General features: G+C 40.4%; 6 protein-coding genes across 8 annotated transcripts in view; 4 read left to right on the forward strand and 2 right to left on the reverse strand.

Annotated features, from left to right (window-relative positions):
- The first annotated feature begins 35674 nt into the window (after positions 1–35674).
- Positions 35675–41629, forward strand: prdm8b (PR domain containing 8b). Its single transcript, XM_080894072.1, has 4 exons — positions 35675–35986; positions 38601–38825; positions 39380–39611; positions 39821–41629. The coding sequence occupies exons 2-4, from the start codon at positions 38607–38609 to the stop codon at positions 41074–41076; spliced, it is 1707 nt and encodes a 568-aa protein (XP_080750198.1). The 5' UTR covers positions 35675–35986; positions 38601–38606; the 3' UTR covers positions 41077–41629.
- A 19824-nt stretch (positions 41630–61453) lies between these two features.
- Positions 61454–78080, forward strand: fgf5 (fibroblast growth factor 5). The gene is made up of 3 exons (XM_080894903.1): positions 61454–63193; positions 66689–66792; positions 74872–78080. Exons 1-3 carry the CDS (start codon positions 62983–62985, stop codon positions 75241–75243), a joined length of 687 nt encoding a protein of 228 aa, XP_080751029.1. The 5' UTR covers positions 61454–62982; the 3' UTR covers positions 75244–78080.
- A 3907-nt stretch (positions 78081–81987) lies between these two features.
- Positions 81988–165295, forward strand: cfap299 (cilia and flagella associated protein 299). 3 transcript variants are annotated; one of them, XM_080895056.1, is made up of 6 exons: positions 81988–82130; positions 84284–84426; positions 101453–101543; positions 142212–142354; positions 156581–156710; positions 158922–165295. In XM_080895056.1, the coding sequence occupies exons 1-6, from the start codon at positions 82023–82025 to the stop codon at positions 159012–159014; spliced, it is 708 nt and encodes a 235-aa protein (XP_080751182.1). In that variant the 5' UTR covers positions 81988–82022; the 3' UTR covers positions 159015–165295. The 3 variants fall into 3 exon arrangements, with proteins under 3 accessions (XP_080751182.1, XP_080751183.1, XP_080751184.1); XM_080895057.1 differs by having other exon boundaries at positions 84287–84426; XM_080895058.1 differs by lacking the exon at positions 156581–156710.
- A 60-nt stretch (positions 165296–165355) lies between these two features.
- On the forward strand, positions 165356–174235 carry bmp3 (bone morphogenetic protein 3). Its single transcript, XM_080895055.1, has 3 exons — positions 165356–166104; positions 167397–168319; positions 171254–174235. Exons 1-3 carry the CDS (start codon positions 165828–165830, stop codon positions 171443–171445), a joined length of 1392 nt encoding a protein of 463 aa, XP_080751181.1. The 5' UTR covers positions 165356–165827; the 3' UTR covers positions 171446–174235.
- A 38-nt stretch (positions 174236–174273) lies between these two features.
- Positions 174274–212000, reverse strand: prkg2 (protein kinase cGMP-dependent 2). Its single transcript, XM_080895054.1, has 19 exons — positions 211872–212000; positions 210552–211056; positions 203536–203702; positions 200573–200686; positions 198068–198173; positions 197039–197102; positions 192603–192680; positions 187208–187302; positions 186141–186209; positions 185760–185858; positions 184899–185049; positions 184199–184335; positions 182189–182278; positions 181963–182104; positions 180591–180754; positions 180316–180438; positions 180011–180073; positions 179415–179481; positions 174274–178412 (listed from the first exon to the last, which is right to left on the reverse strand). Exons 2-19 carry the CDS (start codon positions 211046–211048, stop codon positions 178317–178319), a joined length of 2322 nt encoding a protein of 773 aa, XP_080751180.1. The 5' UTR covers positions 211049–211056; positions 211872–212000; the 3' UTR covers positions 174274–178316.
- A 5721-nt stretch (positions 212001–217721) lies between these two features.
- Positions 217722–229144, reverse strand: part of rasgef1ba (RasGEF domain family, member 1Ba) — a 28717-nt gene continuing 17294 nt past the window's right edge. Inside the window, exons 9-14 of the mRNA XM_080892934.1 lie at positions 229085–229144; positions 227654–227749; positions 223914–224009; positions 223323–223446; positions 222494–222566; positions 217722–219182 (exon numbers count right to left, since the gene is read on the reverse strand). The exon at positions 229085–229144 is cut by the window's right edge and continues 20 nt beyond it. Of these exons, the coding sequence (XP_080749060.1) occupies positions 219158–219182; positions 222494–222566; positions 223323–223446; positions 223914–224009; positions 227654–227749; positions 229085–229144 (474 nt within the window). The 3' untranslated portion in view covers positions 217722–219157. The remainder of the gene's footprint in view (positions 219183–222493; positions 222567–223322; positions 223447–223913; positions 224010–227653; positions 227750–229084) is intronic.

Raw genomic sequence — 229144 nt, forward strand, 5'->3', positions numbered from 1 at the left:
CAAACCCCTAATCATCTAGCCCCGGATGGATTGCCTGTGATGTGGATGCTAGGAGGTGAAACTAAACTAACTCTACAAGGACAAGGTTGCAACAATGAAATGTTATTTTAAAACTATCGTAAAAAGATTGAGATCAAGAGGTCCCAAGGCATCAGTATTAGATCAGTATTAGGGTAAAAGTTGAAAAAATCATAACTATATTACGCCTCGGGAGTGAGAACGGGCAACATACTTACGTATAAGGTAGAGACATGCAAGCGAGAGTTCTGAAGGAATTTGGGAAAGTAGCTTAACCATTATTGATTATAAAAGATCTATTGAGATGATGTCCCTCTGAAATGTACAATGTTTGTAGTGTTTGAAAGCAGAGGTGTGGACTCGAGTCACATGACTTGGACTCGAGTCAGACTCGAGTCATTAATTTTATGACTTTAGACTTGACTTGAAAAAATGTTCTAAGACTTGTGACTTGACTTGGACTTTTACACCAATGACTTGGGACTTGAATTGGACTTGAACCGGTTTACTTGAAAAGACTTGATATTTTACCCCAAATATAAAATTTAACATGCATATTATATAGAGATTGAAAATGTGACGTCATTCACGGGTAGAACCGCAAAGGATTCTGGGAACTCGTGGCAAGCGGTACTAGCGCACGCAGGCTTTCAATTGAAATCAGTTACACAGCGATAAAAAGAAACACAAAAATGTCAAGAAGCTGTTGTATTATTAACTGCAATAGCCGGTCGCATGACAGCCACGGGAAGCCGACGGGTAAAGAGATCGGTTGTTATCGGATTACGTCGTTGAAGAGAAATTGTTCAAGCCATGTTTCCGAAGTAACAAAGAGGCGACGGATGGCCTGGATTGCAGCCATTCAAAGATCAAATATAACGTCCCAGAACCCTCCAGCTCACAGGTTAGTCTGCTCCAAGCATTTACACAAAGGTCAGTGTTTTTTAGTAGTTAATACGTCATTTTCATAACATAATTAGTGATATAGGTTACAAGCAAGTCTGGCGCTGAACAGAAATTGTCGCGCTATGCTCCTTTATTTATTGTGCATAAATAGTGAATTGTCCTGACACAATATTGCGTTTCGCTTCTGTTATTATGGTACATTGACAAAAACATATGCTTTTATTCACAGGATAAAACAGGTTTTTTGTATCACTAATTGCCCAGTACGATTACAGCATACAATATTATTGTCACTGCTACATTTCTGTGATGAACCAGAAATTATTTCCACTACTAATTAATTACCGTTGAGCTCAAAGGTCCTATTAATAAACGGTTAAGGAATGTGTATTTATGACGACGATTTGTGAGACTGGTAAACTTATGATACGTACGATGGTCTTTCGTTCGACACGGTGCGTTTCAAGGTCCTGCACCCATCTGTCGGTAAACTGTACCTGGGCTTGTTGCAGTGACCTGAAGTTACTAAACTTCATGAGTGTATGCACTCACTCCAAGAACCGTATGATTATAAATATGCATATAAATATGCTAAGATGAGATAGTTGACTTCATCTAACTAGCAAATGTTGTCCAGACTATGTTGGTGATACAGTTTTTTTTTAATGTGTATGATATTTTTGTCATGCGATTTTAAAGCTGGTCCTACAACCGCATCCAAGAATAACATGCAGCTTATCTCAGAACTGTCGGTGAAAATTATTCTTGGAGCTAGGTTTAATTGAGCTGCATTTTAAAGAGGTGCAATTTCACAATTTGTGTATATTTTCTAAGTTCACTATTTTGTCATGTGTTGAGAAAAACACAGATTTTAAAATTACATGGTCTAATATTTACATTTAGCATAACTGCAACATTATTTTTTCGTTTTTTTTTTTTTTTTAAAGACTCGAAAGGACTTGAAATTCAAAGTTTCAGACTTGTGACTTGACTCGGACTTTTACACCAGTGACTTGAGACTCGACTCTGACTTGCCTGACATTACTTGAGACTTGACTTGAGACTTGAGGATAAAGACTTGAGACTTACTTGAGACTTGCAAAACAATGACTTGGTCCCACCTCTGTTTGAAAGCCTTTTAAATCCGGAATTGACAAATCTGCTTTAAAGACATTTAAAATAAAAATGTATAATATTGTGTATTTCTGATCTGAACGCTGCAAATAGCTGAATAAAGCTGAAACAACACTATTATTTTGAAAGCATTACTCATAAAAATCATAAAATGCCAGCAAATACGTTAGAGACGACAGTAATATAAAAATAGTGATGTTCACATCTGCCTGTAGAGCTGCTCGTTGTTTACATTTTCTATTCTGAGGAAGTACTTTCACCTCATTTAAGTATAAGAACTAATTATTCACAGCGCAGCTTCTCCTGAAACACGGATTACACAAACAAACTGAATCCATTTTCTTTTGTTTTGCCTCATTGTGAAAACTACGCTGTCACACAACTCCATATCAGTGAGGTAATTACCATAACACACCTCATCAAATCTGAATAGTCCAGAGAACAGCAACACACGATTATAATTATCTAGCAAATCAAAGTCTAATTAGATTTTAATTAGAATGTTAATTCTTTTGCACGCCATTTGGTTTCCGTACATGCTAGCTAACTTGATGTACCCTGAGCAGAGCCCCACAAAACAAAGAGAACAAAAAGAAGAAAAACAACAACCATGTATTTCCCATTATTTGGGAAATGTAAGCATATACAAGAATCCAGTGGCTTGAGAAAATAGTTGTTGTGCATCAATTTGTCATGGGGGCTTTTGAGGTGGAGGAAAAAATCAAAAACGACAGTTAAAACAATGCTAATTTATGTAAGCACTGAGGTGTTGAAGCTAATCAAGAGTTAAACCCGTGACAAACGGCAAAATCACAAAAACAAAGAAGTTCTTCTAATAACCTAAATTATTAGGATTTCAAGTGCAGGTTCAAAACATCCTCGGGGACAACACACAAGTAAATAGTTGGACATTTTCGCTTAAAGGGTCCATAGATATGTAAATCACGCAACTTATTCCCTAAAGAGGAAATCATATTCTGGGATTTTGAGAAAATAGGATGTAAAATTGCAAAACAGGATGATTTTTCTGTCAGCGAAACCTCTGCTGGGAAACAGATCCTTTCCTGTTATAAATGAATAGTACAGATTCACAGCCTGATCCTGTTTCAGCTTCTTTGACGCAGGGTTTGGTTTTCTGGACTTTATGTTTTCAAGTTTAGTGTTTTTGTGCTTGTGAGTTTTCTGATTATGATATTTACATTTCTTGTGATTCAGGTTTATTTGAGGTTGTCTGGTCTCCGTTCGCCCTTTCAGTCTTCTCCTCAGTGTTTGTTCGCCTCACTGTGTCCTTCGCTCTCTTCTTTCGTCAAGTTGTGCATCTTAGTCTGCGTCAGTGTGCTTCCTGTTTTATTTTGATAGTCCTTGTCTTTTGTGTTTTGCGTTCAGGTTGCTTCCCTTACCTCGTTATGTCTAATTAGTGCCCCCTGTGCATCCCAGCTGTCTCCCCTCCGCTAATCTCCCCCTTGTGTATACATCGTCTCAGCCTCGCCTCGGCCCTCGTTGGAGTCTCTGCTTATCAGTCTTCTTGTCTTGCTAGTTCCATGTTCCCTTAATATTTCCCAGTTTAGGTTATTTGTTGCATTTTTTTATTTTCTTTTGTGTACTCTCATGTCCAGCCTAAATAAACAGCTCGCTTTATGTTTACTCGTTTCAGTCTTTCTGCATCATCTGCATTTGGTCCACACTCAGCTCCACACGATCTGCAGCTCGCTGACCTTGACGCTTCTCTGCGTGTCTGTTTGGTAACAGCATCAAAGTTGGGTTCCGTCTAAATTCCTAAGACCAATTCATTCTTGTTCTCTGTGAGGGATACGAGTCTGAGACCTCTACATCAACCAAAATGTATGAAATGTATCCGTACAAGGGGACATCCTGGGCTTTCTCCTGATGCCACATTTGTGGCGTGGGTGTGTCTGAGGCAGGTAATTTTGGAGTTAATGGCTTTCCCTTTTTTTGGATGCTAGCTTTCTCTATGATTCTTCATTTCTTACCTAATATCAGACATAATTGTATTAAATAAATTGCACTCATTCATGCGCAAGGCACAATAATGTTAACTTCATAAAATATTACAACTATGAACTATTCCAGATACTGCAGCAGGGTTTCTCAGGGTGTAAATGTAAATGATAAGGGTTATGATACAGGGTTTAAAGTAGTGCAGTGTGATTATGTGTTTAGCATGCAGAATATATTTCTTTACTGTCCTGTAGGAAGGCGATCGTACAGCCTGGTCCTTCAAGTTGACACACCTGCTTTGAGTTTATGTATTTTTATCTTACAAGAGAAAAACATTTTGAGGTGTAAAGGTGTTAAAATATCAGGGCGCCTCAAGAAAACCAACCAAAGAAGTATTAGTCACAATAACGGCGATCTATTGAGTCTAATGGCATCAATAACTCATAATTACCTTAATAACTGTTATTTTAGCTTGCTTTTTCTCCTTTGAGAATGCACTGTTTGTCACTAATGGCATCTTAAGTTGAAATTGAGCACCTTGCCCAGAAGTAAACAGCATCTATCAATCATGACTTGAGGCCAAGTGTCAAAACACACAAACGCCAAGTGTGTGTGTGTGTGTGTGTGTGTAGGTGTGTGTGGTAATTATGCACACTATGACCATCTTGAGTTGCTTTTAACAAGTCATTTTTCATTTCATAGTAACAGGCAAACTCAGCTGCTCCACATCACCTTCAGCATGCCGGATGTTAGTGTAAGATAACAAAATGTAATAAACTTTTTTTGGTTCAAGTCACTTTGCTATTTAAGAAAAGCAGCTTGGGCTCAAATACACTGCACACAGTTACAAGACAGGAGAGAAACAGGAGAGAGATTTTCTCTGGGTGGAGAGGAGGACCAATGACATCATCACACACTGGGACAGCTGACGCCAAGCACAGAGAATCCTCAACACATTTCCATTTGTTTGCAGTTTTCCAGACGGATCGTGGTTTAAAACCAGCTGCACAAGCTGATGAATGACCTGACCCTCACAGGCCCAATCGCTCAGTGTCCTCCTCAGTCATGCTGGTTACCATGACTGCAGCAGCACTAAACTGCTGTGAACCCGAATAATTCAACTGAGCTCACATTGCAAGAACTTATCAGTAATACGGGTGGTTACGTTTTTCAGTACCAAACCATATGAATGAATGAATTATTACATTTTTATACATAGTTCTTGAGTTTCAGAGGCTCAAAAGTAATTGGACAATTGACTGACTAACCAAACTTATAGCCAAACGAGGCCTTATTATTTATGACAAATTAAGGAGATGGACTTGATTCCAAGTGTTTAATTTAAATTTTGTATTTTTTTTTCACTAGATCTGTCAATGTGAGGTCCAGAAAGATATAAATGCAAGTGAAGAAGCCAGATCAACAGTGTGGTACATCTGTAACATGAGGTATTCAATGTTTAGGTCAACACTCCAGCCCGAAGACCACAGAAGACAACAAAAAGAATGACTTCCATGGTTAAGGCAAGAATACTGTTGACGGGGTGGGGCCGTCATTGTCAGAGTCTACAGGCAAGAGACGCCTTCCTGAATGGAAATCCAGAGGGCTTAAAGAAGGTGCAAACCACCAGTTACACTCATCAAAAACAAAAAGGCCAGAAGCCGAAAATTCTTATCCAAGTACTAAAAACATCCTTATATTTGACTCTAATTATGTTTGAGCCTCTGACAATGGCGTGGGCGCTGTGCATACCTGTAATGAATGCCTTGCTAATGTAATTTTTTTAAAAACCCCGGGAAGAAGTAGTGGACGTCTTAACCGCGCTGCTTGTAACCGGTTCATCTGACTTGGCTCGCTGTGTGGTTTAGCCCGTGCACGAGGATTTTTCTTCAGTTTTGGTAAACTGGTCAATTCTGTTATTGTATGAGTCTCATACTAAGGGTTAATTAGCATATATCTGTATATGTGAGTTGGATCCTTTATGAGTCAGCATTAGCTGATAAGTTAGCCCTCCGCCCTCCTGACAGTTTACTTTATGTGGATTGTTAGGATGCGTGTTTGAACTGACTTCTTTCAGGTTCACACTTCTACATTCCTGCACAGGGGCCTCGCTTAAAGCACACATCTTCACTGACTCAACGCTCCTGAGAAGCAGACATTAGCATTTAGAGAAGGACGGGCAACGAGGCATCGTCGAGATAATGAAATGAATCCACGTTTGATCCTCTCACCATCTCCCGGTAATTGTTCTTGATTCCCCCTTTGTGTTTCACGCTTGACTCCCCACTTATATCAGGGCCCGCGTACCAAGATATGCTCGTTCCCCCTATCAGTGACAGCAGAGTTCAGTGATTAACAAATTAAGGATCTTCTTTGCCTTAATCTGTCTTGAGGCTTTTTTTCAGTTGGCTTCTGCAGAAACATGTTTGGCGATGACAGCGCCTCTGCTTCCATATTTAATTGGATTAGAGGGAAGTCGGGATTAATACACTCGCCGACTGGCGTCAGGGAGCGATGAATAAGGAAAAAAACAGGTGATGAGGTCGTTTCAGAATTACCTCATCAACTTCTTTTACTGCAGTGTTGAGATGTCGAGGATTTCTTTGGCGTGGAGTATCATGGGAGAATGTGAAAGCCTGTGTGCAGGCTTATGGATTAATTTGGAGAAACGTTAGGCTGAACCGATTAACGTCAAAGTAGGAACATTTCCTGATGTTCAGCAGTGGGGATTGGGCAGTGCAAGGTTATGTTCATTTCTCTAGTTAAGTTAGACCAAGTCTTCACATGCAGGGATGTTTGGTATCTTTTAAATCTGATGATTTTCCAAGTTTTTAACAACACAGTCAGCAGCAGCACCAGTTAGGGGTTCAGCCTCCCCACACTGATTCTTCTGGCTATGCTCAGATAGCTTCTGTGTCTGAAATGTAAGTGCTGCATTCTTTTTAACAGCGAGCAGGAGACGACTCCCGTGGAAAAGTGTCTCCTGTTATTCAGTCATCTGGAACCTTTAGTACATGTTTTAATCTTCCCTTCAATGCCTCCAATGAAAACACATATTTATAGATTAGCTTTCCGTTAATCTTCTTCCTTTTATTTTGGAACATAGCCTGCAACTATTTGCATGTGTAGAAGTGCGTGTGCTGGCATGAACGTTGGACTGAATAGCTGATTATTTCTGCGTGTCTGTATCTTCAAACACGTAAACTTTTCTTTGATGTGTGGCTTTTACTGAAACTGTGTAAAAAACTGTGAAACTTTGTATATGTGTTTTGAAAGTTATTATTATTATTCTTAGGATTGATCCATATCACCAATGAGTAGTATTTCCCCCCTTCCTGATTTCTTTCTTGTTTTTCTGCATATTTGTCACACTTACACATTTCAGATCATCATTTGTTTGATGATCAGAAACATTTCAGCAAAAAACATCTGTGTAAAATTGGCAGTTATTGCATCAGAGTCACAACCAGTCAGTAGGTTACACTTAGTCTGTCACAGGCAGGTTTGGATAGTTTTTCCCACTTAATAAATGAAACCATAATTTAAAAACTTTATTGTGCATTTGCTTTGTTAATCTTTGTCTAATATTAAAAACATGCATAAATTGTCTAATATTAAAAACATGCATAAATTTAATATTTAATATTTCATCACTTTGGGTCCACAGTAAGCCATGCATTATTGTCTATGTTAATTAAACTCTGTGTTGATTAAACGAGCAAAATAAATGTAAGTTTAAAGAAACAGATGGAAGGTTTAATAGTTTATACAAAACATTGCTCTACAGCACAGTTGTGATGATAACTCATTGTCCACCACATGCTGTGATACACGAAACTGAGGCTTCATTAAGGACAATAGGTTTAGTACATTTTTTATTTCCTATTTTGTCTAAAATGATGAAAGGAAGGATGGGAGGAAAGAAAGGAAGGAAAGGAAGCCAGATTTAAGTGTGGTACATTGTTGCCCTTTCCAACTGCATTCAGTATTGTATCATCACATGTTAGATCAGCACATTCTGACATTTGATTTTACAACTTTTACTCTGAAACATAGTTATGCGAGTGTTTCTTTTCAGAGTAATATTTATATTATTGGGTGGAATCATCAAAGCACAAGAGCTGGCTGACAGATTTCCACAAAAGTAAACACTCTGTGGAAGTTATGATCACATCCAAAACAAACACAGTCACACAATACAAAGCAATACGACTGGTTCATATCAAAGTCTTGAATGGTTCAGTGACAGGTTTACATACTAGAATAACCCTCATTTATCAGGTTCGTTAACCCTTACAAATAAGGACAGCCAGCGTTTGGTATCCATCCACCTCTCCATTCTCTTCTGCTTATCCAATTCAGGTTTGCAGAAGAGCTGCAGCCCATCCCATCTGGCACACGGTGAGAGGCGGAGTACGCCCTGGACAGGTCGCCAGCCTGTTGCAATGCTAACACATAAAGACAGTGTTTGGTATCCTAGTACATAAATATGGTTATTCTATATAATTTGGGAAAATATGATCACTGACCCAAATAAAATAAATCCTCTATAGCAGAGATGTCAAACCCATTTTACATCATGGGTCACATACAGCCCACTTTGACCTCACTGGCTGGATCAGTGAAGACCCCTTTCTGTCAGTGTGAAGAAGTTTAACCACTCAATCCTTCAATAGATGTGTAAATTACAGCAAAGGTACCCAATTGCCCGGACTGTCCTCTAACTGAGTGGACACACTGAAAAAAATAAATAAATATAAATTTCTATTGTAGATGGTGATAAATCAGATTACTATCTGTTACCTAATTGCTTTGAATGACCCCAGAAATTAAATTAAATTGAAAATACACGTAGAAGTGCTTTTCTTTACATCTTCCATAGCTGGCTATGGATTGGCGGCTTGGCTAGATTGGCGGCCGATTCTGGCCCACGGACCATATGTTTAACAACCCCACTCTAAAGCTTCCAGCAGCTGCCAAGTGATTTTGGCTAAAACTGGAAATGATTTCCTACTAAAATATTGTACAGCTGCTTGTTGACACAAACAACTGTAGATGCTAGCTCCCAGATAATAACAGCCGGCCCAAATGTTACCCAGATCTAGTTTTCTCTACTTCATGTGCGTGTGACTGCCACACCTCGACCACAGGTCTACCATATATGTGCCAGGTGTGCTGTGACTTCTGGAGTCAACATCTGGTCCAGTCAGCATATGCTGGTTCCCATAGCAACCTCGCCTCATCACTTTTGGCAGAAAAAGACTTTTGCCAGTGTCACAGCTGAACGGTAAGTGCCAAAAGCAGGTCGGATTGGACCCAAACATCAGCACTGTGGGATGTGTGCTAGGCTAATACTGTATCTAGTTACTGAACTGGACCTCTTGACTTTTTTTGGAGTATTTTGTGTGATAAGAAATGTGCTTTTCTATGCCAAACCAGTCATGTCCAATACACCGTGCTACTTAGCATAGTTTACCTGTATATGGAGTCTATAGATACACCTTGGTAACAAAGCCTGATACGGTTAGCTCTTTAATTAGCACTTGAGCCTCTAGTGGAAATAGAGGTTGACTGTAGTGCTTAAGTTGAGAGTTCACAAATCAATGAAAGACACAGGGTGGCTACAGATACAGTATATTATATATACACAATTTAATAAATGATCCTGCCATTCATAAATGACTGCCTATAATAAACCTTTTCTTTTATTTAAGAGTAGCTTTTGATTTTTCTGGTTTACATGCTCATAGTTAGACGTTATCATCTACTACAGCCTGGTTTCAAACTCATCTTTACCAAAACTGAAACAGCTTATACCCGCTGCCTCTCTCAGTTCAGAAAACGCCGCCAGTCTGTAAAAACACAAGCATCAGATTGCATCCATCTCTTTCCTCTGTCTCCCACTCCTACTGGCCTCCTCCCTGCTCTCTGTGTTTTATTTACTTGGCTGACATGCAGCGTTCACGCTGGCAGCTTTGTCCATCAAAAGGCACCTGCTCCTGGTGATTGTTTGCTCACCTTCCTGTCCAGAGCGCTGCAGATGAGTGTCAGCAGTCTTTTTCTCTCACCACCTTTTTGTTATTTTTCCACTCTGATGAAATGTCTTCCAGGCTGACGGCTGCCTGTGCAAACGTCAGGTTGGCTAGTCATCCCGAGGCAGGCCTGTCTCATAAAGAGCCACTGAATTTCATCACCGCATTACGTCTACCACATTTGGAGGAGGTATTTTGTTGAGACTCATGCATCAGTGTGTAAGCTGGGAATTCAGTCTTGCTCAAGGACATTACAAAATGTTCAAGTCTTGATAGATACACTGCCCGCTATTGCTGGGGCCGATCCTGTAAACTTCCAGGTACAGTCTGCCTCTGAAATCAAACTGATATTAAACTCTGTTGACCATGCAGGCTCTACAAAGTAAATCTAGATTATGAGTAATTGTGCCTTACCATAACAAGACTGTGGTATAATTATTCTGTTTTGGCAGTGGCAATAAATCGTTAAATAAAGCACAAGTTTCACTTCCTCCTTGGATTACATGAAAAAAGGAGCTAAATGTAATCCAATAAGGAAGTGAAATTCCTTATTGGATTACATTTAGCTCCTTTTTCATGCTTTAACATTACCTTTTAATGCCAGCCATATTCATGCAGGTCTATGATGAACCAATTGCAAACTCAAGCTGCCTCCAGTTATCCCAAAATTGTTCTGAGATTTATGCTCATGCATGTATACATTATCACATTTTAAGACCTTTAAGTCTAAAGTCTAATCTGTTATTAAAAGTAAGCTCATATAGAAAATGTTTAGGACATTCACAAAAAATTAATTAGGATTTCAAGAAAAGAAAAAGCAATTTCAATAAATATTTTCACCCTTAAAAATAATGAAGGTTTGTGCATCTGCAGCAGAAACGACAAATGCTCCTGAAAGACAATAAAGTAAAGTCGCACTGAAGCTAAAAGACTGTATGTGATGAAACAAACACTTACATTTCCTCATTGCATCTCCTGTGTGCATGTGAGGGTCAAATCTTTACATCACTCAAGAGTTTAATGGTTCCTGTGCAGATAGCCTATTTCATAGTTGAACCGTTAGCTTTACTTTTAAACCTCTAAAGCTTGAACCATGATGAAAGGGCACCGTGATGCCAGATATTCTCATTTTTTGAAGGCAGAGTGTTTATTAAGCCTTAGAAAAAAGGCCACTTTGAGTTTCATATGAGTTGCAATTTTTATCACATTTGCTATATCTGGCATTGCTTAAAACTTATTTTGCAAATTATTTTATTTTCTTTGAGGGGGGGGGGGGACTGAAACACTGGTTTCAAAAATTCAAAAACTTACAGGGTTAAAGTGACTTTCTTCAGTATGACTGAAGTGAATGTTCAAAGTAGAAATGCTGCGTTGTGCAAACATTTGTCTCTGACTTTTAAAAAGTGGGGTTACTTAACAAAAATATCCAAGTGTGTTCAACAGAATGATCAAATAAGAGGCACAGAATCAGTGAGCGGAACAAAGAAAGACAAAGAGAACGAACAGCAAGAGCGCAGCCGCCCAAGCACAGTGGACGAGGCTTTCAAATAGCTGTTGCTTCACATGTCAGGCTGCGGTGCGGCTGAAGACTGACAGGGGCTGATTGGTGAGGCCCATCATTTCACAGCTTAATGACCGTCCCACAGCACCCTGTCCCTCGGGGGGGGGTAAACAGTTTTTAAAGAAGCAGGAAATCCACAAGCCTTGCTGTCACTTAAGTTAGCAACAAATAATCCGTCCAACCTCGTCACCTCTTCTGCAACCCACAATCCTCTTCCCCCCTTGTTCCACCAGTTCCAGTTCAAATTGCCCCAGGCGCTCGGTGCAAGATAGCGAAGAACAATTGCCGTGTTCACAGTTCATCTTGCCGATGTTTTTTCCAGCCTGTCACAGAAGTCTTTGTACTTTTCCGGCTTTAAAAGAAAACTTGCTAGCACATTGTTGTTTTGTCGTGGCTCAGGAGAGAGTTTGACCTCGGACAACTTTTCAGGAAGACAGGTGGCCTGATGAAAGTATCACAGCGCAACATGCAGCATTAAACTTTAATACTAATTAAATGCATGTACGCTGAATACTTCATGCATCACTAAAGTGAGGATATGCAGTAAGTGTTGTGTCAAACCTTTCAGCGAGAAATCTCTTCACCACTCTGCTTTCCTCGATTGTTTTTTTTTTTTCAGAATTAACTTATATTGATTAGCCATGGTTGTCTTTCTTTGAGAAATTTGAAGTGTTACTAAGATAGAAATTTCATATTCATCCAGTTTTCCCTCAGAGTAAGGACATAATGTATTTTCAGCTGATTGTGTCTGCTTAGCATTAAACAAGAAATGCATGTTTAAGGTTTTGGAGCTTCTTAAACACCATATCAAGAGGAGCTACTGTGCTTATGTGGATTTGTTTGCATTCCATTATTTTCAAGGAAAATGGCCGGGAAAAAAAAACTGCAGTTCCACTAATGGTCACTTGAGACTGACTCCAAAAATAAGCCCGCAGACTCACATAAAATGCTTAAAAGAAATAGAAATAAACATGTTTAGATATAAGTACAAAAAAGGTTTTTAGTCTTTATAGATATTTTTTTCCTTGGTAACTGTACATTGGGTAATTGCTTTTCCTGTGCATTATTGATCTAGAAAAATAAATGACTAATAACTTTTTACCTTCAGGAATTATTTTTAAAAATTGCTCCATTTCAAAAATGAATTAACAATCTAAGATTAGATTTGTTGTATTAGCACGAAAAATGAAATTTGAGCTGCAAATGCAAATAAATTCAACTCAATGATAGATAAATGGACTGGATATGTTAACAAGATACCTGTGATTACTTTTATTCATAGTTATATATCGTATAGTTGTAGTTGTTGCATTGTAAGCTCTTCAGCTGCTGATGGTGGTTTACTTACAAGTTTGTAATCTTTGTCCTGTTACATTTTTCTCTGTATTATGGACTGTTGGATGTTAGATATGATGAGGTATTCATATCATCTGCATCTATATATCTTCCTCCACTTCTGCCTGAATCAATGAACCCCCCTCCCAACATCCACAGTGCTTTAATGGATTTACCTAAGCAGTCACACTTGACTTCCCGCGCCGACATACCTCCTCACTCAACTTGACAAGCTTGCCGGTCCACATTTACGCTGACGACCAAGAGTATCTAACGCATGTGACAAAGTCTTCAGACAGGCTACGGCGGCGTGGGAGGGAGGGAACTCGTGTGCTTCCCCCTCAGCGTCACATCTCTTGACAGGTGCCATTTTCAGTACTGCACATCGCCCTTGTCGCCAGCCGACCGCCAAGTCCCCATCAGCTTTGCTTTCTCACCGCCTTTTCCTGCTCAGGTTTCCAAAGTGCAGACTGGAGACAGCGGAGGGAGTTGGCGCAGTGTCGCTAATGATTAGCAAGGAGGGTTTGAGGGCCAGCAGGCCTCCGCACGAGCAGCAACGATAGCTGAAGAAGACAAAAAGTGAAATAAGAAACATCCTGAAGTTGGTGCAGAGTTGGAGATGAGGCTGAAGTGGAGAGGATGCTCTCTGCCTGCTGGTGTGGAGATGGTAATGCTGGCAGCTGGCACCAAGACTACACAAGCAGTGGGAGTGCAGAGCTGAAGTGTACCAGTCTTTTGTCTAATGTAGCGCTGATATTACATCAGAGGAAGGTTGGAGACTTTAAAAAAAGAGTCAGTCTGTATTCAGTATATATATGTGAAATTTTATGTATTATATTCTTATAGCATTACTTATCCCACTTAAAAAAAAATTAAAATATCCTTCAGGGTTCTGAGTTTGAAGATTTTTAGAGCAAACCTACAGGCATCAGCTGCAACATTAAAATCACTGAAGGGTGAAGAAGTATTAATCTCTGAACGTTAGGTCCTAACATTCATGCATATATTACTTTGTATCACTTTCTTTTCTTTCCACACAAAGCACCACCTAAACCTTCACCTCCACTGGCACTCCACAATGACAGCAGCCTCCTACAGGAGCACTCAGGAAAAGCCCAGCAAACATGCTAAGAAAGATTAATACTCCAAAGACTCCAATGCAATCAAGTGGAATGTGCTGGTCCATGAGACCAAATGTTTCCCTGTCAAGGTCCTGGTGACAGACATCAGGCACTCTGTGCTCTTTTGGCTCAGAGATGACCCAAAGGGGAAAATGAGCCAGGTGCTTTTAGTTATGTGACCAGTTGGTGTACTTTCTGTACTTTTTATTAAAGTACACAAGAGAAACAGAACATCTATAAAAGCGTCTTTGGAGGGAGACAAAGATTTTGTAGTTCAGACACTATTCTAGAGCCACTTTGGGTGTTACGGAGATGCTCAGATTTCCAAATCCAAATTCTTACACTTTTAAACCTCTTAAGTCTTAAGTCATCATTGCTGACAACCCTTACGCTAATTGTAGAGTTATGTGTTTTTTTAAAGTGTGGCAATCATGAATCATGGAAATCATAAAACAAAGAAAATCATCATTCTAAGTGACACATATCCCTTTTTCCCCCAAAACACAGAGCCAAGGTAGATTTAGAGTCATCGCCTATGGGGACTCAGGCCTCAGAGGGTTAAAGAAGGAAACACAAGAAAGTAAAGTAAAAGGCAGCTTACCATGTTTGTAGCATGTAAATGATTATGATTAGTGCAGGACAAAAATGGATGGATGTGTAAGACACACAGAATGCATGTCAGGGAGAGTTGCGGACTCAAACTACAGACTCAAAACAGATTTATTGGTGAGTTTGCAGTCAAACAACTAAACTGGGAATGGTAACTGGGAAATACTAAACAGACGGGGAATTACCTTATGGACAGGACACACAACAAGAGAGAAATTGCGACAACGAACACAAAAAGACACAGACAATATATACACATGAGGGAATCAGGGCAGAGAGGAAACACCTGGGGAACACAGCTGGACAATAGTCTAATGAGACAGGGGAACAAACACTGACTAAACACAGAGAGAGGGAGGGACACACTGAAAATATAAACAACCACAGAGACATGACTATACATGGGGCATGAAACAGAGAGGAGGCATGACAACAGAAACCTAAAGATTGGATAAGAAACTAAGGCAACATCATAACAATACAAATATTAAACAGAAGGATAAGAATAATAATAACCAAAACAAGGAACAGAATCTTAACCTCAGAATATCAAATAAACCAAAATCAAAACTCCAAATGCATAAACGCTGGGTCACAAACAGAGGACCATGACGATCCAGAAAGTAGACATATGCTTGCAACATGAAAGCTTGCTGAAACTGCTAATTACCACAAACTGTAGTGGTCAATTTCCTGGACTAACCTGATTCTGATCACAGCAAAGACCACTTAGGGCTTTAGGGCTTGCAAAATTCATCCGCCAATCAGCGTCACTGTATATTTAATGCTTTTCAGCCTGTAAACATTGCTTCTGCCTGCACACTTTGCTAACATCTCGACTGCTTTTATTATCTCAAGGTCACTTTTGTTTTCTGCTATTGTCATGACACAGTGCGAATTCCCATGGGTCACAATAATTAGTGCACTCCCATACCTGTGCAATGCTAAATACTTAAAATACTTAATAATTTTTTTTATTATTTCTCAATATTATATCTATGTGCTAGTGCTATATCTGTGTGCTATGTGCTCTCAGCCTTTTGTTTGACCCTAACAGAGTCTCCTCTCTTATTTATTTTTATTGTTTTATTTTTTTTCTCAAAAATTATACAACACATGTAGATACTTGTGTGGAAACATATGACAGAAACTTTCCCTGCTCCGATAGGAAGACAGTGCTGATTAATCACTCCTCGTGTGAGCTAAGATATACTGGCAGAGGTAAAATGCAATTTTGATTCCTACAGTTTTCCAAAGTGTAATCAATAACGTCGACACATTCCGTCTTGCTATGCCTGAGTAAGTGAAAACACTTGCAAGGTATTGTAGAAGTATCAGAACATCCATGAATAATCATGTCTGGCCAGGGAACATAAGTGACTTCAGCCGCTGTTTAGAGTTTGGAGGACAGAGAACACAAGCAGTCCTCCAACTCAAACCCCTGTAACCTAGAAAGAAGCAAACAAACAGAAATCACAGTGACAAACTGTAGTGTACCTCACCCAGAGTACCTCAGCTTAGGCTGAAAGGATGATGAAAAACATCTGTTTAGTTCGCCTGCATGTGCTTTATTTCATTTTAGCTACAATAGCATGAAACTGTTATTACTATGAAACTCATCTGATGTACCTGTCATGCTGGATATTGTAATAGTTTTCTATTTTTCCATTTTAAAGATATGTAGAGTGCTGATGATGGCACAAGAATGCCAGCTTTGAAAAATTCCGTAAACTTGTCTTCTAGTTTGAGTTAGCCGCGACTCCAGATAGTTGCTGTGCCTTCGGATGCACTAATCTGCATTTATTTACAGTTGCTAGAAGAGCATAGAGTATTGCACCAACATGTGAACACCTCTCCTAACCCTGCCTTACAGGCCAAATGGCACCGAACCCTGCTTCTCCACTGTAGTTCATGTAAACAGTCGGAATGATTTACCTGACACTGGAAAAATACTTGGTCGACTTTACTGATGCAACATTAATCCGGTTGTTCAGTGATGACGTGACGAATCCTACTTCCGGGCCTAAAGTAGTCTGCGTTTAATATGGCTTTTGTGTTGTTAACATGTTTAATGTTATGTATTTTCTTCTATTTGATCTCAAAAAGCTCCTAAAACAGTCAGTGATCACTGTTGACCTCCCTCGGCTTTTATTACCGCTAATCATTTATTTAAGGTCAGTTTTTAAAACCTTAGGATGTAACTACAGCCCAGCCCATGCAGCAGTATATGAATGACTAACCTCGTATTATGGATGGATTATCTCAGTTGTTCTCCTGGCTGAAGTTTGGTCCTTTTACAGCATCCTGCCATGCGATTACATTTGTTCGTGACCACCGAGAACACTCACGTTAACTTTTATCGAGTGGGAAAAAAGTTATCTTGTTTATAATATGCTAACATAGCTGTGTCGCTAGCGGTCACGTAGCACATCATTATATACCAGCTAGCCCAACTTCAGTAACCCTACAAACGTCACTGCTGTGTAGTTTTCTGTCTTCATTTATGCTGGAAGTGATAACAGAGCTGTACGTTTTAATTTGTTTCCAAATCGCCGCAGTCAGGACATGCTATATTGTATTTAGATAGAAGCTAGCGAGCTAACTCCCTGCTAACTTCTAACTCCGTTAAATGTCATAAATTCCTTTTCATGGATGCCTGGATGTTAAACTCAATTGTTACACCTGGTAGAGCAGAACGCTGATCATTTTATTAAAGATGAAAGACTTTAGACAGTTTTTCAACTCTCAGTAATGCCATAGTGATCATTTGATATATGGACCTGCAGTGGAGTTTAGGTCCAGACACGGCTAGTGATGTCAGACTGAACAACCGGATAGGATAAATTAATGCCAAGTCTTCTGACTCTACATCCTTAAATGTCCAAGACAACAAAATGTAAGATTTATGTGTGGTAGTTTGTTTAAGCTAGCTATGGAGCGCTTACTTTCGCTTCAACAGTGAATAATTTCTTTGTTTTTCACCTCCCCACACAGCATTTACTCCATTATTTACAATGGAGTCATGTTTTGCCCACCAGGATAAGGAGTCGGTCACATGAATGAAAACTATGGCTACTGTAAACTTGGCTACCTGGGGAAAACTTCTTTGTTTTGAGTGCTAGTACAACATTTTTGTACTAGGGGACAGATTTCTGTACTTTTTGAACAGAAGTTTATCAATCTTAGCCCTGTCACAGAGCGGTTGCAAAAAGGATAGCCAGGACATACTCCGCCTGTAAGTTTAATTTATTATAGCTGTAAAGCCAGACATTGTTAATTTTATACTTGTGTTTGTGAACCAATTAAACAAAAGAAAAGTGCTAATTAGAGAGCTTTAGAGACGTTGCCAAGCTTTAAACTTTGAACAGAGCCAAGCTAGCAGCTTCCATTCCTTATGTTAGCTTTGCTAATTAGCTTCTGACTTCTGACTCTATACATAAGAAATCGTACCAAACCTCTCAAAATGAATAATTATCCAAGCCTATTTATAATAAATATACATTGTACTAACTGATAGTTTTATGCTTTATTTTTAAGATGCTGTCTCTAAACCTGATATCACAAGCTATTAGCAACAATAGTATGCTAACCACCAGCTAGGTTAAGTAAGGAATTTCTGCAACCTACTATAAAATGTATACATATTACATCCAGATGTCAAGAAATGAAGATGATTATTAACCTTTACTTGAGTGCGGGCAAACATTACTTAAGAGTAATCCCAGGAAACTTGTTTAGTAAGATTTGTTTGACTTTTATGTAGCAATGTAACTGTATTATGATTCTTTAGATTTCACCTAACATTCAATCTCACCAGTTCATTAGTGCCTTTGGAGTAAAATTGGTAACCTCCTTTTCCTTAGTATTTAAAGAGTTTGTAATCATTAAAAGGTGAAACCTTGTGAAACAAAATTGGATGCTGTCATTGCATTTTCAGTTCACCAGGCTGCTGTTTCTTCAGCTAACGTCCCGTCTGTGACTTCACTCTCTGAGGAACTATATAGGACCATCAGCTAACAAGCCCCATCTCAGCCTGAAGCCATGTCCCTGTAATGTACACCAGAGAGCCACATCATCTCTCCTCACATGGAATCCGTTTAAGGACAGCCACGGCACAGCACAGTTTTTTCATCTCTGCCTACTGTGTGAACTTTTAATGCGATTACCGGTCACATAGGATGACACGAGTCCAGGCCACGGCGTCCGTTTTTCCAAAGCTAACATAAGAGGTTTGGAAAGATGATCGTCAAATATCCCTGCACATCCCTCCTGGCAATCAATCGTAAAGGGCTAATATTAAAATCTAATATTAAAGGGCTGTGACAGTAATGAGCACTGTGGATGTGTGGTCCAAGGCTGCGGGATTAAATGGGTGCACTTACAATACCAGTAAACTCAGGCCAATCTCAGCAATATTTAGCTGGACATTGAGCTGCAGTGCCTGAGCCTCAAGTCATGTTAGCTTAACACCAAAAGGCACTCAAGTACAAGGGGGTTGGGAGGTGTGCATGTACGTGTTACGCTCCATTAGTAGCTTACATTCAAACTGAGTCCAAACACTTAAATGGGTTGCATACTTGGCTTAGCAGTGAAACGTTTGCTGCCACCCAAAGTTGCTTCAACCTCCTGAGGCAGTTTAAACAGATACACCTGAGTGCTGCCTCAGTTTTCTAAACTCTGGAGTTAAATAACCAGGGACTCATTCATCCCCACTGCAATTATAGAAGACTGCTTTATCTACATGCAAAATTAGGAAATCTCTTGCGCTTGCAGTGAAAGAGCTATTTTGCAACTACTCCTTGGTGCCCCATCTATTTGCACTGTGTAATTGTTTTATCTGATATTCTGCTTGGTTTGAATCTAAACTCTTAACGCCAAACCTTATTCTTGTATAAAACAATCAGGACTTGAATCGTGCCACATCCTACTCCCCACTCTGCTGCCTTTTGTTCACACTCGCTTTCAATTTTTGCATGCTGAAGGCCAAGAATATGAGACCAATTAAAACTCAGAGCAGGGTCTTACAACCATCCTCTCTCCTGGCAGGCGTCCTCGTAACACGTTGCACATTCTTTGCTCCAGAAAGCCTTGTGCTCTTCGCCCCATTTCCCAAAACCACATAAGACAAAAGGGGGCTGGTGGCTTGGGGTGCGTGCCAAGCTCAGATGCGCAACAACAAAGACAAAGGAGATCACAGTGGGAATTAGGGGATTCCCCAGAGAGCAGAAGGGAGGATGATGGTGTTTATGAGGTAAATCTGCTGTGAAATCTCCCCCACATAGAAAGTGTGCAGGACAACACTGTCTGCTTAGGCCTGAAGTGACAAGAATGAGGTCGATGTACCCCGGGCACATGACCCCCGAGTAAGTCCCGAGAATAAGGTGCCTGGGGCAATGGCACTGCTTCGTCAAACTCAGAGGTCACTCATTAAGGCCAGGATCCTTCTCTCAGCCTAAATGTCTTGAAGGAGTGGCTGTTTCAAAGCAATTATGGTCAGACATGGTTATCCATGTCGACCAGGGTCAGAAGTTAAAGGATCCCTGGTGATTGCTTGCATGTCCTGGGTTGGTGCCCCCCAATTCCCCCTCCTTTTCAGGCTTTACTGGAAGAGTTACGTTTTCCTTTTACATTATAGTCCCACCTCGCAGGCTGTACAGTACTAAACCCATTTGTAAGGACAGAATGAATTTCTCACCTCAGGTTTTGGACCCGTATAGGAGTCATAAAATAAAATGACACATGATCACACATGGAAACATTTTTCTCACAATTTAAAAATACAGTAAACCATATTTATAGTATTTAAGCTTCAAGTAAACAAACAATTTAACAAACTTCAGCTAAACTAACGAACACAAATAAGCAGCTTTGAATCTGATTTATTTGAATTCATTTTGAAGTATAAGGAGTTTGTTTGCCAGAGAACAACATGCAGAAGAATGACACAGATGCATTTTTTGATATTTATGCCCATGTGGTATCCACCCTACTAACAACAATTAGCTCTCAGAACTCAGTTTCTGACAATTACAAAAGAACTGTTTATATTAAAACAGGGATTATCATCAACACAGTTCCCTTTTACATCCCTTTTATCATCATGTCAGAACTTCCTTAAAATGCACAGTCGGGGCATTCCAGTCTAACCACAGTTAATTCATAGTAGTAACCCAGCAAAAAGTTTTGTTGACTCTGAGATTGGGTTGAAACATGAAACAAGAAAAAACCCACCTCTTTAATACTAGTTTGGTTCTAAAGGAAAGGAGATCTGAAGGATATTTTTCCTCTCCACTGCATTAGACACTCAGCAAATTTAGAACCAAAAAGTTCTTGTTATAAGGAAATAAAAAGCAGATGCATGTTTTTTTTTTTGTTTTTTTGTTTTTAATCTATTTAGTGGCCTGATCACAGTAATTTAACAACCAAATAAAGTATTTATCATGGACATGTTAGTGTGTAGCTAAATTTTCACTTTTTAGCAGTGGCTGCAATATAGACGTCAGTCAACAAAATTTGTTGAGTGGAAAAAATAAATGAAAGGGTGACTGCTCACCTCTCACTTTTCACCCACTTTTAGATGCAAAAATGATGTATTGAACTATTTAAGGAACTATTACAAACATGGATATGAATATCAAAGAGGGCAAGTTTCAAATAATAGGGTCAACCCTCATTTTACGTATTTGTAATCACTGTTCTAAATGTTCAGTTTCAGGCAGTTTTTTCTACTTGTGGTTATCAATCATGTCAGTGAGGCACACATCCAAGTCCCGCCTACCAGTTGTTTAAATGAAGCGGCAGCCAATCAGAGGAGGGTTTGCTTAAAGTGAAACACTTGTAATCCGTACCACCACTGTTGTGTTTATGACTTGCTAAATAACCCATACACAGAGCGCTGACCAGGCTTGAGTAATGCCATGGTGTTTTTGAGCTTAAAATAATAACTTTTTTATGGGAAAAAACAGTTAGATATGGGTTAAACAGGTTAAAGCTGTTCTTGTACAAAATAAACAAATTATTTGTATTCAGCATTTACCAAACTTTGTAACTTCCTGTGCCTGCAAAATTGCTGGTGTTGAATTGTTTTTCCAGTTCCAATCAATCCTTGTGTGCTTCCTATTTATTTATTTTTAGGAGCCAAAGCTGCACCGTGGTAAAAATGTGTCATCCCACAACACGCGGATCTCTGGACCACATACTTGTAAATTTGCAGCTCATGAATGTCCATGATGGAGGTCCTCCTCACAGAGGCCTTTTTCATGTCGCTGTCAAAACAACTCGTTAGCTCTCGGAAAAAGACACTTTTTCAACCCATCTTTTGAATATTTCTCGCTGGACACGATCCAAAAACTTTCCCAGCCTGGACGATTGTCCTGGGAGCTTTCATTGGATTAATTTTTTTGTTTTGATTCGGTTTTTCTAGTCTGTCAGTCAACCCTCTACCCCCCTGAATTCTCGTACTCTTTGCTGTCTCTGTGTGTTTCTGTCTCTGAAAGGAAACTTTGATGCACTTATGGAATGCAGTGCTCTCTGCTCTCCCTGTGCAGGGAGCCTGAGAGGGGCCACACACCCCCGAACACTCACAAATTACACACCTCAGACGCCCTGCACGCAGCAGCTGTGTCCCAGTGCTTTAAAGGAAGCCTTCCCCTGCTCTGCTCGCTGCTGGCGTCCGCATGCCGCTGCCCATCGGGACCCTTCTGTGCTGTTTGCTGCTGTTGCCTTTGATTTGCTGCTCTGTGCAGCGGTCCTGCAGCCATCCCAGACCTCCGTGGGTTTGGAGGGGTGGATCTGGCTGTATGGTGTCAGTGATGCTGACAAGCCCTCCTCAAGGTATTCCACGTCATCTGTCATTTTCATCCCACATGTTTTTAACTTTTCTTTATTCCTCCCGACCCCCAAAATTTTAAACAGACTCTGAACACACAATCATGCATTTTTAAAGCAGCTTACATTTAACGATGCACATGCACTGAAATGTGTAAGAAATGTTTTATTCATTTTTTTTTCAAGTTTCATGGCTATGGGGACACAGAAAATCTATTTCTTTGCTCTGTCTGTATGGACCTCTTATATTGATGCATTAACTGTCAAAAAAAATGTTACGAACACTAAAAACATTACAAACTGCCATCCATAATTCGTTATTTTGGGAATACCACAATAATTCAGAATTTGTTGGCTAATCCAGACAATAGCACTTAAAACCTAATTGTCTGTACAATATAAAATTTTCCAATACTTCAGAATTACACTACTCAAACGTCTTGATGCATGCTCAATCATCCAGGTAAGTAAATCTCCAAAAGTGCATTCTGTTCATCTGTTCATAGCGTTTTCAGTGGGAGAAACATTTCGTCACTCATCCAGGTGACTTCTTTAGTCTCAGCTGACTGCAGGTTTCCAATCTTATAAACAGTACATTTGCATAATGACTGAAACCAGCCCACTGAGGGAACAATGGGCTGGGAGGTCACAGAATCAACTTTTAGAGATACACTACTCAAACAATTTGATCCTTCCAAAATATTCCTGAATGTACCGACGTGAAATCAGGGGAAACTATTCAGATATTGCTCTGAAAACTTTCATTTATTCTCCAAATTAAATTTGAGTTTTACTCTTAAGAGATTCACTGATTAGGAATTTGCTGTTTATACAACACAAGACTACAATACAGCAGGTAACACTATACCAGGACCAGGGCCTATCTGCTGTAAAACACACCTGGCCATTACAGACATTTATCAGTGAAGAGGGCCCCTGATATTAATATTATAGTACTAAAAATGTGACAGTAACATATAATAATAGTGCCGAAGTGTTAGTCTTCATTTCTTCATTTCATGGAGTTTCAGTTTAACAGATTCAGTAATTTTACTGTCAGCCTGTTAGTTGTTTTTCTGCCTCCATTTTTTTATGATATCGTTATTATAAATTATTTTTTCTCTTCCCAGCAGATGGCCCCGCCCCTCCCTGAGCCTGGTTCTGCCGGAGGTTTCTTCCTGTTAAAAGGGAGTTTTTCCTTCTCACTGTCGCCAAAGTGCTTCTCATAGGGGGGGTCATATGATTATTGTTGTTTTTTTCTCTGTATGTATTATTGTAGGGTCTACCTTAAAATATAAAGCTCCTTGAGACGACTGTTGTTGTGATTTGGCGCTATACAAATAAAATTGAATTGAATTAACTTATATTATGCTGTAATGTGGATCACATAATAAGATATCTGCAGCTTTTTAGTGACCAGTGACAAACAAAGATTGATTGTCACATTTTTACACCAGTTTTAGTTTTCTTTTCTTTCTTTTTTTTTAAGTAAAACACAAACACACAAAATGTTGCTTCAAGTATTTTCTGTGTTAAAGTCATAATTCACAGTAAAAATGTTCAAATTTGTGTTTTATAAACACAAATTTGAAGAGTTTGGAGGATGCTGCCCTGCCTTGACAGAATCAGACATGCAGCTCTCTCCCCAAAGTGTATTTTTGTGTGTTGGGTTGTGTATGGGAGGATGCCCCGAGGGCAGAGGAACCTGGAACATTAAGCCTTGCCATGGCGGTTCAGCGCAGCTCTGAGCCTTGAGCCGCTCTGGCAGCTTGCCTGGGGTGGAGGTGGCAGCGGGGGTGGCACAGGTTTGGAAAAAGGACCCTCAGCTCGCTCCTCTTCACTCTTCTGGGACGCGCAACCCACTCCCTGTCTGAGTCGATGGAAATGTTTTTGTCACTTTATTTTTGGAATCACGTACACCACAGAAGGGAAAGCTGGCCTTTGCGGCCTTTGTTTGACGGCCTTCATCCAGAACAGAGAGCAACACAAATTATAAACGTTCTGGAAGATGGATGCAGATGACCGTGCTGTGTTCAACTGCTGGACAGCCTTTTATGACGGTACCTTTGAAAATCCTAAATTAATGTGCACGTCCTGAACACCATTCTTCATGCTGAGAATATTTTATTTTGATGAAGTCTCAATATCTCAAAACAGAAAGTTTGCTTAAGGGAAGGAGAGGGTACAACAACTCATACATCTACAATAACCCTAACAATCAATCACTGATAATTTTGCACTACAATATGACTTCTCTGGTTCCAGACCTTCTACCAGTCTGTGATACCTGTTGGTTTACACTCACACTCAGGCTACGTCCACACTGGCCCAGATAAATTTGACAACGGCGTTTTCGTCTGAAAATGCTCCGCGTCCACGCTATCGTTTTCAGTCGTTTGCACAGAGTTGTGCGTCCACATTGAAACGTCTGAAAACGCTTACGTTCCACTACTGCCATGCGTGAAACGCAAGACGATTCGACCTGCCTCTTTTCTGTCTGCCGTTTATTTACTTTCCGGCTCTTTGAAACGTTGCGGCAAAAGGTGGAGGAAAAGCACTGAGTTTTTTTAAAATGGACTAACAATGAGGTGGAATTGTTGCTACGAGTAACACAAAAGTACAAAGTTGCAAAAGCGAGTGAGAATTAAATAATTTGAAGAAAAGTTATCTGGCGCATGGAGATGGAGAGACTGATATTAATCTTTAATAGGGCTGTCAAAATTGAGTGCAAACAAAACAACTGCTGTATAATGCCCTCCGCTATCTTAGTTTAATTGGTCACATGACTGCATCACATGACTAAAATGTGTCATCGTTTTCGAAAAGGCTCCGGGTTTGCTGTCCACACTGCGACGTGAAAATGTGTCCGCTTTGGAGAGCGTTTTCAAAACGCTGTGTTTTCCTTGACCAAAAACGCTGTCGGGTGTAGATGGAAGGCCAAAAATGGAGAGAAAAAGTGAGTTTTCAAACGAAAAAGTATTAGTGTGGACATGGCCTCAATCACTGTGATTGAGCGTCATGTTATACCACTGGAAAGGAGGTGCCAGCAATAACCTACCAGAACAGTTGGTGGCTTATCCTAAGTAGAAATGGTGGGTTGTTAAACCTTCATTACTTCACTGTGTTGTGTGTGGAAAGTTATTTGGGCTCCTATTGGTCAGGGTTGCTGTGGAAAATGTCACACAGTGTCAAAGAAGCGCGATTGGGTTTTTAATTTTTTCTGTCAAGGCACCGAGGCACCGAGGCATCTCAACGTAGCATCATGTAGCTAGTTAAAACCTGGCATCGCCTGCGGTCCATCGTAATGATTAATCTCTGGCTCTCTTCCATACTGTGTCTTTTGTCCTGTCGGTAAAATGGTGTTCAAACGCCTTTAAAGGACTGTTTTCACAATCAAAGTTTCATTCATCTGAAAAATCCAGATGACCCGTATAGTTATTTCCTTTAAGCTCTTTCATGTGTGTACGGAGCCAAAAGGAAGTTCTTGAGCTCAGAGAGCAGGATTGCCAGTTGTTTAGGCTCATTTTGGACTTGACGGAGAATAACACTAACGCTCATGCTAATGCTGATGGTCTGTTGACCAAAATGTATGTGAACATCTGGTTACTCCATGAAATAAATTGCACAAGATTTTATTCTTTCCAGTCAATGAGTTCTTCAGTTCTCCTTGATAAATCAGTAGTCACAGCACCATGGAGTCCAAATGTGAAAGCTAACTTTTGAGTAAAAAAAAACAGCTAGAAAGGCATTTACAATTTCCGATTAACTGGAAGCAACTGGACAGGGTCTAATCTTTATATTTTCAAAATATACAGATAACAAAACTACCAATCCAGTCTAGCATCTGAAGAAAAATCCACAATTGTAGGTATGGATTCTAGGATCTGAACCAAGTGTGAAAACTGTGACAGACCCAAGACTATCCTTCTTCTGGATCAGACCCAGGTGTTACAGCAGCTTTCACACTTAAACAAATGTATTGAATTCTCAGGGCGAATCGCCTCAGGTTCAGTCAGCCTGAGTGTGAAAACGCCCTTAGAGAGCAATCACACCTACGTTTCATTTTCTTGGAAGAGCTCACTTCGTTACATTTGTGTATTTGATTTCTTTTGGATTGCACAATCTAGCCACTGATTAAGATATAAGACAAATATAAAGCCTTACAGGAGCTTGGACCTGTTATTTGAAAACATCACTCTTCATCATTGGCTGACAGTGACACTGAACATTAGCCAGATAGCAGCCTGAAATGTAGGAACTACAGACTTTGAACAGCAACCAATTTTCTCATCTACACATATGGAGATGTGTTTTGTGTTGCACCTTGGTTTGAAAAAACGATTTACCAGGTAAATATTCTGTTAGAGAAACATTTCCATCCATGTGATTATGTATGCAGCTGTAGCACTGCTTACAACTGAAATGATAATAAAGTTGAAAAAGTCTAACTCTGATTCGAGTTGTACTGGCCTAACCAAGTCTTTGTTAAGGCTGACTCTGGGACCTTAATGGCATTTTGACTTGGGGAAGCAAGTCTTGGCCAACTGACGATCTCCATGACAAAAACGTTTGGCACAGATACGCCAAAAACAGATATGTTTCTTTTTGAAAGACTACTTGTGACTCTCTCCAAAATGTGAGTCAATCCCATTAAACCAGCACCTTAAAATGCCCAGATTTAGAACAGATGTTGGTTTACATGTTTCAAATCACCGGCCTCAACCTCTGGACTATTTTTGTCTTGTTAGTGCCTTTCAGAGCATTTATTTATACCATTATGATATACGGGTACTAACAGCTAGTCCAAGAATTTTGTACTCCAGTGAGAGAAATGTTAGTATTTTATTTTGATGTTAAGTAATACTCATCACAAGTATCTTTCTCTGCTCCTGAGAACCTCTGTAATGGACCTTACAGAGGACATTGGTCAATATCTTTTGACTTAGGTGAGCTAGCCTACCAAGTCCTGATGGACTAAATAGAGGACATCCTGGGCTTAGCTCCGAAGAGAAAGGAAATCACAAAAAAGTTAAATGGGAAGATTCTGTTTTCCTTGGTTCTCAGGAGGCTATATCATATAACTTCCACTTGCTAACCAAGCTAGCTATCGTTAAATGAAAAGTAAAACGAAGGCTTTAAAACAGAAGCTCAAAAACCAGTGGGTGGCATCATGATGGCTAGCGAGCTGTGCAGGTGCCATAAAAACTTGCTTTAGTAGTTTCATAGTGAGAAGTGTGTACACTTAACTGTGCTAAGTTTGGCTGTTAGCTTGTTACTTGCTACACGTGCAGGAAACCCCACTTTAGTAAAGTGGAGGCTAAAGGCTAATCTGCTGATAATGAAACCGCAACAGAGAGATGCTGCAAGGTATAGGGCAGTACCTTTTTCCTTTCCAGGTTGGCAGTGCAGTGATGGATATGTATACATTAGTGTGTGTTGTTTCCTTTTTAGGGGGCACAAATTCGTTATATCTAGCTGGGATCATCCGCATGTGGCATCATGCACCAAATTGATATGGCAAGGGAACCATGCTCATTCTGCTTGAAATCAGTACCAGGTGCCACTAGTGTCATTACTAAGACTGGGAGTGCCAAACACCCTCTGGTGTTCTTGCTGTCTGTTTCCACCTTGGCATGTCTTCCCTAAAAATCTGTCCAGTGCAGTCATTCAAACATCAGAGTCGTGCAACAGTAAATGCAAAGAACGCTGTCATTGTTTCCTCTAGTGCAAAAAATTGCACTTCAAACAGCCCCTGTTGGCTGTGCTGCCAATCAAACACGTCCTGCCCACTCACAGGTCTGGAGCATAAAGGAGCATTTCACATGCATCTCCAAAGACGCGTCTTTTCTTTTCTTTGAGCAATTAAAAAATTAACAGCGACCTTGAAAATCCCTTTAAGAAGTGAATCTAAAGAGGACCAGTTGGAGACATCCTCAAGCACCTCGGTGACGTGACGCCTGGTGGTATTGTTCACACTTGACCAAGAAAAAAACAAAACAATCGCAGGTTGACCGACGCAAACACGGTCTTAGCTTCTCTTTGTTCCCTCTTTCTTCCCCTCTTTGGTCCTCATTTCTCTTTCTTTCTCTCTCTTTTTTCTCTTTGTAGTTAGAGCACCAGAAGCTGTGGAGAGAAGAGTCCAAGCCGGCCAACAAAGCTATTGAAGCATTACTCCCCCCTTCCCTCCCTCCCCCATCTCCCTCTCTCTCTCCCTCTGTTTCAGGCCTTGCTGTGTTTTTGGCAGTTACTACTGACCATCATGAACGTCATTGCCAATTTTTGTGAAAACTGGCACATATGGCAGCTGAAGTGCCATATGCCATACAGAATATTTTTTGGACGTTACCCCCATTTGTATAATCGCTGGATCCGGTATAAAAGTGGCTCATTATTAATTCATTCCTTCCCAGTTTTTTTCTCTCTCTCCTGTTTGGTTCCCCTGTGTGGGTTTTTTTCCCCTCATTTTCCTTCATTTTTTTCCAGGTCCGTTTGATGTCTAGGAGGACAGGAACGACAAGTTAATTTAATGTGCAGTGTGGGGATTAAAGCGTTTGGTTAATTCAAAGGTAAATGCAGGGATTATTTCTCGTGTGCACGTCCATCTCTGTGCATTAATCTTGTTTTTATTCTGCTGTACTATAGCACAAATTAGGTTTTAAATGCTTAAATACTCCAGTGCTAAATTGGTTTATTGCAAAAGTGATGCCCTGTAGAGTAGCCAGGGTTTTAAAGGATTGCCTTAATAGTCTTTATTTTTTTTAATATTGAAAAGTCCAATGAAAAATTTCCTATTAGCAAATGATGTATTCGTCTATGTTAAGAGCTAATTTCTGTTTAATATTGTGAATTCCTATGTTTAGCTTTTACTTAACCAAGCATTTTTAATTTGTTCTACTTGAGAAAATAAAACACTTCCTGTGTGACGGAGGAGGACTTTAGCAGCAAATTTAAGAGCTGAACTGGCTGAAGGTTGAGTCACTGTTATATCACTCAAAGTCTGTTGCCAGACTGACATTTATTTATATAAACTTGTGATTAAATGAGCCAAAATCTCTTGGACGCACAGATGCCTTTTACGGCTGCAAGTTCTTCCCGCTCTGTCTCACATGAACAGCTTTCGCATTCCTCGTCCACTATTGCAGGAATTGTTTCCTCTTGTGTGTCTCCGTCTTACTGCAGAGCGCACACACTTGACACACAAACGGCTCACACTTCCTCTCTGATTCTTCCTCACAGTCGCTGCCTCTCTTCCTTCTCCTCTTCTGCCCTCCTTTGGAAAGAGACTGAAAGATCTACTCTAACGCTCTCAGCCTTCCCAGCGTTTCTGTTCGTCCATCATGATGTCAGATTTTGGCTCTTCTTCATCGCACCTGGACCGTTAACTCAGCTCAGAGCTGCTACATTTGAACACTGATGATGTCACTAATAGATAACCAGGAGATTTGAGGCTTTGGGCCAAAGTCACTCCCTTCTTTCGGTGATCACATAACAAACGCACAGCAGTTCAGTTTTTCAGGAGGTTCTCAGTAGTTTTGGTTTATGGCTTCGCGTGCAGCGAGACATGAGCACTTTATTCAGTGACTTTTCCTCAGCTGTTCTGATGAGCTTTAGTGGCTTAATATAAATACTTCTGATTTATTTATTTCTCCTTATTATTATTTCTAGCACCCAAAAAACAAGCAAATAAAAATGAAATATCCTGAAGCTGCATCTGTACAACTGTTTTAAAAGCCGTCAAAGTCAAAGAAAATCTAATCAGTACTGTGCCAACTTACAATTATTAAGCTCCCGCTGGCTTCGACAATTTTGTATTTAATGATAAGCTGTGCAACATGACACCAGCTTTAAGATATAATCTTCCTGCAATTCCAGCAGTATTTTTGCACAAACACAAAAATTAACCTGCAAATATTCGAGCAGAAGAAACAACAAAGGTCTGTGCGGTGCTCAGGAACCCGTCTGCACCAGGGGTTAGTTCATGTGCAACACAATTAACTGGCAGAAAATGAAACGTAGTTCCCTCCCAGTGAATAAATGATTTGGGGCTAAATTGATAGCATCCGAATATTAAGTAAAAGAAAAGAAAAATTAGAGGCACACGAGGCAATGCTTCATATCAGGATTGAAATGTAAATGTTTTCTTGCAAAACAAAATCTGTTATTTCTGCTTTTTAATCTTGCTGTCGTAACCGACAAGAGAAGCACATCAGAAGTTTATCTGAGTCTTTGCATTGAATGACTCCTTCATGCTTTACACCACACAAAGAAAAGATAAGAAGAAATGTGAACTAAAAGCAGTTCAACATGCTGCACCTCAGCAAGACGTCAGAAAGTTGCTCTGCATTGAAAGAGAGAGTTTGATAGGTGTCATATAAACCCTGTGTGATGGTGAAGTAAGAAAGCGTCCTGTCTCCCCTTTATTTTATTCATGCGGCGTGTGTGAACGAGTGATTTTTAAAACATATTCATCTCCACATTAAAAGTGGACGGCGATTTATTAAACATTTTTGCAGCAAACAGTAGCTGTCAACACATTCACAGCTGAGAACTCTGACTCTGTCCGGGTGAATAACCTGCTTTTCCTGTGATGTGTTTACCCATCGAAGATCAATGCATTTGTCTCTCGAGCTGCAAAGCAAAACATGCCTAATATTTGATGAGACGCCGTGACAGGAAGACAGTGGGGACGGGACGCGGCGCTGCCAGTTTCTGTCTGCTGAAATCCATTTGCAAAAGCTTCTGTTGTCATTCTCGTGATATGCCGGATGAAAGGAAAGGAAATTAACTTATCATTGCCGGAGAATTTAGTATTACAGGGAGAAGATTAGAGACAAAGTTTGTTTCTGAAGTTGCTCAGGTGTTTGTGAGGAAATGTTCAAGAACGCCTGTTGGTGCATGATAAAAATATGATCCTGTCAAAGTCTTTCTATAATTGATGGCGCGGTGATGATGACCACAAGATTGTTCCCACAAGGTGTTGCGTGATGGCTGTGAATTAATAATGGTGTGGGTATCAACCTGCTTTCCTCATGCAGTATTAATTCATCAGGTAAACTGACCGGATAGAAGTTTTAGATGAATACAGGAAAACATGAGCAACTTTTCATTTGATCAGACTATGTGTTACAAATTTAATTTTTCAGGTTCTACGACTTTTTTTTGTATATAGTTTGTCAAGATAATGAAACAGTTTAAATCTTGATCGATATTTCAGTTTGAAATGTGAGTCTCATCTCATTGGTCTGATTTTTGGGGTCATTGTCACAGTTTTAGCAGCTCTGGCCGGATGTCCTCTTCTTCCTCCTTCTTACAAACCTCTGATAGGCTAAACCTGGGGTCACTAACGACGGTTTTGTTCCTCCAAGTGCCAAGATGACCGATATCCATGAACTAGCATGCATGACGCATATCTCAACCCAGCTAACCTGATCAACATGACATACCGTGAAATGTTGGCAGCAAAATTGGTTTAGTGGCTTGGTTGTTTGAAACTGTTGATAGCTGTCACAAAAAAGATTGTCGTTTTGAATGTTTATTAAATTCTTGGCACTTAGTCTATCTTGTTAAACCCATGAGTAGCATTATGCTAAATGCTTGGTTACAGCTAGGCTAGTATGCTATCATGCTACATGCAGATTTAGCATGAATTCAGTATCCTCATTTTTTGTCATTTTGGATCTAAATTGCAAAGTGTGACATTGTCTGACATGAAAAAGTTAAGTTATATATATGTTGCTTAATTTCAGTGATACCTCAATCAAGACTACAAATCTCATTTGGTAGTTTTTATTCCTTCTAACTGAAGACAATAAAGAAAACAAGAAAATGAATTATATAAAAGTAAGTTATGTGTTTTATAATTATAAAACACATAACTTACTTTTAAATATATGAAACTGGAAAAATGTGGGGAGGACAAATAAATACAAAGGTCCTTTTAGTTACATGTCTTGCAACGTGACTGGTATGTTGAAATGCTTCTGTGTGGTTATTTTGAAGCATTATCTAAAGTAGACTTCATTTTAGAGATCACCTGGACATTAACAATATTGTGTAAAAAATCAGGTGTCAAAACCATTTTTAAAAAACGGTTAAAAACTTTCCTGACTTGCCCGAAAAGATTCGAGTCCCAAATTTCTCTCATTTCCAGTTTGTCTTTTGACATGCTAATGATTTTAGCAAAATGCTAAATTTAACACAATTCTTTTTAAAATCTCATAATATTTTAAATGTGGTAGGTTTTTCTTTACTAAATTGTATCTTAGTTTGTTTGTCCTCACTACAACATTCAACCCAAAGCCTAATATTACTGTGTCCAGTGAACATTAAGGATGAAGATCTGAAGTGCATCTGTGAGCATCTGAGGATGCTCTCAGTAGATTTCAGCCTTAATAAATAAATGTAATTTAGCCTGATATTAGTGATTTTATTGCCACAGGCTTCACTGCATCTGTTCCACTTTCCACGTGTTGGATCGACAAAATATCGTCTACAGTAGAGGAAACACTTTTACTGAGATAAAATTTACACTGTTATTTCACTCTAAAAATTATTTTGCTGTTTTTTTGCAGTTTTCTCTTAACATGTGAATATGTTGGTATTAACTACAAAATTAGAATAAAATTTGAGTAGAAACTGAAGAGAGATGCTCTCAGGGAAAACTTCAGTTTCAAATGATCCAGATGACACACACTGCTGTGCATTTGTGTCTTAAAAGCACACACAAATACTTTATTTAACCATAGTTTATCGCACAGACATGCCCCTGAATAATTTTTTTATGTTCATGAAATTAAGTTCCTACAATCTTACTAATAACCAGCTGATAGCAATGCCTGAGGGAAAAAAGGAACACATTTCGTGTTCGTTTCTTTATTTTAATTTTAATTTTCGGATTGTCGATTTTGCTCTTAAGTGTCGTATTTTGATTTTTTTGAAGCCACGACTATTTCGACAAAGCTCGATGAAAAATACAGAATAAGTTAAGTGTGTTGGATTTTTCACAAGCACACAATGTCAGGCCAAATACCGGCAGCTCTCAGCAAACTGTGACAACTGTGTTTTATCCTTCAGGGGTTTGTATTGTGTGTGCATTTATTCCCCTCCGAAAAATTTGGGTGCACTCCTGATCACTCATACCACGACAGGATGCTTCAGCTGATCTGTACTCATATTTATCCACAGCACACACTGCAATCTCACACCATCTGTAAAAAAAAAAAGTAACTGAAAATGACGGTCTGGAGAGGACGATTATTTTAAAATATTCTATTTAGTATTAGGTCTTTAAAAAATGTTAATGTGATTAAAAAGAAGAGGAAATGATTTTGTTTTTCACATCCACGTTCTCCTCTTGCTTCCTTTCTGACTGAGAAGAGCTTTACTTTCTCTTCAGCTGAAACTAGAGGGCGAAAGATCAACTGTTCTTTCAACTAAAACTAGAAGTTGTAACTTAAGTGTTATGTGTTTTTTCTAATATGCAAAAAATTACTTGTGAAACTAACAACAATAAGTAAAACATCACCTCAAAAACCGCCTGAAATACCAATAAATACTTGTTTTTTCCCCTTTCCTTTGGTAAAAGCTTGAGAAAAGCTTTTTGCAGAATATTTCTGGTATAAGAGCAGAATTCAATACAAGTGAGGAACCCAGTTTATCCACATAACCGAGCTCCAATGCAGAAACCTCCAATTCTGTGTTTGGGGTTTAGTGTTGTTTTAAATTATCAAATAAACCACTACAGTGGCTCTGGGAAGGCAAAGTATTCCTAACCCTGTGCTACCAGGATATGTGATTTCTGTCATTGGAAAATTGTTCCAAATCTTGGCAATCAAGGAACCAAAAATAACTAACTGACCCATAATAAAAATGAATAAATAAATAAATAAATAAATACATGTTCTATTTCTCTGTAGAAGCTGGGATTAAGGGTTAGGGTTTGTCCCATCAGTGGCTGATGATACAGACCTCACAAGATGATTGTAACCACTAACTAGAGACTTAGCATAGAGAATATTAATCATGTGACTGATTCATAAATTTTATGTTCAAAGTATATTATGTATATAATGTTCAAATAGTTATTGGTTACATCATTTTCTTTAAAAATGTCTATAACACCAGAAAGAATTTCTTATTGGACTTTACAATAAGAGAATGGGCCTTTAACTTCCTCTTCTTGATTTTTAGCTTTTAATCTTAAAATGACATGCAGGTTGAAAAATCAATGCATAATAGTACACATTTGATTTTTTTTTAAGTAGCTATATTAAGACTTTGGTCAAGTCTTAGTTAGGGTACATTAGGAGAAATCTCTTGCACAGATAAAAGTAATGCCTTATTTTCAAACAGACATTAAAAAAGTCCTCAGTGAGCTGTACCTGACCTGCAGCTTTATTTCCATTACAATATCGAGCCTTCACTCAATGCAAATTATACACTGGCGCCCCCTAAATGAGCCCGAACACAGTACAGACAGCATCAGCAGCACTGACAGCAGCGGCAGAGATCCGCTGTGAGAGACTGCCCGGGATACCCAGGCGCTCTGACCGCATGGAGAACCGGCTGGCACGGCGGGAGGCAGCGGGAGCGCGCGGTGCCCCCGGTAATGCCTGCTCAGCTCAGAGTCCAAATTAAAAAAAATTTTAAAAGTGCTGCGAGTTTAAACCACAGAGAAAGTTGGTTTGTTGCACTGAGCAGTACCACCATGCATAAAGGAGGCTTGGAGCCAAATTTGGAGGGGCTGAAGTGGTGCTTTATTGGGTTAACTTAACAACAATAATAATGATGATAACAATAACGATAATAATAATGATAATGATAATAATATTCACAGTAATAATAATGATGATGATGGAAGAACATTTTTATTCTCTCGACAACTCGAAGCTGCTGTTGGCTTCTCTCCTCTCCCCTCACAATAGAAATCTTCAACTTAAATGTCACTTTATTCCGACCAATACAACCACCAACTATTGTCATCTGAATTACAATAATAATGGGCGGGGGTGAGAGGGGTCTTTATCCCTCCGCACATCCATAAATCGCACGAAATGACAGTCGGCCAGTGAAGAGTTAAAGGGAGGAGACGGAGAGTGACACGCCTCATTGGGTAGATTATGTGCCGCAAACAAAAAGTGTGTGTCGGTGTGCCAGTCAGCCAGAGCATCGGGCCCCATCTGCACGCCTCTCTCTCCCCCTCTCTCTCTCTGTCTGCTTTTATCCGCGCAGCTCTCTCTCCCTGCCCCGCTCCTTCACTGCCAGTGTCGGCGGCAGCAGCAGCACTGTCACTTTCAGCACACTGGGGAGGAAATGTACTGATACTACGGAGCAGCCCGGGAGCGCATCACCATCTCCATCATCACCTCCATCACCGTCACCGCATCCCCCCTCTCGTCTTTTCGGGGCTTTTTTTCCCCGCATTGATTCGCAGCATCGCTCTCAAATCGTTTGTGGATTATTGTTCCCTCCTCATCGACGGAAAGGTAGGTCTGTGACGTGAAAGCTGTGTGTGGTTCGGATAGTTTTGGAGCAGGAAAAAGGGGTGGGTTGGGTGGTGGGTTCGCTTTGCGCGGCACGCGTCCTGCAGAATAAACAGCAGGAAAAAAATAGGGGGTAAAATAAAGCAAACGCAGATGTTTCCTCGCTGTCGCAGTTCAATCACAGCGCTGATTCGGGACAGTTTTAGCGGATGGGTGAAACACCCCCCAGTTTCAGCTCACCCCCACCTGCAGCGGGTTTGGAGGGAGAGGATGGCTGCTTTCCTCCAGTTTGGATGTACAAACACGCCGCTCGGTGTCTCTTTTTTATTAATTCGAGCCTGGCCTTGACTCATATCAGTCACCCGATAATTTGTGAGGCTTTCATCCACCTCAAGCGACTATCTGGGTTCCTTTGAACATAAAGAGGTTCTGTTTAGTGCCGGAAACAATTTTTTTAGCTTCACATCGCAGCGCCGGGATCCGCTTTGGAAAGGCTGTGTGCGCAAAATGTTCCAGAGAATCTTCCTGCTGCTGCTAAACGTTTACGAAGTTACAAAATCCTATAAATCAGCCGACTTCAGTGGCAGCTGTTCTTTGTTATTTAATCAAATTTCCACACTTCTTTTAAAACAATAATACTAATGAAAATAATAAATAACAGTAGAAGCCAAACCAGAGGAAAGCATCGCTTTTTCTCTTTTTGCAGCGACAAAACAACTGCGGATACCGGGGACAAACAGACGGTAGCTCATCTGTTCCCACCGCCAATCACCGGCACGAGAGCAGTTATCAATATCCGCCCGTTTATTTCTGAACCGGATCACATTTACGCGCAAAAGCCACGTTTCTCCCTGCGCGCAAGAGTGCACAGACCTTTATCCCAGCTGTGGAGCTTTTAAATGATACTTTAACGATTTTCTAATTAATGGCTTCATTTCTTTGCACGAACTGTGCCAAGACCGCGCCTCGTGGACTATGAAAAATAATAATAATAATAATTATTATTATTATCATATAATAACAACTGCACTCTAAACTGTTAATTATAGTTACTTTGTTATAGGCCCAAAGTACAACAGTAAATCATTTTTATTCATATTTTGCTGTTGCTAAAATAAACCAAACAGTGATCAGAGAACATTATATACAACATATCATTTCAACAATTTAGAAATGGCGTCTTAAGGAAAAGCTATTTGTCTGAATTTATTGTTTGTATTTATTTATTTATTTATTTCTGCCGTCCTTTGTGCCTAATTTACGGCCGAACAAATGTGCATCAGGTGCAGGCTTCCGCGCACAGATTCTGCAGTATTTAAACGCCAGAGGAGGAAGAGGGGAGGAGAGGAGGGAGTGAAAGAGACGCAGCCGTCTAAACACACACATTCAGAGGTTAGAAAGGGAGAAAAGAAATAATTAACTGGTCGTGCTGCTTTAATTACAGTCTCAGAGGGGAAAGTGGCGGATTATGGTAATGAGGCGACATACGCTGCCGCTTGTAGAAAGGAGAGAAAGGTTGGCTGACATGAAATCACTGACTTTGACAGTCCACTTGAAACCCATTGGACATGCTCTCTCCGTTGGACGTGCTCGGACCTCACCAGCTCCTACTGAGGGCGCCGTCGTCTTATTATCCTTCTCTTTTTTCTCCTTTGTAACAAAAACAGTCTTCAGACAATGTGAGAAATCCAACAAAACCAGACACGATATTAAATGGATAAAGATAATATTTATAGAAAAATCAATGATCACACAAGCGTGAAGCACAGTCAGCTCACTGGAAAAGTAAGGACGTTAAAAGCGACTCTGGGAACTGTAGGAAATACAGTAAACGCTTTAACAGGAAGCACCTGGAAATACTGAAGCACCAAACTTTTTTTTTTCATAGTAATTTTTCATTTTCATTTTTCTTGCATCAGGCAGAGAGGACATTGAGGGAGTCCGCGAAGACCTTCTTATGTTAAAATTAGCATTAATACTTTATTATATCACTTATGCGAACATTATATAATAATAATCTGATTGGATTAATAGCCGTGTATACTATTGTTAACAAGAAAACATTCTAGATTGTTTTATTCCTATACACATATCGCTTATTTTTACAGACAGCATTATTATTATTATTGTTAATAATAAGTATTATTATTATTATTATTATTATTATTATTATATATTAATGAAAAAAATCACGTGATCACTAATCTCTGATTGATTTAGTTTTTTATTGTCGCTTTGTTTATTGTGATTGTTATATAATCGGATATTGGGAAACTACATCATCAATATGCTGAAAGTGTTGCCGTCATGAATTTATTACGTGGTTTGAATAAATTAAAAGGGAAAAAAAACGGGCCCCTCAACGACGCCCTTGACAGCTGGTTTAGCCAATCTGTCTAGGAAGAGATTTATTTCCTATCAGCTGGTACAGCGGAGGGTATAATCCACTAAATAACCAAAGGTTAGGCTCCAATGTGTGATTTGTTTTTGCTTGATGAATATATTAAAGAGGAAATTACGCATTTTGGGGACAAAAAAGAGGAAATTTGATGCTTTCCGTTAGACATTTTTGAGGCCTGTACTGACGCTGGTTTCTCGTGGTTCCGTGTGTCCGCAGTGTGACATGGAGGAGTCCAGCTCTCAGAAGTTGGTGTGGGATGGGGACGCCAAAGCGGTGCAGCAGTGTCTCACGGACATTTTTACGAGCGTCTACACAACGTGCGACATCCCGGAAAACGCCATTTTCGGGCCTTGCGTGCTGAGCCACACGTCTCTGTATGACAGCATCGCCTTCATAGCTCTGAAATCCACCGACAAGCGCACAGCACCTTATATATTTAGGGTAAGTGGAGCTTTATTTTGATCACAAATTTGAAATAATTTTATTTTAATGCATCCCTTATACAGGTTTTAATTAGCTCAATTATGACTGAAGACAGATTTTACTGATTGGCATCTAAACTGGCCTAAAATGACAATGTTTTTAAATTTCTGTGCATTTATTTCTGTCCAATAATTAAATATATCCCTAGAGATGAAAACCAAAAGGCTAAAAAAAGGAATAAAAAAACATATATGGTCACTAAAATCTTATAGGGACATACTAGTAGATTTTGCTTGTTTTTAATAGCTATAGTAATTTGCTTAATTTCAAGTGGAAAATTAGGTTTATTAAAGCATTGTGAACATTTTTTGTCTTCCCTGAATTATTTTTTTAAACTTAGATTCCAAACTATAAAAATACACGTTGTGCCCTCCTTGTTTCTGCAGCAGTTTGGGGGTAATTCTCTCTTCCCATTTGCATCTAAAAAACAGCCTGAGAGGTTTATGGGGTGGAAATAATTTGAAATTAATTATTTAAGTATTAACCCAAAATGCTCTTGCTTGATGGCACAGGTGGACACTTCAGCGGCCAACAGCACCTCGGAGGGCCTGATGTGGCTGCGGCTGGTCCAGTCAGCCCGGGACAAAGAGGAGCAGAACCTGGAGGCCTATGTGAAGAACGGCCAGCTCTTCTACCGCTCGCTCCGACGCATCGAGAAGGACGAGGAGTTGCTGGTCTGGTACGGCAAAGACCTCATCGACCTGCTGCTGCTCAGTTCCAGCAGAGTGCCTCCCAAAAGCAAAGGTGAGCCAGTCAAGACAGTAAAGTGTTTCAGCTTGTGTTTAAACCATGACATTTATTGTTTTCTTCTTTTAGTTTTTACTTTGATTTCATCCGATGCAGGCTTCACACAATGCACTAAAGAATACATAAAGTTATATTTACTGCAGTGCAGTACAAAGGTCATATTCTTGAAGTAAATTTTCAATAATTTCCTTTTGTCCTCCGGTTAGGTTCATCCCACCACTCCTGTCCGGACTGCAGCCAGCGGTTCCAGTTTGAGTTCCCTTTCTTGGCCCATCTCCGGTTCCGTTGCACCAAGAGACTGCAGAGCATTGCTGCAGCCGACGAGGAGCCCAGCAAAGACAGCGGCACAGAGCGACTAAACGCAACCCCAACCAGGACCAGCCCAAAGGTAGTCCGCTCCGAAGGTTTCAGCAGTCATCAGGACAACAATAAACCCTCCACAGACTTTCATAACCTAGCCAGGGATCTAGAGAACAATCGGACCAGGCCGCCGAGTGACAAGGAGGCCGAGATCTGCAGCGAGAGCTCGGGCAAGAGGAAGTTCTCCGAAATAGAGGACAGGGAGTGCAGAGGACCCAGCCTTCCGCAGTCCAAGTCTAAAGATGAGCTTGCAACGTCTGTGCAGAATTACAGAGGAGCATATGGCCTAGAGGACAACCACCGGTCCTTCTCCCCACCAGGCTCCATAGAGCTGGGAGAGGTAAAGCGCAGCGCCTTTACTGAGGTTAAGTCAGCCCAGCACTCCAAACAGCACAGCAGCAGCAAAAGTCTCCAAAGCTCCAACTCTGAAAACAAAGATGGAGGTCGGCCCAGCAGCAACCCCTCGGAGAAACACCTTAGCATCAGGTCTGTGCTGTCAGAGACGCAGCCGCCCCAAAGCTCGCCCATGGGCAGTGCTTTCACCTCCGTCAGCCAGCAAGGAGGTGGCAGTGGTGGGGAGAGGAAGAGTGCCTTCAGTCAGCCATCTCGCTCCTTTTCGCAGATCTCACCACTGGTGATGCCACCCAAGCTGCTGGACTGCCACCCAGCGGTGGGCGACACCATCTCCTCCAACAGACTCTACCAGGCTGACCACCTTGCTGCCAAGCTGCAGGGTGCAGAACTGGGCGCCAACTGCCCCGTGCCGGGCGGCATGGCCAAGCAGAACCCCTTTGTCTACGCCACCGCCTTCTGGCCCAAGAACTCCGGACCTGTCCAGCTTCAGATGCCCTCAGCTCTCACCCTGCTGCCTCCCTCATTCACCTCGCTCTGTCTGCCCGCTCAGAACTGGTGCGCCAAGTGCAACGCCTCCTTCCGCATGACCTCAGACCTGGTTTACCACATGCGATCCCACCACAAAAAGGAGTACTCCATGGAGCCTCTGGTCAAGCGGCGGCGCGAGGAGAAGCTCAAGTGCCCCATATGCAACGAGTCCTTCCGGGAACGGCATCACTTGTCACGTCACATGACCTCCCATAACTGACTTTTTGAAACTAACAAGGACGAGACTTTTGTTTAACATGGACGGATTGTCAACCTGCCTGGATTTAAGCACTCCAACTGGAAATAGACCACTTAAAAACACAAGAACACCCCTTGCACTTACTTTCACTTTGGACTATAATCTTTGAATTCCTTTTCTGTCTGTTTGCTTCTACTCCCCTGTAAAAACAATTAATGTTTTGGGTGTATGCAAATGCGTTTTGACTTCAAAAATGAATCTATTTATGAAAAGTTCACTTAAAAGTTTGAGAATAAGGGAAGATTTAAATATGTGTAATTGTACAGTAAGTTGTATTTTATATCATATAAATGCAAATATAGAGAAAAATGACAAATGTAGTCATACATCATGGTTTACAACGCAGCGAGTTTTTTCATGTCTACAACCAATATGGACACAAATTGGGGATATTATGTCAGACTATATTTCAGAGTGCATGTAATATGAAATGATATTGATTTAAGATGCAGTCTATACATTACAATGTAAATAATTTGTTTTATTTGAAATACAAAGTGTAATATTTTGTGTCAGTGGGGAATAGTTTCAGTGTTTCTTCCTTTTGCGGGAATTTACTACTTGATAGTTTATCTAATCATGTTGAATGCATTGACAATAAAATAGCTTTATTTTCAAACTGTGGCCTTCATGGATTTTTTTTGACTGCAACTCAAATATATATTAAATAAAATCTTTATATATTCTGTGTTTTGTATTCATACATTATAACATTAATTTTAGGGATGCAAAAAGTGGACAAAACCACCTTATTTTACCTTATTTACATTTTTTATAAGAAACTGATTTTATATATTGCCAAAGCTCAGTGTTACTAAAATAAATATAAACATATTATGTAAATTTTTTCCCCAACACACTCGAAAACAAAGACACTATTACAGTTAATAAATCTGATGATGAAATATTTATTGTACATTATATGGATATATGGTTATCTACTATGTTTCCTCCTTGCAAATGAGCATTATTATTATTATTATTATTATTATTATTATTATTATTATTATTACTACTACAGCCATTGTCTTTATTTAGGTAGGACACATTATCCTCTTAATTAAACTTTAAAATAATTTAAAAAAAACCTTTATCATACCTGCACATTGGGTGTTTCCCGTTGATAATACGGTCTTGTATTTATCGAAATAAAGTTTATGTAAAAGAAAAAATATATATATATATATAAAATGTTCCGACAGTTTTTTTTTTAGTCTTTATTTTTATTTATTTTTTTTATTTAAAGCAAAAAATACATGGCCATGATTTTCAGGCTTCTCGGTAAGCGACCTATTGTTTTACTTTACTGAATAAAATCCGCGCCGTACGCCTACATTTACGATTCGTTTCCATTAAATCATTAGACTTATTTTTTTCTTTGAAGAGCCGTGAACAGCCAGTTACAGAGACGCCACGAGTTTCCCATAAATCAATAGGTGCAAATAATTTAAATTTATAATTTTTTAAACACGCCGCAAACTGAAGACAGCAGTGAAGTGCTGCTGTAACACCCAAATAACAACCGTCTATCAGCCCGACGGTGACCTTTAATCTGCAGGATATTTATGTCAAAGAAAATCAAACAAGCAAACAAAAAACAGAGTGATAGAAAGTAAAACGTGATAATATTTTTGGATCAGTACTCCTTATTTCCACCACGTTATGAAAACGCAAATATCAAAAAAAAAAAAAAAAAAAAAAAAACACCGGGTAGGAAACGTTTCAGGCCACGAGCTGAACAGAAACTGGTTCGAGCGCGCCATCAAGTGGTCTGTGAGCAAACTGCACAAGCGGAGATCCCACTGGGCAGCCATAACGTGTTAGGATATATATGTGGAAAACTAAAACCCTTAAATTATATGTAATTTAAGATCTTTGTTTTTAACGACTCATCAGAATCATTATATGACTCATACCTGTAACCATGACAATATCCCTATATGACCATGGCTGATTTTATATATATATATATATATATATATATATATATATATATATATATATATATATATTGTTTCTGAAAACTAAAATATCAACTGTGTCTCAAATCCACTGTGACACTGGTTCATGGAGGAATGAATATTTGAACACTAAAAGTACACAAGCATCAAAGAGTATATGGTAAAATATCACAGCCGTAGTTTTCCCAGTTCAAGTGTCAAGGGTTAAAAAGAAAACAGCTCCTGGGAAACCACATCATCAGCACGCTGAAGCTCGGCGTCATTTCCCAGAAACCACTTGTATGAGGACACAGGGCTGCATGAGCCTGAATTGCTGAGTTTTCTGTATTTGTTCAGAACTCTATGGTGCCTGCAAAGCACAGTTCTCAGCTCTGCATAATTACTATTAAAGTGAAAACTTTGAAATGAGCATTTAGAGTAGGAAAACATAATTCTGGAGAAAATGGATCCCTCTTCTTAGACAGACATCTGAAAACCTGAAACCAAATCTGTGTGAGGATAAGGTGTTAAAAACGTCTGCTTCCGGGTGAAAAACAGAAAAACTGCAATGCAGGATACGAGAGGAAGGATGCCTGTTTAAATAAGCAGACAAAGGATATTTATTAGGTCATCTTCTTGTGTAATGTAAAGCTTTAGGCTGAACTGCATCACTCAGGAGAGCAAAGAAAACAAAACTAGAACTGGAGCTGCAGTGAGAATGTGCTGGATGGAGAGCAAAAGCACATAAAGTGGTAGAGGCTGAGAGGAGTGGATACAGCAGGAATCTGCGAGGCTCACATGATGATAAATTACAAACCGGTGCACATGTCCGCATGTTGCATCTCATCTCAGAGCGACACACACCTCCCACTACAGCAATCCAAACAGGTCAGTCTCACCGTAAAGGCATGCGATCGACGGGAAGCGAGGCCATCGTTAACTATCACCGCTCGCCCTCTCCTCACAGCCCGGACGCTCCTGTGATATTTTGTACCCTCGTGCTTCGCTGCTGGTGTCATCGTCCCTCTTGGGCCCCAGCTTCCCCCCCGTGTCACATTTGTCACTGCATCACTCATCGCGGAGCAGCGCGGGACAGTTTATATCTCTGCTAAGCTGGCACTTCCATTTGGCCTCCTGCCCCAGTCACACTACATTTTTACATTTCAGGCATTTAGCTGACGCTGACATCTAGCAGGGAAATGAACAAACAGGTACAAAGACCTCAGACAAGTTCAGTTATTTGATAGGAAACATGGCTTCTGGACCCTTCTTTGGTTTTAGTTTGTTAGTCCAGCTTTAAAACTTACGATGTGTTGCATGCACAAGATGGGAAGATTTCTGCAGATGTAAACTTAGAAGAAGAGAGCCAAGATTATTTTTGTTTAACGCTTCATGATAAACTCAGAGGACAAAAACTTCCTTTGGTTTAACAGGTTTGTTCATGACTAAACCATAAGCTGCAGTGACTTCCTTGCTGCTTTGCTTCCTGTTTTTGTAACTGTGGGTTTATCTGTATTTACTTCTTTTTACCCGTGCCCAGTCTGCCTTCCATTCTCCCTTTCTAATACCCACCTTTAGTCTTGTGTTCCTCTTTCTGTTGTTCTTCTGGATCTCTTTCTTTATAATAAGATGCTGAATGTAGTTATGAATGAAGTTATGCTGACACAAAAGCACTGCTTTATCAGGACAAGAAGACCTTGACAGTAACACTCTTCAGTTTGACTTGTAGTAGTAGGGTTATTGATATTTAGTGGGGCTTGACTCTTGTGTCACTTGATGGGAGGAAATCAGGACAGAGGGGAGCGGTGTAGGTGGACTGCTGTCAAATTCAAATGTTGGCACTGATTTATTTCCTTCTAAAGGTTTCTGCATGATGTAGCTTTACTTATATATTCCCCTAATGTTAACTACGAAAAGCCAACACTGCATCTCTCTGTGCTAACTGCTGCGTGATCACATATGTTGTCAGAAAGTCGTCAGTTAAAATTTTCCCGAGTTGTGACTTTGCCTGAGATTTTAGTTAAACATATTCCTTCATTTCACTGAGAGACAGCGATCCACCCCGAGTTACATTTCAGTGCAGTATGGTACGAAGTTTATTCTGATGCAGCTATGGAGACACCACACCAGCGTGTAAAAACACGTCTTCTGCAATCATGGACCTATTACTGCAATGAATGACAGTAACTACAGTACAGTAGTCTCATGTTTGGCGATGAGCTCTGCAGCTCAGGTTCCAAGGGCAGTGTTTTTCTAACCATTACAGCTTTAGCGAAGGTGCTGGTACTGCAGACACATCCGGTTAGAGCTGCTGTGAAATCTGACGCTGAACCTATAAATGAAACCCACATTGAAGGTTTCTATTGTAGGAGCCCCAGTAACCTCTTGCTTATATTAAGAATAATTCCAGTGGACACGCTTTTTAAAAACTTAGCATGTTTCGTATTCTCTGCGACCGACACTGAAAAAGCTGTGCAGTACAACGTGGTTTCAAACTGACTTTTGACGATCTCAGAGTAACAGGAGCCACTAACGTTGCTCCTGGAGCATGTGCTGAGCTCAGGAGCTCCAAACACAGGTGTCCTGTGTGCGCAAAGGGTTGGGACATCGAGCTAACAAGGCTGTGAAAGAAAAGCTCAGATCAGAAGTATCGATTTCACACAGCGTGAGTCCTGGCCTGCGGCCCTGCTTACAAACGCAAGCTGTTTTCAAGTCCTAATCCAGGGTTTACGCAAGGCCAGCTCCTCATGCTGCTATCTGATGTGATGTCGCTGTCATATCATTATTTTTTGAATGTCTAAATATACACAAACAGCACCATCTCCTGTGCACTCGCGCTATTTCTGACTCACAATGCACTCAATCTACAAGTCTGCTGACAGGGACAAATTTACACATCAAGTCCACCCCGAGCATGTCGCTCTCTCTCTGAGACTCTACCTGTCGTCTGATTCTCAGATTCTTCAAATCGTGGCAAAGAGTCTGCAGATAGTACTGCAAGGCTGGGAAACAGGTGGCTAAATACAGTATACACAGCTGCACCTTGTTAAAAAAAAAAACAGCAGTATAATATAAAAGACCCTTAATAAAATGTACATTTATAGGTGCATAGCTACATAGGTAGTCATAGGACTCAACAGGACAACAAAATATGACCTCCTGTTTTACCAGGTTAAGAAAAATACAAATATTGTAATATTAACATTGTAGTTTCTCCAGCTTGAGCATACGTGGTCTTAAAAGCATTGGGTTAGACAGCACTGCTGGTGAATGCTTTGAAGACTATTTATGTTAAAAGTTAAAGCTAAGAGAAAGCATCTAGAAATTAAACAAAAAGCACTGAAACATTTTTGTAATTAAACACAATGATATTTGTGGACGTTAATGTTTTAAACTGAATTTTATCATGAGAAAATCATTTAATCCTCACTTAAAAATAAAAAATAAAATCCACTAACTTCACATTAAGAGAACTGGGATAATTCCAAGAACACTATAAACACCTTTTTCAGGAGGAACCAGAGATATGCTGCTCATGGTGACTGTTGTTATTTAGGTTTGGTAGAGTAAGTAAAATATAAGATCATATATTTTCTGCATTTTTGAGGATTTCTTGGTTCTTGGTTGAATCTACTTTCAGCTGCTCCCTTACAAGCCTTTCACAAGAGGTGACCACAGCTCTGCGTGTTTGATTTTGCAGATTATTTTTAATTTCTGTCTCCTATTTCCCTCATTTACATGACCTAATTTGTATAAAACTTTCTCTTAGCTGAAATTATCCATGAATTCTGTTAGAAGGCTAAATAACAACATTAAATATATTAATTTTTGGGGGGACAACACTTACATGAAACCACTACACTCAACATATCCTGTGCAAGTTTCAGGCACGATGAGATTACGGAGGCTTTGAAGGGAATGGAGAAAAAGCACCGAATGTGGAAGAAAGAAGGGTAAAAGGCAAACAGTGACAGGACCATTTTGGATGTAGATGTTCATATGTTGATAACCTTATCCTGTAGCTGAAGGTTGAAGGTGTGTGTGCAGGCTGTGGAGTGCATGTGGTACAGTGACTGGAACCAAACACCTCAGAAAAGAGTTATGCAATTTTTTAATGATACACATAGAAAACAAAACTACTTGGTAAAAAGTGGTTAAAGACAAATTTGTTGTGTAACACTGATTGTAGTGATTGTTGTAAAAGTAATGACTCGTTGTGTATTTTCAGCATACTGGTCACATGATGTAGACACGGCGCTTCACGCAGCCAGAGCCAGTGACTCTGAATGTGGTCGTATTACTTTGTTACACATTCTGCTGCTGAGGCCCCCCTCCTCCTTCCTTTTGAAGCACATCTCCATAACAGCCATAGCACACAGTTTTCTTTGAGACCCGGTTGGCATGTTGTCCCTTCCCCCCTGTCTTCTGCACCCCACATGTCATGAAAGTCAACCCAACTTTATCAGTCACAGTAATGACCGCAGTGCTGGATGACTCTGTGCTTCTTGGCTCGAGATGAATGTTGGCCTGTCATGTGCCCATCTTTCTAGGACGATGGCTAAAACTGCATACGATATCTTACTTCTTTACCACCAGTAGCCGTCCACTTTAAACTCACGACAACATCAGCGACACACACAAACACCCACTAGGCAGTTAAAAGTGCACAAAAAGAAATAAAACAATCTGAATGTGAATGATTTGCAAAATTTGACAAAAGTCATCAGGTGAAGAGTGAGGAAGAAAATCGGATTTAAAAACATGTCAGAATTGTACTTAAAAAGCAGTTATGTGAGCCTGGATTTTACAAACCAAGCAAGGACTTGAACAGAGCATTAACCAGAAAAGGACACTGTAAAATCCACAGGTTTCAGATACTCTGGACCACCATATACGATGTAAACAGATCAGCAGCAGACAGAAAAAAATGACAGATGATTATTTTTTTCTTAATTCAATTCATTTTATCGATATAAATATATCACAACAACAGTTGGTAAAGATTCTACAATGACACGGAGAAAACCCAACAATCAAACGACCCCCTATGAGCAAGCACTTGGCGACAGTGGAAAGGAAAAACTCCTTTTAACAGGAAGAAACCTTTAACACAACAAAGCTCAGGGAGGGGCGGTCGTCTGCTACCAGTTGGGATGATGGGAGGAAGACGGGACAAAAGACATGCTGTGGACGAGAGCTGGAGAGTCTTTCTTTGTGAAATGGGTGGCTGGACTTCCATGGCTATGATCCACACTGACCAGCACCCAGTGTTGGGGAGCAACGGAATACATGTACCGCCGTTATGTATTTAAAATACAAAATCTGAGTAACTGTATTCTGTTACAGTTACCGTTTAAAACGGTGGTATTCAGAATACAGTTACTTTGTTGGGAAAAAAAAGTTACTTTTTTGAAATAAATGGATTACACGGCGGCCTTTTCCTGTTTCATATTGTAGCGGGTCATTGTATGTTAGGCTATACCCTATTTTTGGTAATTCCACGTGGGTGGAAACCCAAACAAAACACACATTAAGAGGCTCAAATGCCCGTGTCTTAATCTCCCGTCTCATAATGACATGAAGAAATATTTTTTAAAATTATTTAATATGAAGGCAATAGGCAGAGTGTTACAGGCATCGCCCTAAAGAATGTAGCCTCATGGGCAGTGTAGTCCGTGCTGCAGGGAGAACGGACTGCCATACCCGTTATGTGAGTGGAAAAGTACGAGCTGTCACCAAGCAGAAACGGGAGCTGGAAGCATGTAAATATAATAATAACCACTGCAGCCAAGAAGAGTGCCTGACGAGCCCAGTTGTAAGTAAGCTATTAAGACTCGACTGTACGCCGTGTTCGTGTTTTCCTCCGAAACAATAAGTTCCGTTGGAGCAGCCTTTCAACGCCTCTCTCTGTCTCTCACTAGCAAAGTTGACCCAGACAACGAAGTAAAGCTAGTTTTCTGCACCAACATATTAGCCAGAGGTCCCTTTACTACGGCTCGGAGCCGCGAATAGTTTTCTATACGAGATCGCTGCAAAAAGTGCAGCCTTACCTAATGTCCACCTACTGTTACTCATTTTATATTAAGATTTAAACATCTAGTTGCTATTGGTATGGTGATAAACCTTCAGTAATAGTAATAAATCACACAGCAATAGTACATTCATGTAGTTGTAAAAAAGCATGATAATATATTAAGTAATCCAAAGTATTTAGAATAAGTTACTCTCAATGAGTAACGTAACGGAATACGTTACAGAATACATTTTGGGGGCATGTAATCTGTAATCTGTAGTGGAATACATTTTAAAAGTAACCTTACACAGAGACCTGGACACAGTGTTGCCACTGGTTTTCAGCAGTGTTTTTTCTATTTTCTTTCATGTGACTGAGTCAGCTTTGGTGTCAGTATCCAGGTCTTCATAATACATCATGGTGCCATCTGAGGTGTTTGCTTTACGCCGTAAACAGATACCGTAAACTTTACGGTATCTGTTGTTTGTTTAGCCTCTGCCTTTGGCGAAAGCTAGTTATCAAAGTAAAAAGTGTAGCTCCTGCTTACACATTTGCTGTCATTTATTTATTTATTTTTATAAGCTATCTGGATTTATTCATATTTTCTATACTGTAAATAATGACCAAAAAATACATAAAAAATCTATATCCAGTCCTGGTCTTGCTTTCTCTTGCATGATGTTGGCTGTAGTGACCACATGACTATGGTTAAATGATTTAGAGAGAACAAATTAGAAGGAAAAAGTGCTGATAAAAAATTATATTTATATTACCTGCCTGTTGAATTTATTTGTTGTCAGGCACATATGCACACAGTGGCATCTAGTGAAAATGCGACCGAGGCTGAAACAGATAAAAGAGCATTAGCATTTTATCAGGATGTGACTTTTTCTCCAGTTCACATTATTATTTCTGATTACTCCGTTTATAATTATCTTTTGAAATTCCATCCTTTCATTTCTTTTTCTTATCCAAAGTTTGGTCATGATGGCGCCAGGTTAAGTGCAATATCCCAGATGTCTCTTTTGCCAGGTCCTTCTAGGGATCCTACGATGCTCCCAAACAAGACAATATATATTTTCTCTTTGCAGAGAGTTGCAAGTTTACTCTGGGTCTCCTCTCAACTGGGTGTGCTTGGGAAACCACTAAGAGAAGGCACACCGGAAGCATGATAATCAAAAGCCTGGACCACCTCAGCTGAGTACTTTTGAAGTGAAGGAGCTACAACTCTCCCATATGGAAAAGATATATATAAATCTTATAAAGTTTGTATCTGTCTTGTGTGAAACTTGTATGAAAAGCATACAAGAGTGAAAACAGATATAAGATCCCTCGAAAATTTATATAATGAAACTTGTATGCTTTGGATACTTACTAAAACAATATATGAAAGTAATGAGAAAGTGGCCACTTTAATGAGTAAATCGTATAAGTTTTTACTATTTCTTTTCCATATGGGTTACTCCGAGGTTTCTTGCTAAACAGCCTAGCCACCATAAAGAGGACACTCATTTCAATTGCTTCTACCCAGAAGCCATGACAATTGCATTAATGCAGATGCAAATCAGTCTGCAGTCTCAGCAAAACACTGTTTTCTGACAGAGATGGTGAATTGTCCCACCATTACTGCCAGTTGGGTGGAGTTCTTACGCCAACCAACAGAGTTAAAGATTTTTAGCATCTAGTTCATAACCTTGTTCATTTGTATCTGCTCAGAACTCCAACAGGCCATCACCAATTACGCATTTTAGTTGGAAGTGAAATAAAAGGACGTATTTAGAGAAAATTTTGCTCCTAGAAATCTCTGTGGAGGCTCATCCACTAAGATTTATGCATACTTTAAAACATTTTGATCACTAAAAACAATTTACTTTTTTAAAGCGAGTCCTACTTTCATGAAATATACCCAACCTGCTCCAGTTCCAGATGCCGCATGTTGTTGTAAGTTCTACTTTTAGATATGTATTCAGTGACTGAAGTGACTTTTCCTCTTGTCAAAACCATTAGTAAATCAAGATGAAAGAAAACGAAAAGGCCGCATAAACACATATGTTAATCCTGAACTGTCAAGACTTTGTTTTGTGGGAGTGCATGCATGTGTGTACGCTGGGAGTTCAAGTGTGTGATTAGACCCAGTGAAAGCTCCAAATGAAGATGTATGGTGGCCCAGGGGTGGGCCAGATTCAGAGGTGGATAATGGATTAGTGAAGATCAGTGTTGCTCAGTCTGGCTGTTTCCTGTGAGGAAAAACAGACCAGATTTATCTTCCGTCCTCCAACCCATGGCCACCCAGGCACCACTTAAAGTGAAAAAAAAGGACCTGTGTCTCATGTGTAAATATCTTTAGAAGGGACTTTATCTGTGGAAAAATGGATGTACCATCATGAGTTGACCAGAACAGAAAGAAGAGAAGGAGAGTTTCTGTTTTGATTGCTGGCAGATGTGTTTCTGGCATTTCAGGAGAAGTGAAAAGTGCTAAGATTTAAGTTTTTGCTGCCCCCCCCCCCCCTTCTCCCGCTGTTAGTGCTTTTGGAGTTACCTGGCTCCAATTTGGAAATGTGCATAATGGAATTTTATGTGTCAGCTGGTATGTGACACAGGGTTAAAATGTAATCCATTTTTGACTGAAAACGAGTCCATAAACACTTAAATTCCAGCTGTCAGCTGGAATCTGAAGCACACAAACACACAGTACCAGCTACAGGCACAAACAGCTCCATTCCTTTCTGCTGGATGAGCTCCAAGTCTAGGATTGCAATCAGCTGCTTTTCAGCTGTTTTACCAGGAGCTGAGGACCTCCAATAAAGTCTCCACAGGGAACATTTCAGCACCTGAAATCCATCCAAGCAGTACACTTCCACACCTTAGTCTCAGCAACTACACCAGAGCTCTGCAGGAATCTGATCTGGGCCTGGGTGGACATGGCTGGTCTGCTTACTCGTGCAGTTTCACTCTCTATGTGTGCACAGAAAGCTGTTTTATGCATATGTGAACTATAGGGCAACCTTTTCTATTCTTGGCTTATACGTTCCTAAATTAGTACAACTTATTGTGACTCAAATCCAGGCTCCGCAGCAGCGACTCTAGCCTACAGCACATGAGTCACCTGTTCAACCAGATGAGCTATAGCAGCACCATCAGCTGAGAATCTTGGCCAAGGAATGAGCCACCCTGCATGGCTGCCAATGTGGTACAACGAAGGCCAATAAAAAGCTTTTCACTGTAGAAAATCATCCTGATCAGGAGATCTCCCTGCTCTAAATCCAGTTGCAACAAAACGAAGAGCTGCAACGTGTGTGTGTGCACCGTCTACGCGCATCAACTGCAAAAAACACACGTGCAACACACAAAACTGCCCCTCATGTGTTGTACAGACTGGCACAAAGTGCCCATTTGTTCAGTGGTGATCTGTGCAGATTGACATGAATCTGTTCAATATATGATTAATTTCAAAGAACCAAAACATCAGTAGTGATGAGAAACCTCCTTCTGCTTATTTGTGTAACATAAACATGATTTTTCTTGCATCCATGTCTCGGTTATGGTTGAATTTTTCTCTCTTTTAATTAGATTTTATCACAAAAACCAAATAACTCTTTTATTCATAAATGTGCTCTAACAGAGGCAAATGCCAAACATTAACCATATATGTGTTGTGAATTGCTTGGAACTGGGATATAGTAAATTTGTTACTATTAGATAAGTTGTGCATTGAGAGTGTATTGAATTAATACCCTAATAATGCGACGTGTCCATCAGAGAATGAAAACAAACCTAAAACTTACCATTTCTGAACAATAGAAACTACGCTGAAATGAGAAAACTGGCTCTGGAAACTCACTGAAGCTGAAGCAGCTGAGACCACACACACACACACACACACACACACACACACACACACACACACACACACACACACACACACACACACACACACACACACACACACACTTCTTTTCAGTGCTGACAGGTGGAGTATTTGTAACAAGTGAACAGGTGCTGCTTTGTGGCTCCGCCAGGAGACAGTGAACTGAGAAATCCAACAACAAACAAGCAGCGGTGTTCTTGTCCTGCTAATTACCGTGAGAGCTCTTTGATTATAACCTTAGTCTGAAGTTTGGTTAAAAAGCTCCTGAGCCCAGGTTTTGCAGATCACATGCAAATTTTTCATTTCCCCCTCCGTGACCTTCCTTTTTCCTCAAACTACTAAACTTCTTCTAATTTCTCAGAGCTGTCTTTCAGAGCCAGCCTTGAACTTTGGTTAAAGGGAAAGTTCAGGGAAAATGGAGATCCGCTGGGACTCAAAGAGGTCACCAGCAGACTTAACAACACAGCCAGTGGCAACTACTGGACATCTCAGCGAGGCTCCCGAGAACTTCTGATGGTAAGAAAGCACCGATCAGGGTGAACCACATCATGTTTGTGGATTCAGTGAAACACTTGACGTAACACTTCTAAAAGTCAATACAATCAGCTGGCAGTAATTTATTTCTGTGTGGCCTCTTCCCACTGCTGGGCATGCCTACATTCTTGTGCAAAGTAGTATAAACACTGTAAATCATATATGGACACAGCTGATGACTATGAGAATAACTTGGCTGACCCCTTTAGTCATAGATGAAGCTTTGGGCAAGCCACCACTGAAAGGCCTGATGAACCATCCTAAAATATTAAGTGACCAAAGAAAGTGTACACACCAACTGAGAGTCCACAAGTAATTTCACTCCCACGAACGAGCTCAGAAGCATAATAATATACAACAATCTGAGGCACAGCTCATTAATTCTGACCCATACACGCAGGACACATGGATGCTGAAACTAATGCATGTGTTCATATCAGTGTAGGTCTGAAACTACAAAGCTTTAAGCTTTATGTGATTACTTTTATTTCACATTAGTTATTTGCACACAAATGCTACGATTGTTTGAGCAGAGAAGAACTTGTCTTTAACCTCCTAGGACCTGGCGTCCACATATGTGGACATCACATTTTGGGTTCTCTAGACCAAAATACTAAATTTTGCTCCACAAGGGCCTGATATCCACCTACGAGGACGTTATACTGCCACTGCTCTATCGAATTTTAAAATGAACGTCCTCATATGTGGATCTCACAGCGCTGTACTGAAAACCTGTTTGTGATTGCTATGATTGCCACAGTGACCTAAACTGGTAACAGATACTATTTTCCTTTACAGTTAAGTTGCAGCTTTTGAAGTGTGTTCATTGCAGCAGTAAGGCATGAGTTTTACTTTGAAGGGTCCTGGTTTGCATCATGTTTCAAGTATTGAGTCAGTGTTTGGAGGCAAATCAGTGTCTTCATGTAAAATATTCCTCCTCCTCAGATACATCGTCCGGACAAATTTAAAAAAAAAGAAAAAGAAAAAAAAGAAAAAGTGCAAAGATCATAAAGAAGAGGAAAAGTCAGAGAAAAAAAGCACAGAAAGACAACAAAGAAATAATGACTAACTTTATAAATAAAAGTATTTGTAGGTAAATTCAGTCCCCACTTGATTAAAAAAACTGATTTATTTATAGATTCATTACATCCTTATTTGGCAGGTTGTAGTGTTTCTAACATTTCACAAGTTTGTGAAATCATTTCTTTGCAAATTTTTAGAAAGGATAAACTTTATACACCACTTGTAGCACAGTCAGCCCAACTTATACATGAGACAGAAGTCTTTTCTAATCTCACTTTTGTAACATTATTCTCTTTTTCCTTTTCCATTTTTAGTCCAAAAACAGATCCCTTGTTGAATATTAGCTTGAAAGATATTCAGAAATCCTTACATTTTTTCCGTTAAGGTTCTCAAGTAACATAAATGAGATCATTGGCACTAGGGGTGCAACGATACACAAAATTCACGGTTTGGTTCGGTACTTTGATGACACCGTTCGATATTTTTTCGATACAAAAAAAATGTTCATGCCTTTTTAAATTTGTCATTTATTAAAATTATAAATATAGATTTTAACTCAAACGTACAGTTTTTAAATTTAATGTTGCTGAAACAACAAAGTAATAAAAATAATAAATCTACCTGATCGAGAAATCACTCATCTTTGGAAAAGAGAGTTTATTACAGAGAAATGTCTCTTTCCAAAATAAAAGCTATACTATACGCTTCTTCTGGGCTATATTCTCAGCAGCATATTAAACATATCAGGTCCCCATAAGGAGAATCAGGTGCTAACGGCTGTCTAAATGACTCGGGTGAAGTTTGTAGCATGGTGCTTGTTGTTTTTGTCGGCTTCCACTTGTCTTTGCACTAAGATGATGTCGGAGTAAATGTGCAGTCATATTCGTTGTGTTCCCACTAGTGCTGTCAGCGTTAATCTGAAATGACGTTAACGCCACAACACTGCAAATTAGGGTTGCCAACTCCCTGAAAAATAAATAAGGGACACCTCATGGCCAGGGCCGGGCAACCTAGTTGTCTTCACCCTTCCCAGTGTGGTAGCTCTTTTTTGTGTGTGTGAAATTATTTTTTAACCATTTGACTTGAATTTGATTTAAGCAGATGCATATTCTTTGTGATATGACCATATGGGAAACAAATGATCATTTAGCCATTTATTTTTAGCTCAAAATGACAACATTAACACAGTAAAACAGGTCTCTTTCTTAAACAGAAGCCTGTCATGCTTAACTTTTGAGAATATAAGTAAATCTTTCTTTAAAAGAACTCTGTCCTGCTTAACTTAAAATTATATAAATTAATAGAAAGCAATAGAACGAAAAAATATTCTTGTAACTGTGCACATTTAGTGCATTTAGTACAATTGGCTTCAGCTGAGGTATTATTTCAGCTTTTCTAAAGCTAATCAGCTGCTCCTGTTTGTAAACCCGCTTGTTCCCATGATTACGCATCTTAACTCATCATCATTATTCATCTATGTATTACTTTTATGTATTAGTGATCTATTTGTTGTAATCATCTATCCTTGCAGTTGTTTATTACACAAAATAAATTATATTATCACACTTCTGGCCACATAGCGCTGATTTTCACTGCACATGCCCATATTAACCTTAACCAGAGGGTTTAAAAAACAAACCAGTGTTTACATACCATATCTGCTTCTGCCGTGGCCTGGTGGACAAAAAATTGGTTAAGGGTTCCCCGAGCTTTCACGCCCCTCATGTTCTTCATGTGCCCACCATTAGAAGCATGCCTATGGTTAAAGTGCGCCGGCACACAGTGCAGTGCGCTTTATAGGTGTTATGGTGACCTTTTCCAGCCAGGTGTTTCCCTTTTCCCATTCCTCCCTGTGCTTTTGCAGCCTTTTTTTTCCTTTCTCTGAGCGAACAAACATTGCTGCTCTGATGCTGGGCTCACACTGTGCGATTTTTGGCATATTTTGAGACGATTTTTGAGTCGTGCGACCGATTTGGTGATCGGCCCAATTTTGGCCTTCATCGTGCGTCGTGTAGTATACGTGGGGTAACGAGAAGCGATTAACACCTCGAGCAGCTCCCGATCATCAATCGCTCGTGAGCCGCTCACACTGCTCACGCGCAAACACGTAAACGTCGGTGAAAAAGACGGAGCAGCACGGCTGTGCAGCGTGTGATCTGGACACAAGCGATGGAGGCACAACTTGTAGAACTTTGGAAAGCTCATCCGAGCCTTTTCGATGTGGCATCACAAAATTATCACGACCACAACAACCGTGAAAATAGTTGGATTTACATCGCTGCTCATTCACAGCCTGATCAATGTTTTTCATTAGCAATTTAGCAAAGTTGATGGTGGTGTGTCTGTGTGAGTGAAAGACAGGGAGAGCGACAGATTTTCTGTTATAACCTTCATGTTATGGAGGCACAGTGTGAGCACTCAGGTCGCATCAGAGCATCGGGCGGTATAGTGTGAGACCTGCATCGTGACCTACCAACTTCTAACCCCTGCGAGTCAATCGTGCAGTTTGAGCAGGAGCTGAATAACGTGACTGAAAAAATCGCACAGTGTTTGCCCAGCTTTAAGTGTACTGTCGTCCGAGACGTGCACCGCAGTGTCGGCGTTTGTTTCCCTGTTGGCCATGCTTCTTGTTGTGGTCATCTGTTGTCTTCCGGTATTTTCTCCGCAAGCGACCTTTCCTCGACCAATGAGATGAGCGGTAATCTGAATTGTCATAAGTGTGCTGTCAGCTCATTGGTCACAAAGCAGGAGAGGGGCTGGGAATTATGCTTTCAAACAAAGCGTTGATTCCATTAACATTTATAGACTACTTTTGATTCTCACTGTATTACGGGACAAAGTGCGTCCCTTATTAGCTCAATACGGGACGTGTACTTTTGTTTCTAAATACGGGACGATTCCGTTTTTTAAGGGACGGTTGGCAACCCTACTGCAAATCTCCGTTAACGAGCTACCGCGGATCGCCCCGTGCGTGGGGCTGGACAGCGTCAACACGTTAACAAGCTAACTGCGCTAACGCACTAGTTCCCACCAATGTAATTGAGCATTGCATGGCACATCCGACATACTGTTTTACTTTTGTCCATGACGCGCTTACCTTCAGGGTCATACGTCACATGAAGACCAAAATAGTTCCAAAGGCCAGATCTGAATGAGGGTGGGGGAGGTTCAGTTTGCCATGTTGCAAGGAGATTAGCTTCTGTCTCGCTAGCTTGCCCTGCGCTCAGTGAATCTGCGTTCGACTACTCCGCCTAGGCTGCACTGTCGAGCGCAGATCCACTGAGCGCTCAACACAGACAGCATCGTCAGAAGAAAAGTTGATAAAATAAATTAAAAATTTTGTATTGTTCGATATATCGATACGAATATCGTTGCACCCCTAATTGGCACATATTCATTTTGCCAAGCCATCCAATAATAATTGACTTTTTCCTTATTAAAAATTTATTCTGTAGCAACTTTGTTGATATTGTGATTCTTCCAAAATCCTGTGTCCATGTCCACGCCCACTGGGAATGCTGTTAAACTGGGTTTCCATTTTTTGATAACAGTTCTACAACACCTGATGGAGCTACATGCATCCCATACATCTTTTCAAACCCAGAGTTGTACTCATAATAATACTGCTGTCACACTTCTTCAATCTAAGCACATCTGTATGGTGCCAGCATCATCCATAGGACATAATGTCAATGTGAGACCATACCTGTACTTTCCTTGTTGCAAACTGCCTTGAACCTTATGTAACACATACATTTATACCATGAGAAGCCAACCAACGTTCAGTCAGCGCTATCACCCAACAGTAAGAAGCCTACGTAATAGAACAGTCTGAAAGTTCAAATTTATATGAATCTTATGACCTTAAATATTGAGTTTGCATTGCAGATATTTTGACTTGCCACAGTAGGTCTGCCATTGAGTTACCTACTTAAGTAGGTAAGTAGAATAAGCAGAGTCTCACAGATATATCAGTAGGTACATATATAATAGCTAATATTAGCTATTTGATATGATTGCCACATCAATAGTTAATCTACTGATGTCCCTCTCTGGCCACTTACAGTTTGTTCAATCCTATGTGTCCATGTCCACGCCCACTGGGAATGCTGTTAAACTGGGTTTCCATTTTTTGATAACAGTTCTACAACACCGGTTGTGATCCACAGATCACAACCTACTTCAGTTAACTCCGGTGTACCCCAAGGCTCTGTCCTGGGGCCTTTGCTTTTTCATTATTTATCTCCTACTTCTAGGTAATATATTCAGGAAATATAACATTCAATTTCACCATTACGTAGATGACACCCAGCTCTATTTCTCTTCTGAACCCACAGCTACTCTCCCATTAACATCCATTTCTGATCGTTTAAGTAAAATCAAAGTTTGTTTTACTCATAACTTTCATAAAACAGCCAAACGCTTTTCATTATTTATTATTAACTCTGTTGTCACACCTTCTCCTCAGGTTAATAGTTTTGGTGCCATCCTCGACAGTACCCTCTCCTTCACCACTATCACTCTGCTTATTTTCATCTTCGCAATATTAGTCGCCTTCATCCTTCAATTACTCCAAACAGTACCGCCATACTTGTCAATGCTCTTGTCACATCTCGTTGATGTTATTATAATTCTTTTCTGTACAGCCTTCCTCATAAATCTCTCCATAAACTGCTGTTACTTCAGAATTCAGCTGCTCGTATTATATCCAGAACCAGAAGACCTGTGGTTAAACAACTCCATGTTATCCGTATTCATCTGATCTTCTCCATACATACTTACCCTCTCGTACACTCTGCTCCTCTTCAGCGTCTCTTTTGTCTGTTCCATCTGCTCACCTGACTATTATGGGACTAAGAGTCTTTAGTTGTTCTGGCCCAAGACTGGAAGGATTTCCACCAGATCTCCGGACCACGAACTCTCTTTCTACTTTAAATTTTGTCTTTAAAAACCCATCTGTTCACAACAGCATACCCTTCATTATTACTTGTCTTACTCTATTGTTAGGTTGGTTGGTTTTATAGTTGTGATTTTATTTTTTTATTTATTTGTTTTTATTTTGCTGTACTAATGTAATGTGAGCTTGAGGGTCTTTAAAAGCACCTATTATTATTACTACTGCTGGGATTTATGACAGCTGATTCAATTTTTAAAAATTAAGGAGACAGGATCAAAGAGACAGGAGAAGCAGTCTTATACCTTGTTATGAGTGTTGGGGTTGCTGTAATTTGTCCACCAGAGGCCGCTGTGCAATTTCCCACGTGGCAACACGATGACCAGCTGATCCGAGCAATGCTAGAAAGTGTGTAAATGAGTAATTTACAAGTTCTTTGTGACAAAAACAAAACACTTACACGTCCTTAAAATGTCTGTCTGGCTCTACTAGTGAGCCATCACAGTGAACCACTATTCACACAAGCAGGACCTTCCTGTTTCCATGAGGGAATGCAGACATTGTTGCTCTTTGCTCTTTGATCTAGAGCTCCAATGCTAAAGCTTGAGAATGATTTTATAAAACTTTTTGTTTTCTGTGAGCATTAACATAATAAAACTGTCTTTCCTCCTCACACTGATGCAGACCGTTTGAGCACCACACAACATCAGAGGACCATTGCCATTAAGTTGACAACTGCGACCGTAGCTGGTCGGATGCTCCCAAACACACCCTCACATTGATCACCGTCAGTGGGCTCAGACGGCTCAGGGGTGTAGCAGAACCTGCTGTCTGCTGTTTGCTTAGACTTAAAAGCTGCTAAAAGCTGGGATCAATCGGGCGGGAGAATCAATCAGGATCATCCATGTTTATACGACTCAGGGGGATTACCTCACTGTTACTGGAATGGCCTCACAAGAATGGCTGCCCATTAGAACAGTGGGACTAAACACTGCCCTGCTGTTTACATAAAACGTAATGTTGGCCCGGCCTTGACTCTGTGTGCCAGAGACAATTAGAACTCTATACAGCCTGTAATCCACAGCCGGGCGCAAGCTAATCAAATTCAGACATAGCTGGGCCCCTGAAAACAATGAGGGATGAGATTACGATGAATGTGTGTGAAGATAGAAAATTAATAAGCTTAATACAAAACACGTGCTAGGGTGACCAAGAGCCAGAGAGCACAGGTTCAGATGGACGATTTTAAACTGTTCTACATTTTGGCACTTTGAGCTGGCTGACAAATGTAATTTGAATTGAAATGGTGCAGGTAAGGAACAGGTAGATCATACCGTGTGCCAGAAAATATACAATTTAATGTATTTATAATAATGCACATGTCTGTGTCTTTTTTAGGTGTCCTTTCATGAGAGTTTAAAACAAAATCTACTAGGATCTAATTGCCAGTTGATCATAAAACACTACTACTGCTACTGGAGCAAGAAAGGAAGGGATGCTTTCATGGAGGAAAAATTAGTTTGTGAAAGATGAAAAGAAGTTTGAGGGGAAGTTTAAATACTTGCATACTTCCAGTGCTTTTGAGTGCATGAGAACCTACAAGTACCCAGATGCTGTAACAGTCAAAAAAATCAAAAAATCTTAGCTATATAGAAGAAAGCAAGAGCCTATCAAACAACTATCAGCCACTAGGCATGATAATCATGATTAAACCTAATGATCATTAGATCTAGAGCAGTGGTTGTATTGAAAAGTGGGCCTGACAGCCCCCCCCCCCCCCCCACCCCCCCACCCTCAGCCACCACTCCCCAAGACACCATCTTTTCAAGCATTGTTTACTAGAGAGAGTACATAATCCAACAAGCACATTTGTTTGAGCCATACACGGGGCCTTATTATCCCTTTGCTGCAGCTTAGCAAGAAAACTGTGTCAGATCTCAAAAAGGGAATTTCACACCATAAATAAATAAATAAACACATTTGACTTGTGCAGTTCTGCTGGACAACTACTGAATCCTGCCAGGTTAAACTAAATGGGATGGCTGATGTGTTTTGGTCAAGTTTTTATTTGTCATGTACACGTAACAAATCAGAAAACCAGAAAAAGGAAGATTCGTCTGTCACAGGACAAACATTCAGACTGTGGTAAGCATCAGTTTCAAGATGACAGATTACTATATCTAAGACATTTTTACACATTTTTAGACACACATAGTAAGAAAAGCATAGCTGTTATCAGTTACATTAAGGAGGTTCCCTTGACAAAAAGCCAGAAAGTAAGAAGACTTTGAAGCTGATGCATCCAGATTGATCCTTTTATGATTTACCCATGCTTTTCTTTCTGTGATGGGTCAAAATGCCCATTTTATAAGTAAGAAAAACATAAAAAGACATTTAATTGTTTACAGATTAAGGCTTGACATGTTTATCCTCAGAATGACAGCTAGTGTAGTAAGCAGTGAGAACGGGCACTGACTGGAAATCAAGCAAAAGGCAGTGATCTCTGCAGAAGCTGTTCACTTGTGTCATTTCAGGTCCACAGGAGCTGTGATCTTCTAACAAACTTTTTTCGCTGACCTTGAACCAGTAAGATAAAGCCTGACAAAAATAAATATGCAGTTCTGTACAGAATCACGTAATCTTGCATCTTTGTGTTACTGGTTATAGGGCATGTTTTTATTTGGGGCTTTCAGTGTTTGGGCACTTTTCCTGGTAACATCTACTGCAAAAACAGCCATCCTAACGGGGTCGTTCAACAGGTTCAAGGGGATATGACTTTTGAAGTAGCAAAAGTCAAACTTGGGTGGAAGGGAGGGAGAAATGTTATACATAAATATGTTACTCATATATCTTCCTTATATTATTTATTTATTTATTTGTTGCATTAATCCACACCACAAACAGATAATTGCATTGTCTCTCCCGCCACTGTACACTGCTCAGAATACATTAGTCAGCTTGACGCTTGTTCACCAAATGTGTGGACGCATCAGATGAAAAGGTGGACTGAGGCCTATAAATACGGCTGCCTGAGTGTCCGGTGAGCCAGTGTTAAAACCCTGCTGTACCACCTGAGGATCTCAGCCCGAACCTCTCTGAATTCACTCCTGCGAGCGGTGTTTCATTATTGCCGTCCGGTGTTTCTTTTACGGAAAGAAGCGTCCACAGCGAAATATTTTGTCCTCGTCGCTTCAAGTGCGAATTAATCGCGTCCACGCTCTATTAACATGTCGTTTCCCTGTGCGTAAAATGCCGCGCTCAGTGCGTCCTGGCGCGGACGATTGCTTGGAAAATGTGCGGTGTCTGTCGCGTTTCCATCACGCCCCGCTGCTGTGGGTCGGTGCTGAGCAGGAGTGGCATCTCGGCGACAAAATCTGGATGAAAGAGCGTCCTTTAGAGCTCAGGCATGCATCGAGAAGTGAGATCATTGGCGTTATAAATATCCCCGTGCCAGCAGAACCACTCCAGCTACTGCAGCCGGGGTAATGCCTAGGAGCGCTGCATGCAGTGCGTGCGCACGGTTTCTGGTGCTCAGATCTCAGGAGCGAGACCAAAATGCTAGAAGTGGCCTCGCGGGTGTCTCCTTTTTGAAAGAATGAATGTTCCTCTTTACCTTCTGACCTTCGCTCACTTGATTTGCACCGCTGCGGGAGCTCAGCACGTCTCTTTGGAGCACCAACTTCTGGAGGAGGGGATCCGTTCGGGACGCAGGACTTGCAGACTCTACTGTAGGGTTGGCATCGGCTTCCATCTCCAGATTCATCCCGACGGTAGAGTCAACGGCAGCCATGAGCCCAACCAGCTGAGTAAGTCATTCAGTCCGGCCTCACTGTGCACGAAGCAGCCTAAGTACTAATTTATGAAGGTCTGAGGCTTGGATGAATCCGGTGCGTCCCGCTGAGAATGCGCACTTGGATCCTGTGTTTGTTCCAATTGATCCCCGTTCTGTCTGCAGCGATGTCTATTTTGACTGCCATCCCTGCAAGTTTGAACAATGATTTACACATAAAGACGGTAAGGAGCGCGCTGCTAAACTTAGGCTGCCCGAGCCTGTGAAATATCTGAGCAGGCATCTGTTTGACGAGCCTTGTTTGTGTCTCTCCGGGGATGTTGGCAGGTAGACTATTTGTAGAAGTAACAGGTGCAACAGGATGTATTGGACTGCGACTCAGCACGACTGACATAATCGCAACAACGCGACAATATGCACAAAAAAACAGATTTCTTTTAAAACATTTATTGTTTGTTGTACCTGCAAAGTTAATGATTTGAGCTGCAGACTCAAGTATTAAAGTGAAATTGATTTTCAGATGATTTAAGAGAAATGAGATTTTGGAACCACAAACAAACGCTGATGTTTGCAGTGCAGATATTCGACTTAAGCGTCATCCTGCACGCTGGATTGTTTAGAGCTGAAATTCTGAAATATTAATGATCATGAATGACAAAGATCAAACAAACGAGTTGATATTTGTTGTTGCTGATAAATGCATAACAGAATTCTGGAATCACAGAGTAATATAGTTAAATGTATAGGTTGGGTATGAATCTTACAGCTGCCTGTGTGTTTCTGAAGGGACGAACTAAAAAAAATCCCCCTATAGATTTGGAAAATTGAATTATGACTTGAAATGTCTGAGGTGTAACCATTTCCCCCTGTTTCAAATTCATTTACACCTCTACAGGGAGATGACTAACATCACAGTTTCACTAAATAATCTGACTTTTAGAGCATGCCTGGCACTTTGAAAGCTATCTGTTCACACTAAAAACTCCTTCACACTCAAGTAGATGTTGACCATGAACACTAGTTTCTAAGTGACAGCACAAAGTAATGTGCAATTTGACAGTAAACATTTATCTAAATAAAAACCCTTAAGGGAAAATGAACTGTTAAATTTAGCTGTTTCAAAATGCAAAAAGTCCCACCTCTCTGTTTATGAAGTCCTGTGTCAGCTAGGCCACAAAACTAAAGCCATAAATCAGATTTTCAGCTTTTACTGCACCATCAGATCCTTCATCGCTCATCCGTTGACGAAACAGCAAAAGCTCACCGTGAAAGTGCACTTGTGCCTCCATTTCATGGTCCCCTTTAGAAGAGTTGTCAGGTTACATGGATTTCAGCCATGTGGTTTTGAAGCCTGAATGACAGGGCAGCAGACTAGCAGGAGACTGGGCGTCTTGGATTTGTAATATGAAGATTCTTTTACCATCACGCAGCATCAGATTCAACTCTTAGATTTAACTCAAATGCTCACATTCGAGTTTGGATGCGAGACCTTTCTGCTTCAGGACAGTGGTTCTTTATTTATTGATTTATTTCTGTGTGGGTCCAACAGTGTGTGTGCATTTTTGGGGAGTTAGTTTCACAGTTCATTATATTTAATCTTTTGTTTAATGCAGAGGTTCAGGGACTTCTTCTGGCATTGACCGCTTCAGAAGCAGAAAAGGATTTATGCCCCACACCCCACAATTTACAGTTTTCTCAAAGTTTTTTTTTTTTATCATAAAAAGAATCTGATTGAAATTTTAGTTACATAAAGATCAGCACAGCTGCATTCACACAGTCTTGCTGTTTATATTTCCCTCATAAATCATATTAAGCTTAGGTTTTCTCTATACTTTTGTATGGCATTCAGTCATTACTCTCCCCTGCAGTAGTCTCTGAGCCTGTGTGTTGTTCCTCTAATTGAAAAAAAGTGTATTTATCCAAGTTTATTCATGGCTCAAATACTCACATAAGCCATCAGCACAGGTAAGGTTTAGTTCAACATGCTATCACTTAACCCTGTAAGACCCAGTCCATCAAAAAATAGCCAGAAAATTCAGATTTTTTTAGAACTGAGATGTTTATCAACCCTTATAACAAAATCCACTTTTTTTTGCTATATCATGCTGTGTATGATATATTTTTTATTATATTTTTATTATATATGTTTTGTATCACATTTGTATCAATTGAGTGTTTTTGGCAACTTTTTGTTAACAACAATGTTAATTTTAGACAAAAAAAAGAATTTTGTCCATAACATTTTGAAATTATGGCGAGCACTGATCATGTCTGATCATGTCTCAGAAACGTATTTATCAAATATGATACCAAGGGTATTATAGGATCAACAATATCAAGCTTTTTGATGCATGCTCAATCATCCAGGAAAGTAAATCTCCAAAAAGTTGATTCCGTTCATCTGGACGTAGCGTTTTGTGGGAGAAACGTTTCGTCACTCATCCAGGTGACTTCTTCAGTCTCAGCTGACTGCAGGTTTCCCCAAATCTTATAAACAGTACATTTGCATAATGACTGAAACCAGCCCACTGAAGGAACAATGGGCTGGGAGGTCAGCAACTTAATCTTAATTATGCAAAGTATCATAACCACTGATCAACAACCACTGATCAAAACCCACTGATCAATGACCACTGAGATTAAGTAACTTGGATGAGTGACGAAACGTTTCTCCCACAAAACGCTACGTCCAGATGAACAGAATCAACTTTTTGGAGAATATCAAGCTTTGTTAGCAAGATAAACTAATTTACTAATCATAACTAAAGGAATAACTTTGTGGATGGTCTGTTTAAGTAGTCAGCTAGCTGCACTACAAATCACTGACAATCCTCCAAACGTGGTCCAGTTCAGTGGCATGTCCAGTTAGGCACGTGCATTTGTTCAGAACATTTCATATGGTATATTTGATGTAAATAACAAACACTTTGCACATCTTCATAGTAACACTTTAACGGTACACTTTTACGTTTGCATAAAATGTTTTCATTAATAATAAAATGGTTTTGCTTATTATTTTTGTATGAAGCAACTTTGGTATTTGGTCCTTCAGTGTTCAGCCATTAAACACGCCATGAACACTGAAGGAGGCGATGGTGGCGATAGGTTTGTGCCTCAGGAGGTGTTCTTCTGTGGCCCCCAAATATTTTATACACCAGTATCCCTCAGTTTGGTTCTTACTCATAACAACTGATTCCTCCAAAACAGCCCATAAAAATCTTTCGTCATAGAGATTTGGAATAATTAAAGATAGAACTACTGCTCCGTGTTCCCTTTTTTCTATTCATGCAAACACTAGCGATCTAAAGAAGCCTACTAAAGAGCCCACTAAGAGATAAGTCTCAACGGTGCAGCTGAACAGGATAATAGCGCTGACATGACAGCAGAGTAGATCATGTCAAAGTCTGTTATTCGGAGTGAGGACGAGCAGCAAGAGACAGAAAATCACAAGACGAGTAAAAATACATCCTGTCACCAGTCAATCATCAGATCATGTTGTTTGTCCTCTTAGGTGTCCTGGAGCTCTTTGCGGTTTCTCAGGGGGTCATCGGTATCAAAGGGGTCTACAGTAACAGATTCCTGGCCATGAATAAAAGAGGACGGCTGCACGCAACTGTAAGTATCCCACTCAGTTCCTACACTATTAAATTCACTCAGCACATACAGTGTGTGGATACTTGAGGGGGCACAAAGCAAGTGCTGACTGGAATGTTGTTGCCCAATTAAGCAGCTTTTAATATGATTAATTAGTTATGTGCAGTTTGGATTTATAAAGGTCAGGGCCTTACTAATGTTTACACTGTCATATATGCTTATATATTGTATGTTCATCATATTATTATTGCTAGCAAGCTGCCTTTTTCCATATCAGGCAGACACTGATCAACATTATCATCCAGCTGCAGACCTGTAATTACAATGTGTATTCGTCCACAAACTATTAAAGTGGATTACACAGAACACTAGCAGGGATATGGTGAGTGTGGAATCCAAGTGAAATCTGGTAACTTGCAGTGATGACATGTGAAATAATAGTTGATGCTACAAAAACTGTAACTAATAAGTTTTTGTAGTTTGAGTTTTTGTGCCAAACTCAGAATTAAGTTTGCCACTCAGATCATGGCAGATAGCTGCCCTTCACTGAGCCTGGTTCTGCCGGTGGTTTCTTGCTGTTAAAAGGGATTTTTTTCCTTCCCACATTTGCCAAGCCCTTGATCATAGAGGGTCGTCAGATTGTTGGATTTTTTGTGTATTATTGTAGGGTCTTTACCTTCTAATATATATAGAGCATTGTCATGACTGTTGGTGCTATACTACTAAAGTCTTTGTAAGCTACCTAAATGAAAAACATGAGGACAAGACGTGGATACAGACAATTAAACATGAAACGCTAACACAAGAAAGAAGTGGGACATTCGGTATGCTAATGAGCGTAAAAGCATTTGGTAATGATCTGTATTAAACTTGTAAATCTTGACAGAGTATATGATCGATTATTCAGAAAGCACCATTATTCTTTGTGAGTGCACTAGCTAACTATAGCAGCTTGCTAACACATAGCTAGCTTTAGCTTTCTAAGAACAAACTACATATGGAGACAAATACCTGCTACTTGTAATTATGCTCAAGTGTTAGTCACTCACCTTGTTTGGTTAGTGAATATGCCGCTCTGTAGCATATAGTGTAGTGCACTGGTGACTGCTGCTGCTAGAAATGGGTCTGTCAAGAAGTGTAAAGCTGGATGAAAGTGGCAAATGTCTTATAAAAACATACCTGCAAAGACCTAAAAACTTTAAGTATTGTCTTTGTTGACCACTCGTCGTGCTCTGAGACTTCCTGCAAACATATAAACTCAGCACCAGAATTTGTTAACGGTTATTTTCTGCTGATATGATGCTGATTTCTGCTGGAATCAAACATCGTTTGGACTCGTGGTGCATTTATTCATTAGAATCTTTTCTGTTTGTTTTATTTATTAGCTTGTGCAGCTTTATATCTGTGCTGCATAACAAAAATCCCTAAATCTGACATCAACATGTCAAGGCACACTGCTGTAATCTGTAGGCACAGTTTTGAAGATTTTCAAATTCCCCCAAACACACAGTAAGCCCAAATCTACCCACAGCAGCTTGGCCTTGCCGCCGTGAGCAGGCCGGACAGCCAACAACCAGCCGCACTGACGAGTCATCAGCGGGAGTCTTGGCACGCACAGACATAGAAGCAGCTCCCGATTAGCATGTGCTAATGTGAAGAGCAGATTAATTCCAGTCTGGGACGTCTGATAGTATAAAGAGGAGTGAGCCATGAACTGAAAATCAATATGCTGAGTAAACAATCAGCTGGACAAGCAACAATCGGAGAGCCGGAGCGTCTGTGAGCTGCAGCGGTGCTCACGCTGAGCGATTTATGGCCCCTCAGCTCCCAGCATTGTTTCATGAAACCATGTCAGTGGGAAGCGATGCAGCGTTTTCCCTCAAAGTGGATTCTCAGCCACAGCTTGTTATTAAAATTATACACATGTGACTGTGTGCTATTCACCAGCAGAGATTTGTTAACCAGCTTATATTAGCCCTGAAATAAACTTTTTCGAGGTCTCAGTTCTTCGCAAACAAGATTTCAATGTAAACTACATCAGCTGGATATTAGGAGAAAACAATGTGACATAGCGCTGTTGGGTATTGCCTCAAACTAAAGATAATTATTTTGTTCTTCTGGAAGTCTTGAGTACACAATCACCAAGGCTGTGGAACCACCACAACTGCGTTTGGCTGACACTGTGGAAACCTTTAAAAAGCAGTTAAAAACTTAATCAATACTTTTGCATTGTTTATATTGTCTATTTTATTACTTAATGTTTTCTTTATTTTAACCTTTGTGTACAGCGCCTTGTGACTGCCTGTCTACGAAAAGCGCTTAATAATTAAACCTTACCTTACAATCATCACTGGATCAGGGATTTTCTGCTTGGTACCACAACTCCATGCCATGAACTGCATGGCTTATACTATGCAGAGGTCACCGACACTGTAATCCTAATCTGTTGGTGGTTTTGTGTGTTTTTTAGTTTATATGGACCAAGCATCACACCTTAATGTTTCCAAGGATTATTTATGGGCCCCTACAAAAGTGTTCTTGATATACCGTCTCTGATTTTGAGGCCTCGAGATGAGTGTTTTCACAGTCACTTGACAAGTGAAGTCAAATATGCCACAGATGGTCCTCAATTCTGAGCAAAAGCTACACTTTGGAGAGTGTTTGACCCAATAAACTCATCAGGAAAAAGTGTTAACAGAGGTCAAATCAGAAATCCTTTATCCCATAGACGAGTACGGGAGCAGAAATCTTCCTGCAGCTGTAGGTATTGCAATCTGGTGGCCTTAACATAGAATTCTGGTTTAATGCAATTTGCACTGGCTTCTTTTCCACTCTGGAAGCTACATTCATGTTTTATAACCTCATAGATCACGAGTGTGACCACAAAACCTTTTACACTACACTGGGTACACTGTCATTGGCTAACGATGTAGTTCTAACTATTTTAACCTCATTTTTAACTCTAATGAGGACCATGAGTCATACTGATAAATTTCATGTGTTCGTTATGACTTGAAAGTAGTGACTGACCTTATGAACTCCCCAGGAAAGCTTTTATTCAGACTATAGAGCAAGAAGCCATAGACATCTATACAAATGAGAGTTGCCTCCTGCTGGTTAGTTGAAGGAATGCATGTTTAAGCCGCTTCAACATTGGCCTCACTTTCAGATCCATTTTCTATATATAGCATATTATTATCTGTAAAATAACTCTGAAACTTTCAGTGACATCTGCCTTGATAGGTGGAGTTCAGATTTTTTCTTGTCACATTTCAACACTTTGCTGCCTCTGCAGGATGATCTCAGGCTTTTACGCTTATATTCTTGTGCACATTGCAGCTTATATAGTTGATATTTTCTTTCTTTGTAGTAGAGCTTCGCTGGTTAGATGCCTCGCACTCTGATAGTCTCGTTGCTTCCTGCAGTTGGAGTGTATTTTTGCCTCCAGAGCGGCTCTGCCTTCAGAGGAATATTTGTACAGTTAAACTCCAATCTGTGACTACAGCTGCACTGTGCTATTTAACTGCCTTGATGATTTGGTGGATGTAAAACCTCGGGGGCCTCAGGCTCAGGCCTCGCGGCAGGGTGTCAGGTGACGTGCTGAACTGTATCTGTTGCATCGTCTGTCATATTTACTGTTTAGATGTTTTCACAGTGGCAGTTTATTCGCTGAATAATGGGCGAGGAGACAGATGCACATTGCTCTGCGTGACCTACTCAGCAGGCTATCGCAAACATAATCTTCTGAAAGGTGAAAGGGTCGCCAGCATTTGTTAAACAAACAGTGAGGGAGGGGTTATAGATAAAAGAGAGAGTGATACACACATACATAGCTAAAAGCAAGCCTGTGTAGTGGCAGAAAATACCACTAATCACTTTAATTTGTCACAAATGAAATAATTAATTAAAGAAAGGCCTCACCACCAGGAGCTGTGCTCAGCCTGCACTTCAAAATGTGAAGTAGAGTCCTTCAGGAGACACTTATCATCACTGAGGCACAAAATAATGCCAGGTGTTCAGGCCTTTGATGACATCTCTGCCATCAGATCAGATAACCTGACTAACACAACAGCAGGATCGTGTGTGTGAGTCAGAGGGAAACAGAAGCATTACAAATATGTCAGGATTTGTCTTTTTTTTCTTGTTTCCTAACAAACAGAACAGAGAAGCTATTAAGTAACTAAATAATTGATCGTTTAAATTAAAACACTCATGCATTATATCCTTTGTTACAATAAAAAGTAATCTAATGTATTACTTTGTAACAACTGGTCTCCTTTTATGCAAATGATTGTATAAATGGAACTGTATCATGTACCGTCAAGTTATATACCAGGTTCAGAGAAAGGTGAGTTAAGTTACAACTTCATGTTGTTGGTTGAGTATTTCTGTAAGTGCTTAAATACTAAGAGTATCCCACACAAACATGTCTACAGCCCAAAGTTAATTATGTAAAAAAAGAGAAAATAATTCATGCCAGAGATCAGAGGAGAATAGAAAGACTTCCAAGTGATAGGAAGGTAACAGCAGCTCAGATAACCACTTGTTAAAAAAGAAAGCCTACCAAAGAACATCTGTGAATGCACAGCACACTGAACTCTGAGCGAGACGGGCTACAGCACCAGAAGACCACGCTGCTTGGTCTGATGAGTCTCAGTTTCTGCTGTGACATTTGGAATGCAATATGACGGCATGGATCCGTCCTGCCTTATATCAACAGTTCAGGCTGCTTGTGGTGATGTAATGGTATGGTGGATTTTTTTCTTGGGACACTTGGTATCAAATGAATATGTTCAAAGGCCGCAGCCTACATTAATATTGTTCCTGAGCACGTCCATCCTTTATGACAGCAGTGTACTCATCTTCTGACGCCTGTTTCCATCAGGATCATTCGCCATGCCACAAAGTTCAATTCAACACAAACTAGTTTCTTGACCATGACAATGTTAAGAAATCAGTTGCAGTCAAACAGCCTCCACAGTCACCAAAGCTCATTTTGACACTTAGGTTTCGTTTTTTATTTAAATAAACTGAACTACGCTGTATGCTTTGTTTCACTATATTTCAGTAAAGGATCATTTTAAAATCACAGCGCATTTAGTTGGAAAAATGTAGGATGTGTTATGTCTTACCTTTGTACCGAGTCTCTACAAGATGTTTGATATATATATATATGTATATATGCATGTATATATATCAAGGATCATGGGAACGGACCCTTTAAAAGACTGTAACCTATCCTGCAGGGTAGGAGCCAGGTTAAACAGCTGTACAAGCATTATGATTTTTACAATGAGATCTCTGGAATCTGGCTGCAGCTATTAAATCCTATGAAACGCAGCACGGGCCAAATCTTCTTCTTGGTATGCATGCTTATGTGTGTATACGTGCCTGCATGTGTGTGTGAGAGAGTACATTCATACACGCTCCAGTGGATTTGTTTCCAACGTCTAATTCCCTGACTGGTTCCAGAGACGGTAAGTTGCTCAAATGTAGCATTTCATTTCAGTCCACCCACAGCTGTGACTCTGGAGTTCTATACTTTTTTCTTAAAATCGTCCTTTAAAAACAACAACTAAAAGAAACAGTCGGTCACTTTGAATAACTTAAAGGTTTGCGCTGTTCTGCTGCGGCCGCAGTGCACTCTCCTGTGACTGGCATGTTTACCGAACGCTGTAATGGCATCATTTTCTGCTATGCTGCACTCTTCAGCAAAGCAGAACAGTTTGTTTTATTTCAGAATGGCAGGAGGTTATACAAGGAAGTCATGCTGCAGCAAGAAAGCCGGCATCCCTGGGTACATGTCAAAGTTTCCCACCCGAGATATATTTAGGCACAAAACGGGAACATTCAATGAATATCTGCATCTCTGTGCATGACACGTGTGCAGAATGCAGTGCTGCATGCCAGTGTTACATTTTTACATCTCTTTCTAATACTTTGGTAGACAAAGTCTGATCAAACCTGCGACCCAAATAATACAATTTTGATGCAGTCCAACTATGTGCGTCAGGTCCATCTGGAAAACTTTAAGCTTTATGGTTCTTCTTGGATAACCAAACTATCGCAGGCATGTTAAGCAGTGTTTGGGAATAATATTTGGATCATTTAGATTATTAGTAATAATTCATTAAGGATTTTACTTTGCAGACTTGCTGATATTATCTGCACTATTCATACACGAGTAGTCTGATTTAAACCTGCCCCATTCCTCATCCTCTGTTTGAGAACCTGGGTGGGATGAAAACTTTTGTTTCAACATGAGGAAAAATCCATCTTATCCAACACAGTTTAGAAAAATACAATAACTCTGCTGATTAAATTGTAAGAAGAAGAATGATCATAAAAACGCCGGCCCATGTCTTCGTTCTGAAGTTCTTCCTGAATGAGTTCAATAGCAGATGCCTTTTGAGTTTTGTGGCTTTGCTGCTGTCAGTGAAGGTGTGACTGTGATAATGAAATCATGTAGATCAGGGGTCCCCAACCTTTTTTGCGCCACGGACCGGTTTATGCCCGACAATATTTTCACGGACCGGCCTTTAAGGTGTCGCGGATAAATACAACAAAATAAAACTAGTACCGGTACCAAAAAAGAAGAAGATTTATTCATAACACACGTGAAAATACTCAGGAAAACCGAGTTAACGATAAAAACGATAACAAAATAACGCTGGAAACCGATAAAAACCCTGAAAACCAGACATTTCACACCTGAGCCTCAACTCTCGCGGCCTGGTACCAAACGACTCACGGACCGGTACCGGTCCGAGGCCTGGGGGTTGGGGACCGCTGATGTAGATGACTTATTAAACCCATCACCAAGGAGTATCTGATGCTTCTGCACATCTGTTGCAATTATTGCAGCACAAGCATGACCCAGCTGTCTCATTAGAAATGTAAATTCATGCTATTTTTATAGTGTGTGCAGGTCCAGGTTCAGTTCAGGTTTCTGTAAGTGGACCTGAAGGTAGAGTTTGGTAGGTGAACTGTCAGGCGCAGTGGCCCGTGGACATGGGATGGACTCAAGTGCAGATTCAAAACCGGAGGCCAGGGGTGAGGTGTAACGAAAAGAGATTTTATTTTACAATGCTCAGAGGCTAACAGAAAGTGCAGACTAGAATCAATGAACATAAACTAGATGTCTGAGGCGAGAGAAAAATACTGTGATGATAACTAGATGGCAGGGATAACTGGGTGCAGGTACTGGGCAGGGGAAACTGTGGCGGGCCAGGGCACTGAAACAGAGGACAGAGCAGTCAGGGGAATCCCACAGAGGGTTGCGAGTGAATCTAAGGATAGTACACTGAGCTGTCTTACAAGCTTGCAGGTGGGGGTTGCGTGGAGGGGGGAGGCAGGAGAGGTCCAGGTGGGTGCTGCATGCAATGCAGGGAGGCAGGCAGGAGAGAATGGCAGCTCCAAAACGGAGAGGGATTACCGGCGGCAGCAAACTGGTATCCAGGAGAGCTTGGTAGGTGGGTTTCAGAGGCTGACGAGAAAAACAGAGATACGGTTAATACACACGATGAGTCACCAAGGAACGGACGTGAGGCCGAGAAATGACTAAAGTTGGCAGATAATCTGGTGAAGACCAGTTGAGTGCGCCGGTCATAAATACTGCTGGTACGATTGCCATCAGGTGAGGAACAACAAAGACTCCACCCAGTGGGGAGGAGCTGATGCTGTGGAAAACCACCCAGACCACGACATGAACAGTAAATCCTCACGTGTGCATTTCCGGTTTTGTAGGAAAAGGACAAAAATCTCACAGCAAAGGAAATTTGTCACAGAAAGCACAGAAGCTTTTCACAGTAGTTGTGTGTATGTGCTGATGTGAAAGTGAGATCTTCTTGCAAAAAATGAAATAAAATAATAATGCTAAAAGATTTAGTAATGACTTTTTCTGTGTCCACTCACAAGGTAAACAAGTTTAGGTTACATTACATGTTTGGATATGCACAGATCAAGAATCACGTGTGTGAAAATGACTTGGGACTGTTTGCAAATACAGCAAGGTTCAATTATTCAGAAAACAAGAAAGAAATACAAGAAAATGACACGGAATAATACTTGTTAACACCCTGCATTTCCTTTCTTTTGTAGGAACGGTTCACGGATGACTGTAAGTTCAGGGAACGTTTCCAGGAGAACAGCTACAACACTTATGCCTCAGTAATCCACAGGAACCACAGGACAGGTCGCGAGTGGTTTGTGGCCCTTAATAAGAGGGGGAAAGCTAAAATGGGCTCCAGCCCCCGGGTCAAATCCCAACATGTCTCTACCCACTTCTTGCCCAGGGTCAGCATGCACGATAAGGGCGAGCAAGGCTTCACCATCACAGACAGGAGCAAAGAGAGGAGGAAAACCCCACTCCCACCACCTCCAAAGCCACCCGCGGCAAAGGCAAACATCCAAGCAGGAACCACACCGAGGCATACGCAAGTCAAGTACTGGCCCAAGTACAGGTTTGGATAGGTTTATAGAAATTGGACAAATGGACGTACCCCATAAACTGACAATGGTTATTTATCACATTCAAAGCATTCCAGGTATCTACAGACTGTGTGAAAAACCTCAAAGGGCTGACCGGTACAACTGCTGAGCTTTTCTTTTTTGAAGCTATGACAATAGCTGGATGCTGTGTTTGAGTTAACGATGCTCTGTCACGTTTTACGTCGTCATCCGTGTACATACCGATGAAGCTGAAATCCATAACATTAGAAATATTCTTGATGAGGAGTATTTGACAGAGAGACTTTCAGTTTGTTCTGCTGTCTTGCAAGAATAAGAATGATGCTCTTAATCTTGCAATAATGACACTACCCCCCCTGGCTAAACAAAAGCGATTTCGTTCAGGACCACTGGTGGATAGGAGATTATTTCTGTCTGCAGTAATGTATTTTTGGTCACGTGCTTCTGTTCTAGACTGCCCCACCCATCCATGTGTCCAGGTGGAAAGCATAAGGCAATGTTGCCTGCCTCCTCATCTTTCTATGTTCATATATGGAAAGCTAGAAGTAAGGGAGGACAGTACCAAGAACCCTCCACACAGAACAGCAATGACAACTGATCTGAGATTCACTGAGTCAGATGTGACTTGAAAGGAAAAGCTGAGGCTGCGAACTGATCTGCCAGTATCGCAGCTTGACAACATGCTATGACTGATTATGACTCGAGTGAGGACTACATAGTTATTTTGTTTTGTTTTGTTAAATGATAAATAAAATGATGATCAAATGAAGCTGGCGAAACACCATTGTGACTTTTCAGTCATACATTCTTTGTATGGGGGCCTTTTATTCTTCTAATAAAACATGTCATTTCAGAGGAAAATCATTTAAAATTTGCAATTATTTTATGAAATTATGTTGCGTCTAATTTCATTAGGCCAAAAAACGTATCTCAAAGTCCGATCTGAAAAAGTAACGTTTTATATTATGTCTAAAATTAGCAGGGAGGTGACACATCTAAAGCAGATAATGGATTTCAGCTTTAAACACTAAAAAATAATGAGGTCATGAATATTTTCATGTTGGTTAAGTCACACATGCTGTGATCACTTTTTGATGTAATCTGTATTTTCAAGCCACTTTTTGAGATATAACAATGTCTCTCAGTGATTCAGCCTGAACATACACACCGGCCAACTTTTTAGGAACACCAGATTTGTGATAATGAACAAGAAAACGTGGACTGGCTCTCTGGAGGCTCCTCTTTTTTCTTGGACAGCTGTGAGGGATCATGGAGAAAACTGTCCATCAAAACTATCATTTTAGCAACCGGCTGTCCCCCCAAAAAATCCAGAGTCACGACCTCCCAGCATTCCACCCAGGAGGAGCGCACACCGCCGTCACCACAGGGATAAAGATGCCAAGAAAGAGCCGCCGCTTGTGTAGAGGAAGGTTCAAGCTGTAGGTGTATCAGATGGCAATGACCTCATAGGAGCACCGGGACATCTCAGGGGAAAAAGAAAAGCTTGGTGGCGAGGAACGCAGAATGTCTCAGAGTTTGGTTTAAAAATCAAATATTGTCTTTAATGTAATTGTTTGACTTATTGGAGACGGCTGCACATTTTATAAAACACTTGTTTGAAATCAGTGTCATGAATTTACTCCACTGGCAAAAAAAATGCATATTAATCTATGACGAAACTATTTGAGCACACAGCAGTGAGTGCAAACGTTTTAAACGCGTATCAGAACGCTCTATATTTAGTTTGCACTTTTTGTAGCTTGCCATCACCCAGTGTGTGAATGTGTGTGTGAATGGGTGGATGACTGGATATGTAAAGCGCTTTGGGGTCCTTAGGGACTAGAAAAGCGCTATATAAATACAGGCCATTTACATAAGATTGTCTCATCTTACGTTATGAAGCCACCCTGTCTCACAGAAAAAAGAAATATTTCTATTTGTTTGCGTACATGGAGGTTTTTGGTTTACAAAACTTCAAACTAACGTATTTCAATTGTAGGAAAGTTTTATGCCTACAGTAATGTTTTTTTAATGTGTGAGACACCTCGGACAGCGGCAGCAGTTTTATTATAACCCAAACAATGAAGTAGTTTTATTTCATACGCCAAACCAAAGAAATCACATTCAGCACTCCTGCCACCAAACAGAGACTTTTTTGGCCGTTACACCTAAAAAAAACTACATTTACCCAGATATGAGTGAAGGTTGATAAATAAACAAACTGTATTTAAGTAGGTGAGAAAACAGGATGAAATTTGTGTCCATAAACAGAATTCTATATATTATTTTAGGCACTGCTGTGAGTCTCTTGACTGTATCTTCAAAACATGATCAGGTCAGTGTCAAACTCACACTTACATCCTTCAGAGCTGTATAATAATTTAAATGTGCTGTATTATATTGTTGTAATCGTAAGCATTACCAAATTATCATTTTGCATCCTGAACCACATCCATCCTCAGTTTTACCAATTACAATTGAACACACATTGTTGGTGAACATGGCAACAGAATATGAACACGATCATAGAGGAGAAGTAAAAAATATGTAGCTTCATATGTTAAAGTTATTACACCGGTTATTACAGTGGAATAAAGCCATTGTAGCCCAGTGTTAGCCAGTGTTTCTGTTGATGTTCAGCTGTACAACTGATGTTTCTCATGAAAAGCATGTAGCACATGAATGAAGCATTTTCCACACTGTATTTATGCAGATGGCAATCTGTAGTTTCTTGATGCTGTGTGTCTTGTTACAATGCTCTGTGTTGCCACTGCGTTGTGTGATCGCATCCCAGAGCAATATTTTTTCTACCAGATTGTTTTTTTTCATAAAAATGTATGTACGACAAAAATCTTTATGTAATAATACCATTAAAAATATATATCAACATGTATGTGTTTTTTAATTGCATTAAGTGGGAAAATGCAGAAAGTGGTTAAACATGCTGATTTGAAGGTTCAGAGAGAAGGCTCTATCTAATTTGTGTGTTAAAGTTAGATATCTGCGGTAAAATATGGGAGTGTAGTATATTTCACTTAAGTCCTAATGAGGTCACCAATCTGTCACAGCAAAAGTCTGTGGCTGACTAATGAAAGACAGGTGTGTGTGTGCGCTGACAGGTCTGTGCTGGCTGACGTTCTCCAAATCCTCTGAGGTCATGACAGATTTTACTTTAGTCTAAAACAGGCCTGAGCGCTGATTACTTACCAACAATCTTCCTGTCCTTTCAGATATGAACACCAGTGGGATCCCTCCTCCCACTCTAATGATCCAACATTTGACCTCATTCACATTTTGTGCCACTCTATCACTAAAAGAGAATTTTTCTCAAATCTTGCTGTCTTCTGTGAAGAGGTATGAGGCCAAAGGTCAGGCACAGTGCTAAAGTTTAAAGATCATGATGCTGTCCATGCTGTATAACGTGGTTATTATCAATTTTATTTCAAATCTTTAATCAAAATCTGAAAAATGCCTGTTGTGTTCTGGCCAGCAGTAGATGCTGGCCAGTTACAGCTTTGTGGGTAAAGTAACAAAACACAGATTTATATTTCAAAATTAAGATTCACATCAAACTAAGATACATTTTGGGCAATCTGTACAAAGCAAGCTATATTATTTGTGAGCTGCTGCCCTTAAAAACCATCCATCCATCCATGCTCTGCATTTGGAGCTGTAACTCACTCCCAACCTTTGGAGTGGGCACTCCACTCTTTTCCACCTGAGAACCATGGCCTCAGACTTGGAGCTGCTATTTCTCATCCCAGCTGGTTCAGACTTCGCTGCAAACTGCCCCTGTACAAGGTAGAAGCAGTCATTTAATAAAACCAGCAGAATGATCTCATCTGCATGTAGCGGAGATGAGATTCTGAGACCACCAAACCCAACACCTTCCACCACCTCTATCCAGAAAAAGGTTCAACGAAATCAGTGACAATCAGTTTGACTTATTACTGGAAATGCAAACTAATCTCTCACTACGACTACACACAGTCACCAAGCAGCCCAACTGCCCAATACCCAATACACATGAGCTGCAGCCCCCAGATGCAGGCAAATGCCTTCTCCAAGTTCAAGGCAGGATTTATGTAGAACTTGGAGTATCAACATGGGTGAGTTATAAAAAGAATCCCAAATACAGTTGTTATGAAGATGGAAATTATTTATCGAGGCCCCAAAAGGTTGATTCTGTACACTTTGGCTGCCATGATTCAAATTATGGTTTAAATGCCACAGCTATGGCCTGCTCTTTAATATTGCTGATCATGTCTTCCTGCCAACACTTTGATGAATCCAAGACATCAGGAACTGAAACTTGTTTATGAGCAAAAAAAAGGTTCTACTAAGTATTTGATGCTTCTAAAAATAAAGTACTTGGTGAGTGTATTTTATCAAGCTCACCAAAGTGTAGAAAAAATAACTGTACATCACAGAATAAGAACAGCAGAAGTTTCACATTTATTATTTAAAATAGTGTTAATAATTAAATAGGGTTTATTTCTAAGTAAGAAAACACTCTATGACCTCAGAAATGAGAAGCAGCTTGCGTGACAAAGCTAATCTAGAAGGTTGTTAAAGCTCTCCTCCTTTGCTCACTAACCCACTGTGCCTCTGCTGCCTTTTGTCTTATTTGTCTGTGTGCATACGTGCATATAGGTCATATGTTACAGGGCTGCTGTAGGAGAGACCATTCATAAGAAAATTTTTGATCGTTACTTCACTTTCCATGGACGTCACTGCAGAGCTATTAAAATTCACGCTGGATGGCAAAATTAAACAAAATGATAATAAAAATGATAATAACAGCCAAGAGTCACAGTATTTCTGCACATGAAGCTGAGAAAATACCCACTGAAGGTTTTCGTCTCTATTTTATAGTCAGAAAAGGTGCCAAATTGTGTAGATTTGCCAGGATTTAGGGACTGACATCACGAGACAGGATAATTTGTCGTGTGAGACACTATTCTACTTTTATGCGTCAACTGAGCTCACATTAGTTTAAAATAGAAAAACGGTGTTACTGAGGACCTGCAGGAGCTTCTCTGATGGGATGTAGATATAGATGGGATATTATCGCAGGTCACAGGTCACAATATGATCAAAAACAAAGCTATGCATTTCATCTTAGGCAGGATGTATCATAGACCCATCTCATTTCTTTGTGTCTAGGCTGAAATAAAGCCACTGAAAACTCAACATTCGTAAAAAAAATTTTTTGAAGAAAGACAGTAAGACACAGTCTGAAATAAGGCTACAGTAGAATGTAGTTACAAAAGCAACATCTTAAAGCTTCGCCACAGCCACAGTTAAACAAAGCTACACAGTTCACACTTCCAACACTTTTTTTTCTGCGGTGGGCGTTAGATTTTCACCCAAGACCCGAGAAGAAGAATGAGACTCTTCCCAAACTGGTAGGCTATATTTTTCACAAGGAGCAGAAAAGACCTGTGACACAACAACAAAAAAATTCTGCAACAAACATTTTAGGAGCTCAGTTTACATTGCTACCTGCTCAGGGTTTCGGGGTTCTCTTCGGTTCCTCAGCGGCTGTTGACCGAGAGTAACAGCTTCTGCAGTAAAACTGTACAGTCCATGCTTATATACATACATCCAAATCTCTTTAACACGTACGCTATTACAACAAAAGCTTCTCACAGGGGAAATAAATACCCAGACAAACTTTCTTTCTTTTTTTTTCTGTTTTTGAAAAAGTGAGCTGGCGACTGTCCAGAGTGTATCTTTGCACCTTTTGTCCAACTCAGCCAGGATAGGCTTGAGACCCCTAACTAACTACATAAGAAAACAATGGATGGTCCTCTATTGTTGGTGCTTTGTTTCACAAATGACACAACAGTCTATGCAGTTACTTTTTCCTGAAGACAGACTGTTGATGAGCTTCAGACTGTTTTTCAAGAGCTGCAAGCTTCACTGTATGGTCTCAATTGAAAGTACATCCAAAAATTAATTGGGTATCTGGGTGTATAATGTGCTCTCTTAGAGTGTATTGTGGGCATCTAGGAGGTTTAGGAAGTCTAGGTTCAAAAATGTTCCACACTATAAGATGATAGTTTGGACAAAAGCTGCTTCCTCTGCATTATCTACCAACTCTATCATATTATATCCAATTAGCTGTCCAGTGTGCACTTTAAAATCTGGTTTCCAGGCCCTTAGGTGACAGGTAAGCCTATATTTTTATTCCTTTTTATCTATGGAATGTCCTATGATCCAATAAATCAGGAGATGCTGGTTTGCATCCTATGTGGACCATTTTTTAATTGTAATTTTTTGTCTTTTATTTTATTAATTATTTTATTTTATATTATAATATATATAATATATAATTTAACAGTTATAACAATTAGAAAAAATATATAAATATTTTATAGTTATATATAATGATATTTTATTTCTATAAATATTTTAGGTGTATTTAAATTAAACTGTGTAACACAATGCTCTTTATTTCTACCACTAAAATAAAAAATATAAATGACTGGAACCCGCCTTCCTTACCTCACAGGTGAATTCTGTGCGTCGTTACAGGGCAGCTGCTTCTCCCGCCTGTTCACAGCTAAAATCATTACTTGTGTGTTTTGCTATTTTTTCTGAAGGAATTGTATTTTTCTTGGACGGTTCTTGTTATAAAAATGATCTCAAAGAATTCCGGTTTACATAAAGGTTAAACGTGATGTCGTCAACTTCCGCTTCCTGTCTGATGAGAAGCCGGTAAGGCGGTTGCCATAGCAGCGTTTTCCAATACTCACGAGCGCACACGCACACAGAAGATGGAGTACAGCAAATTCAGCCGTTTTCACGATTCTCTAACACAGTTTAAATGTTACGAGGATTACCTGGACTCAAAAGTCACGCCACTGGATCTGTTTTACTTTAAAGTGAGTGAAAAGTACAACTTTTATAAGCACTTTTATCCTACCTATCACTCCTTACTCCCCGCTATTTTGTGGCATTGCGCCTCAGAGCCGCACTGACTGCACTACAATTTCTTCATCAATCTACAGCAGTGAATTTTATTAAAAAATAACCATAGTCTCTCCAAAATTACCAGGACTCCTTCAATTCGCCACGTATAAAACCGTCTGAGCTGCCTTCATTAGCTTGCTAGCACATCACCTGCTTCTGGTACGTTAGCCTCTTGGTATGTTGCTCATCTAATGTCGCTCCGGTGTGCAAAGCAAGAAAATAAATTTTACACGCTTTATGCAAATATTGGCCATTTTTAGCTACGTACTATCCCGACATTAAAAATATACTCTTAAAAATATGAAAATAACTTCATGGGTGTTTTACAAGGTGTTTACCTGTTTACCTGTGATCAACCAAACATAGTTAACAAACACTTGTCTGACTTGTGGCATATACTATACATCAAGTGTTATTTTCATCGACAGTAAATATCGTTTTAAGTTAATATCTGTTTGTTACTGCTCTCTGTTATTTTTTCTGCATTGGACTTAGTTCGCTTGTTTCGTTAAAAGCAGATTTGACTTGTTGGTGTAATTTCAGTAGTTCAACGCTAGGTGGTAGTCATACCAAGGTTTAGAATAAAACCAGTAACTCTTTATATTCAGTCTGTGGTTTAAACTCTGAATTTAACAAGCAGCTATCATCACTCCAGTCTGCTTGGTTCATGCGATAAAGTAGAGAAACAATTACTCGTATCACATGGCAGTCGTACCGTTTCAAAGCCACACAGACAGTACAACGGGCTGTATTACATTTTGTTGTTGTTGTTATTGTTGTGTTGTGCTCGCTATAGACCACAGATTATTTGCACAAGTAGCACTATTGTATATGAAATTATAATCCATCCATCCATTATCTTCCGCTAAGGTTAGGGTTAGTTATTTTCATATGTTTTTCAGGGATGAACGAAAGACTTAGGAGAAGTAGCTTTCAGGCTGTATATTATCAAACATATGTCTTTAAAAGGCCCTAAATCGCATTTGTTCTTTCTTTCATGTTGGTCTCTTAAGTTTTTCGAGCCACGTATTCTGCTAAATAAGTTGAAAATGAACCTGCCCTTTAGAAATCAGCAGTCCTGCATCCGTCCAGCAGATAGCGCCCATGCTAATGAGTTATGTGTCTGCTGCGGAATTGTTTGAACACCTGTGTCCACATTGAGAGAACAACGCCTATCTGACCTGATAATCAGCTGCAGTCAATCATTCAGATTCTTCCCTGTGTTGTGACACAGCACACTCAGCCCAGGTCATCTGGCATGTGTAGTTGTGTTGAAAAGGACCAAATCTGGATAAATCCACTAATTATGAACCCATTTATCACAGATCATGTTATTCCGGTCTTCTCTCTGAAATGCCGTGTATTACAAAGTGATTTCCACCTTAGCTGATTAGTGTAGATCCTGGTGTGTGCGCTCAAATCATCTGTTTGAGTGGATTTTCAGGCCAATTTTAGGACCAGCAAAGGTCTGAGACTCATTTCTGGTCAGCCACATCAAAGCTGAAGGAAAATATAACTTTTCCTCTTGGGTGCGGACACAGGCCCGGCTGCTGGGATTTTGGGTATGAGGACATGTGGCAGAAGCTTTGATCTAACAAGCCACTGGGTTTGACGGCGAGATTTGGTTTTTAGATGATGACTTTATGGCTTTGCTTTAATGACAGCAGGTTTGCAAGTGACGATCGGAATAATGTAGCTAAAAATCCCTGCTGACATACATTAATGCTCACACTTACAACAGAAATAGATCTGGAAATAGGAATGAAATCATCCTGAACCCATAAAACTAAAAATGTGGTGGTGTCGGAGAGCAGGTCATCGCTTCCATACTTTTAGGCAGGGCAGTGAAATGACACCTTTCAATCGAAAGACAAGCGTGACAAGTAAATCCTAAAAACCAGCTGAGAAAATTTCAAGTTTTATCTGTCAGTACTCTTGTGGTGATTAGTGAGTTGAGAGGCCACAATTTGTAAATTCGGCACTGCAAACGTCTGACAATATCCAGCCTTGACTGTAAAGCATGCTCCCTCTTCTTCACTGATTCTTCTTCTGTTCTCATCTCAAGCAGAAGGAGTTGGCCCTTAAGCTGGTGGAACACGGCCACAGGGGCACGGTCCTGAGCAGGGAGGAATTTGAGGAGAGGAAAGCAGCTGTGCAGGCTGCAGAGGCTGCAAAGAGCAACGCTTTCTACGACAGGAGCCGGCCAGTGTGAGTTAACTTCTCACTGACCCCACTGTGCTGTCTGAGGTGTTGTCCTTACGACTGACCAGGAGAGACAGATTCACACAAAGCACCAGTTAAATGCTAGAAGAGGTTGGGTTATATTTGGAAAATTAAATGAGGCTGTTTACAGTCCGAATGTGGTCAGAGGATTTTAAAATCAGTCACAGTGGAAAGGGGAAAAAAAAGTTACTGTTCTGTAGTTCATTATATTCACTTCTCATTTAGTGTGAAAGAATAATATTTTAGTTGAGTGATCCTCAGTCTCTTCCTTGGGTCTTTTTCTGTAGTTGCGGTTGAAGCCAGGGGGCTCCCCGTGAATCAGTTTCTGTGCTTGAGCTGTTTCCATTCCTAACCAGATCTTATATCCCGAGCCATATTTTTGTCAAAGTACCAACTTTTCTGTGTAAACAGTGTCACAGCTCACGTCAAGCAAATTTATTTGTCTTTACTGTTGGGGTGTTTCACATCGTTTCAGATTTGCAGGGGTGCATAATGAGAAGGAAAACCTAAGCTCCATCTGGTGGACTTTGATCCCTTGTTAAAGCAATAATATGTAACTATTTTCTTTTTAAAATAACAACTTCAAAATCATTTTGATGGTACACTGACTTGTAATAGGGCGAGCGGCTTCTCTTTCAACGCCTGCTCTGGCAGTATGTAACGTGGGTGAGTGGGTACAAACCTCCGAGAGAACTGTGTTGCCAAGAACACTGAGAGCGGAGCTCAGCAGATCAGCTACCGAAGACACGGTGCCCAGCAGCAGACGACTGGTGGAACAAGAGGAAGCGGCGTGCAAGAAAGCTTTAGAGGGGTAAACTGATCGGGCTTCTATAGAAGTTTAAGATTAGCGCAACCAGGTTAGCTAGTCCTGTGTTTGTTCCAGCCAAATTTTGTTCACTGTATAATAAATTATACCCGCTCCAGCTAAGATTAAACACACAAAAGGAAACAAGGAGCTATTTAGCTTTCTAATGACCAAAGCTTGGCTCAATAACAACTTGCCGGACTCAGCATTTTAGCTTGATTCGTCTTTTTCAAGTGGGCCAAGACTTGAAGTCTGGGAAAAACAGATGATGGCGGGTCTGCACATGTAGGTTGGTGCAAGAACTGCGCTGTGATTAACAACTGTTCAGTAGTAGAGAAATATATTACAGTCAAATACCCACCGCTGTGTCTTGTTTGATGTTTGGCTGCGTTAGCAAAGTCAGGCTGTACTCCAGTGTATGAACAGGGATTATTTATTATATATACTGTTTTTTTTTTCTTTTTTCTTAGACATAAGCTCCATCTGTTGGGTTAGCTTACTGTTGTTTTTACACATATCTTGACAGATACGGTAGTAGAATTAAAACTTCCACAAGGAAAGAGCTTTTTAAAACCTTATGTTGGCACCAAACCTTTAGTTTTTTAATTTTGGGGCGATCGTGGCTCAAGAGTTGGCAGTTCGCCTTGTAATTGGAAGGTTGCCTGTTCGAGCCCCGGCTCCAACAGTCTTGGTCGTTGTGTCCTTGGGCAAGACACTTCACCTATTGCCTACTGGTGGTGGTCAGTGGCGCCAGTGTCCGGCAGCCTTGCCTCTGTCAGTGTGCCCCAGGGTGGCTGTGGCTACAATGTAGCTTGCCATTACCAGTGTGTGAATGGGTGGATGACTGAATGTGTAAAGCGCTATACAAATACAGGCCATTTACCATTTAATACGAACCATAAGTAACCGAATAAAGGTCATGTTTTTATTAAGGCTTTAAACCAGACATTAATTTAGGTGATGTCAAAGTGGCTTTGTCCATCCATGGTGTCTCTGGCTGGATCCATTCTACCCTTGTTCAACATATATTTTGGCTAAACCACCAAGGCACAGCATCCATGGCAGCAGACATCTACACATTCACCAGTAAGTTCTGCTTAACACCAACAACAGGTGGAGCTTTTAGACTGTTACTGAGCAAAACTCTAAAAACAAAACAAAGTACTGTAGCTCTCAGCAATTTTGTTTGTGGCAGATGATGGTTGTCAGTATTTCAAACCTCACCAGTCTGACTAGGTGTTCATCAGTATAAAGCTACTTGCATTTAATCACACTGTGTATTCATGCAGTAGTGTTCAGAAGGAAAGTACCAGTTTGTTTTTCTCAAATGATGGAGATGGTGTGCAGGTACAATTACACATGAGGACACAAGTATTTGCCCCTCACTATTAATAATAAATGTTTGTCCTTCTTTAACAGAGCAAGAGATTTTTAACATAGCACTTTGAAACATACTTTCTTTAGAAAGCATCAATTATTTCTGTTATTTCTGATTGCTTTCAGACAAAAAAAATACCAGGGCCAATGTTATAAGGGATCGTTAGCTATTTTTAGCCATAGCACAAACCGCTGGCATGCAATGATATTCTTTAATTTTGCAATGCTCTAATCTATAAAATCAAGTTAAGACTAAGGGATTTTTTTTCTCCAATTTACGTAGTATCAAAACTTCAGCAAGAGTTTGAGATGTCACTTGAGAAAGCATCATGTTAAACACAAACGAAATCAGCAGAAAATGCATATACAAACTTATCACAGTGTTTTCAAGTGTCAAGAACTGAAGCGAGAAGTATAATCAGAAATTCAAAGAGAGCCACACAGTGCAGCACCAGTCTGGCAGAGGTAGGAAGCAAAGATTTGAACGACTGGGGGAAAAAAGTGAGAGATGTGTCTAAAGACCCAAGAACATCTGCCAAGACACTAAATTACTTAGCCAAGTTGTAAATTGTAGTCTCAAAGGAGACAATCATTGGCACCCTGCACAGTAAAAAAAAAAAAAAACAACTCCACTTCTGCAAAAGAGATGCCTTCAAGCCAGACTGAAGTATGCTAAGGACAACCTGAAGACAGATTATATATACTGGAAGTCTGTCCTTTGGTCAGATGAGGTGAAACTAGAGCTCTTTGACCCCAGAGACAATGTTTACATTTGGAGAAAGAAGGAAGAGATGTACAACCCAAAGGACACCATCCTCACAGTGAAACGCTGTAGAGATGCTCAAGTGTGCCTGGAACACCTTGAATTCTGTCAGGGTGGAAGGAATCGTGAAGAAAGAAGGATTCTGAAAGAAAAACTCAAGCAGTCAGTAGCAAAACTGGCTCTGGGTCATTTCTTTATCCTCCAACACAACAGTGAGAATGTCACTCCCTCCAGAAGACCAAAGTTAAAGTTACTGACCGGCTTGCACAAAGCCCTGATTTAAATCCCATTGCAAATTTATGGGGTGAACTGAAGACCAAGGTCCATGCCAGAAGATCATCAAATGTTGAGGAGCTTGAGAGATTTGCCAAAGAAGAATGGATTTGCTCAGGAGGCGTGTTTGAGAGACTTGTCGAAAACTGCAATAAATGACTGCAGGCTGTTATTCAACAAAAAGGATTCACACTTGAGTATAAGCATCAGGGGGGTAATAATTTTAACCCTGCTAATTCTTGGTTTTTCTGAAAAAGAAATCTTCATTGGGGGGCTAATAATTTTGTCCTCATCTGTAAAAAAAAAATACAAATGAAGCAAGCAGTAACTTGACTTTGTCTGATATCAACTGAAAAATTATTATGTTGACATAGACTTACTGTTTTTGAACCGCAACTGTATATGAGTCATGTTTTGTTTTGTTTTTTAATTTATGCATCATAGGTCACTATATCGTTTAGATTCTCCCTGTGGCTATGAGACACAATTTCTGTCTTCCTGAATGAACCATGTGTTGGAAAGGAAATGCATTTTTGGCAGAAGTTCTGCACTGTTAATAAAAGCCTGACAGGTTGTAAAATTAGATTTTTTTTCCTTATAGCTCTGATTTGCATGGCTGCATTTTTTTTAGCACTTTATATTATTTTAAAAAGACAGAGAAAATGAGACCAGCTCATCAACTTCACATCCTCTGACTTTTGTTTGAACAAGGTCTCCCTGTCTGTTTAAATTTAGATATAAAAAAGAATCTTAACAAAAATAAGCCAAAACTACAAACTGAAGTCCTCTATATACTGCCCGGGATAGTGATCACACAGATATTTGATAAAGCCAAGTGTTTGTGGTGTCTACTTTGATGACAAGCCAGACAGGTAACATCATATACACACACACACACACACACACACACACACACACACACACACACACACACACACACACACACACACACACACGAGTATCCAAACATTTACCTGCTAGGTGTTGAATTTGATTGAACCCTCAGATGGTTATCCAAACGTGCAGATGTCTCGTCGTTCCCCCTCCCCATGGCCCCCTAAACATCAGTGACACTCGTGAAATGGGAGCCTCCACACCTGCAGTTACAGTGATATTAGGGCACAAAGCCTTTCATCTTGTCCCAACAGGATCCACGGAAATGTTGTACTGGAACATTGGGATGCTATACACACAGTAGTCTGTTCCCTTTCCAAGAGCTACATCCATGAAACCGTTTCCAAAGGCTGTGATCATATTTGTAAGCTCTTAACAGTGTTTGGACTACAGAATTGGATTCTTCACATTATCCAATCAGACCGATTTTAAATGAATACTCCAAGGACGATTGATCTTTGTAAAAGCTTTTGTTTTTAAGCGGCTCTGAGAGATTTCTAGCTTGCTTCTTCTTAGAGGACAGCAGCTGTTGTCAGCTTGGATTTACAACACTTAGAATGGATTATGTCCCGTAGTCACCGTGGAAAAAAACCCATCTCCCTGTCCATGAAGTGTTCTTAAAGGATTCATTCAGCATAATCAGCTTCTCAGCTGTTGATTCATATGTTGACTGTGTTTCAAACAACTGTCTCTTCTTTCTTTTTTTTTTTTTGTAAGAGCTTTGAGAGCAAAAGGAGGCAAGGAGGAGCTTATATTGTAAAGTTGACCGTACTGTCACCCATTAGTTTGCTTGAAGGCTTGAGTCAGCAAGCCTTCTGCGTTTTGGCTATTGCCATCTTGTTTATTTTAAACCAGGTGTCACGTCAGAGTTGACATAAACTCATAAATTCAGCTGGAAAATGGTTACTGGGTACTTATGGTTAGACTTCTTTTACCACCACAGAAGTTTCCTGATGTTGTGCATTAGAATGTACTGCCCAACATCCACACTTCTGCATTGGCTTCACTTTTTTTTTCAAAGGTTTAGAGAGTACTTTGTTCATTTAGGTCCCAGTTACAAAGGCCTTGAGACTGGTCAGCAACCGTCTGGTAACCACTGGTTGCTAGGACAAAATGTGTATTCCCAAACCAGTAGTTGATTGGCTGCTGGAGAATTCTGTCTGTTTCCAGGTGAACTTGGTCGCAATGAGGGTGCTACACAAAAAGCACTCCTTGTGATTGCTTCGGTTGTTCGCAGATTTCTGCAGTTGCACAGAAGACTGATCTGCAAACACTCATTGTTTACTCTCTTTACTCTCTTTGCTTACCTCTAATGAAACATGGAGAAGTGTGATGCAGTATGCAAACATTTACTTTCAAAGTTGTCTTACACCAAATGTGTTGTTGCTGCATTCAGCATATTTCAGTAGGTGCAACTTTTACTTTAAATGTGAGCATTCAAATTTCTGGTTTGCAACACACTATTTCAAGTTTCACTACTTTTTGGCGAGGTGTTTGCGAGTGTTGGCAGACTTGTGATTGCAGCAACATGCTAGCAACCAAAGTAATCGCAATGATGTTTTTGGCACATTTTATACCAAGTTGAGCAATCAGTTACACACTAGCGACTGTCTGCAATCTCCAGCAATCACTTGGTCCAACTGGTCATGGAATACAAACTTTTACACACACATACACACAACTGCCTCTGTAAATAATGGGCCATAGCTGAAATACGCCTCACTCATACATTTTATGCCATATTTTTCTGAGCTGACTTAACTCTAGCAAATGATTTTTTTTTTAATCCCGTCAAAGGTATTTAACAGACGTGTTACATTATTTCAAAAAGAAAACTCTCCATGTGGGATCTGATTCTGTTCTCTGTCAGTGATAGCTTATAGCAACGTTAATGTTAATTTTATTGCATTAAATTTAATCCTTAAATAATCATCTGCTGTATCAGCTGTCTTTGAAGTTTTCTCACACTTTTATTAGTCAGTGTCTGACCCACTCCGGTGCCAACAACCTATAGCTGACTGAGCACCTTTTCACCCCCCTCACGTATGTCTTTTGAACTGATTAACAGCTTTCATAGCTTTCCCACACTTGGAAATTTGACATCCTGTAAAAGACCTTGACATGACAGAAAAAGAGCTGTACATCATTTACAAACTTTCCCCATCAAAGTTGCACGTCTGAGCTGCGTCCCCCTCTCTGTCTAAATGCAGATTTCTCTTTCCTCTGTGGTTTTTCTGATTGGATTTCCACCACACAGACCCCTTGACCTCCTGTTGTGGTCAGATTGTGAAAACATGGGCCCCAGGATGCAAAGTACCACCTGCAATGTGGCTGAACACAATCAGTACAAGGCTCTGAAAAACGACTTTGGCAACAAAGACTGGCAGCAGCACGGTAAACAGAATAAATGTAGTTGTTGGCTGAAAAAGAAATTGTTTTTCCGTATTTTCAACAAATCACTTCTGTTTGCTTCAAACATGTGTTCTTTCCTAAAGATTTCTGCACCTGCATGCTTCTCTCATGGCACTTGGTAGCCATGCTGTTTTGGGAATGCCTTTTGCCTTCTCTGCAGGCTTTAACCTATGTCTCCCAAGGCATGTCTTTTTTCACAGTTCTGTCACTACTCTGTTTTCTCCCCCCTTCCTTTCTCTTCTCTTCAGCCTCCCTGGGCTCTCTTAGAGACCTTTAGTGCCTGCAGGTGTATAAATAGAGCTGTTTTCAATTAAGGCCTAACCTCAACTATAGCGTGCATCTGATCAATGAATGCCCCTGCACCTGTGGTAATAAAATACCAGGGGAGTGGAGATAGTGCAGTGAATGCTAATCAGATGTTGCCCTGTTGTTGCCCTGTCTCATTTTTTTAGAACAACAGGCTCCTCCTGACTGCTTGGCTGTGAAAGAGGGGGGCTTTGCCAACACATCACAAAAAAGACTGAACAAAAGAGCTGCTGCTCTCATCAGACATAAATGAAATTCAATATGTGATTTGGAAAAGGAAACTTGGATGAATGGGATGCTTAGTGAGCTGTATGGATGTTTGGCTTGGGGGAAACCAAAGGCGTTATCAGAATTTGCAAATAGTTTTAGTCTCCTGGCTTCGATTGGTGGTTCCATTTTTTGATGTTAAAATAGATTTGTTAAAGGGAAAGTTTCCCACAAGATCAAATGTACGTATTTTGTCTCTGGTATGTAGTGTTATTTCTCCATTTATATAGATTATTTGGTTGTCAGTTGCTTAGTTTTGGAGATAACTGACTTGAATCTTGAATATAAGGGATCTAAATGGCAAACATGTCCCTGTGCAGAAGTAAACATGATCTAACCACGATGCATGGCTGTCAGATTATTTCATTTATATCTCTGGCTTCATAGATTTTGAAAAAAAGATAGTGAACAACAACTTATTGAAGTTCCAAAAGAAACTTCTCTTTGTAAATGTAGAAATCTTTTTAAAGTAGGCTTCCTTGAACTCTGTGCTGGTGACTGAGTTGGGCTTTTAGGGAGAGGCAAATGCACTCCTCTGTAAAGGAAATGGGTGTGCTTGATTTTATGACATGAAATAAAAGAGAGCTTTGCAGTGGAAACGAATGCAAAAAGCAATATTTTTATCCCAAATGTCTTGTTTTCTTTATATTGGAAGTTATGGTTAATTAAATTAAAATCAGATGAATAGCCCAGCCCTACCCCTTACTGTACCTCTCACCATGTGAAGGCAAGTAAAGAAGCTCCAACATGAAGCTGCTAACAAGATTTGTAGATACTTTTTTTGTGTGCTTTCTGGAGAGAGACATTTGTGCTGAATTTGTATTCTTAATCCAGTTCACGCCAAAAGGAACTATTATAGCGAAGCTGGCCTTTTAAGATCCTATCCAAATAGTTCAGTTAATGAATATGTAGTGTTGTGTTCTTTATCAAATATTCGTACTCATATCATCAACCTGCTGCACTTTGGAAACTGCTTTGTGTTTAATGTGTGCAGAATACATCCATGTCTGGGGTCTTAGTGTTGCATTTTGCATCAGGCAGGACTAACATTTGACATAAATTCAGAGACAAACAAGAGGAGCAGCAGAGCGCTGCTGAACAGACGTGAGGCCTCGGTTTCCCTCCGCTCTGGCTCTGACTCGGGCTCAGAAGTCCATGTCAGCATATGTCCTGACCTCGCGTGCTCACGGCAGTCCTGCGAGGTTTCCATCAGGCTCCCCGCGATCTTCCTACAGTCCAAACCACAGCCACGCTCATTGTCCATTGTGCTGCTACGTTTTTACAGTCTGCCTCAAGAATTCTGCGCTCTCTAACTCTCTACTCTATATTAAAAGTGAGCTATCATTTGTGGTGCCAAGTAAAACCAGTGCCACGAACACGCACACTGCACATTTCACTGCGGATCCAACCTCCAGATACTTAGCAAAAATAAGTTTGTGTATGTGACTGACATGAGAAGCCTCACAAAGCTGATCCCAAACTCTCTTTTTTTTTAAGAGAGCCAAACCCCCCGCCACTCTCCTCCACTGCTACTCTGGTGAGGGCCCTTGGGCGACGAGGTTTTGCAGTCTCTATTACATGTGCTGTCAAGCCAATTGCCTTGCTTGCACTTTGTGATTTTGGACGGGTGTGTAAATTTGGAGCTCTCCACTGCAAGAGCTGTCCAGAGACAGACATCCTGCAAGGCTTAAGCTTGCCACCACATCCCTTCATGCACCTCACAAATGAAAATATATGCCACTTTTTAACCAGCTGGTGCAAAAGATAATAAATAACAAGCTGTCATTTGACCGAAATGTTTCCACATTTTCTTTTCGTGTATCATATTAATGATTAATAAAACAGATGTACCTGCTTACTGCTACTTGTAACACAGTGCATCAAAGTGTTGTCACTCGCTTGCTTTCCTGGAGTTTTCCAAACAAGCCAAATTTTAACAATAATACTCTGAGAGTATTTAGTGTTTTACATATATTTCCATTAGTGTCCATGTCAACATTTGCAAAAGAGATGACGGCAAATTTTAAATTCTGTAACTTTAATATCCTAACACATTGCTGTTGTAGTTTAAAAAATAGAGTGAAGCATAGGAAAAGTTTAGCTACCTTAAATAAATATATAGTTATATTTAAAACAATACTTTTATTATTCTGTGCAAACAAATTGCTTTAAAGCTATAGAAAACAGTGATTCAGTCTCTGGTGATTCATAATATCTGACTCATAATATAGCTTAGCGGCCCTAATGATGTATACAAGTAGTTTTCTACATCATAAGGTCTTAGTATTTATGTATGCTATAGTTGGCGGAGTATTGTTATGGATTCATCAGGCAAGATCTGATGGAATTGCTTTAGTTTCCATCCATCCATCCATCCATCTATCCATCCGCAGCTTGTTTGTGTCTGGGTCATAGGATTAGCAGTTTAAGCAAAGACTAATGGAGTGTCTAATTGTTTTAATTCAGTTTAGAAGATAAGCAAACTTAAATACCAGCTCCTGAGTAGTTACACTGCTAAATAAGAAGAAATTAAAAATAGAGCTCTGCAGGCTCCATTGTGGCACTGCTTTGCTTGAGTCAGTGCTAGCATGTCTACATATTGAAGCTCTCCACTGCCACTTGGAGGCACTGCCAAAGCATCAAGCAGCTGAAGTTCTACTCTTAATTATGTTTGTGTTGGTTGTGTTACAGAGAAGACGAAGAGTTTCTTAGAAATAGTCTACTTGCTTGTTGGTGTGATTCCTATTATCCTTCTCTTTGGGTAGTTTCAGTAGAAGTGCAAATGGACACCAACACAGGACCATAAATCTGCTGTAAAAAAGTTGGTGCTAAGGAAATTCTTCACTAATCAGCAGCTGAAATTGGTTGAAAAATAGTTTTAAATGATTTCATATGTGTTGCTTTGGATTACAGTGTAAGCTAATAAGCTGATGAGGAAGAAACCACATTGCTGACATGTGCACTGCAGAAAGTCATTCAAGGATGAGAGCTCGCCCTCTCATTTTAGGACTAACAATTGGGTAGATTTTCCAAAACTTTCACGTTTCCTGTTGCTCTCTTTAAATCTACACATCGGATTCAAATTCAAAACATGGATTTGAATCATTGTAGTCTTACTCTTTTTCTGTTGTTGTTTGGAGGACATTATCCTTCACTGATTACAGAGGATTTGCTTTGTATGTTTCCCAAATGGAATACATCTTAATATGAGCTCCGCTGAAAAGAAATGACAATGACTCCTTTGATCCACATTTAGAAACAAGTACTTTTTAGGCAGGCGGTACACAATATGTAACCCCCACAACTCCGAAAGCCAAGGTGGCCACAGTATACAAAGAAAAGTCAGGTATAATATCATGTATGCCACATGTGTAACTGATACATTCAGCTCATTGTAATCAGAGGTGACAGAGGATTTTATAAACCCCCCCAAAATAAAGTAAATTGTCATGCTGTGTGGAATTTCCCTTGACGTCCACCAGCCCAAAATAATATTTTCCATAAGATTCATTTTCCCAATCATGCCGAGGAAAAATATTCTGGTACAGTATGTGTTGTTTCTAAAGAAATCACTGTACTATTGAAAGTTCCCATCTGTTACACTGTTGAAAGCTGCAGGCTAATGAAATCTTCAATCTGCTAATCTTTCCTAAGAATAAAATAAGGAATTATTCTATAGCACCACATCTGTTACCTGTCATTGGATCAAATTCTCGTCCAGTGGCTGCATATTTATTTGCAAACCAGTGATTCCAAATTAAGGTGGAATGCTACTCCACTTTTCCAGAAAGAACTTTTTAATGACAGTCAATGGTGGGAAATATTTCCTGTAGCAACTTTTCACACATGAAAGACAGTTAGCTGTAGATCAAATTTATTGAGTGTGATAAAATTTCACAAGCCTAGAATAAAACAAAACAAATGTTATAAAATCAATAAAAATTAGGATTCAAAGTTTTTTTTAAGAATAGAGTCATTATTTTAAAAAATAGGACGTAAAGAAAATATACTGAAGGGAAAGATATGGGCTTTAACCAATTAATTTAAGCATGTTACAGTATTCTTGGTCTTATCTTAAACTATCGTATCTTCTGTTAAAAATGACAAATTATTTGTGGATGTCATCACTTACAGTATATTATTTTCCCAGAAAACTTGTTTGGTTTTTTTTCTCATCCTGTCAGCTCCGAAGTCCACTTATTTAAGTTTCTTCTGTCAGACTTTCTGCTGTTTTCTTGCATTAGACGTACTCTCTTACAATGCTGTTACCATTTTCTCCACTTGAGCTAGAGGTAAACATGTTTTCCTAAATAAAGAAATGGGTGCAGGACAGTATATGGGTAGCATGTTCATGCTACTGCAGATGCCTGTTGGTTTTGATTTGCTAGCTTGCGTATAGTGGAAAGAACAAAATAGGCCAGTGCACAACTTCATGAATCTGACAGTAATTTTGTGTATCTGCTTGTTTTTTGCAGGGTATGAACCTTTTTATTTAAATTATTTGGTGGTCCAAACTACAGCATATTTTAGTGGTAAAAAAAAAAGTCTCACTGTGTATCTCTAGTGGGTGAGTGAGAGTGAGTGAGTGGACTGAATGAGCGTGTGTCCATGGCTGGGCTTGTGTTTGGGGCTTCCTGAGCCTTGGCCCCTGTGGGACATAGTCCCTGCTGGACTTTTCTGCCCCTCCCCCGGATACAGATGCTTGTTGGTTCCGGGGTACGTAACTGGCCCATTAAGGCGGCGGGGGGGGGGGGGGGGGGTTCTCTGCCGGGTGCTGTGTGGTTCTTGGGCACCTGGGGCCCTTGAATCGTACCAGGGTGCCCGTTGCCTCTGGTTCTCTAGGACTCTCACCCTTTGGCCTTGGGCTCCCCATCTGGGGCCTACCTCCTTCTCTTGCTTGGATGAACGCACGGATGTGTGGTCTCAGGTCTTTGGTACTCCTGGGGGCTGTGGTTGGCGTGGTTGTACTGTTTCCATCTCTGTCTGCCTCTGGCCTTGGGTTTGGGGGCAGGCTCCCACCCTTATCAAGTACATTTGTGACAAAGACATACATAGACTCACACTCTCTCTCTCTTTCTCTCACATTCACACTCACACTATAAGAACATTGCTGATTTACGTATGTGTGTATTTTCCAGTTTTTGGGTTCCAGGTGCTGTTTGTTTGCTAAGGCCAAGCTGTATGAGAAATTATATATAAGAATCTATAATTGTAATGCAGCTGACAAAGCTCCAGAAAATACAGAATTACGGGATGACAGAATAAGATCCGACTGTTTTCTGTTGTTTTAACAAACAACATGGACTGTCAGATTTGTTTTTGTACAATCAAACAGTATACATAATCAAATGCTCTTTCCAAAAAGATATTAGAAATATGAAAACATGAATTCTCCAGTGCATCCAATAAGATTAGTCAGTGTATACTAATGAGAATAAATAGTGTAAAAACAACAGTTTAAGAACCTTGCAGCTCAGGAAGAAGCCGTCTGGGTTTTGGTATGCAGTGCAGTGGTGTGTTTACACATATATAAACACACTTGGAAGATACTGGTTATGCAGTAACAGCTGTTCACCCCCAGCAGAGGTGAACTAAACATTACATAAACTCCAGTTTGTAACACAGCGACCAGGAGTTTTTGTTGAGTTTCTGATTGTGTCATATTTTCATGTATTTCATAATTTATTGAGTTGCAGTCAAGTTAACAGGAAACCCTGTTAACTTCATGGCAGGTGTTGTCGTTGCTTTTACTGAACACTGCAATGCAACATCTGGAGGGTGTGGTTGTTATGAGATGCTGTCAGTAGGTAGTGTTGCACGATATTCGCTCTGGATGTGTTTTTCTTTCTGTTTCATGCTTTAGGATTGCTAGCTATTTAAAAAAAACAAAACATTTTTGCCCACATATGCATTTTCTACTGCATACTGTTTTAGCTACTTTCTCACTTATTTAAATGGACTTACAAACTAGCATTTCAGTGTCAGAACCACAACTAAATGAACTTCAAAAAATGTTTATCAATCTTTGATGCAAAAGGCTCATTAAAAAAAATACAAAGAAAGAACGCTAGCAGTGAGCTCTTGCACAGACATGTCATTGGAATGGTGGTAAAGATCAACGTGACTGCACACTTGTGTCATCAAGCCAGCTACACCAGCCGTGCCAGGTTACAAAAATAAAGAATAAAACAAAACTGCAATGCCATCTAAAAGACTTGTGCACAGTTAAATTCATTCAGGTATATATAATAATATTAAGTGCATAGAATTGGTAGATGGCTTGAGCTGTTTTCCTAACAAGAGATAAAGTTACAACTGTAAAATGGTCAAAGTTGTAAAGTCCCGACTGTGGGCATTACACACTGCTGTGCAGTGTTTGGCATCCGATAAGCCTTTTAACGCCGCTAAGGCCACTACTTCAACTGGACTTCCTGGATCATATTTCGTTGTCTCACTGGTACCTTAAACCGCACCACCACTAACCCAGCCCCCTGCAGTGTTTTAATCCAGCCCCGTTTAATCGGTGTCTTTTTAATAATAAGAGTTCTTGTTAGGAAAATTTGTACAAGCAAAGTAGTGTTTTCGTTTTGGCGAGCAAGGTCTTAAAAGATTTTGAAATCCCAACTCAGGAAAAACTGTCCAAGTGTTAAAGACGCAGATACGCTGACACTTGCATAGCGTCCAAAATTAGATTTATGATGTTTTCTAGCCTTTCCCCCTTTGAACTGGCACACCAACACATATTCTTTGCAAAAGTAATTTCATATCTGCCGTACAAATGCTCTTAGACAGATTTATTTTTTTCACAAAGCCAGATAATAACTGCTCACCTCCTCCCTCATTTCTTTTCTTTGAATTCCATGGACCACCTGCATGACCACAATCCAAAAACAAGACACTGGGGGCACATGGGTGGATCACTGTGAGAGTAATGCCTAGTCATTAGCCACTAATCAGCATCATTTAATAGTGAAATTCTTGTTATTCCTAAATGAGGCTTGATAAGAAATTTGTTAATTGACAGGAAACTCAAAATCTCAGCGGTCCGGTCCATATGCTTTACTGAAGTCTTACTTACTGAAGTCTCCGTGACTGTGTGTGTTGCTTTAGCTACTGGATGGGGTAACCCCAGTCACTTGCCTCCGCAACACCTGTGTTTACTTTGGGGCCTCAGTCCCCATGACCCAGCAGCAATCCTTCACTCACTCAGAAGATGAAGTGAGCTTCTAGCCTCCAAGTATGTGCTGTCCATGCACTTTTACCACTGTGTGATTCCTCTAAGACTTTCATTATGGGGTACTGGCCAAATGACTAGTATAAATTACAATCTTGGTCCAAATTCTAGTAAAGTTAAACATTTAGATTCTGTTCTGTTTTACTGTAATGTCAAGTTAATCTAAGAGCAGAAACTGCCTGTTTGTCTGTGCTTGTTGTGGATGTTAAGGCTTTCTTAAAGTGCTTTGGGAATGGAAAGTGAATTTGAGGAGCCATTAATGTAGAATATAACTGAACCTGTCTGCTCTTTGGACAGTGAAGCAGACAGAACTGGATTCAAGATGGAAGAAACAGATTTATTACCAACTCACAGGTGTCTGCAGGAACGTTTGGGATCATTACTTCCTTTCACATTGCCTGTAAAGATCCAAGTACTGAACCTCAGTACACTGTTTGGTTCTGTTATGTGTCAAATATACCTACTAAAAGAATTGACCGCATATTCAGTCAGATCCTTAATTGAGAAAGATTCAGTGACTCCTCCTACAAAAGTAAAAATTATACCTAATTTAAATTTGGTGAGTGTCCCCTTTGAGGTTTTTTAGCAATTTTTATTCACACAGAAGGCAAACATCTGCCTTTGTGTCCCAAATTTCATGCTGACGCTGTGGTTTGAAATCTATTCCTCACAACCAGGTAATTCTCTCCGTGCTCATAGCACGTTTTTCGGCCACACCAGCACAGATAACCAGCAGAATGAGATGTGCCTTTGTCTGCTTTCCCAAGATCCAAATCAAGTTAAAGGTGCTGCTTCGGCAAAATGAAGACCAGCTCACATCACAGATAAAATATAGCGCACAAGTGCCCAGAAAACATTTTGACACTGAGTAACTGTTGACTGGAAGTATTTTCTAAATATCCAGTCTTGGTTAAAAGTTCCAAATTGATTGATGAGCCCATGTCAAGAGGTGGTTCGGTGCAGATTAGTAAGAATTTTCTGTTGGATCTAAAACTTGACACCCATATAAGCACTAATATTAAAGAATTGAAAATAACACCCAGGTATTATTTTTAGTTATTTTAATAGATAGATAGAACCTTATTAATCGCTCGGGTAGATTCCTCCGGGAAATTCAGTTTCCAGTAGCAGAACACGGAAACAAATGTTTCTTTTATTGTTGTAATCCTAATATGTTTGCCTAGGTCTCTCTTGTAAATGAGACATTAAGTCTCAGTGGAACTAATAAAATCAAACCCACAAAAATACATATAGCTACATGGTACAGACCATCCAAGAAGTTCTGCTCACTCCAAGTGAGTGAAATTCTGCCATTTTATTAGTGAGTTACTTAGCAATGGTTAGCATGTGCGTCTGTGCATTCAACCCATTCCATTTATAAATTCAGATTTGCTAACCAATCCGTATGGCGTTAGCGCGCCGCCATCTCGTCCAAATACTTTCACTCCTTGCAAAAAAATAAAAAATAACTAAAAAATAATGGCAAAAAAGCTTACTTTGGTCTGTTTAACTAACTAAAGAAGAAAGAACAGTTTGTTTGGTCTGTTTAACTAAATATTTTCTGAGTTGATTAACGACCATTTTTAATGGATCAATTTGTCCCACAATGCACTGTTGGGAAATGGGCTTTGATGATATCATTACAAATGAAGATGAAACTGCATAAATATAAAGTTGAATTTAGGTGAAAAAATATTAAAAATCTTCATAGTTCAGTTCCACGTTATAAGTGAAATACTTAACTCAACACTACTTGAAAAATTGGGCATAATGCACTCATGGGAAATCTGTCGAGAATTTCAGATTTTGTTTGTGTTCATCACTGTTCCAGAAAGCTGAAGTAACACCGGAGTTGCACGTTCTACTTTATTGTAGCTTATTTAAAGGCTGTTCTGCTTCTTCTTCTTTCTTTTTTTTTTAAATTTACATTCTTTCTTCTTCATGTTTTACCACAACTGAGAAGTCACCAATGGCCTGTTTACTGCCTTTAAGATGTTAACTTGGTGTGGGTCTGATGAATGTTTTGCACAGTCGCTTCTGGATGCGTGCCAAAGTTCTGCTGCTCATACTGCAGTGTTAACTGTTCAAATATTAGTGCCAGTGTTTTTTCAGGTGTGGATACGTTTGTGTGCGCCAGAAACAAGTCTCCATGGAAACAGGCTGGCCTAAGTGTAAAAAGTAAAAAGTCATTGAACTCAGATATGATTAATAGCATCTTGCTGGAACGTTCTGCTGATTTTTGTACATTTAAGATGTATTTTAGAATAAAAACCCCTACTTATTAACAACTTAATTTGATACCTTCCGTTAAGAATTTATATGTGGAAGCGTTCTCAGAGCTAGATAAGCTTTGGTGAAGTGCTGTGGATGACATACTAGATGCTGGCTTGAGTCTGCGGGATTATACTTGCAAATTGAAAGGAAAGTCATGCAGACAGAGAGCGGAAATATCTCTCTTCTACAGTGTCAAAGGAGATAAAAAACAAATCAATGGCCAATTTTTAATTCACTTTTTCTTTATAATGTTTGATTATTTGCTCATGTTAGAGCAGAAGGGGGTCAGACTGCCCTGTAGCAACACGAAGGTGAAAAGCTTCCATTAAGAACCTTTAAGGCTTCATGTGACTTATTTTCAGGTTAAGAGAAACATTTCAAACCGTTTGAGTGTTGTCTTTTCCAGGACACTGGCAAGTGCAGGAAAAGAACTCAAAGATAACTTCCTGAAAGCCCTGGCAGAGCGAGAGGAGGCCAACCGCAGTGGGAAAATGACTGTGAGTACATTATTACAGCACTCCAATTGCTACGTAATGGGATTCCCCTCAAATATTTCTGCAATTCCATTAGGATGGGAACAAAATCCATACTGTGTCAAGTTGAGTGGAAATGCCCTCCCCAGTTCCTTCCCAAATACCATGAGACCCGGCTGCCTACCCGTTTCTGATCCATAAAACTTTGTTTACAAAAACTCAAACTACCTGGTCCCAAGTTTGCTTTTTGGGTTGAACCACTAAGATCGTTTCTAAGGGGGCCTCACCTGTGGGGCTGTGGTGCCGACTTGAAGTTATATAAACTTTTAGGGGAACACGCTCAGCTCAGTATTTCATCTGGCATTGCACAATAAAATGGAATGATTAGTCTTGCTAGTGAAGTGAGCGAAGCCCTACCCAGACCTGCTGTTTTAATGTCCTTTTGCAGATAACCAGTAAATTTAGTCTTGGACTAAAGTGGACCTTGGAGAACCTTTCACCTGTAAAGATTATCCCGAGATTGTTACTTTATGTGTACTAATCACACCGAGTTTAAGGCCCAGATGTATTGTTAGTCAAATGCGATGGAAATGAAGGCCTTCAGTTGAAGAGTCATAAAACTGCATTCTTGTTTTGTGCCGAAGGTCAAATTTCTCAAGTTGGGAAGCACTTTGTTAACTTTATTGTGATCGTGTACTTCTAACGTCAATCCAGCAGGTCTTTGGGTGACTCACATAGGGTTAGGGGTAGTTTGAGTTGGATTTTTGGAATTCATATGAAAGGTTGTCTCATGGCGTCTGCATCTTTTTCACACATCTTTTCTGGGGAATCGTGGTTGAAGAGATTAAGTTGCTAAATGTTTCTCTTTCACAGTGCAAAATGTGGGAAGGAAAGTATTTAAATTGTACTGAATGTAATTCAGAAACAAGCACTTCCTATTTAGGCCTAATGTAGCCATGGATGGTTCAGCGCTGTGACTTTGTATTCAGCGTGAATGTTTAGAGCTGAGCCCCACATATTTCTGGTCCTCACCCATATGGAAAAGAAATAGTAAAAACTTATATGTGATTACTCATGAAAGTGGCCACTTCCTCATTACTTTCATACATTGTTTTAGTAAGTGTCCAAAACATACAAGTTTCATTATATAATTTTTAAAGGGATCTTATATCTGTTTTCACTCTTATATGCTTTTCATACAAGTTTCACACAAGACAGATACAAACTTTATAAGATTTATATAGATCTTTTCCATATGGACAGTAATGCTCGTCTTCTGATTAAACAGTGCTGTCAAGGTTGTTAATAATATTTTGTGAATTTCCCCTTATATCAAAAATGCATTCTTCTATAGCTGCCTCTATTCAGTCTGAATTGCTGTGCTGTGTACAGACTGAAACATATCTGTAAACCCTGAGCTTACAAAGAGTTATTTTGATTAGTACAATACTTGCTCCCTCCCTTAAAAGGTTTCCTACTTTTCGATCCACTGATTTGTGCTGCTCTTGGTAGGTTGCGATGCCGTTATTGAATTGAAACTACCTGAATTGTTTTTTGTTTATAAATTTCAAATCCCATTATCACATTTTTGCAATTGTCCTGCTTAGAGAGTCTGGTTCTAAACCAGAATCTGAAGACGACAATGATATTTTATTTCTATAGTCTCTGGTGTTTCTGTTTAAAAAAAAAAAAAAAGTTCACTAAACTGTGTTCAAAAACCCAGTTTTAATTTTTTATACCGAACTTCATTGGTTTCTTGCATTTGTTTTTCTCCTCTCAGTATATTCTTTCATATCCTAATACATAACTGTTCTTTGGATGCATTATTTTGACTGAGCCTTCAAAATAACTGCCCAAATAACTATCTGGAAGTGTTACTGTGTTACCAAGATGGTTTCTAAGTGGCAGGACTTGCTTATTTCTGGGTTTTACTTACCCATCTGTCCAGTCTCAGACGTAGCTGTTGAGTGAGATGTTTTTGGATCACAGGCAAAACCTGTATGCTTAATTAAACCTAGATGCACTAGGGAAAGATTTCAGCTCGTGACCATGAAGCTGACTATTTTCATTGCAAACAGTTACTTTTAACATAATTCTCAGTCTTTACTTATATGATGAAAGGAATGTGGACCATTTGAGGGCATGTACACTGCATTGTTCTGCAGGGAGTGTTAGTGTTGATAGACTTCAAACGATTCACTTCCAAGATGCTGGAGTAACAAAAAGGAGTTTTGTTTGACCTCCATTTACCTGCCCCTGTGGGCTTTGCAATTATGAGATCACATGAAGTGCATGGAGGGGAGTAGGAGTAGTAACACCAAAAGCTTCCCTGCTGGTTGTTAACAGAGTAAACCCTACCATGTAAAAGCCCCCACTCCCCTTTCTTTTATCCCTTAATAACTTAAGCCAACTTTTTTCTTTCACAGAAACATCCAGTGAAAATGTATTATTTCTTCCTGCATGCAGAAAACAGAGTCACAATAAAAACAAGCAAACCGTTACAGTTTACATCCCTACCTCTGTTTTGCTGACATATTTTCCCACCTCTTCTTATTTTTCACCTTTTAAGAGTTCCCTTTGCTGAAAAATTGGATTGGGAAGATGTTTATTTTCCTTTCAGCTCTTTTCTGCTTAAAATTGAACCCACATTGGTGCGCTTAATACTCCTCCTCTTTGAAACTGTTTATGTAACAGGTCATCTTAATGCAGTTTGACGAAGCTTGACCTCATTGGTATATTTACATTACACAGATGTGTTCCAGAGACAACATTTGCACATGTGTCGACACAGAGTAAAACATATGTTGAGGCCAGTTCCATACATAGCTTCAGACTGGTATTGTACCATATGTATTGTTTATAATACATTCACTGTAATCTGTTAGTGAGCGCTGATCCCAGTGTTATTCATAAATACCACACATGCTGTATTTCCATACTAACATGTGCAAACCCCCCCGAAAAGACACAAATACAGTCATGCTGCATGAAAAATTTGGGCTCAGTTTAAATTTCTTTCCTCTTCTCTCAGTTACACCTAAAGTCCCTTCAGTGAAAGTGTAAAACTACACCTGTTTGTCTTCGATAAGGTTCGATAGTAAGACCACCCGGCATCATAAAATGTCTCTCACACTGTTTAAAGTTAGCTTTTGGAAGGACTAGATTTAAGCTTCCTACCTGCTACGCACCTCAAACCTGAAGATCAGTCCCTCCAATGCATTCCAGGTCCTCGTGTCTTCATTTTCTTACTGTGCTCTAATGCAAAGCAGTTCTCGTCCAACATGTGTTTTTACTTTTTCCTTTCTTTTTTCTTTGTGTTTGCACATTATTATTATTTGAAGCATTTAATTTTAAGTGTGGTGCATGCTTTAAAAGACCCACAATTAAACACAGACACACTCAAACACTCCCAGCCTTTCTTCTTGGTCAAATCCACAGGGTTAAGTTTGTTGCTTAAAAACTATCACATTTGAATTGAATTGAAATTAAATGATCAAATGACCTTATCTGTATGATGCAATGTGGAAGTTTTTATGGTTTTTCTTGTAAATCCATCTGGTGTCTCAAGTTTCACCTACCAAATTTCTCATAAAGGATTTCATCACTGAAAGGCTGTGAGGAGAAAAACCACACAATGGACAAGAAAGCAGAGTAATAGCTTTTCCTTTAGATGCATGACACATTCATTGTCATCTCTTGTCTGATTTGTCAACGGGGTCACTCCTTTGTCTTTCTTTTATTGTCACACTCAGCCTTTCAACTTTTAAGATTGAAATTACACCTGTCAATTAATTCACATGTTGGGTTATTCTGTCTCCTCTGTCCTTGCCCTAACAATGGTGTTAAAAAAGATTGATAGCAGACATGACTGTTGATGAAAAGAACTCATCTTTCCTTTGTGTGCTGTGTCACTGCACCCCTCCAGGAGCGTGACCTATTTAGTATTCACAGTGTTGACTTTAATGTATTTTTTAAATTTAGTTGCTTCATAAGTGTTCAGGTTGTAGTCAGCAGAAGGAGCCCTTTGCTAGCCGTCTGATCCAATGAACCTATAAGGCTTTCAGTGCCTTGCCTTTGTTGTGCTATTGGTTCCCAGACTCTGTTGCGAAAGCTGCTGCACTGCCAAAAGTTAGACACAAACAAAAGCTGCACCTGGGCAGCTCTGACTTTATTTGCACTGGGTAAGAAGTTAAGGGTTTTATCAAATCCAGGTCACACCTGCACAGGATGCCTGAGGGTGTCCATTGTTGCGAGGTTCACATTTGAAACTTAAGGTGTGCTGCCACCACCCACCCTGCTCCCTGTTTGTCTTCAGCTGTTTGTTGAAAGGCTCTGATGTTGCAATTTCACAGCCAATCTAACATTACCTATGGAAGAGCACAATTCTGTTATATATGAAGCAGGGAAATGATTGACACTTCACAGGGCTATTTAGCCAAGGCTGTGACAAAGATTATGTTATAGACTAATAAAGATTAAATAAGAAAAAATTGTCAAGCTATGGTCAAATACATTACATTTTAATATTTGAGTGGAGAGTGTTAAGTGGTAACATTGTTTTTGTAAAACATTTAGTAACAACATTTATCGTTAATTAACATTAACCTGTGGCAACGCGAGCACAACATGAAGCTTTTTATGGTTTTGTCCCGGAAAATCAGACCTCAGTTAAATTGTGGTTGTGAATTCATTAAAAAACAAAAAAGTTTACGAATGTTTCCCCTTGTTTGTCTGCTCTGAATGGGAAGTTACTCCTGATTATCCTCCTAACACCCCCACCACCACACTCCCCTGCTGTTAAAGTCAAACCTGCCAACCCACACATTCCCACCCCATCCTACCTCCTGTTGTCGTGCCAGTTATTCCTGTTAATTCATTTAACTTTGACTTCTGTTCAGTTTTCATGTTTCACTCTATTCCAAAAGAAAGAAAAGTCAGTTCGACTGTCGACCACCTTTGTTTGCTGGGTGAATCCAGTCCTGGCTGTATCCAGAACGTTTTGAAATGTTTAGTATTAATTAAACTTAAAATCTCTCTTCTTTGTTATTTAGGACCACTATATTCAAAAGTAGATTATTTTATATAGCCAATAGTTTATGAATTGAATAAGTTGCAAGGTGGCTTGCAGATGCACTGTGTGCAAATTAAAGTAGTTCCTGCAGTATGATGGAACTTCTGTGTATCGTGATACAGCACACAAAACTTTGCCCCCACTTCTTTTGGGGGCTTTTGAATTTGTACAAGAAAATAAGACGCGGTACACAAAATACTGCCAGTGAACATAAATCATGTGATTAAAATTCGCCTTAAACCATGTAGCAGTTTATTAAATTAATTCTTCACACAGCAGATTTGATTAAAACTTGTTTAGCTGTTACATTTGATGGCTAAACCTGTGCCTAGCATGTCTAAAACAGTAATGGTGAAGCAGGTGAGCAGTGTTTATCACGGAGAAAAATACCAAAACAGGAGTAATTTTACTTTATCATCCTTTAAAAGGCACTTTGTCAAACAGGCCACAAATATTAAAACAGAACTGACAGGTTGATATAGAATAGTGCTGCACATTACAAAGATATGACATGCTCAACATGTAGTTTGCTACTGAGTAACATAATATACTGTCATCAAATGGTGATGAATCACTTATTCAGTTACAAAAATGTCTTCAAGTGACTGCAGAACATAATATACCCTGAAAGTAAACACCCACCGCCTTTAAGAAGCAATTACATGTATTTCTTATACTTTTAGTAAAGCCATCAGTCACTCCGTAACAGCAGGCAGCTTCATTCAAGAATGCATTGGGCAAAATGCCTCACAATCAGAGTGTAAGGTATGTTTGCTCTCAGATCATTTCCAAGCAGCAAGGCTGTCACAGAAGTCAGTGTCTTGTGTAAGGACTTGCAAAAAAGTGAGAAAACTGTTAGGAGCTGAATTTGCATACTAAACACTGCCTGCTTGTCACCTATGATCATCCCTCAAATTAGATCCAGTTTCCAATTCTAATATTTGCTAATGTTGCCTCAAACTGCGTAACGACAAACCAGCTTTTACTGGATGACTGAGTGGTTTAAGAATTGGCACTAATATCTTTGTTTTTTGTTTTGTTTTATTATTATTCTCTATTTTAAAAGAAAATTGCAAGAAGGTCACAAAGACGTGGGTATTTTTTTCCAGTGTACTCAGTGTACTCGTCTTTTCAAACCTCTCACATGTTTGGCTTCCTTTAGTCTGGTGTGTTTGCAAAGGTTTAACCATACATATATGTCTTAAAATCATATCCTGCCAATACATACAGTTATTCTGCTGTTGAATAATGGACAATTATTGGTTGAAAATCAATTATCCATGAAAACTCAGCTCTCGAGAAAGAGTAAAACATTTCTCAGCTTATGTTCTGGGTTTTTTTTTGTTTGTTTTTTTTTTTTTTTATGTTATCCGATTTATTTTACTTTTTTGTTAGACTAATTTGGCTGTTTAGAAATTATTTTCAGTCTCCCACCCTTTCAGTTGTGGAATTCAGCTGGTTGGCCTGCGCGGCGTGTCTCATGCCCCGAGGGTACATCCTGCATAAAGGAAGTGTTTGTCTTTGGTCTGTGGGCCCAGCGAGTTCTGTATTGATAAGCTCCTGTCGCTATAGATAATAAGGTGGTCAGTCATGCAGCCCAGAGATCAAGTATAGCATTGAAATTAAAGAGGAATTCCCAGCCCTATTGCATTTCAAGCCGTGTGTGTGTCCCTGCTGCCCAGTCCCTTTGTCCTTGTCATGGGCAGTAAAAATAACAATGGCAAGTTTGATTTCAAAGCAGCAGGACCAAGGTGGACAGCCTTTAGAAAGGAAAGAGTCCTGCAGGGCTATCATATGACCTTGACTTGAATGGTCACAGAGTTGTGGAGAGGTGGGGATAAGGCCTCAGCAGTTTGCAACCATCTATCAAGTGGACAAAGAGGACATTTTGTCTGGAAAAGCAACCATTGTGATATTTGAGAATCACCTAATCAGGATCTATTTTCTTTTTAGTTCCACGGCTTGATTTTACCTGAGAGACACACAGAAATCTCTATATGATATACCCCAAATCACGCAGAAAAGTTATTTATTCATTAGCTCTTACTTCACGCACCTTCTCCTTTTTTCTTCTCTCCAGTTTTGCTGGGGCTACACTTTCTCACAGTTGCAGGTCTTGAGGAAAAGCATAACATTTAACTGTGAAATATTACTCTTGGCTGATTACAAGACATGGATTTCATGGCTAGTGTCTTAGTCTATAAAAAGAAAATGGATAGCCAGAGCATTATGTATTATGTTAGTCTGTGCAGCCAACATGGCAGCTGTGCCCTGTCTCTCAATGCATTGTATCTGCCACTGGGGGATATAGAAAGGAATTTGGAAACTAAAGATCAAACTGGCCTCATGTTTTATGCAATAATCTTTTAGAGCGCTTGATAAATGGCAATCAAACGATGCTAATAATAGATTGATCTGAATCATGCATATTTTAATTATTTGGACAGGCTCTCCTCTAAGAGAGGAAAGCTTTTGACAGGAAATAGTTCCTTGAATGAAAGCACAATTAGTTGGTTGAACTTGCAAAAGCCAAATCCAACGAGAACATGCCATGGGCCATTTGGAAGCTGTTTCAGGGTGGATGAAAGGCTTGTTTACCCATTTTTTGGGTTGTATGGAAGCCCCAAACGCAATTTCATTGTTCTTGACAATGACAATAAATAAATAAATACTAAATACTAAATACTAAATCAAACATCACATCGCACATCAGATCTGTACAAGAATGCAAGTGGCACTTATATTGGCTCGCCTCTCTGTTTTGCCACTGAAAGCCTGGATGAGCCCCACTGTAATGATTTCTCCTGTTCCCCCTGCATTCTGTGAACAGCTGCTATTGTCCAGAGACAACATCACCCCAAAATTGGGGCCCCTGGACCAATTTCAGAGCAAATGAAAACGGATACACTTAATCTAATCTCTCTGAATTTTTTCCCTTTTTTGCGTGCGTTAAAGTTGATATTCTTTTCAGATACACTGGGATCACATGTGGGCTGTGGACCATCATCATTAAAAAAACATTTGCCACTGGGAAGATTGAGAGTCATCTTAAGCTGTCTACTTGGTATCCGAGGAAGTCTTGCATTAAGTACACACCATCTGGGTGCCTGAAGAAAATATGATATCACTTTGTCTTCAACGGCACACATATTTGGACACAGTTAAAGATTTATTCGAAGGCTGATAATTGAAAGGATTGCTTGGTTTTCTTTAGGTCTTGTGTTTTATCTTGTATAAATATCTCTTAAATCAGGACACCAACTGTAAATACACCAGCTTCCTCTATTTTGTATATTTCACAAAGTCTGAAGTTTAAGTTATGACGGCAAATGTTTCCACCAAAACCATCAATCAGTACTTACTATCCATTATTTTTATGTGGTGTTTGGTGTGTTATTGGAGGAAGACATTTGGCTCGGTTAACCGTTTAACAATTGCTGCTGGTAATATAAGCAAAATGTATTCTTTGCCTTTTTTAAAACATTGGATACAAGTTCACAGAAAGTGAAAAAGCGTCAGATTCAAGCAGCAGACATGAGCTTCCTCCATAGAGTGTCTGGGCTCATACTTAAAGGTAAGATGAGGAGTTCAGTCATTTGAGAGGAGCTCAGAGTAGAGCCACAACCTCTTCATATCAAAAGGAGATAGCTGAGGTGACTCAGGCAGGATGCCCCCTGGATGTTTCCTAATGTAGGTGTGGTGAAGTGGCTTAGAATCACATTATTGTTTCTCTCTCTCTAATCAGATCCTAACCAATGGTATTGGTGATCATTGAGGGGGACTTTATGAGCAACCTGAAGTTGAGTTGAGTTTACATGAGACATTTATTAAAATAGGACCGTTCCACGAGGTGTTGCGGGCATGTCCCACTGGCAGGAGCCCCAGGGCAGAACCAGGACATACTGGAGAGATTGTATCTCTCGGCTGGCCTGTGAACACCTTGACATTCCCCTGGACAAGCTGGAGGAGGTGGCTAGGGAGAGAGGGAGGTCATGGCTTCTCTGCTTAGGCGCGTGCCCCCGTGACCCAGCCCCAGATAAGCAGCAGAAGATGGATGTATGGATCGATGGATAATAGTTCTTGTGGCATCACAAGTTTCTCTTGCACAAGCTTGAAGTAATTGTGATCTATCATTATTTACTGTCTCGTTATCCTTTTCATGAACCTTGGTATGTTTTTTACTCGAACTCCCAACCATGTATTATGAAGATAGAGGGCTAACATCTTAAGTAGGGTCAAACATCTGCGTTAAATACTACCTCAAGGTTCCTGGCTTGTCCCTGGAGGAATGTGCACCTGCTGCAGCGCAGGCAGGTTTTCTTAAGACTCCTTGGGCTTAAAATCAACACTTTGTGATGCAGGGCCTTTAATAAACCTGTTATGCTCTGAAATATAGTCACTAAAATACCTTTAAATCAGCAAGACGCGTTTAAGTGCAGCAGAAAACACCTTGCCTTAAATCTATACTCTCAGTCACGTTCATTCTGAAATAACAAAATATTTAGTTTAATTGCGATGACAATGCAGCTGTATATTTAGCCCCTGTTTACATTTCCTCTCCATCCCATATCTCTTACATCATCCCTTTGGATTTTCCAACAAAACAGTGATTAGACTATTACAGCTTGCATCTGCACCCATCTTCTTCCTGGCCTCCTGTTCGGGATCTAAGCCAAAGGTGACTCACAGTCTGAACTCAACTTCTGGCACCAATCTTTAAGTAATTTTTTTACTACTGTGTCAACATGTCTGAATCTGAACTATTCCAATAATCCAGAAAGACACTTTCATGAAAAATGGAAAGCATCAGTGATCAAGGAGCAATGTGGATAATGTTTTTCAGTCGTGAAAAGATGAAAATTTACAACTCCCGATCTAAAAAAAACGACTCACCTGTTCTAAAACACAAGAGGCAAAATTACAGTGGTGTCTGGTGACATTAGCCAGTCTATTCATCATTTCACCTGCTTTGGTTCAGAGAAAGTTTGATGTAATTCTAAAAGTATGATTATTGAAATCCATAGGATACAAGTGTGATGGACTGGAACCACAGAATGTCACTTTTGTTCATTCAAAATTAAATGTCAGTCAGTTAAAACAGGCTTTAGCAACCACGAGGAAATGATGAGAGCCAGGCAGAAAATGATTTGCACTCCAAACAATCTCAAATGACCGTTTGGAAATAAGCTGGATTTTGGTCAGTAGATGATAAAATGTTGGAGTCCTCACGGTAAAGTTGTGTGACAGTTGTAAGCTCCACCTACTATTCCAACACGAGCAAGCTTTGAAAAAAATCCTTGATAGTACGATTACTTTGTATCATTTTAGGAAAACATAACTGACATAACATCAGTTATGTGCACATGTCTTCCAGAGGTGTGCAGTGCATGCTTCAGCCCCTGTACCTTCTGGCTTACTCTTGGGTCCAGTAGCTCGTTGCTCCCTGCCATCTAGGAGCAAGTCCTGGAGTCTTTTTGATTTGTATCTTGAGAGATCAGCTGCTGCCGATGGACAGTTTCTCTCTTTCTTGATGTTTTGAAGAGGGAGTGATGGATCTGATTGGAAAACTGAGGAATGTTTAACCCTTTAAAGCCGGCCGCTCCATTTTGCATAACTATTTTTAAATCCCGGTAGCACTGCAACCACGTAAGCTAGCGCAATAATTTTTTTTGCATATGAAACCGGAGGAGTTGTACTTACATCTTATACCATCAGCTTGTCCTAGGTCACGGTTTCCCTCCACATATAGCTTTGCAAGAACTGCATAAAAAGCACTAAAAAACACATAATATTCCAGAAACACGCTTTGCCGATCCGATCAGCTGTTTGTAACACTTCCTACGTCCATCAGCGCGAACTATCGCATGTCCGCCATTACCTGCCCAAAACCGGGAGTGACGTCATTATGCGGAAATGTAGTTTTTGTTTTTTGGTTTTTTTTACCATCAGGGCCTTATGAGCCTATACTGGTGTTTTTAAAAGTTATGTTTGACTTTTTGACTTTCTGTTTCGTTTCTGGGATGCTTAGGACTCATATTGCACTGCTGGAAATAGTTTATTTTGATGCATATGCTGTTTTTTTTTTTGCAAATTTGCACTATAATATTTATTTTCGTTTTTCCTGCAATGTATAAAAATTGGTGTATTTCAAAAATAAAACTATGAAGACACTTAAAATAAATTTCCTGTGGTGGGAAACTATTTTGTGCAATTTTTTGGTATTTACAGTTTTGAGGGATAAGCCTGTTAAATTTCTCTAACTAGAAATATATGTTAAAAAAACAAAAACGATTTTAATTTTTTTTTTGTAGTTTATTAGGTAGTCTTAAAGTATATCTTGCTTTATAGCCTTTATAGACACTTCTAGGGACCATATTTTGTAAAATAAACATGACACATTCTAAAAGACTTGAATATGAAAATGATAGGAAAATAGGAAAAACTCATAAGGAAAACGTGTAGTGGTGGCACTAAACGGTGTTCAATGCATTTATACCAACAGCTTTGCTTTTCAGACAAAGTCTACGACTATGTTTCATGCATAGTTCTTGTGTCTAGATATGGTTCATTAACTGGTGGTTTTGAATGTGAGGGAGATAACTATATAGAATAAAGCACTGTATGAATGCGTGGTTAAACGTGACTTACTGTTTCAGTGGTCAGTATGTCTAGAAATGCTGGTATATTATAATTTTACACTTAGATATTTAAAAAAAGAAAATCAGACTTGGTGTGCGAACAGTTTTACATTTGATCCTTTAGGGACTTCCAGTATTCCCTAGCTAATCTTTTTGACTAATAAGGTAGCCCAGAAAGTGTTAAAGGAATCCATTTATGGCCCAAACATTGATACACAATCTGGGACTTAAGCTAAAGCTTATCTCCTCTTAGCAATATATGGAGCACATTTTTCAGAATCTTCTTTGTTTTATGACTACACACTGTACAGCTTTGGCTTTGTATTATTCCACCTGAGTAAATATTAGATGGCATCTCTCCTGCTCTCCTGCTCTCCTAGCATAGTGCACATGTCTTGCAGAGGTGTCCAGTGCACACTTCAGCCCCTGTACCTTCTCCCTTAGTCTTTGGTTCAGTAACTGTCTCATCGCTCCCTGCCATCTAGAATCAAGTCCAGGAGTGTTATTGATTCGTATCTTGAGATCTCAGCTGCTCCCGATGGACAGTTTCTCATTGGGTCAATATCAGTGTGTCTCTCTGTTTCCTGCACAGATTCCCACTGAAATACCAAAGAATTGAGCTCATGTTTTTACTTTTGAGCTCCTAAAAGTCTTACAGGCCAAATTCTCAGCATATTTTCATGTCATTGTAATACATATTACATGTGTATGATGCTCTTGCCAGAGAGAAATGCAGATGGTTAGAATATATTTACAAAATCTGGAGGTTTAAGTTAATTATATTTAAATCACCTCCTTTTAAACATGGGGTATCTGTTGTCGACATCTGTTTTAATTCAAAGTGCATTCAGCTATATTACTTAACCTTTTTCTTTGCCATCGGGTTAAGAAATTATTTTATGAACAACTCGAAACATTAACACTAGGCAGAAAAGACTCACGCAAAGAACATAGTGTTATGGTGAGTCACATTAATTACACAAGGCTTTAGACCAAGTGGATAAAATGAAAAATAAAATGTATATCATGGTTAAGAATTATCTGACACTTTAAGCTGCTGTATTTAAAAATAGGTGCTAAGACTGATAGATGTATTTGCATTAATGAGTCTGGTTGGAAGGTAAACAAGAGTGAAATAAGTATACACCCTTATTTGTCCGAAAAGCGATATGTAACCCATTTATCTGATTCAAGATAACGAGCTCCGAAGACTTGTTTGTCATTTATTTTGAATGCTTTGGAGTGGCTACTCTTAATGTAATAGTCTCAAATTAAAGCATTTTCTTTTCCTTTTTAGAACTTGGTGTGTCACAGAGTAGTGACATGAAGAAAAAAAAGATTTTACTGGAGTTTCTGCAGCCCTGTGAAAAACTAAGTACACTCTGCTTCCATTGGAAATAAGATGGTAGGTAGCAGGCAGGTTCACGTGCAGAGTTTTCTGGAGTGAAGCGTTCAGGTGTGCGTCAGAATGCAGCAGTTACCTTAGAGAAGCAGCTGTTGTGCCCATCCATCTGGTAAGGCTTGTAAGGCCATTTCCAAGGAATATGAAGTCCATCATTGTAGAGCGAAAAAGACTATTCACAAGTGAAAAAAAGTTCAAGAGAGTTGCCAATCTTCCCAGGAATCACTGTTCCAGCAAATTCAACTTAAGATCAAACCACGCAGTTACCTTCTCTTCCAACCAATTTCAGTTGATCTGTTTTTTAGATTTTCCTTAATGTTGTTTCACCTTTAGATTATCTTTCCAAAAAGTTGATTCTGTTCATCAAAGGCTGGTGTCCTTCAGGTTTTAGATATCACCCTGGGTCAACACACCTGAATCAAATGATTAGTTCATTTACAGATCTCTGGAGAACTTCAAGACATATTGAGGAGGATCAAGGACACATCTAAAACCTGCAGGACACCGGCCCTTGAGGCCTGGAGTTCAACACCCCTGGTCTAAACGTAGCGTTTTCAGTGGGAGAGACTGAAGATGTCACTTGGATGAGTGACAAAACGTTTCATCCCACTGAAAACGTTACGTCCAGATGAACAGAAACTTTTTGGGATTTCCTTACATGGATGATTAAGCACGCATCAAGACATTTAGCTTGTCTTAAATATTTTAGTGTGGTTTGTTTCAGTGTTTGAAGTGATACACTTTGCTATTTGAAGGTACGTTTTAAATGAAGTTTATTATCATCAATATTATTTTGAATTTGTGCATCTTCAGCAGACAATCTGCAGAACAGAGGTGCAGTTTTGCAATTGTGGCGTCAAGCTTATTTATAGTGCCGTGCAGGTTGAGAGACATATGTCTGTATTCAGTGACATATATGTCACTGTAATATGATTTGATTATGTGGTATGCCTCTACACTTTGTTTAGTTGTTTTTAAATGTGCTGGTGGTAGCACTACATTTTCTTCTCCAGTAATTGTTGGAATCGGGAATGCTTATTTAATCTAAAATTCAATATACAACCTGAACCTAAGTAAGTGGCAGGGAAATGGATGGATGGATTTTCCAAACCTGTGTCCTTAATGTGGGAGCAGAAGCTTTAATGAGCTGCCAGAAAAGTCTTAGAAAGTATGTTTAAGAATCCAGTTCTGCATTTTCTGGTTGCAGTAACACAGTTTTTGGTTGAAATAAATACAAGAATTTGGCCATTAGCATGAAACGGACTAAAAAAGCTCACACCTATCATCAGAAAAGCCCAAGAACCTATCACTCTGCTATTTTCCCTTCATTTGATTCCAACATGGAAACAAGTCTAGCAAGTTGCTAAATAACAAAGTTTATTACAAGAGCCTACCACAGCATTTTTTTCCCCTTAACATCACACATGCACACACAAATTAACACTTAACCACAGTTTCCTCAGTGGCTGGCAAGAACTCACCTGCTGCTTTAACTATTTTCTTTAGTTACCTACCAAAGTGGCTGGTACAGTAGATAAACTTCCAGACCACAGCCAGATTTCCCCCAGTATTTAGCTAAGAGCTGGTATTTACTTCCTTTCCTGCCCTCTTGCTGTGTGCAATGTATTTCCAGGCACCATCTGGCTGAGCTGATATGCCATTGGTGGACTGGCTGTAATATTGATATCTCCCTCATTTATCTTATCCCCTATAACACAAAAACAAAAGAAGATCAGCTCATCTTGTCTTAGCAGAAAATAGTCAGATATCAGGCAGCAGAGGCCAAGAAAAGGGTGAAAAAAGATAAACATGTTTGCACTACCAGACATGCAGCGTTGTTCTTATTGCTTTGGACAATGTTAGTGTTGTCTTAAACCACAAGCCCCCTCTTTAGTTATTTCAAAGCAAAGCAGAGATCAAATGAAATCACAGTCTCTATTATTCTTTTCCTCTTGCAGGGCTGAACTGAAGTGCATTTCATGCTTTAAAAAACACAGTAAAAACACTGTGAATTCCCTGCATTGCAGTGTGACAGCCGGCGATTGCAGGAGCCTCATGGCAAGCCCAAAGGGGGAGCTTCTCAGCAGAGCTGCAGGCCAACTAAAACAGAATCATGTTTGAACACCTATTTCCACTGGGATGGAGGAAGGAGGGGGAGCGCTCCTTGCTTTAATCAGTCTTAAAACAGGCAAGCCTTTGATAAAGACCTTGCTCCTTACATTTATCTTCTTCCTCCAAAGGTTGTGCTGGCTTATGTCATCTACTTTGATCCCAGTTTTTTGGAGCGCAGTTCTGGGCATATCTCTGCCGCTGATAACACAACGGTCAGGTTGCAATGTAGAAAATAAAATTTAAAAAAGAACAACCCCGAAACCCTGACCCCCACCTTCCCTTCTGTAAGTGTATGAGAGTGTGTGGTATATAATACCTCACACATTTTTTTTCTTCCTCTTTATGGAAACAGGGTCATTAATTTTCCAAGGGCTGTCATAAACATCACCTCCTGGTTAAAGAGGAGCTGTGACAGGGTGCTGCCCCACAATGTGTGAGGGCAACAATATTTGACTTGGACGTGTTCCTGGTGATGAGGCCAAACCCTGCAGCAGGCCTCTTGGCAGATGTCATGCCTGAGTGCTTTGGAATAATGCTGATAGGAGCTGAGCTGGACTGGACTATACCCATGACAAACTCAGCTTTTATCTGTGCATCAGCATTCAGGGCACGCCAGGCAGTGGCACAACTCTTTGTCTGCACAGACTCAAGTTGTCATACAGTTAATTTTACGTCACTACTCTGCCTGACCCATTGAAGTAAATGGCTGTCCAAACTACACCTACCTGCTGGATAATAATAATAAAAAGGCAACTTTCCATCAATTGGAGATTGATGTCACAGTATGAGCAGCACAAGACACAATGGCTGAAAAACGCCCTTTTTTGAACACAGTGCTCCCCGTATTTAGTAACAAGGTATCTAAAGTTGGGGAAGGGAACAAAATTCAGCTTTGTGTTTGAAACCCTGACCCACAGCAATTAGTATAGATTTAGGAGATCATATTAACCCGAGCTTAACCTTCCTGTAAACACTAAAAGAATATCTGAAGACTTGGAGGAAGTTCACCAGGAAGACAATGGGAATATTGAGAATTCTTCTGCGTCATTAGGGAAGACCGGGATTAACGGACTTCCTGTTTGTGACTAGCTTGGGGCCAGACGAGCCTGTGATGTTGGCATTAAAGCGAGATGATAACCTTTGAAAGTATACCCTAAACAGGCCAGCCACAGGGGGCATGTTTTCTTTCCCGTGACACATTGAGCTGCCATTTAGGCCCACAGAGCAAATTCAGCTCGCCCCCTTCTCCGTCCAGCCCGGGGCCAACTGACGGATCATAAACTGATACTAAAGAAAGGGCTCACAAAGAGAAATTTACTATTATGGTTTGTAAAATAACTTTCAAATTACAAGGAGTGGAGGCGCTCTGTTTTGTGTCACAGTGGTGTGGTCACTGTAGCGCAGCCGTGTTTAAGGTCCACAGGTGTGAGCTATATGGTACAGAGCTCTGCAGCACTTGACCCCATTATCATTCGTCATGCCAGCTCAGTATGCTTTATTTATTTGATTGCCGTTCACTACAATTTGTCTGGGGAATCCTTATTAATGTCTTGATAATGTTTTCGACACACATAAGTGTTCTCACACATTTGTTCTGTGCTTCATGTTTTTGACAATCCAAGATAATTCTGTTTAAAACGAGACGGGGACACACCTTCACTGTGGAATCACATTTCCTATGTTGCTGTCTTGGTGACAGTTTGTAAACATACAGTTTTCAGTCATATAATATTTTAGTTTAATATCGCCCCATCATATGGGTTTAGAGGAACAGATCCACGGGACATGCAGCTTAACAAACTGCACGAATGACAGTGTTGACATGTGATATAAACATATACATATAGCATTCAAACTCTAACAGGTAGGCATGCAAGCCTAAGAGAAATGTTTGGGTTTTTTTTTTAATATAAAATAATTTATGTATTATTTTTAAAAATGAAAATGTTTCTGAAAATAATCCTTAAATATAAAATCTTATTAGAAAATCTATCAAATTGCACATTGAATCCTGTAAGCAGTTAATCTGGAGTAAAACGCCCCTGGTGTGTAAAACACATGGCTTAATATAATGTGTTTGGCAGAAAACGACATTAAAGAAAATGTAGATCTTGATATGGAAATCACTTAGAGAACATAAACAAATTCAATTGCTGCTTGATATTTAATAAAAATGTTGATTATAGTTCAAAAATACTGTGTAATTAAAAAAAAAACTGAAACCTTTTGAGGCCTTTCTACATAATACCCAACAGCTGTTGGAGCTTATTCTGCTCCAACTGTCACTTCCACCAGAGGATGCTTTTCACAGTATTTGGTGTGCTTGGGTCATAGTAACATCCACATGAAGGTTTTCCGCCAGCGCAGAGCATCACTACATTGCCTGTTATTCCTTCTTCTGATTGTGCATTCTGCTGTCTTCAGGGCACCCAACAATCTGCATCTTCATATGCCATTTATTTTTACCAATAAATGACGAACCCATGACCAGGATTGGCTAAAGAAAGCACACTCATTAATGCAGTGTTTGCTGGTGCACCAGTTTGCCTACACCCCCCCCCCCCCCCCCCCCCCCCCCTCGTTTTGAAGAATTGTTGACCTACCCATCCATCAAGATTAGGTTCTTGTCACTCAGGTCTTTAGGTCATTAACAGTTCATTAACTTCCAGAACTGACACCCACCGACCAATATGCCGGTTCCAAGTGCCTTTGTAATACAGTTGTTAACTTAACCTGTCAGTCATTATAATATATTCATGTCTGTTTTGGTAAAGGTTTTATTTAGAATTCAAATTAGAGTTTAAGAATAACACTAAATATGTATGGGAAAAAATTACGAAACAAATCATAATACATTTCTGTTGGAAACAACACTTTCCTTATGGGCGGGCTCTAACTCTGTAGAGCCAAGTCAAAAGAGTTATTGCCTCTATTCACTCATCATGACCACCAAACAGGAGACTCCTGCCTCATTGAGATGGCTGGCATTCTTGGTACTTTCGCTGACATGTTTGGTCTGTAACGAACAGGCTTTGAAAGCTTCTGTCAACGGCAGAAATGCCTAATAACGTGGAAAGAGTTTGTCTCAGGTCAAAAGAATTAACCTCTAGTTGTGTGCGTGGCTAAACTTGGATAAGAGTCAGACAAGGGGCATGATAGTCAGGTCTTTCAAGATTTATTTTGGGTCCCTCCCACTCTTAAAAACACACTTCAGTTAATTTTACGCAGCCTGCTTGGTATGTGTAAGATTTCCTCCTCATACCACCACACACCCTCATTGTTCCCCACATAAGGACACTCAGCATACTTTCAGATTAGCTGAAACTGAGGCCGTGGCATATTGGGTCGCACTATCAGGACATATGTTTGCCTTGTTAGCCTATGGTACTCAGTGGCTTAATGCTGGTATTTTAAATGGGCAGACTTGCAATCCTTCCAAACATTGCATTTTGTTTTTATTTACATTTTAAAAAGCATTTTAACTTCTTTGGAATTGGCGTTGTACTCGAGACGGAATGGATGGATGTTTTCTGGTCTGCTACCTTTACAGTTAAGGTGTAGAAAACTAAAACCCTTTGATAAGTTTAGAACAAGATTTTAAATAATTATATTAAATGCTTACCTGGAGATTCGGCAAAAATGTGCCATCTTTGTAGTCACACACTTCGTACTCCCAACCATCTACCCTTACTTGCCCATACCGTAACATAAACTTCTTAACAAAAACTAAGGTGGTCACAATTTAAAATCCCCAAAACAATATGCTCATATGTTTTTATTGAAGCAGTTAATAGCTGCAGTCCTGTATTAAAATGCATGATAAAAATTTTCCACATGAATCGATGAAAAACAGAAAAGTACAGCATCATCCAGAATCAGAGGCCATTCCCCTCTGTTATGTTACCTAAGTTGTGCCTTTAGAAATACATCTCTTACAGAAGGCACAACTTTTACTTTGAAGGTAAATGTAATTGGCAGCTGTCTGCAGACAAGTCAGTGTCTTCCATGCAAACCATGGAATGCAATAACAAGGATTTGTTTGGTGCAGTACTCTCTTTGCGACTGATTTCACAACAACTGCCAGCAACCTCCAGCAACCCCTCGCCAACCAGTCAAAGAATACACATTTTTCCCTAGTGACCAGAGGTTGCCAAGAGAGTCCAACTGGTCTCCAAGCCTGTATGGTAAGTGGACTAAGTTGGTAGGTGTGAATATCACAGTGAATAGGCACAAGTTAGTCTGAGGATTGGCCTTAAAACAGAAGAAAACCAAGCTAAAGAGGACAATTTTACTTTCGAGTTCTGCGTTTCTTTCTCTTTCAGTGTGTTGCCTTCTCCAGCTTCAGATAAAACATGTGCTCACTAGCAAATGCGGAATTGTGACATTGCTAAAGAACCACAAAACCTCGTAAGGATGAGGTGGATAGATGGGTCACAACTGTGTGACTTTTATATGTAAAACCACTTTCTTATTGCCAATGTTGGCTTCATTTAACCCTGCCAGAGTTCTTTCCTCATCATTCATTAAGAAGTTCTTTTAAGGCCGTGACCAAGACTATTCCCTAAACTTCCACCAAGTACTTTCTATAAACCAAACCATAATCTATATTTGCTTAACCTTACCATGTGTGCACATAAAACTGAAACCATATCCTAGCCACAGAAATATTAGATCAGTCATTTGCTATTGTTTTTATTGTAAATAATAATAAATATTACCATTTAGGTGCATTTGTTGGCAACAGTTAAACCATAGGCCATTTCCGCACTCTGCATCCGCAGTACCACTTTGATGAACAATCTGACCATTAAACAGTTATAGCACAAGTGGACTATTTAGACATATATATTATATTTTTATGGCATTATAAGCTTTAAAATGCAATATTTAAGAACTCTATAAGCAAAGCTCTCATATTACCACATTGAGATTTCTTAACATAGTTTCATGTCTCCTGAATCCAATCTAGACCTTCAAAGGCCTAATCATTACCTTGTTTTGCAGTGTTTATTTCTGTCTGCTCAATCTTTAATTACCAAACTGGAAATCAATCTCTTGCAGGTCTCTCATTTGTTTGTGCTTCACCACTTAAATTATTAGCTGCATTTACCCACCAATAAAATTGTACCACTGTTTTTTGTTTTTTTTTTGAGGGAAGATGAATATATGCCAACTTTCTTCCACTGTCCCTCTGACAGAAAGTGGTAATCTAGAAGCTTATTAGTGGATGTAGCAAGTTTGGTCATATTATACTTAATTACAGGCCACGTCTACAAATCTTCCCATTTGAAGCTGGTAAATTGTGAACAAAGTTTTCACAAGTTTTCCATCAAGTTTTCATAGTTGCCGTGTACAATGCTCTCAATGTCAACCTAATGCTCTGTAAGAATCTAAAGGTTAGCATGCTAAAGGTTTAGCATGTTTAATACTTACTCCATGGACAAAACTAATTGAATTAAGTGCAAGCATTTCCTTTAAGCCCTGCCCAACCCATGCCCTAACAGTCATTCATCTGCCTTAAGAACCGATTGTGCTGTGTACACTTTCCCTTTCAAGGCCTTACACCTGTGGCTTTGTCTGCCTGGGAATGTGTCCACAAACATAAAACTCTGATAATACTGCACCTGTTTTATGAGTTATTTTAAGCAGGGTAAACAATAATCATGGGACAACTCATCATTATGCCGTGAGCTGAGCTATTAACATGGTTATGTATGCGTGTACGTTAGCTTCAGTTCATAGTCCCACAATTCTTTATACAGCTGCAAAAGCTCAAGAAGTTGGGGTTTTAGTTGAAGGCAAGTTTTTATATTAATGATTGTAGTGTTGAAAAGCTGTCTTATGGCTTTCAAAACAGACAAAAATTATTGTGGTCTTGAATAAAGAGGGGCAGAGAGCAAAGTTCATGCACTTCGGGCTCAAACAACCTTCCTCGGGTCATTATTATGTTAAAATACACCTGTGTAAGCATCCTAAATCATGGTTCAGGGTCCAGCAGTCTTGTTTGTACTGACCGAGATGCACTAGATTCAGACTGTTTCCTAAGTCTACAAGTCTTCTCCCCATGCAGAAGCGATTAATTAAGATTTATGAGGTAAATATCTCAAACACGAGGGAGTGCTCCGTCTGAGAAGAGAGTAAGAGGAAACAATGTAAAAAGTTTTAATGTTCCTGTTCCTTTAGTATCTGTTTATACAGGATAATTGTTACAGATTTTGTACGTTGCTGAGTACAAATGCTAATGTGAACAGAAGCCTTACTTAAAGTTGGACCCAGTCAGTCTGTACCTGGCCTCATAAATTTCAGTCAGAGCCTAATCACTCAGACTTTATTCTGGCATATTTATGTTTAACTTACTTGTGTCTTGGCACAGTCTTCATCAAGGTGTTTGCAGATTTCAAGAATCAAGAGTTTTCTAGGATAAGCACAAACACACCATGAGAATAAAATCATTTCACTTCTTATTTAAAAGCCTATATATATACCTCCAAAAGAGCACCTTCAACAGAAACCCCTTTGAATCCAGGGAGCACTCCTGCTGAAAATATTGTTCTTAAGGTTTTCTTCTTTCTTTAAGTCTTTTATTTTGATTTTTTTTTTTCTTTTATTTACTCCACTTAGGTTTGACTTTGGTACTATTGCTGTGTTAATAAGGGCATAGTTTCATGTTGCCTTCCTTTTGGTTGAAGACCTAAATTGTAATAGCAGTCACACTTCACGGTACATTTCTGCAGCAGCCAAAAAAATGACAGCTAAATAAAAAAACTGGTGGCATTTTCTCCCATTCCTCTTTGCAGAATTTCTCAAGATCCATCAGGTTGAGTGGGGAGCATCAGCAGCCATTTTCAGATCTCTTTAGTGGTGTTTAGTTGGGTTCAGGTCTGGGCTCTGGCTGGTGCACTCCTTTGTTATTTTTGGCTTTGTGCTTAGGGTTGTTGTCCTGTTGGAAGATGAACCTTTACCTCAGTCCAAGCTCTGGAGTGCTCTGGACTAGATTATCATCAAGGATGTCTATGCACATTGCTGCATTCTTATTTCCTGTCGACCCTGACTAGTCTCCCATTTACTGCTGCTAAAAAAACCCACCATAGTTCACTGTAGGCATGGTATATACCAGATGATGAGCAGTTTCCTCCAGCCATGATGACAAAGTCAGCCTGACAAAGGCCCTTCTACTCTGATCCTTTAGATTCACCAGGCAGCCAGCTCTAGGAAGAGTCCTTGTGGTTCCAACTTCTTACATTAATGGATGATGGAGGCCACTGTGCTTATTGAGACCTGCTGATTTTTCTTTGTACCTTTTCCCAGATCTGTGCCACAATACAGCCCTATCTTATGGGTCTTAAGACAGCTCCTTTGGTTGTGCATGGCTTGGTTTATTATGGTCTGACATTCACTGTCAATTATCGGACACAGGCGTGCCTTTACAAATCAATTCCAATCAACTGAATTTACCACAGATGGACTGAAATGAAGTTGCAGTGTCATTGCAAAGGCTGTGAATATTCATATACATATTATATTTTGGTTTTTTTAGTCTGTTTTTTTATCATTTATAAGAATTTCAAGCAAACTTTTTTCTCATTGAGAGGTTTGTGTGTGTAAAACGTTGAGTTGAAAAATAAATTTTATCCATTTTGGAATAATCCTGTGGAACAAGTGAAGCCCTGTGAATACCTGAAATAATCACCTGATTTACTTCCTTGTACACTATCCTGGACTTAGGTGCACTGTTATTGCTGCCTTAATGTCAACGATCTATCACGAAATAACAGCAGGACCAGATGTTTATATTATACAAAATAGTGGTAATTATGGGTGCCTGGTTATATTTTAACCAATCTTGAAAGTATTTAGAATTGGCAGGAGAGTCTAGTTTTCTTCCCCCAGGAAAAAAAAGGGTATTTATAACTGCATTTTCACACCAACTATTCTCTTGGATTACCTCAAGAAAACACCTGCTGCACAGATTAGTTAAAGTTGCTGCAAAGACCAAGAATGCATCAGTTATATTCAGAAAAACATTATATCACCTAAAAATGGTCTTCATGGCTTTTAGTAAATCCTGACGCAATTTGACACATTTGTTATTCATCTGGCATTTAGGGAACGTTAATGTGAATAAGTTTGGTCTCAGTTTCAGTTGATCTACATATGGGCCTTTGCAGGCATCATGCCTGTGACCTTTTAGTTACAAGGTGGTTGCTGCAACCACAAGGCCACCCTGCCGCCTTTAGCTCAGTGGAGGTTCCTGGCTTGACTCACTTATATGCTTAAATGTTAACAGACTTAATACAGTGGAACTCCATCGTGTCATAAGCAGTGTGTGGTTAGAAAGGCTGCTTCTCATTAGCTCATGGACTGGAATCAATATTGTGTGTGCACTTTTATGCACACGCGTATGCACATGCAGATGTGTTTGTGTCTGTATCTGTATTTCACGTGAAATCAACAAGTAGGGACTTCCCCTCAGTTTGGATCTAATCCCCGGCTGCACTGGCCAGATTAATGTGCACTGGGAGCAAGAGCTGACAATTAGAAAAGTGCTTGCTCACTTCAAACCTTCAAAGAGAAGCCTGCTGTGACAGACACGCACCGCAAATGTTAACATTTCAAATGGGGATCCTGGAGATGTGAAATGTTGAAACGTCTCTGAAGACAAGTGTAATAATGCATAGCATACTTGCTTTGAACAGGAAGGTAATGGCTTCATGTCTGCAAATCACGCTGTGGTAGATTTGCTAAGATCAAACTAATCTCCAAACATTTAAGGAGGAAATTGTGCCCCACCCAGTGGCTTTGAAGTCTGATTTCTTGTCAAAAGATTGACAGTTTACTAAGAACAAGTAAACTAAGTAGAGAACATGTGTGCTTGAGCAACGTGATGCTCTTCATCATTCTAAATCCAAGCAATTTTTTATTTTACTAGATGCTGTCAGCACACAGTAGCTGCTACTGGTTGCTTTTTTTATCTAATAGGAGTTAAATGTAAGATATAGAATCTAGTGTCTAAATCAAAATCGTGGCTTTCTACTGTCAAAAAAGTATTTTTTAAGCTGGCATGCCTTTCCATTTAGACTGGCAAAGCTATCCAGGCTGTACCCCTCCTCTTGCCCTGGACAGCTGGGATATGCTCTAGCCCACAGGTGTCGAACTCAAGGCCTCGAGGGCCGGTGTCCTGCAGGTTTTAGATGTGTCCTTGATCCAACACAGCTGATTTAAATGGCTAAATTACCTCCTCAACATGTCTTGAAGTTCACCAAAGGCCTGGTAATGAACTGATCACTTGATTCAGGTGTGTTGACCCAGGGTGATATCTAAAACCTGCAGGACACCGGCCCTCGAGGCCTGGAGTTCGACACCCCTGCTCTAGCCCAACTGTGATCCTGAATGGATAAGCGGAATTAATGGATGGATGCCTTTCTATCAAACCTCAAGAAATTAATCAAATCAGTTATAGTGCTTGTGTCATGTTAGGGTTTTAGGTAGCAACCTGTTCTGTGGGGACTTGCTACATTCAGTTCAAAGATTCAGTGGATAAAAAGAAAGTGTTTAAAATGAAATATGATAATTATTAATTGAACTGTAATGTTAAGGATTTCAAGCATGTGGGATTCTTTCATTGTAGGAGAATATCAATTTTATTTAACCTTTCAAGACTTTCATCTTTAGGAGCAAAATCTGGTCCACATGTGTTCTGAAACATATTAGTATTTAGACATTACACAGTTTTCCATTTTTCTGAAAGTCCTGTAGCAAAGTCTTTGTTGGTGCCGATTCTCGACCTGGAGAATGTTGAGAATTTTTTGGGGGGGGTTTGTCCCATGAACACAATGCAACCTAACATGTGAGTTGAAATGAAAGCTTGGTGTTTAGATTGTGGTAAACAATATCAAGCTGAAGCATTTACTGTGTGGCTTCCTGTCTCAGAGGATGCAAGATGTTGAGGAAATGACTTTGAGATTCAGTAATTTTTACAGCTTTATGTGGTTGGTCACGGTTTTGAGTTATGTTGCATTTGGAAATCTTGCACCAGCAAGATTCGGACAAGAGGGCACAAGAGGGCATTTCGTTGATCCTGAAACATTTCCAAAATCTTGTTTTTACTTGTGTCAGGTATGCTGCGGCATTTCTGTAGTTTTCAGTCCTTGAGTCCCTACAAGCCGACCCTTAGACAGCACTGTTTCTAAAATAGGTTGAGATGCTGTGTAAAATAAAACTACGACTTTTTTTTTCTTGAAAATGTATATACTTATTTTGAATTTCACACCAGTAGCACTGCAAGTGTTTGGAAACTGTGACTTTATTTTTTGCTTTCTAATGTTAAAATTGTTTATAATACTGTGTTTTCTGGGATATTTTCTTCAGCGTTAATAAAGTAAACATTTGCAAGTTACCCATGCCAGTGTTTGCAAAGCTGCCCTGAGGACACAAAGTGAAAGTGATATACATTTCTAACAAAAAATTTGAATTAAGCACTGTGTAACTGATCCTCAGATGATTGGATTATCTTTTTAAGAACATTTCACACAGCATCCAAACTGTGTGAGACAGCGTTGCATTACTGCTCAGTGTATATAAAACTCAAGAAGCAATATTTCTACACAACGAGTGAGCAACTTCACCACATTTGGACCATTGCAGACATGTAGTCAGGTAAAAACGTGGGAAATAAAGACATTAAACCCCTTAGTCTCTCTTCATCTGACAAAAGCAAAACTAACCTTTGTCCAAGACAAAGAAGGAAGGAAAATAATTATGCCTCAGGGGATTTCTGCAAGAGTGTTTTCACAGTGGTCAGCTCCCTCAAAGCATCCTTTTTTATTTTTTTGTATTTACTACACCTGTGTTGGCTTTTGAAGTCTTTTGATTTTTTTTCTTCATGCCATATAAACAACCCTTTGACAACTTTTTTTTAACACTGTCTCATAAAGACATTGGCGTTTGACTTTACTTCCTGTGTTGACTAGAACAGATAAACTATCAATCCTGGCAATGCATTTGCTTTGTTTCACTGCAACAGAATTAAGTAAGATGTATGTTTGCTTTACATTATTGAGATCTTTGCTTTTAATTTGTGTAGCTTGAGTGGATTTGAAGTAAGAAACCAGGAAACGGATAATGGACGAGTGTAACACATGTACACGTAAAAATCTAGGCTTAAATTTGTTGACATTTAATTTTATGTTAGAGAGCAGCTTTTGGTTCATAACGTTTGCGCCACATAGCAAAGACTAAATATTGTCAGAAGTATGAAGTGAATCTTCAGATACCAGCAGTCCTTATAGAAGCTGTTGGTCGCCCTTTAAATTCTACTAAGTGTTGCAGTGAAAGATTGGTATGTGTTTACTACTGCTGGATCATCGTCATGTGGTTACTGTAGCCAACATCTCCGCTTAAAATAGTGACTTTGTGAGCCAGGGCACTGCTGTATCTTCTAAGCTGCAGATGCAGCTGACCAATGTAACATGTATTTGCCTCCACTCAAAAATCTGTTAAAACATCCGTCTCAAATAACAGGAAGGGAGTGCACTCAAAAATAAAGTTGTTTGTGGCAGCCTTGTTCGAGCCTACTTTAGAACTACGGGCACTGTGTAATTTCTGCATAGCTGCACTCTGAGTAACTATACGACAACTTAAACCACATTAAAGTTATTTGTCCCCAAGGTGATAATAAGTATTCGGACCACTAAGATGACTTCCCGATTCCAGCCAAATGATTCAAGAATTTTTGTAATCTTGACTTTTGCATCATTTGCTGTATGTCATCTTGGTTTAGGCCAGTTGTGGAGATGCTGTCATACTGTAGTTCATAGAAGCTCATAAAATGTGTTTAGTAGCTATTACTCAGTTTCACATAACATGCAGAAAATCTTCTACTTTACTTTCCCCTTTACTGACTTTTCTTTTTTTTTGCATAGTTTCAGATCACCAAACAAATTAGAATATTAGACAAAGGTAACCAGAGTAAATACAAATACAGTTTTTAAATGATGATTTCACTCATTGAAGGAAAAATGTTGTCTAAACCTACCTGGCCCCATGTGCAGACATAATTGCCCCCTAAACCCAATAACTGTTTGTGCCACCCACCTTGCAATGAGTCTTTCACTCTCGGTGGATGAATTTTCACCCACTCTTCCAAGCAGAATTTTTGTTCCATTCAGCCAAACTGGAGGGTTTTCCATCATAAGAACGTGCCAAAGCATCTCAATCTGATTTAAATGTTTTCTTCTTTTTGAACCATTTAGAGGCAGACCTGCTGGTGTGTTTAAGGTCATTGTACTGCTACGTGACCTGAGTCCACCTTTTCAGGGCACAAGCTGATGGCTGGTCATTCCCCTTCAGGAGTTTCTGAGTTCGTGGTCCATCAATTATCAAGTTGTTCTGAAGCAGTAAAGCAGCCCCAGATCATGACACTATCACCACCATGTTTGACTGGTGATATGATGTTCTTTATATGATACGCTTTTTTTTTTTTTGTAACGGGACGTAAACCTTGCAAATTACTTTTTTTTTAATGTAAGCAGGTGGGTTTGGATAGTTTTGGCTTCTTATACCACTAAACATGCATATTTTATGTTTCCTGATTCAGGCGTTTGTATTAACCAATGAGGTCATGTGAAGTCAGTGGCAATAGCTTTGATAGCTTTAGAAGGCATAAAAAACAAAGGAAGCAATGAAATAGTTTGGAGAGAAGATATATAAAGAACGTTGTTTTGGCAGTGAAAGCAATTTAGTTTAAAAATAAAATGTCACTGATTGATTTATGAAATTTTCTTTATTTTAAGCCTGAGTGTTGTGTTTTTACTGCTGCTATGAATTTGTTGTTGTTGTTGTTGGTTCAAGAAATTACCATATTTGGGCAGGGAATGTTTTAGCTATTGCTAACCAGACTGGTTAGCAAATACAATAATATATCATATGATATAGTTTACCACCAGCAAGCCATATTATTGCTTAGATAATTCAACTGGAAAAACTTTAAAAGGCGCCATCAGTGCAAACACAGTAGAGAAATCCAGTTTAAATGAGCTTTAAGCCTTAACAAAATCCAGACAGGTGAGTTTTGAGAACATTCACCCTCTTGCAGTTATCATGAAGAGGAAAACTGTCCATAGAAGTCTGTTCTGTTTGCAAATGTGTATTGTTGAAGGTAGACATTTTAACAAATGTCTTAACTTATGTGGTGATGCGACATTATGATCCTCAGTGAGAGGAAGAAGCAGCAATACATGTGTGTGAATGGGAGGGAGACAGGTGCTACAGGTGCAGGTAAAGCTACAAGGAGCAGAGGTAGTGAAGCAAGATGTGTTTAAATACCTGGGATTAACCATCCAAAGCAACAGACAGTGCACAAGATGAAGAAGAAGGTGCAGGAAGGGTGGAGTGGGTAGGATGATATGTGACAGAAGGATAGCAGCAGGAGTGAAAGGGAAAGGTTTACAAGATGGTAGATCTGCTATGTTTTATGGTTTGGAGCAGGTGGCACGGACAAAAAGACAGGAGGCGGAGCTGGAGGTGGCAGACAGATTTTCACTGGAAATAACCAGGATGGATTAGAAATGAGTTCCTCAGCTTAGATTGAGTATTTTGTAGACAAAGTTCTAGACGAGGTTGAAATGGTGTAGAGAAGGGTGGTGGACATACTGGACAAAGGATGTTGAAGATGGAGCTGCCAGGCAGGAGGAAAGAGGAAGACCAAAGAGAAGATTCATGGATGTAGTGAAGGAGGCAGGTGTGACAGAAGAGCATGCTAGGGAGAGGTGGAGGTGCAGGTGGAGGCGCAGGTGGAGGCATCCACTGCGGTAGAAGAAAAAACAAAAACTAAGTAACTACTGGCCATCTTAGCATGTTGTTAGAGCCTGGCTGATGTTGACGGGCCGATCACATGCATTTACATTTGTGTTTAGATATTGTTTGAAATGCATTCAAATTTGAAACATGAGGTTTTTCGATTGTTTCTTCTTTTCCTCCTGGCTTCAACCCTATAGTTTACACTGCAAACTGTCTTCATCACATGTGACAGAGCTGAGAAAGCGGTGTTCACAGAAAGTTACTGACTAGTTTGTGCAACATTCAGTCATTCAGGTTCTCCTGGTCCCTTTTTATCATAACTCTTTCAGTGAAAACAACTTTGTTCTTTCACAGCACTAAATCAGTTGTTACAGATGGTACAGCATGTAGCACAGATGACAACATTGCTTGCATGGCCCATTTTCACATAGATGTATAAGAAATCAAATCCTCAGCACGGCTACAGTTACCTGAAGGTCTTCGCCTTTGTTCCACCAAGAAAACACAGCAGCTTACATTCTGAGCAGCTTCCCACCGAAAAACAAAGACAAGAAAACCTCAAGTTTTGTGTGTCAGGCATTCATGAACAGGTTCTCAAGGACTCAGATTTTCATAAATGCTTGCTCATAAGCTGTTGGTAATTTCATGCACCTGCACAAGCAGATCTCTGGAAGTAAGTCAGGAAGTTCTTCTTTTTGTGTTTAGGTGTGTTCATCTTTTGTAATAATAATAATAATCCTGTCAAGAAAATACAGTTTCCATGTGATCCACTTTCTATATCACGAAATCACAAGGAGATACAATTTATAGAAACAAAAAATTCTTGGTTTTCGTGGCCCCTAATGCACCAGATCTTAAAGATGATCAGTAATGATTTGAGATAATAGAGGTTTGTGTATTTTCTAGAACTTATTAAAGGGCTTTCTCTTTATTTATACTGTATTCTGTACCCTTGAATAAAATAAAATAGGGTGGGGCCTTCAACATCACTCTTAACAATGAATATGCTCATATTATGCTCAAGTTTTGAATCACATCCTCAGTATATTTGATCTGAACTTCATGACTGTTTTGCTAGTTGTGGTGTACCACAGTTTGTACCCTGCAGTCTTTGGTACAGATGATAAAAATCTTGTTTTAATAAGGGAGGGTCTCAAAATAAAACTGTTTCCTAAAGAAGCCCAGAGCACAGAAAATACCTGTGTTTGCAAAGCAACTTCTGGTCTGTAGAACACTGAAAGATTTTCTTAATGTCTGTGCCAACGATGGGCATGTGGTCAGAAGTGGAAGCCTGAACTGACCTGGAAAAATGAGATTTCTTGAAAGATGGATAGAGTTGTAAATGTCACTGTTACAGTTAAAACCCCCAAAAGAAGTTACAAAAATAAAAATCAATCGTCATGTATGTAATTTGCAGGAAAAATATGAATAACTGCCCTAAAAAACTGATTGGAGGGAAGCAAGATTAAACTATAACTCTAAGATGACTCGTGGTATGCAAGGATTTCTGTAAAGTGTAAAGCTGAGGTAATTACACAATAAGAAGCAATGTTACAGTATTATAGTGACTACTGCAGTAGTCAAGTCAAGCTGAAAGGTTTATTTATGCTGTATTAATAAGTAAAACTCTGAGTCTTATCTTAGACAAATTGAATATTTAACAAAAGATTACATATAACAGATGAAGGTAGAGTGTGGTTTTGAAAACTGAAGCTATTGATGGGCGATTAGAATCAGAATCAGAATACTTTATTAATCCCGAAGGAAATTATGGGTAAATTAGATGTTTTTGTCTGTCCTACCTTAAAAGCTTACAAAAGCTTACAAAGATTACAAAAAGGTGCCTTTGGTCAGCCCACCACATGTATTTTGGTAAATGTACATATCAATATCAATATTAATAACAATTTTACAACATAAAAATTATGAATATTTTTGCTACAATCAAATAGTCTAAAATGAATCCCATTGCTGTGCCTTGAACTGTCTTTAACCGGGGGCGTGGGGGTACTCCTGCAGTTAAGATGTCTGATTGTATATGGGTTTATGAGAAACTGTCCTCTGGCTTTCTTGCTATTTAACCTGAGAAAACTTTCTGTTCACCCATTCGCTAGTTTAAAAATTAATGTATATGTTTTGTTTGTAAATCATAGTCCCCATTAGAGTGAAAATGGACGATAAAGCAGGGTATGCTTTTTGTTTCTCAGTCAGATCCGCCCCTCACTCATTGCATCCAGTTTGCAAACACCAAGATGTTGGTAACCTAAATGTGGACCTCAAGTTTTCACAGCTGGACCTTGCTTTCCAGTGATGTCACAATGTCTTCATCAACTATATTCGATACAGATGTTGCATAAACGATGATGCTGCAATTTAAAATATAAAAAGCACTGGTCATTATGGATGTGGAATCTTGAATTTCTTAGTTACTGCTGAAGCAAACTGTCATAAACTGAGGATTTTTTCAGGTTTAAGACATGCAGATTTACACCTTGTTTGCACCGATACTTAAAGAATATTAGATGTTTTAAAGTAGAAGTAAAGTAGGAAGGCTTAAAGAAATGTTGTTTTCCGTCTATACATGGACGGTTGTGTCAGCCAACCAGGTTTAGCGTAGAATTTGCACAATAAAAGATTATCTCTACTTAAATAGGATTAAAGTGGCCACAAAGTTAATGACACCATCGCTCTTTTAGACTGTGATTTGCAAACTTGCTAGTGGACAAACAGCTTTGTTGCACTACTCTCACATATATTTTGGGCTAAACTTGTATTCTTCTTCCCACTGGTAATTTAAAAGCCAGTGGAATGTGGAAAATGATTGTAGGAGTGGAGGGGAGGGAAAAGATATGCCTCGCATGGTCACTTTGGTGTCTGAAATCCGTAGCTGAGATGGCGTTTGACTGATTTGTGTTGCGACCACATGTGCCAGACCCGCCCGCTATTCTCAACCCGTAATTCCTCTCTGAATTCAGGCATGCGACTAATTTACTGTAGGGCCAGGATTTTTTTCTCCTCTCGGGAGTAGAAACTTTACCCTGTTTCTGTTACAGGGCACTGCACCGAGCGCTGTAAGTGATGCCACCTGTCAGGCTGACAGCTTACTCTCCATATGGGGAAGGCCTTTATCAGCTGCAGTTGTGGGGAACAGGAAAATGTATGCCACCTGCCAAATATTTCAAACCTTTTTCTCTTCTTTAGCAGGCTGCAGAGTAATTCTAAAACTTTACTGTCTTTCTGTCTATTAATTTAACAGTGACGTTTTGGCCATCATGAAGTAGCAGCAGCAGTAAAAGCCTTTTCTTTAAACTTAACTCCTTCCTGATACATCGAGGTGCATAGCAGATGATTCACTGATGTTGATCTTGCAAAAGAACGCGGCTTGTTCATAATAGGCCTGCATTTACTGCTCATACACGCTCCCTTCTTAGTTCCAGATTAGAAACTAAACTGATATATTGGGTTTTCTACAGTGTTTTCATTGAGTTGTGTCTACAGTTGTGTCTACTCCACTCAGAGTGGCTCCAGTCGATATGAACTGATGCAGTCAGAGGAAAAACTGCAGAGCTGCACCGTGGGCCCAACTGAGGAGGTTTTAATAGAATTTCTAAAACATCAATTGCAAAAAGCAGGATAGCATTTTCTGATTTCGAGTGCCCTGTAATTTGAAGTGTGTGGGTTCAAGCCACTTATTTTGTGGTGATGGCTTTACTGGCGGGTTCTCCAAAAAGACAGAGGCCAATGCAGCCAAGGGTTGAGCTAGCTGCCTTGCCTTTCCTTGCTGACTGACTGAGCCGCTTCCTCTTTGGTATTTGGCCATAGTTGTTCTGCCCGTACGGCTAACCTCAGTGGGTGTAGCTGTCCACTGTTGGGTGTTTAGAAAGCTCAACAGCAGGACACCTGTTTCTGGATTTATTTACTTCATTTCTTGCGCAAACAGTCATGTAATCTGTTTATGGATGCATTTGAAGAGCAAATAAAGTAAACACATGTTTTTGTTTTTGTTTTTTGTTTTTTCAGAAATGACGTCTAAACCAGAATTAGATATCCTGTATTTTAACATCCACCTAGAATCTCATGCATGTCCAGGAAAATATATCCAAACATACTGTGCATTATAAAAAATTTATTCTGGACCTTAGGTCGCATGACTTCAAAACACTGTATTCTGTCTTTTGTGCACTTTTGGACATTTTTATGGTCTTTAGCAACAAAAGCATGTGTGCATACACTCTGTGACAATCTAAAACTCTTTTAGCTCTGTGCTTTTCATACAATCATTTAAAAAATATTTGTACCATTTTGTGTGGCCTGACCAGCCTTTGTGCAGTGCCTTAAGTGAATACAGATATAACATTAAACCACAGTGTAGAGCTTGAAGTCCTTTTGAACAGTTCACTTGTGCATTTTTGCATCCGGTGCCAAGACATCTGTCTAGAGACACACCCTGTAATTATAAGTGAGAGAAAAAAAGAAATGTCTTTTGATTATTTCCAATCCTTATTGCATACATATACTACAGCGTCTGTTAAGGCAATTACATCTTTTATCTGTAAATTAAAGATTTTATTTTTCTATAAGGTAAGATAAGCCAATAACATGATAAGACGAAAATGGCGAGGTGTAGAATAGAAGTTGTTCCCATTAAAGCTGCTGAGCAGAAGTTACCAGCTTTATTTATTTATTATTTTTGTAGTTATAGACCTGTTTTAAAATTCCACTCGGCTGTGGGTTAATGCAGCAACATTCACTGGAAAGGGTGGCTGCAGTATATCAGTGGTTGAGGGTTGTGATGAAAGGGTATGCTAAAGACTGCTTCAACAGATTATGGCTAGCAATGCACAAACAGTTCACAACCCTCTGCTCTTGTACCTGCTCTTGTAAGACGCAAACTCTAACACATTTTAATCATTGCATATATTAGATGTCTCTGTGTTGTGGTATCTTTGTAGCTTGTTACCTAAAGTCTCTTCAAAATAGCTCTGATACACACTGAATTCAGCTGCTGGCTCGTAGAATGAATTCATAGCAATTTAAACCATGTAAGTATTTTTTGTGGTCTCAGTAGTTTAATCATAGGTGATGACTTCAACCCCAACCTCTGTGCTGTTCTTCCAAACCCTGGCAATTGTGACAAAAGATAATAATCATTCTGAGGGATGCACATCAAATCTATTTGCAGTTTTTACAAAAAAAACCCCAAACCAAAACATGCTTTCTGCCTGCCTTCAACATTAGGTTAGCATTAGAATTCAGTGCTAGGGTTTGGGTCATTACTGAGGTCAATTATTCTTTACCAGAAGTGATTCGTCTGCAGGGAATACATGAAAGAAAAATCACAATTTGATTAAAAAAGGCTGCTGTGAGCCACAATAACAAGATAGAATAGAATAGAATAGACCTTTATTGTCATTGTACATGCATGTGCAACGAAATTGTAGGTACTCCACAACAACTGCTCTGGAATAAAATATAAGTAGTAAACAGCAGGAAGAATAGCAAACAGGAAAATGTATACAATCAAGAGGGATATATCCAAAACAACACAAATATATATATATAAATAAATAAGAGAAAGGCACACATTGGAGAACAAAATACTTGCAAAGTACTCAGAGGTAATGCAAAGAAAAGACTTGGTCTGAAGGAGGCTGTGTGTGATTCGCCTGAGTGATGAAGGTTACTCACACCATGGCTCAGATTGGTGAGGTGGGTGGGCAGGGGTGGGGTTTGGGATGGGGGTTGTGTTTGTTAACAGCCCAAATGGCCCAGGGGAAAAGGGTGTTTGTGAGTCTGGAGGTGTGGGACCTGATTGACCTGAGGCGCTGACCAGAAGGCAGCGGGTCAAACAGGTGGTGGGCGGGGTGCAAGGGGTCACCTGTGATGGCCCTGGTTTTCCTGAGACATTAGGATCTGGCGATGGTCTCCAGGGGTGGCAGAGGGAAGCCAGTGATTTTTTTTGGGCGGTGTTAATTACCCTCTAAGGCTTTCCTGTTTTCATTAGTGGCCCCTGCGTACCAAACACCCAGGCAGGAGGAGAGCACGCTCTCCATTCAGCAGCAGTAGAAGGCCAGCAGCAGCTTCTGGTCCAGGTTATTCTTCCGCAGGACACTGAGGAAGTGCAGCTGCTGCTGGGCCTTCTTTATCAGGGCGATGGTGTTGTGGGCCCAAGTGAGATCAGCGGAGATGTGGATGCCCAGAAACCTGAAGTTTGACTCAGATTCCACCCGCTCTCCACTTATAATAAGAGGATAGAGGACCTGTTTGTGCCTCCTGGGGTAAAAATACACAATGACTCATACTTTCTCCTGTGTTTGCATGTTTTGTATTTGTGTTTTTCGTTCTCCTCACTGTCCTTGTGTCTGTCTACTGTTTTGCAACAAAATATATATTAGTATAATGTTTTTACTTAAACTCTTAAACCTAAAAAGAGAGGGGGGGGGGGTTCTCTATTCAGGTTTCTGCTCCACAGCCCAGCAGCATGAGTTACAGAGGATGGATGGGTGGATGAATGGATGGATGGCATTATTATCAGGCCAGTTCAGATTTGGTGAAGCCTTTTCAGAAGCAAAGCTGTTTGGAACGATTAGCATGTCATGCACATAGCCTGGTTGCTAAGATTATTGAGTAAGTTGTTAGCGTTGCTCTCTTTTTTTTTTTTTTTAAGTCACTGCCATTAGTGCCGGCTAATGTAGGTTACTGACTGCTTTGACCTGGTTCATTGCCTACACTCTTCAAGTAAGTGAACGCGGGCTCTGGATCACATGTCCTACAGGATGTGTAATTCGGGTAGATCCCCACAGATGCAACACACCTCACCACATATGGTTTCTGCCATTGCATCTATTACACAAGCAGCCTGTGTGAAGTCACTTCCAAGTCAAATAAGCAATGAGCCCCCCCCCCCCTTATCCTACTCCTGAACCCCTCCTTAAACCCTCTGACAAACACACATATGTTTCTCAAGAAAGGGGACAAGGGTAAAGCCAAAAAAAGGGCTCTCACCTCAAAACATTCCTGCAGTACAGGCCATGTTTTCCTTACCCCAACAAATTTACACAGTTGTTAGTGATGGCCCGGGATTCCTCCTAAAGCGTAGCCTACCAATAATAAACAGTATGGCAGCTGACACCGCAAGACACCTGCACGGCTCCCTGACACTGCAGGATTGTTCCCAGGGACTGGGGGCATGTGGGTGTGGGCTGAAGGATGGGGGAAGTGGGGGCCATGAGGGCCTTCAGACAGGTTGGTTGTGTGTGTGTGTGTGTGTGTGTGTGTGTGTGTGTGTGTGTGTGTGTATTTGGGATGGGGGAGAGGGGTTGGTGAAGGTGGTAGTAAACAATCAGTTCTCTACACAGGTTTACTGATATGATTTTATTTATGTGAGATTGTGTACAACGTGCAAAAGATAATACATTTTGCTGTTTCACTATTTGAGACCATTACATTACAGCCTATTTTATTACTCTGTTTCTTATTTTTAGTGGAACACTTGTTTTTTCAATATGAATTCTTTGCTTTACCTATGTATTCTCTTATTACCTAACACAACAAGTAAAATACATCAGAGCCAGCCCTACACACAGGGAATTACAGTCCAGTCGCTAGATTTAAAACCGTTCAGATCCACTGAATGCCGAGTTGATTAATTAATGTCTTTTATCCTGTCTTCCTTCTCTCTCCCCAACCGGTCGCAGCAGATAGCCCCGCCCCTCCCTGAGCCTGGTTCTGTCGGAGGTTTCTTCCTGTTAAAAGGGAGTTTTTCCTTCTCACTGTCGACAAAGTGCTTGCTCAAAGGGGTTCATATGATTGTTGAGTTTTTCTCTGTATGTATTATTTTAGGGTCTACCTTACAATATAAAACACCTTGAGGCGACTGTTGTTTTGATTTGGTGCTGTATTAATAAAATTGAATTGAAGTGAATTAATGTGCTTCGTCTTGTTTTATTTTGCGTTTTCTCAGATGTCACTCATTGACTGACCAAAAGCAATGTTGACTTAAAATTTAAATAAGGAATCATTAGATTAAAGGATATGTGGTACTTCAAAAGATAATAACACTCACCAGCCATTTCAACTATATTTATATATAGTATATTCAAATATTTTAATCAATGCAGTTGTATTTTTATAGCAGCAGTTCACAGAAACACTTGTTTTAAGGTGCTTCATATTGCAAGGTAAAACTCTATAACCCCAACAATCGCTCCTTTGACCACGTGCTTGGTGACCCTCTGGACAGGAAAATACCCATTTAAGAGGAAGAGACCTCCATCAGAACCAGGATCAAACCGGTTCTGGGTTGAAGTAAAAGAAAAGCGTTAAAAGGTTATAAGTAACAAATGGGGCAAAACACAAACTATTGGAAATGAAACTTTTCTTCTCCAGCTGGGCACTTCTACTACTCATGTTCCGATTACTGGACAACTCTCTCGATCTCCTGATCTATGGTTGCCTCCATCTATCCTACAGACATATTTAAGTGGCTTCTAAAATCGAAGCTTCAATTTCCTTGTTGCCACTTAGCTCTATTCAGCTCTAATTTGGCATTTTTCTTTCTTTCTGTGTCGTACCCACTACACAGGCAAACATCTACAGTCACACACACATTCAGATGTCTCATGCTCCTCTACAGGATTTCAAGTGGTCTGGCCATTGTGTCCCCACCTGTAGAACATTGTCAAAGCACAAAGGAAGACCTCCTGTCAGCTTCTGTTTGATGTGATTTGATTTTGTATAGCCCTCTCAAACTGTACGTCCATGGGGCTTTGAAAGAAAGGCCAACAGCATGTGGAGTAATTTACATGTGTGTGTCAAGGAGGTATTGAGTTCCTCTCAATTTGTCACAAACCTCAAAAATCCTGCTTACTAACAAACATGCTTACTTTTGTATGGAAGTGCTTTTATTTGGACTTTTTTAAGGTTGTATAGTCAAAAGAACTTGTAGATTGTTTGTTGTGTTTCGTGGCCACAGGTAATACTTCACTTGCGTACAAAAAAAAAAAAAAAAGAGTTTCAAACTGAATATTGAGTATCACAAAAGGCTGGAATCTCTACCTGAGACTAGTTCAGCGCTCAGCTGCTCAAGCATTAAATAGACTGATGTTTGCCATAAAGTGGGGCCCCTTACTCGCCGCCCTGTGAGGTCACAGCACCTGTTCTTGGTAATTGCTGGCAGGTGATGTAAGGCCTCCACTTGTTTTCCATGGTGTAAGGTGGAGGTCCCCCTGCTCCCTCCTACAAGGCGGCTGGAAACTCATGTTGCTTGTTTGGAGCAAATAATAGAGTCTGACTCGTTTGTTCTGCTTTCCCTGCGACCTGTGAGTGAAATGGCTCTTTACCCACCTAATTCTAGTTCCAGAAATATGCAGTGGCTTGTTTTTGATGGATGGACCATATTGATTTGATATAATTTTCAGTTCTAATTTTCCAGAAACTTATGTCAAAGACTATTTTCTCAAGAAGTTATACTACAAAAAAATAAACTTTTACAGAAAGAGAAATGCTAAGTAAGCAAAACATTTAAAATACTGTTGCATTTGTTGGTAATTCTAAAATTTTAGTCACATTTTAGTGTAACTACTAGAGTCTTGAAATACAGTTACTCAACTCAACACAATGCATATTGTTAATATCATGATATAACCTTGTTGCAGTTACGTCCACTCAGATTGACAAGACCTGAACACATCTAAGAGCTGAAGGCTGTATAAAAATGAGACGTTTTAAGTGTTACAGTGTGAAACTGAGGACACTGAAAATTGTGGACTATTTTTTTTTGTTTGCACCCCAAAGACAAGCTAAACTGTTATTGTTTTAATCAGAATTTCTGACCATCTTTGTCTTTGCTGGGTCCACCTGATGATGTCTTTTCAAGGCTGGCTGCAGGAGGACAGAAGCCAGTAGATAGGGTATATGGCTCAGTCCTCCAGCCAGCTGTGAACCTGATAGCATCTGTTTTAAACGTTTGAGAGGTGGAGAGAAAGCAGCCCTCTTTTCGTCTGAGCTCTGGAGTGCTAGTTATCTCATGCCTTTTTAGTAAAGGGATCCGCAGATGGCCCGTGTCCTGACAGCTATACAAATGTGATATCACTAGCTGAGGTATTCCACAAGGATCCTCTTACTGTGTTACTGTAGGCCGAGAAGTGGGACTCATTCATGCTCAGAGTAAACAAAACAAGTCGGCCACAAAAAGACTTCTCCTATCTCAAGACGAGGCAGAAAAGACAGAAAGAAAAGCTGCTTTCTTGTCTTTGTGATGGCAGACAAAACAACCTCTTCACACCTGAGTGTGTCTCCTGTTCAGTTCTTTCCACGCATTGTCATCCTGTGTTATCGAAACCATCGAATCGACATGAAAAGATCATTTCATGTTCGGCTGTCGCCTGAGGGGGTTTGGACAACTTGGCTTCCATTTGCTTTGTCTGATTCCAGTGACGGAACCATTCGTCATCATCTTTTTTCTCAGGTTGTGTCTAGTTTGAACTAATTTCAAAGACATGATGAGCAGTCATGAAGCTGTCCTTAGAAGTATGTGTTTTGCTGGCAGTGAAGAATCCAAACCTGTTCATGGTGTTTTAATCAGATCGTGTTTGAGTTAAGGTGGCCCAAGTGTCGCCTGCACATCCTGTGTTATGGTGAATGGCCTGTATTTACTACTCCCTAAGGACCCCAAAGCGCTTTACACATGCAGTCATCCACCCATTCACGCACACATTCACACACTGGTGATGGCAGCTACATTGTAGCCACAGCCACCCTGGGGCGCACTGACAGAGGCGATATTTCATATTCTAAGCTAAACAGGCATTCAGCTTATATTTTGCTCCCAGTTTTGGTGGTCTCTGTCAAGGCCTGCACTGTTTTGTTACATAAATAAATGTAATGTACTGGCAACCCTGCTGTTAGAAGTCTACTGTAAAGGGTGATTGCCTGTGTGCCTGATAGGACCCCTCTTGAGTTGTTGATTTATGCCTGTCTGGTAGGTTTTCAATTGTTTCAGACCAAGTCCAAAGACTTTAAACATCAAGGCATGGGTCTGTCATTTTCATGTAATTTTACTAGACTGACTTGGTCTGAAATCACAACTTTGCTTCAAAGAGCTTACAATAGGCACAACACATGACACCCTGTGTCCTTAAACCCTGAAATCTGGATAAGGAAAAAAAAAGCGAAACCTCAAGTGGAACAATGAGAGAGGGTTCCCTCTACGGGATAGGTTTTTTCTGACTTGACTCTCCCTCCCTTTCCACCAAAGAGTCCTTATATGACACACAACATCAAGTTTTAACTAAGCACTTCATTTTTTATGTCATTTAAAAGTACATTCTTCCCCCAGCTGTAGGTGTTTTGGAACGGAACTCAGACTTTAGTTACTGTAAGTGGAAGGACTCAGACCGTGTCCCACGCTAGTATCTGAGCAGGATATTTTGTAGACATCCCACTTCTGCAAGCGAGGCCTATTGAAGTATAACATAAGTTGGACTCATTGCTGATTTGAACCTGATTCAAAGTAAAACACGACCCTTTATATTTCAAAGTGGGAGGATTTGTAACAGATCCCTTCTATCTTTCCACAAGTGACTTTTTCCTCACTGGCTGTTACTCAGGAGAGGTTTGATGGTCATGATTATTTACACAGAGGGTTTCCTTCTTTTTCTCTCTTTTTACAGTCGGTCATTTTCATAAGGGATCATAATACTCTTGGACAGGAAGTATCTGGCTATATAGACTACACCCACAGACTCAAGACCCAAGATTTTGAACCATATTTCAGTGGAAAGAAGAGGCTCATGCCAGCACGCTCAGATTTATGGTAAGTCTCCTTCCATTGTAACATGTCCACATTGGTTTAAGAAGCCTTTACTCAGGTGGGATTTGACAAAATTTGAAGTGTAAGGAAATCATATTATCCAAGAATAAAAATTCACATTGTCGTGAGACACCAATATAGGTTTGGAAGGAGCTCTTTAAAAAGCACAGTATGGTTGATACATACAGAGCAAGCTGCTGTGAGCTGAAAATGTAGAATAAATAAATAATAATAAAGTAGAGCTGCCAAAGTGCAGAACTTCTCTGGCTGACGCAGACGTGACTGAAGTCTCGATTTAAACAGACTGAGATCATGAGATTATTTTTAATGTATAGCTGATGACTGTAAAACAAACTGAAGACAATCCAGTTTCTTCAGTGTGACAGCGTTTTAGATTGCTCTTTAGTTCGTGGGGGGCCTGGACACAGTTCCTTTAAACAGGTTCCTTTTAGGTCTTCCTCTTTGTTTGTAATTCTGTTTTCCACTGTGCCAAATCTCCCGGAAGAATTTGTTGGAGAAGGCAAAGATAGAGTGACAAAAACAGAGGAATGGAGAAGCATCACATTAAAGTTAGGGTCCTTGAATTTAATTCAAAACCAGCTGTCAGTACTGTGGCATCTCTGTAAGGTTTAAGTAAGGTTTCATTAAGGGTGAAGGGATGGGAACATTTCACTAACCCACAGTGACTTTCTGTGCTTTTATTTATCAGTCACCAAAGTTAGACTAACACATTTTCAGTCATACATGTGTACTGTACGTTTGACAATTCGAGGGTCAGCACCGGTCACACAATCCCAGAACAAGCCATCAATGAACTGCTGACCTTACAGGTGTAAGCTAAAATCTCCACTCTACTATTCAGCAAGGCAGGTGACATCTTTATAATTCCTGGTCTATCAGGATAGCTGTTTACACAGAGAGCTGTCAGCAGATTACCAGAGCCAAAACCATTCCCACATTCCACATATTCATGCAGACTAACACCTTACCAACATTTCAGATACGTGCGAGAAATCCCAAAAGGACAGACACAACCGGAGAAGGGTGAGAATGAGAGTGTAATACGTGGTTTTATTCAGAGTTCAGCCAAACGGCACACAGCCTGTTTGACCTCGGTGACAGAACAAGGTCTATAACATCCTAATGTAGATAGCTTTTCACGCTGAAATTCTGCTTTGTTTTTCATGCTGTGAATCTCATTTTTCTACTTTCAACATTTTTATAAACAACTTTCCGTCTTCATGTGTGAACCCCACATCACTGAGGACAACATATTATAATCATGACGTTTTTGTCTTTTTAATGTGGTTACAAAGAAATACTGAGTATATTAATAAAAAGTTTGGAATTTGTAAACAGCATCTGTAGTTTGTTGGAACCAAAAACTGCTTCATAAGCACATTGTCCAACAACAATATTCAAAATGCTAAATGGCAGTCTTAGAGAAAACTGCTATTGTTCCAGCAGTCAGAAGACAAGAATGACAGTTGGGGTTTTATTTTTGGAAGTGGTTTCCCCTTCCTTTTGAAACCAAAGTGTCAGACATGTGAAGCTTTGTTGTTTTATTTATCCATTTCTCACCACGTGTTCCGACACACAACCCCGCTTGTGGCCTTGAACTCGACCTCCTCTCTGGTGAGTAGAAGCCCTAACAAGCTCTAGGTGTGAGTCATTGGGTGAGCATGCCTGGAGGTAAAACCTACTCTCTAATGATGCTTTTAAGACACCCCTCACCACCCCGCCCCACCACCATCGACCCGCACCCCCATCTGACTTGCCGCTCCCTCTCTCCGACTCATTTTTCAGTCACTAAAACTTCATCAGATTTACACGTCTCCTTGTCTTTATTTAACTTCTCTAAACTTGCCTTCCATGCTTCGCTACCGCTCCCCTTTTCTCCCCTCATATGTCATCTTCCACCCCCCCCTTTTTTTTTTTCATCTCTGTCGGGAACAATAACACCCAGTGTGGTTGCCGCTAAGAGGGAGCAGATGCTGGAGCTGCTGCCCACTCAGTGCACTAAACCTCCCACCGCAGGACTCTGAATCCTGTCCCTCCTCCTCCTCCATAGCCACAAAGAACACAGGGCAGCGACACCAGCGCCAGCTCTGGCCTCCACCTCCCATCTCCAGCAAGGAAGGGTGGATAGGTTCACGTACGCAGCCTTATGGGGGTGTAGCAGTAGCAGTACTGTCCTCTTGGACTAAAGTATGAAGATTTAAAGATATAAAATACTAGAGAAAAAAACATTATCGTTGAAAACCAAATGTGTTAAATGTACAGTTTATCTGTTCCACAAGTTTGATGTGGAAAATATTTCTAACTTTCCAACTTTGTGTAACAGGTGCCTGTGCTGTTTGGAAAAAAAGAAAGAAAAGGATATTCAAGACTAAATACATACGACTTCCCCTCTGAGTAATAATAATAAAGGAGAAGAGTTGTCGTCTCTTATATCTTACTACAACCTTTAGTTCCTATTTAAAATCACATCTGGTTACACAGGCACAATCATTTCACAGTTTAATTTCTTACATGTGAGTTGCAAAAATGGGAAGTGCTCAGTCATGTGACCGATAGAGCTGTGAATGTATTTGTACATAAACAACGAGCCATCCTTCTGAATATTTCCATGGATTCTATAAGAGCAGCAACAATATTCAGCTAAATGCTGGATGTGATTTATTTTAGCACGCACACTCGGCAGGTGGGTCATATAAATATAATTTGTAAGGACACACGTTCTGAGCCTCTGACCTCCAGAGGAAACCTGGTTAAAGTATGTCAAGGACGGGATTTTCCCAATTGCTTCAGAAGAAATTTAACATCTAGAAACTAGTAAACAAGACACAATCTCATAACCAGAAACACAATATTTGCTCTTCTGCTCTACTTACTGTCACCTCAGGGGAAACTGTGGCGTAAGCCTTTAAGTAAATAAAAGCAAAACCTGACACTAATACTGCAAATGGAGGGTGAAAAAAGTGTGTTTTTAGGTTAAATTTGTGAGCTTCCAACATAGACACGCACTGAAGTTCTGACCCTGATCTAATTAACCCACAGATCTGCAGCTCTGTGCACCCACCTTCCTGCCACTCCAGATGTGCCTACAGCATCTCTGATGTCTATTTAATGTTCACCAGCTAAGTGACCATCTGTTTATGCACTCTAGCTGTTCCCTTCCTCCCTCTCTTTATCTCTCCCTCTCTTCAGGCCCTGTGTTTAGCCAAGAGTTTTAAGAGGCTGAGCAGCTCACTATATGGGAATCCTAATTGATTTACTGGTTTTTCCTGCTTTACATTGTTTATGTTTTGTTCTACTTGAAATCATGCCTCTTCCTAAAAACAAAACTTCTTTCATCTGAAGTATAAAACATCTTTACTCTTCAACAAGTCGTTCAAACGCAAACATTTTAAATTGCTGAATAATATAAATATCTCCTGCCTGCACTGCACTGCACTGCACTGCACGCCCAACAGACTGAAACAATGAATCTAAAGGATCAGCTCGACTGAAACATATAGCGCATGCCTCTTCTGGAGCCAAAACCATGTTGCCGCCACGCTCGGCCTCTGCAGTGCACCTGTGTGTCTGGCTTCATTTTCTGCTGTGAAAATATTTGCACTGCTGTCCCATTTTATTAAGTTTTAATACAAAAGAGAAACTGTTCCAGCTCTGAAGGTGATTTAGCGGCTCCGTCTCAAGCGTTGTGCCTGGGCTTTGTGGGGGTCGGTGGGACGTTTTATCAAAGCCAGCATGGTAAATATTTGCGGGAAGATTTCATGTCATCTTTGCTGATCTTCACATATGGCACACACATACCCTTTTGGCAGGGTTAAATCCAATCAGATTCTTCCCAGTGCTTATGGGTATAGATTGTTTTTGAGGGTTCCAATGTCAGTACCATCGTCAGTCTCTTACCATCTTTCTATCTCATGTGCGTGTAAAATGACAGCGGCGACTCTTTAAATACCATAAGAACAAAGGCATTGTGTGTTTCACCCCCTACCGCTGCCCATCAGTATGCTCTTACTCAATGGCTACATTCAAATGGAACATAGCATAGCACCCAGTTCTGTCAGTTGACATGTAATGCATGTAATACACACAAACAGTTTCACCTTTTCTAAGTTACAAAAATCTTTGCAGTTCAATAATTGGAATAACAGAAGTAAAATACATTTATCAGCTCTACAGTGGCTTGCAAAAGTATTCGGCCCCCTTGAGCTTTCCCACATTTTGTCACATTATAGCCACAAACATGAATCTATTTTATTGGAATTCCACGTGAAAGACCAACACAAAGTGGTGCACACGTGAGAAGTGGAACGAAAATCATACATGATTCCAAACATTTTTTACAAATAAATAACTGAAAAGTGGGGTGTGCGTAATTATTCAGCCCCCTGAGTCAATACTTTGTAGAACCACCTTTTGCTGCAATTATAGCTGCCAGTCTTTTAGGGTCTGTCTCTACCAGCTTTGCACATCTAGAGACTAAAATCCTTGCTCATTCTTCTTTGCAAAACAGCTCCAGCTCAGTCAGATTAGATGGACAGCGTTTGTGAACAGCAGTTTTCAGATCTTGCCACAGTTTCTCGATTGGATTTAGATCTGGACTTTGACTGGGCCATTCTAACACATGGATATGTGTGGACAGATTCCCCCACCTGAGCTGTAGATCTCTGCAGCTCGTCCAGAGTCACCATGGGCCTCTTGGCTGCATTTCTGATCAGCGCTCTCCTTGTTCAGCCTGTGAGTTTAGGTGGACGGCCTTGTCTTGGTAGGTTTACACTTGTGCCATACTCCTTCCATTTCTGAATGATTGCTTGAACAGTGCTCCGTGGGATGTTCAAGGCTTGGGAAATCTTTTTGTAGCCTAAGTCTGCTTTAAATTTCTCAATAACTTTATCCCTGACCTGTCTGGTGTGTTCTTTGGACTTCATGGTGTTGTTGCTCCCAATATTCTCTTAGACAACCTCTGAGGCCGTCACAGGGCAGTTGTGGAGCTGTTTTGCAAAGAAGAATGGGCAAGAATTTCAGTCTGTAGATATGCAAAGCTGGTAGAGACATACCCTAAAAGACTGGCAGCTGTAATTGCAGCAAAAGGTGGTTCAAGTATTGACTCAGGGGGCTGACTAATTACGCACACCCCATTTTTCAGTTATTTATTTGTAAAAAATGTTTGGAATCATGTATGATTTTTGTTCCACTTCTCACGTGTGCACCACTTTGTGTTGGTCTTTCACGTGGAATTCCAATAAAATTGATTCATGTTTGTGGCTGTAATGTGACAAAATGTGGAAAAGTTTAAGGGGGCCAAATACTTTTGCAAGCCACTGTATATACAAAACCCTTTTGTAAAAACCATCGACTGTATGTAAAAGATGAACTGGACCACATTTTGCGGACATGAAGTACCATTACTGCATTTTTTTCTAATGGTCTTAAGTGGGCAACTCCTCGCATTGCAGAAAAAACTTCAATTATGTAGAAGTCCATCAGAAAATGGCCATACTGCTCACTTGATGCGTGGCCTCAGTGAACATTTCTCTAATGAATTTATGGTCTAAATGATTTTTAATCATCAATTTTGATGTTCATTTTGTAAATTGTGTTCCCATTTAGATAAAAAAGATAATGATGGTAGCACGGTACGCTATCATTTAGCACAGTCAGATCCATGTGTTGGGTTTCAAAAAAACAAAATCCAAAAGGTTTAAGTCAAGGCTTTAAAACAATACATACAAAGCAGTGTTGATGTCATGGACACCAAGTTAACCTTTTCTGTACAGTCAGTGGTAAACGCTTTTTAGTCAAACTGATACACCAGAAGTGTGTTTTACAGCTCGTCTTCTAATAAAAAAACAAACAAACACCAGAACAACACGATGTTCACCTGAGTACTCAATTCTAACAGCACATTATACAGCTATGTTTTATAATTTAATATAAACATAATAAATTCTTAGATGAAACCAAAAATAATGATCGAGTGTGTAGGCGGACAGTTAGTTATGTGTCTGCTAAAAGAGCTGTCAGCTGGACATGGTCATAGACATGATTTGCTGTTGAACTAGGCCCGTGACACTCCCAATAGGTTTAACAGTAATTTCGGCACATTACACTACTCCTTTCAACATTGAAAAGGCCTTTGTGATTTACACTGGAAACATTAACTTCTGAAACACTTGCTAGACTATTTATTCTGCAGCCGCTAAAGAAAAGAATAGCTGAACGAATACACATGCTGAGTACTTGCACTTTATGATATATATCATCCAGCTCCTCTGAGCCCTGTAATGAGACTGTTGACATTACACTGGAAAATGACTGCCTGGAGATAACAATAGAGCTAAGCAGGGTAACTATGGAAAGTGAAAGGACACACTGCACGTGTCAAACAGCCATTGTAAATGCATAGGCAACCAGGAACCGGTGCTGAGAGCAGCGTCATTGTTTCCACCAAATCCAGGTTCTCACACTTTTACTGGTCCATGTGTCTGGGTGTGGTGCCATCCAGCAGCTGGAGCTTTGTGACCAAATGTGCACCGACCATGCAGTTAGTTGCCCTAGTGAGAGTTCATATAGGACAGCGAGGGAGGTGGGTCCAATAAACGTATGAACAAAATTCTCGGCATTGCTTCAAAAAAATTTTCTTTTACTCTTTCCGTCTTTTTCTTGTTCAGTGTTAAAATATCTCACATCTGTCCCAGTAAGCGGTTCACCATGGAATAAAAGTGGTTGACCAAAAAATGTTAATTGTTGTATGGCATTTTGGTATAAATAGTCACTGAAACACTGTCAGGCCCAATTTACAAAGAGAAGAAGGATGCATGTGCCTGAAAGCAAATCTTGGACAATGTAATTTTCTTCTGAGTCTTAAAGGAAAAACCTCAATTTGTATTTCATAATTGGGTCATTGCAGCAATCTATTCTGAACATGCTTTATTCAGCTCTGTTGGCAACTTGGAAAAAAATGCCAGACCTCTCATACCTTATAATTTTATGCATCAGTGTATTTCCCCACACAGTTTGGACTGTAACAGATTATGTGTTTTCTGGAGAGGGAGATTACTTTGACAGCTGGTAGGGAATGGCTGACAGATAGCTGAAACATCAGATGCTGTTCATTGTCACATTTTCTGACAGCTATTCTGTAATAGTAGTACCAAAATATAGCAATGTGTAGCTCTTTATATTGTTAATTTCTAACAAAATAAATAAAGAAAATCTTTTTTTCCTGCTACATTATCATTAAAAATGGTAAATGGCCTGTATTTGTATAGCGCTTTTACTAGTCCCTAAGGGGGACTGGTTACACATCCAGTCATCCACCCATTCATTCACACACTGGTGATGGCAGCTACATTGTAGCCACAGCCACCCTGGGGCGCACTGACAGAGGCGAGGCTGCCGGACACTGGCGCCACCAGGCCCTCTGACCACCACCAGTAAGCAACGGGTGAAGTGTCTCGCCCAAGGACACAACGACCAAGCAACCTTCCAATTACAAGGCAAACTCCCAACTCTTGAGCCACAATCGCCCCCCATCATTAGAAGTCTTAACCTATTAAGGTCACTGACCCCGACACTAACACTATCTAACCCTAGGCAATCACAATATGTCATTTTTGTTTTGGTAAAAGTCTCTCCCAAGTCTTGGCAGTCAGGTAACCAATAAAATAATCATTTTACCTGAGACCGAGATGTTAAGCCACAGTAACACAAAATTAGGACTGGGATTTGGGTTATCGCCTATAAAAACTTAGACCTCAGAGTGTTGTCTGTTTTGGTTCTTAGTCATCCAGGTCATGGTAGTTTTAAGCACTTGAGTTGAAGGCAGCTGGGCTTCCTTTTTGGGTTTTTGAAAACATTTCACCTCACTCCAAAAGCTTCTTCAGCACTAAAAGGTGATGGGGCATCTCAGGTATTTAACCTCTAGTGGGGCTGGTATCTTGAAAGTGTTCTGAGCATCACTGATCCATCCTGTCTTCATGTGAGTTGTTAAAGTTAACATGAATCATGACTCCAAAGTAAAAGCCCTAAAAACAAGTCCACTTGTCTTCCTCCAAAGTTAAATTAATAAACTATTCTGACCATCTGCACATCTGCATATGCAATTTAACCAATAGCTTCAAGTGTAGGCTGAGAGAAAACATCAACTTCTGTGTAAAACTCTAATTTGTGTCAAGGATCATCACCATTAATGAGTTTTGCACAGTGACTTTATCCCCCAAGAGGGAGTTCTACCCATGAAGGGCCTGAGGACATTCATCATGAACCACCTGTAGTACACCACCTGTCTTCACACACCTGCTCATGTCGCACTGAGAAGGCAGAAATTTTCAGTGTAGATTTTTGCTTTTTATAGGAAGATTTGCAGAACTATTCAATCATACCTCATGTAGGTCAATGACCAATCATCATAGTGAATCTTTTACCAATGTTTCAAGCATTTTATCTGTTATTTAAACTATGTTTTATTTTTATTGTTTATGTCACATTTCTTTTTAATTTAACAGAATCATTTTAACCATCCGTGTGTATCGTACGCCCTTTGTTTTCTGTCTTGGTCTAAAGGCAGAAGCTTTCCTCGGTAGCTGGAGCAGGGTCTTTATCACAATGCTAAATACTAGACCAAGCCTCCAGGGTCTGACATTGGAGATCAACTGTCTGTTGGAATATGACAAATATCCAATCCAGGAAAATATGTCGCATGGAGTCACACAAACCACCTGCAACTCAACATCTCAAAGACTAAGGAACTGGTTGTGGACTTCGGGAGGTCTAGAGCAGGTCCACTGCCGGTTCAGATAGAGGGGGAGGAGGTGGAGGTGGTCAACAAGTACAAGTACCTCGGGCTGTGGGTGGACAATAAACTGGACTGGTCATGCAACACAGAGCACCTGTATAAAAAAGCCCAAAGCCGACTGTACTTCCTCAGGAGGCTGAGGTCTTTTAACATCTGCAGGAAGCTCCTGAGGATGTTTTACCAGTCGGTGGTTGCTGGAGTACTTTTCTATGCTGTGGTGTGCTGGGGGAGCAGCACAGCAAAGAAGGACTCATCCAGGCTGGAGAAACTGATCAGGAGGGCTAGCTCTGTGGTCGGCATGAAGCTGGACACTCTGGTGACAGTGGCAGAGAAAAGGACATTAAAGAAACTGATGGACATTATGGACAATGCTGGGCATCCTCTGCACACGGCCATAAACAACCAGAAGAGTCTGTTCAGTGACAGGTTGCTTCTCCCAAAGACAAGAACTAACAGACTTAAAAACTCCTTTGTCCCACACGCCATCAGACTGTTTAACTCCTCTCTGGTGGGGAGAGGGAGGGGAAACAGGAGGACAAAGGAGGGGGGAACAACTAAGCTGTAGTGCCTCTTCACCTCACTGTGCAATACCTTTTGTGCAATACTTTTGTAAATAGTCAACGGTGCAATAGACTCAATACTTGAAATGTGCAATTCACTTGTATTTTTATTTTTATTCCTATTTATTCTATTTATCCCCTTCGTATATTTTATTTATATTGTCTCTGTATTTATATATATGTGTGTGTGTATAACTCTGTAACTTCTGTCGGTGCTGTGCTTTTTTGGAAATCGAATTTCCCAGAGGAACCCACCCGAGGGATTAATAAAGTTCTATCTTATCTTATCTTATCTTATATGTTACCAGGATACGAGCAGTAAAGTCACTTTTGTTGTTGGCTGGAATACCTGGTCCTTTTCATAGCTATTCAGAAACTGACCATTCTGCAGAAATATGTATTTACATTTCCCAAAATTGCATAGTGGGGGTCTGTGGGTTTTGGAAAAACCACATGGTTGGATTTTATATTGCTTGTACTATATGTTTGCTTGTAATTTGTAGCAAGCATGCTTTATATGTTGCAGGGAGAAAATATTTTTATGGCTCAAATGCAAATAGTTTTTTGTGAGCAGTTTTATGTTCCACTAGAGATTAGCTCTTAAACAGGTTCTGGAGAAAACATCCTCACGTCAGCCAAACTGCCAGGATATTTCAAAGATCATAGGGGGGCCTACAGTGTAAATGCAAACATTTTGAGATGTATTTTACCTAATGTGGGTCATTAATACTTTATATCTACTGTTAATCATGCACTGCTCTAGTAATGCATCACAGCCAGAGAAATATAGCCTGCAGAATGCTGGCAGTCCTTCATTATGTTACTATCCCATGTTAACAGCTTGCTGCTGCAATATCAGCCTGTTCAACTCCCCATCATAATATAACTCGTCTCAGATTTATACTCAGACTTCTCCCTGAGCTCCATCTTTGTAGTTGGACCACGATCTGCTGTTGGGGACCAGCCAAGGCTCAGTAAAGCAACCTTTGGGTACTCGGTGTGACATGGAGTTGTGTTGCTAATTATGCCAATTGTTAATGATAAAAACCACTAAAAACTAGTGCTGTTTGAAGATTTTGAAAACTTGTTGATGCAGTTTGTTTTCTGGGATTCTGGGATTATTTGCTTGTTTAGAATTTTAAATTTTTTTAAAAAATGTGCTGGGTCATTTTTGTAAGCAAGCTAGCTAATAGCCAGATGAAAGCAAGCTAAGGATTGGCTTTGATCCCTGAAGCCAACCAAACATTTCTTCATCTATCTAGTGCCCCATTCACATTCAGTAGAAAAATCTGTCGTTTTTCTGCATGATGTTAACTAATGTTAGTTTACCTGCTAACACCAGAATAAATTTGACAAGCTTGAGTCGAGTATATTCATAACACCATAATTTTCTTTCTTTCAACATTGGGTGTAATGAGTGAGGGATAGATTTCACTGAGAAACTGCACACCCACAGGCTAGCAACTTGTGAATCACACAGAAAAGCACACTTGGTTTTATTCTCTTTCAAGGGGGCCCCATTACAATTGGGACCATAATTTACTAAATGAAAATTATATTTTGTATAAGATATTGAGACGATCGTTTACGGAGGTCACAGACAAAGACACTGAAAGAATGGAGGTTTACAGTACTTTCAGACCTACACATTTTACATATAACACAGACTAATTGTGAGATACCCCAAAGGCATGCATGGCCATCTTGCCAAGGCAACTTTTTTCAAACTCATGTGGAGTTGTGTTGGAATCTGTGGGTACTGGGAGACACTGTGTCCAGTATATGTGCATTTTTTTTAACACCAACATGGTATTTTTACAACAGCAAACCCTGTTTTTGGATTCTTGAACTGGTTAATGTTCTTAGCATGCATTCTGGTTTTATCCAGAACATTCACCAATTTTCTTATGCAAAAATATTTGAAGGCCGATAGTTATTGTTAAGGCCTCAGACTTGGAGAATAGTCAGAGACCTGGTTGCTAGGGTCACTTGGTGTATTGCCCAACCACTTAGCAAGTGGTTGCTCGCTGTCATTGAGTGAAATCTGTTGCTAAGAGGGTTCTGATACAAAGCCTGCATGGAAGAAGCTGATTTGTCTCGCTGATTAACCATCTAGGGGTTGTATAACTTGAAAAAGCACCAGTTGCTACGCATTCTTCACAGCTTCACTATTACTTAGCGATAGGTTGGCAAGTGTTTGCAGTCAACAGTGTCTTCCATATCATAGTCACTGCTAACAACCATTCACAACCAGATGGGAATACTCATTTTTCCCTGCTGACCAGTGCTTGACAAATGGTTGCCAGCTGGTCTTATGAATGTGTGACTAAAGCCTAATATCACTGGATGTGGGTCATTGTGTGGTTAACATTTCTGGTCCATTGTTGAAATTTTTTTGTTTGTTAGCAAGTAAATAAGCTGAGCCAACATGGCTAATGTTGCTCATTGTTGGTGCTGTAGTGTCACAGATGAGAGGTAGAGCGAAGTGAGCATACTTTTTTTTACATTATATATATGTGTGTGTACTTACATGACATGTATTAACACTTAAAAAATGTACCTTTGAGCTTCTCAAAGTAATATCACATTTCAGAGCAATCAAATACCAATTACAGTGTGTGCAATACAAAGAATACATGTTTTAATACACAAATATGTTGTAAATTAAACACGTATTAATTCCAGACCGGGCATTGTAGCTCAGTCTGGCATCATTTAAGGTTAGTTTAGCTTTTTTTTTCTTTCTTTCTCTAAAAAAAAAGTTTAACTAATTTTGAAATTTGTGCCTTTGTTTTATTTATTTCCATGCCTGGCTTGTCTCGACTGAAAGGCTGAGCTGAAACCAAATCCAACATGGGAACAATGCAGGACTCAACTCTATCATAATGAGATGTTTTCAACTCACAAACTCTCATATTTCATGTTAACAAAGGGTAATGATCTTCCAATTTTATGGCTAAAGGATGTTAACTTGATGTTTTATTCTTTTTTTTAATCAGAAAGCGCTTTGCTTCCAAGACACTGCTTGAGAAGTGTTTCTTTGATCAATCATCTGAGAGGGTTAAATGCTATCTAAATGCATATTATGTAAAAATACTAATAAATCACAGCCTAAATTTTATGCACATGCTTATCAAATTATCCTCACCTGCAAGTCCAAACATTTTGGTTCCTTTTGCTCCATCAAAAAGTTGCATATTCTTGTTCTGCTGTATCAGAAATAGCAGAAAACTTAAAAGCAGATCAGGATCCAGTCGGATGCTGTAAATTAATCAGTCATTTATTTTGGAATTCAGACCTGTCTTTGGTTTCACTTGGTTATTAGTCCCAGCTTTACTCTAATGCCTGGCTTGGCGAACCCACAAACAGCATCCCAGAGATCAAATTGGAAACAGACTTCTCGCTATTATAAAAGTTGCATTACTCTGCAGGTTGCTTTTCTTTCTTTTCTGTAAAACAGAGTTCTTTTATAACCTGTTGTTGAATAATAATATGATAATGGTGGCTGTGAAATGCTCTGAAATCCATCAATCTTTTTTTTTATTCCTCATGGTAAGTCATGACCTCAAAGTGGTCCTTTTTCTTTATTTTAAGGCCTCCTGCTGCGTGAGCCTATAAAGAGAAATGTTCCACAAAAAAAGCAGAGGGTCGAGTAGCACGCACCACTAGAACTACGCAGCAGTCGTTTCCTCCTAATAAAGTCTTAGAAAGTCATGCAAAAAATGTTCTACTCTCATACTTTTCTTTTTTCTTTGTAACATATGAAGTCATTATTTGACAATTTAAGATAAAACGTATTACAGTGTTCTTGTCATGCAGAGATCACTCTCTGTGACTTTCCAATGCTGCTTTCAACTTTTGACTGTTTGATTCGATGATTATTTCTAGTAATGCTGCAAATATGCTGCCTAACCAATCTAAAAAAATGCCCAAATTAAAAAATTATTTACAGAGTTAGAGGAAAGATGTCATGCAGAAGAAATGGTCATGATGATTGTTTTCTGTTTGTTGTTGTTGTTTTTCATTTTAGTTCAGACCTGCATATTAGTTTTATTTTCCAAAAGAAAAGTCACGGCACTCCCCACCAAGTGCTATAAATTACCTCCTACATGCTTTAAAACTGTGTTTTAGTCACACAGGCTTGGAGACCAGTTGATGACCGCTTGACAAACGTCTTGGTCGATAGGGAAAAATTTGTATTCTCCCGCAGTACCCTCTTTGTGACCTTTTTCACCTAGTGACACCCAGCAGGTTCAGTCAACTACTCACAAGCAATCAGGAAATGCACCTTTCTTGCCTAGCAATTGAGGGTTTCCAGGATGTCTCCAGGCATTTCTATGCACGGGTCTCTAGGCCTATGTGAATGAGATCTTAAGCACTATGCTTGTGCAGCTTCAAAGCAACAACAGAAGCCCAAAAGGACAGTGAGTAGAATGGAAAACACTGGTTCATAAGTTACATTCCCACACTTTGTCACTTCAAAAAGTGCCAGATGTTCTTCTGCCTTTCCAAAAAAAAATACTTCCTGAGATACCTTTGCTCCCAAAAATGATCATCACTAAAGTGGATTCAGGTGGTTTGGTGGATAATGCCAGCCCTTTTGGTTTTCTTTAAGACACTTAAACATGATGGTAGCTGTGCCATCATGTTTAAGTTGGAGTCATCTTCCACTGTCCGCACAAGCATCGGCTGCTGCCAAGATTGCAACATTTTCCAGCTGGCCTCAGGGAAAACCAGTGGTATATCAGTGCAGCAGTAACCCCATGTGATTATATAAAATCCTTATATAAAGGATATTCAAGCTTTAAATAAAATGACCCCAATCATCTTACATTTATTGTTGCCTCTTTTTTACAGCTACTACAACTGGAAGACGCAAGTGTCCACTTCCAACTCGAGCCCAAACTTTGAGGTGATTTATGACGACCCTAACGGCCTTCTCTTTAAGAACAAGAGGGACAAAAAGATTCTGAATTTGGACCCTTTGGTAGGTTTTTGTGTTGCTGTTGTTATTGTCCTGCTTTGGTTTTAAAACCTAGGGAGACAAATGGTGCTGCTAATTAGACCGGGTCACCTGTTCCATCGCAGTAAAAATGTCTCAGGGGAGCAAAAAAGGGCTTTAGGGAGAAGGCTCTTTTCTAAATTCTTTTTGCTGCACAACGGACTGCTTCTGAAAACAGATTTTGTTGTCCTTTTGGCTCAGATGACTGTGATGCACCTCCAATATCCTGATCATTTCCTCTCTTGTTACCTTTAACACCTTTTACTTTGTTGCACCATTTTAACGAACTGCAAATGTTCCAAAGAAAATCGCTTGTTTTTCAACTAGTCACAAGTTACTTCAGAGACTGCACTCTAAGGGAAGAGGTTGGGGAGACAGAGAGAGATAAAGAAATCAGTGGGAGGGAAAGATATTTGTGTTCCACCTGCACAAAGAAGGGAGGATCAAGTGGTCGAGACAGGTGCTTCCTCTACACTCAAAGGCTGACAGGGGCCCTGGAAGAATAACGACTCCCTAATGTTTTTTTCTCTCCAGTTTCCTTCTTTGCTGGGGGGTAGGGAAGTAGTTGGTGGGGCTGAACTATTTTGAAATTGCAGACAGAGCTGTGGGGACTGCGTTTTTGAGGCCAAGCGCCAAAATGGCAGCACAGTGTTCTAGCTGTGGTCGAGCACCGCCCCAACCAGGCTGTCTATTAAAAACACAAGCGAAGGCATTGGGAGCCAGACACAGCAAACCACCCGTGTGCCCAGAACCCAGCTCAGCTCAGCCCAGATTGGCTCGACATGGAGCAGCACAGAACCATCCGGCCTTTAACCCGCCATGAGCTCACTAGCTGCTCATGTGGCCTTAGAGCCACCGGAGAACCTTCCAAAATCAAAGCTCACATCAACTCATTTGGGGTGGCTTGTTTGTTTTTCTGCCTTTGTCATTCCATGACCGCTTTTCTATCCCTGCCAGAAAGTGGGTTGGGGTGGAGGGGTTGTCATTTTTCAGTTATGACAATGGCTTGATTGGCTTGGCAAAGTAAAAGTTAGAGAGAAAAAAACCCCTTGATGCTCAAATTTGAAGAACAGGGTAAGCTGACATGAATTTAAATGTGAGTGTTAATGACAGTGTTTGGTTTCTATAACATTTGAAAAAAAAATGCTTGGCCTTAAGCAGCATTTCCCATTATCTCTCACTGTGTCTGTGACATCAGGTTTATTGGCTTATTTTTATTGATGCTCTTTTCAACTTGCAGAGGAAGACTGTCTCAGTTATTAGGACACCCACAAGTGTGGCTTAGGTAAAAGTGTAAATTGAGTGTAATGGTTCGCTATGGTTCCGTTCCCTCCAGAAGCTTTTGACACACTTAGCCTGAAATAAATGTTCCCAGCTGGTAGTGGCTTCACATCTTAGTGGTGGGGCTGTGTCAGCTTTGACAGCCAAAGTAACACAAAACATCTTGGAAAATGAACAGTTACAGTCACTGTCAAATTATGCAGCACTTGGCCTCCCCTTTAATATACCTGCTATTATAAAGAGGTGTGCTCTAGAGATGTGCGGTTTTGTTTAATTGCTAACATACTCTCTCTGTGGCAGCTGTCACATTTTCAGTATGGTGATATTTTTAATTTAACACTGAAACTAATATTCCCATGCACTGGAAAGCTATCTTTGGTATTTCTAAAACCACAGCAACTCTGTATTTATTTGAAGATTTTAGCTTCTTTCAGCTCACAGTTTTGGTTCTAAATGATGCAGGTTTGATGCAGAAAAAAGTAATAAAGATGATGTTTAAAAAGTCTCATGAATTCACCTTTTTTGTTCTAAAAAAAACAGAAAACTTTCATAAATACAGATCATAAATTTGTACAGAAAGTCCTTAATAATGTCATAAATCAAGTGACAGGTAGGGGCCTTTTCTTATAGACTTCTATAGAATCTGACTCCTTGTCTAATGCCCCCTGCTGGCCATTAGAGAGAGTGCAGATTTTAGAGTTGTCCACATTGGCTTCACTTTTACAGACGGACGCTACATCCATCTTTTCTTATACAGCTTCTGAAAACATGTCTTGAGATCTTGAAAATTCATGAGACCAGTCGAAAACATCACAAATGTTTAGTTCTTTGCTTTGCGTTTGAATGCACGATTGTAGACTGTAGACAGCACTACCCCCAAACAAGCACCACTAACTTCTCTGTGCTGGGTTTCAGTCTGGTCCTGGCGAGGACTCCAACAGGACATTCCTGCAGTCGGACATCTACATCCATGTTGTCATCTACGACCACAACGTCAGGACAGTCTAAACTTCACAGGCCGTCGCCAACACTTGCATACATATGGCACATATTGGAGAGCACTGGAAGCCTCTAATTTGACTGAGTTGCTGTAGTTGGACCATCATTTACACTGTTCCCCTCATATCATGCATGCCATCTGGGTGGAGGTGTTGTAGTGGAGAAAAAAAGGCTTTAAACTGAGGAATCCCAGAGGATGAAGTTGATGGACTCGTGTGACAACTTGGAAGTTTCTTTGCAAATACTCTGGGGTTTTATGTCTAACTTTGGCCTTAAATTGTTGCATCCAGGTCGGGATTGACTGTGCTTTTGGCACTTACCCAAGCAAGCAGAGTTAGTTAGGGGCAAGAACCTGCTCAGAGACCCCAGGCTCGTATCATCATTTGGTCTGGCATGTTTTGGGCTGTTTGTCTAAACAAATTAAAGGCGTAAGAGCTTTGAAAGATGATGGGGGTTGCTTTCATGTCCTCCCCCAGGCTGCGGTAGCTCCAATTGGACTGGAAGAGTGGGTAATGGGCTTAAAGCATTCCGTATGTTTCCAGATGCAAGGCACACGTTACGGGACATCAAAGTGCCCTATCATTTACATATTAGTCATTCACTATGACATTTTTAAATTATTTTCTCAGAGGGCTTTTGGTAACTTAAATCCCTTTAATTTCAGGATTATTATTTGTTGTTTTTTGTAACAGTATCTAAATCTAGAAGTTGAGTCTTTATTAGTTCATAAATTTGCTTTCTGTACATTCTGCTGACTCAATGTCTCTGCATGTAGAAAATTTGGGGGGATAGCAGTAATGCTGCTTCTCAGACTTATCTACCTCTGTTTATTGTGTTTAGTCCTTTTTTGGACTAAACACGTTCACTGGGCGAGATTTAGGGTGCACCCTGGACAGGTCATCAGTCCGTCACAGGCCTAACAGAGGGACAGTCAACCACACACTCTCACATCCACACCTACAGCCAATTTGGAGTCACCAATTAACCTAACTAGCAAGTCTGAGGGTAGAAGACTACCCAGAGGACACCCGTGTAGGCACAGTGATATGCAAACTCCACACAGAGAGGCCTCAGCCAGCCAGGAGATTCAAATCAAAAACCTACCAAAGGTAAGTAACAAATAATGAACACATTAAATCTTGGTTAATTAATCCAGACATGCACGCATAAATAAATAAATGGCTAGGGGTTAGGATTGGGGTTTTATGAGTGGCTGTTCTGAACCTGTATCTGAACATTTATCTGCTGCACAGACGTGCAAGTGGTATCAATCTTTTCATCTAAATCAAATAAGCTTATTTCCTTAACTGCTGAGCCTTTAAGCTCACACTGTCACCTCCACATTTTATCTCACCTTTATATTAATTTTCTCATTACTAATCTATCACCTGTTTTTCCCCTGAAAGTCACAAGCTTCAAACAAATTAGTTCATTCTAATACAAACGTCTAATGTTTCTCATCTGGCTTGATACCAGAGAAGCCTTCCACTTGCTGCATCTGTTTGCTTTTTTAGTTTATGTGATAATCCTGGAGTTACTTTTTCACCAAGTATGTGCGATGATTTTTTAGCATTTTTCAATAACAAGATCTTATCGATTAGGGCCCTTGTTTCGTTGTCTGTTGTCTCAGTTCAAAGCCCTCCACCTGTGTGTTCAGCTGTCTTAGAGCAGTTTGATCCCGTCTCCCTTAAGGACCTGACCGCGATAGTTAGTGGCCTAAGATCATCACACTGCCCCTCTGATTCTCTTCCCCCGAGTCTGCTCAAAAACACTTTTAATATTGTTGGCCCTTTTATTCTGAAATTGATTAATACGTCCCTTACTACAGGCTGCGTCCCACTATGCTTCAAACAAGCTGTAGTTCAGCCTCTTCTTAAAAAACAAAATCTGGACCCAACTGTTCTGTCTAATTACAGGCCCATCTCAAAGCTTCCTTTTCTATCTAAAGTTTTGGAGAAAGTGGTCTATCTACAGTTGCAGGCACACCTCGATTCTAATATGATCTCAGAAAAATTTCAATCTGGTTTTAAATCATTACATAGCACTGAGACGGCACTTTTAAGGATTTTTAACGATATTCTCTTAACTATGGATTCTGGCAGCCCTGCTGCCCTTTTACTGTTGGACTTGTCAGCAGCTTTTGACACGGTTGACCACGACATCCTGTTATCACGGCTAGAATCGCATGCTGGCCTAAAAGGATCTGCCCTTCAGTGGTTTCGCTCCTACTTGACAGAAAGGTTCTTTTATGTCAATATGGGCCCCCACAACTCCAAATTAGCTCCTCTTAAATACGGCGTTCCTCAAGGCTCTATTTTGGGTCCCGCCCTCTTCGCACTCTATTTGCTGCCATTGGGCTCAATCTTCTCGCGGTACAGCATTTCATTTCATTGCTTTGCGGATGATCTACAGATTTATCTACCTTTAAAATCAGGATCAGATCAACCGCAGCTCTTATTACGCTGCCTTGACGACGTTAAACAGTGGTTATCATTAAATTTTATACAGCTAAACGAAAACAAAACTGAGGTTGTCATTTTTGGCAATTTCAATTATATCGACAGCACGTTGGGTACCCTCTCCTCGTATTGTAAAACACATGTAAAAAACCTCGGAGTTTACATTGATGGTTCTTTTAAATTGAATAAGCAGGTGAGTGCAGTAGTTCAGTCCTGTTTTTTTCAGCTAAGACAGCTAGCCAGGATAAAGCCATACCTTCCGGCTGACGTCTTCGAGCGTATCATCCACCTTTTTTTTACTTGCAGATTGGACTACTGCAATTCATTGTATTATGGCCTAGATCATGCCACCATCCATCGCCTTCAGATGGTTCAAAATGCTGCTGCTCGCCTGCTAACCGGTACCAAACGGAGAGAGCATATAACCCCAATTTTAGCCTCTTTACACTGGCTCCCTGTCCCCTACAGGATCCAATTTAAACTCTTACTTTTTGTTTTTAAGTCACTCAACGCCCGAGCCCCCCCCTACTTGTCAGAGCTCCTTTCTGCCTATGCTCCAGGAAAACCCACGAGATCTAGTTCAAAACTATTGTTGTCCATTCCACGGACTAACCTCAAATCTCGTGGTGATAGATCCTTCTCTGTGGCAGGTCCCAGACTTTGGAATAGTCTCCCCTTTAATATTAGATCTGCTCAAACTCTTGAGCAATTTAAATCTTTACTAAAGACACACTTTTACGCTCTGGCTTTTAACACATTATGACCCAAGCATTTTGGATTTATCTGAATTAGTTAGTATTGTTTCAATTCTTCTATTTTATTGTTTCTATTGTTATTATTGTATTACACTGTAGTTTCTAATTTTATTGTTATTGTTAAGCACTTTGTGCAGCATCGGCTGTTGGAAATGTGCTATATAAATAAATCTGACCTTGACCTTGACCTTGACCTTTCACCGAATTGGACCCTGTTGTCCTCATTGAAATAATATGTGTGGTGACAAGGCTATTTGGGCTGTGGTTCTGTAAAAACTGGGGTTAGGGAAATGACGGTCTGGTTTGGGGTTGTTAATCATTACTGTTCTTTTGTTTTTCCTTCCCTTTTTTAAAGACGATAGGAGTTCTGGGCCTGTTTTTGTGGTTATCGTGAGCAAAGCTGGTGAAAAGTCTGATGGAGTTATAAAAGTGACACAGATGGGAATGTAGGATATGCCTATTTTCAGTCTTTAACATGTTTTCGTGCAGTTTTATGTATTTTTTTTTATCATCTATTTGTGGTTGCTGGTGTGTAAACTGATCTTAAACTGTTTCTTTGTTTCTTGCTGAAACTACAACCTAAGTAGCAGAAGTATATTCAGACCTGGTTTCTCTGTTGACTGCCTTGTTGAACAGCATATTTAACCTGAGTGCAGCGCGTGTTGTAATTGAGAAACCTTCCACCTGCCTGTCTCACTACTTGGTTATTTGTTGTTGTTTTTTCTGTTTTCAGTTTGGAGATTTTTTTGTAATTGTGTTTGGAAATGAGAAGTCAGGCAGCAAATGAACACTTCACCCTCATCTACAGCTGTTTAGGCTTACAGGCCACGGCTCATTTATGTGGCCAGGTAATGGCGATGGAACTGGCTGCTTTATTCTCTCTCCCACCCTGAAAGTTGCATCAGTCATTCCAAATACCTTCCAATGAAAACAGCAGATGTGCACAAGACGGGGAAAAGGCCATCTAAAACAAACAGGCAAACAAGTGCACTGCATCTGAAATGCATTGGTTGTTCTTTGAATGCCTTACCTCTGTAGAAAACAGCATTTAAAATGATTACTGGAATCCACCCAGATCATGTGTCTGCAAACAGGGATGATTTCACAATAAAGTCCAGGTTAAACAGTAATATTCCCCTTCATTTCCTTTATTGGGCTTTTAAGCTGTTGGGGTTTTAACTGAAGCGTTAAAACCCCTAATGTTAAAACATTAGTTAGAGGTCTGAGGTCTAATATGCACAACTTGAGTCAAAGTGGTGGATTCAGACTGCAGCAGAGGCACGATTCAGTCTTTTCTATGAAACAAGCTCAGTTTCACCTCAGTTTGTCTTTTTGTGTAGTTTTCACTCATAGATTATTGTGTTTGACATCTCATTACGTACAACCTTATGATTAATAGATTAATATTGGCATGCAGATATTACAATAACCTTGTGAATCTAGTGATAGCTGCCGACATGCAAAAATAAATTCCAAATTAAATCCTAAGCTAAATTACAGCGCTTTCACTTTCAAACACACAACCACTTTTTACCCCTCAGCCAAAAAGGCTGATGGGTTATTGTTGTCACCCGTTGGATGGGCGAGTGGGCAGCGTAGACACCCAAGTTTTTGAATGCGCTAACTTGAGAAGGATGTCACCTGTCCAAAAATACAAACCCAATAAAAATGTCTAATTAGCAGAGGTGTGGCCTAGCAGACTTCTGCTGATTGGAGCCGCCTGTGTTGTTATACCTAAAAGCCTTTCTGTACAATTTTTAATGAAGGGTGAAACTATCGAGACCAAAACCAGGTTCAAAACATCTGTTTTAATGCTATAGATTTGGGAATGTTATACAAATATACGAGATTGACTCACTTTTGGGGCCAGTCTCAAGTGGCCACAAGTGGAACTGCAGTTTCTGACACTTCATGTTGGCTTTATTTTCAGAACTGACTTCGGGTGTTAACATAAAAAAAATAGAAGATTTAAACTAAATATTATAGCTGAAGTGTTGTTGGAACATTTGTTTCAATCTATAAAGTCATGGTTTTTTTGAAGTGTCTTTCAGCACAGGAGTCAATTAATTGGTTTTTCATTGGATAGTTAAATACCACGGGCACCGTTGTTAAAACTCACCAGTTCAACAGTCACGGACATACATGTTGAATTTGACCATTTGTAAGTTCCTTTACTTGAATAAGTTTTCTTTTCCTTTGACAACTGTTTTATTACTGAGGGCAGTACTACTCTTAATCACTGTCCACTTTAGGGACTGGTTTTAACTCTGGCTTACAGTTAAATCCAGAGTTGTCCAACATCCAACTTACAAAGTGCTAAATGATCAGGCCCCGTCATATCTTAAAGACCTCATATTATCTCATATCCCAATAGAGCACTTTGCTCTCTGAGTGCAGGCCTGCTTGTGGTTCCTAGAGTTTCCAAAAGTAGAATGGAAGGCAGAGCCTTCACGCTCCTCTCCTGATGCTTCTTGCTTATCTGGTAGCAGCTGAAGACGTTAAAGTCATTCAGCCTGTTGACTGCTATGAAAGACATGGCATGCTAATATTATTGCCATCAGATGTCCAAGGGCGGGGAAATGCCCTAATCATTTCCTCCCGAGTGCCCCTGAAAGAGGACCAGTGGTGGGGGGGACTGCAGGCCGACTGGGTGGGGTGTTCAAACCCCGCCTGATGGCTGTTTGGGGGGGAAGGCGGGGAACAGTATGCATCCGGATCGGACTGTGATGGTACAGGATGTGTGTGCTTAACTCCATTGAACTAAACTAAGTAGGGAAGAAAGCCTTTAATGCCGACAATAAGCCGCTTCATTCAGCAGCGCGGCCCGGACGCGCAGCTCTGCGGAGTAGAAATTGCGCACGGAGGGGCTGTTCTCTGGCAGCAGTTTAGGTGTTGAAATCAGTTCAATAAACCTCTGGAATGTCGTTTAGTAAAATATTTTCACGCTCTCCGTCTCGAGTCAACCGACAAAACACGCCCCCTTCGGCTCTTGATAACGAGATAATTCGAGATAATTTGTCCCCAGGCTGAATGTGCGTAGAAGTATTTTGAACAGGAAACTCTCTCTCTCTCTCTCCCCCCCCCCCCCCCCCCCCCCCTCTCTCTCTGAGGGTGAGCATGTGTACGTGTGTGTGCGCAGTGTGTGTGTGTGTGTGAGAGAAAGGAGAGAGGAATACCCAGCTGGTCCCACAAGCCCTATAATACCAAGCACAACATGCTTTACCTTCAATGAAAGCTGAGACTGAGGGACGGTTGACTGCTGGACCTGAAATCAGCTTAGAGTCGGAGAGGCGCAGTTTTTCTCCTTCTGCTTTCTCACACCTCATCCTGCGCGCCGGAACCTTTTTATCATTATTATTTTTATCTTTTTACTGACTTAATTTACTGACTCAAACACATTTAGACCTGCAACTTATCAAAAGTAGAGACAACTTGGATAACGCATCTTCCTCTCTTGTTGTGACCGGTGTCAAAGGTGATGGTGTCATTTTCTTGCAGAGGACTCAGGTGATGGTATGTGTTTCTGGAGATAGGGGCCACTTTCGGAAACGTGTTAGTTTTTCCACAGCTGTTATTTTTTCGTTTGCTACGTTTCCTTTGCCTCGAACATGGCACTCTACTCTCGATTTGTGATCGTGCTGCTTTACGGATGGAGTTATTTGTGCGTTGGATTGTGCGCGATGCTGAAAACGGACAATATCCCCGAGAGACTAAAGGTGGATTTTACGCATTCGGTGGATAAAAAATACGCGACAAAAGAAGACCGGGATGCGCTTTTACAGGATACGATGACGGAGCACATGCAGATGCTTTACGCGAAGTACAACAGCGCTGGATTTCCCTTCAAGGACGGCAACACTGTTCGTAGTTTCAAAGCGCATTGGGGTACGTATCAAATGTTTTATGTATATTAAGAACACCGACTTCTACCAGCATAGAAGTCAGTGACCGGCATGCCTTTTTGATGTTATATGTTTCCATTTTGCCTCAATCAGCTTGAATCACCTGCATAGTAAAAATGCAAATCGGCACATTTTTTCCATCTATAGATGAAAAACTTAAAGTAGAAAGAACATCTATAATATTGAGTAAGTCTTATTTTATAGAACATAATGTAAAATTCGTTAAGACCGATGCCGTTCATGTGTGCGGAGCTGAAAAAGAAATACACCTGTTGATCCAGTAATGGAAATGTGAACAACCTGTTACGCATTCCTTTTGCCAGTAAGAGTAAAAGATTCGCATCAGATGGTGGCATGCAATTTAACATAGCTTGGCCGCACAACTGTTCACACCTTCAGATTTTACTGTCAGATAGTCTTGATAAATTTTCTCTCGAGCCAGCATCTGGCAGCTGCCCAGACTGCCTGAGCTGTAGCAGCGTTTGAGTTTCCACTGCAGCGAGCGCTAATGTCCTTTCAGCTGGAGCTTTTTTTCCCCTCTTCTTCAGGTTCATTTATAGTAACTTTAATCCAATAAACCCTCAAGTGTTTACACTTCGCTGTGTTATTATCACTCGGACCATGGGGCGACCAGTTGCCACTTAGGGTTAAACTTTGTTAGATTACACTGCCTCCTGTCGCCCGGCTGCTGTATGGTATAGCATTAAAGGGCAGGTTCACCCAAATCACAAACATATTTCACGATTGATCCTCAGAAGAATTTGGCCATGCAGGAGTTTTTGGTTTTTGCTTGAAATTTCTGCTTTTATCCCAAAGCAGTGGAGATATGTGGGAGTTTCTGCTATGCTGTTGCAAGCAATGACATGTTTAAAATGTTAAAGAAACCTTCTAAAGTACTGGTCTGTTTTTCCTTTTTACTGTGACAATTTTCTTTTTGATTGAAGCAATCCTCAAAATGAAAGCCTGTTAAAGCTTGGGTGAATTGTCCTGTGTCCTGCCGATCTTTAAAAATATTTTGTAATTAATGATTTTTTTAATACGTTTTTTAAAATCCCAAAATAATTCTATTGCATTAGGGTGAACAACTGTTTCATGACCTGAGCAAAAAAAGTGCACAACATAAGCCCGATGATGAAAACGCTGGACTAAAAAGAGGAAATACAAACATATAAATTATTATTACTAGCAGTAAAGTTTAGGAAAGGCCATGGTCAGTTTTGAAATGATGTGAACCGTGTTGCACTCTGTTCATGATATTACTCATTATATGCACAGGTACTATAAACAAGAAACAGCTGCAGATTTTCAACCTCACCTCCCTCACCAAATCAGAAGACATCCTGTCAGCTACTCTTCATTATTACATTGGAGACCTTCAGAACAGCACCCAGGGCTGCTCCAGGTCCAAAAGCTGCGCTCGCCATGGTCCCAGGAGGCACAGCCACATCCACATGGTCATCTGGAGCTTTGCATCTGTGGATAACAAGATGAGGACTCTTGGACATTTTCGGATCAATGTGTCCACCCTCTACAGGGACTTCATATCTTGGCAGTGGAAGGACATAACTCGTGTGGTCAACCAGGCCAAACACCACGACGAGCTGCTTATTGGGATTGAAGTGGCTTCACAAGGTTCCCAGCCGTGGAAGAAGCTCCTGTCAGACCGCTCACCCTACATCCTGGTCTATGCCAATGACTCTGCCATTTCAGAGCCTGAAAGTGTGGTAGCTACTCTCCAGAGGCCCCACTCAGTGAGAGGTGAGGGCTCCATTTCACACGGCTTCCATAAAGTGGGACTACAAGAGCAAAACGACACCGAAGGACAGCCGCAGCCCAGACACAGGCGCTCAGTGAATGTTCTCCTACCTTTGCAAAATAATGAACTTCCTGGTCCCGAGTACCCATATGAGACGACCGGCTGGGACGAGACAACTCCCTACGAACCATTTGAAAACAAACAGGCACGCCGGCCGCGTAAAAAGACACGCAAGAATCAGCGGCATAAGATGCCCTTGCTACAGTTTGATGAGCAGACGATTAAAAAGGCGCGAAAGAAGCAGTGGAACGAGCCCAGGAACTGCGCTCGGAGATACCTGAAAGTTGACTTTGCCGACATTGGATGGAGCGAATGGATTATATCGCCCAAGTCGTTTGATGCCTATTATTGCTCAGGGTCCTGCCAGTTCCCCATGCCAAAGGTGAGATTCAAAGCCCGGTAGCGCCACACTATAGTGCTTTTAGACAGTACTAAAGGTGCCAAAGCAAAAAATTAGTGGGTTAGAGAAGGTAAAGCTCAGTACGGTGGCAATTATAGTATTTCTACCAATTAGCTATATGAAGAGGGAAAGCTGATCTTTGGTAGACTTCGTCATTATAGATGGGTCACTTGTGAGAGCTGGTTAAAGATGGAATTTTTTCTTTTTAAAGTGATCACAGCCTAAAATGGTAGCACTAATTCAATACTCTCTAGACAATACATCTGGGAACCTGTTTTTGTTTTTTCACAACTGAAGATTATAAATAAACCAAAAACCAATGGGTTTTTTTGTTAAATTTAGTTTTTGTTCGGTTTTGATATTAATAGTGCAGATAAAAGTTTTATGAAAGCAGTTTAGGCAACTTACAGGTGATCTGCAGGAGCAGAACTCTTTATATCCTCTACATGGGCAAAGAACCAAAGGGTGGTCCGAGGCAATAAAGTATGGCCATTAAAGATGGTGAATAATCTGCTAGCTGATTAAATTGGAGAAAACAAATCAGACCAACTGCTACGTAAGTACAAAAAACAGCGATAGCACATTTATTTCTGTCTGTAATGGAAAATTGTGATAGCTTAGCAAAGCAACATAGTTCTGCAGTATATAGATATTTAAAAAATTTGTAGTTATACATTTTGTGTCAGAGTCACTGACACGTAACCATGGAAGCCGGGTGTCATTCAGTATCGGCCAATGCTAGGCTGCACTGCTAGCCAGACTGCTAATTAACTGAACTTCCTGTCTCTACAGTTCACAGATTTAAAATCTATTTTCATTATGAAAAGAATGGGATTAACAAATGTCTCTTTAACATAGCTACAATAAATATGTGGCTAATGCTTAACCTCATCCGTTATACTGTCTCAGTTTTGAATGTTTAAGTGTTGGTCACCTGGGCTATTTTTCTCTCATTTAAACAACTGGCAATTTTCTAATATTTAAGAGCCACTAGAAACCACTCTCACTGCAATCTTATCATATTTTAAATACTGCAGAAATACGCGTGGTATTTTGCCCTAGATTCATGTGCTGTGTGAGGTTAACGTTAGCAATGCTAGCACCAGCAGCCCATCTTTACAACTTTATCATTTGCAAGTCTCAGAGTGAATTTACTAATGGTTCTGAAAGGATGATGTCTATTTAGTTGCTATAATGAAAAGCAAATAATTTGTCTATCCAAGCAGAATTTGTGGAAGGAAAGAACATTTAACCATCTCCGTACTTGCAGAAATCCTTATGGCCTCCGCTCTGGCTGCCTGACAATAGTGAAGCCCATTAGGTGGTCGTCCCCATACTTTTAAGCTAAAGTTAAATCCAGTAGCTTCTGTTTTTCCAGAGTAACTTTTTTGAAAACCATTTCTTTACATGGTGATTATTAATGATTCCTTATGACGCAGTCCTAAATGACAGTCATGTCTGCATAAGCAAATGATAAGAATAGTTGAAAGTTAGAGCCATCAGTTTCTATACCAGCAGTGTACATTATTGGCTTGGCTTGGCGACCCCTGTAAGAATTGTTTGGCTCTGTAACTAAAGACTGCAGACATTAGTCTTTAACTTTTTTTTTTTTTTTTGCAGTATGGTATACATTATGTAAATAGGACGGGCTACATTCAGATAGCAGTCTCTTTACTGCTTTGCATTAATTTAACATGGGGAAAATCAACCTCAGGGGTCCCTGCTATCTTTCTGTTTTATATAACAGGCAACAGTGGCAAGCCTTATGTCATTGGCTTTGATCTTCAACAGCAGGGTTAAAGTAGTTACAGTAGTTGTGCAGATAGTTCTTCATGCTTTTATCTTCAGATTGTATCTTTGTCTTTAAAGATGCACATCAGATGTAAATCTAGATTTAGCCCAAGCAGTCCTACTATATTAAACCTGCAGTAATAGTGAAGCTACAGATGTCATCTAACATGCTTAGTAAGAAAACCGGCGTCCTCATAAACAGCTGGTTGACCTCCTCATCAAAATTCAATAAAAATGTTATTACCTAAAACAAACCAACAAGTATCTTGAATGAAGTATCTACAGAGGATAACGTTAAGCCTTTACACAGAAGATGGAAATAAGTGAGAGACACAAAAAACATCTGCCTGATGTTAAACATCAACTTCCCTTTTAGCTCGTGGCACCGGTGATAAGATAACCACGCAGGTATTTTAAACATGGCCGGAATGCACGAGCTACATCCACTTAATTCATTAAGTCGGAGTCACAGGTCTTTGTAGTCGGAGGTAATTAGTCCCAGAAGTAGAGCCTAGGGCTTTTAAGGCAGCCGCCTCCCTCTCCTGCAGCTTTTCTGCTCAGCCTGTGCAGAAAACGTTGTCTCGTTTGTCAGGTTGAAGTTTTAGAAGCTTCTAAATAGCCATGATTAAAAGGGTGCACTTTTTTTTCCTGTGGAGTGGTGTGGGAAGACTTCTATCGCTTACTAGTTCCTGTTGAGAATGAAGCAGCTGTGCAGGTGAACTGCTGGGCGTGTAGAACTTAAATTCAGACCCACAGACCCTTCGGCCAATGCTGCATGCTAGTTGCACTGAATAATATTGCTATGCCCTTGACAAATAAGATTATATATGATCTTAAATGGCAAATAGGAAAACTACATGTGCAGAACTTCAGCAACAAGTAAAGTTTGATATTGTTGAATTGGTTATACATTTGGGGACGTTTTGAATGTCTTTTTTCTGCTTTCAAATATGTTCGGTAGAAGGAAAAATAAATGTACGTGTGAATATTTGCTATCACTCTGGGTTTCTGTGACTCTGGAAAACAAGGCCCAGCTTGTTAGAAACATGTCCTGTTGGCTCATCAAAAGTTCATAACTGTTTAACTTTTACTTTAAAATGACATTTATTTGCTCTTTTTTTTAAGGCTCTGAAGCCATCTAACCACGCCACCATCCAGAGCATAGTGCGGGCGGTGGGCGTCATCCCAGGCATCCCCGAGCCGTGCTGTGTCCCCGAGAAAATGTCTTCCCTCAGCATCCTTTTCTTTGACGAGGACAAGAATGTGGTGCTGAAAGTCTACCCCAACATGACAGTAGATTCCTGCGCCTGTAGATAGTTTCTTTTTCCTCCCAGGCCTCATCGCACACACCTCGTGTCATAAAGAGAAGTAAAAAACAAACAAACAAAAAAACCCACATACAGCCATAAAGACGGTCTCTTCTCCTGTTCCTGCAGTCATACACTCACTCAGATACAAATATCAAGTGAATACAACTTCCCTTTTGCACTGGAGGAGAGCACCGCCTGTTGTTCCAGGTGACGATGTGACTGTCAGTGGGAAGAAATGGATCACGTGAGTTATCCTAGTAAAAGTTGTATTTTAAACGTATTTATCATCGCTGCTCAGTTATCAGTTGGGCGACGGCAGGGTGGATGCGATCATAAACCCACTATCAAGGCATACAAACACCAGCTGAGGCATAAAAGAGACAAAAACTGAAGGAAAATATTCACTTTTCAGGAAAAACCAAAAAGATCTTCATTTCAGCTGGTGCCCGTGGAAGGGCGAGGTGGTTGTACTCATCTTTCTCTCCTTCACAGCTTGAAGTTGTCACCTCCAGGCCACCTCTGCTCGCATTTGCATGGTTTTTGTTACTATGTGTAAGTATTTATGTCTGTACTATCACTGTGTTATTCACCATACGAGAATTTATTGTATCATTTTTTGGCTTGGCTGCTATAAAGGGTTATATTAGATTCCAAAGCCAGAATTGTGACGTAGACTTTTAGGTTGCTTTACATATTTATGTTTAACTCTGTTGTTGTACAGAACCAACATTTTTTTTAGAGTTTATTATAGGTGGAAGAGTAAGCTACATTCATATGGTCTCCTCATTAACAGGGACATTCTGAGGCATGTTTTGCTTCTCCAAGAAAATGAAAAAGCTTCATGAGTAAACCTCGTAGGTGAGGCCAGATTAACTTGTTAGCATGAGGCCAGAACTGCAAAAATTAATGCTCAGTGAGAGGCAGCTGAAGGAGAAATATGTTTTTGACATACTCTTCTGTTAGAAACTGATGGAAAGTGTTGCGTGAGGTCTCGGAGGTGGAGGTGGATAAAATTTCTGAAAAAGTAATTTGGCTGCCTTTAAAACCCAGCAGAAGATGGATTTTTGCAGGGGTGCAACTTCTGCTGGGACGTTTTTCTTCTCTGCGAAGCTCCGCTTCAAACTCAGTTACGTTCTGATCCGTTTCATGAAAACACCAGTATTACTGAGGACCAGAAACATGTCGGGCTGCACTGTAGGCATTTGGGGGGAAGAGCTTTAGGACGGGCTGACAGCTTTAAGCCATTCATTCGTACAAATTGGTAGATGGCTTAAAATAAATGAACACTCCAACTATCAGGTCAAAATGAACTTTTTTCAGTGTTAAATTGAGCACAATTTGCAGTAAACTGCCTGCTACCAAACTTAGCAAATTAAGTTTTTATGATTCATTTAAATACTCTCCTCCCAAAATTTTATTCTCACAGGAAAAAATACATATGCAAGTTTTTCTTTTTTACCTGTTTCCCCCCCCAAAAAACTTCTTGAAGGTATAGGATATTGAAAGGTACCGCTACTCTGACTTTTACTTGGATTTCAGTTTCACCTTTGTGCTGTTTTTCAGCTTCAGGAAAAACAGAAAAGTGGTACTTGGTGCAAGCTACTAGCATCAGCTGGGTACAGTGGTGGCAGTAGAAAAAATGAGATGAAGCAAAAACAAGCTGTGCATTATTATGTCCTTTCTGTTATTCACGTTTTGAGCAATATGACCGTCATTATTATTACTATGTATTATTCTACAGAGTGGGTTTTACATAAATCATTAGAGGGTGTGTTATTCGAGTCAGATCAGCTACAAACAACAGGCACACCTGGAGGAGCAGTTAACATGTCGTAACCTTGCCTTGAGTTGTGCGTTATTGTCACAGTTCATAAAACCAAATATTTATTCAGAGCAAGTAGACGTAATTATAGCAGCGTTTTTTTTTTTTCTATACACTTGTACATTGCCTTTGTATATAGCTCACTCTACTACAATGATGCGTCTTTGAGATAGAAGTGCCTTTTTGAATGGGTGGATTTCTGCTTCACAAAAAGTTCGAGTTGATTCATCGTGAAGCTCAAGTCAAAGCAAGCAGCTGAGTATTTTTCTTATGGTACAAAATAGGCTCCAGAGTGAACATAGCGCGTATTCTTTTGTGGAATTTATTCTCAAATGTATTTCAAACCATTTTGATAATCCAGAGACATTTATTTTGTGTCAATACCCGAGGGCAGATTGTGTAACTTTCTATATTTTGTACTGACACGTTTTACAGTTTGTGCTTCCTCGTTTTGTGCCGACACGATTTTTAGAAATGCATGTTATAGAATGAAGTGGCTTCCTCCGTTGGTGCCAGTACAACTTTGCAGATGTGACGACTGCTGACGCGTCACTTTTTGGATCCTTGCTTTTTCTGCATTTGTGACTCAACTTTCCGAGTATGAATCGGCGCAGTCATCTACAGCGCAGCGCATCGACCTTTACTTCACTGTTTCATCTTCTCGTGTAAATGTTGTGCTGTAGGTTAAACAAAGAAATGCCTGTACAATAAGCTTCATAAAATATATTTGTATATGGAAAAGGCCTTTAACATGCATCTATTTATTTTCTCTATGTTGCATATCTTGTAAAGGTGTGGTCTGGGAAAGGGGGGGCCGAAGCTCAGAAATGTCGATGGTCTTTATATCTGCGATGGACATTTGTCACTACTGACTAAAAGTGTGGTGAACTGTTTAAAGGTCTCCCTCCTCTGAGCTCGGACCCTCCTTCCAAAGCATTCAAAGAAATGAATAAAAGTATGCAAGAACAAAATCTATCAAGACTTTTATTGTATTTAATTTTTGTCAACCTTTGGTTATGAAATGCTGTATCCCATTTTAAAACAAAGAAAAATACTTAAAGTTCATGTATTTTCTCCCTCTGTACCTCCTGAAAATAACACAAAATCTGTTTCTGAGGTACAAGTACCAAAATTCAAAGGTATATCTGTATGTACAGGGATGTTTGTGTGCTCCCTTTTTATTAGATTATTTACTTTTTGTTCATATACAGTGTATATATATTTTTTCAGGATCGCGTCAGACAAAGGCAGGTATAGATACAGTGTAGCACATTATGTGTGCTGATTAGCAATCCAGTTAAGTTCAATCACTTTGTCTTCAACCACTTTAAAGTGTTAAAGTCAGCTATTTAGCTGCCTCCCCACATATCTGTTATTACACTATAACATTTGATTAAGAACTTTCGAACATATTCATAAAATTCAAAAGCTTTGCCTGATTTATATTTGGCCAATCGCATAAGGTCATCTTCTCAGTCATCTTCCAGCGTGGCTGCTATTTTTAGATCCCTCCCCGGATGTCCAGTTCTGACAAATTTCACTGTCCGTGCTGCGATTTCTCACCAACCTCAGACTTCTGCTTCCAGCTGACCCAGATTTTGTATCTCGCACTGTCACGGCTGATGAGAGCTGGGTCTGCAGGTACAGCTTAGCAGGTTTTTAGCTGTCCAGTTTGAGTGCAAAGTACACTCGACAGATTTGCTTTTCTAAAAGGTTGAAGCACACCCACTGAAGGGTTGAGGAATCACCATTTTGACGCAGTGGAATAAATCCAGCACATACCAGAGGTACAATTACATAATGGGACTTCCTCTGAGAGAATAGCAGCCACGCTGAAAATGGTCCAAAGTTGCACAACAAGGTGAGAATGGATCAAACTTTTATTGATCCGTTCTCATAACTTTATGATCACACCCCGTGGGCTTGCTGGCCTAAACTGTACTAAGGTAAACATGTAGCAACGTGTGAGAGCTTGTAGATGTAACACAAGAGTGTGAAACATTTTTAAAAGTGAAAACAAAACTTAAAATGTTTTCTACATTTTATCTTACAGGCCCGTGAATTTTGCATCATATTTACCTTCATAAAACTGCACTTTCACTCATGATACATTTCCATTTTTTGTGATGAGAATCTTCTGATTACAATGCAAGACATCATGAGTCATTTAAATAAACCAACAACTTCCACTCTCACGCACAGACCACTAGCTTCATTTGTCAGAGAGAGCTCCGCTGACTGCCATTAACCAAAATGCCTCTGCTTTTACCATCAGATCTGCCTCTGCAGTAATGACAGTAGAATTTGTGAATTCAACGTCTAAATCCACCTCCGGTTTTCCATTGCAGCAACAAGTGGGCCACTGTAGGACGGCCCACATCTCTGAGTGTGATCCAACCACAGGTAAGACCTCTTTAGGGCTGTTGAAAGGAAAAGGAAATATCTGCTGTGGACTAGAACCTCCAGATCAGCCCAAAGGAAATTGGAGTTAATGCCACTTTACTAATAAAATGAAAAAGTTCAAATGTTAAACCGATCTGTTTGAAGGGATTGTGTAAATGCAGTTAAAAAACTCTGTCCTGAAACAGCACTGCTCCTCCAAACTCACACATACATTCACCAATCAGAGGACACATTTACAATATACATGATATTTACAAATTCACTCACCCGTTTTTTTTTTTAAGGTTTATATAAAGGAGCAAGTAGGTTAGATTGTATAAACTGTGTATTTCGGATGCTTGTGCTTTATATCATTGAGTATATACACAGAGACGTGGTACCTCAAATGTTTAAAATGGAAAACACACCAATTTAAACCCCAGGTTCCTCAGAATCACCTCACAGTAAACCCTAAACATATTCTGCTCACTTCGGCCTCTGCTGTTCCTCCTCACATCATCAACGGCTCAAACGTGTCTCCGGCTCAGGAAGCCCACCGCGAGACGCTCACACTTTATGATTCAAGTGGAGAGAAGGTGTTCCTGTCTTTGTTTGTCATCTGTGACAAAAGTGAAGAGGCTGTGAGGATAACACAGTTGGCACAAGGAGCTACAGATGCTTCATGGATGTTTCTGTTGGGGTTCATATCCAGCGTGTGTTGGTTTTCAATGCAGTGTCATCTCCTCAAATTCCCTTTAGCTGTTAGAAATAAAGGCCGCATCGATGTTTCTGAAGTAAAAGAGCAATTAGGGAATTGAAAATAAGAATAGTATGACGTATGGCAAAGAATGCTGAGCTGAATAAACTCTTGGTCCCTCCAAAGCAATCGGTTATGAAGCTCGATGACACCATCCGAGTGTTTCTGGACCATCCATAAAATGTACTGTGCCTGAGGGCAAACTTAAAAAAGCTTGAGCTGTACCCAATAACTTCAGGAAATCAAAAACTACAAACACGGCAGTGAATCATTTCTGTAATTTCTGCATGTCTGTAGTTACTCTAATGTGATGTTAGCACAATAAATTTTGTTTTTACTGTTTTTTGTGGGTATTACCAACTGGAAAGCTACCCTGAAATGCCCACATTGCCACTGGGAGATGTTTTTAAGAAAACAGTGCACGTTCAGGATTGGTTAAAGTGCACGTTCTCTTTCACCAGCTCTAAAATAACTCACAGGGTTACTGTGCTTTACAGAGGGGCTCAAACTTCCACAAGGGGACAGTTACATGGAGGAGTTTATTCCCAGTCACAGTGCTGGCTGTTATCACTTCCCATGTGTTTATATCGCCCTATTGCATGGGATCAACTCTCCTGTAGTTTTGGTTAGTTTCCTGCCCCTCCCTGAGGCTGGTTCTGCTTCTCTACCTCATGTGATCTTTGAGGTTCTCTCCGTAATACTGTAGGGTCTTTAGCTTATAATGTAATGAGTCTTGAGATGACAACTGTTGTGAACTGGGCCTATATAAATAAAAATAAACATTTTAATTGAATATGGGGTGGAGGTGTTTATCCAGCACACCACCCTGGTGCAGCACATATCAGCAGCAGATTATAGAGAAGCTCATTAATGTTTATAATAGCGTTATTATGGACTCCTAGTGTATCCCAATACCCGGTTCCAGGCTGACGGCTTCATAACGAGCTGTTTAACTCTGCAGTGAGCCGATGAAGCCGTTTGTGTGGCATTTTTGTTACCGAGTGTCTGCGGCTGCACGAGGTGTTGAACTGATAATATGGCTTGTGACTCCCAGTTGCTGATGAGTGTACGTCATATAGAAGGTATAGAAAGAATTTTATCCTACTGTGATGCTAACCTTACTTATTCTAACTATGAGAACCTGTTATATTCCACAGTAATACCACAAATTGAGCTAGTTGATTCTGTGCAGCCACAGTAGCCCTGAGTGTCCTCTTAGCCCACTAACATTAGCCAGCTAAGGAGTGTTAACTTACCTGACTTAATGTGATTCAACACAAATATTAGAAATCTTTCTTTTTTGTTGCATAACGGGGCTACATCTGAAGTTTTGTCTGGGTTAACGATTAATACATTAATCCTGTATGTCAAGCTAGGCAGCTTCATGCTAATTAATGTGACACTGAGCACCATTAACCAGAACCTTCTGTTTTGTTGGCATTAATAAAATCCTTTCTGGTAATGTTCTTAATCTGCTTCTGGCAAATGTCTTGGTGGTGGCCCGACTGCTCTGAGGTAAAAGCTTTTGCATTTCACATCCAGTTTTGTTCGAATGTTGAACGCTGACACGGCTGTTGGAGCAGCTTAAAACTGTTCTGAATCGCTTCGATTTTTCTCGACATCTTTGTCAAAAATAGTGTGAAACAGAGAGTAAAAGAAAAGTCAAGCAGTAAACCTTTACACCTTTGAAGGCTTCCATTCAAATGTGCACATGTTGTATGAAGATGCAGGAGCAATACGGGTTTACCTTTTGGTAATATCCCATTTTCAATTATCTGTCAATCTGTGACAATCATAAAGCTGCTAAACCATGGCTGAGGTGATGTAAAGTCACCTGTAAGTCCACTTTTGCTGTTAGATTTTAGTTGTTAATGTGTGCAGTGGAAGGAAAATGTTGGAAAGATGGAGGAGAAGCCCTCAGAAGTCCATGTCCCAACCAGACAGCTCATCAGGAGGACTGTCATCATCTGGAGGGTAGCTGTCGAAGTAACTGTGATCTGTTGGTCCTGTAAGCTATGGAGCAAAGGAAGGAAGAGGAGAGAGAGATGGTTAGCAAAGCATTGAGTTGGTCTGAAATCAAATAGTAACAACTGATGGGGCAACAAAATTCAACATGGCATTTTTAAGGTTAATACAAATTCCCTTTGGGGTTGTGTCAGGAAGGGCAGCTGGAATAAAACTTAAATCAAATGTGGAGCTACTTGCTGTGGTGACCCCTCGTGATAAATCACTACACATGAGCGGGGGACACTGGTTTCCTTTTCCAATGTGGAACAGTATAAAGTGTGCAGGAGGCAGAAAGCATGATGGCCACGTCTTGCTGAGAATTCACCTGACAGTTACCTCCTTTATCCTTATTAAGCCCATTTTTCCACAACAGGAGCTATAAGACATTGGGTGTGCGTTCATAACACACACGTAAGGGTAAGAAGGAAGAAATGCCTGCTGTGGGACAGGTATTTCTGTGCTGGAAGAAAGCTCCTCGGGCTCTACACTGACTGGCTAAAGTCAGATAAGCAACTACAGTAAGATTTTTGGGGAAATCAAGCAATCAGCACTTGCTAGATTAAGAAAAGCAGAACAAATGGAAACTGGATGAAAAATAAATCTGAACTCCATCAAAGTTCCTGAGAGATTTTACAGAGACAGGAGGAGGCTGGAAGAAAGAGCTAGAAGTGAACTAAAGATTGGCAGCGGTGCTGGTGTAAATGAAGTGGTGAATCTGACAAATTGCTCTGGGAGCTGCCTCATCCTGTCTGCTGTAGCTGCTTTTATCTTTTGTCCCGGCCTTCACACTGAAGTGCAGCTCAGACAACAAAAGGAGAGACGGAGACAGCCGAAGTGACGTCGGGACGCTTGACTTTTAAAAAGTCCCGCGATCATTGTTTCAGCCGGCTAATATGCCTACAGGTCTCCTGCACACTTTAAACAGCAAACAGATATTTTGTTCTGAAAGTTTAATCACGCTTCAGTCATGACGTGGAACTACAAGTTACAAGTTTGATCACAGCTTACTTCTCTTTTCAGTGGCGATGGTAACGTCCTTGCCTTCAGCCCCTCCCAGTTGAAGCCATTAAACCACCTTCAGATACATTAGAGAAAACACACATCTGTAAGTGTATTTATCTTCTCACATTTACATATATGAGTTTGACTCTGTCAGAACAAACGCAAAGTAGGAAACGTCCCAATTTAAAGTTTGAACAGTGATTCGAGTGGTTGTTAAATGTCACTTGTTCTGGATCAAGAACTCTTTCTGTACATTTTACTTGGACTTTGACTTCTATTCCTGGCTCAGTATGGAAAATGAGAACTAGGTCAGCATCACGTTTAAGAACAACATATCAATCCCTGCATTATGAGTATATATTGTTTCCTGTAATGCGGTAGCCTCATGCTGTCTTTGTAAAGGAAAAAGGCAAGTGGCAAGTTCAATCATTTGATAAGCCTTGACGATGTTTGCATCCGACTGCTCTTGCACACTGTTCAGTGATTATCTAATTGTAAAGGCTATGAACCACGAGCCTTCATCCATAATGTTCAATCAGTGCTAATTTGTGGAACTAATCTTCCCGCTGAGATCCACAACAAATGAGTCAGTTCCTACTTACCTGTGCTTCTTAATATCAGTTATTCCATTTTTGAGATTACCCAGTCGCTCTGAGGGGTTCCGCCTATAAAACAGATCAAAGTCAGGAAATTAACTCTTCACCAAATTACTGTGCTAGTTCCAAGATGGTTGGGTTATGTTTTCCTGCTCTGTTGTTCAGAGCTTGAAGAAAACTGTTTAATGTACCTGGGTGTCAGGTATACTGAGCACATCAGCCATCATCAGACTCTGTCCTGAAAATCTGAATCGAGAATTTTGTGTCTACTTAAGCTTCAGGTATGTCGGCCTGCGCATGTGAGTGTGTACCTGCATAGCTTGCGTATGAGGTCCTCCGGTCTCTTTGTTATCTTCTTCGGGAAGTCCATCTTCTCAATGCCTCTCAAGATGAAAGTGTACGTCATCATCTGGTCAATTCCTGAGAACGGAGGACTGTGGAGTGAAGAAAAAATCGGCAGATATTCAGCAAGCTTTTAGCAGTACTTTGTGTAAAAATGACTGCAGGTCAGTGGGCAGAGTGAAGTGGATGAGTGAAAGGATGATCTTGCTGCAGATTGGAATCACAGAAGAACGCGTGCTCTAACCTGCCGGTAAGAAGCTCAAACGCCAGGATGCCCAAAGACCAAAAATCCACACTGAAGTTGTGGCCTTTGTTGAGGATGATCTCTGGTGCCACATACTCTGGAGTGCCACAGAAGGTCCAAGTCTTCTGGCCACATCTGATCTTCTTGGCAAAGCCAAAGTCGACCTGGAAAAGGAGAGTTTAGTCTTTAAAGAGATGTTTACTGTCAGCCTGTCAGCATACAAGTATACAGTAATGTTGAAACTTTTAAAAGTCCTCTGGGGAGCCTTTAAGGCTTTTCCACAAAAATACCTGCCTACATTAAAAGCCTTACTCTTTAAGAAACCACTGTGCTGCTTATGTCTGCTTAGATGCCATAAAACATCCTAACGTCTAAGCAGTTTTATCAGACACATGAAAAAGAAACCAATCAACAAAAAATGTGTTATGTGACATGAATTTCTCCCTAATTCATTGTTTTCTTATCCATCCTACTTACTGTATCCATAACTAGCTTGTCATAGCATTTGTTCACTGCCCTGCTGGGTCAGCAGACGTGATGTTCATGTGTAATGAAGCTATAATGTTGTGACGCTGTCAAAGTTTGATTTGCTTTCAGTAAATGTGCCAGTAACCACTAAAACTGTAGTTACAGTGCTCCCCCTTTCTTTTAGTAGCCCTTTTAATTGCTTACTACCAAACTATTTAAACTATACTTCATACTGCATGCACTGGTGCACGTTATTAAGACAGTGGCCAGAAGTCGAACCCAGGACCTTCTTGCTAACCCTTGTGCTACCATGCTCCCATTCTTATATTAGTGAATAATTCACCATATGTCACTAATACATGACATACTCGGCAGAACACTAAACTTGTGACTCAAGCCACAAACCCTAAAAGCACCTGTGAGTCACAGATCAGGGCACGGTAGAGCTCACAGCACCCGCAGAGCAGAGGAATTAGCTGCATCAATTTGCACAGCATTTAAATGGATGACGCAGAACGTGGGTGGAGAAAAAAACAAAGCAAAACGCTCACAGACCTGCCAAATGTCAGGCGCACACACAGGTGTGACCAAAGGAAATGTTTAGTTGTGCCTGACAGACTTTTTTGGTCGCAATTAACTCATTCACTGCAATTGACGTCTATAGCCGTCAATTGCAGTGAATGAGTCAATGGGTTTAACTCATTCACTGCCAATGGCTGGCAGTGAATGAGTTAAGACCAAAACGGTTGCATCCTGGAGTCTGGAAACACACATTTTGATTAAGCCTGATGACTCCAAACTATAAGAAATGCACTGGTCATCAAAGCGGGAGGAACATGCTGACAAGTGTTGTTCTTTCATGGTTCTGAGACAAAATGCGTTTACTTTCTGGAACTAATCTCACCAGTTTGATGTATCCTTCAGAATCCAGAATGAGGTTCTCAGGCTTCAGGTCTCTGTAGAGGACACCTTTCCGGTGGAGGTACTCGAAAGCCTCCGTGACACAGCCAATGCAGAATTTAGCAGCAGATTCATCAAAGCTGCCCCTGAAGACCAAAACCCAAACATCCTATTAAAACCTTTTGCAGCTTTTGTGACAGTGGCTCCAGACAATGGTTGGCATCTCCTACCTGTCCCTGAGCAGACTCCAGACCTCTCCACCCAGACAGGCCTCCAGCAGCATGTACACATATTTGTTATCCTTGAATGTGCGATACAGTCTGGAGAAAATGAAACACAAACAAGTTTAGCTTTAAATACAACAAATGCCATTTTATCATCATTTGAGATCAGCATTAGTCTTTTTATTCCTTTGATTTATTTATGTGGTTGACGCAGTTTCATAAAGAACCCGACAATATTTGAGACTGAAGACAACCAGACGTGCAGCTGGTGAAAGAACCATCAGGGGCAGACAACTGCTAAGACTCTCAGGTCTAAAAGATTTGCACATATTTAACCAAATCACTTTCTGAGTTATAATTCGATACCATCTGGAAAATCTAGTATTTATTCTATTTTGACTCCACTGATATTTTGGTTTTTAAACATGTCATATTTGCTCAATCAGCCATGAAAGTTGAATGAAAATGGCAACAATTTTATATTAAAGTATTCTTTATGCTATATTTACAACAGTATTGTTAAATTCAACTATCACATTCAAAATAATCAGTAGTTGTCATTTACAATGTGAATTTTCTTTTGTTTGTTTTAGTGTGTGGTCAACAGTGCTCTTCTCCAAGAAAGTAACAAAAAAAAAGTAATCCCTTTACTGATTACTTATTTTCAAAAGTAATTAGTTACTTTATTACTTAGTTACTTTTTGAAAACATGATACACAACCCGGATAAGTAATGAAGCAATAGACCTTTCAGCCAAATTCTGTTTTTCTGCATAATCCATCATGTAAAATTGAATCAAATGAAAAAGTCTCTTTTGAAAACTTGTTTTATTAGTTTTAACTTTATGCAAAAATAAGTTTTCTTCCCACACAGAGTGAACAGCGGACGCTAATGTTTTTGTCACTTTTTACGGAATCAAAGTAATGTCAGTACTTCCAAGCTTTAAACTCTGCATGGTCGCACGCGCTTAACGTCATTGTCACGAGACACTCTCACAAACAAAATCACGATTTAGTAACGCAGTAATGCAGCGTGCTTACGGGAAAGTAACGGTAATCTAATTTTTTTTGCAATACTAATCCCTTACTTTACTCATTACTTGAAAAAAGTATTAAAGTATTACAGTAACGCATCTCTGGTACTCAAATGTTGGACTTTGCAGGAGTGCTGGACTTTTCTTGATACTGCCTTGATTTCAACGTGGGGAAAATCAGGTGGGTCAACGGCTCGTTTTTCAAAAAATTATATCTTGAAAACTGTTTGATAAATGATGCTAAAACTGCACAAAAATCATTGTATATGTTTAGATTGTAACATAAAATTGACGGTCTAGCAGAGGGCTGCTAGATTACCCATGAAAAGCAACAAAAATACAAAATATATGATAAACAGGAAGCAGGGCACCTAAATTATTAAATTTCACCCGAGCTGTAATTATCACATAAATGAATTAATTCTAGCTTAATATATGAAGTAATGTTTTCAGATTTTAGTGTAAATAGGAGCCTAGATCGACATCCGTGATTCAACATTAAGCTTAAAGGCTCTTAAAACTGCAGCGTGGGTGTCAACCACTCCACCACAATGCCACCGTACGTAGCCTTAAGTCTTACATCACCCGACGTCGGTCTTGAAACCAGATTAGGAATAAAATAGGTACACAGAGTGTATGAAGAGGAGGTTAGCTGGATGAGCGTTACAGAAGGTGAAGAATGGCTTTAATATCAGAGTCTGTTCCACTGCATACGGTGAAATCGGATCATCGTAATCTCACAAAAGACAAAGAAAAGCTCCTGTTGCAATATTTCATAAGAAATAACCACATTTTCTTAGCAGACATCTCAATATCCCCTGCTATTCTACCCCACTGAGAAGATGTAATCTGCTCAGGTCCCCGACGGTGATCTCATCAAAAACTAATAAGCGCAGCATTGTGTTCCCAGACTAATGGAGCAGAGATTCATCATGTAGGATAAAAAATGGAAATGAGTTCCAAGGCTGGGCAAGAGGACGCACTTGACTACGAAAGGCGAGCGAGCCTCCGCGAGGATCCTCCTCTCTGAGTGGATGTGTTCTTCCTGCCTGTTGTCCACCACGTGCTTCTTTTTGATGATCTTGAGTGCAAAGGTGACATCCTCAGTCTTCACCTTCACCTGCAGATGGACATGACAGGGTGGGTGTGACTCAGCACAGACCTCAAACAGCAGGCATGGTTCCCATGTAAACATTAAGTTTACTCCTACCCATGAAAACACCGTCCTAATGAACTTTCAGTAGAGTAAATTGATGCACTATCAAAATAATAATTTCTATATGAAGAAGGTCAGATTAGATTTTGCCAGAAAACATCTAAAAGAACCTGCACAATTCTGAAAAAAAGATTCTTTGCAAAGATGAAACCAAGATTAACATGATGGGAAGAGAAAAGGATGGAGAAGAGCATCAACCATCGAACATGGTGGAGGTTACTAGTGTTTATTGATGGTGTTACTGCTGATACAACCAGCAGGATGAAGAGTGTGTAGGACTACACTCTCTGCAAAGATTCAACCAAATGCTGCAAAACCGGTTGCGCAGCGCTCATGGATAATAACCCCAAAAAGAAATAGGATATTCTTCAGTAGGCATTCTCAATCCAACAGATTGCATTTTTTCAGTTACTGCAGACAAACTGAATGCTGGAAGATTCTCAAACTCACCAAAGGTCAGCTCTTACCAGTTCTACTCGTCCAAACCCGCCGACCCCAAGGGTAGCAATGACCTCCAGGTGATCAAAGGGCCTGGATGAAGAGAATTCGGAAACCAGTTCCTTCAGCTGGATGACGTCAGGAGACAGAGGCTGACTTTGGTGGCGTGACACAGACGACCTGGATGGAAGACACAGACAAAAACAGAGTGTCTACCTTAACCTAAACATTTAGCAAGTGAAGCAGTAGATCATAACTACTGTACATCTGTGAGTGGAGTTTTCACATCTGTATCTTTCAAATCATAATTTATTACAATTTAAGTGAATATCTGAACATTTCATCTGCTGACAAGTGAGCCAACGAAAACTTTAACAGAGAAAAAACAGCTAACAGACGAGTGCCTCAGATGGCGAACACCAGCTTATGTTTTCATCAGAATTTTGAGCGAGTCTTCTCCTCGCTGTATTATCCGTAAAGTGTGTTTGAAAAGGGATGAATGTGTAAAGCTCACAGAGTCGTTGATAGAAGTGGAAAAGTTCGATGTGGATGCAGTAAGAACAGAAGGTTTTCAGTACTCGTTAAATACCCCGGATAAGAAGGATGGTGTGTCACGTTTCTACTTTAACTTGGTAAAAACAGCTAAACTGAAACAAGAGGTAAAAAAAATCTAAGCATGAAAAAAACTATAACGTGAATCTCCTTTGCAACACAAAAACTTAACAACCTGCAGACATTGTATCAACCCAGAAGCTGAGAATAATTAAACATTGCAGTGATGTGCAGTTTGTTTTGCAATAAGTAGTCATTTCTCTGTAATGCAACCCATTTCTTTTTCCATGCTCAGAACATTTTTGTTCACTGTCGTGAACATCGGGTGCTGCACCTACTTGGCATGTCTCTTCTTGTCGTCGCGATCGAGTGTTGCCACGTACCCTTGGAGGTACTTCTGCAGCTCATTGAAGGTGCCCACCGTCTGATCAAATGTCCTAGAAAAAAGACATCGGCACATTAGCAAACGAACCACTGGAATGTTGGCTGATTCCAAATCTGAACTCAGATCACTGATAGCGATCGAACACGGTGAGATAACGAATGAATTTTTGTGGGAAAACGTCTGGAAAAAGAAAATGTTGACACCGGCTGAAATGTATCAGAGTACAGCTTTGTTCTTCATCATAGACTGGCGTCTTTGTTCAGAGTCATTATCGGGTGAACAAAAGCATGTCTTTTACAACCTTTTAGGCATTATTTTAAATCTCAATACTCACTCTCTGTCGATGACGAGGCACTCCACCCCGTTCTCATCAGCAATGATATTGGCAGACCTGACGTCGTCACTGAAAGAGATGTGAATCACATGCACACAAAAACTAAGACAACTGTACATTTTACAACTGTTTTCATTGTGAATTTGGCATTATGAAGCTATTTCTACCTCTGCCCACATTATGCTTTTGTGTGTTTTTTCTGTGAATACAAAACTTGAAACATTTTTAAATCATTCTGATAAACAATTCACTAAAGTTTAGTGAATAAAAAGTTATTCATGGTTACAGATTTATCGGTGGAAAGTTGACAAAGAGCCTTTAAAGTATAAAGATTTAAAATATCATGTCAGACTTTTAAGGTCAGTAGATCGATCTGAGGGTGCTATAAAGCCACTTAAAACTATGTTTCTTACTGCCATTGTTTGTATTGACAACATATCGGGAATGATGTCTGGGATCTGAAATATCACGTTACTTTGGACCTCTGACCTCATCTACAAGGTCAAATAAGATCAAACTTTCATATAATACTTTTTAAAATGGTTTTCAAAACATGTTTTTAATTTCTACTATCTTTGTTTATTGCTGCAACATTTAGGAAATGATACTGGCATAAGGAGATTCTAAACATCACATAGTTTGCATCCAAATATCATGTCACATTTCTTTTTCTTTCTTTTTTATGTGTTATGGCTTTAAAGACAAAAGAATGAGCTGCCTAATTAGTTCTTACATATAAAAGAAAACAAAAACAAAACCCTTCCCTTAAAAACACAGAGAGAGTGAGCTGGTCCTTGTTTGTTTATGATGCATCGAAGAGGGCTCCACATGATTTCCAAAGCTGTGGTTGGTTCATTTTTCAGATTTTGTCTGTATTCACTAATTAATTGTTTTGCACTATGTTATCCTAGCATTGGTCTCGGTATTGAAGCAGGTGCTGCGTTGTGTTACCTCCCAATCCTTACCTTTAATATTCATCTATATAGCACCAGTCCACAACAATCCCCTGACGCTGTTTGAATATTTCAGTCTTTTGTTGACATGACCTGACTGTTGCTGTATTTTACCTTATAAGTGCTTTTTCTCCAAAGTAGTCTCCCTTCTGCAGCGTGTTGATGATCTGTGGCAGCTTGTGGGCCTCGGTGGTCTGGGTCACTTTCACCTGCACAAGACAGTTTGCTGGATGTTCATCTCTTCACCTCCTACAGACGCTTTGATTTTCTCTAATTTTTTTAAAGCACTATAAAAACATAAAATGCTAAAGAACTGAAACAACAGACATAACCTACCTTCCAAATGTTTGAGGTTAGTTTAAAGTCTTCTCTAATAGTACATAATCTGAAATGTCGTAGATAACAGTTACTGATTAACATTTTGTATAATCAGGCATGATTTTTAAAGCGACGTCTACGTGGACCCGTTTTTAAAATCCTCTCTCCTCCCCTCTAGGTTTGTTAAACAGGCAGAGACTTTTAACAAACCTGTTTTCTTCAAAAAAATTAAATAGAAGACATTGACACAGTCTGCAGTACTCTCTTCATAAATCCACACAGTCAGGCCTCCATGGCCTTTAATGAAGCTTCCAGATGAGAACCTGTCTGTCTGTCAGACGATGATGTATCGCTGTTCTTTTTCTCTTGCTACTTCGGTTCAATCTAGTTTGTCCAGTTTGCAGGACAGATTAGATCTCTTTGCTAGCCTGAGAAGGCCTTGGTGTCCCTCCACTTCTGGCAGAGCTGGATGGGGAGCTGGTAGCTACGTAGCTTTAACACAACAATTTCTTCAAAATTGTTTTGGATTTCCCCTTATCTCACCTAGACGACTGTGTGACCCATGGCCTGGTTTTTCTCCTATTTTTTTTACACAGAAGTGATGTTTGGTGAAAGCAGGCCCTCAAACTGAACGAATTTATTACTTCCAGGCTGGACGACTGTAATTCATTATTATCAGGATGTCCAAAAAACTCACTGAAAAGCCTTCAGTTAATCCAAAATGCTGCAGCAAGAGTCCTGACAGGGACTAGAAAGAGAGAGCATATTTCTCCTGTTTTGGCTTCCCTTCATTGGCTTCCTGTTAAATCCAGAATTGAATTCAAAATCCTGCTCCTCACATACAAGGTCTTAAATAATCAGGCCCCATCTTATCTTAATGACCTTGTAGTACCATATCACCCTATTAGAGCGCTTCGCTCTCGCTCTGCAAGCCTACTTGTTGTTCCTAGAGTATTTAAAAGTAGAATGGGAGGCAGAGCCTTCAGTTTTCAGGCCCCTCTTCTGTGGAACCAGCTTCCAGTTTGGATTCGGGAGACAGACACTATCTCTACTTTCAAGATCAGGCTTAAAACTTTCCTTTTTGCTAAAGCATATAGTTAGGGCTGGACCAGGTGACCCTGAATCCTCCCTTAGTTATGCTGCAATAGACGTAGGCTGCCGGGGGATTCCCATGATGCATTGAGTTTTTCCTTTCCAGTCACCTTTCTCACTCACTATGTATTAATAGACCTCTCTGCATTGAATCATATCTGTTATTAACCTCTGTCTCTCTTCCACAGCATGTCTTTATCCTGTCTTCCTTCTCTCACCCCAACCGGTCGCAGCAGATGGCCCCGCCCCTCCCTGAGCCTGGTTCTGCCGGAGGTTTCTTCCTGTTAAAAGGGAGTTTTTCCTTCCCACTGTTGCCAAAGTGCTTGCTCATAGGGGGTCATATGATTGTTGGGTTTTTCTCTGTATCTATGAAGCGCCTTGAGGCGACTTTTGTTGTGATTTGGCGCTATATAAATAAAATTGAATTGAATTGAATTATAATGAATGATTACATTAACTATTAATTTAATGTTACAGTGCGTACACAAATGTGCTTTTAAGGAGTGTACTTAATTATACCAAATGGAACATGATGGGCCCAGTGTGATGTGGTGGTGTTGAAGTACTTTATGCTTTCCTGACTTGCTGTTTGAATAGAAGCATTATTTGCATATCAGACGTCTGGATGCTGGATGTTCATCTCTTCACCTCCTACAGACGCTTTTAATCTTCTCAAATTTTTTTTAAAGCACTATAAAAACATAAAATGCTAAAGAACTGAAACAACCTTCCAAATGTTTGAGTTTAGTTTAAAGTCTTCTCTAATAGTACATAATCCGAAATGTCGTAGATAAGTTACTGTCACGGTTTGCGGGGCAAGCCGTGTGGAGTTGAAATAGGACCCAAAATGCGGCAGCTCTGGTGCAGATGAGTGTTTATTTGACAACCGAAAATACAAACAGCAACGGTGTGGGTACCATGAAACAGGAAAACCTAAACTGGGTAGAACTAATAACACAAACCAGAAACGAGGATGCAGGGAGGTCCGGGGAAATACATACGGGGAGACCGAGGGGAAACAACACAGACGAACCAGCAACTACTATGACAGAAGACACAACTTAAATACACTCAGAGAACACAGGGGGATTACATACAGGTGGGGACACAGCTGGGAGTAATTAACATGACGAGACTAGGGAGGCAAACTGAAAACACTCACATAAGACACAGACCTTCACAATAAAACAGGAACTTACACATGAAAGGACACAAACTAAGAAACGCGGACTAGATACAGGAACACACGGGCAGAACAGAGTAAACACTAACCAGAGGAAGAACAGAACCAAAATCGCGAAGAGAAAACACAAAACGCTGGGTCAAAAGGACCCAGGATCATGACAGTTACTGATTAACATTTTGTATAATCAGGCACGATTTTTAAAGCGACGTCTATGTGGGCATAGACAGACCCGTTTTTAAAATCCTCTCTCCTCCCCTCTAGGTTTGTTAAACGGGCAGAGACTTTTAACAAACCTGTTTTGTTCAAAAAAATAAAATAGTCTGAAACTCAACATTTTTTCTGTAGAAGACATTGACACAGTCCTGCAGTACTCTCTTCATAAATCCACACAGTCAGGCCTCCATGGCCTTTAATGAAGCTTCCAGATGAGAACCTGTCTGTTCTGTCCCTTCACTTCTGGCAGAGCTGGATGAGGTGGCCGGGGGGGGAAGCTGGTAGCTACGTAGCTTTAACACAACAATTTCTTCGAAATTGTTTTGGATTTCCCCTCATCTCACCTAGACGACTGTGTGACACATGGCCTGGTTTTTCTCCTATTTCTTTTACACAGAAGTGATGTTTGGTGAAAGCAGGCCCTCAAACTGAACGAATTATAATGAAGATTACATTAACTATTAATTTAATGTTACAGTGCGTACACAAATGTGCTTTTAAGGAGTAGTGTACTTAACATGGAACATGATGGGCCCAGTGTGATGTGGTGGTGTTGAAGTACTTTATGCTTTCCTGACTTGCTGTTTGAATAGAAGCATTATTTGCATATCAGACGTCTCTGATTTTCCTCTTCAAACTGTTGCCTGCTCGAGCTGCAGGCTTCCACCATTCCACGCCTGCAGCCTGAGAGTTGTCAAACCTTTCAGTAATTTGTGAAGCACTGAAAACCAGCGGCCCACCCTGGCCGAGGTCAAGCATCCCACTGGTGGCATCGTGGTGCCGAAAAAATGCCACAATTACATCACAGCCGTTATGGTCAAAGCGTGCTTTAGCTAAGTGTCCCATTTGACCCCACTGACCTTTACTTCCCTGTTTTTCCTGATGGCAGGCACTCTCAGATGTTATTTCTACCCTCGTTTGGGGGGGTTACAAAGAGGAGGGGTGGGGGGCATTTCCTGTATTAGCCCCCTTCTTTCCAAACAACATGTGTCTCTCTTTGGTTTGGTTTGGTTAGCTTAGCGCTGAAGAGCTGCAGTCTCGGATCAGCTCATAATGGCATTTTGAGAGTCCCCGTGGACAGCTCTGGTGTCGGGTTCCCGACTTATCAGACAGACTGGCGGGTGAGTCATAGCCCTACAACTCCCCAGACTCACGTACAGTTTGGTCAACATACTGGTCGACATATTGGACTGTTACTGAGGGAAGACACTTATTCTGTGTGTGTTTTATCTTGTCTTTTGGACATTTTCTCTCTTAATGATTAAACGTTAAACGCGATATGAGGCAGGTATATTACCAAGATGCTCCTCTTTCTTTTGTTGGAGATGTGCTTACTATAAAACACTGCTGTATGCAGCGTCGTTTTCATTTGTGGAAACCAGATTGAAGCAACGTCCTGCAAAGCTTTGAGAGTCGAGCGGTGCTCGAGCAGCTGTTTGGCACTCAGGCTGAGTAACAAGAGCTTTTGCTGCAAATACGGGAGCAGCATCCGGATCCGTGCAATGGAGACATCATGTAGTCTTATCTCACCAAAGCACTTGAGGATTTATTCTATTGTTGGAAGACAGGATTATGGCTGGTGTCCCTAATGAGTGCCATTGTTGCAGAAAATGTCTCAGAAGTCTCTGCAGTGCAGCTCATGCGTTTTATATTTTTATAACTGACAATAGCAAAAACTATGAATGACAAGTTAGACTGACTGGCAACATAGAAAGCATTTACTATTTTTGATTAATAATTCTTAAAGTAAAAGTAGTAATGCACTGATGCTATTCATAAAAATGATCTAGTTTGGTTTTGGTGATTAGTTTATTCCAAAACTGCAACAACAGCAGCATCCTGCTCAGTCATGAAGCAAATATCCACAGAAATGACTGCTGAGGGCGAGGATGTACGGCTTGTTTCTTTTTGAGAACGACGGGTTATTATTAGCGTCAACATATCCCAGTTTACAGCTTATGAATGACAGGTTAGCCAAGCTCCAAAGCCCCCATTTGTTTGACTCTTTGACTCTATTTGTAATCATAATTTGCAAAAGGAGGATCAGGCTGTAATAAATAAGACTTACAACTAGTAACTGAGACCACGAACTCAACAAGAAAATGTTTACGAAGGTCGTGAATCAAGTGAGAAGTTGGATCGTTTTCTCAAATACTTCTAATAATAATGATAATAATGGATTGCATTTATATAGCGCTTTTCGAGAAACCTCAAAGCGCTTTACAATACCACTATTCATTCACTCTCACATTCACACACTGGTGGAGGCAGCTACAGTTGTAGCCACAGCTGCCCTGGGGCAGACTGACAGAGGCGAGGCTACCATATCGCGCCATCGGCCCCTCTGGCCATCACCAGTAGGCGGTAGGTGAAGTGTCTTGCCCAAGGACACAACGACCGAGACTGTCCGAGCCGGGGCTCGAATCGGCAACCTTCCGATTATCAGACGAACTACCAACTCTTGAGCCACGATCGCTGTCAATAAGACACCCCCAAAGAATCTCCCCCTGCTGGCCAGTAGAAAGAATGCAGGTTTAAAGCACTTCTGAACTGGCTTCACTTCACAAAGGCTAAATCTTTTCTTAATATATAGTGTATCGGTGTCAGAAGCAAGTTTAGGTTAAACATAACCCTAAATTATCTTTGAATCATGTGGCTTTGTGTTCGTGCAGCTTGTTCAACAAACGACAAACACGTTACCTTTCCTTGTGCGATGATGTAAAAGGTGCTGCCCTCCTCTCCCTCTCGGATGACGTACTCGCCTTTGTCATAGTATTCCTAAAGGGAAGGAAGGGTGTGAGATCGGGGGAGGACAACCGTCAGAACTGAGACGTTGCATTGATTTAATCACTGGAGCAGCCAGTCTGATTCCTGGTAGCCGGGCCCTGCGGGCTGAGAGCAGCTGTCAGTGACGCTCAGTCATTCAGAGCCTCTCAGCCTGCTGTTCAGCAGAGATTTTCAGGGCTCATGGGGAAAATGAAAATTAAGTCAATAGAAAAATATTAATTATGATGTTTTTAATGTCTGTTAATGGGGGCTTGAGTTAGGATGAATTTGTCAGCCAATTTGTGTTTGACACATGTTTTAAATGAACACTGAATGAACCTCAAATGAATGCTTGAAATGAGGTACAAATATTTTCCGCAGAGAGGGCTGAAATTAACTTTTCAAAATGCCACAGATTTAAAAATTGCACTGAGGTTTATGATTACACAGAGACCACAGAAATGTTTTCCAATTAAACTGGTTTAAAGTGATCATTTAGATAAAATATGACGTGTATATAATTATTATATTATATGATGTGAATAGATCTATATGTGGATGGAGCTTTAAGATAATAAACTGACTATACAATGCAGACAGTAAAAAAAGGTTCAGCTGACACAAAGTCAATATTCCAATTAATTCCAATTAATTTCAAATACAAATCAGTCACTGACTAATCATTTGTTACATAACTGAATCTACAAAACAGGCCCTCTAAACTCGGTGGCCGACAGGTGGACACACACCTGCGCTCTCTGTGATCTAATACTGTGTTTCTACCACTTCGCCAGTTAATTAACAAGATTTGGAATTGGTGATGCAATATTGGCCCATGATGCATCGTGAGATGATCGATGGATAGTGTCAGATGACTAGTGTAGACTCACAAGTCCCACATGGACATTTATTTTGCCACTTGGCATCCACAGGCGGAAATCATCTGCACTGGTGGACACACAGAGCCTGCTTAGAGTTCTATTGTGATACATTGTTGCTTGCTCTGTAGTGCAGATCGTGTCCCGCATCAGTGTGTTATCATAATACTACAAACATTACTCATGGGTGAAAAGACAATTAGTCAGCCAATCAGAAACATCATATAATAAAAGCTGTTATGTAGTTCAGTCATCATGACACGCTCCAGCGACTTAAAATCACGCTGGACTTGTTTCCGAGTTTAACTTTAGGAACGTCATAAAACCGAGCGACACTGAAATTCTCGAGTCAAACACTGAGGTACAGCACGTTCTGCCAGCTCTCTTCCAGAAACAGATTCCTCCGCTTCATCCTGTCAGTCGTTGTTTCTCTGAAACCAACATCTCAAGCATCCCAACCGCAGCATTAAAACCAGACCGCTGAATCAGCGAGCTGGCAGATCGCCTTCCATTTTAAAGCTTTTAGGTGAAGAAAGGGAAGCGCGACGAATGAAGGTGACCAGGATGAAATGTTGCCTGGGACAGAGGCCAAGTTCCTGCAGCTGAGACAACCGTCCGCGGCTATAATCCATTTGACTATAGAGGACCAGAAGTGAACAAACAAATCAAAGCAACCACGCGTAAACATTCCCGGGTGTTTACTGTCAAAACTCTTGACACAAGTGGCATTTTCCTTGAGCGTCCGAGACTGTTTACGCCCCGTTTACGCTTCAGGAGAGCCTAGTTTAACACCCGTCAGTGACAGCGGAGACAACATGCCAGGGCTTTGTTTATAAAGACTGTCTGGATCAAGATGTAGAGGTGCAGATGAGCGACGGCGTTTGACTTGTGTCTCAGGTTTGTTATACCAGACAACTAAGCTTGTCAAATTTAAACGCACGCCTCTTTACGAAAAGTCCTCTAACCTCCAACAATTAAATGCCCTTCTGTCCTACTTTACACTAACTTCTGGTTTGGTCAGTGGCAGACAGCCACTTGTGCTCAGCTGTGTTTGAGTTAAGTTCGAGTGCAGTCATTCTGTTTGTTTCCAGTCAGTCAATGAGGAACAGCAGACACTAAAAATGCATGTTTCTCCATGCTTGAAGTTGCAGATGCACTGTGACAGGGATCACTCTAGTCTTTAGCAGCCCCCACGTGGACAGGCTTCCCAGTGCAGCCCCCTGAACGCATCGTGCTGATTTCAAAGAACTGTTGAAACAGTGATGATATGCACACTCGTGCATGATTTCTAAAGTGTTCATGACAGTGACGGAAGGAGATTTTTTTGGTCTTTCCCACAGACTGACACTGTATTTGTGGGGCATGAAAGAAGGGGCACCCATGCCTTTTGAAATAAATTATTAAATAACACCATACTTAAGTTAAATAATAAATGAGGATTTTGCTGCCTCTCCACTATTCCAGACTGCAATCAGTGCTATAGATGGCGGCTTACCCCCTGCACTCCAAGCATAACCAAAATCATTTTATGTTTCCATGGTGAACATAATTAAATCATACATGATCTGCAAAATTCAACAACTTGACACTTGTTAAATTTATTCTTGTCGAGATGAAGTGATGCAATCTTCCAAGAGTGGTTAACTGGACCTGCGATATCACAAGATCACGCAAGATTTCAAACCACAGGAAAATCACTGGAGTTATAAGAGGCAGAAAAGCATACGCACATCACGTGTTTGTGGTTTAACCTGTCAAGGACAAAAACTTAGAAAATTCTGCATCAAGCCTTGTAATCATAGCTTTCTTATTTTTTTTTTTTTTTACTGTCTGGTGTGACAGCTCGGCAGTGGCGTTTCACCAGTGCTAACAGCAAGAATCCACCAACTGGCCATGGGACCATGGGTTCTCTCTGGGTACGCCACACTCCAAAGACATGCAGTTGGGTTAGGTTAATTGGTGAAAAAGTCTAAATTGCCCAGAGATGTGAATTGAGTGCAAATGTTGTCTGTCTCTGTGTGTTAGCCCTGCGATACACTGGCGACCCTGATAACAATAAGCGAAAGAGACTGGATGGATGGAGTGACGGATATACCAAAGCTGTTATAAATCCATTAAAGTTTCATGTTAACACTCCAAAGAATAACTCTTTAAATGAACTTAAAACAATCATGGATTTCCACAATAATAAATGGCTTTCTATTAGCATTAAGTACTTTTGTTGGACTAATGTCATTTACATGGGTTGAATCAACTTACTTAAATTAACTTGGACTCAACTGCAGTAAATAAATTGATTCGTCATTGATTAATTAAGCTGATCCAACTCAGCTACATTAAGTTGAAATAACAGAATTGTGTAATGCTAAAATTAAAGCACTTTAATCACTTGGAAATCCTTTTCATGATTTTTTTCGAGTGCGTTTTCATCTGCTCTGCATCCTTGGTGAGCTGAGTGTCGGGCCACCTGCTGTGGGATCTGGTTAGTTTGTCTCTTCAGCTCACACTGGAGCTTAAATTTTAAGCATCTGAATCTGAGCTTGTTAGCCGAGCTGGGCTTCAGCATTCAGGCTCCGACTCCAGGCTGCAACTTTCAGGGTTGGCTTGTCAATCCACGTGATGACATGACAAGATGTTGCACGCCAGGCGCACAAGTGAATGAAAGGATACATTCTTTTCGTTGCTGTTTTATGTTTTTACTTTCAACAGACCCACTTTTTTTGGTCACTGAATCTTTCCAGTTCAAATTCCAACCAGCTGATCATACTGAAAATCATCAGAGAGACCTAAAAACAACTACTCCCTTCACACACTCACATGCAAAACACACCAAATTCCATTCCCCCACTGTTTGACAAGACGCTTCAATACTATCTGCCGGATTCTCACTGAACATCTGCACCGCTATTAGGTTACAGCTGCCCCCCTGAGAGGCAACAGAATCAGCTCCATTAGAAATGACTGAATAAGGAGATTCTCGTAGCAGGACGAGCGACGACCGCAAAGATCGTCCTTGAAGTTTCCATTGTGAAAAGAAGCTGAGAAAGCGCTGCAGAAATGCAATGCTTACGGAGAAAAAACGGACTATGCACGGGTCTCCTGCATGCTTCGGCTTACACAGTTACACACACTTCATGGTCTCACACCAAAAGCCTGTCACTCGCACATCTTTAAGAAATCACTCGTCCCCCATTTGAATAAACAGTTTCTGGGGCCTTAGTCAAATAATTATGGTAACAATATACAGCACCCAGCGATGACAGCAATAATATCGGCTCTGTTCATCAACAAGGTAATTTGTGAGGTCTTGCAACTGGCGGCAGAACGAATATGCTGACATGCAGTAATGGTATATGGCCAAATGGTAATGATATTTTGACAGCAGCTATCTGCAAAGCTGGGGCTCCCACGAGCTGCCAGAAGGTTGTGCAATACTGAGGCAATACAATGAAAAGTCAGGAGAAATAAAGATAATTTGACAGAATAACTTACCACCTCCAGGCAGTCCACTATTTTGCTTAGCTTGTCGTCTGGTAGATTAGCCAAAAGTGAAACACTGACGCAAAAGAAAAAGAAAAAACAGGCATTACATTGTTAAAACAAATCACTACATGTTATTATGCAGAACCTGGTTTCCTGTGTCACAGGACACCAGTTTCAGACAGTGCAACAAATCGATCATTTGTTTAATGACTCGTGGTATTGACTTAGATCCTGTGACCCAGTTTTGATGATAAAATACACTTGCGTAGCATTTTATCATGACCTGAAGCAAACCTTCCTCACTGACCCACAAACCGTCTTTGGTGTTGTCTTGACAACACTGGACCCCAAAGGCAAAGACAGAAAATGTCTGCACAAGGAGGCAAGACGGGTGGCGGTGGCACAAATCACAGGATGTTTCTTATAGTTTTGGCCCTCGGCGAGAGGTGTTTTACCTAATGTGGTCACGTCAGGTACACACCCCACCCTCCCACTGTTAAAGTCTTTATTTTGGGAGGGGCAACCAATCAGAAGAAAGCCAAGATAAGAAAGCTAAGCTTCCTAAAGAAAGATGAGAAGAAAGCAGAAACAGTTTGTTGTTGTTGTTGATCTAAAGGGCTGCATCGAGCACCAGTATTACGTAAAAGGATTATTTTGAACTGTGAATCATGCACAGCTATTCTAGTAGACTCCAAGAATAAAAACACTGAGCTGGGAATGAGCAAAATAGGTCCCAGTTTGGACATAGTTTGGCACTAAAAATATTTGGTTAGGTGTGGAAAACGGTCCTGTTTGGGGTTGAAATAGACAGCTTTGTTCCTGCATGCTGGAAAAAAGTTGTGAAAAAGATGTAAAATGTGACACCACGGGGTGAAGAACCTATTCATGAGGAGTAAAGTGAAGCTGCTCTTGCTATTGCTCTGACCGCACCAACACCACCGGACATCTTGTATTCATATGTCTGTTAAATGTCTCATTTGATCATTTTATTGGTGTCAGGAGTTTTTGTTGGACAGTCTTAGTGGACTTGAAGCTAACCTTCGGAGGAAGTTGCGATACTGTTCGTGTCGTGTCTCGGCCGTCCTCCTCATAATGTTCTGGAAAACTTCCCGATCCAAAACCCACGTCCTCACTTTGTTCACAGCTGTAGAAGCAACACAACATGCATCAGTACCACTACATGACAGCTGACTGACAGCTGGTTTAAAAGCAGCGTGTGCTGATAACAGCCATGCTGGAAAACTCACAGCACCTTGTCATTAGACACATGAAAATGCTTTGTTTTTCCAAATGGACAAAGGAGGTGAGAAAAACACTGTAATCTGTCCTTTATCTTGATGCTGAGTCACTTCAAATCAACAGAAACTCTGAGGCGGGCCTCTGTTGGTAAAAGGAGGAAGTAGCTGTGAAGGTTTGACATGAACCAGTAGCAAAGAAAGAGCTGCTCTTTATCTGCTTCATCTGTTATCACGGAAAACCCGCTGAGAGGCTTGTCAAACTGTCAGGGGTTTTCCAGTGCACCCTGAATATTGAGGTCATTTTGGCCCCCTTCCCCCAAGGACCAGCAGTCAATTTACTTGGTTAAATATACAAACTGAGACAAAGAGCACTCACATACTACATGGTATGCACTTTCCAAATGCCAAGAAGACAAAAACCAATCAGCACGAAAAGCTGCGGCTGTCATGTAAAGCCTCTGTCAACACAACCGCGCTGACGCGTGTTTGCTTCCCATCCAGGTTCTTCTGCTCAGCGTTTTAAGAAGCCTGAAACTCGGACAGAGGTCACTCCTGATTCTTTTGTTATTGACGTCATTCTGGAAGTTTCACAAATGCAACGTCAAAGCGATATGCATCGACATATCGATTATTTCTTTTTTGTTTCTTCTACTCATATAATGCTTTATTGTCTGCCTGTGCTCTCAGCAGAAGTCCAGGAATAAGGACAGGAACCCCTCATCGAGAAAAGGGACAGTTATTAGAATTTAAACCTCGCCTGTAAGATTCTGAGCTGAGCACAGAGTCATGTCACAGGCGTCACGGCAAAAATCTGGTTAAATTTGATGTGTGAGGCTAAATGTCTGGATCACAGCAGTTGTTTTAACAATTCAAACACACACGTCTTTAATCTTTTAATACATGCGCCTGACGCTTTCTTTAAACGTGACGTCACTGAGATCACACAGCCATACAACGTCCACTCCACACACACAGACACGCTTCCCACAGGGTCGCGTCTCCCTGTTCAGCAATGACACGTCTGCGGCGTCTGGACAGTAACTATAGATGTTAGAGCAGTGTGGTGTTGCAGCGGTTAGCACTGCTGCCTCTCAGCAAGAAGGTTGTTGGTTCAATTCTACTCTTTAAATAATTTAACGAGGAGTGTGGAGGATCAAACGTCCCTTTCACTTTCCTGCCAAATGTAAAGGGGCGTATTTTCCCTGATCTTTTTCACTTTTTATCCAAACCTCAGTGTTCTTCTTCATCTTTTTAACATCTGCTCAACAAGTTTTGGGGATATCAGTGGATTATTTCGGTCACCTAGGAATTAAAAATCCCAGAGCCATTTTTTTTTTCATTTATGCTCAGTGAGCAGCTTTCACCGGAAACAACAAGGTGCCATCTTGAAACACATTAATCAGATTTCATAATATATTCATGGCTGTCATGCCCAAGGCCTTCTTCAAAGACGAATAACTGCCAGAGACCATTGTTGTATTAAACTTAAACACAGAATAGAATTGACAGTCTTCAATGGGCTTTCGGATTTCCTACTTCTTTCCTGTCCCACTATCAGAGCTCTGCTAGTTCTGCTCCGTATGTGTAACCTGATGATAAACTTTTAAACTGGAACACTGCGACGCTGCATGTAAAGGTACAGTCTGGAAAAAGGAGGAAATGGGACACTGGACATTAGGCTTGCGTTACATTTGGTGTTTGATTTTGTCTGCTGCGTGGGTCGCGGGTGATTCAAACCCTGGGGCACTCAGTGTGTTTCAACCTTAAAAAAAGCGTCCTAAACACACTGAGCTCTGATGTAGTTTCACTCTCTACTGTACAAATTCAAAACAAGCAAAAAGAATTATGGATGCACAGCCACATTAGATCCAGCTGTGCAGAAAATACTTACTTACTTCTTAGATTTTTCTCCTGTTTGTTGACAAAGAATTTTATGAGAAGTCGTACATTAAAGGAAGAAAATAGAGCATAAAACATAAAACAGCAGCTTAAGTGCTCCTTGACATTAATCCTTGTCTTGTCTGTGGATCTCTGAAAGGATGAATAAAACACAGACATTCCCTGGTTTGATGTTTTTGTGGTGCTGGTGCAAAATCTTCAGGTGTTCAGCTGGCTTGAGATCACAAGATGTGTGAATCACTTTTCTGGTCACTGAACCATTCAGTAACCCCGAGTGCATCATCAGCTGCACGAAACCATCAGGGCAGAAGGCTTTCACTGGAAGGTAAAGGTGATCATCCAGAACCAGTTTGCATTGATTTTAGTGGGAAAAAGCTGTATGACTCTAAAACAGATTTGCCTTTACCTCGCACTGATGCGGTCCGCGTGCAGTTGTACAGAATGGCTAACTCCCCAAACGCAGTCCACACCATTATCGATGTGATCAGTTTGTTATGCTGAAACACATCCAGCTTCCCATCTGCAAATATGAAACAAGGACAATCACTAGGTTAAATTTTTAAACCCCAAATTTAGGACACAGACAATGAACATATCAGGAGCTAACTGAGTGACTTTTACATCTCACTTCATTCATTAAGGTCACGGTAATATCGTCTGGGTGAAGCTTCATTAGGTTTGTGTGCTTTTCAGGATTTCACCTGGCAGACGTGCCTCTTTAATATGCTGCTTCTCAGATTTATCAGGAAGAGAGAACATTTCCATTAAATTTCTAAATCTGCATATGAGACCAGAAACCCCACAAATGTCCCTTCTTTTTCATCTCCACTATAATAGAAATTGTAGCACAAATCATGATTAAAGAAGAGTTCTTTAGTCATTATAATTAGCAGCTGCTGATGTCTGCGTGAGTATTTAAAACCTCTGATGATGAATAATTATTCATCAGAGCTGTTTTGGTAACTCTTCACAGCACAAAACAAACGCTGTGTCGATTTAGCTCAGGTGCTGAAACGTCAGAGCTCAGCAGATCAACAAACCAGGACTCTGTAATCACTGAATTTTGATGCGGTTTCCTGCCCAGGGTGAGACATCACTTTAACACCAGACGGCAGAAGAAATACTTACGTTGTCTCTGACGAGCAAATGTCAGTTACTGGCAGAGGACAGACCATTGCTCTGAGGCCGCGTGGTCTTTTAAAAATACACTTAGTTGCCTGGTTACAACCAAATATAAACTGAATTTATTAATACATGAATACATCTAAATGAATAAGAAAGAAAAGATGAGGGGAGGGTGGGTAACTGTGAATGTATTAAAAATAAAGACGTAGTGGGTTATAGTGCATTTCACTCAATGTCCTTCCAAAATGAACTTTTTCTCTCTCCTGCCATGAATACATCACACCAGCTACATTAATTCAGTTCACTTCAGTTTTATTTATATAGCAACAAATCACAGCAGCAGTTTCCTCGAGGTGCGCTATATTGAAAGGTAGAGACCCTACAATAATACAGAGAAAACCCCAACGATTACATGACCTCCTCTGAGCAAGCACTTGGCAAACGTGGGAAGGAAGAACTCCCTTCTAACAGGAAGAATCCTCCAAGTGAACCTGGCTCAGGAAGGCGCAGCCATCTGATTATCAAATTCGTGGCTGACGCTGATGATTTAGAGAAAAATTTACCAGAAGCCGGTGCAGTTATTTATTTATTTATTTTCATTCCTCGCCTCTTTTAAAGGGAAACAGAGAAATTTTCATTAAATAAATGAAGTCTTTTCTTTGAGCAATTAAATTGATGAAAATTAGCCACATTTACTGACTGAAATATTTGCCGTTATGCCATCGACAGCCAACGAGATTTTGGTCTGTAGCGCTGAACTGATAAATCAGTGCATCCCTCCGTACTCTTCACTCAAGAAAGTACGAGAAATACAAACCCTAACCCTAACCCCCCTAACCCTACCCCTATTGTTTCAACACACTCATCGGGTGGTGTTTTATAAAACCCAAGCCTTGTTACACTTTGGACATCTCACCAACCTCGACTACACCGAGGCCAAATTCATGACCTCTGAGTTTTGTAATCGCTGCCTGTTCCCAGCGAGAAAACACATTTCTCTCCTTTATTAACACGAGTGAGAAAAAATGTAAGCAGAAGACTCCCAAGTGGGATCTACTGTCTGCACTTGTGTTAAATGTTCCGCAAATCCATTTATTTCTGTGTTATTCTTTGGAGAAGTGAAAAAGCTTTTTACTGGTTTCCCTTCAGTTCCTAAGAGAAACCACATGTAATCAACACTAAGTGAATGCATTTCAGGTTAGAAAAACACTGACAAAGAGCAGCAAAATAACTGGGAAAAAAATTCCCAGAATCAGCCCCAACAAAAGCAAAACAAATGTCTGAAGAAATGGTGGCGCGTTACCCAAGGAGGATGCACAATGTCCCTCATGCAGGTGCCTTTCATTTCCCTGTCTGGAAGGGCATCCAGCACATGTATATGTGGCCACTGTGGCGCCTGCATGTGAATAAGAGCAGCTTAAAGTAGCTTCTAATTGGATGATCAAACTTTCTGCCCTTCATCGTTTGTGCATGTGTGAAATCTGTACATTAAAAGTCAAATTGTAACTTTCAAAAGTAGCCCTCCATATATCCATTTTCATGACATCTGAGGCTTTAACAAAAACAAAGCACAGATGGTGCAGCTGTGCCGCACAACACAGTTAATTGACATCGCTTTAAAAAGCCCTTTGCCTGGACTCCTGTTTCTCTCTCTCCTCCTCCGCTTGCATCACTGGTGGGAGGGACTAAGCTGTGAGGCGAGGAATCAAGGATTTAATCAAGTGAGAAACAAGAAATGTCCTTTAATCCAAAAGCCTTATCAAAGCCAGGCCTTCTAGCAAGGGCACGTTCAAACCTGAAAATGATGCTCAACGTTTTGCTGTGAACATTTCTCCTCAAAAGGATGCGATAACGGGCAACAGGACAACCTCCAAAGTTATTTGCTACCTCACCACAGCGTCTTGTATATTCACCCTGTTGTGTTTGAAAAGCATGCATACAGAGAGTGGGCTTCTTTTGGTGCAAAACTTGAGTGACCTAACAGGTTAATAACAAACCACCAACAAAAAGAAAACGAGTCAAAAAACTTGAACGCAGCCCAGCTGGTGATGCAAACTGTTGCTTCCTCATAGCACATGGCTTCACATGTTGCTCTGGCTTCTCATTGGGCATTATGTGTCATATGACATCTTACACAAACGTCGGTGCCACAAGAATAAGCATGCAACAGTAAACTGAAGCAAGCGGTGGAAGGAAGTTTATTTTTCCTTTCAAACTTAAGAAGATGACAGGAAGCGAAAGTACCTGCCAGGACAAACAGATGGTTCCCAGGCTCTCCCTGCTTGATGACGTACTCTCCCTGCTGGTAAGTGTGCTCATACATGCACTCCACCATGTCTTTGATCTGCTGCAGCTCCAGCCTCTTCAGGTATTGGTTCTTGTTGAGGGCATCTGTCAGCAGCTTCTTTACACTGTCACAGACAGCAACAGGAGAAAAGTTAGAGAACCGAGCTTTACCGAGTGTTGCTGTTTGAAGATTAGAAAGCACAGTCTGTGTTCCCTGTAAGATATGAAAGAGTGAACATGACTGCAGGAGCAGTTACAGGCCCGCTGCTTTGTTTATCACTCGGAAACGTTTGCGTTTGTGTTTTTGTTCTTCTTTTAGGAGATGAGAGATTCAGGAGTGAAAGTAGTGGAACCAAACTATAGTCATCTTTCAGCTGCTTTTACTCCTGCACTTTATTTTGAATTAAGTAAATACTGCACGGGAGAAAAGCAAAGACAGAAAGAAGAAACTTTTACTTATCAGTGGAGAGATGACTTTGAGTCTCTTCACTTCCTTTCTTGGTTTTCACGTTTTCCTTTCTCCCCTTTCCATCTGTGTCTGTTTCATCCCACAAATTGTACTTTAAACACTGAAAACCATAAAAGTCAGCTCTTATATATTTAACCAATGTGATCTTTTGTTTTCATGGACAGTTATTTGGAGTCTGATATACATTTAAATGCTGTAAAAAGATTCTACGGTGAGAGTAGTTTTCCTCAGAGGGACCGCTCACCCCAGCATCAAAGGTAGATGTTGGTGTTTTCAGTGCGGTTCAGTGCTTTCTTATGCTGTAGAACCAACCACTCAGTTCTTTGGAAAATAATTCTGATTAACATCAAAAAGAAATGATTAGAATATTAGCAGAAATTCTGTTATTTTCTTTTTGCACTTTTACATTTTCATAACTCTTAACATAGTGACAAGCGCCTAAAACTGTTTCCCAGCCTTATATGAAATTTGTACACAAGTTAAATTCACTCACAGGTTGGAATTATTTCTTTAAAATCTGCGTTGCCATCATTCTTTATTATGAGCTTAATCTCTTCAAATTTTTCTAATTTTATAGTTTGATCTTTGTTTTTAAAATATGCCGTCCACATTTCTGACGGGTCACATGGTGCAAACCCACTCTTCATCAGACAGTTATGCAAAAAGTCCCCATATAAACAAACAAACCAGGGGAAAAAACAACATAAATGAAAAATAGAAAAGGTATAAGAATAAATAATAAATATTTATTTATTTTCGTTTTTTTAGGCACATGATATTAATGAAAAACTCATATACATATTAGAGTGGCTGTTTTTCTATGAATTGGTGTCTGTGTCTGTTTTGACTGGACATCCTCTCCGTGCGTGTTATTATCTGAAGAGCAGATGTGCTTAAAACATTACAGCTTTCTTGATGCAATAAACTGAAATTAGACTCCTGCAGAGTGTGAGCTTTTGATTTGACTTATTTTCTCCTCAACATCTGCCCCATTTCTTTCTTTCTTTCTTTTTTGCATATGCTGCAAACATCACCTGAGAGAACGTGCTCATGTCTAGATTGGAAATCCCTGGATTGACTTGAGTTGAAAACCACCTTTGTGTGGCTCTTAGCCTGATTGATGATGTGAGGGTAAGTGCAGTCAGATAAGGAAAAGACTCGTGTAGTCATGCAAAAACCTTGTTGTGATCACTTTAACATAGGAATTATTTTCTTTCCGTCCTCATGCTTGTGCCAGCGGATTCCTGTTGTTGATCTACAGCCAACAACAGGAATCAGCTGGCACAAGCATGAACTTCCTGTCTGCGGTGATGGGTGCTTACGTCTGCACAGCGACATGTGTAGAAAGAAAATAGTTATTGATGAAACCGACCCAAAGATTGCAAACTAGCTCTGCCAGACCACTCGAGTCACCACTTGCTCATCACTCTCCAGTTCATATGTGTATCATGTTTGTAGAGAAGGTAAGATGCCAAACCTTGACTGCATCGTTCTGCGATAATAAATCATCTCAAGTGACATCTGACTAAACAAAGTTTGTGGATTTTTATTGTTATAATGTAACCAGGTCTTAATTTCTGCAAAGAGATGTCTCTGCAGCCTCTCCACACCCAAGTAACTTGGACAGATAACCAGCCATGGATGGGGTCACTTTAAGTGAGCTGCTTTACTTGCTCTGCTGAAGTTTCCTTCTCCCACCACTGATTACACTTTCACGGTGAGTTACTGATCCGTCAGGCAGGACTCCCACATCTACATTACTCACCACATTTTAAATATTTTGTCTCCTGTGAAATGATGAGTATTCGCAGCCCCGGGGCTCCCTCCTGAAAACAGATCGAGTAAAATTGGGGAAAACATAAAATCATCACGAGCTGTCAAAGTTCACCGATGTGCATTTGAACAGCTGCAGCGAGGGGATGTATACGGCGAAGACATCATCTCCTTTGGGGAGCTGTGAAAAGGTTAGGAGGCACGGTTGAATGCTAACTATAGATCACGAGAGCGAGTCGGACCTCGGAGAGGCGCACGGTGCGAGAGCTGGGTGGTCTGTTTATCCACCTTATCGTGTGTGATGAATTATCACTCTGGGCTTCATAAAAAGAAAGCAGCTGACATGCAGCCCTTTATTTTTCAGCCAACATCCCTTCCTCCCACCTAGCTGTGTCATTACCCTCCAACATGTTACCGTCATTCACACAAGTGTTGCGTATCAAAGCCTGCCTACATGAGGGTACCAGACGGCCTCATTTACATTCGTTTTGGTTATATAATCCATGCTGGGCTTATTAGCGACACATGTTTTAAACATGAGGATCGCATTGAGAGGGAGGGAGACTGCATGCTATTGTTTATTCACTGCAGAGCTCTGCGTTCGGCTTGTACGATCTGAGGAACACTCACGATGACAAAAATCTATTTTACTTTCATGCTGGAAATCTAACAACACTTCATGTGTTCATTAAAAGACCTTTTAAGTTGTTTTGCTTGTGCCTGAGCTACTTATGTGTGCAGTAAATGATGGCACATGAGGGGGGGTGAGTTGGGTCCCACGTTTTAGTTGTTGGTCTCAGTTGGGTTTGATCACAGGATCTCTGTACACTCTTCCAGACCGCCTAAACAAATGTAAAACACGACTCAATCGCTCGGAAATTGCTGCATTTGCTCTTATTTAAACCGCTTAAGAACAAAAGCGGCAGAATGCCAAATCAGAGGAGCCGAGGAAACACGGGTGGCATCTGTTACGTGGTCAGTAAAATTAAAGAGAAACAATCATATTGATGATGCATGAAGTATCTGGATCATTTGAAAACTTTCATTGACTGCTGTTGATCCAAATGAGATCAGCGCCACTGAAGATGACCATCATTAAGTTTAACCTGAAGCACAGACTTGGTGTCTAAGAATAAACGGCACTACAAAGATGATAAAGCTATTTTTAAGGGAAAGGTATTATTTGAAGATCAGGGTTGATAAAGCTGCTTCATCTGAAACATCTGCCTCTGTTTCTAATTTCCACAGAAATCTCAACAGACAGCATACTGATGGAAACAAAGTTTCATAGTTGTGGGAAATTGTCTCACATGGGCTTTTTGGAGCCTTTGATATTAGATTTTTGTGCTACATGTCTCAGGCTATTCACTCTCTTATCAAGTGTAAAATTGAATAAAATGGGCAGGAAGTCTTAAAGAGTTTGATAGAAATGCCCTCTGAGGTCCACATCAGTCATCTGCAGTGAGCTTAGCTAACAGTCTAAAAATAGAACATAGGTTATGGAAAGCTCAACTAGAGCACACTTATCACGTTTATCGTGCTTGTTTACAGTCCACTGCAGTCTGTACGCTCAGCCAATGAGCAGCTCTCATACATAAAAGTGTTATCGACCTTCAAGTGCATTTCTAAACCTAATGATTATAAAGGCACCGCTTCCTTCCTGAGGAAGGTGGTGTTCAAATGTTTATCTGGCTTCTTTATATTGCGTGTGTGTATCTGTGTATCCATATATAAACTAGCTCATTCATTTTTCATATGAACATAATGGACAACCAAAGCAATGTTAAAGGCAACTTTAAAAAATGCTTTTATCAAAGTTCAAAATGACCTTTAAACAGATTTATAAGAGAAAAGCTAAAAACTGTTGGGTGGCAGCCAGTCATGATTAAAGCTGGCTGCACTGAAGAAGAGCTGCGCAGCTGTGCAGCAGGTTTGATGTAGAAGGTTTTTAGATTGGTGGCTTCATTTATAAAACATAATCATGATGAATTTTTGTGTGACTAAAGCAGAAAGTCATGTTTGTATAACTCCTAACTTTGAAGTGGGTGAAAATCTTTTCCACAGTGTGCGTCTGCTCTCCCTCCCACAGCAGTGATGATCGAGCTTCAGTTCATCTCGGTGTGGGTAACTTTTTTTTTTTTTTTCATGACTGCTGGTCACTGGTTTGGATTTGCCAACCCGCCATTCAGTCCCCTCAACGTGTGCTGCATGGTCATGCCTAATGACTGTCTGCTGATATTCAGGTTTCAGACAAGTTTTTCTAACACAAAAATGTTTGGGGATTTTGGACACACTGAGATTGCTGTCTCACTGCTCTCTGACAACCACTCGCAGCAGAGATGATCAGGCTCAGTTCAGCTTATTGTTGCCAAGTTAGCGTCTGAACCTAGACACTCGGAAACCTTTCACCCCCCTTCAGCATCTTTTTAAATTTTTAAAAATGTTCCTAGGGAAAAATAAATTGGGCTCTTTCACTGTTGGGATGAGCCACACCTCCCTCTGTGCTGTTCAGTGAGCAGCGGCATCCACAGTTTGTTCACTGTGATAGAGGCAGCGTCCTCTCTGACTGATCACAGCACTATCGATAAACTTATGCAGTCTGATTTTTACCAGACAACAAAATACGAGTCTCTGTTGAAGCTTTGACTAATCAGTGTGGATTACCAAAGAATCTCAAAAGCTGAAAACTGGTATTCAGGAGAGCAGTACATCACGGCCCACGGTTCCTCCTGACTAAGCCTTCTTGTTTTCTGGCATTTTATGAGTGGATTCTACAAGACGGGCACCATCAGTTTAGGTTGATTTGAGATTTATAGATGGCAGATGTGATCCGCAGCTTCTTTTATGATTTGAATGCAAGTTCGGACATAAATCGAAGAAAGTTTTCGAAATTGGGCTCCTGCTGTGTGTAGCAAAATCACACAGAGGCTTTAAATCCAACATGCTGTACTTTGGCAGTTTAACCAAAGACTGCAGATAAAAAAATGGAGATACCTACTGTTACATCGTTAGTTTGTGAAGACCCTCAGCAACTGAGTGAGGAATACTGACACTGCAGGTTCACACAGGACTTCTTATCAACGCGTGACCTGCTTTAACAGCCTTTGTTCTACTAGTAAAACTTAAGTAAAGTAAAACCTAAAACTGGCAATTGAGACAATAAACGTAATGTTTTCTGTCTCCTATACATGGGGCCTTTTTTGGCAGTGAAGTTGCCCCCTACTGGTCGTTGGAGGTTATATCTCCAACAACAGTTGTAGTATGAAGATCAGCGATTGCACGACCAGCGCGTTTCAGCTTGCGGCCTTCATCGGGGTCATCGGGGTGATAAAGCTATAATGATTTTCTTTTTACTCTAAATGTTGTAGTTTTAACCTCTTCAGACTTTTTGTTCTTCTGCTCTGCCCCTACTGGCCATTACAAGGAATGCAAGTTTAGGTCACGTCAACAGTAGCTTTTCATTTCAGACCTGGAAGCTACAACAATACTAAAGGCCCTGCTTGTGCTGATTTCTCTGCCTGCTTCCAGCCACTAGAGGGCAGACAGGTCAACTATGACTGATTGGCCAAATTAATCTTCTTGTTTTGGGTGTCAACATTCAGTTGAGACATTTTTACAAATCATCATCTTACTCTTTGAGAGAAAGAGAAAAGGAAGATTTGCCTCACTGACTTACTTTTTTTTATTATGTCAAGCTAACATGCCCTTTAAATGTCCTCCTGCTTTTAGAGACTTGATCCCGTGAAACATTCTTAGTTCAGCTGACTGTACTAACTTGATATACCTCTTGTTGGGCTGGGACTTACTGTAATACAAAGTGAGAGCAAAGGTCAATAAAATAAGAAGACAAATTCAATTTGAAATGACAGGAAGGACGGAGCCCTGAGTTTACATCATTTTCATTTATGCCTGTTTGCACCTGCTGGTGTGAGATAGTCACTCAGTATTATTTCAGGTTGTGAACATGCTTCCTTGTTATTTATCTTGGACGGTAAGCATGGACTACATAGCAAAATATAAATGCACTTTTATATGTTCAACATCTCCAAAACCAACGTTAATGTGCTGCTGTAATGGCCTCAGCTCTTCTGGTTTCAGGATTTCTATCAGGTTTTATGCCCGTGACCACTAATGAGGCTAAATACTGGTGCTGGGTGCTAAATGCCTGTGGCTCATCCCAAAGGTGCTGGATTGGGTTGTGGTGAGGGTTCCTCCACACCAAACTGCTGAAAGCGTTTCCTTACGGGCCTGTCTCTGTTTCATCGTGTTGAAACAGAAGGAAAGGCATAAACAGTCTGGAGGAAGAATGATTTCTAAAAGTGTACTGTGCAGTGCGATACACAGCGGGACATTTTTTAATTCGACGCTCTGACTTTGACTCTATGGTGTGGGTCACTTCTTTTTGAGCCCGTGAAAAACAGAAAACCTCATGAAGACAGTTTTTTTTTTTTTTTTTTTTTCTCAGCAGCAGCTGTGAAATCTTGGACTGAATCATGTTGTTTTTATAACAGACTTTTGTTGGACGTCATTAGCACTAAAATCTTTGCTTCTTTGCCCACCTTTCACTTGCCACCCACACCTCTTTACGTTGCTTGCATTTTTAAAATCTCACCCACTACACCAGGATGGACTGAGCCTGAATGTGTCATGAACCTTTAGCTGGCTTCTCTCGCCGGCATATTTTTTCCTCTCCCTTTTTTATGTTTTTAACCTTCCTGAAAACACGTCTCACCTTGCATCCTTTGGTACCCGAGCCTTCTCAAAGGAGAACTTTGGCAGACCGCTGGAGTCGTAGGTTCTTGATGTGGGTTCGGCAGATACCCCGGCTTTGGCGCCTTTCCTTCTGTTCAGGGTTTCCTTGATGCGAATGCTGAGGTTGGGGCTGCCCCTGCTGCTGGCTTTGACTGAAGGAGGCCTCGAAGCAAGACCCGCCGATGCTCCGCTCTTCATCACGTCCTGCAGTGTGTTGAGCTGGATGCACTTACTCTGCAGCTCCTCGCTCATCTCGGCCAGCACTCGTGTGTGTTTGGCCAGCTGCTCCTGGAGACCTTTGATCTGCTGCTCTTTGACACAAAGCTCCTCATCCTTCCTCTTGCCCTCTCGCTCCAGCTCCTCCACCCGGGCCCTCAGGAAATCCAGGGTCGAGTTTTTGAACCCACCGCCGTGATCTTTGTGCGCACAGCCGTCAGTGTGTTTGTAGCGCTTTGATTTCATTGAACCGTTCCCCATATTGCCACCTAGAGACAAAAGAGAGTCAAAGTTTGCTGTTATGATTTAAAAGCATCCTCCAACTGCACGATGAAATTTGGCACTAAAAGGGTCCGTCTGAGGACGCTAGAGGTGAGATTTCAAACAAAAGAGCTGACGCTGTGAGAGCAGAGAACACGAGAAAGACGGGAAGGGAGGAGAGAGAGATGGCAAATCAGTATTTAATGGTCAATGAGTGTGTCCTGTCCATTTATTATTCAGAAGGCAGGAAGTATTACATTACATGAAGAGTCACTCTGGTTGTGCTCAGACAGAAGCACGGTGAGAGGAAATGCTGTCCGGGGAGCTCATGACTGCAGAAATCAACAGAACGTCTCCAAAGAGTGAAGAGCTGACATGGGGCAGAAATGTTGGAGAACAATCCTGTTTTTGTTGTCGCCCCCTCACACATACAGTAGACTTCATTCATGACATTCCTGCTGGGACGGTGTCACATCAGTCTGCAGCACTCCTGCACTTTATTCTGAAAATCAAACATACTGCTGTCTTTGTAATCCTGTTTCGAAAACCTGCGAGTGGAACCACCCCCGTTTATTCCTTTACTTTGGTGCTTCAACTCTTTCACACACTGACTAACAAGCAGCAGTGTGACAGTGCAGACTCAGAGCAGAGGCAGCACCTTGCTGTCTTTCACCGATTTGACACATTAAAGGTTGATTCTCGCCAGTTTAACTAATTAAACCTTCCAAGGGGAGCGCGCACCTGCAACTTGCAATGCCTAGTCATTCTCCTGCTGGGAGTGAAGCCTGATGTGCGCAGTCTCAGACAAACTGTCCGCACTCACCTGCTTAGTTTTCAGAGCCTTCAGAAGAGCCCGGAGGTTTTTCGGAGTTAAATGAAGGAACAACGTGTCCGTGGATCCGCGCATCAGCAGAGAGGCGCTCCACCTGCTCGCATCCTCTCCTCCCTCCGTCTCTCTCTCTCTGGCTTTCATCACAGTCTGTGCGGCGCGTTCTCGCACGCGCGTGCGGCGACCGGGTGTGATTGCCAGGTCAGGTGTGAATGACGTCAACCGCGACGTTGTCGTTTCTACACCAAATATATTGATTACTTGATGTGCGTCGTTGACCCGATCAATTAAAAAAAATTATATAATTATATATAATATTTTTCATTTATCAGAAAGCTTTAGTTAAAGTGATTAAATAAATTGATTCATTAAATTGTAAATTCCTTAAAATTACAGAAGGCCAATCAAAAAGAGTTTGGTGAAGAAGTGAAAACACTACATGCACTATGTGTAGCCCTGGGAGTCATCCAACCTTCATTTCAACACATTACATATGTGTACTTCGTTGTCACCATGAACCATGAAATGTTCCAAATTTATTTTGAAAAGATAACAGTAGATTGAACAAATGCCAAAAGATGCACCCTGATGGAAGCATCTGGAATTCAACAAGTAAAGGATGCCGAGGGTCCAAAAGGATGCTCAGTGCTCCTGAGAAGTGACTCATTTCATACAGACGCTGAACGTCTCTGAGAGAGGCGCCATTGTCATTTCCTCCAGTTTGCTCCCGGTTTTAAGATTAAGATTACAAACAAACAGAAAATGAAAGCATTGACTCAGTGAAGGAAATGGAACAGTTACATTACTGTCATGTCGACATTAAAACGCTGTACTTTTTCTAAAACATACATCCACATGTTTAGATGCCTGGTTTCAGGTAGAAGAAGCAGACGTACAGCCTGGTCAGCTCGGACTCTGCGCAGAGAACAGAAATCTGCACACAGTGAAACGTGTGGCTTGTTGTAGTGGAAAGAAACATGTCTGAGTTGTCATCAGCTTCCTCATTTAAGTATGAATCATGTTTTTGTGTTTTGTATCACAGAGCGTGCTTCTACAAATGGTAAATGGCCTGCATTTGTATAGCGCTTTACTCAGTCCCTAAGGACTGCTTTACAATCACTCGAATCAATACACTCAATACTTTTCCTGCTTCGCTATGATGGTTATGCTGCCTGATATTCGCCTCTTTAACTGATGTTACCAGATTAGATATTGGTTAGATAAATCATCTTATTGTGTTATGATTAAGTTCTGCTTTAGTCACGGGCGCCACCATGAGGGGGCATGGTGGGCACTGACCAAGCCCCAAAATTTGCTGCCCCCCTAGCAATACTGTCCTATGTTGGTAATAATTTTAATATGCTTGTATGTGCTGTGCCACGCCAATATTTTTAGTGGCCCCCATATGCCACCCCTATGTAAAATTCTGGAGGCGCCCCTGGCTTTAGCACTTCACATATTTGTAAGCAATGTCTGCACTGGCTTTAAGTATTTTTGTCCACTTGTGGGCAGTGGTGCAAGAGGCAAAAACAGCACCTGATACAGTGATATACACCAGCTATATTATGATTTAGTCATGTTTCTGACCACCTGTGGTGGAGGTCTGATATATGGTCCACAGCAGCTACAAGGAAGGAAAATATTTGTCTCTCGGCTGCTCCACTTTCTCACAAGTTTTAGGGGAAAATATTGAAGAGAACAGATTTTGGAATTGTTACTGTTTTCAATGCTGTTATTACAATTTTCAATAGCACAGCCTTAAAGAAATACAACAAAAATCATTTGAATGGGTTAATCAGGTGATGAGTGTAAGTACAGGCTCATGTTCTTGTCTTGGTCTCTGTGCGGCCGTGTTGTCTGTCTAGCATAAAGTCTAGACTTGAAGCTGCAGTCCTTCACACCAGCAAATGATTAATTGGTTTTCCTAGTGTGTTTGTGCATGAAGCAGCCTCGCCTGCAGCAGATTCCATTGACAGGCACAGAACAATAATGGCAGGTGGCCAAAGCTGATTCATCTGCAGCACTCGGGTCACAGCAAAATAAAAATCCAGGTCACTGACTCCCAACCTGAACCTGAGAGGAATCTCAGAGGCCGGCTGATGATCTGAGGACGTATTCTGAATGAGCAAACAGCTTCACAATAAAGGCGTTTAGCTAATATACACCTCCTTCCTGTGCTGCAGTAGGGCTTTAACAACATGCTTGAGGGCACTCTGGCAGGACTCATCCTCACTTTGTGTTATTATTGAATATTTTGGCAGTATTGGGACTCTGCTTTTAAACCCTGTGGCCTCACAGCAGGAATGTGTGGTGTTTGGGTCATCCTCACCAGCTGTAGTTATGAGTTTCCTGTTGTTGTTTACAGTGTTTCATAATCTCACAGGAGGTTAAAAGTACAAATACTAATACTATCTTTGTAATTACACAATGAAGAATGTAAAAAAACACGTTACCAGGATCAGCTCAAATGGGTTCACATGTGCACTGCTGATCTTAACTTTATATTTTTTAACAACCCCTTTTCCTAAAGAATCATTGATTTTCCTGGGGTGCGATTACAAATACGCATGTGTTCTTATTGCCTCGTTAAATAAAGATTGTAGGGGACATTGCGCCATCTAGTGGAGCAAATTTGCATCAAATGGAAGTACAGCTCGGCCTTGATTCAACTTCAGTTGATATCTCTTTCACAAAGTGCAAACTGGTTTTGGTCATAACATCATAATGGTTTTTATAGTCTATTGAATATTAAAGTCACAGACTTGCAGAAAACACCATTTACTCAAACTGCAAGAATAAAATTAACTGTTAGGGTCATTACCTTACAATATAAATCCATATATGTTAAGGTACCGTATAAATAACATTGAATTAAACTGTCAATAAGTAACTGTTAGGTTAATATTCCTATATGAAAAGGTTCATACATTAATAAGACATAGTTCTCACTTCAGACTCCAGCAAAAATTATTATAGTTAATTATTAAAAGAGGTGATGTTCTCACTTTTGGTCTGGTAGCTACAAAAAGTGTTATTTGCTTATAAATGCGTAATAACACAATTTGATTCAATTTTATTTATACAGCGCCAAATCACAACAACAGTTCCCTCAAGGCACTTTATATTGTAAGGTAGACCCAACAATAATACATACAGAGAAAAACCCAACAATCATATGACCCCCTGTGAGCAGCACTTTGGCGACAGTGGGAAGGAAAAACTCCCTTTTAACAGGAAGAAACCTCCAGCGGAGTCGGGCTCAAGGAGGGGCGGGGCCATCTGCTGGGACTGTTTGGGCTGAGAGAAGGAAGACAGGATAAAGACATGCTGTGGAAGTTAGACAGAGATTAATAATCAGGTGTGTGTTAATGTTAACCACATGAAACCAACAACCAAACAAAAACATAAAGCTTAGGACATTTGAACGACAGCAAAGTGAGTATTTAAGTTTAACTTTATTGACATTATTACTGTTAATAACTGTTTATACAGCTTTATTATCTAATAACTCGTGTTCATTAATTACATGGGGCTAAATTTAAAATGTTCCTCTGTAGTATTACTCGTGTCACGTAAAACATAATAACATAAGTATAGTCTAAACGTAAAAGGCAATAATCCCATATTTTTAAACTCCATAGCAAAGTGTTGGATTATTTGGAGAAAAAAAATCTTGTTACTCATTACATCCGGTCAAGACTGGAAATTTTCTCTTTAGCTTTCTTTTTCTTTTGTCATGTGTAGCACAACACAGTGTAATGTCATCATAGTGATAATAAGCGCTGTGGTTTAATAGTTTTTGATGCAGCATTGTGTGTTTTAGCTCTACTTTAATCACATCTAACGTGATGCTTTTAGGCACTAATAAAGAGGCGAGGCTGCCGGACACTGGCGCCACCGGGCCCTCTGACCACCACCAGTAGGCAACGGGTGAAGTGTCTCGCCCAAGGACACAACGACCGAGACTGTCCAAACCGGGGCTCGAACCAGCAACCTTCCGACTACAAGGCAAACTCCCAACTCTTGAGCCACGATGCCATTTGAACTACACTTTAGGGCACTTTGTTCATTTTAAACATCATAGTGAATGGGTTGTAATATTGGTTCGTTTTTTGTTAATAGTAAAACGAGATGGGGGGGGGATCTGTTTAATTTAAGCGCACAAAGTACCTTTCATTGTCAGTTGTACTTCCTTAATTTGGACACTAGATGGAGGCAAATATGCATTCCTATTTTCTGTCTCCTTGCACAAATTCCAAAGTGAAGAGCAGAAATCACAAGCACATTAGCTTTTTTGTTTCTTAACTCAGTCCTTTGAATATTACTAGGTTATAATAATTTGTGCAATATTTGATTGATTTATAATTTTGTAAAGACGTTTCAAAGGAGAGCGATAATATGCGTCTTAAACATATGTGCGTTACATTACGCGTAGATTAGATGTGCAGGGGGAAAAACACGAGGTGCTGGTTTGAGTTTAATGTGAATGTTTACTGTCAGCTTCCCGGGAACAGTTGGTTTGACATTCTGCAAAAATAACGAAGAAGAAGCCAACAAGCATAAGTAGAAGGGATGTAGTCATCAGTTATACACCTGTTCATTCCCTAAGGTGACGAATCTGCTTCGAAACAAATTCATGTCGTGTCAGGCGAGAGATTCGACAGTTTTCCACCAAACTGGAGTCATCCTGGTACCAAAAATATGGCACCAACATTTATTTTAGTTCAGTTTATTATTTACCACATTGCACCACATAACTGCTGGGCCTGAAGGCGAAACTCTCTTACTGACCGCTGGAAGACCATGAAATTCACCCGTTAGTAGAAGCTGAATCCCAAAGCGTCTGTCCACCATGACCCCCCAGAACTGATCTGAACTTCTGATAGTAACCCTATGTAGTAACCAGTTCTTAAAGTGCACTTGGAGATGCCACCAAAATTGATCATTTAAAAATAATAATAATAATATGAAGGTGGCACAAAAGCAGCACCATAACTCAAGGAACAGAACGATAAATATTTAAGCAGCGCTGCCTCCTGACTGCTGACTCTTATGTGACTACCAGCGATACTAAAGTGAAAAAAAATCACAACTCTGAACATTAGCCTTCGTTTTATAGCACTCATTATTACCCCTAACATTATCCCCATTACTCTGTGAAAAGTAATTGGTAAATATCTTTTTTAAAAAAATGCTTTTTAAAATAATCTGTATTATGAAATGATACTAATGCATACAAAAAGAAACGTGATTTTATTTGAAGAAACGCAATGCTCTTAATACTGAGTTTTCAGAGTGAGAATAGTGACAAGACCAACATTTTACTCTTATTTTTCTTACTTTAGGGTACCCGGTGAGGCCTCGGCCACCTGAGAAAGAAACTCCAAAGTGAGTAAGTGAACCTGTAAGCTGTGCGGTCTCACTGCTGTTCAAACTCTTCCAAAATCACAATGTGCTGGACGTGTACAAGTGAGGCCAAAGTGGAAGTGACTTAAACCTGCATCATTTCTGGTGGCCAGCAGGTGGCAAAAAGATCAGATGGTATAGACGTACATAAGAAAATGATCCTCTTAGTTTTCTTTTTTAAAAAACATTTATGGCCTCAAGTGATAGTTTCAGTTATGATTAAACACTATTTATTTTGGAAATGATCGTCCAATTTAAAGTTAAATAGACAATAAAGCAGTGTTTGCTTTGGGCTTTGGTTGCCTTGTCTCTAACCACCAGATTGTGCACAAGATGGTTCAGAACATCAGAATGTGAGCTTGGCTATGCCCATCTTTTCAATACAGTCTGTGGTCATGAATGCATTTTCCAGAAACAAAAACCCACAGAAGTCACTGATAAATTTAAGCCTTTTATTAACTTTTCTCTTTTTAAACACAACTAATTCATTCATAAACATTCCTCTATTCCATTGTAACAGTCCAAATACAAACGATGAGCACGGGGAGAGAAAAAGGAACATACAGTATGTACACAACAAACTACAACAGCACTGTGCGTTGAGGGAGAAGCAGTCAAGGCAAAGCGGACATCAGTCAAAAATATTCAACTTCATACGCTGAGCTAGTACCTTGTAAAATAAGTGTCTAATACAAACTTATATAAAAATATTAAAGTCAGGACTACTTATGCACGTTATGTACCTAGTACAAAATTAAATAACAATAAAATAAGCGTAAATATTGGCATGAGGAGATAACGCAAATGTATAAATAAAACATAGTGGAAATGTACTTTATTATGAAAAATAAAAACTAAATGGACATAATTTAACCAGAAAGCCTCAGTTCACATTATTCAGCTATTTTCTGACTGGACCACCAGGGGGCAGCACCGACACATTTTTTTTCTACGAGAGCAAGGTGGCGCAGGAACAAAAGGAAAGTATGAATGAGAGTCTAGAGGAGCATTTCAGCATAGATAACTGGGAACAATAAGAAACAGACATGAAACCCCCCCCCCCCCCCACACCATTTTAGCTCACTGCTAAAGGCCTCTGTACGCTTCAAAGGCAAATTTCAAAGCATCCAAAACTCCTGAAGCTTACTGATGCTGCAGTTCCTTTGAAGCATACTGGAACCATAATCATGTCAAGACAAATGACAAATGAAATGTTACTTCCTGCTTCAGAAAATCTAAATTTTACACAACACAAACAAGAAAAACGACTTTTACATCTTTTCTCAAACGCAGCCAGTGCCTTCTTGTTTTCCTTACGTCACAACAAAAGCTTCAGAAACATGAAGTGAAAGATACTTGGATCTGATACAGTAAAATAATGTCTAGCTTAATGGTAAACAGTGTTATAGGTTAAGGTTTGGGTTCTCTGTACGGAGAACGCTGGCTTGTGGAACCCAGAGTAGCGTTTCTGTTGCGTTAGCCAACCAGCAGCTAACTTTGTAGCTTTAGTGGGGAGAAAAATAAAAGAGGCGGGGAAACAACAGCCCCAACTTTGTTAACACTCACAGGTACCCTTTTTTTCCTTTCTTTTTTTTTTTTTTTAAACTGTGAGGGTTTGTATTGTTTCTTTATAAAACAAAGACTATAAAGTCATACAAAGAGATGAAAAACAGCTGTCCTGAAATGTACAGCACAAAGAGCAAGAGGGTAAGGAAAAGCAGAGCTGGGGCGGGACACCAAATGTCCTCGCCAGCTGAAGCAGAGATTGTCGTTTCCCTTCCAACACGGGGATACTTTGCTTGGACAACAGCGATGCTGACGGGGCACGCGGGCTCACTTGTTGGGTTCGACGTTATTCTGGTTTCTTCAGAGGTTTACACCCTGCTTAGCAGAGTGGATCTGTGGGGCAAAGAAAGACAGCACCGTTAGAATCTGCAGACTTTCATCACAGCGATGTTTAATGATTGCAGTGCTCAGCCTCTTGCAAAAATGGCTGAGGAATGTGAAGCATGACTGTGCAATTCATCTTTAAGAACCTGAAACATTAAGGATCCTTAATTTCTGCTCTTTGTCAAATTTTTTACAGTGTACCAACTGCAAAATATCTTGGACGACTTCCATGAATGTTTCCCTTTTCCCTGCAGGATGGATGCTTTTAATACGACAGATTTAAGCAAATCTGCTGGAATTTTACAGTCCTAAGGTCCAGCACAGCGACCGCCACAGCAACAGTCTGCCTTTAGTGGATTTCCAGGTGTAACGTGTGTGGATGTAGGGGGCGACGGGCAGCGCTGGGCACGGCAGCATGTTCTGCTGACGCAGCTCGGCCGGAATAAAGTGACAGATCGTGTCGCAGTGGAGGCAAAGCTCAGGGGACAAACAGGGTTGGCAGGCTCTCAGGAAACGTGACCACACACACTCAAACACACGCGCCCACACACACGTGCACACACACACACACGTGCACACACACACACAGCTAAGTGGATTCACCCCGGCTGGGCTTAACCCAACACTCGCAAGGCTGCCGATCCAAAAACCTGCTCTCACCTTTGACCCCTGCCAGAAGATCTGATTCATACGTCTGTCTGCATGTGGGTGGCTGCGCATGTGTGGGGTCAGCTTGGCGATCTGAAGCATGGCTGTCACGCTCTGAGTCATGTGGTCACTGTTCATACATACTTGGTGTAGTTTTACATCCATTTTTCCTTTCTTGCATCCACATTTTAAAAAGAAAACTTGCAATCAGGTCTGTGTGAGAGCAGGGTGGAGAAGCTGCACTGGCATTGTCCTTCATATGGCAGAAGTTTCAAAGCTGCCTTTCTTTGGACACTTGGGAGCAGAAATAAGGCCAACGTTGCTGCGAGTGGGGATGTCTGCTAGCGAGTTTAAGGCTGAACTACAACCTAACTACTACTTTTTTCTTTAGTTCACCCAAATAAATTATTTATTAATGTCAGTTACAGTGTTGGGACTAACGCGTTATTAAGTAACGCGTTACAGTAACTACGTTATTATTGTGGTAACGAGCACGGTAACTAGTTATTATGCCAAAATCAGGAACGCGTTACTCGTTACTGGGATTTAGATAGGGTCGTTACTCGTTACTTCGTGTGGTGGCTATCGCGGAGCTTCCACAGATTCAGTAACATTAGCAAGTGGTGGAGGCAGCAGGTGGATGAAGGAAAGGGGACGCAGAAGGAAAAGAGACCCGAGGCGGCCGCCGGTCCAAGTGTGAACTAAACTTCAGGTAAGAAGTTATGACCTGCAGTCTCTCTGGGTCAGATATGAACCAAGTTTAGGTGGAGTTTATTTTCGTTATTCTGACTTTTTCCGTACTGCGTGCTAGCTAGCATGACGGAGTTTCTACACAGCTGGGTGGTGCTATGAAGTTAATGATGTTGAACTTTATTTTGTTCATAAGTTATTAGAGTTGCCAACCGTCCCGTCTGGTATTCAGAGAAAATATTACGCGTTTCTTATTGAGGTGAAAAGGAGAAACAGGTTTACCTTTTAGGTGACATGGATGAGTTGAAGTTATGAACTGTTTCTGAGAGACAAATAACACCAGGATCCTTTTTTAGGTAGCTGACAGCTGGTAACTGTGCAAGTGCGGATCTAGCAAAGTGTTGCCAGGGGGGCAGGTAGGGCATTAACAGGGAGAGGGGGGCACAAAGAAATACTTTTCTTTCTTATTCTCATTTAAAATGTCTCGCTTTTAAAAAATAATTATCTGAATCTTACAACAAACGATTGATAGATTGATACATATATACCATCAGAACAGTGAACATCACTGTCACAACAGCGTTTGTTTTCATTCAAAGGCTTTATGATTTTTCCTATAATGGCGGCCGGTCTCTAGTCAAAATGACCGGGACGATTTTCTGTCCCAGTCCAGCCCTGTATGCAGCTCATCTGCAGTCTGGTGTTACCTACATCTTCCTATTCAGAAGGCAGAATTTCCGAGTTCTGAGTACAGTCAAAGCACCACGACTGCAGTTTTTGTGTTGGATGTAAAAGGCGCACATGACGCTGTGACGTAGGCTAGAATCATGGCAGCAGTCAACGACGGTCCAGGCGTGGGATTTCTCTCGTGGAAATATGCACATTATCTTTTCCTTTCTATTGGTAGGTGGCACAGTGCACTGTGGCAAGTAAGCAAGCTAGAAGACTGGCAAAGTTATGGAAGCAACACATTAACAAGAGAATTCTGAGTAAAACCAAAGTTTAAAATAGTAACTTAGTTACATTACTAGTTACTTTGAAAGTAACTTACCCAACACTGGTCAGTTACCATTTCCCACGTTAAATTTTACTTCCTTTCATATTGTGCCACCTACCCACCTCTACCTCACAATGTAACTTAAATAAGTTATAATAAAGGCTAAAAACACCCCAAATGTTTTTAGAAAATGGCTTTTGGAGCTGGACCAATCGCTGCTGTACTTCATTAAAGGCTCAAAGAGGAATTCATGAATTCATCTGCTAACAGAATGAGGATTATCCTGTTCTTAGTGTGAACCTCTAGTGAGAGCTGCAACATTAATGCGAGTCCAAAGAAAGGGCAGAGTGTTTTCTCAGCCATCTGTTGTTTTTACAGCAATTTCTTGTAGTTTAATAACTGAAAACTTAAAATCCGCAAATTTTTCACGGCCACATAAATGAATCTGATCTTAACAGTTCTCAGCGGAGAAGCGACGCATCCCTGACTCAGTTCGTGTCAATTTAACTTCAGCGTGATGCTGAAGCGAGGAAATATCCCTCCGTCAGCTCTCTGGGGCTTAGAGCCACCTGAACAAAGACATTTTTCTCTCATCCATCTTCTCACACACACACACACAGTACTGTGTGACAGGAGGGTATGGCGTTATTGCGCACATAAGATGTAATTGTGTGAAAATGACTGATGTCTTTACACGCGCGTGTGCAAGCGACGGCGTGGCCTGGAAGACCGATGACAGCCTCTGTGTGTGTTTAATGCATTTATTGAGTAGCGTGAGGGGTCAGCCTCACAGCGTGACCTACATCCCTCTGGGTGTGCCTGGTCAGCGGGGAGACCGGGCAGAGGATGCGGGGTGACAGCCGTGATTGAAAGACTCGAAGCCCCTGAGGGTGTGGGTGTGTGTGTGTGTGTGTGTGTGTGTGTGTGTGTGTGTGTGTGTGTGTGCGTGTGCATGCAGAGTGAGCGGGGAGAGGTTCATACACACCTCAGAGACTTCCATCTGTCCTTCTCCATGTTGTTCTCAGGACCTTCGCTCTCGTATGATGCCAGATACAGAGCTGCAATGAGAAACAGAGCAAGATCATTCAAAGCTGTGACATTTATATGCCACCTTAACCCATTTTCCCCTCACTCTACTATTTTCTGTAGTAAATGCTGTTGATACTCAAAGCTGATTGGTCAGTTCAGACAGTGCGTTTCAGAGTCGGGAGGATTTTACTCCCCGTCGGTCTCTGATAACACTGCGATAGGAGCCCGAACCGGTGACGAGACTTTGAAGTGGATTACAGGAGACTGAGACTATCGGTGCCGCTGGAGCACGAGAGGTGATAACGAGGTGTGTGAGGATCTGAGGATTAGTCTCTGCACTGCTATATTATTATGATTAAGGACAAAGAGGCGGAGGGCACATCATTTTGGTTTCTTCTGTTTCATTCCACACCAACGCTTTATCATTACTGACACAAAGTAACAATTCTCCCTATTAGGGATTTAAAGTAACAAGGTTTGCTTCCTTAGTTTTAAATCTATGACTATCTTAGTATAATTAGAGGTGTTTTCTGAGCTCGTGTAAATGTATTGACATGTATGGCTTTGTCCATTTATTTCCATGTTTACAGACTTGAAATCAAATGGTACGTGCCCCCCAAAAACGTTACTACACAGCTACACAGGGGAGGAAAAGCACAATTTTTCACTTGTATAGATAAAGTGTCAAACCAAGCCTTGATTAATGTCTGTAGCTTCATATTTAACATGGACACATTGGTTTCCTTTTTTTATTTAAGATAACCTTTAACGTTCAATGAACTCACCATCTTCGGTGAATACCGGAGCGGTCAGCAGGTACTGAAGGATCTTGCGATCCTTCTCAAACGGACACTCCACTTTCTTCCAGGTCATGAACTCACTCACTTGTTTGGCGAGCTCCCAGAATTTCTGAAACAGTAACGACACAGGTTGGTTATTCAGAAGGAATCGACATGTTTCAAATGAAAAGACTGCCTTTGAATGAGGTTAGGGGTAGCGCCACACTGCGGTACTCGTCAGCTGTTAAGAAGTGTTAATGTGTTCAAATACACTTATTTATTTCATAACAGGGCAGGATACAGACGTGGTTCAGCAGCAGCCTATTTCCAAGGATAGAATCAGTCCTTAAAATAGTCTGATTCGGGGTAGCTGTGACCAGCCACGAGTGGAAATAGCGTTTGGTCACTGGTCATCATGGAAACACAGCTGATATTTGCACACTCAAGCCTTACTTCTGCATTTCCCAGCAGTCTTTAGAGAAGTGGTAGTAAACAGCCCAAAATTTGTTTCCATGTGTAGTAAATATCGCGACGCTGTCTGACACTGAAAGTCATGTGAGGGGAATCTCCCGTTGGGAAATATCAAATTCAGTTTACCTCAAAGTTGATGTGGCCGTTCTGCAGCCTGTTGGCACATCCCTCATTGAGGAAGTAGATGTCTTTTATGAGCAGGCTGAAGAAAGGGATGACAATCTGCAGGGCAACAGAAACAGAAAGGGATTTAATATCAGCGAGCAGATATAAGGGGGATTTCCTTATGACTCGTAGGTGTGTGCTCTTTTCTAAACAGCGATTCAAAAAGGATTACGGTTCACAAAGAGGATCTCTGCTTCACAGGAGAAACACACAGTAAAACTAGCGAGTTTTCCAACTACAGAAGTCTGTAGCAGGGTGTAAAAATACAACCTGTAGCTAAAAAAAAACAGAAAAAACAACTAATGGGGAAGTGAGTCTGAGGTAAAGAGGTCAGTTTTCCAGAGAAGAAGAATTCCCCTTAAAAGCCACTTAAATAATTCATTGCCATAACTTACAATGATTTAGGTCACTGCATGTCTGTCTGTCTACACACACACACACACACACACACACACACACACACACACACACACACACACACACACACACACACACACACACACACGGAGGAAATAAGGAAGAAGCACCAGCAGGTTGTAAGCTGGTGGGTTATTTAGAGGATTCAACTTTCTGGCTCACATTTATCATCTGATACGGCTCATAAGCAAAACATGTTTTATACTGAAGGCTGCTGTAAAGTGGCACACTGACCTATAAACCTCCTCAGTCTGTCACCTCTCTCCTCACTGTCCCCACCCAACATTAAACATTCATGGAGCTTTCAAAAGAGCAACCGAAGGAAAAGCAACACACTGAGCTCTTCTTCAAACCTACATTTGTGTTGCACTTTCTATTATTCATACAAAGTCACTGTGTCAGACGCTGTACTTGTACAAGCCGCCCACACCCTTTGTTTTTAGTTCTTCCCACAAAATCATTTTTCAAGCCAAGCCAGCGAATCTCGCTCATGTGCTTTTTGTTCCTCGTGTTCTTCTAAAGCTGCTCTTGGCCGGCTCGGATTGCACGCCTGTTTGTGTGAAATTATGTCTCCACACCGTCCTTTGACAAAAGTTGGGTGCAGCTGACTTGCATTTAACGAGGCCTCGGTGAAGTCACAAAGTCAGAACATCAAGTACAGCGAGGGGTCTGCAGGGGCAGGATGTTTACAAGAGCCTGCCTGTGTGCGTGATCTCAGGGCTGTTGTCATACACACACGCGCACGCACACACGGGCACGTACACACACGGAGAGTTTAAGGAAAAAAAGCCTGCAGGAGCTGAAAGGAAGTCGTTTTCACAGCTGGACATGAGAAGGTGTTAAAGGCCTGGAAGCCGAAGGGAGGCTGGATTTTGTAGCAAAATGAAATCTACCTTAAAGTTGATGAAATGTGCAACAATACTGTAATAGAGATGACTGAATCACCCGAATACAGTTGCTTTAAAATGGGGATTGCAATTGGTCCAAACAATTAATCCACAGCTATGTCGATACGAGCAATTATGAAACCACTGACAAATTAAGAAAACACTTGTAAGCTTGTAACAATCCAGTGTGCTGCTGGGAAACCTTGGGTTTATAACATCCATGTGGATCTTATTTTGAAGCCTTGATAATATTCTGTTGATGACATGCAGACGGAGAGCTGGATACCTGACGGCCAAGTAGTCGTTCCTGGTATATCCACCTGAGTGCATCGCTCGGACCCGAGCAGGCGCCTTCCTGAGCATTGTCGCAGACCTTACCACCACATCAAGTTAAACATTAAACTTTAAACCTTAACATTAAACCTAAGGTGTCACCCTGGCCTCCCAACTCTCCACATCTGACCTACTCGATACTCGGTCGAGCAGTTCTCTTTGTTTACAAGCATGCAGCTAGGTAAACATTACATCCGAGCCGAGGGTCACACCGTTAATGGTACAGGCAATATTTATTCTGCACAACTGTGTAGAAGATAATAGTTCTTACATACAAAAAATAGCGCTGCAGGCGAGGGAAACACCGTCAAATTTTATTTTGTGGTGAAATGACCCTTTATCTTCTTAATTAACTGTCTCCATCTGGTTAAAACAAGTCTTAGAAGAAGAGTATGCAATGCAACTTTGTCCAAACTGGAGCTGTTGCCACATTCTTCCTTATAAAATATCTCACAATAGTTGCTACACAACCAAACACGATCCACCGAGTCTGGTTTAGATCAGCTGTTCGGCATTTTGTTAACATGTTATTTCAAGCAAATGAGCCAACATAGCAACAAGTGTTGGATCGTTAAATCTTTTCTGTCCTCACTGCAAAGAACAAAACCTACAGCAAGAATAGGCTGAAACACACGTCGTCAGACTGAAGCTCTGCGAGTGCCTGACGGACACTATAAACACCCCCCGACCCCCCAAAAGGAGAGGTCACATGCAGGAACATACCAGACTTCTTGGGAACTTTCCATTTCATGACCCTGACCTCTTGTACTGGACTGTTTGCATATCTTTGTTCGAAAAAAGGGGGGACATCCCTCACGAACCACAGGGAGCTGCACACACATCGACAGTACACTTTGTCTCCACTAAATAAAAACACCTTTTTTTTAAACATGATGACGGGACGAGAGGCTGACCACTAATGTCTGGCAGCCCACGAGCTTCGGGGCGGATCGCATTCGGTCAGGGTGGGTCGAAGCAGCAGAGAACGCTATGTGATCTGGCAGGAGGCCATGTTTTCGTTTCATTCCAAAGCATCTTTGATGAGGAAGAAACTCAGACCCTCCTCATGTTTTGACCCTCATAACTTGACCTCTGCACTACACTGTTATGTAACCTCCGTCCCTCTGCAGTCCTCCCCGGAGGCTGCTGATGCTGTAAATATTACGGGAACACACTGTGCAGACGATTTCAAGATACGCCGCTTTGGTTCTCTGCACTGCCTCAAACACTTCCTTCCACGTCACAGTGCATGAGAATAAAGTCTGAGATAAGGTCTCCACTTTTTGCATAACCGCAGTCAAGCGTAATACGTCCCCGCTGTGACACACGTCACCACTGAAAGGTCACGACAGCTGTCAAATGGTTTATAGTAAAGACACCGAGCCACCGTTCACTATAAGTGTCTCTGACTGTTTACATGAATTGTAAACCAAAGTCTGGTGTTCACATGTCCAGCTGTTCAAACTCTTGGGTCTGCATAAACACTGGCTGCTTGATGTGTCAGTATCAAGCAGCAAACTCCAAAAACTGCAGTTCTTTGACTGGCCACTTGAGGCTGAATCCAATCCTCATAGACTCCCAGTCTTAAAATGCCCAACTTAACAAAATAAATAACAAACAAAAAAAAATGTTTACATCCTGATCAATGGCAAAGACCTCGAAGTTAGTGGGTGAGCGATATTCTTTATTATTTTTATTAGGGTGTCGCTTAATTAGCAGATGTCTTTGTCCACAATCCAACGTCTGACATCACCATGGTTACGTCCATCTTTTAATAAAGGTCTGTTATTCAGTACGAAAATATCTGTCATCTTTTTGGCAAAGAGAAATAAATAATCGGAATCGCAGCTTTTCCCAGAATTGTGAATCCGATGCAACAAATGTTGCGCTTCAAATGTCATCGTCCATATTTAATTTGCTCTCTTTCTGCCCGACACAAGGCGTTCAGATGGGAGCTGAACTACAGGTGAACCAGTTGGAAAGTTAAGATTACGTTTAAATATTCAGAATAGACAATCTCCCGTAAACACGCCACCATCAAATGCGGGAACATCAAGGCCTCACCTTCTCTCTGCTGCTGTTGGCGGTGATTGATCTCTGCGTGGCTCCTCTCAGTGCTGTTCTGTAGTTATAGAAATTGCTGGAAGGATCCATCTGGTGCTGTGGAGAGACAAATACAGAGTCTGTGTGAGCACATGCCTCTGAAATGTGAGTGGATCTGATGGCCCAAAAAGCCGGCGACATGTGTTTTGGCTTAACACCAGTGGAAGTGCTAACTCTGTGCCTGGATAATACTAGTTGACAAGAAAGTGAAAGTCACTGAAGGAAACTCTGAAACTCGAACAAATCTTCAGTGAAAATTATATAAAATGTGGTTTTATTATTAGTTTTAGTTTTCACCATGACGACCAAGTATCCTCAGGTTTCAAATATTGTGACATAGGATGTAGTCACATATGGGGGGGGGGGGGGGGGGGGGGGGGGGGGGTTTATAAAACAATCAACAAACAGACGATGCCATTGGGTCTGCGACTTTCAACAAACTAAGCAGCAAATTAACTCAAACACAAAGTTTGGGATTCACCTAAAAGAAATCGTCAGAGGGACAAAAGATAAAGATAAAAGGAAAGCATCAAGAAGGGTGCGACTGACAAAAGGAACAAGAGCCAGCAGAAGAGGAACGACGTGGATGATCTCCAGTGAGACGTGAAGAAAACCTAAAGAACTCGAGTCTTTGAAACCCTTTCAGGTCTCGCAGAGCGTCCCAGACTCACTCGTCAGATCTCCTATTTCAAAAGGGCCGACTGATGGCCCGTTGGGCTCACTGAACGTGTTCTTGCGGTATGCTGGGTTTTCTCACACACCTCGGGGAGGAAGGCAGGGCTGCGTGATTTGCACACCCAGTTACACCTTAACATCTGGTCCTCCCAGCTGCTGGGCTCCATTTATTTCCACCTGATCCCGACAGAATCATCAAATTTCCCCTTATTTTTCTTCCAGAATGTACCAAGAACAATCATAGGTGTTCGATTTTTGTTCTTTTCTGCACTTTGCATGTTCTGACTTAAAACTGAACCTTCAGACTCAGATGTTCCAGGAAAATTCTGTTGCTTTACCATATAATCATACTAAACTTGGAAAAGGCTATCATGTGCTTTGGTTTAAGAGAAAGGCTTCAGCTAGCTCAGTTCTGAGAGTCTCTGTTTTTTCTGGATTTATGAGCGATCTTAGTCATGGACAGCAAACCCTTTATTCTCCCACTCAGATCCACGCTTGCAAAAGCTGTCAGAATGACCCTGTTTTTCTCTCTTACCCAATAAATCACTGACAGCAGTAGCTCCCCCGCAAACCCACAACTAGATTTGTCATAAGTGTTTACCACAACACTGCCACTACGCGTGGGAAAAACTTAAGAGTTGAATTATTAAAAGTGAGATTATAAAACACTCACTTCCTGAGTGCTGGTCAAAGTAAATCTCTTTTATACAAACTCACCTCTAGAATATCAAACTTGGCTGTTTTGACTTTGCTCCAGGTCTTCTTCAGCCGTGACAC

This window comes from Rhamphochromis sp. 'chilingali' (assembly GCF_963969265.1).
Source record: "Rhamphochromis sp. 'chilingali' genome assembly, chromosome: 10".
Taxonomy (NCBI): domain Eukaryota; kingdom Metazoa; phylum Chordata; class Actinopteri; order Cichliformes; family Cichlidae; genus Rhamphochromis; species Rhamphochromis sp. 'chilingali'.

What these genes read in the sequence shown, in the direction of transcription:
- cfap299 (XM_080895056.1), top strand. Translation starts at nt 82,023, where the DNA reads ATGGAGTACAGCAAATTCAGCCGTTTTCACGATTCTCTAACACAGTTT. An exon ending in TACGACAGGAGCCGGCCAGT is followed by an intron (nt 84,427 to 101,452) that starts GTGAGTTAACTT and finishes TGTCTTTTCCAG; the next exon opens with GACACTGGCAAGTGCAGGAA. An exon ending in ACCGCAGTGGGAAAATGACT is followed by an intron (nt 101,544 to 142,211) that starts GTGAGTACATTA and finishes CTCTTTTTACAG; the next exon opens with TCGGTCATTTTCATAAGGGA.
- prdm8b (XM_080894072.1), top strand. Translation starts at nt 38,607, where the DNA reads ATGGAGGAGTCCAGCTCTCAGAAGTTGGTGTGGGATGGGGACGCCAAA. An exon ending in CAGCACCTTATATATTTAGG is followed by an intron (nt 38,826 to 39,379) that starts GTAAGTGGAGCT and finishes TTGATGGCACAG; the next exon opens with GTGGACACTTCAGCGGCCAA. An exon ending in AGTGCCTCCCAAAAGCAAAG is followed by an intron (nt 39,612 to 39,820) that starts GTGAGCCAGTCA and finishes TCCTCCGGTTAG; the next exon opens with GTTCATCCCACCACTCCTGT.
- fgf5 (XM_080894903.1), top strand. Translation starts at nt 62,983, where the DNA reads ATGAATGTTCCTCTTTACCTTCTGACCTTCGCTCACTTGATTTGCACC. An exon ending in CCATGAGCCCAACCAGCTGA is followed by an intron (nt 63,194 to 66,688) that starts GTAAGTCATTCA and finishes TTGTCCTCTTAG; the next exon opens with GTGTCCTGGAGCTCTTTGCG. An exon ending in GAGGACGGCTGCACGCAACT is followed by an intron (nt 66,793 to 74,871) that starts GTAAGTATCCCA and finishes TTTCTTTTGTAG; the next exon opens with GAACGGTTCACGGATGACTG.
- prkg2 (XM_080895054.1), bottom strand. Translation starts at nt 211,048, where the DNA reads ATGGGGAACGGTTCAATGAAATCAAAGCGCTACAAACACACTGACGGC. An exon ending in GCGGACCGCATCAGTGCGAG is followed by an intron (nt 198,174 to 200,572) that starts GTAAAGGCAAAT and finishes TTGCTTCTACAG; the next exon opens with CTGTGAACAAAGTGAGGACG. An exon ending in GACAAGAAGAGACATGCCAA is followed by an intron (nt 185,050 to 185,759) that starts GTAGGTGCAGCA and finishes TCTTCCATCCAG; the next exon opens with GTCGTCTGTGTCACGCCACC.
- bmp3 (XM_080895055.1), top strand. Translation starts at nt 165,828, where the DNA reads ATGGCACTCTACTCTCGATTTGTGATCGTGCTGCTTTACGGATGGAGT. An exon ending in TAGTTTCAAAGCGCATTGGG is followed by an intron (nt 166,105 to 167,396) that starts GTACGTATCAAA and finishes TTATATGCACAG; the next exon opens with GTACTATAAACAAGAAACAG. An exon ending in GCCAGTTCCCCATGCCAAAG is followed by an intron (nt 168,320 to 171,253) that starts GTGAGATTCAAA and finishes CTTTTTTTTAAG; the next exon opens with GCTCTGAAGCCATCTAACCA.